Source organism: Camelus bactrianus, chromosome 7 (genome assembly GCF_048773025.1).
Source record: "Camelus bactrianus isolate YW-2024 breed Bactrian camel chromosome 7, ASM4877302v1, whole genome shotgun sequence".
Taxonomy (NCBI): domain Eukaryota; kingdom Metazoa; phylum Chordata; class Mammalia; order Artiodactyla; family Camelidae; genus Camelus; species Camelus bactrianus.
The window spans coordinates 30,868,511-31,156,868 of record NC_133545.1 but is presented as its reverse complement, the minus strand read 5'-3'; the positions used below and the strand labels follow the sequence as shown (position 1 = coordinate 31,156,868).

The 288,358-nt window shown below is 37.6% G+C and overlaps 1 protein-coding gene, 2 long non-coding RNA genes and 1 other non-coding gene across 10 annotated transcripts; 3 read left to right on the top strand and 1 right to left on the bottom strand.

Moving 5' to 3' along the window:
* The first annotated feature begins 23,240 nt into the window (after positions 1-23,240).
* LOC123614715 (U4 spliceosomal RNA) lies at positions 23,241-23,385 on the top strand. Its single transcript, XR_012508408.1, has one exon. It is a non-coding gene; the product is annotated as a U4 spliceosomal RNA (small nuclear RNA).
* Positions 23,386-69,106: 45,721 nt separating this feature from the next.
* MDFIC (MyoD family inhibitor domain containing) lies at positions 69,107-164,334 on the top strand. Of its 7 annotated transcripts, none has more exons than XM_074367184.1 (7): positions 69,107-69,560; positions 69,841-70,029; positions 87,287-87,409; positions 96,079-96,156; positions 126,783-127,055; positions 138,274-138,361; positions 140,961-147,349. In XM_074367184.1, the coding sequence occupies exons 2-6, from the start codon at positions 69,945-69,947 to the stop codon at positions 138,342-138,344; spliced, it is 630 nt and encodes a 209-aa protein (XP_074223285.1). In that variant the 5' UTR covers positions 69,107-69,560; positions 69,841-69,944; the 3' UTR covers positions 138,345-138,361; positions 140,961-147,349. The 7 variants fall into 7 exon arrangements, 6 of the variants coding, with proteins under 6 accessions (XP_074223285.1, XP_074223284.1, XP_074223286.1 ...); XM_074367183.1 differs by lacking the exon at positions 140,961-147,349 and adding an exon at positions 161,572-161,713 and having other exon boundaries at positions 69,108-69,560; XM_074367185.1 differs by lacking the exons at positions 138,274-138,361; positions 140,961-147,349 and adding exons at positions 150,927-150,981; positions 161,572-161,711 and having other exon boundaries at positions 69,115-69,560.
* On the bottom strand, positions 131,096-284,530 carry LOC141578142 (uncharacterized). Its single transcript, XR_012508109.1, has 5 exons — positions 283,883-284,530; positions 212,462-212,574; positions 204,749-204,806; positions 136,538-136,580; positions 131,096-131,490 (listed from the first exon to the last, which is right to left on the bottom strand). It is a non-coding gene; the product is annotated as an uncharacterized LOC141578142 (long non-coding RNA).
* On the top strand, positions 138,368-147,349 carry LOC141578141 (uncharacterized). The gene is made up of 2 exons (XR_012508108.1): positions 138,368-139,050; positions 139,093-147,349. It is a non-coding gene; the product is annotated as an uncharacterized LOC141578141 (long non-coding RNA).
* Positions 284,531-288,358: the final 3,828 nt, after the last annotated feature.

Below are 288,358 nucleotides of genomic sequence, written 5' to 3'. Positions count from 1 at the left end.
TATTTAATAGTCAAATACTATGCCAGTTGGTTTGTGTAGTTAAAATTTCTGTGACCATTCTTTCTCAATTAGTAAAGATTAATTAGATTTGGCTTGCTTTCACGATATTCTCTTTTACGTGGAACAAAAGTGAGGCAGTTTATTTTTGGGACCTTAGATGCCACCTTCTAAACTCTTTCTCAGTTTTACCTCTGTTCCTCTTCTGAGCAAATTTTCTTTTTGGGTTCCTAGTGACCCCATCCCGCCTCCGCTTACTCAGGTCTCTTTCTTCAAAAATCAGCTTACAGGAGAATTTACATAAGTGTAAATTATTAATAATCTTTAATATTATTGTATAACATCTCCACTCCTAGCCATAAGCATTACTTTTTAGTTATAGAAATTCCAATTGTAACTATCAGAGGAGCTTCAGGGACAGGGGAAACATCCCTGGTACCCAGAAAACATACCATGTAATCTGTACCTTCAACTATTTAGTATAATACTGGTGAAATAAAATAGTCTTCTGCCAAGTAGATGCAAACATTCACAAATATATATAGGAAAGAGTCTGGCTTCTAGTGCTGTGGGAACTAAGGGCAGTTTTGGTCCTCCACTTAAGTGCTTTATAGGTCACTGAAAACCTCTCCTTCCAATTTACTGAGTAACCTTTTTGTAATAAGATCTCACCTTGTCTTGGTTTTTCCTTCTGTAAAATGAAAATACTACTCCATGCTCCTATTTATAAGATAATCAAGATTTAAAAAAAAAGCTTCGGGTGAAAGTAAAGTATAACTTTAGTTGTGGTTCCCTCCTAGGGGAAATTAGCATTCCTTATATTAAAGAGAAAAAAAGGACATCCAGCTTTGCTTTTCGTTGTGCTACAGGAGTCCGCAGTGCCTGCAGACGAGGCGGGCTTGGTTCTTTCTGTTCCTTCGCGGGAAGTTGTACTCCTGCGGGGCAGGCTCTCTGGCCATCCCGCCCTGGGAATGCTTGCTCTTGAAAGTGAGGATTCAGCTTTTGATAGCTTCATAGATAACCTGTTCTGTCATGTGTCTTGAGGGCTTAATAGGTATTTGGATGCAATTACTAGCAAAGATCAACAACAAATACAAAATGAGATGATCAGTTCTCAGGTATGCAGCTTAACTGAGGTCACTGCTAGAGGGACAGCACAGTGGAAATGGTTAGACCACAGGCTCTGGAGTCTGACTACTGAGATTCACATCCTAGGTATGCCATTTGTTAGCTGTGTGACCTTGGGCAAGTTACCCAACCACTCTGTGCCCCAGTTTCACCCACTATAAATTGAGAATGAGAGCACTTACCTTTCAGAATTGCCATAAGGATCAAATAAGTTAGTATATATAAAGTACTTAGTATAGAAGAAATACAATATAAACATTGTTAAATAGTACTAATCGAAAAAATAACACCTATGGGAAAAGAGAAGAAAGCTTTTAATATGAACCAAATTCCTAAAGTATAGTTCTAAAATCAGACTTAAAAACGTGAAATATTACTATATGGACAGTTGTTGATGCTTTTAGTGAAACATAGCCTTGCCTTCTTTGTGTTCACAAAAAATAAAATTTGTATTAGAGACATCTACTCTATAGTTCTTTTGACTGTAATAAAAATGAACATAAAATGTTTTAAACTTATTGATAATTCTCATAATACTCTCCTATCTTTTATCTGAATGAGATAATATTCAATTTTACATAGATTAGTGTGCCACATAGACTGCAGGTGCCCAGTAAATCCATAAATGTTCATGGCCTTTCATGTAGAAATGAAATATTTAACCACAAAAGTATCTTATATTTAGGAAGCTGTTTGCTGACATCTCTTCCTCTGATATTTGGAGAGTATGCAAAGTGATTTATGCACAGCTACTTGAAGGAAATGTTCCCATAGTGACTTTCAGAATATTTTGAGAATACTGCTAATACATATTTTAAAAGTGCTTTCTACTGTGAAGTTTTTCAATTTTTTTTAATCGTGTGAACGCATATTGTTTATCTCATCAAAAACAACATGAGGATATGGATGTCCATTTTTTTTATAATAAAGCAGACAAAATGTGATGTGTATTAATTATGGTTATTAATTTAATTTTTGTTAAAGGAAAGATTAATTATATGCTTTTTTTGTAGAACAGTCCTTTATTGCTTTAAAATAACACTAAACATTTGCATAGTAGAAAATTATTTTCATTTAATAAGAACAGCTATTAAAGAAAGTTAAGCATTTGTTTTGTATTTAAAGCTAACTAGAGGTGTCCCCTTTTGTAAGAAAACCTAGTATATCAAAGTTCAGCTTTGCCAAAGAGATGAACCAAAGGGTGACAACTTGTGTTCCAAGTGATTTTTCATTTTCAAAAGAGTTTATTTAAATGGTAGCCCTCCTATTACATGTCAGCATTAGTTGCAGACAAGTCTTCTCAAAGTTTAGTGGGCCAAGAAATCTGAACCCTACATGCTAGATGTCACTGCTAACTAGAATTCAGTCATGTATAAATTTACAGTGTAAGTCAGTGGGAAATTTTGATTTCCAAAAACTTAATTTCTACATTAAATATATGGAATAAAATGGAGAAAATTCATACCATGTGCCTTTAAAATCAAGTTTGAGAGACAGAAACAATGTTAGAATATACTGAAGAACTCAGAGTTTATTGGAGGGAAAGTGATGTCAGTGGCTGCATCTCTAGCCACAATTAGTAACACAATGTTAGCAATAATTTATGTGAACTTCAGTATCCAAATGTATTTTTACATGCTTAGAAGATGTGTTTATTTTTTGCACACTGAAAAAAGTCGATGCCAAAATTTTGGTGAAATGATTAATAGCCAGTTTGACAGACTGCATGATAAAAACATGTCTCAACTGACTGCTAGAGATTGTAGCCAGAAAAAACGTATTGAGGGGAAACAATATACAAAAGCAATTTTTCTGACTGGTGTACATTAGCTAGATTGGTTCAAGTAGACATTCAAATGCATAAAAGTTGGAATTAATTTGATAAAAACTGTGACAACTAAAACCCAACAACATGATCACAATTAACATTATTAATTATAGCTGAACTAAACTACATAGATGACGGTTATAACAGTTTAAGTTTGCTTTATCAAGTGATAATTTACCATATTCTGTATGATTATGAAATTTCTAATTTTTCTTGAGCTTTATTCCAGGACTAGTATAGAATTCTTCCTATGCTCACAAGACCATCTCAGTTCTTGCAGAAATTTTAATTGGCATACCTAAACAAGGAAAGTAGAACTATATGTCTGAAGAGGATATTATAAACCAGCATTATTTTGTGTTTTGTAAAAGTCTAAATAACACTGTATTTTCTTTTGAGACATATATGCATATGGTCACCATAATTTTGCAACCCTAAATCAGAACACATGGCATTAAAATATGATGATCACCTTACTTCCATGCACAACCAAATCTATGAGTCTGTAGTTCAGATGCTAAAAATAAAATATCTAGGTAGAATATTATCCATAATCATTTTGTTGTATTTTCTCAGAGAATGGATATATTATACATGTTAGGACTAAAGGTCATTCATCATTATAAGATCAATTTCATTTGCTAGTAATACTGAATTGTTAGGAAAATAGTACGTAAAAAAATTATGAGATTTGATTCCAATTTTTTCCCAAAATTGATACTTAATAATGTTTCTCTCTCCTCAGGCCTGATTTGCTGCTGTTAGAACAGTCAGTTTACTTGTCTCCAATACTTTGGTAAATCTACCTTGTGCATAATCCAAGCTGCCATTTTTCTTAGAGCTACAGAAAGGGAAATCAGCCATTTTTAAAGGAGGAAACAATTTGCAGAAAGTCCACAAGTTCACTACCACTTATGCAGAGAAATTCATCAGCTGACAGAGAGGGTGGTCTCTATGGCAGGATAGGAAACATTTGTATAGTCAAAAGTTACATTTAAAACCTTCTACTCTCCTCCCCTTGAATAAAAGGTTAATTCAAACCTAAGCCACAAGTATTTTCGTCATACTTAAGGATCAAGGGACAGTATTATTATGTTAAAAATGCAAATTCCTAGTCCAGACCTGATGGTTCTGGGAGTAGACCCTGGGAATCTATATTTTTGACAGTCATCCAGAATGAAACTTACACAAATGTAAGTTTAACGACCACTGTCAAAGGGTGACTTCTTATTTTAAGGTATCTATTTTTCAAATTCATTTTCTGTGATTCAGATTTTACATGAGCTAGGTAAAATTTAATCAAGTATTAAAATGATTAAGGTAAATTAACAAAAAAAATTCAGAGGTTTAAACTGAGATGAATTATAAACTAGTGGGCCATTCAGCTTTCTTACTAGAGTTTTAAAAGCTATGAATTAGACAGGGAGGCCATGAATCATAAAAATAAAGAGATTGTTTATATATTACTGCCTTCTGATGAATACAAGATACTTATTAATTCTCTTGTGGGATATTTTTATAATATATTCAAGTTTCATTTTGAGATGAAAAGGTAAGTGTTAGAAGTACCTAATGGTAGATCTAATTCTCAAATAAGCCTTCGATAATGTAAAACAGAAAATTCAAATGTCTTTTCTCTTTATGGTGAGTAATATTTTTTGCTAAATTCAATTTTCTTATAAATTGCTACGTGCAAAGTACTGGGTAAACCCTGATAAATAAAGCCAGGCTCATGACTGCTCTCAAAGAGTTTACATTCTAATGGAAGGGCAGACAATAATCGATAAAAATCACAAATAAGCATAGTTAGAAATTGACTTTGTCTACAGTGAATTTTCTAAAATTTTTATGAACTCCATCTGACAAAAGTGAAACCAAAATAATCAAGCCCTTCCATGACAACAAAAATTACTACAGGAATTGTCAGCTCCATATTTTGTTTTGACTTAGTTTAATATTTATCTCCTAAATGTGTCATGTTTCTCTCTCTGTCACATAATTTATCTGTTAGAACATCTGTTGTGTGTGTGTGTGAGACGTCTACGAAATGATTAATTTGACAAAAGGCTCGGAAGTAGCTAATAACAGCAATGAGCATGTAGGGCATGATCACCCAGTGATGTGGTTAGAAATGGTCATCCGTATCTCTCAAGGGTCTTGGGGGCTGAGAATGTTACCCTGCTGGAGAGCAGAGCAGTAGTTTTAGTTTTGTTCCAGGTATTTCTAAGACTCAACTAGCTTTTCCAAACGGGGAATTTCACCAGTCGATTTAAGTCAATTCTTCTGAAAACAAAGTGACAGGATCTTCTTATGGGGGGAAGGGGCTGTTGTTTGTGCCTGAACGATTAAGAAAAAAATGTAGAAAAGAAAAAGCTTATAGCCGTCTGCGAACACCAGCCAGGAGTCTGGGGGAGTTCGGCTTTAGCAGAGGTGTTAGCTCATTTAAATTTTGTAGAAGCAATGATTTGTATTTTTCAAAGTTGCATCCACTTGTGTATCAAATGTGAAAATCAGGCTGCTTGGGCTTGCCTGTTTCTTAATATCTTTCACTAATAATAAACATTCCAAGCAGAGGAAGCAGCTGTGCTAGGAGTGATTAAGAATTCATGAGCATGCTCTGATGATGGTCCATCTCTGAACCAATCACATGGTGACCACCCCGACCTCATTTCACACCCACCCACACTGTCGGTCCCAGGAGATGCCCGCCTTCGCTTACCCTACTCAGCACACCCATGCTAAGTGTTAAGTCATGGAGATTCGGGAAAAGCACCGGGAGGGTACGTGGTATTTCTGTGTCAGCTAAGACAAAAGATGTGACATATCCCGTCAGCTGGCATTGACTCAGGTGTTCCAGGCTGCCTTCAATAATGGGATGTGATGGCAACAGTAAAAGCTAGGTGGGGGGAGAAGTCGAGTTTTACAAATCCATAATTAAAAAAGAATTGGAACCTGTCACAACACCTTTCAAACTTTCTCACATCCTGCTTCTTAAGTCAGGATCCCAGAGGAAAATCAGCAGGAGAGGACTGTCCTGCGGTCCGATCTTTGTATTGGGTTGTGGGAAACCAGGGCCTGGCAATTTGTCTCTCTCCCTATTATGTACAGCTCGGCATTTGTATAATTCATTTCTTCATACATATTTCATTATTATTAATCATCATAAATAAGTAAGTTGCATCTTTTAATGACACAGGGATCGGAGAAATAGACTGTGTCAGTGTGTGGCAGTGCTGCACACTCATCATTAAGGGGATTTATTATTTTGGAAAAAAGCAAGTTAAAAGACTCAGCTCAGTGGTCGAAAGTGCAGTTTAGGGTTTATTGTGCAAAAACCTAAAGTGGAAACAGTTCTTCTGAAACTGTTTAACATACATGTAATTCAAACAACCTTCTTTACGAGGCCTTTGGTGCATTCATGCTGGTACAACAGAGTTCTCTGCCCAAGTTATTCTTTTCAAGCTGCCTGGTTTAAGCACAACTGAATACCTTGGCCATAGGAACTCACTGAAGCAGCAAACACTGAGCTTGGTATCTCTCCTTCAAATAGCAGGATTCTGGAAGCCTCCTTTTGCTCCCTTTCAAGGCAATTAATGGTTTTGAATACACCTGGAGATGATTAATTCTGAGAGTGACCTCCAGGCTGCAGGTCACATTTCACTTTGGTCTGGTAGGAGACTAAAAGATTTTGAAAATGTAGGCAATTTTAATTTTACTATTTTTTGCCTGCAAACTGTTCTACCTTCCTTTGGCAAAGAAATGAAAATGTCCAGTCTAGAGAGCTTCACTGTAGCCTATGACTATTACATTTCTACCTTGATTTAACTGTTTCAAACAGGAGAAGAATAAACAGCTTGAAGATGAGCCCATGCCAAGCGGTGTGGTTTGGTTCTCCGGAGCTTACCTGGAGACATGGCCACCCTGGAAGGTGGGCCAGTGCACATCAAGGCTGCTGTATGATCTATCCCTGACTCACCATCCCACCAGCTCAGGATGGGCTCAGGAACTTCTGATTTCTGGCTTGGGTCATCATTGAAGAATGGACAGAACAGATCATCAATTCGGTAAGATGACTTCAAACTCTTAAAAAAATGGCTTTCTTACTTAAAATTTAAATACATATTTCTTACTGCCCTGTATGATAGGGTTTCCTCTCAATCAGTGCTCTCAACTCTGGCCACACATTAGAATCCCTAAGAGAGCTTCTAAAACAGTAGGAATGTCCAGTCCCACCCAGTATCTGATTTTAATTGATCTACTGTGAGGCTCAGCAATTTTTTAAAAAAGCTTTCTGGATGATTCTAATGTGCAGCCAAGAGTGAGAACAACTGCTCTAAATACTTAGAAGAAGTATGGAAATTATTTTATTTGTCTAAGTGTATTTCAGGTTTTAGTTTATGAAACCTAATCAGGAAGGGCATTCAGTAATATGCAGTACAATATATTGCAACACCTTGAATCTTACTTTGGGTTTTGAGAGAATGATCTGTTTGTATTTTTTTCTTATTCTTTCCCTCCTTTTTATTTTGTTTTATTTTCTTTCTCCCTGTCTCTCCTACACACACACCCCTCCCTAACATCCCACCCACACACAAATAGGCATACACAAACACTTCTGATCTTATAACTGTTGTTGTTTGAACTGGGAATATATTATCGTGAAAATGCTTTATACTTCACTTAAATAATGCTTTAGTCTTTCACTTGAAAGAATAAAAATTTACTCTTCCTCTTACTTCTTCCATCCTTCCTGCATCAAGCAAACATTTGTAGATCAACATTTCCACCACATGACAAAAGCAGATGGTAACTGACACTTAAAAAAAATAGTACCATATATAATATTGATATTACCTACCTAGAGTGAAGCAAGGAACTGAGATAAATCTCAAAGCAAAAACAAAAAAATTTATTCACATAAATAATCCTACTGATTATAATGAACATGGATACTTTTTGATCTTTGAATTATTTGGCTAGCTTAATATAATTTTGAACAAATTAAATGAGCAGAAGTAATAGGAATAGTCAATTCAAAGTGAAGGATGAAATAATGTGTGGGTCGTATTGGAGGAGAAAAATGAACCTTCTAGATTCGTAGAGAAGGAAAGTCCCTTGAAAGTCGTCCAGTCCATTCACCTTCATTTTAGAAATGAGGAAATTGAGGCTAAGAGAATTACCAGTTTTTCTCTTGTCATTTCTTTGCTTACGTTAAGCTTATATATAGATTAATATATTATTGCTTGTGTTAGCAAAGGTACTCGCTTCTCTAACAGACAAAAATGAGTTTAAAAGTTAGAGAAGTTTACAATTAGGTGATTTATTTTATTATGAGTCCAAATTAAAGGATATCCAAATGTCTCTGTCACTTAATTTTGTATCTGTGCTGGATTTTAAACTGCATAAAGAATAAGTGAATACAGATATTTGAAGATGCTAATATCAACAAAATTAGAAGTATTTGAAAATCTCTTCCACCCCATGATGTATGAATGTTTTACCGTGTAATTATCTGTACTGTGCACCTTGAAATAGAGAGAAGGTAAGTGCCTGTGATTAGGCCCTATTATACATACTGAACCTGTTACAACACATCTGATCTCAAAATGGGTTTGTAGTAATAAATACTTTATCAAAAAATGTATACTAAAAGTAAACATTTGATTTAAAAACTATAATGGTAAAATACATTTAATCACAAACATGTTAAATAAATAGATTCTATCTTCTAACAAATACTAAAATAAAAACATGGGATGTTTGATATATGATCATATGCTGATTTTTTCCCCTTTCATTAATACTAAATGTTCAAGAGTTTGGTACTTACATTTCACCCTCTAATTGAACATTTTAACATCCAAATGACAGAAACTTCAAATATATTGTTACTATAGTGAACATTATTTAAAATACTTTAAACATCATACATATCCAGGCAGAGACTTTTATTCAACACCATGAATAAAAGATATATTCGTATTTGCCAGTGAGATTTGGGCAAAGAAGATTAAAACTGCTGAAGGACATAGTTTCTTGGTACTCTAGAATATAGCTAGGTCTACATAAAAGACCCTAATGAAATGTCTTCATCTTGGGGGGCTAAGTAAAAAGTCAAAATAAGATTGAAAGTTCCCTTGGTCTCTGAGACATACATACAGAACTACTCTGGGACATTCTGGCACCTACGCTGTCATGAATTATTTACATGGATCCATATAATCTGGGTGTAGGCACAGAACTAAAGACTTTTGAGAGTCCTTAAGATTAAGAGAGAAATGGAGTCAGCATTCTTGGTTCATTTTGATGTGGAATGGAACCTTGGACCCATTCTGGAATACTCTCAGCAGCTCAAGGGAAGGCTGCAATGAGATTGGGAGAAATTATAGCAGAGGCATCGAGGGATGGGCTTTGGGATCCTACAGACCGGAATCCCACTTTGAACCCTAGCTTTTGACATCTTGGCTAAATTACTTAATCTTTCTCAGCCTTTGTTTTCTCATCTGTAAGCAGTAACGTCACTTGTAAAAGGTTATTGTGAGGATAAAATAAGATCATCTACGTAGAGGGCTTCACACAGCACAAGCCACACTGTAAATTCACAGTAATTCTATTCATTCAACAAATACTTCTATGGATTGGTAGAATGGGCTACATAATTTACGTGCTCATTGGAAAATGAAAATGTGGGCTTTTTTGTTCAAAATGCAGAAAAAAATGCCATTAAAATTAGGAAAATGTTAACACTTTTTCTTTCTTCAGTGATCTTTGGTGATGTATCTTGTTTTTTTTGTTTTTGCAATTTGCTGTTCTAATTAAGCAAAAAATTAAAATTTTAATTATCAGCATGAATTTTACTATTCATTTTTATATTGTGCAATGCCATTTAAAATGGAAGTATAGAGCATTTACTCCATATCTGAATTTAGTATTTCATACTAATTCGTATTCCATAGCTCATACATGCATGCATGTATTTTGTTCTTATAGAGCGGTAGAAATACTGCACAAAACTAAGTCAATTGTTTTTATCTCGCTTCTTACCATGTACACATTATACCAGTACTCTCTCTTTTTGCCCTGAGTAAGGAAGGACCAAATAGAAAAGGAACTATGTGTTTCCCTATCTTCCCTTTCCTAGTAAGTCATTTTTTATGTAGGTGATGGACTAAGGAAGTAATAAGATACTGTTTCCTTGATCTTTCATGCTTCTTAGAACACCATTGTTCTTTGTGTTTTTGAAGCAAGTTCTGGCTTGCATAGAAAGCATGACCTCCTGGGGCTGTCATCATCCCACTTAGCTTGTAAGTAGCACCCTTACCTTATAATCACTTTGAGTCTGAATGCCCATGGATGTGGGTCCATCAGAGCTTTGTGCTTATAGGGCATCACCAACATACCATGAGAAGGGGCAACAAAGAAAGGGAGACATGTATATTGAGTGCATTTCCCCTGCTCACAAGCATGCTTTGTTGTCCCATTACCCTTTACTTAAAAAACACAAGTTCAAAGGTTAAATTATCATTTTTTAAATGGTGGCAGCTGAGCCTAAAACTAAGCAGAAGGTCAAGTGCAGCTGCACAAGTTGTTTACCCATAAAGCCAGCTCCATAGATTAGGTATTGTCTTGTAAATGTGCTGAGATGCTGTACTGAACAGTAAAGGACATGCCATTGTTTCATGGATTTACAGGGAAATGAAGAGATTAAGTAAAGAAAATTCAGAGAGTGACAGTGTAATTAAGAAAATAAAATAAGAAAAAGTGTTGATTGAATGTTACAGATCAGTGATTAGATGGGCCATTTAAATTGGGTTGTTAAGAAATACTTTTCTTGGGAGCTGACATTTGAGCAGATACCTATGTGACAAAAGGTGCTAGACATACAAAGATGTTGGGGAAGCAAGTTCCTGGCAGAAGGAATAACGAGCACCATGTATCCAAGGGGACAATGAGCTTGGTGAATTGCACTGCTGCTTGTAGTGGTATAGTGTAGCCTGCTGGTGTCTGGCACCTTGCTGCTCCACATGTGGTCCCAGGACCACATCACCTGCCTCACCTTTGAGCTTTTTACAAATGCAAGAATTTTGCCCCCCTTCTCCAGACTCACTAAATAAAAATCTGCATGAACAGAATTCTGCATTTTTAGCAAGACCCCAGGTGATGCACATTAAAGTTTGAGAGGTACTGAGCTAGAGGATCAGAGTGTCTGAAATCTAGTGAATCAGTGCAGTGAGCTTGGAGAGGAAGTTGGGGCTGGGTCTTAAAGACTTGATCAACTAGAGAAAGGAATTTAAGTTTTCTTTTAAATCTGAAGGAGACTATGGCAGAGTTGTAAAGAGAGTGCATTTGGGGGCCATGAAGATTTTCAGGCTTGAGAAGCCTAGAAAGGGTAGAGAGATGCTAAAAGGAGATGTGGGAACAATTTACCCCTTTCCAAATTGCACTGAGGTTTCTCACTGGTGGAAATGGCACAGAAAAGCCATACACCTCACTTAAGTGTTCCGGTCCCACACACAGACCTCCAGCAAAGCACATAGATTGTTGTTATCACGGTATTGTTTTGCATTTATATTTCTCCCTTTTCTACTAGCCAAAAATTCTTCCATAGCATAAACCACATTTTGACCTCCTTTGTACCCTAAGGTCTTTGGCAGTGCAATAAGCATTTATTGATTAGTATTGATTGATTAAGTGTGAGTTAAAGATACAGGAGATTTGGACATTCTGATAGGATGCTAGCCTATCCTCAGCTCTTCATTTTCTCATGCTTTGAGCACATCAACTTAAATAATGCAGTGGTAGGAGACAAACGCTGAAATGTTTGAATGTATGACTTTTTAGTTGAATAACAATATATTTTTAACTTGTTAAAGCTTTTAAAGGAGACATTATAATTCTTTGATGCCATTTTGCGGTCAAGCATTTGTTCCCTGAAATTTGCTGTAAGAGCGCAGGAGGGCAGCGTTGAAGAGTGGCCAGTACACAAACCATGCAAATGGCAGACACCGTCCTCCCCGTCAACCCCCATGCTTGGACCTGTTAGCAGTAGTCCTTGCCGTCTTCTTGGACTCTTGCTTCCTAAACTTGGAGTCCATCCTTACCTAGAAAGGTTCAAGAAGCTCTGATGCGGCCATTCCCGTCTCTGCCCATGGGAAGCCTGATCTCCCTCTGCCCAGGAGGGATGGGGTCTCATCTGCTATTTGCTGTTGTTTCTGCTAATGATTAAAAGCTGACTTACAATTGACCTTGTAATCCAGTTTATACAACTACAAGAGAATATTTAAAAAGAATTGATTACTACTTTTTCTTAAGGAAGTATGACAATCTTTTTCTCTCTTACTGCTTGATTAACGTGTGAAATCTTCCTGGCATCCCTGTTTACCTTATCTGAAATAGGATTACAACATTTTTTTGAATTAGTGAATCATGGTTTGATTAGATAGTCTGAATCACATTGTACTATAAGGTTTTATTAAATCTAATTTGATTTCCCTGCTGCCAGCATAGAGAACAACAACCACAAGAAAGTGGCTATCAGTGTTATTTATTGTGTCTCAGGGCCAACCATTCTTTTGCTTTCATTATTATAAACTATACTAACTTTAAAGCTGAATTTGTTTAAATCACCCTTTAAGGTAACAGGCTCCCTTTTTCATCAGTGAGTTTGGTTTGTTGGCATGGATTCACTCCTGAGCACATAATCACTAGTAACCTGTGAGTAGGGGTCAAACATTATGTGCTGGAACAGGGTGTCAGCTATGACTAGTTAATGGATGCTTCTTCCTGCTCTAGACATCCATCATCCCCATGGCTGTATCTTCACCAAAGGACTAGAGTTTCTATTCCTTTTGTTCCCAGTCACTAGGTACAATAAACATGTTTCTCTCGGAGATTTTATCAATGTCAGATTATCAACACGAAATTCCTCAGGCAGAAGACAGACTTTGAGGTGGTGAAGAGTTTTATCTGTGTGTTTTGCACGTGTGTAAGTAGAAAGAAGATGGAGATGTCTTGCTGTTCCAGCCACCCGATGTGATACCTTTGCTTTTTGGTGCTAATCAAGCTCCTCAGGAGTTTATATGGCAGGTTTTAAAAATTAGAGAAATAGAAATTGAATCTATAAATAGTAAGTTACTAGAAAAAAATAGGCATCAGAAAATTAGCCAATCTCACCTTGCTGTGTATACTGCATGTGTAAAATCCTGAATGGATGAAAACCTTTGTGTTCCATTTACTTATATGACAGCCATTCTCAGTGCTTTCAAATTTGTCTCTGAATGTTGTATGACTGTTAAGCTACAGGGCTTTACCCCTCTACTGAGAAAGTTTACTGCTGAGGCCATTTAACCTCATGCCAGATTCCGGAGCATGGCTTTTTCTATGGTGGGAAAAGATTAAGTGGTTACAAGATGAGCCCTGAATCAAAGCTTGCTTAGGTCCTCTGACTTGCAGCCTGGAGTCCTACTTTCATGCCTGAATCCCTGCAGTGACTGGAAATGCTTTCCCTGGACCTGTTTTTCTCTGCTGGGGCTTCCCTCTCCCACTGGGTCCAGCCAATCCCAGTCTCCCCACCTGCCCTCTCCCTAGCCAGTGCTGCCACCTCCCTGAGTGCTCATGTGTCCACGCAGACTTAAGATAATCCAATTCTTAGACTTCATTCCATCGCTTTAACTAACAATGCTGCCTGTCTCTTGTGGTTCTAGGCTGATCTTTAGTTTAACGTTCTCATTTCCTCACACTGAAAACACCAGCCCTTGGCGTTTCTCCCCTGATTAGCACCCCAACCTCTATCTAACTATATGGATATAATTGGATTTTTTTTTTGTGTGGTTAGGCTCTGTCTTTGTCCATCGTATTGCTTGTGCTTGAATTGTGACGGGGTAGACAGTTTCTAAGAACTCTGGTTGTTGCTACACCATAATTCATGACAAAAATTAATCATCTTGGAAGACTTCATTTAGAACATGTGATAAAATTGATAAGAAATCTAGATAATAATTTCTATCTTGGATACTTGCTATGTACCAGGTATTTTGCTAAGCATTTTGTAAATATTGGTTAGCGTATATAATGTCCTCAGCCTCAGCATAATCCTTTGAGGTAGGTGTTACTTCTCACAGTGTACAGATAAGACCCAGAGTGATTGAAACACACACCAAGGCCACAGTCAGTAAATGCAGAAAACACTATTTGATCCTTAGTGTCCAAGTACAAAGTACATGTTCTTAACCACTAAGTTAATGTGCCTTAAAGGTAATGTGTATTTTGGTTTATTACTGGCTTATATTGCCTTCTACTCCAATAAGATTGCATTAATAAAGTTTTACTATAGATTATGTGCTGTGAAACAACCCCGAATGTCTGATGGTAAAGTAACAGAGTGGATTAAGGCTATTCTCTCTAAAAATCTCTTTTCTCTGTCATATCTAAGCTACTATGTGGAAAAAGACAGTACTAGGACTGTTTTTCCACTTCAGTCACCAAACACTTCTTCTAAATACCAGACACAAAAATAACTGGAGCGGGTGAACATGTTTTTTTAATTTTAAAAAACATTTATTCCTTGTCTAGATATAAAAATCAAGATAGCTTTGACATTAAAACAATAACAACAGTTGGAAATAAAGACACAATGAGAAATAGAGGTTGATGGCAGAAATCAAGCTCCTTAGCTAGTAGAAGGAAAGAGAAAAGGGAAACCTGTAGTGTTACCTAAGTTTTATTGTCTCAAAAAAGCAGGTTATACACTCCTCAGACATCTAATTAGACCAGATGTTTTCTGATTTTAAGAAGTCATCATGAAGGTTCAAGTGGTTTTCTCTGACACCAATAGAAGGAGAAGGATGCTGTGTTAAATCTTAAAAAGAGAAAAGATGATTAACGTTTGGTGAATATGTATTTGGGCATAGCTTCACGTGAGGCACTTTCACATTGCTTACGCACATCCTCCCCAGAAATTTCTACTCCGTACCCCGATCCTGGCACTTACTGAAATTATACTTTTGTTCCTCTGTGCCCTGCTAGACAACTCATTAAATATAGAGATTTCTTGATCTTTTTTTTTCTTATCATTCAGATCTCTGTCAAATGTCTACCACCTAGATGGGATCTTTTCTATTGTTTCTAAAGCAGCCATATTCCCACAAAGTCACCTGTTCCTTCTCCCTTATTTTCTTCATAGTTCCTGTTACTTAACCTGAATTTATATTGAATTCATTCTTGATTTCCTTGTTTATTTTCTGAATATTTTACTGAAGTAAAAGCTATGAGGACAGGAAATCTGTCATCCTTGTTCAAAGATTTATCTTCAGCACTTAAGACAATGACTAACATACAGTATATGCTCAAAATAAATCTCAGGTCAATAATGAATGAATTTTTTTGTACGTAAATCCAGCACGAAGCGCAGTATCTAATAGATACTCTAAATATGTTTGCTGAACTGAACGGAATTTCTAAAATTACCTAACTGGTGAGGAAACTGGGCTTAAGGAAAGTAAGTAATTTTCTGAAGGGCACATACTTAAGAAGTAGAGAACCTAGAACAGGAGCCCAGGTGTGTGCATGCCTTGTGCAGCACTCACCAGTGCTTCAGGGAGCCGTGAGAATGGAGTCCAGGCATGCGGATCTCTGGTAACTCAGCTTATTAGAGGAAGAAGTTTAAAGAATCTTGACAGGTGAATGGTTAATCTCAAATGAGTTTGACAAGGATAGAATGGAAGTCAATTTATTAGTTATTTCTCTGTATTATTAACTGAAAGGAGATTGGGTTTACCAACTAGATATGGGTGATGCAGAATTAATATTCTCTTATAAAAGTTGAAGAACTCAAAATACACTTTCTTTGAATGGGCCAGCCCACTTGCATGTGGAAGTGGGTCCAGGAAGTACCTTTTGGAAAGACTAAGTTTTTCCTTAGTAGGAGCCTTGAAACTACTCCAGCTCTTAGGAAAAAAAAAATGTACTTGATATAACATGTTTTATTGCTTTATTATATGACATGGAAAAGGAAAATAGTCCTGAAAAATATTAATGGCACATTTTAATAGTAGAAGTGAGTTGACCAGAAATATTTCTATGTGCCCTGTGAAATATTTAATTCTTTGGAAAAGTAGTTTATGCAGATGGCCAGTTGAGATGAGTGGGCTGCAAAATGCAGTCAAAGTGGATGAGTGAATTGACCTGCTGAATGCGTTTTTTTTCATATTGTTTACGTGAGTAATAATGTTTACCCAATATACATGATGGTAATTCTGACTAGGCTGCTGCTTCTGACAATAGTTAATAACTACTGTCAGCTGCTGCTGAAAGTCTGCTCCCAGTTAGACACAATAAAGAACACGCGTCAGCAGAGAAAGAGGCATGATTTCCTGGTACAGTGGAGTCAGCATACGCTGTAAAGTCAGTGCAGCCTACTTTCAGATTTTGATTATGACACTTACTTGAGGACAAATAGGAGGAACTTACCTCTCTCTGCCTCATAAAGTTGTTCTGAAAGGAAATGGAGCAGTATATGTGAAGTATCTGCCTAACCTAGTGCTTGCCCAAAGCAGATGGGTCTCAAGAAGTCTTTTATAACCTAGGTACAAACACCAAAATTGTATGTCTTATATTTGGCCTGAGCCAAACCATTAGTGGAGAATTTGATCTTCATTTGTATCTCTTTAACATGAAGTGCACCCTAATTCAAAGCTCACTGCAGTGTTTCCTAAAGCCCCCCTTGTTTCCTCCACAATTTTTCATGTCCCCCCAGCTTCTCTGGTGCTTATCATTTAGCACCCTTCATCTCTCAAATCACAACTAAAAATATTTTTTTCTATACCCAGTTCATGTAGTTACTGAATTTATTTCATTCATAGTTGGTGCCTGCTAAGTGCTAGGGACAAGTAGCCAGTTGCTTATAGGGAATTACATGATGATACCCTCCTACATAATAAAAGTAAATCAAGGCATTTAGCCTTCAATCCAGGACTGGGCCAGAGCAGGGGTTGTAGGGAATTTGATTTGAAGATTGGAGAATGAGCTTATCCTGGGCTACTAGAAACTGAAAAACTCTTCCAACCTGCCAAATTCTTCTCAGCATCTTGACCCATTCAAACTTGTCTTTGGTGTGTGGCTGATAGCCAAAGAAAAAATCAGAGAGATCCATTTAGGCTACAGAGAAGTCCAAGGTTGCTTAACAAATCTTGGCTATAATTGGTTTCTTCTTCAGCTTTGAAGTAGAAAAAGACCCGTCCTTCAAGTTGTGTTCTTCTGCCTGCTGATGAAAGGCTTGTGGTGAACACAGGGTTGGAGCACTTTCTACCCTCTTACTGTTTTGCAGCTATAAATTCCAGCCTCTATCCACTCTGCTGTGTACTTATTCTAGGTAATGTCTTCCGAAGAAATCAAGTTAAGATCACTTTACATCAGAGAATCCTCTCAATAGGTCCTTACTTACTCTCTGCTATTTCTCAGCATTTAGAACCTAATACTTTGGCAGCATTTGGATTCCATGAGTATTCAGGATTTGAAATCTCTGCCCCTATCTCAGGCACAGTGTTGCCTGAAATTCTTTGTTTTCTGGCAGGAAGTAGCCACTGTGAGTACTTCCAAAGCCTGCTTAATTGCAGACCACAAGATGGCAGCCATGTTCCGGGCCTTTCATTTCTGCAGATGTATGGGGCAGCCTCCCTCAGCCACTGTGAGTAGCTCTGATAGTGATGTCTTCTCTGTATCTAAACTATGTCTGTAGAGATTGAGTTTAAAAATTAATTTTCATCTTGTAGCTTCATAAGTGAATTTTGAAAGTTATACATAATGCTATGAAGATCTGGTTTTCTTCCTAAAAGTTCCAATCATTCTTTCTAAAATATCTAGATATTCTTCCCCCAAAATAGAAATTCTAACATCTGTATTGTACCTACCATGTCTCTCTAATGTTGAGGTTGTATTCTTAGAACCATAACATCTAGTGTTTGGATAAAGGGCACATTTTCCCCCACAAAATTCCAAAGGTAAGGTGGACTATTTCTCTGACTCGGGTTGAGAAAGTAATGCTTTAATATGGGATGTAGTTACACATATCGAGCTAAAAGTCGAGCTCCTTAAGGAATACCCAAAATATAAAAGTTGGGACCCGATAAGAACCCACTATTTTTCTCTTGCTTTATTGACATATACTTGATATATCACATTGTATACATTTGAAGTGTATGATGTTATGCCTTGATACACATATATATTGTAAAATGATTACCCTAGTAAGGTTGGTTAACACATCCATCACCTCACATAACTATTTTTTTGGTGGTGGTAACATTTAAAATCGAGTCTCTTAGCAATTTTGAAGTATGCAATACAGTACTGTTAACTATAATCACCATGCTATACATGACATCCCCAGGATTTGTTCATCTTGTAACTGGAAGTTTGTGACACTAACCAACATCTCCCCATTTCCCCCATGCCCCCAGCCCCCGGCAACCACCATTCTACTCTCTGTTTCTCTAAGTTTGGCTATTTTTAAAATAGATTCCATGTGTAAGTGAGCTCATACAACATTTAAGAGCCTACCTTTAATAGAGTTTTATTCGAGGAAGCATGATAACATTCTCAACAGCCCTTTCCTTTATGTTTGTCTTGCACCCTATCACCTGCTTCCACTAGGAAATGGTAATACTTGACTTTGAAAAAAAAGTGTGTATGTCTATTCTGAGCTTATGTCAATATTTCATATAGTGCCTCAAAGAGCAAGATGACTCCTAACTCTTCTGCCATCAGAACAATTTTGAAGTCAGTTGTCCTAAACTGTTCGATTCCCCAGTTTGTAATCACTTCGTTCCTCCTACACTGGTTCCCTCCTCTTCCTCAATGTCTTTAGCTAAGGGACAGGAGGTGTTTGTTGTCACTCTCTGATAAAGGATAGGGATCTGTTCTTCCTCAGCCCATGGTGGATCCAGAGTGTCCCTCTTTTCCTGCTCCCTCTCCAGCCAGTGCCATCAGTCTCAACACATACACACACACACACACACACACACACACTTAGGCCCAGAGACACACGAATGCAGCGCACATGCACACTCAGCTCCACCGCATTTCCGTGCTGCTGTCCTATCTCCTTTCTCATCTGTCCTTTTTTGTCTCCTTTCTTTTTCTGTGGTTGTTTGGCAGTTTCTCTTTTGAGCTTTGTTTTCGTCACTGATACTTGCAAAATAGAACGCAACTGGATTGGTTTAACATGAAAGGCTAGGTTAGGTTATGGATCAGTGATTTCCAAACCCAGTGCATTATCAGAATCCCAGTGCAAGGTTAAAGAACACATCTTGGCAGGTCCACTCCCATAGATTAGTAGGTCTGGTGTGAAATCCAGGTACCTCTACTTAAAAAAGATTCCACGGGTGATTCTAATGGCCAAACCCTGTGCCTTTTAGCCTCAAATTCCCAGTGCCTAGCTCAGGGCCTGGTTAGCAGATGTTAGTAAACGTGTATTGTATTAATTACACAATTATTAATTAATTGATATAGCAAATAGGAGTGATAGTTGGTGACATTTACCACTGTATTGTAGAGAATAAAGTTAAATATTCCACAAGGAAGTTAAATATTCACACAAAAAGCTTGAAAGAATTCTGGGTCCATCAGCAATAAACACATTTACTTCAGCAGGACTCCCCGGGTCTTTTAATATGCTAGGTAAAAAATGAAGCTTCAAGAGCTGTATACATCATCCAGCTAAGTTGACTCTGCATCTGTCCCTTTAAGTTACTTTTTATTGTATTTTGTTTCAGGGAGCATCTTGGTGGGCCAACGTCACGTAGAATACAGTTTGGGGAAAGCTACTCTAGGATACTGACAGTCAGCTCAGATACTGACAGAGCTGTCTGATGCCATGCATCTCTGTGGGTTGTTTGGATCAAATCTTTTCAACTCTGGCTGCATGTTGGAATTACTTGGGGAACTTGGAAAACTCACAGATGTCTGGGTCTCATCTGAGACCAATTTAATCAAAATCTCTGAGGGTAAGGTGTTAGAATTATTTTTAAAAATTTCTCAGATGATTCTGATGTGCTGATGAGGTTGAAAACAATTGTGTAGAAACTGTAAGCAAAATGTTAAATATATCCTAAGTTATTGGCTGCCAATAATAGCTAACATTTATTGTTAATTTTGTGCTAAACATTTTCCTGATGTATGCGCTAACTAAATCCTCATGGTTATTTTATGAGGCAGATACTGTCATTGTCCACGTTTACAGATAACAAAACTAAGACGTCAGGGAGAAAGAGCAATTTGCCCAAGGGCTTGCAAGTAGTAAATTAGGGGCTTCCTGTCTAGGCGCTGAGATTCCAGAGCTTGGACATTTAACCATCGCTTCTCTAAACTACTTTTGGCAGACTCTTGATGCTTAGAACTAAGCCATTATCTTCATTTACATACTGAAATGCTAACAGGAAATCTAATTAACTTAAGTGCTAAGTTCAGTTCGTCTACCCACAAAATCAAACACTTTAGAATTTTGACCACAGTAATATACTTTTGCATTTTTTAATCTACTCTATCAGAGACTTCTGTTAATAGTTGTACACACAGAACATAACGAAAGTTGTTCCTTGTCCCCCACCTCCCACATTTGACAGTGAAATACAGAATTGATTTAGACCAAATCTTTATGGGGGTAAAGAGATACTAAGTCTGATTCAGGTAGTCAAAATAACTCAGCCCTGCTTTCTCTTGAGTCATAAAATTTTATTTGCTGAATTCACGTCAACTAAGTATAAAAAAATTTTTTAATCTAATTATCATTCCCTTATTATAGCAAAACCTCACTTGAATGGACTTCAAATAATGGAACTTTTAAATAATTGGGGACTTTTTTTTTTTTTAACATTTTATTTCTTCCTCATTGAGAAGCAAAGGAAGATCAGGTAATTTGAAATCAGAGGCCTTCAAAAGGTGTATCACTATTGTTCCCTCTTCTGAAATTCTATTCCACTAATTATCAGCATATTTACATAATATTAGTTGTCTCCTGGAATCCTTTAGAAATCAACACAGAGCTGGTTGGTGTGACCTCAGAATCTGGAAGACAGCTAATCTTGCATTTGGAATTTAGGACATGGAAACTTGTATTGTTATTTATTCTTCTTTCTCTCTTAAGCATCCACACTGTTGCTGCAATTAGATATTAAGTCTCTAGGGTTTGTACATTCTTTCCCTTTTGATTCCCAGCTCCTAGCAATACACACATAAGGACGGTTGGGTGACAATGGGAGGAATACAGAACTCATCTCCCATGCAGCTGGCTTCGACAACTGAAACATACAAGCAAATTGATATTCTTCAGGCATTTTAAGGTCATGAATCAATAAAAATTATTAAATTATTATTGACACATTTACTATGCAATATTTACAATACTATTTTTGATACTCATTTAAACATTTAAGCTATTACATAGTGTCATTCTTTCTCTGTATTTATACTCTATTAATATTATAGGTTATATTGTATCTCCACCCTCCCCAAATTCATACTTGAAGTCCTAACCCCCAGTATCTCAAGATGTGATGGGATTTGGAAATAAGGTCTTTAAAAAGGTAGTTAAGTTGAAATGAGGTCATTGGGGTGGGCCCTAATCCAATATGGTTTATGTCTTTATATGAAGAAGAGATTGGGATACAGACAGACTCAGAGAGATTATGTAAAGACACAGGGGAAAGAAGCCATCTACAAACCCAAATAGAGGCCTTAGAAGAAACCAACCCTGCCGACATCTTGATCTAGGACTTCTGGCCTCCAGAGTTGTGAGGAATTTAATTTCTGTTGTTTAAGTCTGTGGTACTTTGTTATGGCGATCCTCACAGACTACTGCAATTAATTTAGCCCATTATAAGTTTATGGGCAGACTTGTTGTTCCAGGTAAAATAACAATGTCTTACATTTCTTTAGTGCTTTTAGTGATTCAACATTTTACTTCGTGGTCTTTTGGGGTTTTCATAACCCCTGGACAGAATGCAAGGTAGATCTCTATTTCTTCTTGTCTGCTTTCTTGGAACGCAATTTAACCCAAAATGAACAAAGCAAATGGTGTCTTTTCTAATAACTAGGTGTAAAAATGTAATTCATTTATGTAAAAATGAATTTTTATTTAGGAACCTTGAAAAACTAGCTTTCTAGTTTGAAAGGAAGAAAGAAAGGATTCTTTCCAAAATATACACAACAAAATGTGAGCATTTAGGGACTGAGCATGATGATTTTTGCTGTCGCACTAAAGCTCAGATTAGCCATGGGAGGGCCGTGGTGCAGAACCAGGCCTTTTTGGTGATAGACATCAGATCTAGAGGTGTGTGTGGGCTCCCTGGGTTTGGAACATTACAAAGATTAGGATGTTCTTCAAAGTACCTGAAAACTTTTACTGTGTACTAAACATAATTTTTTAAAAAATTGGCCTTTGAATATGTTCTTATAAAAGAATCCCATACCAGTTATCAGTAAATACCTATAATTTAAAAGGGTCTAATTTTGTTGTCTAACGGAAGTTTTCTGTATTTAAATATTTCTTTTTTTCCCTTCTGTCATACAGTGTCTTTTAGTTTTGCCTTCTTCTCCTTTGACAAACTTCACATTTCTAACCCGAGCTCAGTAGCTTTATCCCTTTAAGTTCACCACTTATAAAATGGGTAAAATAATACCACTTGCTTCGTAAGTATTGTGTTAATGTTGCAGAGGGTGAAACACATCAAGCGTTTATTAGCTTGATGTCCACATTCTAGGAGCTCAAAAAATTGTGGGTATGATTATTAATAATAACAATGAAAATATCTTTCATAGGTCTCTATGCATATAACTGTGAATCCACATAAATTATCATGTGGGGTAGTTATAAAACAACTTTGATATCCCTGAAATACATCTTCAAGATATAGTTAAAAGATCCTTCAGATGATATAAAGGGAAGAGTATTTCAGATAGTGTGATGAAAAGCTGTTTATGTGCAGTATTTTGCTTAATCTTGAGAAAAAACTTCTGAATTGGTAGTATTAATTCCTTTTTACAGAAGTGAAATCTGGGTCTCGGTAGGATTATTCATGACCTGCCCCCAGCAAAATCAGGCTGTTAGAAGTTATGGAAGTTCAGTTCTTAGAAACAATAAGCAGTATGTGTGTGTGTGTGTGTGTGTACATATATATATATATATATATGTTTAAAATATATGTATATATTATTTATGTAAAAAAATCTGTCTGAAGGCAAATAAATAGATAATGATGTAATTCATATCTAAAAAAAAAAGTTAGGGAAGCTCAGCTTTGGGCAGCAGCAGGGTCATAGCCAATGAGGTTTATCCGAGGCACGATTATTGTTAATTGAAAACTTTTCCCAATACCCCGCCGTGATGGCTTGAAATACTCAGGCTTTCTGCCATAGTTGAATTTCTGGGATTTTTAACTGGCCATTCCGGCTTGTTAAGCTCTAAAACAAATCACAACATAAAATTTTTGCACAATGTACTGTTTATTTTATTACTTTCTATTTTTCAGTAAATAAACTGTAATGATATACTTGGGGCTCTTAACCTTTCCTGACCGGGAGTCATATTGGTAATTCAACACCTAATTCTCTCCCACTTCTGAGATTTCTCTTACAACACAGGCGTTACATCAGCCGCTTCTGTGAGGGACATCATTAGACACAGTGAGAGAAGCCCTCGCTATGTCTCCTGTAATGATGGGAACTTATTGTTCATTCCTGTATAAAGGGTCCCTTCTCTTCCTCTCAGATTGCAAATCAAAACTTGAAAGACTGTTTCACTAATGCTTCATTTTTCCCTCGTAGATACTGTCAAACTTGTAATTAAATGCAATTTTCTACTTGATGTTTCAAGCTTAGAGCACGCTTTGAGTTTATCTTTTGCCACTGGATTCCACCTCATGCATCTTGTGTCCTGCCCTTATTCCTGGTTCCTTCTTTCTTCCCACCTTCATGTTCTTTTCCTTCCATTCTTCCAACAAGTTGGGAATTATTTTTATTTTGCTACACTGTATGCTGCTTTGTATATACCTAAAATCCATCTGGGACAAATCAGTCAAGCAACCTCAGCTTTTGTATGTGATTAACTATTTGATTTCAGGATAGCTGGCTATTCCAAAGAAAAACCCAAAGATGTCATTTTAAAAAGTACTTTTATCTTATTTTTTCTTAATGGAGGTGTTGGGAATTGCACCCAGGACCTCATGCATGCTAAGCATGCACTCTACCACTGAGCTATTATTATCCTCCCTGCACCCAAGGTGTCATGATTTATGTTTGTTTTGGTTCACCCAGCCAACTTACAGAGTAACAACCTTGGGATCTATAAGAGTTTCCACACTGCTTCTGAGCAGCAGATCTGTTCATAAAGTGATTAAATATCCCTGCAGAAGGTTGTAAGCGAGTTTGTCTATGTGAGAATTATTAGACCACAGAATAGTTTGTTGAGGAAAAAGTAGGAAAAAACCAAAGTCTTTCTTATTAGTCATTCAAAATAAAAAAGACTAGACAAGGCATTAAAAATTATACCCTGGAGAAAATGCTCTGCTAATAACTGGATTGACCAGAAGACCCAAGTCTAAGTGAAACCTCTCATTCATAAATTAAGTGATTGGATGAAGATTCTGCTTAGCCAAAAAAAAAAAAAAAAAAAAAAAAATCATTCATTTTACATAATATGTTAGTCTCTCACAAAACATTTATTTAAAATATTTCAAATAGTGCCATCCAACTGCTTTCCCTTTCCACTGACCTCCTACCCAGCATTTTTAAATTGGGCAGCAGGAGATGTTGTAGTGAACATATTATCTTTATAATTTCACAGGCCCCTCAGCTGGAGTTCAGGATCAATTCTCACACTTTAATCCTATCTGCCAAAGAATTTTTAAGCTACATAACTGACAAATAACCTGAGCTGTAATTGATGGATCTTTCCTCCATGGGAAGTAGATAGTTACAGCTGGTTTTGGAAACAGATTGCCTTACGATGCTGTAAAAGCTGAGTGACCTTACTGAGACCTACTGATTCCACAAATAAACAAAAATAAAACACAAGAGCAACATCAAAACAGCTGCTAGACCGTGTCTCTTTAAATAAAGGACAAATTCTGAGTCGAGTCCCATTACATTTTTCATCTTCAGTCTAAGCTTACTGTTTTGCTTTTTTTTTAAATTTCATTGATACTTTTCCAGTTCTTTCAAAAAGGTATCCTGGTCACATCATTGTTTACTTTCTTGATCAGACTATTATTGCTTTAGTAAAAACATTATATATAATGCATTTAGATGATGGTGTTCTTTGAATTGCATATGTAAACAATTGACCTTTGAACAACATGGGTATGAACTGCATTGGTCCATTTCCACATGGGTTCTTTTCAGTAGTAAATACGACAGTACCGCGTGATGCACAGTTGGTTGAATCTGCAGGTATGGAACCGTGGATATGGAGAGCGACTGTAAGTTATATTTGGATTTTCAACTGCTGGCACCCCTAACCCCTGCATTGTTCAAGGGTCAAGTGTATTTGGAAAAGATGTCAATTTTTAATCTCATTTGTATATCACAACTCCATGATGCCTCTCCACCAGATCTTCCCATGTATCCAACTGCTTATTTGACACCCAGATCCAGGCTTTTCAAAGGATGGACAGCATGTCTACAACTGCATTTATCACCCTACCTCCCTTTACCTAGTCCTCTTTCCATGTTCCTATTTCAGTGAGTGCCAGGGGTATTTTGCTTTCCCTCCCTGTGTACATTCGATCCCATACCTCCTAAATAGCTCCAAAATCTATTTTCTCTCCTTTCCCAGTGCTTTTATAACCTCTCACCTGAATTAATGCTACAGGCTCCTATGATGGTTAATTTTGTATGTCAGCTTGACTGGGCTAAGAGATCCCAGATAGCTGGTAAAACATTATTTCTGGGTGTATCTGTGAGGTATCTCTGGAAGAGATTAGCATTTGATTCAGGAGACTGAGTTAAGAGAGTCACCCCCACCAATGTGGGGAGGCACCATCCAATCTGTTGAGGGCCTAATAGAATAAAAAAAAGGTAAGACTTGGGCAAATTCTCTCTCTTTTCTTGACCTGGGACCTCCATCTTCTCCCTCAGATATCGAAGCTCCAGATTCTTGGGCCTTCAGAGTCTGGGACTTAGACCAGTGACCACTCTATCCCCTCACTCCCATGGGCTCTCAGACCTTTGGACTTGAGCTGAATTATTTTACCACCATCTTTCCTGGTTCTTCAGCTTGTAGGCAGCAGTTTGTGGGACTTCTTGGCCTCCATAACGCCGTGAACTGGTTCCTGTAACTGATTTCCTCTTATGTAAACCTTTATATCCTGCTGTTTCTATTTCTTTGGGGAACCCTAATACAGCTCCCAGTCTTGACTCTCCTCCTAGATTTTGGTGTTTGATCCCTTCCATTCATCCTCCCAATGCAACCAGAAGGATCACCCCAAACTGCTGACAGTCGTGTCAGCGCCCTTTGGTGTGGTTGTTGGTTATTTCTTTTTATTCTTTTAGAAGATTTAAGCTCCTTACCTTGTTACAGGCGCTTCCAGATCTGCTTCCTTCCTCAGCCTCACCCTTCACCTCCCACCTCCCAAAGTCCATTATACTCATTACTCCAGTCTTATCAAGTGACCTCTATTTCTGTGATGGCTTGTGTTCCTTTTGGCTTATTGTTGCTCCTTCTAAGACAAGAATTTTTCTTCTGATGACCCTTCCTCTGCCAAGACTCATTTAGGTGCCCTTGCAAGGTACTAGAATATGATTTTTCCTGTTAGACTAATTGTCCCACGGTGTTTTAATTGCTTATTTCTTATTTGTGTCTCATCCACTAGACTGTAAGCAATCTGTGTCCTGTTCAATGCAAATGTACAGCATCCAACATGTTAACTCAAATCATACATTTTCAGTGCAATTTCATCTCTTACTCTCCAGCTTTCTTTTCACGTTTCTTTGATAACAATTTGTGGTATAGCTTCATTGTTTAAATGATTTTAAAATGATTAATAGATATATTAAAGTTTCTATACTGCATGTGAAATATAAAATATACTAGATGACTTCAATTTTGGCAAAAACTTAAACATACTCTGATTATTGGGATGTCAAAAAGGACCTATAATTTGCTAAAGATATTTATATGTTACTAAAAACAAGATCTTTCAGAATCTTAGAGTATTTCCAGGTTGTGCTATTTCCTTGGTATTTTTTTTTTCCCTTGGCAAGAATTACTGTTTTTTTTTCCTATTGAACATTAATGTAGTCACTATTAACTTGATTATATGCTGCAAAAAATGATACAGCTAAAAAAAGACTCTAACAATTTATTCTTGTGCCCCTGGATAAGGCTATATTTAAAATTTTCCAAAGATAAATCTGTTTAAGAACAACCTAGGATGTCTGTTTTAGGAACAATATAACATGAACATTAATTATAACCAATATTTATGTGAAGATAGAATGCAGTTCATTCAGAAATTTCATTCTGGCAAAGAGTAATACTGCTTAACATTACAAAATACTGCAATGCATTTTATAGTAGACTCCTAAAAAACTTCTTTTAAATAGTGAAATATTTATGTATACATTCAGATAGGAAAGATTAAATATCGGTCACATTTTTCCATTTGGGAAACTTTAGTGTTTCTTTGAGCAACATGATAAAAATCTCAGTTTAACAAATAGTGTAAGTTTGTAGTTCATCCCTGGCTCTGTGACTTTTCCTGTTTAGTTTTTAGCTTACTTGGTTACATAACCATTGCTTTTGCTTAAAGGTCAGCCAAGAGTAAAGTTATATCTTGCTGGAGGTGAGATGTAAACAATGTCTGATCTTGCCCTGCCATTTTTCTTAAATCTTCCACAGAGCTGGGTGAAATTGTGCCAGTATTCATAAAAGAAGATTATGTTTTAGAATCTGTATTGTATTATTCAATAAATATTTCAAGGTGTCTGCAAACAGGGATTAATGGGTATTATATTTCAGGAAACCAGAAAGGTATCAACCTGAAGAATTAAATAAAACACTCATGTTTGATGCTCATATAAACTGTAACTTAAAATAAAATGTGTGTAAACTTCCTTTTCCTTTTGTTTCATTTTCCTGTCATAGGATAATACAGAATTAAAAAGAAATGAGACCAAAATGAAAGGAGATTAAAAAAATCGAAATTTGACCTTCACCCTGAAAAGTAATACCTCTCTCTTCAATCATCACTGTTAATAGTCAGCGACGGTGCCTGCATGCAATTAAAACATCTGGTTGAAAAATACATGTTTCAGAATCTCAGCAGCACACGGCCCAAGAATGCAATTGCAGGCATTGGACGTGAAGGGACAGTACCATAAAGTTTTCCAGCTGGAATTTTAGGTGAGTTATGTATTAAAACATTCAATCCCATTAAAAATGATTGGATTCTATGGAAAAGTTCCTAGTTTTTTAAAAGAAACATTCTATTTGTGTCATCACTGTACATATTAAGTTGGGTCTTCATTCAGTACTTAAGGGAATCATTCGTGATCTTAAATGGGTTTTTTTTTTAATTTGCTATATAACTCCTGCAAAAAGCCTAGCTGATTGCCCTATGCCTGTGTTTCTCTGTTTCTGCTCTATAAAGTTCTGTAAATAGGGCAGCTACCGCTGCCTAGAACATCCTTTAGAAATTTAAGACATCTTTTCTCCTCATGTGAATCAAATTTATTTTTTTAATTAAAAAAAATTTTAAGATTAGCTTTTCTCCTAGAACTTGAGCAGAGAAAAGAAGAAAAGGTATGACCTAGGATCTCTTCTGAATGTTCTTTTCATTGGTTTTTTTCCTTCTAAGAAGAGTCATATTTTTCAAATAACCCAGGTCACATTCTGAGCTAGGGTTAAGAACTCAGGGAAGACTAGATCCTGACTAATTCTCTTTTCTGTATTTTTCTTTTTCTTTTCTAATCTCCAAGTGATTTTTTATTGAGATTTAATTGACATAGATCACCATATTAGTTTCAGGTGTACAGCGTAATAAATGATTCCATATGTGTCTGTATTGTGAGATGATCACCACAACAAATCTAGTGAACATCCATGCAAGTGTTATTTATGCACATTAAAGCTTGAGAAGCATGGCTAAAATAAGTAACTCTATACCCAGGCTTCCAAGGGGGATCACTTGGAGCTTTAAGGAACTGTTGTCACCTGTGCCCTCCCCCACAGAGTCTTTAAGTTCGTCTGGGTGGGAACATCAGTGTTGCTTTAATTCAGTGCTTCAGGTGATTCTAAGGTGAGGCCAGGGTTAAGGATGAGGGCTTCTGAGTATATTAGGGGAATTGAGTCGAGCTTTTGGTCCGAGCGGACGTAATAGAGTCGGCTCTCCGTGGGTACGGTCGGGGTAGGGCAGAGCAGCACACGTTAGCCGTGCTTTAGCAAAATTTGGGGGCATGTGTAGGAGGAGAGGGCCCCTGGAGACAGGGAAGAAGAAACTCAAAATTTGGTCTTCATGTAGGAGCTCACTGTTCCTGAATTTCTTCTGAGATGAAGCACAGGGGAGAGTGTATTCCAAGTCCTTTCTTCCTGTGGTTCTGATGCAACAGGCGAAGAGGCTGCGCTGAAGCCATTAAAGGCATATTCTCAAGATGCTTATGTGATTTCTCCACCTTATCTCACTTGAGGAAGAAACCCGGTCAAGGAAAAGGAAGAAACAGAAGGTTCTCAGGTAAATGTCCTGTCCTGGGTCAGTGCAGTGTCCTCTTTTCCTCCTAAAATGCCTTGGTTTTAGAACATGTGAACATTTACATTCTGTATCTCTGTTGTTCCTCCTTTCTGAAAGAGACTGGTTGGAAGAGACGGGATCTGTAGAATACTGAAGGAAGGTTAACCACTTAAGTGCACTAGTAGAGATTAGGGACTATGGGCGCTATGTGTGGATTGCCATTTGAGTAAAACTGATGTTTTCATGATTAGATTTAGATTATGATTTACTTGTTTTTCTGGCCAGTAGTATCATAGCAGTGATGGCATTCTTCAGCAAACGTGGATACAATTTGTCCTCTTATAGTTAACGTTAACCCCACTCACTTGGGTCAAGTGCTCTCTGCCTGATTCCTCCGCTACGCTTTGTATTTAAAAATATATCTATTTAAAAACGATCTAAAAATGTTGTCCAAGGAAATGATTTATGTTGAATTTTAAGGTGTCATTCGTCCTGTGAGAAATAGAAGTCTTTTTGTGGTAAGAACCATGTATTGCAAGCTTATAGTTAACTGATCACAGTATCAGGGCACCTGTCCCTGTGTGTCTCTGCACCTAGATCTTTCTCACACATTGTGGCTTAATTGCTCAAAATTGGGTTCTGGTGGCAGCCAATTGCTCCTGTTCTTGGCTGCCATTATCTTAGGAGATGAATCATCTTAAATACCCTCAGCTTGGTTTCTGGCTTCTGTTAACCCTATTTGAGACTTACTGAAAGGAGTTCTCTGGGCCAGGATCTCCCAAAGGTGCCTCCAAAGTCAAAGAGATGCCTTTGACAGACTCAATTAAAGTTAACATTACACTTAGCACTGGAAAGAGAGTCTTGGAAAGTACCTCACATATCTAGCACTTTGGCTCGTGGATAAGAAGCAAGAAAACAAATGAGTTTGAGTTTGAGAAGAAATTATTTCTGCCTGAATTCTGACGCTTTCCCTTTCATTTCCTGTTCCTTGAAAGTGAAGTCACTATCTTGGCGCCTAACAGTTTCCATCTAGAGTTAACCCAAGAATATTTGAAAATGCCATCCTGAGCTAGTAGTAGTGTGAAAATCGGTGAGAAAGATGAACTTTCTCCCTCCGTGTCCAGAAACTTGACTGGCAGTCTTATTTGCCAATTTCCTTACCAATTATAGCTGCACCTACTGCTATAGAATTTCAACTCCTGAGGAAGAACCTAGGTATTATTTCTTGATATCCTTTCTTCCTTTTTCCTATCGTGATGCAATTTGTGATTTTTAACTGAGCAGATGCTATCCAAAAAAGGAAAAATTACGTTTTCCGCCTCTGTTATCGAGGAGTGATCTTGTACATTTAGGGTCTGACAAATGGAATGAAAGGGAAAGTGGAATGTCCAGCCTCTAAGATGTTTTCTTACTGACAGAAGGCATACTCTTCCATTTCTGCCTTCTGGAATGTGGGCATGATGGCCAGAACTGGCATTGTCACCCTGGACTTGAGATGATCTGGGCAGTGTAGGTCATGGTAGAGCAGCAAGATAGAAGGAGCCTGGGTCTCTGACATCTTGAAGTGACATTCTGAATCTGGGTCACTGACCCCTGAACTTACTTGTGTCTGAATCTTATATGTGTATCTGCCTCCCTCTAGATCAGTGGTTCTCAACCTGGGCTGCACATTAGAACCACCTAGAGAGCATTTAGAGTTAAAATTTCTCCACTCTAGATAGCATCCTTGAGAGTAGAACTTGTGTACTAGCATTTAAAATTTTATATATAAATTTACATATAATATCATATTCATTTCAGGTACACAACATAATGGTTCAATATTTGAATGTTATGAAATGATCACCACAAGAAATCTAGTTAACGTCTATCACCACGCATAGTTACATTTTTTTCCTTATGAAAAATTTTAAGTATTACTCTTAGCAACTTTCAAATATACAATACAGTATTATTAACTATAGTCCCTATGGTGTACATTATATCTGCATGACATTTTGTAACTGAAGTTTATACCTTTTGACACCCTTGATCTATGTCACTGCCACTCCCCCCCCAACCAACCTCACCTTTGACCAGTCTGTTCTCTGTATTCAGGAGTTCGGTTGTTTGTCTAGATTCCATGTGTGAGATCATATGATACTTGTTTTTCTGTTTGACTTATTTCACTTAGCATAATACCCTCACAGTCCATGTCCATCCAAGCTGTCACAAATGGCATGATCTCCTTTTTTATGCCCAAATAACATTCCATTATATATATTTTTTTACACATACACATGCATATACAAATATACAGCTGACCTTTGAACAATGCAGGGGTTAGGGGTCCTGACCCTCTGTGCAGTCAAAAATTTGTGCATAACTTTTGACACCCCCAAAACCTAACTGTCAGTAGTCTACTGTTAAGCAGAGGCCTTACCAATTATATAAAGCCTATTAATACTTTATATGTTATATGTATTAATGTACTATGTTCTTACAATAAATAAGATCAAGAAAAGAAAGTTTTTATTAAGAAAATCATAGGAGATAATACATTTACAGTACTGTACTGTATTTATTGATACCGTAAGTTTACATCATTTGTTTACAGCATGAATCATCTATAAGTACCTGTGTCAATATTATCTTCTTTGACACAAAACACTGCAGATGTTATATATATTACTAACACTGGACATCAAAAATGAAAAAACAACATGGAAAAGAAATTCATATTTATAGGTATAACAATTCGTGCATTGATAACAAAGAAGCAGCAATATTATTATTTTATGGTACCTAGTGTATTTGATACAGTTGCTTCTCAGAGACCAGCCTATACGCTAATGAATGAATCATTTCAAAATTTTTATGGCATTCAGTATTACAGTCATATGCATAATGCACAATATGCAGATGACATGACACTATATATACAAACCCAAAGACTCCACACACAGACTACCAGAGGTGATAAACAAATTCAGCAGGATAGTAGGTTACAAGATTAACATACAGAAATCTGTTGCATTTTTTTACACTAGCAATGAAATATCAGAAAAGTAAAAAAAAAAAACCAAAAAAAAAAACCCTTTTAAAATTGCATTTAAAAAGATACTTAGGAATAAACCTGACCAAGGAGGTGAAAGACTTATATGCTTAGAACTACGAAGCGTTGGTAAATGAAATTAAAGATGATTTAAAAAATTGAAAGATACCCCACACTCCTGGATTGAAAGAATTAATATTGTTAAAATGGCCATACTACCCAAAGCAATCTGCAGATTTAATGCAATCCTTTTAAAATTACTCAGGATATTTTTCACAGAAATAGAACACATAATCCTAAAATTTATATAGAATCATAAAAGACCCAGAATTGCCAAAGAAATACTGGAAAAAAAAAGAACAAATCTAGAGGCATAACCCTCCCAGACTTCAGACGATACTGCAGAGGTATGGTACCTAAAACAGCATGGAATTGGCACAAAAACAGACATGTAAATCAATGAAGTTAGAATACTCTGTCTCACTATACATAAAAGTAAACTCAAATGGCTTAAAGACTTGACACCATAAATCTAGAAGAGAACATAGGGAAAACATTTTCTGACATAAATCATAATGTTTTCCTAGGTCAGTATACCAAGGCAATAGAAATAAAAACAAAAATAAACAAAGCAGACCTAATTAAATTTATAAGCTTTTGCACAGCAAAGGAAACCATAAACAAAATGAAAAGACAGCCTATGGAATGGGAGAAAATATTTGCAAAAGATACAGTTGACAAGGGCTTAACTTCCAGAATACACAAGCAGTTCATACAACTCAATAACAGAAAAATAAGCAACCCAATCAAAAATTAGGCAGAAGACCTAAACAGATACTTCTCCAATGAAGACATATAGATGGCCAACAGACACATGATTATTCAATGTTCATTAAGTGGAGGTGGACCATCAAAGTTCTTCATCATCTTCACACTGAGTAAACTGAGAAGGAGGAGGAACAGGGATTGGTCTTGCTGTCTCAGGGTGGCAGAGAAGTGGAGGCGGTGGAAGGGGAGGCAGGCATACTCAGTAATAACCTGTATACTTTATGGAAATACATTGTAATTTTTGTCTTTTTTGCTTTTTCATTTCTCTAAAAATGCTTCTCTACAGTACCAATCCTTCTTCCACTGCTAGCTTTAATTTCAGCACCATTATCATAGAAGGGTCCATGTCTCAAAAGAAGTCAAAAGCAGACTTGAATGATAGGAACCCTTCTGCCAGATTGTCTAACGTCAGTTGGTTGTCTGGCACTGCTTTCTCTCTGTTTTCTTCCTCATTGTGTGGCACTGGTTTGGAGGCACTCATCTCCATCGGTTTGTCCTCTGTTAATTCCTCTGGGGTGCTGTTTATTGGCTCTTGCATTTCTCTTAAGATCCGTATCTTAAAACCCTTCACACTCCCCACCCTTTGGGCCATATTGACAATCTCCTTTGTGATTTCCTCGATTGGTTCTTTCCTGAATCCTGTGAAGTCATGACATCTAGATACTGTTCCCTCCAGCAAGAATTTATTGTTTTGGGCTTGATGGCTTTCACTGCTTTTTCTATGACAGCAGGGGCACCTTCACTGGTGTAATCCTTCCAGACCTCCATGATGTTCCCTCTATCAAGGTTCCCTTCCATAGCGTTGACCGTCCTTTCCATAGAGCACCATGTGTAATGAGCCTTAAAGGTCCTTATGACCCCCTGATCTAGAGGCTGAACTAGAGATGTTGTGTTTGGAGGCAAGTTGATGCCTTCAGTATTGCACTCATGGGGCTGTGGGTGACCAGGGTTACTGTCTGATATCAAAAGAACTTTAAAAGGCAGTCCTTTACTGGCAAAGCACTTCCTGACTTCAAGGACGAAGCATCAGTAGAACCAATCCAGAAAAAGTGTTCTTGTCCAGAATTTCTTGTACAACCAAAAGACTAGCAGCTGGTGATTATCTTTTCTCTTCAAGGCTCAGAGGTTAGCAGCTTTATAGATAAAGACAGTCCTGATCATAAACCTGACTGTATTTGCACAAAAGTGTAGACTTAGCCTATCCCTTCTTGCCTTAAATCCTGGTGCTTGCTTTTCTTCCTTACTAATAAATGTCTTCTGTGCCATTTTCCCCCAGAATAGGACACTTTTCTCTGCATTAAAAACCTGTTTAGGCAGATCTTCTTTCTCCTCACCGATTGTCTTAATGGCACCTGGGAACTCCTCTGCCGCCTCTTGGTTGGCAGATCGTGCTTCTCCTGTTATCTTGACATTTTTTAAGCCAAACCTCTTTCCAGAATCATTGAACCACCCTTTGCTGGCATTAAATTCTTCAGTTTGAGATCCTTCTCTTTCTCTTTGCTTTAAGTTGTCATGTAATTACTTTGCTTTTTCTAGAATCCTATTTTGAGTCTGTAGGTATGCCTTTCTTACAGCAGTCCTGCATGCACATAAAAGCTACGTTTTCAATATGAGAGAAAAAGTTATTTCACAGAAAGTGGAAGGATTTTATACCTGTGCCATAGCTGCAGTGATGGCTTCACAAATTTTCTTTTTTTTTTTAAATGGGGGTACTGGGGATTGAACCCAGGACCCCGTGCATGCTAAGCATGTGCTCTGTCCCTGAGCTATTCCCCCTGCCCTTTTCTTTTTTCATGATGGTCCTTAAAGCTGGATTCACTTATCTTAAAATGGTGGGTAACCACAGCTACAAACTTTAGTCCACAGCACATATCAAGTAATTCAACTTTTTATTGTCAATGGCATGACTTTTCTCTGCTCCTTGGGATCACTTCGAGCATTACTAGTGGCACTTCGTATGGGTCCCACGGTGCTATTCAAGGTGTATTGTTTTGCATTAAACACTATGAAAAATAGGTGAGAACTGCAAGAGATCACATTTTACTGTGATAAGCAATTTACTGAAGAGACAAACTGCTCACATGGAGATGATTAGGGTCACGTGGCATTTTAAGGATACTCGGCAACACTTGAGCTTACCATGATAGCAACAGAGGGTGGCTAAAAAATTATTACAGTATTTCACTATGCACTATAGTTATTTTATGCTGTATTTGATACTGCATGTTCTTGTTAGTTTACATTTCTCTCAACTGCGAATGGTGCCATGTACGATCTGTAAGTGTAGTGAGTGTAAGTTCTGATAATTTTTTTTATAATAGATTTGTGTAGTTTATGTTAGTAAATGATAAAATACAGTAGTATCTACATATATTTTGTGCATTCATGACATACCTTTTTATTAATTTTTTTTGATATTTCTAGGGTATGCAATTCATCTGAGTTTTTTTTCAAATTGTCACAATTCTCCAACGTTCCGATGTATTTATTGAAAAAAAAATCCACATATAAGTAGACCAATGCAGTTCAAACTTGTGCTGTTCAAGGGCTAAATGTATAAATATGATACTATATATATGTATATAATATATGTGATATATTACATATGTATATATGATATATGTATCTTATATAGACAACATACTTATATGTGTTATATATATATATATATATAATTTATATATATATAAAATCACATTTTCTTTATTTGTCCATTGATGGACTCTTAGGTTGTGTCCATGTTTTGGCTATTGTAAATAGTGCTGCAGTCAACATGGGGTGCAGATATCTCTTTGTTTCCTTCAAATACTGGGATTGCTGGTTCATATGGTAGTTCTATCTTTTATATTTTGAGAGCTCTCTGTATTGTTTTCCATACTGACTGCTCCAATTTAACTTTCCCACTCATAGTGCACAAGGATTCCCCTTTCTCCACAACCTCACCAATACTTGTTATTTCTTGTCTTTTTGGTAATAGCCATTCTCACAGATGTGAGGTGACCTCTCATGGTTTTGATTTGCGTTTCCTTGATGATTAATGATGTTGAGTACCTTTTCATGTATGTGTTGTCATCTGTATGTCTTCTCTGGAAACATGTCTGTCAGGTCTTCTGCCCATTTAATCAGGTTTTCTTTTTGTTATTGAATTACGTGAGTTCTTTATATATTTTGAATACTAACCCATTATTCGGTAGACAGTTTGCAAAATAGTTTCTCCTATTTGGTAGGTTGCCTTTTCATTTTATTTACAAATTCATTTCTAGATACTGCTCATCCCAGTGCTGGTAGCTAACTATAATACACACATTGAAGCAAACAATGTTGTTTTTTCTAGTTGTTTGGAAGTGAAATTCAATTTAACAAATTATATGTATACAATTGTAATAAAATGGAAAAGTAGTTATTTTATGTAAAATAAAGAATAGATAATTATTATATAATATTAAGAATTTTTTAAAAAGACAACAATTATTTCTCCATGGCCTCTTCAGTATTTAAAATTATTCTCAACATAGACTTCCTTAAACATCCCACTTTAGAATTTCTGTAGAATATAATCAGCCACTTTCTCAGATTCATAAATTATATTATCAAATTCCTTATGGTCATTCTAACACTTCTTTTGCTTAAAATACAGAAAAGCAGTTGGAATTCTATCCATTCCATTTAATTTGTTAAGCTTTTTATACAATCTGGATTTGACAAACATCATAGAATCTACAAATGAGCATAGTTTTCAGAGATTTTTATTAATCTAAAATATCCCAACCTCTATGTCTTAGTTAATATTTTTTTTTTGCAGATTTGTTAACTTTTCTATTTTTGAGTTATAAATGTAATATATAAGTAAATTATTTACATATATTACCATTACCAGAATTTTTAAAATATTAAAAATTTGTGCACTTCAACTTTAAAAAAGAAAAAAATTGAATCAGTGTTTTTGTGACTATGTAACAAAAGATCTGTGTTTGAGGTAGGGGAGACCAGACAGGTAAACCTAAATATTAAGAGAATTAAAGCCCAGCTAAAATAATGTGTACTGAAGAGCTTTAGTCAAAGGCAGTAGTTACCAAGCCTGTTCTTCCACTAGAATTGCTGGAGTTTTTAAAAGACAGAATTGCCTGGACTCCGTCTTACCTGTTGAATTAGAATCCCTTTGGGTAGTGCCCAGTGGTCTGTATTGCTAGAAAGATTCCAAGAGATTTGAAATCTTTGTTTTTGTGTTCGAGACTTGCCAGTCTTATAAAAAGTACAATATCTATTTATTTCTTTGGAATATTCTTATTTGTAGAATTCCCTAATTCGAGACAAAACTTAACACAGCCTTCACTTCCATGAGAATGGTTATAAGAAATGGCAACATATATATCACTTCTGAATATTTTGCAAAATTATCACTAAGGAGAGTGTCAGTGGATTTGCTTTAGGCCTGGTAAGTGGAGTGAGGAGCCGTGTGCTCCAGACGCTTGTCTTGAGCCTAGCTTGACAGGTGAAGGTCAACATGAATGAAGGCCATCAAACTTAGATTTTTGACATTGTTATTTCAAAATATACATGAGATTGATGCATGTGCTAAAAGGGTAATTTGTTTTATATACATATTCTTAAGTTATCAAAATTTTTGTAATCCTTCTTTTCCCCTCCATTTTTTAATATATTAGGTACCAAAACAAAACAAAACAAAGCAAAACAAAAAATAATGTGGCCTGGACCTCTGTCAGTTTTGAATAACCCTAGTAATAAATATCTTTTATTTAATGTCATGAAAAAATGTTCAATTGAAAATCAGAGATAATGAAGAAGTTGACTATCTTGGAAGAACTGTGAGGCTGGGATGGAACAAAAATGCTGATACAAATTCAAAAACTGACAAGAATAACAGCAGATATTTGGCTCTAGGATTCTTCCTCCTTGATTTATACCCCTGTCCCAGCAAACCAGTAGGATAGATATTCTGTGAGATCATGGAACCATGGAAATGAATATCCATCTCCTTGTTGCCTCCCTTGCTCTCATTGAGACACACTTTGTAGAATGAAGGATCGGTTCAATGAGAGGAGCTCAGGGCCAGGTATTTCTGCCTTTTATATACTGGGCTCAATGGAAAGGCTACTGGCACTCAGGGTCCCCCTTGAGTTCTCACCACGCCACAGTCATGTACTTCTGAGCTCTACCTTACTTCGTGGTCGAGCTCAGAGTGGGGCTGATCAAGCCTACCCCAAGACAGTAACTCATTCTGCCATCATATCGCCCTTTTCCTTGGCTGCTTGGATCGTTGGTACTGTTTTTGTTTGATCTCGGTGTGCATGTTCCATGATGGCAGAAACGTAGTCTTGTTCATTGTTGAATCTTTAGTGTCTTCAATCATGCTTGGCCCAGAGTAAGTGCTTAGTAATTATTTATTAAATGAATGAATGAATCAGAAGCTTCTCTTAACCTTAAAAATTAACTTTAAAAATTTATAACAGGTCTTCTTGTTCCTTTTAAAATGCCTCCTTAGATTTTTTGCAACACATACACCTATGTATTTTCCAAAAACCAAGTTATGCCAAGATACACAGCTTAATTTAGGTATTTTTACTTTTAATTTTTGCTCATAATCAACCATCTCCATTATTTTTTAACACCTTTATTGCAGTATGGTTCTTATATAGTAAACTATCAACCATCTTCATTATTTATAGAACACTATACTGGGCACTTTGGGAAATACAAACTACATAGAAGGCAAAGTGTATGAACTTTAAAAAAAAATTTATTCATCTGTGTATTTCTTGGATGAGCTAAATTAAAAAAAATTTTTTTAATTGAAGTATACTCAGTTACAGTGTGTCAATATCTGGTGTACAGCACAATGTCCCAGTCATGCATATACATACATATATATGTTTTCATATTTTTTTATTAAAGTTTATTATAAGATATTGAATATAGTTCCCTGTGCTATACAGAAGAAACTTCTAAGAATCTGTTTTTATATATAGTGGTTAATATTTGCAAATCTCAACCTCCCAAATTTATTCCTCTCCCACCCCCTTTACCACGTAACCATAGGATTGTTTACTACATATGCGAGTCTGTTTCTGTTTTGTAGATGAGTTCATAGTGTCCTTGTTTTTCTTTTTTCTTTTCTTTTTTTTAGATTCCACATATGAGTGATATCATATGGTTTTTTTCTTCCTCTTTCTGGCTTACTTCACTTAGAATGACAATCTCAAGCCCATCCATGTTGCTGCAAATGGCATTAGTTTATTCTTGTTTATGGCTGAGTAGGATTCCATTGTATAAATATACCACAACTTCTTTATCCAGTCATCTGTCGATGGGCATTTAGGTTGCTTTTATGTCTTGGCTATTGTAAATAGTGCTGCTATGAACACTGGGGTGTGTGTATCCTTTCAAATTAGAGTTCCTTCTGGATATATACCCAGAAGTGGGATGGCTGGATCATATGGTAAGTCTATTTTTAGTTTTTTGAGGAATCTCCATACTGTTTTCCATAATGCCTGCACCAAAGTACATTCCCAAAAGTACATTCCCACCAGCAGTATAGGAGGGTTCCCTTTTTCTCCACACCCTCTCCAGCGTTTATTGTTCATGGACTTTTGAATGATGGGCATTCTGACTGGTGTGAGGTGATACCTCATTGTAGTTTTGATTTGCATTTCTCTGGTAATTAGTGATATGGAGCATATTTCCATGTGCCTGTTGGCCATTTGCATGTTCTCATTGGAGAATTGCTTATTTAGATCTGCCCATTTTTGGATTGTTTGTTTTTTTTCTTATTAAGTTGTATGAGCTGTTTATATATTCTGGAAATTAAGCCTTTGCCAGTAGCATCATTTGCAAATATTTTCTCCCATTCTGTAGGTTGTCGTTTTGTTTTGCTTCTACATCTTACTTCATTCACCCAGCAATTTGCCTTGGATACCTTTCAAAGTTGGTACAGAATAGATTTGTCCAATTTTGATGAGGCTAAATTACTTGGCACTAACCAATTGTTTGATTTAGGCTAATTTCACATTTTGTAGATAATCATATATGAACAGTGTTGTATTATTCTCTGAGCTAATTTATTTTCAATTATTTCATCGTATTTCACCTTACTAGCAAGGTGCTAAGATGACCTCATTTTGAGAATACTTAGCTCTTGAGATACAGGTTGATATAAAATTTGCTTTATCTTTATATGTTTATATGTACATATAGATATATGATATATCCTTAATAAAATACCAAGTGACACTTTTTAATTTACTGTCATTTAAAAAGTTCAAAGTGAATAATGGATCCTCTTTTTCTAATCACACAGCAGAGTCTGCCTTTCACACAGAGGCATTTCTTTTTCTTCTTCTGGTATAGCTCTACCACTCTGTGTCATGCCATTTGCAAATTGAATATTTCTAGGCAGAGGTTAAAAGAGAAAGTAGTTTTCCAATGATTGCTGAAGTATTGATTGAAAACAGGAAAGGTTCCCAAGAATAATTGTTAGAAAAGCATTTTTTGGTTGTCTCCAGTTCTTTCCTCTGAATGAGCCATGTCCAATCAAACCAGATGTTGTTTTAATAGAAAATTAAGCATTTAGAATTCATACAGTGTATATCTTTAAATACATACTCTTAGTGCTCAGGAACTCATTCATGAGTTTATTGCTACAATGTGTGTTCCAATCAGGATACTCGATCAAAATTTATACTTTCTTAAAGCATGTAGCAGATCTCTCAAAGAATGAGACTCATGCTCTTCAGCTCTGAAATGGAGTGTTTTTATGCTACAACTACATCATCTGGGTGCTAATTGTCAGAGTAAAAATATACCAAACTGTAATATTCCATGGGGCTGGCTCAAGAAGGTCACCAGTCATAGAAACAAAAAGGAAGGACATGATTAACTCTCATTTACAAAATGCAAGCATAACATGTCCACTAATCTAGATTTAGATCCAGGCTAGAAAGTATTTTATGTGAAGAAATTATTAAATTTGCACATTTGCCTACTTTTGAGTCATAATAAATTTCTTTAGCAAAAATGTCCTGAGAGTGAGAAAGGGATTACTGCTTTGCCCCAGAGAGCAATACTGCGATTAATTCCACCACCTGGAGCAAAACTCAGAGGAAGCAAAAGATCTGCCTTCAACGTGACAGTCCTAACTGAGAAAAATAATTTCCTCAAATGTTCTTCAATATATTTTTGTTTCATAATATATAAGATTTCTAGTCTCCATGTTATTGAAGCTTACTTGCTATAAGAATTATCTTTTATATTTAGGGTATTTTTCAAATCTTAACCTATCAACTGGAGCCATTCAACTCTATATATATTTAATTCACTATTCACTATTGTGGTTTATTAGAAAGGGTAATTTTTAGTGATGTCTTGAGTTCCAAGAATGTAAATTTCCATATTGTAAGCTTTATGTTAAGTACCTTACTTCTGAAAGACGGTGTATGTTAGTTTATAAGTTAGAAATATTTTCCTAGTCACTAAACTGAAGTTAAATTTCTGCATTGCTCAGAGTTTCATTTCTTAACTTTAAATTAGATGGATTGTAATACTGGGGATTTACTATTGGTGAACAAAAGCTATCTAGAGGTTCTGCTGAGTGTGTCTGTGGTGGGGGTAGTGGTGGTGGTAGTAAGAATCAAGAAAAAGTTTCCAAAAAATTACCCTAGTTCTAGGTGGTGTTTAGTAAATTACTTGAAAACTAGCTCTTATCTCAAGTATTGTAATGAAATTATACTTTTAGAGATGACTGGTAAAGATTAAAAGTCAAAAGTAGTTTTTCTGTCTTCAATATCTTGTCTTCATCTTTCTTCAGTCACCTTGACTTTACAATAACATATGCAACACTTCTGGCAACTGTTTGCTATATTAACCGTGAGGTTTATCACAAGTGACATAAATCCCAACTGAAACTTGGTTTAGCAAAAAGAGAAAGTATTAGCTCATGTAACTAGGAAGAACATGGGTCAAACTGAATCTATAAACTAATAGAGTCATCCTTTGAAAGAGAAACCTTTGCAAGATACTCTACATTATGATACTGTTCATACAGTTTCCTCATTCCAGCATCCTACTGAAACTAGTGTTATGAGCCCTTTCAACAGTGTAAATTTGTCACATCGTCAGTCCATTCCTTCTTACAATAGGAGGAGACAGAAAATCCCTTTTAAGAAATCATAAGCAAAGCATAACTTTGAGAAGCCAGCTTGTGTTCTGCTATAGGTACTGCTCACCCCAGTATCTGCTCAGCCATGGACCACCATGGGGGAAGGAAAACTTCATTCATTTGATTCAAGGTGGTCAACTTAACATCACTGTGTATTATCTGTTATAGGGCAGCTAGAGGCACAATGTAGCAAATACCAAAAGAAAGGGAGAGCACTTGTTAGGAGGATAGACAGGAAGGAGATTACTTTCTGAAGGGGCAGAATAGACAGAAAAGCAAATTACAGAAGAATAGAATAAGTTTGATGTTGAACATTTTTAATTGTAAGTTTGAAAAACATTCATCCAAAAATGGAAAACTGGAATCTAGGGTTCAAGACAGAGACTTCTGCTAGAGTTTGAAATATGGGAACCATTTAATTGATTTGTACAAATATTTAGCTGTGTGAATAAACAAATAATGGCATCCTAGTTTCCCTATCTTCATAATGGGAAAATATATAATTATTAGGATTTTTTGTGAGGATTATGAATTTATGTAGAAAAATTTCTTGAAGGGACCACTGTATTCGACTCTCCCGATGATGACTGCATTCACTGGCTATTTGTCACTCTGTCCTGACCCTCTCTCTTCTTCTCCCAAGACTTTTATTCTTTGTGATTAGTTCCTTCACTTTTATATCTTGAATTTCTGTTGGCCAGTACTGTTAAAGTATCATATCACTGATAGTATTGTGCATAGTTTTATTTACCAAGTGCTGACTGAGTAACCCGTGTAACCACTCTATGGAGGAGAAAATGGTGAGCCAGCGTCACACCAAGTAACTGGCCCATGATCAAGTAAGTGACAGACAGAATTTGAACTAAGACAGTCTGAAATAGGGGCCCTCAGCCTTTACCACTTCCTCAAGCTGCTTCTCTTTACAAGAGAAATAGCTGCACTCAATCCTCTTTGTTAAAATTTGCCCCACTATCCGATCCTTATTTCCAGTCTCAGATATTCAGGAAAGCATTTTCGGAACACAGTGCTCATTGATGTTTTTCTCTAAACCTCAGTGTTCACATACATCTTCTCCAGGAATATGATTGAGAACATTGAAAGTTCTATAGGAGATACAGAGCTTGATGAAAACAGTAGGATAGTCACAGTTGGGAGAGGTGGAGAGAAGGAAAAGAGTCCCTTATGCAGAGCTATGAGGCGAACCTGGGTACCAGTCAGGAGTGAGTATGGAATGCCAGAGGAATGGTGAGGACCCTCCTGTGGGAGAGAAAAGTAAGATAAAGGTAAATAAGGAAAGTGAGATCAGAGACTTGAATGACAGGTGGGGGATTTTGAATTTTATCTTTGGTTAAACAGAAAACTTTAGAACAGAGACTAATAATAATTCAAGATTTCAGAAAGATTTAATCCATGTTTGGTGTCTATAATGTATAGAAAAAGAGCAAAATAGAGCCAGGAAAACTGGTAGAGAAACTATTGCAACAATCTGAGTGTGGAGTGTGAGCGCTTGGAATGTGATGGCAGTGCGGAGAATGAAAAGAAAGATGTGTTGACTCATGAAGTATTTGGAGGAAGATCCTAAGCAGCTTGATAAGTCATGGTTTAAAGTCAAGATCATTGGGAAATAAACTGATCACATTCTCATAGGCTGGTCAAATCTATGTGCTTGTTTGAATTAGTTTTCTTTCAGTGGGGAATCAACAACTGAGGAACTTGGTATGATTATGTCCCTCTTGACTTTGCTTTTTGCTCTGAGGCATGAATTTACCCTAGTAAGAAGAATTGTGGCTCAGTTTGCGGAATCTTACGCATGCTTGTCCAGCATACTTTTTGACAGCTGACTTAATATTACAGGATCATAGAATTCCTTTATTCAGAATTCTAGCCCTCACTACTCTTCCCTGGCTGTTAAGTGAAGGGAAAAGAAAACAGGGGAAAGAGAATTAAGGGATTTCATTAATTAAGTGATGCTATTTATTTTAAGGTGTTTAGCCCAATGAGGTCTAAGCAATGTGTTCAAGATGCCTCTGCAACTTGGGAAACCGTTAGTCTGCTTTGGCATGGGCCACCTCGACTCCCTCCAAGGCAGAAATAATTGACTCTCAGTTATTTCTATTACTTCATTATGGCTTCTACCACATTTGTCTTAACTTGGTACACATTTGCAGTCACTTTCTTTAAAATTTTGCATTCTTAGGGATAGAATTTATACCTGGAAGCCAGACTTTCACGGTAGCATCTCAAAAAATTTTTTTTAAAGAAAGAGATGGAGAAAAGGAAAGAGGAGAAGGAGTAAAAGGGCTTGGATGTAGGGAGATACAGGTGTTTATATAAGTATACATATGGACAAAGAGGAAACCTTTGTAATAATTAGTAGAAATTGCATGTAGTCATTTATACACTGTGTGCATGCACACACACATGCAGCGCCTGGCTATTAAAAGCCTGAGAAGTGATGTATTATGAATGTTTTATCTTAAAAATATGTCACTATATCTCTGGTATTGACAAAGAGCAATAAGACAACTTTTTGTTGCCTTTTTGCTAGTTTTAGACATGAGCAGGCTGCTCCTTGAGCAATATGGTATCTTTTTTGTTGAAATGAAGCTAATCATGAAGTGATGAATCACTTCCTGTAGGGTTGATGACTGTGCCAAGGCACAGTGACTATAAGGCTATAGATGAGTGATCAGGTGAATAAAATATGGTTCTTTTTTGAACACCACGGCCACTCAATACTGTTTATTTGTGGGTATTTCTGAGATGCCCTGATGTTTTTTTTACTTACATAGGTGCCATTTTACATCACACAGTTTCTCTCTTATGACCCCTTATGAAATCTTGTGCTTACTGTTAAATAGTTTAAGTAGAATCGTATTTTATTGTTTTTAAATTCCTCATAGTGCTTAGCTCAAGGCCTAGAACACAGCAGGTATTTTTATATATGTAATAAATATATTCAATTTCTGCCCTATCAAAAATCTGTTTTCTCTTTTTTTAAAAATTATTTTTGATCAACATGCACTAACTGAGCACATTTGTCCAATATTGGGCTAAGTTCTGGGAAATTTTTTTAAATGATGACCGAAAGAAATACAAGAAAACATGGCTCTTACTCTCAAGGAGCTAACTCTCATGCCACATAATGTCAATGCTGTCTCAATTTTTATCTGCATAATGAGTTTCTACTTTTATTTTCTTTAATTTTTACTTTATTTTTTTAATTGAAGTATAGTCGGTTACAATGTGTCCATTTCTGGTACAGCACAATGTCCCAGTCATGCATATACATACATATATTCATTTGCATATTCTTTTTCATTAAAGTTTATTGCAAGATACTGAATATAGTTCTCTGCTATACAGAAGAAATTTTTAAAATCTGTTTTTATATATAGTGGGTTCCTACTTTCAAAGACCATTTGTCTACATCTAGCTTTTCAGAATTTTATTCTACTCTACAGAGAGTGGAAACCTAACAATTTTTGTAGGAATTGAAATATTTGCCTCCATCTGTCATTTCTACTTTCATCCATTGGTTCATCTTTTCCTTTCTATTTAAAAGAAAAATGAAATTGAATGATATCTTTAAATACTAAGATGACAAGTGAAATGATGAATATTTGACAGAAGCAATGGAGTATGTGACAGTCCATAGTGTCTAGCTAAGGTGTGCATGTCTGAGAATATTTGTTTTATGGGTTCACTGTTGCCTCTATACCTCAAAATTGTGTAATGCCTTTAAAGAATAATTTAGGGTATCTATTTTGTCACCAATTAAGAAAATTCTGTAACATTTGAAGTTGCACTACTGTATGAATTTTACTGCTGAGAAGAACTTACGAGCTAACCAGTTCTGGTCAGGAGGTTTTACAGATGAGGTAACACTAGCACAAGTCCCAGTGATGAACTTTCAAGGTAAAGGCAGAACTTTGTACAGAACCCCAAATCCATGACTCTCATTTTACCTGGGGTTTTTGTCTTTTACTATGTTTTTGAAAAATACCACTTAATATATTTTATCATTTATGCTACGTGCATTGTACCATCAGGGCAGTTCTAGCATAATTGGGTATATAAGCCTTTGTCTACATGAACTAGATGAGCTTACCAAAAGGAACAACGTTATGAAGTCTCTGTTTCATTCATTCATTCAAAAATATTCAGAGTACCTACTATGGGCCAGGCACCTTCAAGACATAGGAACAGTAAGCTGTAAGATGGATATGGCCACCGATCCTTGCGTGTTTCTTACGCTGTTTTTTCTGAGTTTTCCGTCTTCTTTAAATAATCTAGCTCCATGAAAGTATGTAAATGATTAGATCAAAACCAGAGGTTTCCATGAGAAAATAAAAAATTTTAAAGTAACCTGTTCATTGATACTTATCTATCATGCACATGGTGTTGGGGAGTATTTCACTTGAACAAAGACTTCTAGTCGGGTGGAATAAAGTAGCTTATAGAAAACAGAATGAAGTGTATTTTGAAGAAAAGAAGAATATGTCACTGTGCATCCATAATAATAGACACTGTTATGTTTACTTTAAAATGTATTATAAACACATTTTTGATTTCACTCTATTTGTCATGTGTCCCTATTTTAAAAAAATTTAAATATAATATATAATCTTATAATAGTTTCAGGCATACAACATAATAATTTGATATTTGTATATATTGTGAAATAATCACCTTAATAAGTATAATTAACACCTGTCACTGTACATAGTAACAAATTTTTTTCTTGCCATGAGAACTTTTAAGATCTCTTCTATAAGCTATTTTCAAATGTACCATATAGTATTGTTAAATATAATCATCAAGCTATAAATTACATTCCCAAGATTATTTTAAAATTGGTAGTTTGGGAGAAAAAGGAACCCTCCTACGCTGTTGGTGGGAATGCAAATTGGTGCAGCTACTATGGAGAACAGTACAGAGTTTCCTTAAAAAGCTAAAAATAGAGTTACTATGCAATCCAGAAGACCACTTCTGGGCATATATCTGGAGATAACTCTAATTCAAAAACATAATGCAGCCCAGTGTTCATAGCAGCACTTTTTACAATAGGCAGGACATGGTAGCAACCTAAATGTCCATCAACAGATGAATGGGTTAAGAAAATATTTTACACACACACACACACACACACACACGAATACTACTCAGCCAGGAAAAAGAATGAAATAATGCCATTGGCAGCAATGTAGATGGACCCAGAGATTACCATACTAAGTGAAGCAAGTCAATCAGAGAAAGACAAATATCCTGTTACCACTTACATGTGGAATCTAAAAAAACGACACAAATAAATTTATTTACAAAACAGAAAGAGACTCATAGACATAGAAAACAAACTTACAGTTACCAGGGGGAAAGGGGGAGAGGGAAGGTAACTTGGGAGTTTGGGATTTGAAGATACTAACTACTATACTATATATATATATATATATATATATATATATATATATACACACACATACAGTAAACAATGAGGCTCTACTGTATAACACAGGGAATTATAGTCAATGGCTTGTAGTAACTTGTAATGAAAAAGAATTTTTTATATATATATATATATATAACTGAATCACTATGTTGTACACCAGAAACTGATACAACATTGTAAATCAACTAACTATACTTCAATTAAAAAATGGGAAAAAATAAAATAAAATTGATAGTTTGTACTTTTGACCTCCTTCACACATTTCTTTTACCCCTCCACTGCTTGGTTCTGGCAACTACCAATCTGTTTTATCTGTGAGTTCAGTATTTTGTTTTTTAGATTCCACATACAACTGAGATCATATAATATTTCTCTGTTTGACTTATTTCACTTAGTGTAATGCCCTCAAAGTCCATTCATGTCACAAAGGGCAGGATTCCCTTTTTTGTGTCCAAATAATACTCCGTTGTATGTGTGTGTATGTATCATAGCTTCTTCATTCATTATCCATTGATGGACACTTAAGTTATTTCCATAGTTATTTCTTGGTTGTTGTAAGTAATGCAGCAGTGAACATGGGTATGCATATATATTTTCAAATTAGTGTTTTCATTTTCTACAGATAAATATCCAGAAGTGGAACTACATCATATGGTAGCTCTATTTTTAATTTTTTGAGGAAACTCCAAACTTTTCCACAGCGGCTGTACCAATTGACATTTCCACCAACAGTGCACAAGGGTTCCCTTTCCCCTACATCCTCCTCAACATTTGCTATGTCTTCTCCATTTGATATTAGCTATTCTATTCTGATGGATGTGAGGTGGTATCTCATCGAGGTTTTGATTTGCATTCCCTGATGATTAATGATGTTGAGCACCTTTTCTTGGATCTGGTGGCCTTTTGTATGTCTTTGGAAAAATGTCTATTTAGGTCCTCTGCCCATTTTTAAAGTCACTTTTTTTTTTTTTGGCTTTTGAATTATATGGTTTCTTATATATTTTTGATATTAATCCCTTAACAAATATATGACTTGCAAATATTTTCTTTCATTCCATTGGTTGCCTTTTCATTTTGTTGATGGTTTTCTTTGCTGTGCAGAAGCTTTTTAGTTTGATGTAGTCTCACTCATTTATTTTTGCTTTTGTTGCCTTTTAATATTGGGGTCAAATCCAGTAAACTGTTGCCACGGCTGATGGTAAGGAGCTTACCACCTATGTTTTCTTCTAGGAGTTTTATGGTTTCACATCTTATATTCAAGTCTTTAATTCATTTTGAGTTTATTTTTGTGTATGGTGTAAGATAGTGGTCTAATTTCATTCTTGTGCATATGGCTGTTCAGTTTTCCCAGCAGCATTTATTAGAGATTGTCCTTTGTCCATTGTATATTCTTGACTCCTTTATTATAGTAAATTAATTGACCATATATGCATGGACTTATTTTGGGCTCTCTCTTCTGTTCCACTGATCTATGGTCTAGTTTCATGCCAGTATCATCCTATTTTGATTACTGTAGCTTTGTAATATAGTTTGAAATCAGGAAGCCTCCAGCTTAATTCTTTCTTGAGATTGTAGTGGCTTTGTGGGATCTTCTGTGGTTCCATACAAATTTTAGGATTGATTGTTCTATTACTGTGAAAAATGCTATTGACATTTTGATAGGGATTGCACTGAATCTGTAGATTACTTTGGGCAGTATGGGCATTTATTTTAATTCATAAGCATGGAATATATTTTTATGTCTTTTTCAATGTCTTTCATCAGTGTCTCATAGTTTTCAGTGTCCAGGTCTTTCACTTATTGGTTAAATTTATTCCTAGGTATTTTATATTTTGATGCAATTATAAGTGGGATTTTTTCTTAATTTCTTTTTCTGATCATTATTAATGTATAGATACACAACTGATTTTGTATGATGAAATTTGTATCCTGCAACTTTACCAAAATTGTTGATTAATTCTAACATTTCTTAATGGAATCTATAGGGTTTTCTATACATAATATTATGTCATCTGTAGTTAGTGAAAGTTTTACTTCTTCCTTCCTAATTTGAATTTTTTTTTCTTGCCTAATTCCTCAGGATAGGAATTCTAATTCTGTGTTGAATAAAAGTGGTGAGAGTGGGCATTCTTATTTATTCATATATCTGTTTTCAATACTTATTTCCACAGATTTTTTTTATAACTTTAATAATGTTGATACTAATCTGATCATCATTTTGAAGAAAAAGCTACTTCTCTATAAATGTGAAGTTTTGCATTTAAGAGAATGTCTTTTTTTTTTAATGATACGACAGTTTTATTTTGCAGTTGGTACAGCATTAAAGAATTAGACTTTTGCTATTAGACCTTTTGTATTAATTACATGAGTGCATATTACTGAACCCAGTCACTGCTGGCTGAAGCAACATTATCTAGATTATGAAGTGACTCTAGTACACTGTACATAATGGAATCTCTTGATGAGAATCTTAGATTTAATGCTCTTGTTAACCCTCTTCCTGAATGGAGAGGTCTCTCTTTTTCATTTTGTGCTGTTGTGAAATTTAATTCCATTTTGCTAATGTGATAAAAAATACTCTTTTCTAGAGAGCTCTTGCATTTCTCACCTACATAAAATCATTCAGCTTATGACCCTATAACACTCTCCAAAGTATTTAAAATCACACAAAAAACCTCACAAATCTTACTGCTTTTATTTACTCAGTAACTAAGATTTGTCAGGAAAGTGAATAACATGTTGGGTTTACATGATGAAGCTGATAATTTCTGGACTCTTTTAGTTGATGAAAAACTAGCTAGGTATCATGGTATGATTTGTTAAGTGGATATAAGTTTAATTTTATTTACATCTTGGAGAGTTGGGGGACTTTCAGGTGTTTATCCAAACTTTTTCATCTATTACAAGGCCTTTAAAAATAAGAGCTATGCAGTGAGCACAGTGAAAATATGTCCATTGTAACTGTACTTGCTAATTGTTTTACCTAAATAGACTGTATTCTGTTGAGAATATTAGCAGAAAGCATCTTGTTTTTAAAAAAAAAAAAAAACAACAAAAAAAACTGTGTTTATGTAGTCCTCTGAAAACCTGGGTTTTCTATTAATTCCTACTACAAAATATAAAAAATAACATTTAAAGAATGATAGAATAGCAAGTAATGTGTTTAAGTAAATAGCTTTGAATATGATAACTATTTTAATAAAAATTTGCTATGCATTCAATATGATAAACTCATATTATGCAAATATATTCTACTGTTAATATGCATTTACAGTGTACATGGATAATGGTTCCAAAGGAACTGTTATAAGATATGCTCTGAATATGTATGAAGAAAAATAGACACGTGTATGGGTTCAATATATAGTAAGGGTCTAAAGGGCAGAATACATGGTTTCATTAATACTCATTCATTGAAAATACTGAAGAAACAAAAGACACATTACAGTATAAGTCTGAATACATATTAAATATATGTCCCAAACTTAGCAAGCCTTTAGAGCCCATTGATTCTACACATTAATGTGATGAGTAGTATTTTGTTACAGAACATTAGCTAGTCCATAAACCTAGAGAATGATTTAGTTTGGATAATGTAGCACACGTTTTAATAAAACAAAATGCTTAGAAGACATTTGCACCTGTGATCTATTGATCAAAGTATAGGCTTGGTGGTTCCCTTACAGGAGAATAAACTCCTAAGAGACTGATCCTCCCATATACTACCAATATCAATTTTGGAGAAAATACAGAACAACTACCCAAAGGCTATGGATAAAGACAATGGACAAAAGCTGAGAGATTTTGGAGGGGAGTCAAACTTGAATGAAGGAAGTGGCATGGACTGAGTTTTTGGTTACCAATTACGGTTTCATGGATGGTGGCTGAAAATACAAGACTCCTAAGTCAAAGAAAAGGGGGTTTATTTTTCATAGCAAGCAGCATAAGTGTCAATATACTTGCATTAGTTACCCTTGCTCCCAAGTTCCAAGAGAGAAATAAGATGGGCCCAGATGGGCATGCAGTTCAGGTGAGGAATATTGAGAGTGGGGAATTGACTGCTTTTATAACAAACAGTAAGCAAGTATGCTGTTCATCTGGGAGTTGGGGGGTGGTACCTCATCTCTCAAGGTTACCAGTGTCATTAACAAACCCAAGACATGGCCAGATAAAGAGGGATCAGAGTTTTTCAGTCCTGGCACACCCATAAAAATATATAGAAATGTAAGAGGTCCAAGGAGAACTGTATCTACAAGAGATTTTAATATCACTCTCTCAGCAATTGATAGGAAGACTAGATAAAATACTAGTAAACACACTGAAGACCTGAAAAATATAAAAATAAGTTGACCCAATTGATATTTACAGAACAGTAGGCTCAAATATAGCACTCGTGGTATATTGACCATATGCAGGGCAATTAAACAATTCAACATATATTATTAAATACATATTATTTGTATCTATAATTTTCTATTTTCTATGTACTAGTAATGAACAATGGAGAATTGAAAATTAAAAATTCCATTTAAAATAGCATCAAAACATGTAAGGTTGAGAGAAAATTCTCTGTTCATCTCTTTTGTTTCTGCATGTCTCACCAGTGCAGGCACTGTCTGTTCTAAACCATCATTTTAGGTGTGGTTGTGTCACAGAAAACATTGGAAGACAGAGATAGTGCCTCTCTATAGAATAAAGGGTAGGCTTGCTCATTGCTCATTATAAAATGTTTAGGTCTGTAAGTTTATACAGTCATCACATGATAACGTTTTTGCATCACACAGGCATTGAAATTTGGAGAAGTGGTGCAAATGATGAAACTCTGGCTAGCGTTGTTGCTGTGAGTAACAAACTATCTTTTGTCTCTGTCCCAGAAGTCAACTGTCTTCTGCCAGCATCCATTAAGCCTGTGGTAGGCTAACTTGTTAGCTTGCAAGTAAGGTAAAATATCAGAAACTTTATAGTTCTTGACAAAATACTTAGTAATATATCTAACAAAATATGTAAGGTCTTTACATTCAAATTAGAAACATCACTGATATTAAGGAAAACACATGGGAGAGAGATAACATATATTATTGAGAGACAATACTGTTGTGATGTTCATTCTTCCCATATTAATGTATAGATTCAGTGAAATCTTTTTCAAAATTCCAACAGGCAATTTTCAAGGGATAGAAGAGATTACTCTAAAATTTGTATGGTAATTTAAGTATATAAAATCGAATCAATTTTAAAAGGAACACTGTTGGAGGACTTGAACCATATGCTTGCTAGACTTAAGATAAACTAGAGCCATGGTGTGGTATCCACGTAATGCCAGGAAAACAAGTTAATGGAACAGAATAGAGTCCAGAAATAGACCAACAGATTTATGGTCATTTGATTTTTTTTTTAAATGTTTTTAAACTTTTAATTGATTTATAGTCAGTTTACAAAGTTATGTTAATTTCTTGTGTACAGCATAGTGATTCAGTTATATATCTATATACACATACATATACCTTTTCCTATTCTTTTTATTATAGGCTATTACAAGGTATTGAATATAGTTCCTGGTGCTATACAGTAAGACCTTACTGTTTATCTATTTTATATAGTAATTAGTGTCTGTAAATCCTGAACTCCTGGTTTGTACCTCTACCCTCCCTTCCTCCTCTGGTAACCATAAATTTGTTTTCTATGTCTATGAGTCTATTTCTGTTCTATAAATAAGTTAATTTGTGTCAATTTTTAGATTCCACATATAAGTGATATCATACGGTGTTTTTCATTCTTTTTTTGGCTTACTTCACTTAGTAGGACAATCTCCGTGTCCATCCATGTTGCTGGAAATGGCATTATTTTATCCTTTTTATGGCTGAATAATATTCCATTGTGTGTGTGTGGGTATATATATATATATACAACATATTTTCTTTATCCATTCATCTGTCGATGGACATTTAGGTTACTTTAGGTTGCTTCTATGTCTTGGCTATTGTAAACAGTGCTGCTATGAATATTGGGGTGCATATATTTTTTTGAATTAGAGTTTCCTCTGGATATGTGCCCAGGAGTGGGATTCCTGGATCATATGGTAAGTCTATTTTTAGTTTTATAAGGGATCTCCATACTGTTTTCCATAATGGCTGCACCAAAGTACATTCCCACCAGCAGTGTAGGAGGGTTCCCGCTTCTCCACAGCCTTTCCAGCATTTATCATTTGTGGGCTTTTTAATGATGGCCATTCTGACTGGTGTGAGGTGATACCTCATTGTAGTTTTGATTTGCATTTCTCTGATAATTAGTGATATTGAGCACTTTATCATGTGCCTATTGGCCATATGTATGTTTTCACTGGAGAAATATTTGTTTAGATCTTCTGCCTATTTTTGGGTTGGGTTGTTTGTTTTTTGTTCTTGAGTTGTATGAACTGTTTGTATATTCTGGAAGTTAAGCCCTTGTCAGTTGCATTGTTTGCAGATATTTTCTCCCATTCCTTAGGTTTCTTTTTGTTTTATTTATAGTTTTCTTTGCTGTGCAAAATCTTATAAGTTTAATTAGGTCCCATCTGTTAATTTTTGCTTTTACTTCTATTTCCTGGGTAGATCGCCCTAGGAGAACATTGCTAAGATTGATGTCAGAGAGTGTTTTGCCTATATTTTCTTCTAGGAGGTTTACAGTGTCTTATGTTTAAGTCTTTAAGCCATTTTGAGTTTATTTTTGTGTGTAACGTGAGGGAGTGTTCTAACTTCATTGATTTACATGCGGCTGTCCAGTTATCCCAACATATGGTCATTTGATTTTTTATGAAACTGGCATGTTAGTTGAATGTGGAAAGAGTTTTCAACAAATTGTGCTGGGACAACTGGGTATCAATATTTTAAAAAATAATCAAGACCCTCTCTTACTCCATGGACAGAAAGAACAATTTGAGGTAGATCATAGACTTAAATTTAAAACTCAGAACCATAAATCTTCTCAAAGAAAACATAGAAACCTACCTTTATAATCTCAAAGTAGGCAAAGATTTCTTGCACAGGCCACAATAAACACAAACCACAACACTTAAAAAAATTAATTGCACATTATCAAAACTGGTACATTATCAAAATTTAATGTTTTGTCTCCATCAAAAGACTCCTTTAAGAATAAGACTAGACAAGCCACTGTCTGGGGAAAAACAATTTTACAACACATATATGTAACAAGGGACTTGTACACAGACACATACATACAAATAAGAATAAACATTCAAGCAACTCACAAAAATGGGCAAGATATATAAATAGTTAATAAATGTTTGAAAAGTGAACAACCTCATTAGTTATCAGAGAAATTCAAATTAATATCACAATGAGGTATTACATTCACCCACTACAGTGGTTAAAATTGAAAAAAAATTGTCAGGATGAAAGGTTACCAAGGATGTTGAGCGACTAGAATTCTTTTGTATTGCTTTTGGGATTGTACAGTATTATAAGTTCTTTGAAGAACTGTTGGGCAGTTTTTCATGAAGTTAGCCATGTGCTTAACCAGAAATCCCACCCCCAGGTGTTTACCTAAGACAAAAAAAAAAAAAAAAAAAAAAAAGATGACATCCGGACTTGTATTCAAATGTTCATAGTAGATTTTATTCATTGTAGGCAAAACTTCAGGTACCCTAAATGTTTATCAGCAGGTGAATGGGTAAATAAATTGTGGAAGAGCCACATAAATGAAGTAATGCTCAGCAACAAAAAAGAAGAAACTGCCGACACGTGTCGTGACATGGCTGGCTATGAAAGTGTCGTGTTAGGCTGAGGTAGCCCAGACACAATAGAATGCACAGTGTTTAAATCTGTTATCAAATATAGATGAAGGTAAAACCAATCCATGTCAGTAGACATTAGATAGTTGTTGTGGGGAGGGGTGGCAATCAGTGAGGAGGAATAGTAACAGAAAAAAGGCAGGAAGAATCCTTCTGGGGTGGTGGAAATAATCTATAGCTTATTTTGGGTGATAGTTACATAGATATATACAGTTGTTAAAACTGATCAAACTAAGCATTTATAATTCATGCATTTTAGGCGTATTAGTCACATCTCAATTTTTTAAAAAATTGAAATGTCTGATACTTTAGGGGGGTAGAAGAATTTACTTACTTACCCATTGGTATGCTAGAAAAAAATCAGACCCTAACAGAATAGGCACACATTTACCCTTTAGCTGAAGGGCAACTGTTGTGGGTTTTTTTGGTTGAGAAGCGAAGGAACAATGATCCCATGCTCCTGAAACACCAGCCTGAGTGCTGGGCACTGAGGCATTGCCAAGGCTTAAGCTCTCTCCTTACAGTTCTGGAGGGTGTTCTGTTGTAGTCTGTGGATTTAGAAAGAACCAACAACAAAACCCACGCTAAATGACTGTATTAATTCTCTATTGCTGCATTACTAATTACCCTAAAATGTATTGGCTTAAAACAGTACCCATTTATTATTTCTTGCTTCGTGTGAGTAATGAATCTAGGTAAGGCTTAGCCAGGTGCTCTGCTTCGGGGTCTCCTACAGGCTGAAACCAAGGTGTCAGCTAGGGCTGTGGTCTCTTACTAAGGCCCAGCTTGGGGAGGGTCTGCTTTCAAGATCACTCACATAGTGTTTTGCAGAGTTCAGTTTTTCAAGGGCTGCTGCCTGAGGGCCACCCTCAGTTCCTCATCATAGGAGGGAGGAAGGGAGAGAGGGAGAGAAAGAGAGAGGGAAATGGGGGGGGGGAGTGAGAGAGAGAAGGTACTAACAAGAGGGAATATTCAGGTTTTGTAATCTAATCATGGAAGGTGTAGCACATCACTTTTACCTTACTCTGTTTATTGCAAGCAAGACACTAGGTCCAGCCCACACTCAAGGAAAGGGACTGCACAGGAGGTGAGGATCACTGATGGTCATCTTAAAATGCTGCCTGCCAAGATACTAACATGTATAGCATAAGGGATACTGAGGGTAAGGTGCTATTTTATGGAAAGTTACATTTTCTGGCCTTAAGTATGCATGTTATTTATTTAATAATACTGAGAAATTCACATGATGCTAAACATAAAATTTAACAATCTTTATACCTTCACAGTGTATAGTTACAAGTGCATAATATAAATGTTAATTGACAGGAGAATAAATCCTTCAAAGTTATAAATTACTAAATTTGCATGACAGTTTATAAAGTATTAAAGCGAATATGGTTTAAATAATTATTTTAATTCATTTAGTCAGCTGATCATTTTCAGAAATACAAATTTGTGCTGCTATGATACTTTTTGTAATACGGTAGCTAAAACTTGATTGATTACTTGATTCTTCAATGACAGAACTCATCCTAAACCATCGAAAATAATTATTCAGCTTTAAAGGTGGCTTTCTAAACTGCTGATTTTTAAAGATTTATTAAGTACCACTGTTATTAGGCACTTAAAATAGCTAGGGAAACAACATGATTTGAAAATGCTTCTAATATTAGAAAAAAAACTATCTTTTTTGTTCAATATTTTGAAGTTACCATTGGGTTTCTACTGAATACACTTAACTACATGCACATAGCCAGGTAAAAAAATTTTATTAATATGTTTGAATCAAGCTTCTATATCACCCATAATCCTAGAAGCAAGATTTTTGCAAGTAGACATTATCACTTTTTGGAGAAATTTTAACAAACCAAAAGAATAGTATTAAACTTGTCAAAGATCAAAAAAATGTATTTCTTTCATCTCACTTAAAATGTGCAGTTTTTAATGTATCTGTTGCCCTGGGTCACAGTCCACTAGGAAAATATTTCAAACTGCTGATCGTTTTACTACAGTTTTTGTTTGTTTGTTTGTTTTTGTTTTTAAAACTTTTCTCTTGAATTAAGATTTCAGATTCTCTAGTAGAAAGTCTTCTCTTTCCCCCTTACCCCATCATCTACCCTGATTAGGGTGAGGAGCTGGGAGAGCAGATGTGGCTCCTTGACTTAAAGAACCTTTGAGTCTGGTAAAGCATGACTTTAGCAGAGCCAAAGAAAGAGAAGTGATTTATTTTCTGCTATGCTAACCTAAAAATCAGAATGATAATTTGAGTTATTTAAGAATCTTCCATACCCTTGTTTTTAAGGTGGTTTTACTGACTTTGAAATTTAGACTCAGTTTTTTAAACGGCTTTTAAAAAGTAATGCTAAAGAAATCCCAGATCCTCTCCAAGGATTGATTTATCAGGAGGGGAGGAAAAAAAAATACTAATTGATTCTGAGAAGTTGCTTCCTTCTGGTTGTGACGGTATCCACATCCTTGTGTGAAGGAGCTTTAGTGTCTGTTGTGCTGAATGATCACAGTGTCCATCAGCCAGCATTTAAGGAAAGAGCACTCTGGGTCTCAGTGCAAACTAAAGGAAGTCTTCCCAAGTTCTTCCAGCAATTTTAAATGTCAAGATTTTCATTTTGGAATGGTTTGTTTCAACCTTATCTTTCATATCATCTTTGGTCTTAATGATTATGTCTTATATGATTTAGAGATTTCCTTTTATTTTGAAATAATTTTATAAGGCCCATCCCCTCTTTTTTTTTTGTTTAAAAATTAACTTTTACCTATTAGTGGGATTTCCAGGTACCACCTTCTTGATTATAGCAAGACCCAGGAAACTGCTCTTCAGAGCCTAAAAGTAAAGACTCTAGGATGAAGAGAGATGACACCTAAGGACTCTAGCCAGTGTCATATTCCAGCGTTTATGGGGCAAGATTATTCTAATATTGGTAGTGTTGGTGGTGCAAGTTTATGGTGTAAATACAAGTGAGCCTCTTAAGCATAATTTTCTCTCTCTCTCTCTCTCTTTTTTTTTTTTTTGCCTGCTGTCAGGTCAGTCTTTGCCGGCACCACATAACCAGTAGCATCTTCAAGCATACTTCAAAATGGATTTTTGTTTGATACCCGGGGGAAATTTAATAAACAGTCTCATTGTTAGAGAATAGAAAACTTAGTCTAGAATAGAAAATTTAGTCTTTAGTAGAATTCTGAGATGAATGAAAAGCTTCTGGAATGTATAACTGGGGTCCTCTTTGATCTAGGCAGACGTGTTATAAGAAATACAATAAACAGATACGTTTGGAGTTCTCTGAATGCCCTCTCCACCTTCTCCTGTATCTTTGCACTTGGAGTTCCCTTTCTCCTTCCTCCTCTTCTCATCCAGGGTCTTTTCCAAACTCATTTCATTCTTCAAATTCCTCTCTCTTCAGACTGGGTTTGGTGCCCCTCTTGTGTCCTGTCACTGGACCCAATTCCTACTTCATAATATGAATCCCATTATGATTGTATTTTAATCTCTTTACTCAGTCCTTTCCCTACTCTATTGTGAAGTCTTTCTAGAGCCCAGACTTCATCTCTAATTCTGTGCCCCTCTTACAGGCTCTCATGGGAGTCTACCATTTTTCCTCACTAACCACTGTTTGTACTTACATCTTTTCATGTGTGATAACTTAATTACCATCTACCTGTCCCAAGACTCAAAAACTCGGTGAAGCTCAGGACCCATCTGTTTTACTTTTTACTTTATTCCAATGTTTAGCAGAGTACCTGACACCTTGTAGTTGAACAACAACAACAACAAAAATACTGCCAGGACCTAAGTGGAGGCCTGGGGTAGAGTCTGTATTCAATAAATATCTGATAAGTAATTAGATGTGGATTTCAGTTAAGAGTCTGAGCTCTTCAACTTCCTATTTATGTGTTCTTTATTTAATTCTCTCAAATATTGTTTCCTTATTTTTATAGAATGAGAATTATAATACTTTCAATGTGTATCACATACAATTATCCCTAGGGTAAAATTGAGAGTGGATGGTAAGGAATGTGTAAATTTTAAAGGACTTGGTATGTGATAGTCATTAAAATTATTGCTAAGAGGTGGGCTATAGCTGTGGAGGTATTGGGGTGGACATATGTCAACCTGGAAAAGGCATTTGATAAAATGATTAAGTCCTTTTTGGGATTCAGAGTAGATCATTTTTCCCTTTGATAGTGAGAGAACAGCAAAAATCAAATAATTAATAATAGCAAACTGGGCCTGAAGCGCTAGCTTCATTTTCACTTTTTATAAATACAATCGTATTAGTTTTCTGTGGTTGCTGTAACAAATATCCCAGAGTTATCCCTTAAAGCAACAAAAATTTCTTCTCAGAGTTTGAGGCCAGAAGTCTGAAATCAAGGTGTTAACAGGGCTGTACATCTTCTGGAGGCTCAGGGAGAGGCTCTGGGTCATACCTCTGTTGTATCTGATAATTGCCAGCTTCCTTGGCTTGTGGCCACTTGTGTCCAGTACCTGGGTCCATCTTCATAGTCTCTGCTCTTCTCTGTGTGCTTATTACAAGGACACTTGCTATATTGGACATAACTCTCCAGAAATACAGAACCAATAGGAGATATATACATCTATATATATATATCTATATGTATATTATAAAGTACTGGATGGAGGCTTAGAAGTCCCAAGGTTTACCATCTGCAAGCTAGAGACCCAGCAAAGCATATGTAGTTTGAAGGCTTGAGAGTCAGATCCAATGGCACAGATGCCAGTTTGAGTCTGAAATCTTGAGAATTAGGAGTGCTGAACACAAGAAAAGATTGATGTTCTAGCTCAGAGTTACGTAGAGAGCGAGTTCAACCTTCCTCTGCTTTTTGTTCTCTGCAGGCCCAAGGGATGGGATGATGCCCATCCACGTTGGGGAGGGTCATCTTCTTTACTCAGTCCGCTCATTCAGATGCTAATCTCTTTCAGAAACCCTCTCACAGGTATACCCAGAAGTAATGTTTAACTAGCTATCTGGGCATCCCCTGGCCTAGTCAAGCTGACACCTAAAATTAACCGTCACACTTGCCATTGAAATGGGGGCCTACATGGATAATCCAGGATGATCTCTTCATTTCAAAATACTTATATCTGCAAAGATCCTTCAACCAACCAATGTACCATTCATTGGTTCTAGGGATTAGGATGTGGGTATACCGTTTTAGGGGCCGCTATTCAGCAGACTGAAACAGTCCGCGTGGGAGTGAGTAAAGAAAACATGGCTTTGTATGGATTGGCTGTTGTAACCAAAGTGTTCTGGTGTTGCTATTAATAATAATAATAATACTATTGGCAGTAATAGTTGCCATTGTTTTGGACCTCCAGAGCAAAGAATTGAGGTAATCAGGACCTTGGTACATAGCACATCATCGTGGTCTGTACAAGTCCCCTTTCTAGTGTGTATGCTTGTCTGCCTATGTTTATATGTTCTCTCTGATTTCCTTAATTCACTCTTTTCCTTCCCCCAAGAAATTATGATTCTTAAGATATTTATGTAAGTCCTTTTGCTTGTGTGTCTTCTTATGAACTGTGTTCTATTGTTTCGTGTATACATATTTTTAATAATCGCTGTGGCACTAAAATTACATTGTTTCTTGCTCTTTTCACAACATACAATGTTTTAAAGTTCCATTTTGTTGCCAACATGTGTGGGTAATCTGTACCTTCAGATAGTTACATGATAGCCCATGCTTTGCATCCATCCCATTAACTTCCTGCTCTCCCAGGAATGGCTACAGGGTTCACTCCAACTCCCTGCCCTAAATAACGTGGCAACAAATAACCTGTCTGTGTCCCCTTATGGGCCTGGATACATTTTAGGGGGACTATGAACATAGGAACAGGATTGTTGCTCCTAGAATTAGGAAGACATTGAATTATTTATATCTTTGTGTTTAGTATATTGAATCAAATTTGTTCATTATGAACTTTGGCATATATTTGTATCAAATCAAAGGTTGGAAACCGAGGGAAGCAAAAGAATAGCCTGGGGGTCCCAGTGCCTGGGGAGCAAGGGCTGTCCAGAGTAGGAGGGAGGAGAATAATCAGGGATGGGAGAATATTTAAGAAAATGTCACCTTTTTCTCAGAGTTGATTAAAGGTCCCAGGAGTGAATGAACAATATCATTGATCTACAATCCTGCACTTTTTATTTAGTGTCTATTTCTTAGTACACCCTTGGGAGAAATACAGATGTTGGCTTAAATCCAGAGTTGAAAGTTTAACTCTTCACCTGAGAATAGAAATGTATTTAGGGGCCATGGTGACAAAAGAATCTTCATCTTCTACATTATTTTCAGTGTCTTTGTCATGATCATTGTGCTAAAATTATTTCCCGTTGTGATTTCAGCAGGTCAGTCATCCTTTTCAAGGGCCTCTGGTATTTACCACTTTTCCACAATAGCTGGTGTATCCAGGGTCACTTTCTAGGTACCTTATCTACTGCGTGTGATACGCTCATCTTCACTTCTGCCTTCCCTCCTGTTCTTTTATGACATGTGCCGCTTCACGTCTTAACCTCTCCCTCCCTTCCTTTAAAACACAAGCAGGAAATTACCATTGACAGCAAGGAAATACCCTGAAGGCCAATGCTCCAGGCCATAGGAGTCAGCCAACTGAGAGCAACACTGAGAGCTTGGAGGGGAAGGATGAGTCAAGCTAATTCAGCAACAGGAGAGCCTGTGCCCCATTCTTTGGACACACGTTGACAACGGAAAATCTTTGGAACTCCTAAGTATAAGATCAGATTTGCCCTAGCTTCTCCATCCCTTAGAAGGGATGGATTCATTTACGTGGCTTATCCAGATACTCAGTCAGACCAAGAAGCCTGGATGTCAAGAAACTTAGCTCTGTAGCAGTAAACTCACAAAACACCTTTGCCAGGTCATTTAACTTCTCTGGGGCTTTCACACTTCAGTGCCTGTAGGCGGTATCTCTTCGGTCTGGAATTCCCTGAGCTCTTTGACAGGCAGACTTTTACTCATCAGCAGTACTCAGCTCGGCATCATCTTCTTTCTGAAACAGCCCCTGGCTCTCCCTGCCCACACCCGAGCAGTTTAGGTGCTGCTCCTGCCATGTTCCTGTAGTGCAGTCACAACTTAGTGTGTTTCTGTCTCCCACCCTGTCCCCTTCCCCTACCCCTTCCCTCCACTCCCTGAGCTCCCAATCTTTCCTCTATTTCTGAAATTCTCATGTCCAACATATGGTTTGACACAGTAAACTCTCAATATATGTTTGTTGAACCTAATCCATGAACTTTATGTCTTTCTGTTTCTTGATCCATTAAGCGAAGGAGTTGGGCACTTGGGTAGTTTTCAAATATTTAGAAAGTGGAAGAACCAGTTTTCTCAGTTAAACATTTGAGGGCAGGATCCAGGCATTATGGAGAAAAAGAAGAAAGCAGTCTATTTGAAGTAAGACTGGGTTCTAGAAACCTGTCCACTTGACCTCTCCTCTTCAAACTGAGCACTAGGAGGTGGAGAAATACAGTTAAAACAAATTGACCCAGAATTGCGATCGCTCATTTCCCTGGCAGCTATAAAAATGTAGCTCTGTGGAAGTTAGTCTTTGAAGTAGCAACTTTTTTTGATGTGAACTTTTTTTTTTTTTTGGTGGGATTTTTTCCTAAAACGTAAAAATAGTGACCTGCCTCCCTAAGAAACAGAATGCAGCACTAACGTAACTGAATCTTTCCTTAATGACTCAGGCCCTCATTCGGAACAGCCACTGTTTCACTGAGCTGAATTCACCCAGGCATTGTTATGACGTGTTTATTTCCCTGTATCATCCCTCTCTGTCAGCTGTCATTTCTTCTGCTGTCACTTTTTCAGACCTAATGTCTCCCTGAGCTAATCTCTTTCCCTCAAAGCCCCTGTGCCCTAAATATTCTGTGAGGTACAACAATGGAAAATAAAGTTTTACAAGAGTATATGTCCACACAGATACACACACACACACACACAAAAGAGTAGGTTTTGAGAAAGTCGATAGCTATGGTGTTGGCAGTATGTGAAGGTCATGAAAGTTACTTTCCGTGTTTAGAGGCTCAGGATTATTTTCTGACTTCTATGTCCTTGGGTTTGGGGATTGCTAAAATCATGCTTCTACCTAAATAAGGTAGGTATATATGTTTTCTAGAAAAACTAACTTTGGTCCAATCTGGGAATAACTGAATGAATATACCTTCAGTGCTTTAAAGCACTTATGCCACTTTTTTGGTACAAAGTGAATGATAAAATATTCTTGAGCATGAACCCCTAACATATGTTTTAAACAATTATACACACTTTTGAACTAATATGTTATACACATTTTAAAACATGCTTGAGGGCGGAGGGTATAGCTCAGAGTGCATGCTTAGCGTGCACAAGGTCCTGGGTTCAATCCCCAGTACCTCCATTAAAATAATTAACTAACTAAATAAACCTAATTACCTTCCTCCAAACAAAACAAAACAAGAGATAAAATAAAACTATATTTTAAAAAAATGCTTGAAAATAGAAATTACAAATGGTGACATAAAAACAAGTATAAATGCTCGTTCTACTGTTCCCTTCTCACATTCCAGACACTTGTCTTGTGCTCCCCTGGGAAGCACGTATAATTAATTGCATACCCCGCTTGTAGTCCCCTGGTTTGGATAACTAGGTAAGGATATTGACTTTGACTTTTGCTAGTCAGAGAAGCCTTTACCCAAGTGAAAAGTAATTTAGCTGCTTTTTAAGACATTAAGTCAAGTTAAAAAAAAAAAAAAAACACCACCACCACCACCCAGAACCTAGCATGTGGCCTAGAATGTAATAGGTGCACAATAAATTTTTGACTGTGAAATGAGTGATGAAGAGTAAGGAGTCCGTAAGGATGCTGTATAAACTCTTTTAATTGGTTCATTTTATTTGCTTTGCTCCTGTCAGACCTCTTTCACAATGTGTTTACATATTATTACATCATCATCAGTGTGTGCATCACTAGGCAGGAATGGTTGGAAGGCCCACTGGGATTTCAGTGGCAGAGGGCTCTGAGCCAGTGTTAGGGTATTTAATTCCAGTAGAAGACTGGTCCCCAGGGGAGGTTCCCATTCATCCAGATTACTGTAGTGTAAGACATGATAAAACCTGGTTTAATAAAGACCATCATGTGCTATACCCTGGGGCATCTAGGATGGAGGGTGGGGCACGGGCAGTAGTAGCAGTCAGTAGTGGTGATTCTCAAAGCCAGTCAGTAATAGTATTAGGGCATTGGGAAGGGTGTGCAGAAAGGGAGGGGCCAGTAAGGACACGTTTGGATTGAGTTTCAGGGCCTAGCAGCTGTGTTAGGCCTTCTGTTCTTATACCACATACTCTCCTTGGGTACTCATAGCCTCATTGCTGGTGAAGTACCATCTATGTGTTGGTATTCCAGACACCTACTAGCAGCCTACTGGATAGTTCTAATTAGCTGTTTCACAGGTTTTTCAGACACTACATCATCTACATGACTAACTGAGAAGCTTTCCCCCAAACCTGCTTCTCCTGAACGTTCCCATCTCTGTAGGTAATATTACCACCATCCACCAAGATGTGGAAACCTGGAGGTCACCCTTGATTCCTGTAGCTCCCTCATCCTTTACTTCAATCCATTTGGCTCCATTCTCACTGCTGGCATCAGCCTTTGACTCCTCATTGGACCTCCTAGCTCCAGTCTCAGTGCCTCTGAATCGTCTCATATATTATACTAGAGTGGCTTTTATAAATGTAAATTTGGAAAGTATATCCTCCTTGTTCAAAGTTGATAAGACCCCTGCTCTTCTTTTCAGTTCCATCCCCCATTCTTCTCCCCTGTGCATTGGGTTATCCTCTTAGACTGAACTGCTTTCTGTTCTTCAGTGATGCTGGGCTGCCCTGGACATCTGCATCTCTACCTGAACTGCCTGGAGCCATCTTTTCTCCTTTCATCACTTCTTCTGGTCTCAGCCGAGATAAAACTTCTCCGTGATTCCTAGACCAGACTGCATCTCCCTTCGAAGTACTGGCATTCCAGAACTTCCCTTCCCATCCCACTCAGCAACTGTAGTAAGTGGTTGTGTGTCTGTATTTCCTTCTAGACTGTGAGCTCCATATATCATCTTCACTGCTGCATCCCTGGCACCCATGGCAGTGCCCCTGCCTCCATGTGGCTTTGATGAATAAAAGAATGAGAGGATGAGGGCACCAGGTGATCATCAGGAACCATGCTGTGATTAGACAGAAAGACTGAACAAATACAGCACAGGATGGTTACGGACAGCTTGGGGAACACTTAAGAGCCCACCCTTAGTTCCTGGTGTATCAGATACCAGGCTTATGGACTTCTAAGTCCTCCTAGAAGGAAGACCTGAGTTTACCTAAAGACACAAGATAGCCTTTCACTCAGACAGGCTTGAGCTATAAATCCTGGCAGGATAATCTTGTCAGAATGTAAGAAGTCACTGAGAAAATTTAAAATATAAGTAAAGTATGGATTACACATGTACACCAGGCGTGGTAACCTGGTATTTTGATGGGGCCCTTGTGATAGAATCATTATGCCGTATTCAGTATTACTCGTCAAGATGCTTCTGTTTAATAATAATAATAATAACAACAACAACAATAGTTAATATTTTGAGTATGTTTCCTTATATCTGATATCCCTCTGAAAATTATCTTATTGTGATCTCTTGGGACCCTATGAAGAGTTTCTCTTATTCTCATTGAGGAAGCCAAGGCATGGAGAGGTTAACTTGCTCAGAGTCACGCAGCTGAGCAAGATACAGCAGTTACCTGTCTTGGTGATTCTACCATGCAGACTCATTTGTTGTGATATTTTTATTTGAATCTTATCTCTTCCCCATTAGAGACTAAAATGTTTAAATTTAATTCAAGGAGTATTTATTGAGTCACGTACCGTGTGTGCAACATTAAGGGCTGTGAAATTAAATTAACAAATATTCATCACTGACTGACTTTCTAGAAGAGAGCTGTAATTTTTTTTTTTTTAATTGAAGTCTAGTCAGTTTGCAGTGTTGTGTCAATTTCTGGTATAGAGCATAATGTTTCGGTCATACTTATACACGTATAAATTCCTTTTCAGATTCTTTTTCATTATAGGTTACTACAAGGTGTTGAATATAGCTCCCTATGCTATACAGAAAGAACTTGTACATCTGTTTTATACAAAGTAGTATCTGCAAATCTTGAACTCCGAATTTATCCCTTCCCACCCCTTTCCCCAATGGTAACCATAAGTTTGTTTTCTATGTCTGAGTCTGTTCCTGTTTTGTGGATAAGTTCATTGTGTTTTTTTTTTTTTTTTAGATTCCACATATGAGTGATATCATGTGTTATTTTTCTTTCTTTATCTGGCTTACTTCACTTAGTATGGTGATCTCCAAATGGCATTTTATTCTTTTCTATGGCTGAGTAGTATTCCATTGTATAAACATACTACAACTTCTTTATCCAGTCATCTGTCAATGGACATTTAGGTTGTTTCCATGTCTTGGCTATTGTATAACAGTGCTGCTGTGAACATTGGGGTGCATGTATCTTTTGGAATTAGAGTTCCCTCCAGATATATGCTCAGGAATGGAATTGGTGGATCATATGGTAAGTCTGTTTTTAGTCTTTTGAGGAATCTCCATACTGTTTTCCATAATGGCTGCACCAAACTACATTCCCACCAACAGTGTAGGAGGGTTCCCTTTTCTTCACAGACTCTCCAGCATTTATCGTTCATGGACTTTGTAATGATGGCCATTCTGACTGGTGTGAGGTGATACCTCATTGTAGTTTTGATTTGCATTTGAGAGCTATACTTTCTTAATATTCATGGAGTTTAACATCTTAGTGAGGGTGTATTTTTCTAAAAACAAAAAAGAGGCAAGGAAATATATAAGATGGGGTAAGACAGAATCTTCCAGAGCATCTGCTTTCTGTTCTACTCCTTTGCTTGTAGATGATGCTGCAGGAGACAGTGATACTTCCTAAACATTTATTCTCTGATGGTTATGCAGTTGCCCTTAGAATTGATCTGCTTCCATCAAGTAGATGCCAAATAGTCCAGGCCCCTAGACAAGTTTTCACAGAGTTAAGGCACTTTTATACACACCATTGCTAAAATCTCTAAATAAAACAATGCAAAAAAATTGTTAGTCATAGGTCATTCGGCAAACTATCATTTGTCTTTTGGGATAGAATATAGTCTTAGTAACTGATCAGAAACTTCAAAGGCTGTGTTTTCAGGTTTAATTGAAAGCAAGTTTGGTTGCACTGACTCTTCAAAGGTGAGAAATGGTCTTCTCAATCAATTGGAATCAATTCCAGTTAGTTTTTCAAATACATAAAATTCCTGGCATATTACTAATACACCTAGAAGGAAGATGTATCCGATGTCCATTTTCTCCAATTTAGATAACGTTACTGTAATTACTCTCTTATCCTAGAGATTCAGAGAATGAGTTTGGTCTAGCTTTGGACACAGAGTTTGCATTTCAAATCATGATGAAATATAGAGCAAAAGTTATCTGAATGTATTATGAAAGTACTTTATATCTGCAAATGACTTTATACTTGTTATTCGTGGCTCATCAGATTAAATTGAAATCAGAACATCTCCTTTGTAAGTGTAGAGTTGATCAGCTTTTTACTTCCAACCACAAGTTTATCTCACCACAGAAGTCCTGGGTGGAGGAGGCACTCTGCCTGCAGTAGGCTGGGCCCGAAGTGCTGGGCCAGTGGATCCTCAAGGGTGTCAGCCTTGCAACAGGTTTTACTGGATCCAGTTTGACTGTTTGACCAATACAAACAAAGAACTGAAAAACAGAATAAAGCCTATCTGTAGAGTCAGAGATTAAGAGATTAAACACTCAGCCAGGGGTCAAGGTTTCAAAACTACCATTTCTCTACTGCGCCGGAAAAGTCTGATACTTTTTCGTTTTGCATTGCCCCCCTGAAGGGTTCTACTTTCTGAGCATTCTCAGAATGCCCGTGAGTCTGGGGCAGGACTGGGGAGAGGAGCTGGTTGAGAGGGGATGGGGTGAGTCTCTGAGTGTGGGCACTGTTGGGCAACCAGGGAATAGCCAACTCCCTCTTTTTCCCAGCCCTGGGAAGAACCCCTGCGCTCTGTGCCAGCCCTGGAGGGCTTTGGCCTCCTGACCCAGACAGCCCGGGGCGCGAGGGAGCCTGGGGCCGAGCACAGGTCGCGCCGCCCCCAGCCTCGGGCCGAGAGCCAAGAGTTCTAGGCCTCCTCATCCGGATATGATGAAAAGGAGCAACAGAGGGAGAAGTGTTTCTGGAGTGTAGGAGTGGTGGAAGGGGGAAAGAGGCAGAGGGGGAAGAGTCCCCCTTGGAGGGGAACCGGCCGGATTGAGCTGGCTGGAAAGAGGGGGCGGAGAGCGCGAAGTCAGAGGAGCAGCCGCTGCCGCAGTTGCCGCCACTGCGGTGTGTGGCTGAGCCGGAGAGAGGAGGGGAGGGACACTCAGGGGCGGCCGCCTCCGTCAGGCCACCGCGACATGCGGCCCCTGCCGGAGCCTTGCTAACTTCCAGGCGGAAGAGGAGGAGGAAGGGGCTTGGAGCGAGTTGGGGGGATGCCGAGGTAGGTGGTGGTCCAGGGGGCGGGGAGAGGAGGGGTCTGATCCCGTCCCCCGAGATTCTCCCTGATCTGATCTCCTTTCCCAGCCCCCTCCCCCTTGGGTGCCCCACGCTGACCCCCCAGGACGCGCTGCTGTGAACTTGCCGGGTAACAGTTTTCCTCCCGGGTTTCAAATCAAAACTTCCCTGGGGTGGGGTTTGGGGGAGGGAAGCAGAGAGGGAGGGAATGTCCCGCAGGGGTGGTGTGCGCTTCTCTCAAAACATTTTTTTTTAATCCTCGCCAGAAGCAGTCAGTTCCCTGCACCCAACACCTAACAGCCCTCGGTGCGTCCGCCCAGCAGGGCAGCGAGCTAGGCGGAGGCGCGGCGAGGGCTCGGTGGAGCGGCCCATGTCCGGCGCGGGCGAAGCCCTCGCTCCCGGGCCCCAGCGCGGGGCCGAGGCGGGCGGCGGCGGGCTGGGCGCCCCAGCCCAGGGTGAGTGCCGCTTGCAAGTTGCAGGCTCCTTTGTCATTGCTGCATTTTAAAGTGTGTTCACACGTTTACCGATGGGGGTCTGCGGGTGGATTATTGGTGCGAGGACCGATTCTCCCTTGGAGTTGTGAACTTTTGCATAGTTAGCATTACCCAAGCAAGTTCTCCAGGATCGCTGCCCTAGATCAACAACCGGATAAGAGGGCGGGATCCGCTGGTGCCTCCACTCCCCCTTCCTTTGGCTGCAGAGAAACAGGATGGCAGAATTACTTCTTTCTTAAACCTATGCATTTCAGGGCCTAACCCAGCTGTGTGGGATCTGAAGCTCTTCCCCCTACTTCTCTTCAGTTCTGGCTCTTCCTCAGATCCAAGACTTAGGCTGCTTTCTGAGCCAGCTTGCACTCCCCTCATCTTTCTGTTTCTTGTGGGCTCCTCTGCAACTCTGATAATCCGGGCTTCTGTGACCAATTGCTTTGGAATGGTTCGTGCATACGTTTTCAATAACCATAGTTTTGAATAAACTTAACTTTAAAAGAAATGCTTTCCGAGAACGAATTAGCCCTTTATATTCTTCCAAAGTATAAACATACACAGCCTGTAAAGGAAATACTTTTATTTGGGGAAAACTTCCTTGACAAGCTTATTAACAACTCAGACAGTATGGCTATCTTTTTTCTCTTGAAGGTAACATACTTCAGGTTTTCAATGGTGACAGAGAGCAAGGATCTTACTCCTTTGATGCATTGTCTTCTTAGGGTGGTTCTGATTTGAAGAGTTATGACACAGATACAAACTAATTTTCTAGGGCTCAAAAACCTACTTGATACTCATGATTTTAAGCATGTCTGATAAGTTCCCCCCAACCTCCCCACCTTGTCCTTGACAATTATGTAGTGGGTTTCTTGGGATTCTTGTCCTTAAGGCAGTAAAAAGTGGAAAGGAAGAAGTTAATGTTGAACTCACAATAGGTAAAAGCAGAAAACATCCATGGCTAAATTAAAATGTTCTGGCATTCAGGGCTGTTCAACTGAATTATGTTTATCATTATTTTTTGCTTCTAAACAGTGAGTCACTTTTTTTCTAAACAGAGAACAGAGAGAAAATCAGAAAATTGGAGAACCCAGAAGGATAAACAAGTTTTCCCAGAAGTAGCCCATGTTCTGCATACTGTGTGGCCAACACAATCATTTTCTTGTCATGAGGCATGCCCTTAGCAGTCGTATCGACTCATGGATGGGCTGTTTGTGTTCACACTTGAGCTGTTAATCACTGTTGTTAACAAATGCTTGTCAGAAATCAACCTCAAACACACTAGAAAAACGATTTGAAACTAGTGATATCTGCAATGTCCAACTTTAATGACGTGCGTTTTTAAAGTCAGCTAGAACGTCTTGCAGTGACCCTTAGTGCACCTGTGCAGATGTAATGCTGTAAGGTGTCCGTGATCTGATTTTAAGAACCAGGCTTCTAGAATGTTCTGAAGGAGAATGTCGAGTGTTGACTGCATACAACACACACATGATCAATGTGGAAACTCTTGGGTTATGTTTTATCTGAAAATTGGCTTAGCCTCAGCAACACATTTTTATTTTCTGTTTTTTTTTTAGTTTTGCTTTTTTAAATTAGTTCAAATTTGACTCACCACATCCTTTCAAAAGACATCAATTTAATTATAATATAAAGCTGATCTTTTTAAACAGAAAATCCTCAGAATCTTGTTAAAACATTGTTTCTCAAACAGGTAGGTTTCACAAGTTGTATTGAAAAAAAAGTGGATGCAAGTAGGTAGGCAGAAAGCTTCAGGATGTAGCTGCCAGTGGTTAGACTGGTTTTATTGGTAAAGACATTAGTGGAGAAGCTTTGCTCACAGACCTCTCTCGTCGGTGCTTCCTTGAGTTCTTTCATCCTCCTCCTTCTGTCCTTGGATTCTTTATCATCTTTTCTGAAGAATAGTTTAATAATTATCTCGTAAGATATGGCTGCTTAGTTAATAGGAATCTAATTTTAAAATTGTATATATTTCAATCAGAAAAATGGAATGCTTTATGAAAGTTACCAGAACATATCTTTTCGTGAAGGGCAACGATAAGATCAAGTCTTCCCCTGCAAACACAATTAAAAATATGTATGTATTTATGTGCATGTATGTGCGTGTATTCACACATACACAAAGACGTATGATATAACCCATACATATATCACTGTGTTGTGTTCAGCTCACTGTACTGCTGACCAAAGGCATATAAAGTTAAAGTTGAAAGTAGTTTTAGGGGGCCTCTAGTCTGAACTCCCCATCAAATCTGGAATTTCTAGCCTTTCAGGTGGTTAGTTAGAAACCTACAGTGTGGCACATTCTACTTCTCAGATTCATAGTGAGGAGTTTTTCTTATTGAGAGCATAGCTCTGTCTCTTTACAACCTCTATCCTTTTGCTGTGTCCTGCAAACACAATTCTTTTGCTTTGAAAGCATTAAAAATCTTATTTATGCATTTGGAAAATTGTTACCAAGCAATGACATAAGGGCATACGCTCCGGGCTATCAGAGGGAACCAGATGGGTGTCTGGGTGTGGGACGGTAGGGAGCAGTGGAGACTGCGGCCACTGGCAAGCTCGTGGGCCGGGAGGCAGTGCTTCTCAGTGCCAGATCATCATTGCCATTTGGGTTAATATCTTCCAAAATTTCAAGAGATACTGGAAATAGGGATTTTTAAATGTATCATCCCTCCCTTTTTAAAAGTTGGCAACTAATTAAATACACTTTTTGTTCAGGCCAAAGAAAACAACCACACCTGCAGGCTGGAAATGGCCTCTAAGCAGCTGATTTGTGATCTCTATTACACAAAATAGAAAGTAAATGTGTGATTGAAAACTGTTTCCCTATTTCTGACTAACTTCTGAAAGATGGATATGATTTGCTGTCTCATGAAAGTACCTGTGTATAAGTGTCTTGATAAGTGAAGGACAATTTGGGCCAAACTGATTTTTGTTTTAAGAGAGAATGGATCTTGTGTATGTGGTTCGTCTCATTGTCATTTTTTTCTCTTTTGGATTAAGCATCTTAAATTCATTGTGTTACCAACACTGAAAATGTAGGTATTGTCATTTTTTGTGCAAAAGTTACTAGACTCCAAAAGAATAAAAAGAGCCTTTTCTTTGTGCTTCATTATAAATTTGCAACTTGTAACTAGAAGGATCTTTAGAAATAGTATAGTCCAACTGGCTCACTTTTTAGAAGGGATGTCCAAAGACTTTAAGTGACTTGCCCAAGGTCTCATATACAGTCAGTAGAAATCAGGGTGGAAGCACAGGTTGTAAACATATAGTATATGTCATTGTGATAAATGGGTTTGGAGTAGAGAATACAACTTTTCCTACGGATGGGTGAACTGGAGATAATCAGCTTTGGATACTGTGAATCACTTGAGCCTGTTCGAGTCCCTACATCCCCCCTCCCCCTGCATTGCATTTGCCAAGATTTAGACTGTTGGGCTGTGTGCTGGAATATTCTTTAATGTGATAATGTGTGATTTAATGCACTCTTCTCTCTTGGGAGAGTCCTCTGAGACTATTAGGCGGACTTTTCATAGCGGGATGCAAAATGCCAGTAAAGTTAATTAAAAATAATTTAAAATAGAAGCTAGGGAGAAAATCTTCAAGTTGAAATTACATAAGAAGAGCTTTGACTTAGAAGCTTAGCTGAGTTGTCAGGAATTTATAGTGGCTAATCAGATTTCCTTTATGGGAAGCCTGTTTATTTCAGTTTATACCATGTATGCTCATAATATCCATATTCTTCGACTTTTATCATATCATGTTATCCTTTTGATTAAGGATGGCATTTCTCAAAGTGTGTCATCTTTGGGCAGCTTCTGTCTCTAGTTCTCAATTGGGGACGATTGTGCCCTCCAGGAGACATTTTGGAATGTGTGGAGACATGCTTGGTGGCCTTAACAGTGGGGTGGGGTGGGTGCTCCTGGCATGCAGTGGGGAGAGGCCAGGGAAAATGCTTAACATCTTACAATGCCCCTCCCAACAAAGAATTACCTGCCCAGAATGTCACTAGTTTTGAGATACTACCCTAATGGCTCAAGGAGACTGACATCTTTGGCTCCTCTCCAGACTTACAGAATCAGAATCTCCAGAGTAAGACTCAAGAATTTGCATTTTAATCCAGCTCCAGGTGCTCTTTAGCTCTGGTTGAGAGTCATTGTTTTTAGAGGCTTTTATCTGTAGAAAGACATGCTCTATTGGTAGATTTTTTTTAAAGGGTTTTTGTTTTTGTTTTTGTTTTTGGTAGAAAGCCCTTTAAAAAGTACCCTTTTCAAGTTCCAAACTTTAAATAATATCACTCCGTGTGAACTCTCTCTTAGGGCTCTCCAGCATTTTTTTTTGTTGGGGTGAAGATAGTAATAGAGAAGGCATGTATGTTTGTAATTCAGGGCACTTGTAGAGATGGTTAATTTTAACATTGATTTTCATTTCTACCATAGCCTTTTTGTTTGTCTTCCCATTGTTTATTTCTGCCTTACTCAGGTGCTTTGTAAATGTTCCATCATACATATATATACACACACATATATATACACACACATACGAGAGAGAGAGAGAGAGAGATGTCATATATACAGCCCTGCTATATGACAGATACAGAGAGAAACAGACTGATGAATTAAATCTGGGGCATGCAGGATGATGGGGAAACACATATGTTCACACATGTCTATAATATAAGGTGGATGGAAAGGCATTATAACAGAGGCACAAAGAAAGTGATGGCAGAATGGGGGAGAAAGACAGCATCTCTGCCTAGCTGGGGCATTTAGAAAAACCTCTAGGAAAACTTAACTTGAGTTGGACCAAGAAGCATGGTCCTAGGACTCAGTTTTGTGGAGTTGGTGCGTGGAAAGCCAGGCTAGCAGGGGACTGTTACAGGGTATGGGGCACCTCGCTGAGACCACTGTATGAGTTGTACTAAGGAGCTGAAAGTGAGGTCAAGTTGCGAAGATAAGCTAAAGTCATTTTGAGGATTCTCCTGCTGAGAAATCTGTATAACCTTTCCGTAGGCAGTGGCCAGCCATGGAAAGTTCTTGATAAGGGGAAGGATAGGACCAAATTGGTGTTTTCAGGAATATAAATCTGGTGGCAGTTCAAAGGATGATTTGGGGGGGGGGGCAAGAGTGAAGGCAGTCACTATCCAGGAAGCTATTACACTAGGCTGACAAAAGATGAGAGGACCTGGGGCAGTACTGGGGGGAGTGGAATAGAGACTATGGATTGAAGAACAATAGCACAAGCAGGATGGAGCTTGCCTTTGCTGTGAGAGTCCCTTGAGGGCATTGATTTTTACTTACTTATTTTTGATTCTCCTAAAACCAGGCAGTGTCCACATTTTGTCGAATGGAATCGATATGGTTGAGCAAAGTATGTAATATGGGAGATCGTGGAAAGGCGGAAATTTAATGTAATACAGAGGTTATATTGGTTCATGGAACTTATCCCTAAGCCGCTGAAAAAGATAACGTGTAACTAGGAGGGTGGTGAGGTTCAGGCTCACTGTTGAAGAGTTCACAGTCAAGGAGCTGATGGATGGGCACAAGAGTGAGAGAGAGGACTGAGGACCAGATTTGAGGGGGTGGCCACCCTTGAGGGAGGAGAAGGAGAATACAGAAAATGAGTTCATCAGGATTGGTCACAGAAGTGTTAGATGTTTAGTGGTCATGGAAGATAAGAAGAGTGATAGTTTGTTAAAGGGGAAAGTGTATAGAGGGCTACTATGGGATGGGTTGCCTTTGAGCATGCTCACCATGTACTACTGAAAAGAAAGCCAGGGGACAGAGAGAGAAAGACATGGGGTGGAGTGGTTGTGCAGTGAGTGCTTGTAATTGAAAGAGTAAAATTCTGGGAAGGAAGGGACGATGAGACCAGTCTTGGAAACGTTGGAAGCGTTCCCCCTTTGAGATGGGAATGGGAGAAAAGGATGAGTGATCATCTAGAGAAAGTTTCCTATGAGAAGGAGATTACTGAAGGCCAAGATCCCCTCAGCAAAGTAGACGTAACATTTGCTGAAAGCAAGGGGGGTTAGGATGAGTCAAGAAATTTGAGATGTGTGGAAAAGATTTGGAAGAATGAAGAATTCAAGAAGTGATCCATCTGGGGCAAACAAAAGGGCTGCTCAGTAACACAGAGGGCTTAACTAAGAATGAATGGCATGAATTTTTAGTGGACACGGTCAGCATGGTTGACTGCCTTTCTCAGCAGGAAGCCTGTGGGAGCTTGGGGATAGAAGCAGATAGAATTGGTGTTTGGAATTAGCCTAGGACTGGAAGTTGGCAGGTTGGAAGCACTGTGGGGCAGAGAATGATGGGGGGAGAATCAAGCATGTGTGGGAAGAGTGTGTTTACAGTAACCAGTCTTGTGCTAACTGATCTTGTGTTCCAGGCTGTATGGGCAGCTGGAGAGACCAGCCTTGCAATTAGCAGGCTCTGATTTCTGGCCAGCAAGAATCATGCCTGTTGGCCTTGTTTGGCTGATTCACATACAAGAATTTAATATATATATAACTGAGTGACCTTTACAGGACTCCTGGGGAAGCTGTGGAATTTCTGGGTGTGTAAGGGCCTTTCCTGTTTCTTTGAACCTCATTTCCTGGATCTTGTTGGGGTGATTTCATGGAAAGGTCTAATAACAGTCTGCAATTATTTTACTCACATTATATTTTTACAATAATAAAAGATTGGGGGAAAAGGAAACAAATTGTCACAAGCTGAAGTTAGGCCATTGGCAAATGGAAAATCAGTTAGAAAAACAACAAACAAAAGAGGGTAACAATTCAACCCAATTGTTTTTCTGAGTTAGTGTCATTATTCTACTGTATGAAGGCATGGGGTGTGATTTTGATGTTTCTGAAGCCTTTATTCAGTTTTTATTAACAGGAGATTGATTCTATACTGATTAGATTCTAGGTGTTTGAATAGTTGAACTTCGGTGGTTCATTGAAGCAGATTAAAGATGCTGCAGCCCTTCCTGCTGTGTTAACGTCACGTGTTTGTGCACCAGTGTTTTGGATGCTTCTCTCTCTCTCTCTCCCCCTTTTTCTCTCTTTTCTCTATTTCTTCCCCCTCCTCTCTCTTGCCATTAACACTTCACTGAAGTTATTTAAGCTTTTCGTATCTTCTTTTGACATTAGCATGCACATCCTGAAGGAGGTGAGCTTTTAACCTTAAGTTTTTGAAATTGAGTTCTATTTTATAGCTTCTAATTCTAATCACTTATGGTTCACAAAGTAGGAACTATGAAAAGAGTTACTTTAACATTAATTTCGTTAGTGGTTTCTGCTCGCAGTCCACTTCTGTTTTCAGGTCGACACCCACATAATCGGAAGTAAGATGATTCATATGCATGTGCTTTTATGCCTGATTTTGAAGTAGTTTCAGGAATGAAGTCTGAAATTTTCATGCTAGCACATAGATTTTATTATCAACATCTTTGGAGGGAAACTCTGTCAACAGATATTTTATGTGTGTGCCTACTATGTACAAAATCCTGTGAAGATTGAAAGAGTATAGTTTTGTCCACAAGGAATTTATAAACTCGGTGAGAGAGAAGATGAAATGTACATGTGTGCCAAATTAAATTGAATCCCTTGTCTAAATAGCAATTCAAGATGATACCCTGAACCCCTGACAGATTGGTTCGTGGCTAATTGCCAGCTGATTGGGATAGTCTTGGAGCTTCCAAATATAAAGGTTGAGAGAGAATCTTGGGATGGCAAGAAGTCAGTTTTGTCTGGGTTGGGCTGCAGGTGATCCCAGCTGAAGAACATACAGTTTGTCGGTCTTTTTGGTTTGCACCCTGCAGAGCTGAGCACTAAAAATAAGGCAGCTTGTGGTTGAGCAGGTGACAGGCCCTCTGAAGGCAGGTGGCAGAGGACAACTTCCTCTCCTCACATTCTCTACTCCAAGAAATAGTCCTCCTACTGTTTTTCATGGTAGATTTTCCTTTACTCTTTTGTGTCTCTGAACATAGACCTATTCTGTTCTCATTTCTTCCATCACATCACCCAAGCAACATGCAGGATCCTTAGTAAGATTTTCTGAGAGGTTTTACCCTTTATTTCTCACTGAGATAACAGCTGAGATGATGGAGTGTGGGTGATGTGTAGGGAGTTACAACATTAAAATATGTACAATGTTAAAATAACTTTATCCGGTTTTCATGAATATGCAAAATGAATTTAATTCTTACTTGAGCCAAGGAGTAACATTCAATCTTTGTGTTAGAAAAGTGTTTCTGATTGGAGGATAAAAAGATGGGAGGCAATAGTAGTGGGCATGGACAAAAAAATACAGATTTCAGAGAAGTTGGGAAGTTGTAAGTAGCAGAATCTGATCATTGATTGTTGGAGTAAAGGAAATAAGGGGAAAATAGAGTGTTGAAAAACGATTCTGTGAATATCATGGACCAAGATACAGACCACTGCTGGAGAAACAGGCAGGGACAGAAGAGAAGTGGTGATGAATTTTAGGGAACATTATGTTCCAGTGACTATGGGTATATTCATGTAGAGTTTAAACTTCAAATCTGTAGGACAGGACAGGAATGTGGGTGAAAGTAATGAATCTACAAGTTATCCTCCTGGAGGTGACTGAAACTGTGGAAGTTACTGAGATTGCAAGATTTTAAAGCCAGAATGGGTTGGTAGTCTAAAAGAAGAATCCAGAGAAGGCAGTGCCCTAGAGAGATGGTTCAGAAGGCAAGAGGCGGAGTTGGTGAATTAAATGAGAGGCTCCAGGTTTTGGCCTTTAGGAGAATTACCAGACAGGAAGCACCTCCTGACTTCTCATCCATCTCCATTATTCTGAATTCAAGAAATCAATTTCAGTATACTTCACATTCTCTTATGATGATCTTATTTGTGGCTTCATTACAAATATTTGAAATACTCTTCTCCATTCTCTCTCATTTATTTCAAGATCAGGCTCAGATCATAGCTCTGAGTCTGAAATGCCCTTACAGATTAAACAACCTCCTTTGGTTCACTTTTGATACCTTCATTCTTGTAATAGTGCCAAATAAGCATTCATCCCTTAACTAGACGGCTTGGGCTACAGAGTGTTCTTGATAAAATCACTCGGTATAACTGAGAGGTGACAGAAAAGTTTTAAAAATTGTGGCACTTAGAATAGCGATCATGCCAAAAGACTAAAGATGGGTGTGTGTCCTTATTTTTAAAAAGGGGAAGAAGGCAGATTCCTCAGTTCCTTTTTATAAGAGGGTTAATTGACTGCTCAGTAAGGGAACTGCTATAGATACGGTGTCTCTGGATTTCAGCAGTTAGGAAAGCAAACTCTTTCTTGCTAGCTTTCTAGATAAGAGTAAGAAGACCATCCTGCCTATAAAAGTGGATAGAATTGAAGGTGCGGTCATGTGAAGGGAAGATTAGATTTTGATTGCCAAGAGCAAAATAAGATGAATCAGTGAAAATTATAAGGAATTAGATTTTAGACAATTGTGGGGATGTCTTTGAATAATTAAGGAGTCCTAAACTGAAGTAAGCTGTTTCCTGAGCCTGTTTCTTATCCCTGGACGTATTCATGCCTCCTCTCCTTGCCTTATTCCTAGGTATGCTGGATGCTAAATGTTTTGAACTGAATTCATGTTACCAGGTTGGGCTCTTTATGAGCCCGTGTAACTCCCAAATTCCATAAGCCTTTGAGAATTTGTCTTTAACACGAGTATACTTGTTGGTGGAAAGAACACAATTGAACCTATATTTGAGGAGGCAGGAGTGACTATGCCTCAGAGTCAGTCTTCCTGAAAATATGTTTTTCAGATAAGGAACTTTAGATTGTTATAAAAGTGCAGGCATTAGGATGACTGAAATAATGTATCCTGGTCCCTGTATTGGCTTGAAAGCCTTCATCTAACCACCCCATTACTTTTCTTGAAGGAGAAAATGCTTAATTCTTTCTCCCCCCCATTTATTTAGAGCCCCGATTATTGGGAGATTGTGAACTATTGCTGCGTTTTGTACCTATTTGCATATTTGTATGCAGTTGCTTATTCATGAAATTTTTTGTAACTATTTTCCACTTTGCTGTGTGTAAAACCTGTAGTTCTCGACCAGTCCCCAACCTGCAAACTAGCTGAGTCTATGTCATTTTTCTCATTCTTTTGAACCTAAACACACCATAAGCTTCTAAATGCATCAGCAGCCCTTTGAAGGAATGCATTTAGATTTTGCTCAAAAGTCTATTTTTCAAAATCATGATAATAATGATTAGTTGGTTAAATTGACTTAAGCATTTAATTCATTCAACAAATATAGTATATCTGTGATTATATAGTAACTTATATTTATAAAATTATGAAATTTTGTGCATATGCTCATTCATCTGTTAAAAATGCTTTGGCTGTCTTAAAGTTTTTTTTTTTTTTCACAATGAGATTTTAATTGGTTTTAGAACATTGGGCAAACAAAGCAGGTAGGTTTTGCAATGTTTCTTAAAGGTCATAAGCTTGAGGGATTTTTTTTTTCTTTTTTTCTTTTTTTTGGATCAGTGAAGAAGTAAAATTCCAGAGCCTCAGGTCTTCCTGAAAGCTGCATTATCTTTGGTTTTCAAAGGTTACATTTGGGAAGCATTTGTAGATTTCCACATTGTTCTAAGCCTCTGGGAAATACAGACGCAGTTTTTTGTTTTTTGTTTTTTTTTACTTTTCCCAGACATTTTAGTCTCAGATTACTTGAAATTTCATGCACTGAATACACATAGATCATCTGAAATTATACTGGAATTTGAATGGAAGAATAAAAATGAAATTGTCTAGAGCAATTCTGTATATGGATACAGGAGGTATGAATGTATTATGTAGACTACATATTATGTAGATTATAAATGATATGTTATAGGTTGTCCTCAAATGTTTAATTGAAGTAGATCTAACATGGAAAAAAATCCCAAATTTTAAGCATAAAGAAAGCTATTAATACTTCTTTCTAAAAGATATAGGTGAATGTTATACTGATTAAGTTTTATGAGGTTTTGTAAGTATATCTGCCAAGCACCATAATTTATATTAGTCTTTCACAAAGTAAGCAAATAAAGGATGGATAAAAATCAGGAAATGTATTTGATGATCAGTTTGTGCATTTGCACATGCATCTGCCTAGTTCAGGAGACCATTTAAAGTAGCTTATAAGAATATATTAAAAAAAAAGTTTAAAACAGAATAATAAAAAATACGGGTAGCTCAGGAGATCCAAACCTGAGGGAAAATTGAAGTGTACAGGTGTAACTGTAGGGTCAAACCCAGTTATTCAATTTTGTCTGTAAATTTCAAGTCAAAAAGAGAATATTTTCCCTAATATTGCCCATAAGAAAAAAATAACATACAGTGTCTCAGAGGAAGCAATAGTTTTCCTCTTATTGAGTCTGGAAATAGATTTCAAGCGTGGTTTTTCACTCAGGGATTACTGAATAGGTAGATACTATCCTCAACAGCTTCCTTAAGGTTTTAAAAAGGTGCTTATTGCAGTGGCACTTAATGTAATACTAACAGCAAGTGTGAACAAGCCCTGACTGTGTACCAGACGCTGCTTTCCAGGAGTGATTCTACTTGTTTCCACATCCACCTTCTGGGGTAGGTACTGGTGTTACTCCCATTTTGAAGAGTAAGAATCTGACAGAGATTAATTAACTTGCCCAGGATCCAGTGGTGGCTAGTAGTGATTACTGGTGGACCCAGGCAGCCTAATTTCAGAACCCGTGCTGTTAATCATTTCTTTAGTGCCAGGTGCAGTTTAGGGACAGTATTTCTCTCCTAGAGAACCTAACAAGACTCTTTTTATTTATCAGGAAGAATTCAAATTTCTGGACTTTTTAGGTGGCAACATTGTCCCTATTTCTTGGAAAACCATGGCACAAACACTATTTTATATGTTTTAGAAGTTCATTAGTTACTTTGACAAGCCTATTTCATCCTCAGACAACATTACTAGATTCTTCTGTTACTGTTATTTGTTAAAAGAATTTAGGTGTTGAGATGATACATTTGCTTGACTACAAACTGATAGAAAAAATATCTCTTCAATAGTTTGAATGATTATCTTATAAAGAAGTTTAGGTTTATTATTTCTGCCTACAGTGGGCAGAACTAGAACTAGTTATAGATCACCTGGCAGCATATTTATGCTCAAAATCAAGAACAACTTACTACTGAATGAAACTGATGAAAACAAGATGTGTTCCCTTGGGTGGTACCACTCCTTGGAACTGTGGCGAGAGGCTGAGGATTGGGGTGGGGCTTTCTGCCTAGGGTGGGACAGGAAATTAACTGAGCTGCAAGATCCTTTCCAACTCTGCACTCTATCATCCTATTTCCAATTGCATATCTATCCCTGATACTCACTCTGTAGTTTCATCAGTAAAATTGAGCTAACGTTTTCTTCTTTATTGTGTGGTTGATGGGTTCTAAAGATCAAATAAATACTATATATGAAAGTCCTTTGAAAATTGCTAATACTGGAATTACAAAAATTCTTAATTCTTTCCCACTCTTTTCTTCTTTTTTTTTTTTTCTTATTTATTTACCAGCTGAGTGGCTGTTGTATGGCATATATAATAGTTTACATATATTATTATCCAATTTACTTATTTTTCATGCTCTAAGATTTTTCTCTCTTGTTAAAGCACCATTCTATTATTTTATTTCTAAACTGTCTGAGATAAGTAAAACTCTCAAAGTTTTAAATTTGGATAAAACTAACTAAATAAAATACTAGAAAATATTAAATTAAGTGGAAATTCTCTGTACCTGAATCTATCTCATTCTCCTTTCACAGGAATAATTGTGATTAGAGACAGATTACTTCTCACCATTCATGCCCTTTAGAAAAATAGTGAAAAAAAATAAAGAGTATTGATTCTGTATGATAGATATTCATTTCTGAGTAGGGCGTATTATATTCAAATTGATCCTTTAGAACTCGGTTTTTTTCCCTTTCACTCTTTAGCTTAATTCATGCTTGTCAATTTCTTTGAAAAGTAACTCACTTCCAGTGCTTCTATGATTTTCTCTTCTCCATCCTACAGTGTATTTATGAAGTTTTGGCTCTATTGTTCAGCCCTGTGCAGAGTCAGAGCTATAGAATCTTAGACAAAAATGGTCTCTGCAGCCATCCAGCTCAACACCCTTATTTCTGGATAAAGAGAATGGGACCCAGCCCCCATCACACAACTGGTTAGTCTTTGAGTCAGAATCATGACCCAGGACAGTTTCCATTATTTTGTAGTTGCTTGATTGTTTCATGTGTATGTTTGGTTAGAGAATTTGTTGTCAGGGACCAAGCTTTTTCCCCCTCATCCCAGGATTCTTCCGCATTTTCCCTGTTGAGTGTAGATACAGGAGAATGTTTGGGAGCTGCCCTTTTGGATGCAGATGCCAATGGTATACAAGTATCCTTTGGTCTAGTGCTATTTTTAAAGTATCTTCAATTTTTATTGTAATATCTAAAACATATTTGTTACATGTTCATCTATTAGTAGAGCTGTTTAGTTTTATATATAATTCAGATTTTGTATTCTCATAGTTGTCCTGACACAGAGAACTAAATACCTCTACATTAGTTAGTGATCAGATAGAATTGTATTTTCTGAGAACTTAGAATACTCTGACAAGGTTGTATGAAGCAAGGTCTGTATCTCAGTATTTGATGGGCCCTTCTAAGTTTTCTCTAAATTGTATAGTACAGAAGAGCTTACCTGGAACAGTGCCCCTAAAACCTGGCCAAATATGATGATTACCTCCCCCTCCCCCATACCACCTGAATTGGGACCCCTGAAGTTGGGACTTGTCCATCTTTATGTTTAAAGTGCTCTATAGTAGAGAACCATTAGCTTAGAAGAACAGTGTCATTGAGATGGTGAAGGCCTCTCTTTAAAAGAAGTGGCTAAGTTGGGGAAGAGTGCTGGTATATATATAGTTGGGGAGGAGTAGATGTATATATAAACATCTTATGGAAAGGTACAGATGGATTTTCTGCACCATTGTAATTACTTGATTGCCTCTGGGATATGTCTTTCAAGCCCATGTAGCAGTTGAATTGCAGCTACAAACCTTCGTAGATCCAGAAAGGAGTAGGACTGTGGCTTCTGCTGCTGCGATTCAGAAGTAACAGAAACCTGTTATTAGAAACTGCTATTTTATCATCTTGAGAAGTGGCTGACCCAAACCTGTCGAAAGTTGTAGTAAGGTTGGTTCTGTGGCGAGACATCTGTTGTCCATTTTACTGTTATCTGTCAATTAAATCTCTCTCAGTGCATTTATTCAACATCAGATATAACTGCACACCGTTTTTGAGGCTGCCATGTTGGTATTCCATTAAATAGTAAAGAGATGTTAATAAAACAAAAATCCATACGTTAGAAAGTCACCGAACGGTCAAGTGGTCACAGAAGTTTAGTTTATAAAAGTGGAGAATTAGCAAGTCAGTTTCAACTTGGAAACTTTTCTGAGCCTTGCTTTGGGCTGGGGACTGTGGATCACAGCAAAAGCCTGAGATCAACTTTTGAGCCAAGACATTGTTTTCAAAGGAGGCAAAGTTGTAGAGGCTGATACTTGTGATTGAATAATAGTTACATATTATTTCTTGAATATAGTGAGACAGAGAATGATCATTTTTCTCCTCTTCAACTTGAGAAGGACTCTAGGGATCATCTAATTCTAAAATTTCACAGATAAACAAACAAAAAAACCATGACGACTGTATCTTAATAGATATTTAGAGACAGAAGAATTTTGCTTCTTAGTAGTGGGTCACCACTAAATTCGTGTGTATATGGACCATATGACATTTTCATTTATTCAACGGAGAGCTGAGAGGGTCTGTGTTTAGCACTTGAATATTGGACATGATTCAAATGTGAGTCAAGTGTGTCTGGAGGCTTTATTCATACCTATTTTCTTTTAGTCAGCAATGCTTCATAATGCCCTGGCTTCATGAATTAATTTTAATGGAATTAAACTTGAACAGCTCAAAATTATATAATTAATTTCATTCAGCTGCAATTAAAGTTACTAATTGAATCAAGCCTGCTAGCATGACACCTGGCGGCAGTCGGCTACATAACAGTAGCAGCAAGTATGTAGGACCCTGCTGGTGAGAGAGTTCCTGTGTTCTAGTGAGTCTGCATAAAAATCTTTTCTGTTGATCATCTCAAGAAGGCTCTGTAGCAGTGGAAAGATTGCTGGAGTTGTTGAAAAAAGTAAAGATTTTCCTTGAAACTAACACATCTCACGAGGATTACATTTTTCTCTCTGATAATGCTGAGTAAATGTTACGTAAATCTAGTACATACTGGTTTAGCATGCTTCTAATTTATATTTTACTGCTATCTGAATATGGTTTTGCTTTCTAAAAATACTTAGCGTCAAAGACCCTACTTTTTTCAGAATTATTAGCCCCTGGACTTATTCCTAAGTGACTGTCCGTCTATGTTCATGTGTTGAAACGTTTCAGGGCAGGACTTTTCAATTGTGAAATCCCCAATGGTACATGAGAAATTTCTGCATGTGCAGAAATTTTTCCCTTCCACTGGAAATGTTAATACAATTGACTAACAACTTCTGTTTGAATCTCTTTCCTTTCCTTGCTTCCACGGCTTGACGTCATCTGGTTTTTTCTTCCTTCTCTGACTCGTTTCTAATTGTACAGACCCCTCCTGATGCTCTTCCTTTAAAATACTCTTTTGGTGAGCCTCGTTATTTGAATGGCTTTAGCAATCATGTTTAGGAAGATGGCTGTTTCTAGCTGTCACTTTACTTGTGACTAGCAAATTCACATGTTGGTTCAACGCTAAACTCATCCACTAGACTGTAAACTCCATGAAGGCCTGGGCCGTGTCTTATGATTGGTTGTATCCCCACTGCATAGGATGATGCCTAAACAGCTACTATGTACAAAGCGGTATTTTAAAAATTATTTTCCTGATCTCCAGGTTTTCCCAGTCAAATCCAGACTGAGAGAACTCAGTCATCTCCAGTCCTTTTTTCTCTGATAATCTGTGAAACCTCTAGTTATTTTCTCACATTTACCTTCTTTCCCATCTTGTTATCCAGTTGATGACACTCTTCATCAATTTCTGCCTGGACTGTGCTGAGTCTTCTTTTGGTTTCCCTTCCTCTGTTCTCCCTCCTCCATGCGCCCGCACTCCAGTGATTAGGACGTACATGCAGGTGAATCACCTAAGCACCCCTCCCTCAAATTAAAATAGAATCTTACGTGATGGGGCCCAGGGATCTGTTTTTTAAAATAGACTGTGAGTTAAAGTATAGTCAGGATTGAGAGCCACTCGTGTGTACAAGTTTATTGGTCTTCCTAATGCATGGCTTCCATTAGGCAATTCATAAAGCTGCAGTGACTACTGTCACTTATTTATCTTGCTTTTAAATTAGGTCCAGATTTCTCACCTTGCCACTCAAATATCCATAACATGTCCCCAATCAGACCTTTACCGTGTTATTTCCTAATGTGCCTTGTAAAGTACTTCACAGTCCAGGTTGGAACTTTTGCCCGAGTGTCTGTTTCTGGAGTTTTCCCATGCTGTTCTGCCTCCTGGAATGGCCTTTCTCCCATCTCTACCTTGAGAATTCCTGCTGATCTTTTAAAGACCATCCAGCTCAGACCATTTTCTAGAGTGCCTTTCTTGAGCTCTGAACCCTGATGAGTTTCTTCTCCCTTTGAACCTCTCTAGTACTCCTTGACCTCTGATAACATTCATTTTACCCTGTGTTTGAGTCTGCTTTTTTGCTTGGCTTATGCTGCCAAGAAGACATTACTTTCCCTTACTTATTGATTTGCTCCCTGAGAACCCATAAACGCACATATAAATCTGTCATCTTCTTTGATTCTTTCCCTGCCACCCTACCCTCGACATGTATAGACTCACTTCTATCCTTGATGTAACCTTTCCATATTTTTCTTATCATGGTAAATTATTTGCTGTATTATGATGACTTGCTTACAAGAACTTTAACAGATAATTTTTACAGTACAAACTGTTTCTTCAATGCTAGTGATATAGTAGGTGCTCAGTAAATCTCTGTTACTGAGTCAATAACATGCAACAGTCAGTGGAGATACTGCTGCCATTTTTTAAAATTATGGTAGATTTAGAAGCATTTAGAAAAAAATCTATAAAATGCAAAAATGGAGAAAAATATGTAGCATTTAATGATAATAAATGTTTTTTTTTTAATTTAGAAAAATGTGATAAAGAAAATACTGAGCGAGAGATATCTCAAGCTACCAATAGCTGCTTCATTCATGGAGAGATCCAAGACCAGTCCATTTGGGGAAACTGTTCGGATGACGAACTCATCAGAAGTAAGTACTTTTGGAGAAAAATGGAGTGATTTGGGGACATGACTGTAATATACTCTCAGTTAACTGTCTCATATAATTCTGTTAGAAATCTGTAAATCAGAGTTTAGCTGAAAGTGTTTTTATGAGTCTTTTAAAGTAGAGCTAAAACTAGGATGTAAATAATACCGTCTGCCAGCTTTTCTTTAGGAAGGAAGAATTGACCTGTAAGTTTTGGACTCCATTTACAGGTTTAGACAAAACTTAATACCTTCTTGAGCAGCGACAAAGTAGAAGTCAGACAGTTCTAAGTATAAACAGACTGAAACTAAAAAGGTACAGAAAGACGAAGGTGACGGACCACGAGCAGTACTTCAGTAATGCCATGAGGCCCCTATTCTTTGGGATCCCAAAGGATCCCAAACTGTTTTTCACAATTAACGTTTTTTATCACGAGTTAGTTTCTTTTTATTCTCTTTCTCTTCTTAAAATTGCTCTGTAGAATATACACAGAAGCTTTGGTTTAGTGTTCTCTTACTCTGGGAATACCCAGAAATGCCAGTATCTTTCGGGTGCTATTGGGAATGCTGATTACGTGGCAGGTTCTGCTGGTTCTGGTTGCTAAGTTCCCCACGTGAGTTCAAGATGAATTTGCCATGTAACAAACGATTCTCTGTAGTGCATGTGTTAAGTGTGAAGGTCACTGCTGTGCCACACCTGGAAGAGCATAGGAGTGCGACATCTTTAGAAATTCTCATTCCTGGTTACCAAGTTACCACGTCACTGCTCAGTTTTCCAGAGAGGACAGAGGAGAAGTTTCATTCTGGGAATTAAGTAGTGTTTTTACTTTTTAGATTCAAGTCTTCAGTTCAGACATTTTTATAACACGGACTCTTTTTTTGTGTGTTACATATTACATTACTTTGAATCTTGGAATATTGCCTTTTCTCTCTAGAATGCCCAGTATCTGTCCCTAACTGAAATCAAACAGAAAAAAGCAGATAAAAAAGAAGGAAAAAGCCAACTTCGTAGGAAACAATAAAAATACAAACACTATTGAAGGACATTTCAAGTTTTTAAACAAAAGCTCTAAAAGTGAGTGTGTTTTAGTTTAATTTTGGCTTCTTACACTTTTCTATTGGGCAAGGGAGTAGGAAGGAAATGAGACTCAGAAATTAGTGAGGAGCCAGATTTATATAGCTTTTTCCAAAGAATTAAATAGACATTATCTCAAGTAAACATTTATCCCCCAAACATATATTGGTTGTCTTCTGTCTAAATATTGACTCTGCTGTTGTGAAACGTCAGCTTTTGTGAGATGCTGGCCTATTTCATCTGTGATTTCCCAACAAGCAGAGAGTCAGTGAGAGCGAGAAGAGGTCTTACAGACAATTTTACCTCCACCTTTTTGGGGGCATGATTATTTGCTCATTTTTCTTTTCCATAGTCACAGAATTTTAAATGTGTGTGCTTCATTTAATTGATTTATTTCCCTAATCTCCCTTCCCAAGGCCCACAGTAGGAAAACGTGAATAAGAAGTCTTCAGACAAAAACAGAAACATAAACACTGTTATGTAAAGATATGGAGAATCTCATGTTGATGTGTTAAAAATGTTTTGTGCTGTTTGGTGAAGCTCATTTTAGTCACAGAATTCATTCCATCAAAGGGAATGGATTTAAAATGAGCCACTGTCTCTTGTTTAGAATCGTTACATGGATAGTGATGTTTAAATGTAGATTTCATGTAAGTTTCTTTATTGCGTTAATGACGCAGCCTATACCATGGGGCACTGGAGCATTGGGGAACAACTGTCTAGTTGCCCACTAATATGCACTGAAGGAATGTGGAGAGAGAGATTTATGGCCCCCTCTGAGAGGGCTGCTGGGAAAACCTGCAGGCGAACAGATATGCAAAAGGTAATGGCCAGAGACAGTAACGCTGCTCCTGCCTGAAACCTAAGTTGCCAAGAATTTCCAGATACTTGTGGGTGACTTTAGACTGTGAATTCTGCTTACAAATTTCAGAAACTACATTTTTGTTATTTTCCTGGTCTCACTTTCCTAGACAAAGACTACTTTGTTGGGTCCACAGAAAAATCTGATATCTGGATTTGCCGGAATGGAACATTTTATATCATCTTTAAAACCATTTCAAGTCTGGATAGCATTTGCAAGTTTGATATTCTGATAGCTCCTGCTATTCCAACTCCCAGATATGAAAATCTCCAAAGCTGCCTGACTTTCCATCTTTGGCTTTCCCCGTTGAGTCGTTGGCCATCCTTGCGTCATTTAACGTCTGTCTCTGAACCCTGCATTTAGGGAGGGGTGTGTTTTCCTCTGGATTCAGCACCTAGCCCTTTTGTGGGGCCCACTGCATCTTGTGTAATAACAATAGGCCCTGGAAAGAAGGCTCTGGCTCGAGCTGCATGGGGGAGGAGGGGAACATCTGTGGTGAGTCAGGGCCGGGCTGGCTCCCGTGCCAGGAGTCCTGTGTGGCTCCCTGAGCACCGTGGAAGAGGCGGACAGCTGGCTCTCATGGAATTGATTTTCGTGTTCCCACTGTACTGTGAGGTTGGCTGGATGGAGGGATCATCAGAGAAATGAGGCCGGCTGGGGTGTGGGAACATTTTCAAACGCACAGCCCACTCTTTTTCCAAGCTTCCATGGGACAGTTCAGCTGCATAAGCAAGAAGTGAAGGAGAGTGACTCTATTTACTGTGACTTCTTTCTCTGTTCTTGAGAGTGGTTAGTGAGGGCTGGAAGCTGACGTCTCTGTCGTCCCGGATGCCTGCTGCCTTCTTTGTTGGACATTTAAGCCATAATTTATAGGGGACTGTTAGTTGTCAGCGTGATGAGGCTGTTTTTACTTTTCTGAGAATAACTGAGCTCTGGAAAGTCAAGGGAGTGGCTGCTTTGGAAATTATATCCTAATTAAAGGGTGTATTCTCAGGCCTCATAGACTAGATCCAAGCTGAGAATAATTTCCAAATTATTCTGTGAACTTTAACCCTGACCTCAGTGGACCACCCACTTGTGGCTGACACTTGGTACATGATCTGCACGGAAGTCTGAGCTTTGTGTGCCTCCCCTGGTCCTTCTAGAACACATCGCAGGTGGCAGACCTGAGGTGCTGTGCTGTCAGGGCCTGGATTTCAAATTGGTTGCCCCTGAGTTGCTAACTTATTAGAGAGAGTCCTTTCTGGCAGTTATAAATAAAAGAGAAGAAATCCATATGGAGTTGAACATTTCGAATAAATAGGCCACATGCAATCTGGTCAGGGAATGTGCATTGTGATTCTCTTTCTTATGAAATTTAAATTAAAAAGATGATTCCAACCACTGGAGTTTGTTAAAAAAAAAAACTAAATCAAACTAGTAAAGAATTAAAAACATAATGGCAGTTTTGTGAGGAAATGTTATAATTGCAAAGTTTTTTTTTTTTTAATTTTCTAAAATTTTAGCCTTTTTACAATTTAAAAGGCATTCATAAGCTGTGAAAGTAGTTTGGTATATAATGTAATTTCTAGAATGGGGCTCACATTTTAGAATTTATGAGAGCACTGATTACGACTTTGGCTTTTCCCCTCAAATTAGCATATATGGGACAGTATGATTCGGAGCTATGCCTTGTTTTAATAATCACTATTCCTCTGACTTAGTAAAATGAATGTTGCAGTGAAGTGACACCCTCAATTAATATTAATTTTTCTATTTAACCCATAATATGCATAAACTGATAACAGGCAATAGGCAACATTTCATGCTTTAATTAGACTAGAAAAGGAACAGGAGTAACATTTGATCTCAGTCTTTGGGGGGATTTCTAAGGTGGGAAGGAGCGTGTGTGTGCGCCTGTGTGTGTTCCTGTGCTTATACTCATAGGCATGAGTAAATTTTCCTTTAATTTAGGTCAAATTCCTCTAGTCTACTTACTTCCTACAGAGAGCAAGAGCTTACATTTTTCTTTGTTCCTCTTTCTAAAGTGCCTCAGGTCTCTATCTCAGATTTTTCTAGGTCTTTCTGAAAATTCTTATTACTTAACTTTATCCTTGGACGTTGCTTTTTACATAAACGTCTCCTAATTCTAAATGTCATTACTTAACTCCAGAAATTTTCCTTAGCTTCTCTTCTGAAATAAATTTCCCATTAAATCAAACTATTTTGTTCAGCTAATTCTCTCCTTTGTGATTTTGTAGAATTCCCATGATCTCAAGCAAAGTTAGACTGCTCTACTTAAATAGTAATCCCCATTCTATTTAACCCATTTATTCATTTTGAAGAGCTTTTAGCGCTAGTAACAGTAAGCACTTGGTAGGAGAACGCATGTCCTCTCTCTCATTCGTACCTGCCTCCTCTTCCTGGGGCTGATGCATCCTCCTTCTTCGCTCATCCTACTACTGGAAGCCTTCCTCAGGGCATCCTGAGTTTCCTCCCCACACCAGCGGGCTCTGCTGTTGGGAACTCTATTATCACTTTGCCTAGCCTTTGCCAGCTTACCACCGATCACCCTTTAATGGGTACGATTGTATTACTTTAGGGAATGTCTCCTCCGTGCAAAGAAAGGCAGATACTACTCAAGTATTCATATACTTGGAGCATTTCTTACTTTGAATATGAGGAAAGAGCACTGAGAAGTGTGGATTTAAAGTTTTTTCAGCTGCTCTCATGTTTGAATGCACATTGTATTAAGTATTATTCGGTTTTCTTTAGAACTTACTTTCTATAAAAAAAGGACATAAACAACCTCCCTCCTCCATAAGTACCACCCAATATGATTGGGAGATGTAGCTTTCGTGTTATGTTTCTTAGGTAATCTGGGATTCTTTCCCTGACACTTATGCTCATTCATTTTGGGAGCCCATATTGGGAGTAAGTCATTCCGACTTACCTCTTGCTCAGTGTCTAGTCCTCTGTCTCTCAAAAAACATTGTTTTTCCACATGCTAACCAAATGGTTATGTAGCTGCAGTTCAGATGCTTTGATTATTGTTGTAGAGAGGAGTCTTTAACCATCAGTTATCCCCAAATCCAACTCACGGTTTGGTTTCAGGGTCAGGTAGATAATCATCAGCCATTTTTGAAGGCTACCCATGTTAAACTTATTGGTCAATGACAGCCGTTGGGCTGTGTTTTGGAAGGGAGCTCAAGTTTCCGGACACACTTCTTCCTCAGGGTGCATTATTCCATGCTCACCTGGGTTCTGCCCCAAATGGGAGGGAGAACCATTGTCCATCTTCTGTTTTGAGCATCTTAAATTCAGAGTCCTGGAGACCAATGGAAGCTGACTGCCAGAGTTCACACCCTGGATGCATCATTACTGCTGGTGTTGGGCAAGTTACCTAAACTCTCTGAGATTGGATTTCCCATTTTTAAAATGGAGGTACTAATTCTGTATACCTCATTGTGTTATTTGAAAGATTATATAAGAAAATGTATATTATTTAGCACAGAGCTGAGTAAACCCTCAGTGCACTCAGTGAATTCATCATTTTTTGTTGTGATTATTCTTGGGCCCAAGTATTAGTTATAAGGCTTTTTTCTCTCCCTGCCTGGTTCCAGTGGGTTACATGTCCAGACATGCTGGGTACAGCGGTCAGGTCTTCCTGAGACCACTGCTATCTGTGTCTACCACAGTAGCCAGCACGTTGGATCCTCTGTGGTTTATGCTTCATAAGTGCTTGATGCCTTTAGTGTATTGAATTAATGAGAGGAAGGAAGAGATTCTTTAGCTGTCTTGCTTCTGTTGTTTCAGGCTTCAGGGTCCTAAGATGAACATTCTAAATCACTGCATTTTTCCTTTTAGTCCTTCTAGCCCCCATTCTTACTCCCAAGCCATGCATGGTTCATTCATGTCAAGTTGCAGGTGTTTATAGATGAGTCTAACGATGTAAAGCTACCAAGTCCTAAGTGTGACTGCTGTTCACGGGTAAGGCTATTCGGAAGTGTTCAATGAGCTGTGTCAGTGCTCTGGATAATGTTCACTGTCTGTGGAGGTGGGTGGGGATGACCCTTGATGTGGAGCCTTTTTTGGTGCCCTATTCCTTCTCCTTCTTCCTACCCATAAGAAAAAAGTTCAGGACTACCTTCCTTCCCTTCTTTATCCCCTCTTCCCTTACTTTCTCTTTACCACCCTTCTCTCCTTCCTTCTCTGCCTCCTTTCTTCTCACATCTTACTCTGCCTTCGTAAATTGACTTTTAAATGTTTTGTATTCTAGAAAATACAACGTATGTTTTTATTATTGTTGTTATTCCCAGTAATGTTACTATTCTTTACCCTTCACTTTTATCAAATACCATGAGTCATTCAATTTCCAATCTATAGCCTAGTAAACTTTTGTTAAAGATTTTCGGATAGGCCTAAAATCTTCCGGTCTTTACGGGGGGAGATGGTACTGAGTACAGGTGGTGGGTGAGGGCCCAGTGAAGGAGCCAGTTTTATTCCTTTCCCATTTGGGAATCCTTCGAGACTCAGGGAGGAGCTGAGGCCTGGGAACTAGCTTAGAGATCACCCTGAAAATGCTAACCACGGAAGAAATAAACAGCCTTTAATGACCAAGACCATAAATACTGCGGTCTAGATAAGTTTAGTTCTCAAACCTCAGACTTCCTGGATCTGAACACTCTGTGAATTTACATATAGATTATTATTGGTAGAACATGTTGCTATAATGGACTTTCAGGATTAGGAACCAAAATATAACTTTGAACTGAGTAAAAACTCCAGTGCATAACAATGAAGTTCTTATAGTGTGCCGACATTGTGTTGTGTGTTGGGTGGGGATACAGTGATGAACAACGGTACAGGTGTAGTCTCCACATTCAGAATTGACAGTCTGGTGGAAGAGACATAGAGATCATCTTAAAATGATAATGTGTGTTTGCAAGTGGCTGTGTGTTCACATTTGAGAAAGATAAATACTCGGGTAGGGGAGGGGTCAGAGATGGCTTCCAGAAGAAGTGAGATCTGCAATGATACCTGAAGGAGTTGGCCAGCTCAAGCAGAGCAGGGGAGGGGGTGTGTTCCAAGCCAAAAAAACAGCTCACCTATAGGTCTAGAGATCAGAGAGAACATGGCTAGCTCGAGGACAGTTGGGAGAAGTTTGTGTAAGCTGGGTGTGAAATATTACATGAGGAGTGCAGAGATGGAGGGAAAGGCTTTGTTAACAAAGGGTTAAGGGAAGATGGAAGGTATTGAAAGGAGTAGTCACTTAAATTATATTTTAGTTTGGCTATATTTTGGAATGATTGCTCTTGAAATCGTTAGAAAATAAATTAAGACTGAGAAGGCATTGAAATATCACCTGGGACTGCTGTAGTGATCCAGCTGAGAAGAGAACAAAGCTTGGACTGGGGGAGTGGCAGGTGGAGTTGCAAGAAGTAGAGGGATTCAGCTTTGTATCGGGTACAACCCATGAGTAAGACTTGGCGGGTAAGGGAATGGCGGGTGCAGGGAAGGAAGCCAAGGTTTTCAGTTTGGACAAATGACAGTTGTGAGGAAAGGACAATGGGGAAAGGATTTAGACGTTGTACAATGAGGGTTTGAAGTGATGGGCTGTGAATGTCAGATGGGTAGGGGAAAAAATAAAGACAGGAAAGGATCTTATAAATAAGGAGGAAAATCCAGTGAGACTAACAATCCCTAAATATTTCTGTTTTGTACAAAACAAAACAGGTATAGATGCAGTGAGTGATGAGATAAGTGGGAAAAGGAGACAGAGTATTAGAATGGGGACTATGCATTTACAGTTTCTGAGGTGGAATGATCCCAGGTGAGGACAGGGACACCAGAGTTTTCCTAGACCAGGACTGCTGTATTGGGAAGAAGTTTTGGAAGCTTTGGAAAAACTGCTGTATTTAGCAGGTGGGGAAACAGAAATCCAGATGTTTCCTCCAGTCAACATGGCAAAGCTGGGGCTTTATCTGTGTTTTTCTTGACACTCAGTCTCTTGAATTCCTCACTGAACCTTAATGGGTTAGGAGAAGGTGGCCATTTGGTTATCTCTGGGTCTTTGCAGCTTTGCTCTAAGGTTAGTCACCTACTGTAGATGAATGGAATGGTAGGTTGATATTCTGTAAGCTGAGGGTCCTGAAATGAATGAAAAATAATTCACATTATCGAAGCTGCTGGCTTTCTTTATTTGAGATTCCAAAGGGTCTTCTCCATCTAGTCCAGTAGACATACAAAGTTGGGACTTCTCAAAAAAGGTTAATATCAGCGTGTGTGTATGGAATTAGACGTGTGTATATTTTTTTTTCTTAATGGATGATGTCTCCTCAAAATAGTTACCTCTAAGTAGTAATGAGAAATGAGTGGGGACTTATCGGTGAAGAGTACTCAATATTCTGCATACTTTCTTCCATATTGTTTTTTCTCAATGAGGTGAATTATTTTACTGTATTAAAACGAGTAATATTTTAAAAAGAAAATTCTCCCATATAACAAAAATGATCATGGTAAGGGCCCGGCTTCCCAAAGCTACATTAGAGCCCAGGTACCTGTAGGAAATGCGCAGAGGACAGGCAGGCCAGGAGATTCAGTTTCCTTCAGGTTCTGCAGAAGATGGAACCAGCTACATAATTTTGGAGGTGGAGCACAGTGCATGATGAGAATGCAGAGCCCTGTGTTAAACAGTTACTATGAATTTCAAGATGGCCACGCAGAACATTAAACCCAGTGTGCTGGTCCTTTTCAGCACGGGGCTCCGTGCTCTTGCAGCGGTCACGTGCCCAAGAAGCTGCGCCTGGCTGGAGCATCGAGGGAGCAGGATTCAGTAAGTAAAAACGAATATCTGGTACCCATTTTATAATGTTTTTATTTCCAGTAAGTTACTGCAGTTCAAGAATGAAGGAGTTTTTCTGGGCTTGTCAAATCAGTTGACACATTAGCCACACCCAGGAGTAGCTTGCGTAGCTTTGTGAAGCAGCTGCCGTGGGCAGACTCTCGAAGGCAGTGGTTCCCAGCTTTCTTCCAGCCACAGAAGGGGTGAGACCTGCTTCCAGCTTTACCAAGGCTGCCTACCAAGAGTGAGGGTTGAATCCGAATGAGGAGCATTGAGGGAGTCCCCTCTCCACTGCTTTCAGGAGCCCCATTGCCCATTCATCTTAGCACAGCTGAGAGTTAGTACTGTGACTTGTCCCATGTTTCTTTCAAGGAGTCCTTCAGGACTTGGTGGTAAATCCGAGCTCCACAATTCTCCACTGGAAACGGTGTTCTTCCCAAGTCCCTGCGTTTCCGTAGCAAGAGACACCGAAGTCAGGGAACTCTTAAAACCCTCAGTTGCTGGTATTAGAGGGTGAAATTACATTAAGTGAACCAGAGAAGAGAGTGGGTGGAGAAATTTGTTCTGCTTTGGCACATTATTTAATTAAATACACTTTCTGTGGTTCTTGAGAACTTGGATTAGGAAATTTAAGGGGAAAAAAAAAGATTCCCATCATCTCAAATTGTCACAAATAATTGATTCATGCTGGTGTGATTATGACAAGACCATACGTCTCATCTTTGGATGCTGCCATCACTACTTGTCTTTATGAAAAAGATGTGCACATATCATCTGTGAAGAGGCCTGTCTTTGCAGGTTATCTTCTCCATATTCCTTCAGCGTTACAAAGGTGCTGTCATAGTCACAAAGGTGTGATGGTGTGGGCCGGAGCGGTGACACCACCACACCCAGCGAACAGCGTGGTCGTGTGCAATTAGCATTGTCCTGCTCTTCCTTTGAGTTGTACTTTTCTCATTGTGCTTCTCTCATAGCCAGTAAATTTTTTAAAGTCTCATCACATCTGAATGTGAAAATTAACTACTGAGAATGTAAAATTAAACCCATATTCTTACATATTTAGGTCTTCAATATTTTTCACTTTAGCTGGTAATTTAAGGGGACTGATTCTTAGTCTGGCTTTTCATTTTGAAAGAAACAGAACAAAAGCCACTCAGTTTTTTTTTTTTTTATTTAATTAGGCATAAATTAAGGATTTAATCCTTTAACAAAAAGATTCCCTTTTAATTTATTAAATTTCAAAGATTATACCCCAATGAAATATATATGTATATGTAATATATGTAATAGGTAATATATATCATGAGTCTTTTTTAGAGAGGATCAAATAATATTTAATTTTACCATGAAGTCCAAATCTGTTTGGACTATTTCAAGGCAGGCTGAACAATTAATTTCAGGCTACAAGATCTTCTCGTTATTTGAACATTAAATTTGAGCCTAGTTGCCAATCTGGTACCTGGAAAGTAGACGTAAAGGGGTGTTGTAGTATGTTAATTCCCTGGTGACACTGCAAATCAAGTGGCAGAATCTTACTCAGTCATTGTCGGAACTGGTGTCGAGTGTGATATTGCTGTGTCTATTCACGTCTTCAGCTTTGCTTTCTAGCATGACCTATTTTATCCTTAACTAGCATCTTATTTTACTCTAACTCAAGGTTTCCCAGTGTTTCACTGATAAAGAGCTGCTTCTGATTTCTTTGAAATCATACCACTTCTTGCCTCTTCAGCTATCAAGACTTTATATCTATTTTACTTTAACCACCTTACAAATGTGGACATACCTTGGACCTTGCTATCAACAAGATCTGCTCTAAGATTTTGAAGTCAGAAGTTAACTTTTCTCATTCCTTCCTGCTCTTTACCTTAATAATAATTATGCCTAATCTGCTAACTGTGTTCTTTTTCCCCATAGCGTCTTATCTCCTTCACGTGACTACCATTTTTTCATGGTCATCTGGGACCTGCAAATGATCTTTCATTATCCCCCTAAATTCTGTGACCTTACGCTGTACCTGCCAAGCTTATGCTGAAACTAAGGGAGCGAGCAGACCTCACCATCGGTCTTCTCACTTCAGAGCTATGGATCATAGACAGAAAAATATTATAGCAGAACGAGTAGCTCTCATATAAATATTTGATCTCTGATCTCGACAGACATCTCTCCTACTACCGGATGTGCAATTTCTGGTTGAGTTCCACCTTTGGTCCATTCTTGCCTTTTGATTTTATGACACTGTTTTATAAGGACTCAGATTATATTCTAGTTTCTTCATCACTAAGACATCTGAAGTTATATTTAAGCACCAACTGCTGGTATTCAAAACCAATACTGGTCTATATGGCTGAAACCTTCATCTATCTTGATTTATGTCATGGAAGGTTTAAATACAACACAAATGGTCTTTTTATTTGTCACTTTTTTCAGCCAATGGCATCTTCTCAGTCTTCATTTTTTCTGTAGTATTTGACAGGACATGTTTCCTGTTTGAAATTTTCCCCTCCTTCTGCACCTTTCCCCCTCCTTCTGCTGCGATAGCCATGTCTGGCTTCCTGAGTTCCTTCCTGTCTCTGGACTTTTGCATTCCAGCTCTCCCTCCCAGCTTAACCGTCACTTCCAAAGAGAGGCTTTCCCAGACCTCTCAGTCTAAGTTGGGTTTCCCTCTTTCTCGTAGCACCTTTTCCTTTCTAGCCCTCGTCACAGTTTGTCATTATTTTTGCAATTACATGTCTAATGTCTGCTGGCTTTAAGTTGTATCCCCAGCAATTAGCACCATTCTAGGACCACAGCATACTTAGAATAAACTATTTGGGATGATTGACTGTGGGAATAATATTTGACTTTTTCTTCCACTACTTCCTTTCATGAACTTTTGCCATAGCCAAAATACATTCCTTATTCTCTCTACCTGTCCAGTATTTTCCTTCTCCCAAGCTTCACTCGTATTACCTGCCTTCCACATCTCCAGCCAGACATCTGTGATTTCTCCTCTGCTTGGACTTGCGGAGTGTTTATCTTCATGTCTCCTAAAGGACTCATTAATTTCAAAGTTGTAGTGTGCCAGTGGATGGCCCTCGTCCCTGTCACTGAGCTGAAGGCTCCTTCAAGGCAGACTTGGCATGTCTTTTAGTTTTGTAGCCCTCACAGCATCTAGCCCAGGGCCATGCACGAGAGCTTGTTCCCAATACGTACATGTTAATTGTTGAATAAATGAAAATCTGTACCTTTTGACTACAGTTAGCTTCTCTGTAGGAGGCTGACAGCTTTGAATTGGTTAAGCTGTAGTAATTTGTCTTAAAATGCGGATTGACTATCTTTGCTTCTCTTAAGGAGCTAATTTTCTCAGTCTACAGTTCATGCATATTCAAGGATTTTTTTTATCAGTTATAGTAACAATGTTATTACTTAGAACTTTTTACAGTTAATGAAAATTTTCACATTGATGATCTAACTTGGCTTATCGGCAACTTTATCAGGCAGGTGGGATAAATATTATTTATAGATGAGACTGAGCTCTGAAAAGTCAAGTGGTGTGCCTCAGGCTGAACAGCTAATATCCTGATTATTTAGCAGTGATTCGCACCTGGGTGGTGTGGAACAGAGCAAAGGGTAAGGACTTTGTGTTGTTTATGGTCCCACAGAGATTATATTAAAATCACAGAAGGAAATGGCAGTTTCCCCAAATTACAGGCTTACTCCAAGCTGAAAATTCTAATCTATTTCCCTAGTTGGGAGCTGTTGCCATTCTACCACAGTTAATCAAAGACTACCTTCTGCCTTTGTGCTAGGTCAGAAGAAAGTGGAGAAAATTGCAATATACTATACTCCTTTGGAATGTCATCTTTGTTGTGATAAATTCAAGACAGTTCCTGGGCTTCATATATACTTAACGTCTTAGGAAAAAGGGCTTCTTTAGTTTTTAGAACTGTTTACTCATTGCCTCCATGAGAACTTGTTCTCATTCCAGCAGATAAGCAGAGAATCGATTGCATCTGCCATTCTTTTTGTGGTATGAAGGTATGCATTTTCCTTCTGCAGAAAAAGAGATCTTAATAATGGAAGCCAAAAAAGACCTGGGGGAGTGGGGAGAGGTGAGGTCACGAATATGATTCTATGGTTGTATCCCTTTGTGCAATGATTCTCAGCCCTCCCTATTAGCCTAAAAATAGGCCCTGCCCAGACCAGTGACCTCAGAGTAGGGACTAGACAACTTGAATTTTTAAAAGCTCCTTAGTTCATTCTGGGATGCAGCTTAGACTTAGAACCAGTAAGGGTTTTAATCAAATATGTTGCCCTACAACAAATAAGCTTGTAAGATAACACCATGACAGCTGATTTTTCTTTGAATATTTGAAAACTCTTTTTTGAAAGTGTTTTCTTACGGTTGTGACTGTGAGACCAGCGGGGCCTGGCAGACTTGGCCGTGTGTTTGGGAGAGCCTGGGGGCTGGCCTCTGGTCAGAGCCTTCAGCGCTTTGGGGAAGTAGTTTTCTCGAGAGGTGTTTACATTGTTCAGAACGTATTTCTTTTAATTGTGCTGGGTAGCAGTTTAATCTCAGTTTTAGAACATTGGTTAAAAGACTGTTGTAATTTGTGTAGCCTTGTTAAATGGCACAATGAAAAGACTTCAAAATCTAAGGCTCGATGTAGCTGTAAGGAATTATGGATTATTTTAGGAATCTTGAAATTTATTAAATCAAAATCAAGGTTTATATTATGTGAATCAAATTTTCAAGTATGAAAACCCTTTTGCCTGTTTTTCTGAACAATTACAAATGCTTGCTTCCTTGATCTTTAGACGCTCTGTCCCGAATTAGAGTAAGCTGTGTTCGGTTAACAATGGCATAAGCAGCCTTCCGATCACGTGTTTGTAGATAGGTTAGAAAGAATATCTCCCTAATGATTATAGTTAGAGTTTGTTCTCAGAGTAAAGCAAAGTCTCTTATAATAGAGATACAGTTTACCTAAGAGTCGTATTAATAAGTAAAAAAAAAAAAAAAAGATCAGCTTTTTGAATAATATATGAATTCATATGGTATCAGTGGTATCTAGGCATTTGGGACAATACATAATTAGTTTCAATTCCCTTTGAGAGGAAGATGTGGATGTTAAAATAAATTGCTGATGGAGCAAATACTTTGGAGAACAGTGTATTTCAAAACTTTGTGCAGTATCAGCTATTTCTTTCAATGGTATGGAAGTATAGCATAAGACTGAGAAGATTTATTAGGGGCGATTTTAAACCATTCTTACCGTATAAATGTTCGTAGTTTGCTCCTTAGAACCGGATACTAAAAAGAAGAATAATATCAAATATTTATAGGCCTTCTTAGAAAACATTATTTCTATACAACTCCTGGCACCATTGTTTGTAGCCAATAAACCAAATTATAATCACTTGCTTGTATAAGAATAATTAGTATCACATTTCTTAAGCATTTGAAAGGGCTTGGTTATGTCGTTGTTATGAGTTACTCTTACAGAACACTGAATAATGGGCCTACTCCAGAAAAATCAGTGCTCACAGAGTAAGAAGACTTAGATTTGTGCAATAAATACATTCTGAGGGAGGAAAGGAGGAATGGAGTTCAGAATAAATTGATTTTATTAAGTAAAAATGAAGAAACTACCTCTGTGGAAGGAACTATTTTGCTACCAGGAATAAATATTCCAAACGGAACGGTCCCTGCAGTAGAGTATCTAATTCTCACCTTGAGGTTTCGGTGTCATCGTGGAAATTAATCAGGCTGCAGTATGCACAGTACAGGTTGTGGGGGACCCTGTGCAGGCACAGCTTACCGCCAGCTCTTGGTTTTTTGAAACCTCCTCATCTTTTGCACGGCCTTTTGATGTTTGTACTCTGAAACTGGTGCAGGGGAGCATCGTTATTGTAAATGTGTCCAAGGGTTTTCTTCCTGGGAAACGGACCCCATGACATAGCCAAGGAGTCAACACTCTCTGCTCCTCCTCATCTTTCTCAGGTTTGCTTATTTTGATAAACACTGGGCATGATCAGTTCCTCGTCCCCATTAAGCCTATGGAAAATGAGGGGTTTGTTACAACACTCACTGGGAAGAAGTCTTCAATTTAGTTTGTTTTTCTGATGACATCTACAGTGTTAAAGTAAAAATATTTAAATGGACCCGTTCACTGAGTGCATACTTAATGTGCTAAAAGCACAAATGTGTGGGAGGGTTCATTTTCTGCATTAGTTTTGTTTTTTTTTTTTTTTACTCAAAACAAACAAAAGCCCAACCACTACTTCTTGGACCAAAAAAACAAAATAGGGTAACTAAGCTCACAGAGTCAAAATCTACAGTTCTTTCAGGCTGAGGAGGTGCGATTATAGCTTGGTCAGTAATAATGACAGATTTTAGTGTCCATTTTAGTGTATGAAACACTAAATTACAATGAATTGAAAATGGGTAGTTTATCGTCCTAGAATAGGATTTTGTGGGGGGTAAGGATGACGTTAAATCATTTCAGGATGGTTTTATTCCTTTCCCTTTTAATTGCAGGTACAGTGTTGTTTTCACTACTTTGTGTATTAATACAAATGTGAAAATATTTGTGGATGGTCTATTTGGAAATGAGACTTAGTACTATGTATCTCCCCACCCAGTGTGTCCCTTAAAACTTAGTCCTTTGGAAGATGTCATAAAAAAGCTTCATTATTCAGATAACTTAATTTTTATTTTTTTATTTATTTTTTTAACATTTTTTATTGATTTATAATCATTTTACAATGTTGTGTCAAATTCCAGTGTTCAGCACAATTTTTCAGTCATTCATGGACATATACACACTCATTGTCACATTTTTTTCTCTGTGAGTTATCATAACATTTTGTGGATATTTCCTTGTGCTATACAGTGTAGTCTTGTTTATCTATTCTACAATTTTGAAATCCCAGTCTATCCCTTCCCACCCTCCACCCCCCTTGGAAACCACAAGTCTGTATTCTCTGTCTATGAGTCTATTTCTGTCCTGTATTTACGCTTTGTTTTTGTTTGTTTGTTTGTTTGTTTTTGTTTTTTAGATTCCACATATGAGCGATCTCATATGGTATTTTTCTTTCTCTTTCTGCCTTACTTCACTTAGAATGACATTCTCCAGGAGCATCCATGTTGCTGCAAATGGCATTATGTTGTCAGTTTTTATGGCTGAGTAGTATTCCATTGTATAAATATACCACATCTTCTTTATCCAGTCACCTGTTGATGGACATTTAGGAACTTAATTTTTGTAAATCTTTGAAAGGACTTCTTCAACTCAGAGAATTTCCAGTCATGCAGTCCGTTCAGTATGCCTTGCAAACTAACCACTGAAGTCTCACACACTGTTAATGATTGTGTATGAAGACTTTGGAAGAGCTGGAAGGGTTGCTGACGATGGATACAAACATAGCATGTTGCTTTTTTAAAGTAAGGGAAGGTATACATATGGCAAGCCAATTAGCTTAACTCTGTCTAAATAGACAAAGCATTTGGAGGAAGAGTGAAAATGAAATAATGGCCAAATGCTTGCCTGGCTTGTCAGCCAGATCCATTTTGACAGGACTGAGGCTTCTGGTCAGACAGGGTAAAAAACAGTGCTTAGAGAAAGGCTCTGTGCATGTGGAGGAGGTAAGGGGTGAAGTCCTGTGATTTGGATTCTAATCCTGCCTAAAACTCATTAGCTGTGGAGCATTGGGTAAGTTACTTTTGTCATCCAGCTTCAACTTCTGCATCTTTAGAACATAGATGGGAGGAGTTCCTTCCCTATCTCCTAAGGTGGGTGAAGGGTCAAACATGGAAATCTAAATGTAAATATTTTATGTCTAGGTCTATAAATGGATATTAGTTATATATTATGATGAGAAAAATTAGTACCTGTGTTAAAGGTAGAAGTGCAGGACCACTTGGAGTTATACCTTGGAAAGAATGGAACCTCTTCCACAGTTGCATTTTTAGGCTGAACCAGAGATACTAAGCAGAGAACCAGGAGAGAAAATGGGGCATGATTTTCTGGGTTCTCACTGTTTATCTAGGAGTTGGGGAAGAGTCAAGTACGTACATCTTGACCTCTTTCATATGATCCTAAAAGTAAATAACCACTCAGAACATCGAAAATGTGCACTGAACGGATCCCTCTTTATTTTAAAGTTAATTTTAAGTTTTAAATATAATGAAATATCTTAATCAGATAAAACATATACCAAAGAATATTCTTCTACAAAAAATGTTCTTTTTGTTTTTGATGCCTGGTAATACCCTTTTATATTAGTGTTTTCAGTGTAAAGTGATGCTTCTCCCTAAGTTACCAGTCAGTGGCAGTTCACTTCTGTAGACTTATGTGCTTAATAAATGGAATTCTGACTTTTCTTAACATTAAATTAACCACTTTTAAAGTGAAAAAAAATATTCATTTACCAGCCATACTCAAATTTACTGAGTATTAACATTTTGCCAAATTTTCTTGAGTTTTTTTTCAGTTTGTTTTTAAAAATATATCTTGTCCAACATGCCAGATTGAACATATATATATATATATTCCAATCTTTTTGGAAACCTTTCCTAAATGATAGTCAATTAATAATAATTTTAAAAAGACAAATTTAAGGAGAGAGAGAACAGATGAGAAGGCAACAGTGGATCAGAGATGTTAAGAATTTTCTGGAAGATGGAAAGTAGATAGAAAAATAATAACTGACTTTGCAGCACTAAGAGCCAGAAGCAAAGTGTCAGTATAGCACAGTTTGGTACTCACTACCCCAAAAAGGCTCAGGGTTTGGAGATGCCGGGGCTCTTGAGATCTGGGATGAAATATGAACTAGGGAAGAAAAATACAGGTGGAAAGTTTGCATACACAAGACTTAGACCATCAGCTGTCTTCTGCCCTCTGAATCTGAGCAGCTGCGTTACTCCCACTCCCATGCCAACCCTAACAAGACACAAGAGAGTGATGCTCTGGAGAAATTAAACTAGAGGGGCTCTAGACCCTGGCATAGCAGAGCATGGGAGTGACTGACATACTGACCACAGGGGGCACAGTGACAGTCAGCTGCCCTAAAGACAAGACCTCCTTTCCCCTTAAGCATTAATGGTCATGAGCCAAATATCACAAAGCAGATAGAAGAGGTATTTATTTTCATATTTTCTTTTGTTCATTAGTTTTGGGGAAGAATTTTGGGGAAGAAAAAACGGAAGAGGTTTCATCTTACCTCTGCTGGTTACCATAGTGTCTAGGAGCAGCCCTGAGCTCCAGTCAGAGGGCCAAGAGCAGAGGGGCCATGAACCTTGTTAAATGAGTCACTGTTGGCTGTCCGTGGACAGAAAAGTGCTCAGTCCCTGCTCCCACCCCTTCAGGTTACTCCTGCTCCCAATGAATGTTTCTGTTTAAGGTGTCATATCTCCCACCCTCTCATACTTCTTTCTCTAGGAAAAGAAAATTTTAATAATTACATGAATAGATATTATCTATTGGCTTAGATTCTAAATTACAAGGTCCTAATGAGGTGAGTACTTACATTCTTTCCAGATTGTTTTCTGAATATCATGTCATATGTACATTGTTCTTCTACATGTTGACAATGAATCGTGGATCTGTACTCTTTCAATATTAAAGTTAAGGAAGGTGCCTTAAAGACCAGTGTATTCAATCTCTGTGTTTTTTCAGTCAGCAGAAAAAGGTAAACAGTTTGTCCAAAGATAGTCAGCTAGTTAGTGACAGAAGCAGGGCTATAGTATTTGAAAATAGTCTTTGATTATCAATGAGAATATCTAGTTACCCCTTGCAATTTGTCAACCACAATGTGGGATTTCAAAGGCTATATTAATAGAAAATAATTACTGAAAATTAATAGGAATCTTAAAGGCCCCAGGTAGATAAACTTATTCAATTCACTGTCCAATACCTTCATGATAAAAATTGCTTTTGGTCAGCATTCTGCCCACCTGTGGTTCTGGTATTAGAATTATGATTCTCCAGTGGAGTATATGAGGCAAGAGACAGGAGAATCCCTGGAGAAGGACTGTGTTTTTTGAAACCATACCAAGATGTTACTGAGAGGTGTGGGTTGCTCAAATAAACCCTGTGGTGTTGGAAGAAGGTTGACAGCTACTGCTAGAGAATTGTTTTAATTGAGTAACAGAATCTGATTTAGGAAATTGGAATCAAATATGAAGATAAATACAAGTCAAAGCAATAGCATCATTTCTAAAATCTGAGCAGAGTCACAAGAACAGCAGCAAGATTCCCTCACAACCATTCATTTTACTGTTAAAGAACATCAAATAATTCATTGCTATTCTCTTGAGCCTCAGAACAATTTTCACCCAATTTCAGTATAAATAGATATGTGCATTTCAGAGAAATGGATGTATGTGTTTCTTTCTTGGAAAGTAATTAAAGGATAAGATTTCTATAAATGTTTCCTAATATTCCAAATTGTGGTTGTAGTTCACATTTATATACAATTGATGGCTCCTTTATGTAACTTCCTGAGAATCCTTTTATTGAGAGTGTGTTGACTCACAGTAAGTATTTCAGCCAGCTTCTGGTCAGTTAGACAGAGAGTGGTCTCGTAAGTGAATAATTTATTGTAGTAATGGCTTATATAACAAAGAAGCACAATATGTAGAAAAATATTGCCAGGAATTGTTTATGGAAGCACATTCTACAATTTGTCTAATATATTTGTTAACTCTCATAAGTTGAATTGGGCAATAAATACATGGTCCAAAGGACTGTGGGAGTGTCCTCTACCCATAGCGGCTTCCCATCAGTTCAGCAAACGTACTGAGCCCTCCTCGGCGTCAGGACATGTCACGAGTTGTTAGCCTGGCCTGGAACCCTGTTACCCCTCTTTGCGAGGCCTTTCCCCTTCAGATCTCTGATGAAATGCCAGATGGCCCCCGCTATCCAAACCAAAACAGTTTCCTGCGTTATTCTCTCTGATAGTAGTACTTTGCCTTTACAGCATTTACCATCATTTCAAATGTGGTATTCTATTTATAATTTGTTATTTAATGTTTAAAGTCTTTTTTCACCTCTATTTAGTCTCAGCACTGTGTCTCACTCATAGTAGACGTTCAATAAATCTTTGGAGAAAGAACGCATGACACAAAGAAAACATAATTTTATAGATAAGGAGCACTTCCACTGACTCTTAGCTTCACGTGCTAAGATAACAGTCTTAGTTTCAGTTTTGTTTTTTTTTTACCAGCTCCAGTTATTAGTTATGTGTTTTTGTCTACTGTTGGAAACTAGAGCATTGTTCTTTTGATTAAATTAATATGAGGCCAGTGGTGATGAGTCAAGTTGACATTCTTATTTTTCCAGTTCATCTAAATTATAGATGATAATTAGCTGTAGAGATTATACAACATATGTGGAATAATTGTGGGGTTTGGAGGATGGAGATAGTAGCTGCAGGTTCTGAAAATCCTCTGGGTTAAGTAGAAGAAGTCATTACATCAGGGAGATACGGGGGAAGACAATTGTGCTTACGTTTTCCTTGCTTGCTTTTCTAGGTATGGAGGATGTATTTACTAAAGTTTTATTGAAATGATTGAAATTGGGAGCTGTAAAATGAACATTGTATTTTTTCCTTCTGCCATCCCTTCATTTTTCTAAATGACTGCTGTTCAAAGTACGAGAGCAGATATTTGGAAGTGCTGGGCACTTAAGCACTTAAGTGCTCATTGAGTGATTATACCAAGTGAATGAATGACATATTTCTTGCTACAGAGGAGCAATGTCTGGTGGAGAGTGCAGACCTTTAAACAAAATTTGCTCTGGGTGCAGAGAGAAAGGAAATTTGGGGTCAGCATATGACCAGGTGCTGATCAATGAAACTTGAAGGATGTCTCGTGGAGGGTTCCTGGGAATGGCAGTTTTATATTCTTAAAAGACAGTGGGAAAGAGCACCCTCTTTTTTCAAGGGCTGTCATCTCTGGAAGTGGTGTCTGAAGCCACGTCAGAGAGTCTTGTAACTCTGAGCGGAACAGTCAGATGGAAAAGTTGACGTGCCAATGATGGCAGTGAAAGTATAGAAACTGCGAAATTAATGCTACTAGAGCTGCCCTATCTTTGGATTTCTTGTTTTGCAAGATAATACATATCCATAAGCTCTGGGATGGCAAGATTTCTGTAAATTTCATTCACTGTAATGTCCCTTATTCCCGGGACAATGGCTGGCACAAGAGTATATACTCAACAAATATTTTATAGTAACTTACTTAAGTTAGCTGCCAAAGGTACTTTGATGGATTTGGTGTGTTCTGATGGCAAAATTAGAGGAAGAAATGTTTGTATAAATGATCTCAATCATATTCATCTTTAAATGTCGTTAATGAGTTTGTTCCTCCGTGTTTAGTCATTTCCTGGGAATGATGTTTCGGTAACATTTTATTCCCATGGAGGTTAAAATTGTCTTGATACATTGGTGAAGACAAGAATCTAAAATTTGCATTCCTTAGATCAGGCTCCAAAAATTTAAAGCAGCCCTGTAACAGGGCAGAGAGAGAGAGATTTCATCTTGGGAGAAGACAAGATAATGAGAAAATAGTGAAAAATTATTTTTACTTATTCGTTTGCCTGTTGAAGCCTTTCCATTAGGTTTAAGTTTATAATCTGTTGTTCACATATAAGAAAGAATTTAAAATTCATATATGTGAATCTACCCTACAGGTTCGGAAGACTTTATTGCACCATCTTTCTGAATATTGTTAAATATGTGGGATAAGCAGCTTATTTATTACTTCCTTATGGGGGGATCTCACCAGAATCTCCTGTAGGGGTTGGAGGTGATAACTAGGACCATTCCAGCCTTAGAGTTAATTCTGAGAACTTTGTTTGGAGACCTGTTTTCAAATTATGTCAGAGGCAGCATCGTCTCTAATGAGAACTGTTATTAGAAGTAAAGTACAAAGGTTTCCTTGTCTCAGGCCATAAGAGAAATTATTGAAAAGTAAAAAGTCATCCTAATAACAAATATTCACCAATGAACTTTGACAGTTACGTGCTGAGTAAAGCTCTGGGGAATACATTTTCCAAACTGTGTATGTTGCCTTGGATTGTTTACAGCGTACGTGCATTGCAGCGTAAGGTAATTTGCGTATTCTACATTGCTGCTGCTTTGCATAAAATAAACTGGTAAAGATTGGGGAAAAGAAAAAAAAAAGCTCCTGGGAATTCATAACAGAATTTACTTTTCTTCTCATTGACCTTGTATAAGCTACTGGAAATAAATTTACTTTTTAAATGTTCAGTTAGCAATTCACAGTTCCCTCTATCCAATTCTGTATCTCCTAACTGGAACTGCATTTGCATTTCCACTGCTCTAACCTCAAGGAGATACCAGTTTTACTTGTACATTAAGTTGGATTTACTTTTATTATGGGGGTGGGGGGAGCTTTTTAGCTATATAATGTGGTACTGACTTTTCCAATGCTGTTTTCAAAAAGGTCACTTAGCTAGTATTTTTGATGCATTTCCCTCCACATAGTTTGATATCTGTAACTGAATCTCTAATTCCCTTGTTATAACAGAGAGTTTCTTGAATCCTTGCTGTAGCCCTACCATCCTCATATTATGCTTTTACAGCAATTCCCTAGATTCGAGGAGGTGAAGGATGAAGTTTATAATGGTACTGAATACCAAACTGTTGCTTGATTTATTCAGGAAAGTTGTTATGTACTGGGATCAAGTGACAGCTTAAAAGCTAGTATAATTTATCATCATCAGTTAATTTTCACTGGGTGTTCACTGGGTGCTGAACATCGTACAAGGCTTTTTGTCAGCAGGTATCTGCCTGTTAAGGCTGATGGAACTCTAAGAAGATGGAATCTCGTCCTTAAGGCACTTGGTATATAATCAAAGGCAAGTCAGCAAAATGCCTAGAGTTGTCAAGCTCTGTGTACAAACATGTAATGGAAAATACTGTTTTTGATGAAGGATGCTTGTCAGCAAATTGAGGTCTTGCTCTCATTAATATCTTTACTGCCACCAGAAGAAAAGGGGTGGTGTTGGGTGGACCAAGAGTAGGTATCTACTATGGTCCAGTCCTTGGCTGCCTAGCACACATTTATGTGTGTGTATACACAGATAACATTTTGTTCCCTACATATTTCAAAATATTCTGACCTAATGAGATCCAATTATCTTTTGAACAAACATTGTGTACTCTGCCCCTCGCTAATGAGAGACAAATCAAAGTCACATCCAGATGATGCATCCAAAGCTGGTGTCATTTGGTCATTATTCCACAGACCTCTGGGTCATTTTTATTCCTCCTCTGAAATGATCCAGAAATCTGATCTCAGTCAAATTTGGATGTAGCACCTCATGATCTTGGGACTTTTGTCTTAAAACCTATCTGATTTTTTTAATGGTGAAGGAAGTATAGGGTAGCCACAGTGTAAACTCTCAAGTATGGTGCTGGTCTAGGGAATAGCCATAGTCCTCTGGTTAAGGATGGTACAGAAGATGACGAGGCCATGGACTATCCTGAGCATCTCTGTTGAGTTTCTTGCCCAACATTGACCTGGGTTCTGCGGCTAGTGGATGTGCCTACCTGAGGATTATCTGCCGAGGAAGCTTCCCTTGTTGGGTGTCCTGCGTTGGCCATCTCTGAGAAGTGCTTCAGGGGGGATTCCCTTGCAGGAGCCTTAGCAGTTCTTTTCTTGTTGGTAACAAGGACTTAGATTCAGGGATTGCCTTAGGGTGGAGCAGTTGCAAGTCTTTATGTGCTAGGCTAGGGTTGTTTTTTTTTTTTTCCAGCAATATAATTTCCTTAACGTCTCTGCCAGTTGCTTATCAATATACCTTTTTTGGAGGTATTGGTAGCATAGTTCATTTTCTGGTAACCGACACCAAAAGTTTTGTCAAATAATGATATTTGACTGTGGCCCTTTCCCTGGCCACTTCCGTTTCAGAGCTCGGGGTTCCCTCCCTGTCTCTGATCGTCTTGATTGAATGGCTTCCTGTCTCCTGTGGGTGGTGAAGCTTGACCTAGGCTGCATCCCTTGTGAATGAGTTGCATGAACTCTGGAGTGAGGAGGGGAGGCACTGCAGAGAACCTAGAGTTTCAGGTTCCACAGTTCTTACATCTCCCTAATATCCACTCTTCCATTTTCCAGCACTTCACACTCACCTAATCAACACACTACGTTTAGACTGTGATGAATAATTGGGCTGCTGAAATCCAGATAACATCTGCACTTGAGGGGCCCCACATCACTGGCTACCGGTGACTGTGACTTATGGTTTTGTATCTGTGAGTTGCACCAAGGCAAGTTGGGGCTGAAATCCAGCCCTTGCTCTACTCACCAAGTCTTGCATTCAGGCAAGGAAGCCTTTTAGAAATTTGTCTCTATGCAGGGGTGCACCTTTTTGGATTTACACAATAGCGGATTTATTTGTGTGTTGCTGGCTCCGGTTGTATTGCTTGGAGGTTAAAAAAAAAAAAGCTTTCTTTAATGAAACTCTCTGCTTTTTCTAGTCGGCTTCTGTGTCAACCGGTTAGAATGGAGTTTGTTGTTTTATTGTAACAGCTATTGAAATCCATGAGAAATGTAATATACCAATCAATATATGGGTAGTTTTCTGCAGAGTACCCTAAAGCTCCAGCCGGTGTGTGCACACGAGCTGTGTCCTGAGAACTGATGGCTGCTTATTTTAACTGACTACTTTGCTTCTGTTTCATACTGACTGCTGATTTTCCAGCATAGGGTGGAGTGATCCTCATTTTCCCCAATCTTGCTTTTACTTAGGTGGTTTCATATTTTAATAGCCTATTCCCGATGCAGGTTTTTATATTATTAGATCGGTGTCCTTCGTTTCAGGTGTTTTGATTTGTATCTTGCATTACCAGAGAGCCTCATCGCATAGAGGAGGGCTGCAGGCACCCAAAGGCAGGGCTGGGTCTAGAACCTACGTCAGAAAGCAGTTCTGCACCTGTCCAAGGGTGTCAGTGTGTATCTTAGTTGAAATCTATTAGTGCTGCGTGCTTCCTAATGGGATGTCTTTTTACATGCTATGTGGTCCTTGAAAGCAATAATCAGTGTGTAAAAGACTGGGTAAACTTTGAAGTTTCAGATATTTGGGGTTTTCACTGTGTGCTTTTTTACTTATTATCTACCCCGATTTTACTGTAGTATACATTGCTTAATGTTTGTAAATGCTGAACTTGGTTAAGTATTTCTGATGTGTTTATGTAAAAAGATAATACTTGAATATGTTCTATCCCATTGTGATAGACAATCAGGTGCTTTCCAAGTAATTACTTATGAAAACAAATATTAATTATTAAAAAACTCTTTTCCTGTAAACCTCATGGAGAAACACTAGCAAGGTCAAGGAAATATTTAACTAATGGTCTGAAGACTGAAGTGAATAGTAGCTGCCTGATACTTCTTGATTTGCTATTTTGAGAATTTGGAGTAAAGCTTCTATTTGTTGAAACATAACACAGTAACAGTAAAACTTATTGAACTTTAGCTTGCTCACTATTTAATCTTTAAAAGGCAAAGGAAATGCCATATATATATATCTCCTGAATATGCCCATTATTACCTATTAGAAAACTCAGGAGTCATTCTTCAAAAGAACATAAAGGAATTATATTCCTTGTAAAGTTATCATATTAAAAAAATTCCAGTGTGTAAAATCCTTTTTTGGAAGATTGTGCCTTTTGGCTATGTTTTTATTAATATGTTTTCTGTCCTATAAAAACACTGTTTAGGCTGTTTATTTTCTGTGAAGTAAAAGTACATATACATTTATTTAGGCATATTTTTATACAATTATAAATAATTATAAGCAGAGGTCACTCTATCAGTTGAATCAAATGATGGAAATACCTGTTGAGTCAGAGAACGAAGGAGACCACAGCAAAGAGAGAGCCCATCTTCACTGTGGGCTTATATGGAAGGAATATATGATCTTTTAATATATAAATAAAGCTTGTAGACAGCAATCCATAATGAAACCTGCTAACTTCTGCTGAAAATAGTCTATCTCAAATATATGAGTGTATCTGTTATCCAGATAAGTTAACTAGAACCTGTGATGTACAATAGCTGGGCATTAAGGTCAAATTTATCATCCATTTGTGGATAAAAAACAGAAAATCTTCACTTGGTGGGGATGTAACAAAGATTTTTGTTACTCACTGGTATACTATCTTGGACTTTTCAGTAATACATGCAAATCTTAAAATGCAGAATGCTTTCCTTAATAATCTTTATTTTTTCATTTATTTTACTGTTTGTATATTTACTTAAAACCTGTTTATTTACAAGAAGGTTTGGGGTGAGTTATAGGGAAAAAAAACACCTGGTAACACAGAATAAAAAGTAAAATCCATCTAACAAATCAGAAAGAAGTGTAGGGGGTGGTGGTGGAATTAAGTACGGGAGAGTGAATAGGGAGAAATTAGTGGGGTGGAATTGGGAAGGTAAGCCTCCCCACACCCATGAAGATCTGTCATTTCTCTCATCTTGCCAGGGAAGGTCCTACTAGCCAGGGAGATGAAGTAACTTTAAGCTCACAGAACCCAGAAATGCTGACTCCAGAATTCAAACTCTAGTGGGTCTTGTGCAAAGCCTACGCACTTCCCACCATCTGTTGTTGTCACTATCTTGTTGAAGAAAACATTTGTGTACAAATTGCTTCTGATACAAAGGTGACCAACCGGTCCCAGTTTGCCTGGGACTGTCCCGGTTTTAAAACTACACGTTCTGCACCCCAGCCCCTCCCTTACTCCTGAGCAAACTGGGATGGTTGGTCACCCTGCTGGATTTCCTGCCAGCCACGGTTAAGACAGACATCTGCCAGACCTGCATCACTGTCTTATTCCAATGGCAGAGTAAGGCCGGAATACTTTTCCCATGGGACTGCATGATGCATTGTTATCCCTCAGTAGTAACTCCTGCCTTGCAAAACTGAGCTGCTGCTTTCTGAGATCCATCAGAGGTTGTGGACTGGGTAGTCATCTTTCCACTGTTACCGATATATTTTTGCTTCTTTTTTTTTTCTAGTGGTAATCTTTTAGGTCATTTGGGCAAGTGGCAGTTTATATGTATTATATGTGTATGCACTGGACACAGTTGTTCATAGGCCTTGATAGAAGCTCTAAATGTTTTGTGATGAGTCCCAGCATTAATCCCGTGGCTAAGTGAAAGTTTCTTTCTTATGTAGCATTACGAGGTGAGCATCCCAGGTGGGAGGCTCTCCTCCCTGCTGCCTTGCAGATTCCTTCTACTTGGTTTCTCAGTGTTCCTAAAGATCTTTCCCTCCGCTGTGGTCAAAGCTAGGTTGCTGCCAAGTGCAAGAAAAAAAGTGTAGGGAGGACATGCCTGAGTGTGAAGGCCCGGGCCCAGACGTGGCAGGAATAATCCTTCTCTCACTCCTGCAGAGCAAATGTGGCCATGCGGCTGAGCTCAGGAAGGCCGGGTAAGGGTGAGCCCAGGGCGATGGGGAGGAAGGGTCTGGGGAAAAGCTGGCAGTTTCCCTCTTCCAGGCTCTACTTAAAGGTGTTTGCATAATTTATTAGATGTTCTTTATGAAATGGAGATAAGTGCTCGATTCTGCAAAACTTCTAAAGTTTTATTTTCTTGTTTTGGGAAGAAGTATCTCCAATCCCTGATACCTGGTGATTTATTTTGCAGTCATTAAAAAGGAATTACTGTGAAAACGCTAATAGATGTGATACCATCATAGGACAAACCCCTCGATGCTGTGAGTTTCCGTAGTGACAGAATTTGAGCTTTTCAAATGATCACACTTTCAAAAAAAAAAATTACAATTCCAAAATATATCTCCATATTTTAGTATACACATTAGATAAAATGAAGATGGAAAATATGTGATGAAAAAGTTCAGAAGCACGAGAGAAATTTTAGAAGGCTCTTGGAGGGGAACTAAGGAAACAGAAAATGCCAGGAGCTTCTAGACAGCGTGTGAGGGTACAGCCTCACCCAGGGTCTGTTCACTGAGAAAGGTTCGCATCAAGGTGATAGCTTTCTGTTAGCACATTTAGTTGATTTTAGTGCTTATTTACATTATAACAATAAATATGTAAGTATATAAATATAAGTATATAAAAGTATATATAAGTAATACAGTTTTAGCATGTTAGGGCATATTGAAGTCACTTTTTTGTATATATATTTATTGACATGTAGTCAGTTTGCAATGTTGTGTCTATTTCTGGTGTGCAGCACAATGCTTCAGTCATACATGAACATACATATATTCGTTTTCAGATACTTTTTCACCGTAAGTTACTACAAGATATTGAATTTAGTTCCCTGCATTATACAGAATGAACTTAATTGTTTATCTATTCTGTATATATCAGTAAGTATCTGCAAATCTCTAACTCCCAATTTATCCCCTCCCGCCCCTAACCACAAGTTTGTTCTCTGAGAGTCTGTTTCTGTTTTGCAAATAAGTTTGAAGTAGTCACTTTTAAAGCTGTTATTGTATATAGATGCATATTATATATATATATATATATATATACATATATATAATAAAACACTATTTTGTTATATATATATATACACACACATAAAATCTCTACCATTTGTGTGTGTATCTGTCTGTCTCATGGTGACCACAGAGTAGAGTACTGGGCACCCAATAAAAGCTTCGTAACTTGCCCTGGGAACAGTAATTTTGGTTTACACCAAGTCATTTTCCCCACTCCATATTCTACTCTCCATGTTCTATTCTGATCTTTCTGTTACTGGCAATTTTACATCCTAAGCATTTAATTTAGATTTTTTTGTATGTGTACAACCTTTTAAACTGACTATATGGCATGTGAATTCTTTTGTAATTTTATTAAATCTGACTTGTGTAAAGAGACCAGTGACTGAAGGTGATTTGCACATGCTAATAGATTATATGCTATAGCAGAATGTTGCTTTATATTGCTACTCCAGCAGCTGCAGTTTCAAGTATAGTTATTACTCTCTACAATATCTCCCAGTTTAAAAAAAATTATCAAAGGAAGTTCATGCTATTGACTCATTACTCCCGTATTTATTATTCTTATTGAAAATCACTAGATCTAATTCTATTGGTTTCCTTCCTGATTGAAAACATTTGAACCTAGAAAGCACAGTATTTCTTAAGACATTTGTAACTATTCATCATGGATATTAAAATTACAATCATGCTGCATTGTGTGAGCAATGATTTAAAAAAAAATTCTTTACACATATGGTAAGCGGGTGACCAGTGCTATCCAGGTTTGGAGATGCTGAATGTTCATATAACTGGTATTTGAAATTTTGATATCAAGAATACATTTTTTTGCTCACAGAGAGTGAGTTTAAAATGGGGCCTTTTGTAGAAGAACCCATCCTGTTTAGTATGATATAACAGACGCTGAATGTTCACGTATCAAACAAAATGCCAGCTTTCAGTAGAAAAGAGGTGTCAGAAAGTTTCTTTGTACCTTTAACGCATGTGATTATGTAGTACAAAATGCAGAGTTTGTAAAATTTCTTGAATATACAGGCAAAAAAATGAATAATTCAAAACAACTCATAAGTTCTACAGTCTATTGTCCCTTTATAACGCAGGCAGCAGATAGCAGCGCACTCCCAATAGAGCTGAATTTGCACAAGGCACACCTCTGGAAATGCCAGATGGTCTATGGTCTACTTTTGAGAGCTGTCACATATGTAAAGATTTGAAAAAAGAAAGACAGCTGAATGAGAACAGTGGATCATTAAAGGGAGAGCGAGGGTCCCTAGGCATCACTTGTGTTTTAAGAAGCATTGTATCGTTCCCATATTAGTGTGCTTTTTTTTTTTAAAGCCATACACAACTTGTACACAGTAAGGAAAAGAAATCTGTTTAAAGCCAAGTAATTATGGTTTAATCAGTCAGATGTTTTTGTTCTTTATTCGAGAATAGAATCATGTTTCTGACTGCATTTTAGTCATGCTTTTACCGTAAGATTTAAGTCATGCCTATGAAAAATTATCCACGAAGTTAAAATAAATGTCTGTTAAGATAACTCACATATCTAGGGTTCATCTAGTTGTGATTTGACTTATATACTGCCTGCATCTGACAAAATCATAATGTTTAGGAACAGGAGTGAAGAGATAATACTTAGCTACCTGACCATAATACAAACTACACTAAAAATAATTAGGTGACAGTGAAACAAAAATGAATGTACTATCATTTATCTGCCAACAGAAATAGATATCATTTTGAAGATTGAAAAGTAGATAAATCATTAAGGATATGTTTGAATATGACTCCAGCAGCCATTCCCAGTAATTTGCAAATAGCCAATTCTGATAGTAGGAAAAGGTCAGATCTGTCAGTTTTAGAATTTGGTGGCAAGACCTGATTGTCTTTTACCACCTTTATTTTTATGGAGAATGTTTGTTACATAGTGATTTTAAATTTATCTTGGATTATGGAATATGACAGGGCATTTTTGATTGATAAGCAGTCTCCCCAGCATTGGTCAATAACATTTCAACTTCAGCAAGCTCTCAGATTGCTTGAATTATTCTTTTCAGAGAAGTGGCCCAAAACATTTCATTTATTTGGTGAGATTACGGGAAAGAGCTCTGAAAAGAACACCAAATTAGGTTTAACTGTCTTCTTTGGCATCCCATTAAATACATATGCATAACTGGCTTTATGTTCAATAGCAGTCATTAGGATGTCATTCTAGTTGTACAAGAAGTTACAGGAGCAGCAAATTAATCTCTAGATCAAATGATTGCACACCCATAGGAAATGGATCTCCTTTTGCAGAAGCCTTGGTTGTCGATTTTAGTTTTAAGAAGGGCATATATAGCTGCTACACAGAGCAGTAACCTTTGTTTTTTTCTTTTCACCGGAAGTCAGGAGAGAAACAATATTTTGTTACATTTTACAACTGTTACTTTGTTATCCCCAAGTATTGAATTTTCAGATAATTATTCTCCTTTATCACTAAAGAACTAAAAAACTCTAAGAGGAGTTCATATATTAGTTTTATAAATTGGGTATTAATGTTAATAGACTTGGTATTAAAGGATGCTTTTGTTAAGTTAAAAAAATTTGTTTTCTTAAAATACGTACATTCGTGAGTAAAATATTCTGGTATGTTGAGATCAAGAGACACAGGCTATGTGAACAGGAACAGAAGTGAACAATGTGTGCTAAAGACTTACTCACATGCAAGCTGTCGTCTGTGTCAAAAAATATACACCAGGTCTTATGTAGTCCCCAGATTACAGACAATTAGTCCAGTTTAGACATTATCAGTGCCATGTGTAACTGTTACAGCTTTGCATGCAACACTTTTTCTAAGTTGAAGAGTTCTTAGTATTCAGAGTATTCAGATTTAATTTACAGATTTAATTTACATTTCTTAACTGTTCATCATCATAAACAAAAAAAAAAAACCCACTAAAACAGCAGTTTTAGATTTTGAAATTCTAGGAAATTATAAAATAGTAAAATCCAATAATGAATGGGTTTTGTTGTTGCTGTTGTTTTTGCTGAAATGCTGTGATAGATAACTCTGCTTAGGAGCTACACAAGCAAGATAAATGTTGATTTTAAGAACCTCATTACTTAACCAATTTAAAGAGATAACATTTTGCAGGGAGATCAGGGCTCCTGGCTGCAAAAACCAGAATCTACTGTGGCTAATTTAAATAGAAAATAGATTTATAAGGAGCACATAGATTCTTCCAAGAGTTAAGTAACACAGATGAGGATCCTGCCCTTCCATTCACTAGGGCTTCCCTAATGAAAACCTCACTACTACTGCACCCTTGGCCCACTGATCCACTAGGGAATGGACACTGCACACTCCACCCCATTCTATTGCTAAAGCAACAAACACCTTCTTCACCTTCAGTGCTAAGAGGCTCCATCTCCCAGGTGTGGCTGCCGTCTTGCACTGATCACTTCTGCATGTAAGTCATACTCCTGCTTGGTAGAACTTGGGTCACATATATGCCCTCTACCTGAAGAGGAACCTAGGAATGAGATAGAGGAAATTCTCAATATCTTTGAGGGTAGTATAGTCTGAAGTCAGGGAGCCTGATTCCTCCAGCTCTGTTCTTTCTCAAGATTATTTTGGCTATTCAGGACCTTTTGTGTTTCTATACGAATTTAAAAATTTTTGTTCCAGTTCTGTGAAGAATGTCATTGGTCATTTGATAGGGATTGCATTGAATCTGTATATTGCCTTGGGTAGTATGGCCATTTTAACAATATTGATTCTTCCAGTCCAAGAACACAGTATATCTTTCCATCTGCTGTGTCATCTTCAGTTTCTTTCATCAGTGTCTTGTAGTTTTCAGACTGAAGTACAGGTCCTTTGCCTCCTTGGGTAGGTTTATTCCAAAGTATTTCATTCTTTTTGATGCGATGGTAAATGGGACTGTTTCCTTAATTTCGATTTCTCATATTTTGTTGTTAGAGTATAGAAATGCAACAGATTTCTGTATATTAATTTTGCATCCTGCAATTTTACTGAACTCATTGATGAGCTCTAATAGTTTTCTGGTAGCATCTTTAGGATTTTCTATGTGTAGTATCATGTCATCTGCAAACAGTGACAGTTTTACTTCTTTCCAATTTGAATTCCTTTTATTTCTTACCTGATTACAGTGGCTAGGACTTCCAAAACTATGTTGAATAAAAATGGTGAGAGTGGTCATCCTTGGCTTGTTCCAGGTTTTAGAGGAAATGCTTTCAGCTTTTCACCACTGAGTATGATGTTAGCTGTTAGTTTGTCATATGTGGCCTTTATTGGTTGAAGTATATTCCTGCTATGCCCACCTTCTGGAGAGTTTTTATCATAAATGGATGTTGAATTTTATCAAAAAAATTTTCTGCATCTATTGAGATGATCATATGGTTTTTATTCTTCAGTTTGTTAATGTGGCATATCACATTGGTTGATTTGCAGATACTGAAAAATCCTTGCATCACTGGGATAAATCCCACTTGATCATGGTGCATGGTCCTTTTAATGTATTGCTGGAGTTGATTTGCTAGTATTTTGTTGACAATTTTTATATCTGTATTCATAAGTGATATTGGCCAGTAATTTTCTCAATTTGTTTTTTTATTGAAGTATAGTCAATTGCAATGTGTCAATTTCTGGTGTACAGCACGATGTCCCAGTCATTCATATACATACACATATTTCAATTTTTTGTGTGTGTGATATCTTTGTCTGGTTTTGGTACCAGTGTGATGGTGGCCTCATAGAATGAGTGTGGAAGTGTTCCTTACTCTGTAATTTTTTGGAATAGTTTCAGAAGGATAGGTGTTAACTCCCCTTTGGTAGAATTTGCTTGTGAAGCCATCTGGTCCTGGACTTTTGTTTGTTTGGAGTTTTAAAATTACTGATTCAATTTCAGTACTGGTGATTGGTTTATTCATATTTTCTATTTCTTCCTGGTTCAGTCTTGGCAAACTGTACCTTTCTAAGAAATTGTCCATTTCTTCTAGGTTGTCCATTTTGTTGGTGTATATTTGCTCATAGTAGCCTCTTAAGATCCTTTGTGTTTCTGTGGTGTTGGTTGTAACTTGTCCTTTTTCATTTCTGATTTTATTAATTTGGACCCTCCCTCCTTTTTTCTGGATGAACCTGGCTAAAGGTTTATCAATTTTGTTTCTTTTCAAAGAACCAGCTTTTAGTTTCATTGATTGTTTTTTTGTCCCTATTTCATTTATTTCTGCTCTGATATTTATGATTCTTCCCTTTCACTAATTTTGGGTGCTATTTGTTCTTCTTTCTCTGATTCCTTTAGGTGTAAGGTTAGGTTGTTTATTTGAGATTGTTCTTGTGTCCTGAGGTAAGCTTGTATCTTCATAAACTTCCCCCTTAGCACTGCTTTTGCTGTGTCTCATAGTTTTTAGATCATCATGTTTTCATTTTCATTTGTCTCAAGGTATTTTTTAAATTTCCTCTTTGATTTCTTCACTGATCCATTGGTTCTTTAGGAGCACATTGTTTAGCCTCCACATATATGTGTTTTTTGCAGTTGTTTTCTTGTAGTTGATTTCCAGTCTCATAGCATTGTGGTCAAGAAAGATGTTTGATGTGATTTCAGTTTTCTTAAATTTACCAAGGTTTGCTTTGTGGTCCAGCATGTGATCTATCCTGGAGAATGTTCCGTGTGCACTTGAAAAGAGCATGTATTCTGCTTCTTTCAGATGGAAAGCTCTATAGATATCAGTTAGGTCCATTTGGTCTAATGTGTCATTTAAGGCCTCTGTTTCCTTATTAATTTTCTTTCTGTCTAGATGATCTGCCCACTGATGTAAGTGGGGTGTTAAAGTCCCTCTCTATTACTGTGTTATTGTCAATTTCTCCTTTTATGTCTGTTAACATTTGCCTTACATATATATATTGAGGTGCTTCTGTGTTGGATGCATATATATTTATAATTGTTACATCTTCTTGGATTGATCCCTTGATTGTTACGTATTGTTCTTTATTGTCTCTTGTAACAGTCTTTATTTTAAAGTCTATTTTGTCTAACATAAATATTGCTACTCTAGCTTTCTTTAGATTTCTATTTGCATGGAAAACTTTTTTTCCATTCCCCCACTTTGAGTCTGTATGTGTCTCTAGATCTGAAGTGGATCTCTTGTAGACAGCACATACATGGGTATTGTTTTTTTTTTTTTTTAAATCCATTTAGCCAGTCTATGTCTTTTGGTTGAAACATTTAATATGTTTACATTGGTTGCTATTGATATGTATATCCTTATTGCCATTTTGTTAGTTATTTTGGGTTTGTTTTTGTTGGTCTCTCCTTTCTTGTTTTGTTCTCTTGTGATTTGATGATTATGTTTAGTGTTACATTTGTATTCTTTTTTCTCTTGTGTGTGTATATCAAAGATTTTTGGTTTGTGATTACCATGAGGTTTTGGTATAGCAGTCTCTTTCTCTCTCTCCCTCCCTCTCTCTCTTTCTCTCTCCACTATATATATAGTGGTTTTCAGTTGCTGATCTCATAATTTCAAATGCATTTTAAAATATCCTGCATTTATACTGTCTTCCCCTCATGATTACTGGTTTTGATACCATATTTTACACATAATTGTTTTGTGTATCCCTTAACTGCATTTTGTGGATACAGGTGATTTTACTGTTTTTGTCTTTTAACCTCCCTACTAGTTTCTGTGTGGATGATTTCCTACCTTAACTCTATGCTTGCCTTTACCGGTGAGCTTTTTCCATTTTGTAATTTTCTTACTTCTACTTGTGGCCTTTTCTTCTGCCTAGAGAAGTTCCTTTAGCATATATTGTAAAGCTAGTTTCGTGGTGCTGAAATCTTTTAGCTTTTGCTTGCTTGTAAAGCTTTTTATTTCTCCATCAAATCTGAATGAGAGTCCTGCTCGGTAGTGTATTCTTGGTTGTAGGTTTTCCCCTTTCATCACTTTGAATATATTGTGCCACTCCCTTCTGGCTGCAGTTTCTGCTGAAAAATCAGCTGATAGCCTTCTGGAAGTTCCCTTGTACATTATTTGTTGCCTTTAACATTTTGTCTTTGTCTTTAATTTTTGTCAGTTTGATTATTATGTGTCTTGGTGTGCTCCTCTTTGGGTTAATCTTGTATGGGACACTCTGCACTTCCTGGACTTGGGTGACTGTTCCCTTTCCCAGGTTAGGGAAGTTTTCGGCTATTATCTTTTCAAATAAATTCTCAGGCCCTTTTTCTCTTCTTCTGGGACCCCTATAATGTGACTGTTAGTGCACTTGATGTTGTCCCAGAGGTCTCTTAAACTGTCCTTGTTTCTTTTCATTCTTTTTACTTTTCTGCAGCAGTGATTTACACTACTCTGTCTTCCAGCTCACTGATCTGTTCTTCTGACTCATTTATTCTACTATTGGTTCCTTCTAGTGTATTTTTTATTTAGTTATATATTCTTCAACTTTGTTTGGTTGTTCTTTATATTTTCTAACTCTCTTAAAAACTTCTAACTTCTTGCTCTGTGCATCCATTCTTCTCTCGAGTTCTTAAATCATCTTATGATCATTACTCTGAACTCTTTCTCAGGTAGATTGCCTATCTCCATATCACTTAGTTCTTCTTTTGGGATTCTGTCTGGAACATATTCCTCTGCTGCTTCCTTTTGTCTAAATTTCTATTTGTATTTTTATGTATGTGGTAGGTTAGTTATGTTTCTCCATCTTGGAGAAGTGGCTCTCTCTAGGGATGTCCTGTGTGTCCCAGCAGTACGCTCCTCTCTCATCTCCCAAGGTGCCAGGGTAGAGTATGGCCTGTGTTTGCAGATGTGGTTCCAAAGGCTGCAGGATTATAGTTTTATTGCTTCTGGTGTCTGCCCATTTGTGAGGCTTGTCTAGAGGCTTGTGTAGGCTTCCTGGTGGAAGGGGCTAGTGCCTGCCCACTGGTGGATAGAGCTGAGTCCTGCCCCTCTGGTGAGCAGGGCCTTATCTAGGGATATGTCATAATCAAAACAGTATGGGACTGGCACAACAACAGACATATAGATCAAAGGAACAGTATAGAAAGCCCAGAAATAAAGCCACACACTTATGGTCAATTAATCTTCAATAAAGGCAACAAGAATATACAATGGAGAAAAGATAGTCTCTTCAGTAAGTAGTGCTGGGAAGAACTGGACAGCTACATGGGAAAGAATGAAATTAGAACATTCTCTAACACCATATACAAAAATAAACTCAAAGTATATTAAAGACCTAAATGTAAGACTGGATACTCTAAAAGCCCTAGAGGAGAACAGGCAGAACACTCTTTGACATAAATCACCCCAATATATTTTCAGATCCATTTCCTAGAGTAATGGAAATAAAAATAAATAAATAAATGAGACCTCATTAAACTTAAAAGCTTTTGCACAGCAAAGGAAACCATAAACAAATGAAAAGATAACCTATGGAATGGGAGAAAATATCTGCGAACAGTGCAACCAATAAGGGATTAATTTCTGAAATATACAAATAGCTAATACAGCTTAATGTAAAAAACAAAAACCAATTAAAATGAGTGAAATATCTAAAAAGATATTTTTCCAAAGAAGACATACAAAGAAGATGACCAAAAGGTATATCAAAAGATGCTAAACATTGCTACTTATTAGAAAAATGCAAATCAAAACTACAATGAGGTATCACCTCACACCAGTCAGAATGATCATCATCAAAAAATCTACAGATGAGTGCTGGAGAAGGTGTGGAGAAAAAGGAACCCTCCTACACTGTTGGTGGGATTGTAAATTGGTGCAGACACTGTGGAGAACAATATGGAGGTTCCTTAAAAAAAGAAAAACAGAGTTACTGTTTGATCCAGTAATCCCACTCCTAGGCATAATATACAGAGAAATCTCTAATTGGAAAAGATAAATGCACCCCAATGTTCATAGCCAAGACATGGAAGCAGCCTAAATGTCCAACAGATGATTGGGTAAAGAAGCATTTATATATATATAAGCATTTATATATAATACACACACACACACATATACATATATATATATACATACACACACATATATAAAAGCATTTATATATATATATAAATTTATTCAGGCATAAAAAATAAAATAATGCCTTTTGCAGTAACATAGATGGACCTAGAGAATATCACACTAAGTGAAGTAAGTCAGACAGATAATGGTAAGTATTGTATAAATAAATAAAACTTATCTGTGGGATCTAAAAAATAATACAAATGAATATATATACAAAACAGAAATAGACTCATAGACACAGAAACTTATGGCTACCAAATGGGAAAGGGAGATAGGTGGAGGGATAATTTAGGAAGATGGGAATAACAGATACACACTACTACATATAAAATAGATAAACAACAAGGACCTACTGTATAGCACAGGGAACTACATTCAGTATCTTGTAATAGCCTATAATGGAAAGGAATATGAAAAAATATACATAAGATGACTGAATCACTTTGCTGTACACCTGAAGCTAACACAACATTGTAAATCAGCTATACTTCAATTAAAAAAAAACCTATGAGTGTATTCAGAAATGCTGGGCAGCACAGATGATCACTTGTCAGTCTGCTTGTTTTGTGATTCATTGTTCAGAGAAACAAATTAGTTTGTCCTTTTTACTGTCATCCTATGAAAATATTCTTTTATATTTTTCTTTTAAGCTTTTCACAGGTGTTTAATACACCTGAAATTTACTTGTACGAGAGGTACATGCACTGACGTGCACACACGTGCATTTTTGGAACTCTGTGCTCTTCCACTCGTTCATGTGTCTGTGCCTGGACCAACACCATACTCTCTTGGTGACTGTAGTTTTAAAATAAGACTTTATATCTGTTAAGTAAAATCCCACAACTGTCTTTTTCTTTCTTAAAATGGGCTTAGTGATTCATGATTACTCTTCTTTATACATTTTTGGATCTATACATTTTTGGATCAGCTTGTCAAGTTCCATAAATAAGCCTTTTGGAGATTTTATGGAAATTATATAAAATAAATAAATTGGGGAGATTTAACATATTACTGGAATTAACATATTTATACTCTCTCCATTTACTAGAGGGTATTTCTAGGGTTTCCTTTTATGTCTTTCAGTAATGTTTTGTAATTTTTCCCATGAAATCTTGGCCCATTTTTGCCTAGCTTAATTCCTAGATACTTAGAGAGTTTTTTGTTTGTTGGCTTTTTTGGTTGTTGTTATTGTGGAGAGTGAATTATATTGTTGGCTTATAGAACTTTGTTGATTTTGATATGGTTCATCCTGTATAAATCTTAGGAAATTCTTAGTTATTCAGAATGTATATAGTCCCTTAGATTTCTGCTGGAACATTCAAATTCTGCACCCATCTCAAAAATTTTGTTTCTTCTTTTGCAGGATTCAGACTGGTTTTTCCTTTTTGGTGTTTACTACTTTTGTCAGTATAATACTGCATGAGAGGGTGAAGGGGGCATCCTTTTCTTGGTCCTGACCAAACAAGAGTACTTCTCCAGTGTTGACATTTAATTTTGGTAGATGTGTTTTATCAGATTAAGGAAGTTCTCTTCTATTCCTGACTTTTCATAAATGGTTTATTTTAAAATTAAAGAATAAATACAGAACAGGTTTTCTTCTCCAGAATTTAAAGCAGAATTAAAACAAACAAAACAAAACAAAAAAAACTCTGTCTCTCTCTCTCTGTTGTCCAGCTTTGATACCTGGAATTCATTGTTTCTTTCCTTTTATCTCCAGAGGTAACAGAGTAGTTAACTCTGTTATGAGGGATACTGAGATAACACTGCTGTGTCTGTAGCACCCAAAAGAGGACCTGGGACTTAGGAAACAACAGTTGCTATTGAATGAGTTTTGAATTACTTTTTTCTGATTTCCAACTTAAATTCTTAAACCCCACTCTTTTCCTCTTTTTTGTATCCCATTCCTTGTGTATCACCGTGATGGCCCCTTCACATTTTCCCTTTTCATAATGAAGCTTTCTCTAAGTTCATGTTTATTAGTGTTTTCCTTTTTTTTCCCTCTTCATTTTTAGTATCATGGGTAAAATCTAAGAAAGTCTGTTTCTAAGTGTATGATGATTTTTTAATTTTCATTTTTTAAACTTTTCCACTTTTTTTTTTTCCCTCTCTTTAACATAGCACAACCTCAGCGCTTGCCTCAGCTTCAAACCACAGCACAGGAAAGCGAGGAGGAAACAGGCAAGATAAAGAACGGCCACCCGAGTCTGAGCAATGGAAATGGAATCCACCACGGGGCCAAACTGGTATCTGCAGAGAACCGAAGACTTTCAGCGCCTGTGTCCCAAAAAATGCATAGAAAAATCCAGTCCAGCTTGTCTGTAAACAGTGACGTCAGTAAGAAGACTAAAGTAAATGCTGTCTTCTCCCAAAAGACAGGCTCTTCACCTGAAGGTAAGTCTGAGATATATGCGTATTTTACTTGACCAGATGTAAAATCATATTCACTAATAATTATTTGATCAAGCAAACATAAATGAAGAATCTTGCTTAGCCTTCAAACAGGAATTTTGGTAAAACGCAGCTTCCCCCAAGGAAGGCACAGGCTAGGCACGGAAGCATTGGCAACTGACATCCTGCTTTCAGATTGTCTTCTAGAGTGAATAGTCATGACTTTCAGTATAACTGCTATCTTTCTTTAATACCACATTTAAAAATGTGAATACAACATTTTGGTGGCATGTGTGAATGTAAGTATTTTTTTCTGTTGCTGATTCAGTATGTTCTTCTGTGGTTCAGAGTACCCACTTGTATTTTTGTCTTGCAAATTAGTTCTTAAATATGCAGAACTAAAGCAAAGACTTGGTAATCTTCATGTCTTTCCAGGGAGTGGGCTAGGTGATTTCTGTTGCTTGACTGACCAGCATCTTCCAGCTCCCAGTGATGCCATGGATCGCCCCCTCCCCTAGCCCCTCCTCGTTCCAAGCTCATGGTGGTCTGGCCTTTAGCGCCTCTCCTAGAGGCACTTGACCTCTGTTCTCTGACCTCTCAGGAACTAGTGGTTACCTCCTTAGTTAAGTACTATAAACTTGGAAAAGGTTTTCTTTATTGTAACACAACCCCTTCTAATGACATTGGGTTTATAACCTACAGACTACTTTTATAAAAATGGCTTGCTGTGTTCCATTAAAAAAAAAAAAAGAATAGCTTTCCCTCATGTTAAGGTCCCAAATTTCTCTCAGTGTATGCAGGGTCCTCTATTCCTCCTTTTCTCCTCCTTTTAGCAGGACTTGGGCATCAACTACTCAAAACTGTTTTATATATTTTCTGGTTCAGATATTGTGTGTGTGTGTGTGTGTGTACATATATACACACAAATATAAAATACTTTTCTTACTCCCTTACCTTTCTATTTTAATTACCATGAAATCTTAAATAAGGGGAATTCTGGGGATGCTTCTGTGAAGTTGGCCGTGCTTATTCCTAGAGATAAATTGAGTTGTAAATAGGAAATTGTATTGAGAGTTACCAGTAATGAGTGGGAGAAAGGATATTACATTTTGGCTACAGGTGTCTCAAACTCAACTGAGGTAGATGGTTAGGTTGATCAAATGATATGATAATAAATGGTCTGCATAGTTCCAGGTCAGTGACACTACTTTCCAAACTAATTAGATGGAAAGGGACATGATTGACACTTGAAAATGAGTTTGACATGTAAGCTGCATGGTCATCTCTGAAGTATAGGTAGGCTGTTAACTAAACTGGCTCTCCAAGGAGTTGGGAAGGCAATGCAATTTTCTTTAGAGGATCTTTGCTTCTAGGTGATTGGGTGAAATAATTGAATGCAATTGAAATCTACTTGTTTTATACATTTGACTTTTCTTATTATGTCACTAACTTCTAATTTTCTGTTTGATATTTACAAATTTTAAAGAATCATAACATCTGCATATCAATCCAACTTGAAATAGCTTATGGAATTTTTTATAAAATTTTTAATTCAACATATTTTAAATACCATGTCTGAATTTATTTCTAATGGTAGGTTCCTTTTATTGTGGTTGCTTGAATCTGGATGAAAATTCCATTGTCCTAGGTCATATTTTCTCAAAGTTAGACGTCTTGATGCTTTTTGCTACTGTTTAAGGTTGTGCCCTCAAACGTTGTTTCTTCTGACTATTGGTTTTGAAGTTAAGTTTATTCTCTGGCAATGTGCTGTCATTAAACAAACAAACAAAAAAGCACAGAGCTGGTAGTTGGTAGATGCAAAGGAAAAGGATCTCAGCTCTGCTACCAGCCAGCTGGGAGACTAGGGTTTCTCTGGGGCTGCTCTTTTCTAGGAAATGCTCTGGATTAGAAATCTTTAAGATTCGGTTTGGTTCCAAGATTCTGTGGGGTCTCTTGCTCTACAGACTCTGTGAGTCTTGGGTGAGGAAAGACGGAACACCTGCTGAGTAGAACAGGGACAATGGCAGAAATGGTTTTGACAGACAGGTATCATCTGGATTCCAGGAGGCCTGCGTGTCCAAACAGGCTTGATTTGTGATGCTATTAAAAATGGATAGAAATTATTTTTTATAAAACAGTAACAATGGGGAGATTTAATTAGCAGACTTTTTGCAGTTTTATGGAGTTTTTTGTTACACATTTTTCTGAAATCTTCATTGTTTAGGCCTGTTTTTATATAGCAGCAGTGGCAAATGAGGAGCAAAATAACATTCGCTAAAAACCTCGACAACAGCCATCCATGCCCAGTTTGGTAACGTGTGTTTGTTTTCTAGATAAATGGTGCTTGTGGTTATGATTTTTGTATTATTGCACATAATACTGACAACTAGAAGGGCATTTTTCTGCTTCAGATGATAGAATTAAACATGTGACTATTTAATAGTATTCCATTAAAGGCACTACAGGCTGTTTTGCTGACCAGTTTTGGAAAACACAGCTGAGATGTGTGTCCGGTGCTTATACAGAGGTAGGAGTGGACCCAGTCATAGAATTGAGTCAGCAGGTTAGTGACATTTTTTCATGTCTTTAACTGTGGGTTATTTAGAGCCTGAGTACCAATGGCCATGTGTTCGATCAGATTCTCTTAAGCTCTGTTGATTCGGAGAGTTAGTTATGTAGATTCAGTCTGTGGACCCGGTACCGTTCTACCTGCTTCACTCACATGAACTCATTTAACCCTCCCAACAGCACTGCGATTGTATAACCTATATGTAATTAGATAATTATAAACGAGAACACTGAGGCCCAGAGAGGGTAAGGGAACCCACCAAAGTCAGTTGGTCCATGAGGGATCTCCTTAGTTAGTGTACGTTTGCCTTCTTTAAGCTCTTCCCACCGAAAATTTAAAAAATTTCTCATACCTGTATTCTGTGTTCATTTCCCTTCCCTACTGGGCCATAGATTCCTGAAGAGGCTACACTGGGGCTGAATCTTTTTTTTTTAATTTACAGTAGTGCCCAGCACAATAGCTTCACAGAGTTTCCCATGAGTTAATAAGTGATTACAATGTTTTATTTCAAACTACTTCCTTGAAACTAGCACTGGCAAATAAAATGTTTGTTCATATTCATTAAAAAAAGTTCTTTAAAAAATTCCTTTTATGCAACAGAGGATAAGATAACCATGTTGGAAAATATTGTACATTTTATTTAAAGATTAATCAATTAATAAATTTCTACTTATTTTGTATAATTAGATATTTTTATATATACTTCAATTTTCTGATTGTATCACCCAGGTGGAGAGTTTTAGGATTCTTGACCTTTGAAATTATTATGATACTAAACTATACTATAATTTTCAAATTGCCAAGGGTTTTCAGTAGACTCTAAGACACACTTCTTATCCTAGGAATAGTAAATCCTAACAGATCTTAGGTGTTCCAGTTGTAGTTATGCTTTTGTAAAAATTGTTTCAAAAAAGACATTTTTGGAAGAGATTTTATACATTTTAGGAATATCTGATAGTTGACATTCCATATGGATATATGTATTTAGTACTTACAGGGACGTAAATATCCAGTCCCAGCAGCTCATTGAACATAACTGCTGAAAAAGAGTCAGGAGCGCTGCACACAGGGCAGTATCTAGGAACAGTCTCGTTTTTAATCACAGATGCAGTAAAGCCTAGATTACAGAGTTTAGAACCAGTCGGCTTGGGGCACCGATACAGCCAGTATTTGAATCCATGATGTGTCCTTGGGTAGGTTACTTTACCTCTTTGTACCTCAATGTCTTAATCTGTAAATTTGGGTAGAATTAGTTACCTGTATCACAGGATTATTGTGAGAAGGAGATGAGTTGATGTTGCATTCAGTTGGGTTAGAACAGAGCCTGGCTAAGGTGAAGTATTTGGTAAGGATTAGCGACTGTTACTACCATCATTGTGAAGGACACACGGGGCAGGGAGGGTCAGGAATATTAGCCTTCTGGATGGAGACCTGAAGGAATTGAAGGAGGCATTCAAGGCTGAAGGAGGCTTATGAAATAGTGTGTTTTGTTCAGAGAACCATAAAGAGTTTGCTGTTGCTGCAAAGTCAGGTTAGGAGAGGTGAGCCTGGAAAGGGCCAATCCAGAGGCAGTCTAACTGTGGGGCCCTGTGCTTCTGAAGATACACAGCCAGATACTTTGGACTTCTCTGAATATAAAATGATACTTCTGTTTTGCCTGTTACTGTCTTCCTGTGCTAAGATGTGGTCTCAGAGAAGGCAAAGATCCTGTTTTAGTCATCTTTTAACTTGAAGCACACAGTCTAGTGCCTGGCTTGTCATGGTGTTTAGTCTATGTTGAAGCAGGTAAGACATGGATTGGAGAACATCGACACTTACTCTGTAACATTCCATAGAGCCTGTGGTTGAAACCTCAGGAATCGTTGAAATCTGTAAGGGAGATAATGTGGGAAGATAAAAGAAACTCAGCAGAGGCAGGCTTGGAACTTCAAACTCCTGCCTTCCAACCACATCAAGTTTTGTCATTATTCCATACGGTTTTTCAGTCAACTACACATTCTCAAATCTTAAAATGAGAAAAAAAATTAGAAAGATAAAACTGGAATTGAATGGTTCATTCGTAGTTTTAGGAGTACTGTAAAATCTTATTCATTCCCCTCTCCCCCCATAAAATCTCCTCTTATAGAAGTACTAGTATTTTCGTGGAAAGGGGTAATAATAGGACTTCATGATGTGACTGTGGTATTATAATCTGAGCTTCCAGAAGCAAATTTGCTGTGACTTTGGCAAGACAGATTGTTGCATTCCTCAACATTCTTAATTTGCTTGGATGACGAGTTTTGTTTTGTTTTCTCAGGCACCATGCCTTCTGTTCCATGTCAGAATAATTGTGTGGGAGAAAGGTTTAGAATTCTGCTTTCTGATGCAATATTTGCCAGTCCATTGGAAAACAGGATTTTAATAAATTTCATTGCTCAGCCAACAAGCTAAATGGAACAACAATAATACAAAGAGAGGGGTGTGTGGAGCACCGGCGGGGCAACAAAGTTGACCACGTCAAAGTATAAATCATTGCTTTTTATTTACTTGAAAGAGTGAATCAGCTGTCCTTGAAAAATTATAAATACTTTAGGTAGATAATTGTTATAAGTGGTTAAGTATTACTTTCGGGCCAAAAGTAAATATTTAAATGCACTTCCTTTCAACTTTAGGAAAATAGGTTCGCTTTCTAATTTATGATCTTTAGTGCATTATTCTCATACTCATCCATTTGATGAAAAGCAAAGATTTTACAAGTTTCTGAAATAGATATAATTTGATGTTTCAAACAGACATCTCAAAACATGCCTCAACTCTCAGAGCACTTCTTTTATAATTGCTGAAGCTGTGGAGGTCCTGTTGAAGAAGAAAGAGACACAGCCACCCGCTGGGTATGGATTCCACCTTTGGTGTTTTGCTTCTGCAGACCAGCTTAGACCACTGCTCTAAAGAATGTAAATGAGCTTAGCATTCACTCAGGAGATGGGTGGGGAGGAAATAAAACAATGGAGACACAGATAGGTTGGCCAGGAAGCTTTCGGGTGCGGGGTGGGGGTGGCAAGTGTAGAGACTATTTAGAAACCCAGCTTTAGGATAATAGGCTAACTGGAAAGAAGGATTGAATAAATCTAATGACCCTATTAATATATCCAGGGTTTCATTAGGTACAGCAGCCAGGCTTCTCTCTAGGATTAAAGTGTGTTCTCAACCCCAAGAGTTGTGCCACCCTTGGATCGCAAAGGGCCTGAAGGTTTTCTTTAGGGTTTCAGGATTGAGTGTGGGGTCCTGGCTCCTGACTAAAGCTGAATAGAAGTGGGGCAGCAGCCGGATATGCAACCTGAGCAGGACTGCCGTTGTCTAGTTCACTTAGCTGGGAAAATGAAGAATAGCTGGAGTTTGAGGCTGAGCATGAGTTGAGGTTTAGACCTGTTCAGTTTCAAATGATTATACACAATCCAAGAACATTTGGAAACATACAAATGGCGCTTGAGGGAAGGAGTTAGAAACAAGCATACTACTACTTATATTTGTTCTCTTGGAGTGGATCTTTGAAACTGTATCTGGGTGAGTTTTCTTAAGTAGAGATTTAAGAGCAAAGGTCAGATGGCTGAGAACTGAGTGACTCAGGAATCACTGGAGGCCAGCCAGTTTGGTGGGATGGGAGTGTGGTTTCAGCTTGAGCACTTGGGAGACAATCCCTTGGAAAGTTCAGACTTTTCTCCAGAGGTGATGTCAGATAGAATAAGTCAGAGTGAGGCCATGGCACTGATAAGATAAGAGAGGGAAGAGGTCAGAAAGCAAATAGAAGAGGAAGATGATATGGCTAAGAGGAACCAGTAAGAAAAGTGAGAGAAGAAACAAACAGGAGAGGGTGGTGTCATGGAGACAAGGGAATAAATAGCTTCTAAGTCAAAGAAGTGGACTGCACCTGCTATGGATGAGTACTTAAATAATTTTGTTGAATTTAACAATGTGGATGTCATTGGGGACCTAAAAGTTAGAGCCATTTTTGTCAAGAAGCCAGAATGATGTGGGTTGTGGATGTGATGAAACAGACTGATGACAATAGTTCTAGAAAGGCCAAAGTCCAGGGTTGAAGTGTGGGTCCAAGGAGGTTGTTTTGCTTTTGGTTATTTTAAGTTGTGTATGTTCATATTTGGATAGAGAGGGTCCAGGAAAGAAACTTGGAAGATTTAAGAAGGTAATGATGATACTTTTCTTGACAAGCCAGGCTATAGAGGCTAGATCTAGAGTTCAATACACTGAATAATGCAAATGCACATCTATTACCAAAGTAGGAGAATTGAACAACCAGAGAAGCATTTACTGAATTGTTAACCTAGGTGACTCCACTCTGTATGGGTTGTGTAGTTGATTAATCTTGGAAGTTTTTTGAGTAACTTCTACAGAATGACTTGGTGTGAGGAAATGTAACCTTTAAAATGATTAAAAAGCCTATCTCAAGTCCTCACTGCCACCTCATTCCAGGGGCATTCATTGCCTTTGAATGGAAGATAATGACAGGGCAGACATTTATGATTCTGAGTTCCAAATTCCTGACTTGCATTTTGGATCACAAGTTGATGAAAGCCGACAGCTTCTTACATTTTAGATTGATAAGACCCTTAATTGAATTTAGACTATACTATGCATAAAAGCTATGACTAAGAAATAGACTAATAAAGGAAATAGAATATAAACCAGCAGAGTTAGAAGAAAAGTGTAGGAAATATGAGTAAGGAAACTACTACTGAACCTAGCAGCTTAATTTTAAAACATATTTAAAGTAAATTTGTGTTTTCATGTGGCCTGCTCTTCACTGAATTACTTTCACAAGCAAAGGCTTAAAAAGGTTAAGACAATCAAAACTCTTTAATTTATTATAGGTAAACTATGACAGTCTCTTACACAATGATTCTGATCATTTTTGGTTCATGGGCTTCTTTGAGAATCCAACAACAGTTATGATTCTTTCTCTCAGGTTTTTAAGGTGCTAACAAAATCCTTTTAGCTCTTATATTGTTCCTGAAGGTAACCAAAAACATTGGATACCTTCAGATGTCTTATTCTAAAACCAAGTATCTCTAAGACTAAACAATGAAGGGAGGGCTGATGAGCCACTGTAAGGATTTTGATTTTGATCTGAGTGAGGTGGGAAGCCAGTGACTGGGATTTGAGCAGATGAGTGACATAATCTAACTTACCATTTTTAAGCATCACTTGCCTTTTGTTCTGAGAGTAGACTACATGTACACAGTGACCAAAGAAGTGGGGCCTGCTGTGTGACTCTTCAGTTGGAAAATGATAGGGTTGGATCAGGGTGGCAGTGGTGAGATGTTGAATATGGATGTATTTTGAGGGCAGACTAAGATTTATTGAAGGATGATGTATCAGTGTGAGAGAAAGATAGGACTTAACGATGACTCCAGGTTATTTGACTTGAGCAGTTGAAAGTATGGAGGTGCCATTCATGGAGATGGAAGAACAGGGCTTGGTTTCGAACATGCTGGATTTCAGGTGCCCATTATCTTCCCAAGTGGTGATGTGAAGTAAGTGGTTGGATAGAGGAGTTTGAAGGTCAGCAGAAAGGCCTGAAACCTGAGATGTTTTGTGAGCCATGAGGGTGCTAAACGTTCAGTGGATGGCATCACCTAGGATGGGGGTACTCAATCCTGGACCCTGGGCAAAGAGAGTAGAATGTGAAATAGCACTCTGGGCTTAGCTCCCAGGGGGTCAAATTCATTTGGAATGGAGTGGGGCCAAGGCATCAGCATCCTTTAGAAGATCCCCATGTGATTCTAATATGCATGCAGGGTTCAGAACTACTGCTCGGAAAGTAAACTAGATGTATTCCAAGAACTGAGCTCTGGACCTGTCTAATACTATGAGGAAAATGGAATGAAGAGTCAGGGATGGAGAAGGAACCAAAGAAGATAATTTGGAGACCAAATGAAGAATGTGTTTCACGATCAAGGGAGTGATCACTGACACTGTCCTGTGAAGGTCACTGGTAACCATCATACTTTTGGTGTTGTGATAGGGACAACAGTCTGATTAAGATTGCAAGTCTAAGCTACTATGTTCAAGGAGTGTTCTTAAAGTAAAAGGTCTGTGAGCTAAGGAGGAATGTTTTTAGAAATGGGATCTATTGGTTGAGTGTTCCTGGTAGAGGGGAAGAGATTGATGATGCAGGACAAAGATGTCTTTGAGTAGGTGAAGTGGAGGAGGTCCATTACAAGGTGCCGTATGTTGTTGTTATTGATATCTGTATCTTATCATCCCTCTCAGATTTTTAGATCATTAGAAGAATGAGTATCTTTTATAGTGCCTTCTCTAGAAGACTTACACATAGGAGACACTTTCTATTTTTTTAACTGGAAAGCTTTCAAATAACCACTAGGATTTGACATTGTAGATTGAGTGTTGAAACCCTTTCATCTAAGAAAATATTTTATCATTTGGAATGATGTAAAATACACTAAAAGTTTCCATTCCTTTTAGAAGGATTTCAAAGATTATTTCATAGTTATAATAATAGCACTAGACACTGCATAATACTACAATTCTCAAAGGAGGAAGTTTTTGGGAAGAGATACAGAATGTGCAGGATGTTTTGAATCTTCTGACAAAAATGGGCTCATGACTCATCAGTCTCCTGTAGTTTATGAAGTGTATACACAAGAAAAATAGCATTGTTCATTGAATATAATTTGTCTTTAAATATTTGAGGGGGACTACCTACAGTAAAACTTTATCTTAGATGCTTGTGATAACTCAAAACATTTTCTTTATATTTTGTGTTTCACTTTAGCCTCAGTTTTACCTCTTTAAAGTGTTTTTCACCTGTTAAAAGATTAGTTCCATTTTTGAGGCTAGAAGAATGAAAAGATTTAAATAAGCTGATGAACTGAAGAAAATACTAATGTATAATCCGTACCTTAATTCATGTCCCAATGCCACATGGTCTGCCTGTTGACAATCTGGAGGAAAGAGAAAATTCAAAATTTTGAGCCCAACTGGATTATACTCACATTCCTTTGTCCTTAACTAAAAATGTTTTGATGATAGTCTATTCTTTTTATTGTTGTCTCTGGTGCTGTCATAAATTTCTTTCGTTTTCCCCAGTGTTTTATTACTGGATTCTTTCAATTCCTTCGTGTGCCCCCAACTGCTATCTCTCTACACATAAAAGCTCTATTGTTTTACTGGCTAAATAGACACTAAGATGTTTATGAATAGAGAATTATAATGTCAGAGGGAAATTAACTTTGAACATGGAATTTTTCAAAAAGAAGGTTCTGAAAGAACAAGTCTAAGACTATGTCTGCTTTGTGTACTCTCACCCTGAAGTTTATCTAATCTCATTCCAATGATGGAGAACCCAGGACGACCCGGTTACAGGTTTCTTTTCATATCAAAACATTGTTTTGTAGCTGATCTATGGGAAGGTATATTTTGAAAATGTGTGTCAGAGAAGCTTCTATCTCTGATGAACTGGCCTACAAGCCCAGAGTTTGGGGTGCCTCATTTTGGTCATTACTTCAAAGCACACCTTCTCTATCTCTGTCCATCTGTCTGTAAGTCTTTTAACACCCTCCCCTCATTTCTTTTTCATATTTTCTCTCCCTTCTCACTCATTTCACTTAGATATTTTACATGATTTCATTGAACAATTTACGGCAATTTACGGCAATTTAGAGGAACTCAAATGGCAGAGATTCATGACATTTTCAGTAATAATGTTTTAATACTCTTTTTAGATAGTTTAATTCGTAGCTTGTATGTTTGTAAGCATGGGTATATAGCTTCAAAGACATAAAAATTTGGAGCTATATTTGACAATGACTTTTTCCTAGACTGAATTAGATTCTCATGGGGTTCTTAGTTTTGGGAGGAGTCCATGACTTGAGAGAAAAAAAATTCAACTTAATTTGACTAGCTTTTAAGTAAAATTTAGTATTTCTCTCAATTATAAATGAAGGCAATAAACCTAAGTGGCATTAGGAGTACCTGTGACTTTGCCACTGATTTTTTACATTATATTATAGTTGTTGTTGAACTCCTGAAATATTATTTATGCTAATCACCCCTCCAAAATTATAGTAGTTATCAGATCATCACTAGATCTTTTTAATGTATTTAAAAAAGAAGCACATTTATTAAATACCTTACCTTTAAATGTTATGATACCTGTTTCAATATAACTGATTTCCACTGAAATCTTTTATATTTCATTTTACATATTTAAAAATACTGTGTCCATGGCACATGCAAATAAATAAGAACTCTAGCCTCCTTCGTAGTGTAAATTTCTTGGCAACATACTTGTTTTGTAAACATCTTTTTAAAAATTATAAGAATTTAAAAATTATATTAAGTAGTAAATTCCTAAGTAACTGTTGTTTTCGTATTTACATTTTAACGATATTCTTTTACCAAGGCATGGAGAAAATTCACTTCATGGTTTTACCTGCCACCATTTGGGTAATGTTAATGTACTTCTCCATAAATAAGTATGGGAGAAAACAGAGGAAAAAAATCAAAGTCAACAACCTAGTGAAAAATGTGTTTCAGACTAATCTTTCGAAGGGTTTCTAATTGATACTCAGCACAGCGTGGGCTCTGGCCCTTGCTAATCGGGTGTCTCCCTACTTCTTGCACACTTGACCGAAGGAAAACTGGAAGGCGGTAGATGTCCTGGCAAGTGGATAGACGAGACAATTAGAAGAAAAAGAAATGAATAATCATAAAATAGTTCAGGGTAAGTAATCCTGTTTCCTAATTTGAAGGGAAAAAGAGTCACACAAATAAATAGTAGTTGTCTCCTAAAGATTGAGAAATCAGGAGTTTGGGGGAAATGTGAAGATAATTGAAAGAAAAGAGCAAAATGGATTAATATGCTAGTTTTCCACAGATATATTAAACCTGCCTAAATTTCTGCTCTGACTTCTCTTGGGAAATCAAACTGGAGGAACTGGACCTCTTGGGGAATAACATCCCTGTAACATAACGTAATTTAAAGTTGACACTAGAAGTTGAAGTTTATTTCTTCCCTAATAATTATGCTCAGTGAGGGATGCAGAAATTGCATTTTGGACTGACAGAAGAGTAGTTATGTTAAAAAGAACTTTTCAACATCTGTGGTAGCTCTCCAACAAAAGGTGTTCTGTGGAGTGACAGAAGTAAAACCTAAAGTAATCTTGGCCTCAGGCCATACAAATCCATTCCATCAAGTCAACAGGTATTTTTTAAGGGCCTGCCGTGGGCCCAGGCTGGTGCGCTAAATTCTACAGAGCAATCCCATTTTATTTTTTAACCTAGTGCCTTTAAAAAATATACACCTTTAGTCAGAAATGAGTATGAACATACTAGTTCTTGAGCCCCAGGTGACCATTATGTATTTATAATGGTGTATATATATGTATGTTTATTTTGGTTTGGTGGTGGGAGGTAATTAGGTAATTATTTAGTATTTGTTTATTCTTAGGGGAGGTACTAGGGATTGAACCTATGACCTCATACATGCTAAGCATGCGCTCTATCACTTGATCTATATCCTCCCTCCTATATATTTTATATTTATATACTGGTATATAAAAATACCAGTATATAGATATTATTTGGATTTGGACCTCTTGATGAGTCTCCTAACTTGCTTGGGACCTTGTCATTCTGACATACTTGCCTTTCAGAACCTCCAGTCTAGATTGTCTTTTCACCTCCTCTCTGTGCCACAGAGCTGAGCACTGCTGAAGAAACCTGTCACCACCCGTGTATGGTTTTGAGTCCCAACTTGGTTCTCACAATCCCTCATACCTTCCCTGTGTCCCTCATTCATTCTTTGCAGCGGACCCGCTTTCGGTCCCAGGACACTGCCACCAGCACGGGTGCACTCTGTAGCTCCTGTCTCAGCAGGGCTCCCAGCATTTCCTCTGGGTCTCCCTACCCGAGCCTCTCCCACAAACTCACCTAAATCTGGACCTCCTTTTACCTCCTATTTCAGAGGAAGAGACGTCTCCCTTCCCTTGTAGCAGCATCCTGTCCCTGCAGGTCCTGTCACCCACTCACTGGAAGTGCAGCCCTCTGCACATTTGTTGTAACTCTCTTCCATCTCACACTCTGTATGAGTGAGTGTGTGTGTGTTATTCCTTCCTCAATTCTGCATCCCCTTGTGTTCTTCCTCACAGTTTCTCGTTCCTTTCACTGATGTCTTGAAAGGCTATCTGCATTTGTGGTCCTTCACTTTTCAGTCACTTCTCATCTCACTGCTATTCATTTCCATCTCTATTACATCACTGACATTTCTCTGGCTAAATAGAGTATTTGACACAACCTCCTTGAAAAAGTTTTCTCTCTTACTCCAGGAAACGGAGGTGCCTTGGAAGCTTCTCCTCCCTGGTTCAGTCCTCAGTCCTTTCCTTAAGTGTTGTTCCCTTAAGTCTCCTCTCTTTTCCTTTGGGACATTCTCCCTTGGCAACTTAATTTTATTCACTCCAAGAGTTTCAGCTGCCTCTCACTCCCTAGCCCAGATCTAACCATCTCCCAAGCTCCATACCTGTGTCTTCAGCCACCTCTTAGACATCACCATTTGAATATTCTCAGACTTAAGTTTTAAAATATTTTGCAGGAAAAACAAGCAATTTTTCTTCCTTGGTAAATGGCTCCAGAACCAGAAAGTCACACTGGACTCTTCCCCTCACTGCCTCATCCAGGGTCTTATCAACTCCTGCACATCCTAGTTAATATTCCTCAGAGTCATCCTGCCTCCTCATTTCTGCAATGGAAAACTGAACGCTTTCTCCCTGGTTTTCCTGCTTCAACAATACTGAGCCAGTTTTTGCTCTAAAATGATCATATTTTCGCCTCTGTGCCTTTGTACTTCATACAACCTCCCCACTGCCTGGCTCCTTCTCTTCACCTAACACGAGCCATCTGACCCTCTGCTCCTGGGACTTAGCCAGCTTGGAGTCAACCTGTATTCAACGTTAATTAACTTTCCCTTGTGCTTTGAATATTATGTTAAGCCCAGGAATGCCTCTGCTCAAGGCTAAGAAGACCCTGAGTTAGATTTGAAATTCTATTTATAGATGATAGATTATCATAGAAACTTAGCACTCAAGAACTTGAAGATCACTTTCCTCCTTACTATATGCATCTGGATACAGAGTAGAATGACTTGTTCAAGGTCACTTAGCCCACTAGCGACAGAGTCAAGACTAGAAAATAGGCTTTAATTTTCCAGATCCTAATCAACAGGAGAATAGCTGGCTGTCTGTACCACTCTTGAAGATGGCAGGATGATCATAAATTGGAACGTCTTTGTTTTTGTGCCCCTAAGAGTGTTATTTTCCTATTGCCAGAAGCCTTGTTGAAACCAAATACAAAAACAAAAACCACCAGCAACCTTTCCTTGGGTAGTTCCGGCACTGGCCTGCCTGAATGGGCAGAGAAGGTAATGACTCCACAAAACCTCAGTTGGGCGGGGAGGTGGCCCTGATGGAGTGCAGAGGATTGGGAGACAGCTAAGAGGCGTTTTATTTTTGGCTTTTCTACAATTTAAAGTACTACAGCAAGGCTACAAAAAAATTTTTTTTAGGGGAAAACCAGGTTTATCTGTATTTCTTATTTTAAAGTACTTGCAAATAACAAGTTCATAGGTTTTTCTTGGCTCTGGAGTTGTTTATACACTGACTGAAGGTGCGGGTATTTATACCTTATAATTTCAATGTCATGCTGTCCTGTCATTGAGACCTGTGATGGTGCCTTAAAAAAAAACAGATGGTATTAATAGATAACATGGGTGGCGGGAGAGCGATGGCGAAAGAGTAACAACGCCATCGATTCACAAGTTAATTCCATAAATAGGAGGATTTACCTCCTGTGCACAGCTTTGAAATGTGCTTTGGTGTCTCATTTCACCCTAACGTTTCCCTTGGCTTGTTCCCCTTCATCTTGCCTGCGGTGCCTGGCGGACTGCTGTGCCTCTTTGGTGGGAGCCTGGCTCTTCTATCAGTGGGGGCTGGGGGCACACATCTCAAGCGAGGCTCCTCCTGCCGGCAAGAGGCCTGTGCGTCCTGCTGGGCCCGTCAGCTGCCTGATCCCAGGGCTGTGAATACTGCCAGCTTCCTTTGTGTTTGTTTACTCCCGTGCTCCCATGCAGACCTCCTGTCTCAGGTGACCTGTCCAAGCCTGGGAGTTCTGTAATAGTCACTGATGCTAGCCTGAAAACATTCTACATGGGGACTTTTGTTCCAGTTGGTGACATTGGGAGGAGGTGAGACACACAAAATCTGTAGCTACATATGGGACAAGTTCCTCTAATATAAAAAAAACAAAACAACAACAACAAAAACCCCTAAATACTAGCTGAGCAACTCACATCAGGCGAATGAGAAAAAAAAATCCTACCTCAAAGCAGATGAGAGGCTGACACATAATGTCACCATTAATCCCACCCCTGGTACAGTGAGCCACAATCAGAAGGAAGCACAAAACCTGGAGCTTCTCTCTGAGGGGGTGAGGAGTTTAAACCCCACATTCGGGTCCCCAACTTCTAAGACCTGCACTGGAGAGACAAGCCCCAAAACATCTAGATTTAAAAACCACTGGGACTCATTTCAGTAAGACCCACAAGGCTAGGGACCGAGAAACAGCTCTTAAAGGGCTCCCGTGCTGGGCCTCACCTGTCACCGGGGACTGGTACAGAGACAGCCAATTGCAAAGTGCCAAACATTATGTGAAAGGGCCTTATTTGCTTAAAGTCAGCCTGAGGGGTTGATTTAACACACACCTAGGGGCCTACTAAAGCTCTCCTCACCCCTCTGCCACCCTCCAGCGCACTGGAATCTCCCAGTGCGAGGGATTTGTGCCCTCCTCTAGCGTCCTGATTCTTGCAGCTGCTGCCCTGGGGACACCTCTAGATCACCTGGCTCTGGTCGCCACTAGGGCTTACACTCAAGGGTCCCACAGGACTATCACCAATGGAGAAAGACTCCTTAAATGGCTACCACCCCCAGGACACAACCCGAGGCAACAGTCTAAGGAAGTCTATGAAAGAGAACTATTAGCTTATCTTCATAAGCTGCACCCTGAGAGGCAGGCTTCTAATGAAACACACATCTGAGGGCCTGCTGTAAACCTCTCCAGCGACCTCAGAGGGCAGGCACTATCTTCACGCTCTCCCTCCACTAAGCTCCCGTGCACCCGTATCTCCTGAAGAGGAGCTTTTACACACATCTGGTGACCAGTTTTTATGGCTGCCATACAGGGAATGCTCCACGATCGCCTAGCTCTGCTGGCCAGAACTTGCATTCCCAGGTCCCATGGGATGTAACAAATCGAGAGACAGTCCTTGGTGGACTAGCACTCCCAGGGCACTGCACAGACAGAAGACTAAAATGCACCCCCAGTGTGTTTGTGAACGATGCCTATTTCCTTCAACTGAGCTTTGACCTGAGGGGCAGGCTTCCGATTTGGCACAATGTAGAAGCCTACAGAGCTGCACTTGGGGACGGGTGTCCATGGGTGCCATCGTTATACCTTCTGCTTTGCTACAGATCATGGTATCTCCTGGAAGGCACTTGTACCCTTGTCTGACATCCTGATTTTGTGACTGCTACCCCGAGACTAGATTGCCTGGCCCTGGTGGCTGGTGGAACTTACGCTTAGGGTCCTATAGGAGTATAAAGTATTTGTATATTTAAAGGCTGTTGCCTGAGGGTCTGGCTTCCAATGATCCTGGCTTTAGGTGCTGACTTGAGATCCTCCTCTTAGGAACACTGATAGGTCTTGGCATAACCTCAAATACTGAGAGCCACAAGAAACAAAATAAGCTGCTTGAATAATCACAAATGTTTGTGAGACAACCAAGAACTCAGGCAGGATTGAATGGTAAGGTTCATCTCCTACCCAAGGCTACTCTTTCAAGACTGGCAGAGGTGGTGGTTCTTTCTAATGCATAGAAGAAAAGACAGAGAGTCAAGGAAATTGAAGAAACAGTAATATGTTCCAAATGAACACACACACACACACACACAAGTCCTTAACGAAGCAGAGATAAATTATTTACCTGGTAAATAGTTCAAAATAAGGGAAGAATGGATGAACACAGTGAGAACTTCAGCAAAGATAGGAATATGCAGTAGTATCAAATATGAAGTCACAAAGCTGAAGAATACAAAACTGCACTGAAAAATACACCTGAGGGATTCAACAGCAGACTATATCAAGTAGAAGGAAGGATCTGTGAACTGGAAGATAGGGCAGTGGAACTCTTCAATCAGAGTAGTGGGATAAAAAGAAAGTGAAGATAAATTAAGGAACATATGACATAACATCAAGTGGACAAACATTTATGTTATGAGGGCCCCAGAAGGAGAAGAGCGAGGGAAAGGGGTAGAAAACTTTCCTTACATGGGAAGGAAACAGACATCTAGATTGTGGAAGCTCCCAAATTTCCAAATAAGGTAACCCAAAGAGATCTACATCAAGGGACATTATCATTAAAATCTCAAAATTTAAAGCCAAGGAGAGAATCTTAAAAGTAGCAAGAGAAAAACACTTTGTTACATATAAGGGAACATCCATAAGACTATAAGCAGATTTTTCAGCAGAAACTTTACAAAACAGAAGGGAGTAGCACAATGTGTTCAAAATGCAGAAAGAAAACTTCCAACCCAGAATACGCTACCTAAGCAAAGTTGTTCTTCAGAATTGAGGGGGAGATAAAGAGTGTTTTCAGACAAGCAAAAACAAAACAGTTTATCACCATTAGACTGACCTTTTTTAAGATGAAGAGAACGGGCACCAATTAGTAAAAGGAAAACATATGAACATAAATCTTACAGGTAAAGATCAATATATAGTAAAATTCAGAATAGTCTAGTGTTGTAAATGTGGTAGAGTAATCATTTATAGAGCTACTAGAAGGTTAAAAGATAAAAGTAATAATAACTAAAGTAGTCCAACAAGAGGATGTAACATTTGTACATATTTATGTGCCAATATTGGACTGTCTAAATATATAAAGCAAATCTTAACAAACCTAAAGGGAGAAATAGACAGCAGTACAATAACAGTAGGAGACTTTAATAGTCTACTTCCATTAATGGACAGATCAACTAGACAAAAAAATCAGTATTAAAATATTGGCCTTAAATAACAGATATACACAAAACATTCCATCCAAAAGCAACTGAATACACATTCTTCTCAAGTGCACATGGAACATTCTCTAGGGCAGAGCATATATTAGGCCACAAAACAAATCTTAAGTATAAGAAGGCTAAAATCATTAACCACAATGGTATGAAATGAGAAATCAATTAAAAGAAAAAAACTGGAAAGTTTACAAATATGTAAGAGATTAGACAACATGCTACCACACAACCAATGGGTCAAAAAATAAAAAAGAGAAATTAAAAAATACCTTGAGACAAATGTAATGTAAACATATCAAAACTTATGGGACAGAGCAAAAGCAGTTCTATGTGGGACATTTACAGTAATAAATGCCTGTTTCAAGAAACAAGAAAAATCTCAGAAAACCTAACTTTACACCTCAAGGAACTAGAAACACGAGAACTAACAAAGCCCATGATTAGTTGAAGGAAGGAAATAAAGATCAGAGTAGAAAAAATGAAATAGATAAACATTTAGCTAGACTCACCAAGAAAGAGACTGACTCAATATCAGAAGTGAAAGAGGAGACATAACTAATTACAAGGGATAAGAGGTAACAATTTGGACAACTTAGAAGAAAGGGATGAATTTATAGAAACACACAACCTACCAAAATTGACTAATGAAAAAACAAGAAATCTGAACAGACCTATTTGTAAGAAGGACATTGAATCAGTAATAAAAAAAACATTGCAATAAACAAAAGTCAGGGCCAGATGGCTTTACTGGTAAATTCTGCCAAATCCTTAAAGAAGAATTAACAACCACTCTTCTCAAACTCTTCCAAAAAATACAAGAGGAGGGAACACTTCCAAACTTTTATGAGGCCAGCATTACTCTGATACCAAAACTAGACAAAGACACCACAAGAAAAGAAACCGCAGGATGATATATCCTTGATGAACAGAGGTGCAAAAATCCTTAACAAAATATTAGCTAAATGAATTCAACAATACATTAAAAAAATCTTACACCATGATCAACTGGGATTTATTCTAGGGAAGCAAGGATACTTCAATGTCCATAAATCAGTGTGATACACATTAACAAAATGAATGTGATACACTACATTAACAGAGTGAAGAATAAAAGTCATATGGTAATCTCAGTGTAGAAAAAGCATTTGACAAAATTCAACATCCATTCATGATAAAAACTCTCAACAAAGTGTGTATAGAGGGATCATACTTCAACATAATAAAGGCCCTATATGACAAGCCCACAGCTAATACACTCAACTGTGAAAAGCTGAAAGCTTTTCCTCTAAGATTGGGAACAAAACAAGGATGCTCACTCCCACTGGTTCTATTCAACATGGTATTGGAAGCCCTAGAAAGAGCAATTAGGCAAGAAAAAAACAGACGTCCAATTTAAAAGGAAGAAGTAAAACTGTCACTATTTGTAGATGCCATAATCTTAGGTATCAAAAACTCTATAAAGACACTTCAAAAAACTGATAGATCCAGACAATCAAGTCAGTAAAGTTGCAGTATTGAATAGTAATATAAAAAATCTGTTCCACTTCTATACACTAATAATAAACTATCAAAAATCAAGAAAAGAATCCCATTTACAACTGCATCAAAATACCTAGGAATAAATTTAACAAAACAGGTGAAAGACCTGTGTACTGAACACTGTAAGACACTGATGAAAGAGACCAAAGAAAATATGAATAGATGTGAAGATATTTGTGCTCATGGATTGGAAGAATTATTATTAAAATGTCCATGCTACTCAAAGCAATATATAAATTCAGTGCAAGCTCTATCAAAATTTCAATGTCATTTTTCACAGAAATAGAACAAACAATCCTAAAATTTGTATGGAACTACAATGGATCCAGAATGGCCAAAGCAATCTTGAGAAAGAAGAACAAAGCTTGAGGCATTGCACTCTTTGATTTTGACTGTATTATAAAACTACAGTAATCAAAGCAGTATGGTATCATCACAAAAACAAACATATTCGCCATTGGAACAGAATAGAGAACCCAGACATAAACCCATACATATATGATCAATTAATTTATGACCAAGGGGCCAAGAATATATGATAGGGAAAGGACAGACTCTTTAATAAATGATGCTGGGAAAACTGGATGGCCACATTGAAAAGAATGAAACTGGACCACTATTTTATACCATATACAAAAGTTAACTCAATAATTTAGACTGAAGACCTGAAACCATAAACCTCCTGGATGAAAACATTGGCAGTAAATTCCTTGATAAAGGTCTTTGTAATGATTTTTTGCATTTGACCGCACTATCAAAGGCAACAAAAGCAAAAAGAAACATGTGCGACTACTTCAGACCAAAAATCATCTTTAAGGCAAAGGAAACCAACAATAAAATGAAAAGGCAGCCTACCAAATGGGAGAAAATATATGAAAATTGGGATTCATAGCCAAAATATATAAAGAATTCATTTAACTCAATAGCAAAGAAACAATCTGATTAAAAATGGGCAGTGGTTCTGAATAGACATTTTTTCAAAGAAAACATACAGATGGCAAATATATACCTGAAAAGGTGCTCAAAATCTTTAACCATCAGGGAAATGCAAATCAAAACCACAATGAGAGACCACCTCACAACTGTTAGAATGGCTATTATCAAAAATACGAGAAATAGCAAGTCATTTGGTGAGATGGTAGAGAATAAGGGAAACCTTGTGCACTACTGATGAGAATATAAATTGGTAGTCACTATGGACAACAGTATGGCTGCTTCTGAATAATTAAAATAGAACTACCGTATTTGATCCAGCAGTTCCACTTCTGGGTATTTATCTGAAGGAACCAAAAACACTAACTTGAAAAGATATATACACCCCAATGTTCACTGCAGGATTATTTACAATAGCCAAGATGTGGAAACAATGCAAGTGTCCATCAATGAACGAATGGTTAAAGAAGATGTGGTGTAGATATACAGGGAATATTATTCAGCCATTAAAAAGAAGGAAATCCTGCCACTTGAGACAACACAGATGGACCTTCAGAACATTATGCTAATTGAAGTAAGTCTGACAGAGAAACACATACCATTATGATCTTACTTATATGTGGCATCTTAAAAACAACAACAACTAGGAGCTGTAGCTACAAGGACCAGATTGCTGATGGCCAGAGGCTGGTGGTGGGCAAAATGGTTGTAGGGGGTCAACAGCTACAAATTTCTAGAAATAACTCACGGGGATTGACTGTAGTTAGGAACACTGTGTTACAGATTGAAAAGTTCTCATCACAGGAAAAATAATTTTGTTAACTATGTATGGCAGTGGATGTTAACGAGACAAATTTTGCTGATTTTTTGCAGTGTATACAAATATAGATTCATTATGATGTACACCCGAAACTACTGTGTTATATGCCAATTCTACCTCAGTACAAATAAATAGCATCTGATATGGCAAGGGTGTTATTTTACTGTCATCACCATTGTTACCTTTTGCAGGATCACCCAAGGGGGTACTACATGGTTTTTTTTTTAAAAAAAAAAAAAAAGGCTTTTTTTTTTCATAATATACTTTTCAATGTTTAAACAAGCACAGATAAGAGGTGAAGCTGAAAGATGAATTTTGAAATAAACACAGTTTCAAAAATAAAAATAGGAAAAAATATTAAGCTTTTGGAATAGATTTCTTAGATCATTTTTATACAAATATGTATTTCATTAAAACAGAATTTACTTTTTCATATTTTATCTTAGCTATAGATGGTATCGTGACAAATTTTAGCAGACTGTTAGACAGTGATTCTTTCTAGGAAAATGCTTTTAAGATCTAAAGGAGATTTTGTTATCCAAAAGTTATATTCAACCTTGCTATTAATTAAACTTTTTGTATTAGAGATAGTTCAACTGGCCAACTTAATAAAGTCAGCATTGGATAGGTTCAAGTATGGTTTTACTCTGTTTTCGCTTTCTAGTTTCCCGAGAAAATAAATGGATAATAGTTTAAATATGGAAAAAGATGATTATTTTTAAACCTTCTGCTGTAGCCAAACACAAGGTTGACTAACTCTTTCCGGGCAGATTTCTGCTCCACTTTTCTGCCGATTCTGTCTCTTAGAATTGCCTTCTTGATTCTCTCTTTTCAAGTGTTTGAACTATGAACAGAGCCTTTTATAAATCTCCTTAGGTTAAAATAGAATGGCCCTATTTTGGCGTGGTAATCAGAGTGAATGAAATAATGATAGGTAGAGAGTTGTAGCCTCTCTAGAATAAATATTTTGCCATCATCTTCATTGTTATCACAGTAACAGTATTTGGTTAAGTCCTTACAAGATAAATTCTTTACTGAGCACTTTATATATAGTCTCTTTTAGTCATCACCATAACCCACTGAGGACTGTACTGTTATTACCAGCTATCAAATGTGTGATCTTAACATGTTGTAGAGATTTAGCAAACTACTACAAATAATATTTGTACCATTGATATGTTTTAGCCTTTCTTTCCCCTCTGCCCACATACTAACTTTACATTTTAAATATTTTAAGTAAACACATCTACTCACTGAGCTTACATGTTTCTTCAGGTTTCTATATAAAGCTCCTGGGAAACTAAAAGTGACCCCAATAAGTATGTTATCTTCCTAGACTTTATAAAATGCAACTCTTTAGAAAAGACTACCTGAATCAGTGCTACAGTTAAGTCATGACCAGCAATTACTGGGTCACATCTTTCCTGAGAGTACGGAATATTGATTGAATCAACCACAGATCAGGCGACAGGATAAACAAAGAAGAGAAGCAAAAACATCCCTGCTATCCACTTAGTGTAATTTAAAATATGAAGGCATCTCCCATAGGAGGAGGATGGACTCCAGGAATTGGACACATGTTAGGAAAATTATTGAGGAGGTGTGGGAGAACTGTGCTGGTTGTTTTCTAAGGTTTTAGAGTTGCTTGGGATGCAAAATAATAGTAAAGGTTATTGTTCAATTTCTCTAAGTGTGGTCTTCTTGGTGCCGCAGTGGAAAACGTAGCTGTTCTCTTTTACCTCCTGACCCATCTCACTTTCTTCCCTACTAGGAAAATGTTGAGTGTGTTTTGGCTAAGAGGCATGGCCTCGCGGGGACTGTACTGTGCCAAAGGGCTCTGTGTAGGAGGCGGACCTCGGGCCAATTTATGCAAGCAGCGGGTCATTCTAGGGCCTTAGGCCAGGGTGCTGTGCGTCCTCTGGCTTGGAGACACGCAGCTACTTGGAGCTGAGCTACCGTGCTGCATTAGTAAATATTTCCTGCCCCCATGAAAACTTGAGGAGCAGAACTCCCTGGAGATGTCTGTGTCTCGTCCCTCACAGCTGGCCCTTCACAGAGGCCAGATACTGACTTAGCCATCCTGGCTGTGATGCAGGATTACCGAAACCCACTTCTAGCCTGCTTTTTGGGGTTTGTATTGAGAAACAACGGTTGCAATCAGGCAGTATCTGGGAAGAGGAATGCCTCTTCTTCCACAGGGTGAGTCCCCCTGTCCCCCGACAGGGAGGATATGAGCCTTAGCAGCTCAGGACATGGGAACACCTGTGGGTTCTCTGCGGCTTTGACTGTCAAGCTAGAGAGTCAGGTTTGATCTCAGTTCAATTTCCTAAATGACTAATTACACATAACTGCCTGCTCATGCTCTCATCTGCCAGTGCTTTCTGGCATTTTGTTGGCCTGTTAACAACGACAATGAACCTCTATTTCTTAGTGGATAGTTTACATGATGGGGACCTGATTAAGAAAGTATTTTCAAGTATCTTAAGTGATAGGAAACGTTATTAGAGATTAGTTAAGATAAGACACATACAAATCTGCCCTTGCTCAAAAATGGGTTGTGGGTTATTCTCAGAATTCAGCGTTCTTTGCCTTCCCTGTACTCTGCTGTTTGGTGCCTTTGTTCCAAGAAATTCAAAGCAACTGTCATACCACATCTTACAAGAAGGAAACTAAAAAAAATAGACTTATTTAGAATAAGCTGAGCTTACTGTGCAAAGAGTTTTCTGATGGCTCTTAGGGTTCCTTTCACTATAACTGCTTTCTTCTTATTTTCCTAGTACTTTGGGCCACGTATGATTAGGTAAACAATTTGGGATCATCTTATTATTCATCTTATGTAGACTCATAAAGCCTACCTTCAGTCTCATTTTAAACAGAACAAAGGCCCTCGGATCAGTCACAGATACCTTCCCCAGTCATCTAAGATGCTGTGTAAGTAGGGTCCGGTTGTTACCTTCATGGTTTTGGGAAGCTAGACACTTTCCAGATATGCCAGCTGCATGGGTTTAACATTGATGACCTTTCATAGGACTCAGATATTTTGTTTGGGTTTGTGTCTGCAAGTAATTCGTAACAGTTTTTTGTTGTTGTTCTTTAATCAAATGTTGTGCTACAGATGTCCTTTGATGCTTTCTTTTTAGCTACTTGGCTGCTGGAATGTTCCTTTGTTTTCCTCAATTTAAAGTAGCTGTCAGTCCTGTGCTGAGCTCGCCTCTCAGTAATACACTGAATTGTGCAATTCTTGCTGGGCCTAGTTTGGAACAGGCATTCTTCCCAGAACCTAGTTGGCTTCTCAAAGGTTAAACGCTTTTGGCCAAAACTGTAAATATGACTGAATAAAACCATAAAAACTAAAAACCGCAAGGACAGGGGGAAAAACAATTATTTCTGACAGTGAACTACATGGATGCAGAGGACTCATCTTTTTTAAAGTTTGTTTTTCCATTTAAGCCTTCTTTGATAATTCTTACAATCCTCTCTTTGCTTCAAATAAAACCAACAACTTAATGCCCTTTTATGGTTCTCCATTCTCCGAGGGGTGGGGTGTTGGTAGTAGTAGAAACCGTAACAGCTACTTCTTCTTAGTTTAACCTTCTCTTTACCCCAGGTCACCATCAAACTACTCCTTCCAGAACACTACTGAAAACAAAAATGCTTTTGGCAAGGAATACAAGTCAGATTACTAAACTGATTTGATAGAATTTAGGGATTCAGTTTTTGGTTTGTTTCTTTTTTGTTGTCATATCTAGGTATTTCTCTACTTAAAAAGTACAGAAAATGAATGTGTTTCTGGTAGATGTCTCTGTAAATGTACCTTGTTTAATGCGACTTTAATCTCTAAAATGAATTTTGGTTTGTGGCTTCTTCAGGTGTGTATGCATTCATAGGTTTGATTTTCCAGAATAGCCCCAAGTGCTTTTCTAAGAAATTATGTACAACCTATGTTTTAAGATGATGACTATTTTTTGTAAGTTTTAAGTAAGTCTTATTCTTTGAGACTTCTGTCATTACCCTATATTTTACCAGTAAAGTTCCTATTTAATCTCTACATTGCTCCTGTTCATATAACTATGGACCTTAAGTTTTAAATTTAGATTTCTTTTGATTGAGACATCATCTCTCTCTTGGCTGTCTACCCTCTTACATCTATTTCAACAATGGGACTGGCAGTTTATGAGTTCTCCAACTCATAGACTTTGCTCTTAACTCAAAGGCTAACATTTACAATCAATCCTTCATTAAAACTAAATTTCAGAAATCATCTTTAGAAGAGAAGGGGAACATGAATCAAGGCTGAAAACAGACAAGTCAGCAGAAATCATTTGGATTTATAACTGATCTTCCCCCCAGGAAGATGAAACAGGTGTTTGAAGACGCGGCCCATCCTGCAGTGGCTGTGGAGCATGCTGAGTTAGACCATGGACTACGAAGGCAAACTGTGTGGGTTCTGACACTGGCTCTCCTACTTCCTGCCTCTATGACTTTGAGCAAATTTCCTAAGTTTTCCCTAAGTCTTGTAAAATGGGAATAATACCATTACTGCTTCTTAGAAATATTATTTGAATGAAATGAATTAATATTTGTAAAGAGCTTAAAATGGAATTTAATACAAAGTAAGTTTCTTAGTTTTTTTTTTAAAAAAAAAGTGATAAAAACATCTCTTTTCCTAAGATACCACATTTCTTAATTAATAAATGCTCTTTCTTCATTAATGGCAGGCTTCTGATCCTATATAAAATCATCACTCATATCTATCAAAGCAAACAGATATAGTAATGGGTTAATATACTTGAAAAACAGGGTAACCACAAGTCAGAAGCATACAACAGAGTCACAAAAACCAAAAAGAAACCAAGATAATACAAAAGAAAATTATCAAACCACAAAAAAGAAAAAGAAAGGAACAAAGAGGAAATAAATCAACTGGAAAACTAAGTTCAAAATGGCAATAAACACATATCTATCAATAATTATTGTAAATGTCAATGGACTGAATGCTCCAGTCTAAAGACACAGAGTGGCAGGCTGGATAATAAAACAAGAACCTACAATCTGCTGCATACAAGAGGCCAACTTTAGGGAGAAGGACACATATAGATTGAAAGTGAGAGGATGGAAAAAGATACTTCATGCAAATGGAAACAACAAGAAAGTAGGAGTAGCAATACTGATTTCAGACAAAATAAGACTTAGAAACAAAGGCCATAAATAAGACACTATATAATGATTAAAGGAGCAATACAAGATGAGGGCATTATACTGGTTAACATATATGCACCCAATATAAGAGCACCTAAATACATAAAGCAAATACTAATAGATATAAAGGGGAAATTGATAGGAACACAATCATAGTAGGACAGATCTTCCAGACAGTAAATCAGTAAGGCCAACAGAGAAACTAAATGACACAATAGAACAGTTGGACTTGGTTGATATTTTTAGGACATCATGTCCCTCTCAAATAGAATATATATTCTCTTCAAAAGCACATGGAACATTCTCTAGGATAGATCATGTACTCAGGCACAAAAGAAGCCTCAACAAATTTAAGAGGACAGAAGTTATTTCAAGCATCTTTTCTGACCACGATGCCATGAAACTAGAAATCAACCACAGAAAAACAAAGGAGAAAAAAAAAATGACAGCATGGAGATTAACAACATGCTCTTTAAAAAACCATTGGGTCAATGATGAAATCAAAGAAGAAATTAAAAAATACTTTGAGACCAACAACGATGAAAACACAACCACACAAAATCTATGGGATGCAGCAAAAGCAGTCCTAAACGTGAAGTTCATAGTGATACAGGCCTTCCTCAAAAAAGAAGAAAAATCTCAAATAACCTAACCTATAACCTAAAAAAAAAAAAAAAGAAAAAGAACAGCAAACAAAACCAAAAGTCAGCAGAAGGAAGGAAAGGAAGGAAATAATAATGATCATGAAGGAAATAAGTAAAATAGAAAAAACAATACAAAAAAGTCAATCAAGCCAAAAGCTGGTTTTTTGAAAGAGTAAACAAAATCGACAAACTTTGGCCAGACTCATCAAGAAGAAGAGAGAACACAAATAAACAAAATAAGAAAGGAAAATGGAGAAATTACAACCAATACCACAGAAATTACAAAATATTACAAGAGAATATTATGAACAACTATATGGAAACAAATTGGATAACCTAGAAGAAATGGACAAGTTTTTGGAAACATACAGTCCCACCAAGACTGAATCAAGAAGAAATAGACCACTTGAACAGACCAATCACTAGAAATGAAATAGAATTAGCAATTAAAAAACCTCCCTGAAAACAAAAGTCCAGGACCAGATGGCTATACTCGAGAATTCTACTAAACATACAAAGAAGAACTCATATCAGTCTTTCTCAAACTCTTCCAAAAGATTGAAAAGGAGGGAGTACTCCCCAACTCATTCTATGAAGCCACCTTTACCCTGATACGAAAACCAAAGACACTACGAAAAAAAGAAAACTACAGGCCAATATCACTATCACTGATGAACATAGATGCAAAAATCCTCAACAAAATATTAGCAAACAGAATCCAACAGCACATGAAAAAGATCATACACCATGATCAAGTTGGATTCATCCCAGGGACAAAAGATGGTTCAACATACACAATCAATGTAATACACATATCAACAAAAGAAAGTACAAAAACCACATGATCATCTCAATAGATGCAGAAAAAGGACTTGATAAAGTTCAACACCCATTTATGATAAAAAAAGAAAAAACTTACCGAAGTGTGTATAGAGGGAACATATCTCAACATAATAAAAGCTATTTACGACAAACCTATAGCCAGCATAGTACTTAACGGTGAAAAACTGAAAGCCTTCCCACTAAAATCTGGAACAAGATAAGGATGCCTACTTACACCACTTCTATTCAACATAGTATTGGAAGTCCTAGCCACAGCAATTAGGCAAGAAAAAGAAATAAAAGGGATCCAAATTGGAAAAGAAGAGGTAAAATTGTCACTATATGTAGATGACATGATAATATATATAGTAAACCGTAAAAGCTCCACACAGAGACTACTAGAGGTGATAAAAGAATTCAGAAAAGTAGCAGGATACAAGATGAACATACAAAAATCAGTTGCATTTCTTTACACTAACAATGAATTAGTAGCAAAAGAAAGTAAAGAAACAATCCCCTTTAAAATCACATCCAAAACAATAAAATACTTAGGAATACACCTGACCAGTGAGGTGAAAGAATTATACAGGGAGAACTACAAAACACTGATTAAGGAAATTAAAGATGAATTAAAGAAATGGTCTTGGATTGGAAGAACAAATGTCATTAAAATGGCCATACTGCCCAAGACAATCTACAGATTTAATGCAATCCCTATCAAATTACCAGGACTTTTTTTTTTTTTTTTAACAGAACCAGAACAAATGATCCTAAAATTTATATGGCATCACAAAAGACCCAGAATTGTCAAAGCAATATTGAAGAAAAGGAACAAAAGCAGGAGGAATAACCCTCCCAGACTTCAGACAATACTACAGAGCCACAGTAATCAAAACAGCATGGTATTGGTACAAAATCAGACATACGGATCAATGGAACAGAATAGAGAGTCCAGATATAAACCCACAGACCTATGGTCAATTAGACTTCAACAAAGGAGGCAAGAATATACAATGAAGAAAAGACAATCTCTTCAGTTAAGTGGCATTGGGAAAACTGGATGGCAGCATGTATATCAATGAAGTTAGAACACTCCCTTACTCTTTACACAAAAATACTCAAAATGGCCTCAAGATGTAAACATAATACATACAAATATAATACAAGATATGATAAATCTCGTGGAAGAAAACATAGGCAAAACATTCTCTGACGTAAGTCTTAGCAATGTTCTACGGTAGTCTACTCAGGCAATAGAAATAAGATAAAAAAATAAACAAATGGTACCTAATTAAACTTACAAGCTTTTGCGCACAGCAAAGGAAACCATAAGCAAAACAAAACAACCTAAAGAATGGGAGAAAATATTTGCAAATGATGCGACTGACAAAGGCTTAATTTCCAGAATACGTAAACAGCTCATACAACTTAACAAAAAAAAAACCAATCCAAAAATAGGCAGGGGATCTAAACAAGCATTTCTCCAATGAAGACATACAAATGGCCAATAGGCACATGAAAAAATGCTCAATATCATTGATTATCAGAGAAATGCAAATCAAAATTACAATATGGTTATCACCTCACACCAGTCAGAATGGCCATTGTCCAAAAGTCCGTGAATGATAAATGCTGGAGAGTCTGTGGAGAAAAGGGAACTCTCCTACACTACTGATGGGTATGTAGTTTGGTGCAGCCATTGTGGAAAACAGTATGGAGATTCCTTAAAAGACTAAAAATAGACTTACCATATGATCCAGCAATCCCACTTCTGTCATATACCCAGAGGGAACTCTAATGTGAAAAAATGCATGCACCCTAATGTTCATAGCAGCACTATATACAACAGCCAAGACATGGAAGCAACCTAAATGTTCATTGACAGTTGACTGGATAAAGCAGCTGTGGTGTATTTATACAATGGAATACTACTCAGCCATAAAAAATAAAATAATGCCATTTGCAGCAACATGGATGGACCTAGAGATTGTCATTCTAAGTGAAGTAAGCCAGGAAGAGAAAGAAAAATACCATATGGTATCACTCTAAAAAAAAGAAAATAAATCAAAAAAGAAAAAAAAGAAAAAAGAAAAAAGACACTATGAACTCATCTACAAAACAGAAACAGACTGGTAGACAGTAAAAACAATCTTACGGTTACTGAGGAAAGCGGGTGGGAAAGGATAAATTTGGGAGTTTGAGATTTACAAATGTTAGCCACTATATAAAAAATAAGATTTTAAAAAGTTTCTGCTCTACAGCACAGGGAACTATATTCAATATCTTGTAATAACATTTAAGGAAAAAGAATATGAAAACATATGTATGTATATGCATGACTGGGACATTGTGCTGTACACCAGAAATTGACACATTGTAACTAACTGAACTTCAATTAAAAAAAAAAAAAGAAAGAAATTACACTCTGTTATAGAAGATAGTCTAGAAAAGAAGTGTTTCATCTATTTAGTGCTAAGAACTTATTTTTAGTAAATAAAGAAAATGAAAAAAATACTAACTGACTTGACTTCATAGGTAGATTTTGGCTAAAAGGAGTCTGGAGAGATTCTATTCTTGGCTGAAGTCTTCTGATTCTTGTATGACAATTCTCATTGTTTAAGATCTGGAAGAGATTTTGATTCTCAAATGAGTATTTTCTATGAGCGGCAATGAGTTGGTTAGTTGGAAATGTCACTCTCATTCTGAGGGCCTCGATTTTACACCATTTCACATTGTCTCTCCTTCCTGATTGCTTCTTGGTTTCTCCTCCCTTTCTGTATGTCGGAGTGGCTGGAGTCCACTTGTTTTGAATCAGACACTAGAACTCTTTATTTCCTTCTGCTGCTGCATCTTGTTAATGCTGCCTCCTTTTCTTTTCACTGACTCATTTGCCAGACTTGTCTATCTTCCACTTTACTTCCTCACCCATATAATCCCGTATCTCCAGCTAAAAACACGATTTGATTTAGGTTTCTCTTCATCCCTTCAAACTCTAAGGTCTAAACATCAACTCATCTGTCTCTTGTTATTTTAAGTACAAAAAGCCACATAGAGAAGACAATCACATTTGACAAAGGACAGAGGTCTTGACTACAGGAAGAACTTTTACAAATCAGTAAGAAAAAAACAAAACAAAACAGGCAATTCAATAGAAAAGTGAGTGAAAAACATGAATACCTGTTTCAAAGAAGAGGAAGCACAAATGGCCAACATGAAAAGATGCTCAAGCTTCATAGTAAACAAGTAAATGCAAAGTAAAACTACCATGAGATGTAATTTCACACTCAACTAATTGGCATATATGAAAATATGACAGTTTCAAAGATTGGTGAGGATGTGGAACAACAGGCATTTGCATACTTGGTTGGTGGGAGTAAATTCTGGAACAATCACTTTGGAAACAAATTTACTGTTACCTAACTAGATTAAACATATGCATATCCTGTCGTCCGATGAGTCTATTGCTAATTATTTAACACGTGTGCTCTAGGAGACCTGTACAAACTGTTTCAGATATTACTGTTTCGAATAGCAAAACAATGGAAATGACCAAAGTATTCACAAGTAGGATGGATAAATAAATTATAGTGTGTATTAAATCAACAGAGTACTATACATCTGGAAAATAAGTGAACTGTAACTACGTGAATCAACAAGGGTAAATCTGGAACACATAATATTAAGGAAAAAATGCTACTCATGGGAATTCATATGATACCATTTCCTTTCTGATCAATTATGTAGGGATATTTACATATTCACTGTTATAAAAAGTACAGTGAAAAGGAAGGGAACGATTCACTCAACATTCAAGACAGTGATTATATCTCAGAAGAGGAAGATGTACTTAGGAAGGGACCAAAGGAAGCTTCAAAGATATTGTAACCCTCTATTTCTAAGGCTAGGTAGGGAGGCCATTCTTTCCCCTTTAAAATTAATAGATCCGTTACATATACTTCTATGTTTAATGTATTTTGTGGTTAATACATAAAGAATCTAATGCTCAGTAACTATACTTAGGGTTTTAAAAATATTCAGTTAAAGGTTCCTCGATGCCAAGTGAGTTTTGTAGGTTCTCCCTCTCAGTCTTGAAATAAAAGCATTCCACAGTGGAATACAAAGTTAAGGTTAGACATGTTATTAGAATTAATTAATATGGGTATTTGTTTGAAGGCATGTTGAACACAATTTTCTTAATAGTAATAAAAATAATAAAGCTAGCTTTTTATAACATTTCAGATATTTTATACATCATGATTAAAATACAATCCTGGAAAAGTTCTATTAAACAGAGACATATAAGTTATTAGGATAAATACCTAATTATAGGAAGAATGTAGAAAGAGGGAAACTACAGATACTCTGTAGAAACCCAGAACTTTCCAAGGCTATGAACTTGGATCCATGTAGTTGATTTCACCGTTATCCTGATATGGTTGGATAGAGTAATACCCCTCCCATCCATGGTTTTTCTTTCTGTAGTTTCATTCACCCACAGTCAACTGCAGTCTCAAAATATTAAATGGAAAATTCCAGAAATATATTATTCCTAAGTTTTAAATTGCAGGCCTCTCTGAGTAGCATGACGAAATCTTGTGACGTCCTGCTCCATCCCACCCAGACCGTAAATCATCTCTTTGTTCAGTGTATCCCACCTGTTCGTCACTTAGTAGCCCACCTTGGTTACCAGACCAGTTGTTGTGACATTGCAGTACTTGTGTTCAAGTGACCTTTATTTTACATAACACTAGCTCCAAAGGGCAGGAATAGTGATGCTTGCAATTAAAAATACGCCAAAGAGAAGCTGTAAAGTACTTCTTTTAAGTGAAAAGGTGAACATTCTCAACTTAATAAGGAAAAAGAAAATGTATGCTGAGATTGCTGAAATCTACGCTAAGAATGAATAGTCTGTGAAGCTGGGAAGAAGGAAAAAGAAATTAGTGATGGTTTTGCTGTCACACCTCAAAATGCAAAAATTACAGCCACAGTGCATGATAAATAGTTAAGATGGAAAAGGCATTAAATTTGTAGAAGTATTTTGAGAGAGAGAATTTTGAGAGAGTAATATTAAGAGAAATTCACATAACTTTTACTAGAGAATATTGTTGTAATTGTTCTATTTTATTATTAGTTATTGTTACTCTCTTTGCCCAATTTGTAAATTAAACTTTATCACAGGTGTGTATACATGTAAAAAAAAAAAAATAGAGCACGTTCTGTACTATCTGAGGTTTCATGCATCCACTAGGGGTCTTAGAACCTATACCCTATAATAAGGGAGGACCACTGTGCTACTAAAAACATTAGGGGAAGAGGGAGAGAAACCCACAGACTTCCAACTCTGTGATCTTCTTCCAGCTGCTGCATAGACCATTGTATGTGAGAAAGGGCTGGGCACTGAGAAGAATGGAAGGAAAGACTGATGTGTTCTTTTAGACTTTCATTCTCCAAACAAGTCTGAAGTTTTCTTTTTGAGTTCTTTTCTAACCTCACCCCCACTTCTTGCCATCTGGCATATAGAGTATGTATTTCCACATTTTCCCTTTACAAAGTTATGGATTCTCTACAAAGTTAGAGACTACAGAGAAACTAGGGGATGTTCAAGGAATTGGGGAGTTTATGATGCAATACACAATTTGATGAACGTCCATCAAAGGCACTCAGTTTTAAAGCCAAATACAGAAAACACACAAATCATGTGACAGTGGGATGGGGATAGAGATTGTTCTGTACAGTTGCTGTTGTTGGAGGCAGAATCCCCTCCTTAAAGCTTGCATTGTGCAAGTTTTTTTAAAAAAGAAAAAGAATAAACACAAACCCTGAAATAATCCTAGTAAAAACTGACAAACATTTCTCAAGTTAGTCAAATGTCTTATAACATTGGTCTTAAAGTATTTTATTGCATGTGTTTTAAGTCCTCCAGAAATAGAAGTTTTCTTCAACTTCTCCTCTTTCCCAAAATTCTGAAGGAAAGAAGTTTAAAATATGGTATACTAAATTTATTAGATTGTAATCTTTTTGATTTCTCACTTTTTATATCAATTTATGAAGTTTGTTGTTTAGAGAGGCATCCTTAGAGATGTGTCAGGAAATATCAGAAATGTAAAGTAGTTTGCCACACAGGAGGTGGGAAGGTAATGTTACTTTGTCATTATTCACATTTGCTAAGTTACAAATCCTTTTGTTAGAAATAGGCAGAAGAACTGTTTCAGAAAAAATGACTGGAACCAAAGAGTCTCACTGTTTTTCTTTAATTCTGGTGAAACCGAAAAAATTTGAGATCATGAAATTGAGTCAGTTTTAATGGAAAATAAAAATGTTGATCCACATTTAATGGATTCCAATTTAACTGTTGACTGAATTATTCAGTAATACATTGAATATATCATATTTAAATTTTTCCTTGCAATTTTGGAGCAGCTGGGTGGAACTGAAGGAAATTTCTGTTTTCTGAAGGACTCTGATGTTGTGGAATCATTTTACAAAGAGCAGCAGGATCTAGGGAGGATGGATGAGAGGCACAGAGAAGTGGAACTTAGGACTTAAGACCCCACTGCTACTTCTGCCTAGTGCATGTAATACTCTCACCCCAAGCGTACGTGCGCGCGCACACGCAACTACCATCTTTTTTGTTTGTTTTTCGAATGCAGTGTCTACTTCGTAAGACTGCTCATCTAGAATTTAACTTGTTTCTTTTTGAGCTTCCTGTCCACAAAAGATTTCTGAGACTGCATGCTATTAGGTTCTGGATTACTGAACTATTTTCCAATGCTTATTATTCAGTACATTAATGATTTATCTATTTTGTGTCCTTTCTTTTTGTGACAATGTGGTCTCCTCCCAACTGAAAATGAAGATTGCTGTGTCCACTGTATCCTGGCCTGCTTGTTCTGTGAATTCCTGACCCTCTGCAATATTGTCCTGGGACAAGCTTCGTGTGGCATCTGCACCTCCGAGGCCTGCTGCTGCTGCTGCGGAGATGAAATGGGAGATGACTGTAACTGCCCCTGTGACATGGACTGCGGCATCATGGATGCCTGCTGCGAATCGTCGGACTGTTTGGAAATCTGTATGGAATGCTGTGGAATTTGTTTTCCTTCATAAATATTTATCTTCCATTTGTGTTAAAACTGGAGAGTGTTTTAAAACTTTTCTTTTAAGGGGGAAGAAAAGCACATGGTAAGTCTCATCTAACAACCCAGGATTTGCACTGTTAACTCATTATTTTTAGTAATCTCTGAATGCCTTTTTTTTTCCTCTAACCAAATCTACATGGTTTAATATGTGAAATTTTAACTACTTTTAAACTTAATAAATTACAATGACTGAGGGACATTTTCACTAAAAAAAAAAGGGGGGGGGGAAGAAAAAGAAAAAAAAAGAAAAAACTGGTTCTTTCCTTTTATACTCATTTCTATGTCTTTTAACCATGCTTAGGAGCCTCTTGCTCCAAATATCTTACATCTCAGTGGGTATTTAACTCAATTTATGTTTGATGATTAACAATGGTTAAAAGTAAGCATTCTTGAAAGTAAACTTTGGGAAACATGCCCACACAGTCGTTGGGACCCAGTGTTGACCTCCCTGCTCTGTCCTCCCCCCGGTCATCAGACACTGAGCGCCTACTGTCTGTAATCTCCTGCTGCACCGCAGAGAGGCCTGTCATCCAGCTCCCATCCAGAGGAGCACGCACAGGTTAGCAGACGAGAGGCCTGTAAAGAGTGAGCCAGTCCACAAGGCATACTGAAGTGAGGCTGATGAGACAGAGGACCTCAAAAGGCTACAGGAATACACCGAAAAGAACAGCTCCTGTCTACTGGAATATTCAGAAAGCTTCAAGGAGAATGTGGCATTTGAGGAGGCCTCTGAGGAGGAGTGATTCATCTGCTGCTGGGATGAATTAGCTTTAGGACCAGGTTTTAGGTGGCCAGTCTGAGCTGCGTGTGCCCTTAAGCAGTTACAAGAAAAATGCCTTCCATATGTAGTTTCTTTAGTTGAAGCTGTACACCTTTTTTGAAACTATAAAATTTAAATTAACTAAAAATACGCATTTTTCACATATAATTTAGATGTTATGCTGAAGTTTTGATAAAAATAGAATGCTATATTAAAATAGCTATATTTTATAAAGAATGTGGAATACTTTTAACAAACTGCATTTAAATTCGGAGATGTTTTTATATTAAAATCCCAGCATTGATTTTGATTTGTTCAAAAGCTTTCCTTTTTTTTTTCCTTTATGGAGAGCTTTAAGTCTTTTTTCATGGGTTGTTTGGTTAAGAAACAAATCAGAAAGAAAACAAACATTCTATTTTATAAACACAGTCTTCAGTGGAAACCACTCCTTCCAATGCAGTGGGAGTGAGAATCTTCACATCCACGACTATGACCAAGTTTCAGTATTGTAGTTTTATATTAAATTAAACCAATATGGCAGGTCATAAAGATTCTTAAGTGTAAAGAAATAAATCAGTTGCAAGACTTACTAGAGTTACTAAGACACACAGACATTGTGTGGTGCCGGGGAGAGTAGATTTTCATACTCCATGCTCTCCTACTAAGTTTGAGCTCCCGAGATTGTAGTTTAGCCTGATTTAATGTAATTTCTTCTAGAAATTTTGAGAGTATACTTCTGGATTAATAGTAATTTTCAGTTCTTCCAGTTGAGCACCAAGTTGATAGTAAAAACAAATGCATGTTTTTAGGAAGCCTTTCAACAAACAAACAAAGGCTTTTAAGAACGATTTTAAACCTCAAGCATGGGTATGTCACTGATCATTTCTCCTTTGAGATGAAACCTAGTTTCTGCTTATATCATTACTTAAAGGGCTTAAAAAAGAAAAAAGCTAGCAGACTCTTGAATCCCCTTTTCAGTACTCTACACACACACACACACACACACACACACACACACACACACACACGGTTAAATTGTTGGGTTTAAATAGAATTCTAGTAAACAGCTGTCTTTCTCTTCCTTGTCTAAAGAGTGTCTTTGATATAACAAATGAAACTGAAGAACACCTTTCTACTATTTCAGAGTAGCCAGAATCTGAATATTTACATATACCTAAAGTTAACTTACGCATATATGTTAGGATGTAAGAGTATTAACTTTGTATTGACATATAAAGCCTTCTAATGACCTGGAATCATTAAAACATCCTTTTTGTCCTGCCAACGTATTCAGCCAAATTGTTTCTCTAATATTTAAGTGTATTCTGCTACTAGTTGCCATGAAGATATTAGTACTTTTAAAACAATGTTTCTCTGTAACAGAGAGCATTCACTGATAGCAGAATTTTATTTTCGTATTTATATTCAGTGTACTTTCCCACTATTGTCTACTCTGCAGTCATTCCATAAAGCACCTTGTATGATTTTTAAAAAATAAGTGAAGAAAACAAAAGTAGGCAAATGTGAAAGTAGTTTCAATATATATTTTAGAATTTCTCTGTGTAAAATGTTTTGTTGACTCCTGGCTGTCATGACTAAGTGCTGTAGTTTACAGTTATAGATTTGGTCTCCTTTTAAATGTGGAAACTTAATCTTAAATATTTTTAAACTGGACCTGTATTATCCTGAATATTATTTTGAAATAAAAAAGGACTTCTCTGTTGTCCTTTAGCATATTTTCTGTCTAACTGATACAAGGATATTTAAACAAATTCAACTCTAATTTAAAACCTGAGGTTTCTTTTTTGTTGTTACATCCCCTTCTGAAGATCTCCTAGTGTCCTTGTGTAAAATCACATGACTCATGCCCATAAATGAACTGTGAAAGATTCATATCACTTTATACTGCAAATCACAGTTAACTTATGATTTTTCAAAACAGTTTTCTTTTAAAAATTCACAATAGGTAAAAATCCACGTTTTATACTTTTTTTTTTTTTAGTATTTCCTTTTATCTGTTTGTTTTGGAGTTATCTCCCACAGTCCAAAAACTAAGGCAATATTTATATATGTATGCTGAGGTTAAACACAAAAGATCTATGGAATTGTGTATTAATTAGATTTAATGAATTTCACCCAAAAGTAAATCGTCAGAAGTAATATCAACTAGGATTTTTAGCAGCACAATGTTTAAGTTTATAGTAAATGTTTTAGTATTTAACCCCCATGATGCTGAGAGAGAAACACTGTACTAGGATCAGAACACCAGATGAATTAAATTCTCCACATTTTTTTAAACAAAATGAATTTGTCTAATATAATAAAGTTCACTACTTCTCTGTATGTAGGTTGCTAAAAAGTGATTTTCTTAACTCAGATTTTAAGCCAGATAACCATTTGTTTATTTTAAGCTAAATCACTTTATTTTGGAGAAGGCTTCTTATTTAGGAATATAATAATTTTTTGTGTGTTCTTACAGTATGCTGAGTCTGTCCAGTTTTCTCACCTGAAATAGTGTTTCTCTGGACCAAGTTCAAGGAGTAACCAAGGCAACCTTATGTAATAACATTTGATTCTTTATCCATATAAACTCTATCAGTGCCCTAGATTCTAACGTTATAAACGTCAAAGTCACTGCCTCACAGAAATAAGACTCGAGTCCAGAGTCTCAGTGGCTTGCCTTCTTGAATTCCAGTTTTAATTCTTAGATTTACCCAACCACCTAATGCATAAGTTTATTAATAAGATTATTTTTCAAATTATTCAAGACCTTTATGCCCTTTCCAATTACTTGTGATTTATAAGCCTGTAGGTTTATTTCATCTAATCAGACAGGCAAGGTAAAATTTCATCAAGTACTACAAAATATCCATTTTTCTCTTCTCTTAATACTAATGTAGGAAAGCAAACCATTTTTGCTTTCGACAGCAGTTAATATCTGGATAGGGTTTATTCCACACTTACTAGCTGTAGTTTAAAATCGAGGATTGGGTACTACTGCCCTTCATCTCCATGCCCCACTATAACCAATAAATTTATACTGACTTATCTCTAAGCCTCTCCAGGGAGTCACAGAATCCTCAGGAAGTTTCCACCTGGGGGGAGTTTGGTGCTTCCCATGAGAAAACTGCTAGTTCCAATAGTGAGCCTACTAGTATCTGCTTGCTCACTTAAGATTACTTTTAGAGATTTTGGTTAAAATGGAAGGGGTTGTGGAAAGGAGGGAACATTAGCCCTAACGTGGAGGATGGTTTATGCAAAAACTCTCTATGGTGACTAAATCCACTATGCATTGTCACAGTGCAAAATTCCCAGTGAGCAATGGCTGCACCCTCAGCTTTAAAGGACTAAATCAAAACAGCATCCAAATGATCAAATCTGAATGAAGTCAACAGGCGATCTGGAGTTGAAAAGGATTATAAGCAAAGCCACAGCCAAGCGCCGCTCCCCCACCCCCACCCCCACAAAGCGAGTAGAAATCTGCCCCACCTTATTCTTCATCACACTGGGACAACACTGGGGCAGGGACCGTTGCTGCTAAGTCACCAAATGTCAACATGAGTAATTTCCTGCCTTCCAACTGAACCGGGGCTACTAGTTCTAGCTCTACTGTTTGCTTGTCCATTATTCATGCCCTCTCACCCCAATACTCACTAAAAGAGAATCTTGAATTTATTTGTGAGGTGACCATGAAGAAATCACTTCAGATAACCATCCCTCGACACATGAGCAACATGGGGTCTAGATACCCGTGTTAAAGACAAAATACAGCTCTGCAATTAAGTGCTCGCTTCCAGGCAGGTCTTTGAGCTTCAGTGGAGAATGTAATTATTAGGAAAATAGTGAAAAGCAAATTCAAACCAATTCTAAGTTTAGCTTGAAACACTGAAAAGGTTCTTAAGTTCTGTCTGATGCATAAAGGGGCAGAAGCAAAGGAATGACGTTCCAAAGCCAAGAAAGAGGGTGTACAAAGGCAGCTTGATCCACTTGACATAGTTCATAGCCTTTTGCAAAGGAATCAAAGCCAGTTGAGCAGGGAACCAAAAGATCTCATTATAGGATGAAGCTAAGCCATATTAAAGCTTGTGCACTAGTAACTATGTCTAAAAACAGCCTGCTGTTTTATATTGAACCAATACATTTCTTAACTTGGTAGGTTGCAGTGTAAAGATGTACAGAGCCTGTCGGCTGGATGCTATGCCAATTACAGATGTGGCGGAGTGGGGTCAGACACCTACAAATAGTTAGGATCTCAAGCCATCTTCGAGTGAAACAAAAGAAGTTTTAAAATGTCATCTCAAAACCTAGAAAGCACAGTTCATCATGTGTGTCTGATTCTCAGAGTCTTGAGATCACCTTTATTATTTAATTTAATGTGGACGTCATACGATCCCTCAGTCCGAATGCACAGTTCTTTCAAGGACATGAATAGTACCTGAGAGATAAGGAGAGTATCTTTTAAAAGTAACACCTTCAGATGACAAGGCATCTGTGATCAGCTCTGCAGGAACTGCGTTTTATTGATGCTGTGGGGAAAGAGGAGGGAAATGTCCACGAATACATATTATATTAGATTTTGTTAGATCATCAGAAAGAATAATCGGTCATATTTACACAATTACACTTTTGTAAACTCTTATGCCAGCATAACTATAATACATATTCTGGTAGAAGTCCATTAAACTGCAATCCTGAAGCAATTTGGCTGCTGAGGACATTATTTTTGATCTAATTATTCACAAATTAATGAATAAAATTAAATTCCAATCACCAAAGAAAATGAAGTAATGGTGAGAATCAGAACTACAGATTAGTTAAAGCAAAGATATGCAAGGCACAACAGAATTAAAGCATTTCTTTTATTCAAACTCAGTGCTCAAAAAAGAACAAATCCATCATCTTGAAATTTGACTTGTAGCTTGACATTAAAAATAATATGAGTCGAATTTTCAGTGGGGTAAGCACAAAACTAGTTCAAGTTGTGTCACTCTCAATTACTGTACTCAGGTGGTGTGCCCATTAAAATTCCCACTTGTGGGTTCCGCTCACTATGCAAATGGGGTCATTACCTGGAGAATTTAATTGGTTATGACACTGGGAGTAGGACTTTTCCTTTCAAAATAAACCTACTTACACACATTTTCACTAGACATGTGATTGTTATATATATATATACTTTGGATTGTTTGGCTCTATAAATATTTACTAAAATGAGACTATCTTGGCGTACTTATTTCTTACAAATAATTCAAAGTGGAGCCAAATTACTTGTGCATATGGTTTTATTTGTTTGTATAGAAGGCTAGTTAGAATTATTTTTCTATTATTATCTTGCTTAACAAAATATTATTTTAAAACAATCTTTGTATCTTTCACACCACCCATCTCATGTGGGTACATTTCCCGTGAAGGTTTTCATCACTTAATAGTGGACATTTTCTCTTTCATCAGAGTTCTAAATATTTCCTTTGAGGGGCTTCCTCCACTTTTCTCCTTTTTTGTCACTTAAAAAAAATATATACAGTTGAAGAGTTAACCTGCTGTCTTGGGTGTATAATATTCATAGCATTGCTGAGGAACCACGCCCACAACACCCACAAGGCCCTTACATTCACTAATAGGACGGGGTGAGGATGTCAAGCGGTTTGTCCGAATTAGTTCTAGAGACATTTCCACCAACAGCCATAAGACAACTGAATTTAAAAAGAACAAACTACAAATCGGTATGAAAAGTACAGTTCTCCATACACCTGCTGTTTTCCCTGATGGTGAGGATTTCACCTACAGAGGACCTGAGTTTATAGCGAGCTAACAAGGATATTGATAATGGCCTGAATTTACAATGAACACTGAAATTGCAGCATGGTTTAGTGGGTATAATATTAAATTGGGCATCCAGGAATTTAGTTCCTAGACACTGCCTCAAGTAGCAGTTCCCAGAGAGAACCTGAAGTAGGAACAAAATTGCTCTCAGTATTAATGATACCATCTCAGGGAAGCAACCACAGTTCGTTGCAGGAGAGGGACTGCGCCATCTAAGTTTGTATGACTATATACCAAGTTGCACAACGAGCCCAGGTTTTATCACTAGCTTATCTGGAGCTAAAGAGAATATTTTTTTCCTTTAATGTGAAAAAGAACATTCTAAAATCAGAGAAGAAAATAATTCCAGGGATGATAGAACAAATACTACAAATTGGTAACTGGACCATTGGGCAGGCTTTTTAACATCTGTAACGATGGGAAATTTCCCATAGAATATCAAACATGGATCCAAGTCTCTGACATTCATTTTCCTATGATATTTCTAATTGTGCCCGGAGGATAAGAAGGAGTTGGCGCATCCAATAAATACAATCATTTACATGCATGGAGCTCCCTTTGATGTTAATAGGACCTATGGAAAGGGGAGTTATGCACCACGAAAACGGAGTTCAATGTGAATCGAGTTCTTTCTTTTTAACATGCAGTGGTATTGCCAACACATTTGGATTTTCTTACTGCTTATCTTTGCTTTGTCTGTGATGTTTAAGTTGCAGTTGAGTGAAGTGCTCCATGTGTGGAGGAAAGATAGCCGGAAAGAGAGGATGTGATGATTGGCGAGCACATACTCAGGGACCAGCTTTATAAGAGAGCATCCCAAAGTGATAGGGCCTGACATTTGTAGAGCTGGCTTAACTTTTCAAAAGGAAAACACGTACATTTTCTCATTTGATCTTCACAACCCTATGATTCATCTAGGATATACATTTTATTTCCATGTGACAGATGACAAAACTGGGACAGGTTGCTTCAATTCACTTCCTAAAGCAACACGCTTCCTGATAGAATGTGGGAGACCTGATTCCTAGTCCCAGATCTTTCCATGAAAACGGTGCACTTCTTAGGGAATCTTATCTATGACTTAATAGATTCCATCAGAACTGCTCTGATTGAAGCTGGAGTGAGGGCACTGGGATTTGAACTCTTCCCTGCTTTGTTCCTGTCTCTCTTCTTTACCTTGAGTGGGAGTCCTGGCATGGGCTCCAAGGGAGACTGAAATGCACAGCTACTAATCTGTAGCTACTTATATGTGCTACTTATCTCATTACATATATTGACCCCAAAAGTCAATGAACTGACAATATTTCACCGTCCTGTACCTACTTATCAATGATTTTTTTCTCTAGATGGGCAAGGGGTCAAGAGCTAGAAATTCTTTATAAGGCTGTTTGCTGGTCTTTCTCCAGATCTGTCCTCTGTCTCTGCCAGGCTCCCTTGCCTTTTGGTTTCTAGTTGGCTTTGGTTGATGGCAAGCACTAATGGAGAATCAGAAGATGGGAGGAGAGAGAGGTCAAGGTATTAATTCCCACCCAGTTCCCTGGCCCTCTTCAGGCCAGGCAGTGATTTTTCACAAGTCCATTTGTCCATATAAGGGGATCCTGAGCAGTGACCCCTCCGCACTGCTGCAGTTCCCTGATCATGCCTTTCCCACCATTGCTAGGCCCTGGCACTTCAAAATCCCTTGTTGGTTACCTCTGAACTGACTGTTCCTCTGTAAACAGTCCCTTTTATTAAATGCTCTTCAATTAAGCCCTCTGAGTGAGCCAACTGTTTCCTGCCAGTACCCCAACTAATGAGGCAGTGAGAAAGAGTGAGTCTGGGTGTGTGCAAATGCACGTGTTGTCTGAATCCAATATTGCTATCATGTGTTTCTAAGATTTATCAAAGTAATATAAATTCTAGTGGTCTCTTAGACGTTTACCTCTTCAACATGGACAGTTAGTCAAATCTCATATTGCAAGAACTACTGTAGACACTCCAGAAACTTAACAACTTCAGGTTCAAGGCTCACACATCTCCATGCTCACATGCGACACTGTAACATGCTGGGGGTGGGGAAGGGAAAGAAAGAGGGTATCATCACCGTGAGTGACCCAAAGTTTATAGAGTTTATGAAGCTTTAGGATCCCTAGAGGTTTTCCTTCTTTCCCACAACCTACAAGGACTCAACATCATTATTAACACAAGCAGATACCAACAGAAAGCTGAGCTGGGCAACGAATCCCTCTGGAAATGCGTTATTTGGGGACTCTGTGAATGTAACCAATAGTAATAAAACAACTGAATATGACATCAACACGCCTTCAGAGTCAAATAGTTCTAAGCTAAAGCAGGTCCAGTATCAACCTCAGTCCTCCAGTTTAACATGCAAGTTGGTAAACTGACAATGTTTTCATTCATGTCTCGGTAGTCACCCAGTTAGTCTAGGAACATTTACTGATCACCCGTTTGTGCCAGACCCAGTGCTGGGAGTAGTGATAGCACGATGTTCATTCATGAGTTTCAGTTGAGAAAGAGAGGGAGACAGAGAGTGCACATTAATTTGATAGAATTAAAGAGCTACATAATAGGGGCAGGGCCAATTGCTAAAAGACAGGAGAGGAGGGGGTGGGGTGGCTGAGGCCCCCTAGGAGAGCCAGGAAGGTCTCCTGGAAGAAGTAATATTTGAACTGGGACTTGGAGAGAGCCAATGGTTATGTGTGCCTTCTCAAGCGCAGTGAGGTTGGAGAGGACAGAGCTGGTGATGATGAGAAGCAGCAGTCTGACAGGCAGCACCTTAACTGCTTTGCTGAAGGCTCTGAACTCTGAACTCTGACCTGCAGACACAGTGAAGCCCTCTGAAGAATTTCATCAAGGAAATGGCAAGATCAAAAATGTATTTTGATATAATTTTACTGGGGCAGCAGATAAGTGATGGACTAGAGGGGACTGAGGATGAACGTGGGTAGGGAGTTAAAAGACTGTGGGTCCATTTACACAAAAGATGGTGAGAGCCTGAACTAAGGCCCTGACTGTAGGAACAGAGAGAGGAGGGTGGTGGGGAGGGACTGCATTAGACACATTTCTGAAAGAGAATTCCAAGACTACTCCAGGTGAATAAACATATTAAATGTGTCCAGTGTCTGCATAGAAAACCAACCATATGAATGCTAAATAAAAGTCAAGTCAAGTTCATAGAAGTTTTAAAGTATATACATGTTTCAGGCCACAAATGTCACGTCTTCCTTAAGTGAGACAGATAATGGAGCTGAAGGTGCTTGTAAACAGTTTCACCAATATTAGGAAACCTCATCAGAATTCCATTTAGGGTTTACATGATGGGAATGGTAGTAGACATGGTGTCCAGGTGGGGGAATCAGTGAGAAAAATGCCAGAGTAAAATTCTCCACTTCCCAAGTCTGCTACGGATGTATGTTAGTGGATGTAAGCCAGGGCTTGCAGGGAAGCAGTGACGTGAAAACAGGGACAAGGAGACATGGACAAAGGATCTCTAAAGTGCCTGGGTGTTTGTTGAATTAATATGTGAATGAATATATATGCATATGTGTATCATGAATAACACGTGCAGGATGGAATTTGTATTACTATAACTCATGGATGACAATATGAGCATAAGAACTGAAAGAGAGGAGAAATTTTCACTAGATACACACAATGGTTTGATCATTTTTAACTAAATCGACAGACCACTAACTACTTACTGATTACTGACTGGTTAAATGAATCATTCATTAATTGGCTTAGTGAGTAAGCCCAGTTCCCATCATAAGTCTTAGGTAATGTATGACCCAAATCTCTTTGGTTGGCCTCCAGCAGCTCTAAAATTAGTGAGTAAATCTTCCAGTTATATCCTTGCCAGACTTTGTCTTTTTGCACAACCTGATTCAAATTTTCAACTGGGCCTGTTCCAAATTTTGTGTTAGTCTGGGAGAGTGTTTACTGGCCCCATGAGGTTGCCTAATTTGTCTTAAGTTCTGTGCATCACACATTATGTTTCCTTAGTTCTAATAAAATGACCCAAACCTGCTTTAACTATTTTATTTTTCACAAAAAAGCCTGTGAAAGGATCACGGAATTAAATTCTGTTTTCTTAAAAAATAATTACGTTAAAATGTAAATATTTAAATTCACATTACAAATGCTAATGAAATTTCAAGGAGCTCTTTAAACTGTAGGTGCTTACTAAGGATAATAAGGAAGGAGGGGAGTCACTAGGGAAAAGGAAGTCACTTGGGCTCTTTTTCTGTCCCTAGTGGTAGAGGCTGGCACTTGAATGGAACCACAATGCAGCTGCCCAGTGGAAGTTCACTATGCCTCTGGCAACTAGACCATAAAATACGAGCTGAGGGCTTTTATCTGTTCATGAAAATATTAATTGTTGCAAGTACGGAGGACAAGGCAATGGAAACCCAAACCAAAGATTAAATTGGCTAGATTCTAAAGTGTTGTGTATTTTGGTTCCTTGAGTGTTTTTGTTTTCAGAGATCATGTCAGAATAAAAGGAGTCATGTGCTGAGGTTTTTCATATATTATGAAGTCAAAAGGTTGCCATTCAATGGGATTACATTTTCCTTTAAGCAAAACTTTTTTTTTTTTTTTTTTAGGTCCTTTGACCTGAACTATGATCAACTGTACTGAAGTATATAGGTGATGCAGGTAATTAGTCAGAGGCTATCTCAAAATGTATCTTTTAAAAAAAACATTTCAGTGTATACTGCTGGCATCTTTATTTCCTCTATCCACCTGGGACAAATGACTATTTCCATGGGGAACAAAGTTAATATTTAATAAGAGAGGACATTTTACTTTTATGTTTCCTTAAATTTCAACAAGTGTTCGACTTTGAAAAGTATCAAATGACTGCATGTATTTGTGACACAAAAGTGACACTCCTTCTCTATTCACTGAAACACTGCCCTTATTTGGAAGTTGGCAGATTGTCATCAAAAAAGTTTTTCTAAATGAAAAAAACATGGCGGGATAATACACTGCACAATTCCATTCCGAGTTCGCATTAATAAAGAATGATACTTGTAAGTTTTAGAACCAGAAGTAACACTGTGGCTGTCATATATTACAGTACACAAAATTTGATTCTAACAGAGGAGACATCTGCCAGAAACATTTCAGTTTAGCATGACGAATTTACCTTAGCCCTGTCAAGAATCACATTACGATGCCAAAGTATTGCTTTGAATATATGTTGAGAAACAGAAATAAATTTGTTGAGGTAGGGTTTCAAATCCCCTCAGCATCATGTCATTCCTGGTCCTGGGGGTAGGCACACATGAGCCCAGGTGACTCTGCGGGGGATCTGCCAAGAGGGAACGTCACTCACTTAATCAGGACACTGCTGCGTGGGGGTGAGAGGAGGGGTTGATCAGCATCACAGCACAGATTCCAGCATACTCAGCTCCCACCAAGGTGAAGGGACGTTTCAAACAGAATCCCTCTCTGAGCCACTTGAACACATTCCCACGGGAAGCTGTTTGCTGGGAGCCCTTTTTTCAGCTTGATGGTAAACTTCTCTGAAAGATTCCACTAAACTCTAACTAATAGAGGCCATGTTTTTGCCTCAAAATACCTAATTTGAGCCATTGTTTGTGTAAATCATGGCATTTACACTTTCCTTGTATGTGAGCTACAAGATACAAGGTAGACAGCAGGAGATGCAAACAATTGGCAGCTTATTCCAAGACCACTCGAGAGCTGTGGGTAAGTACAGCCCGGGGGCTCCAGGAGCCCAGGGAGCCCACAGCCCCCTCTACTGCCCGCTACACAAGTGCCAGGCCGAATTTCACTCTGATTTCTTGAAAGGCCTATGAATTCTATCAAGAATTGGCTGCACACTTTGGAAACATTTTACAGGGTAGACACGACCCCACGATAGGCTTCTTACATCCATAGCAACTTTTAAAGTCCAAGATACAGAATAAAGAGGACGGCCTTAATAATACCAAAAGGGCCACATCCACACAGGCAAGATTGTGTGCAGGGTTCAAAGCTTAACTACCAGAAAATTTAGCTGCCACTTTCATGTGAGAAATGTGGCAGATAAAAGCAGTTTCAATATTGCACCATTGCGTTAATGTAGATGTAGCACAGATATATTAAATTTTTCCCTCTCAGCACCATGCTCTAAGAAAGTAGTAAAAGTATTATGTTTGCATGATACTGATTTGACATGTAGTCTGAGAAATATATGAAAAGTTGTATTTTCAAAGGACTTGGCTTATGAAAAGTCATATTTGAGGGAGTGTGGAATCAATTCGCAGGGATAGTTTATGGTCTAGGAACTCTTACCAGGTAACAGGAGAAACTGGTATATATATATATTAAAAAATCTTACAGAAGAAATATTAATAACCTATCTTGAACTTCATCAAGGCAAAATAAAGATCATACAATCTCTAAGTTTCTGTTTGCAACACAGCAAGAATATTCACTTAGTCTAGAAACCATCTATATATCATTTTTCAGTTTGCTTTTTGTATCTTCTGATTGCTTCCAACTCAGCAACAAATACAAATTTCTACCATTCTTGCATAAGCTTAGTATAAAAAGATGAGATTTAAGTATAAAAATATCTCAGAAATAAGCTTTTAATGTAGTATTGATAAAAACATACGTGTGTGTATCTTTGTTTGATATAATCACCTATGTCCTGGAAAAATATCCAGAATAACTGATCTAAAGGTTTGCTAATTCTTCTATAGCAAAATCTGACCTTCATATAGGCATGAGAATCCTACATGCTTCCTCCTCCAAGGGAAAACTCACAGCAGAAGAGCCCAGACAAACAGAAGGCAGGAATAGGAAGAGAACAGATAAATACAACTAGACTGTACTAAGAAAACATTAACAGAGACCATTGGCAGTGTATCCAAAAAAAAAAAAAAAAAGGATTCAGGGAACATCGTATTTCCACACAACAGACCAGCACACCACTGCAGGACAGAAAAAGAACCCTGAACTCATAGGGAAAAGTTCTTTTTATTAGAACTATGAGAAATCTTTTTTCATACAAATTCAGAAAGTTCGGACATCCTAACAGGTCTGGTATCTCTCCAACATATCTTCTATATTAAGAATCAAAAAGTTTCAAATCTATTCTACTTGCCTGCTACAGTCTAGCAAGGGGAATTAACACTATAAATCAAATCTGTTTCCTCTGAACTTACTTGTATGACAAAGCATGTCAAGTCTTGTCTTTGTGAAAATCTCAGAGATGTTTTTGGGAGCCCCATACTGCTGCTCACGGGGGGCTCCATCTCTGGCTTTTAGATCAGGTGAAATCCGAGACTAGAACTGATGCCCGACATTCTTTCTGAGATAGAATCCTGGAGCATCAAGATTCTCAATAGGGAAATTCCAGTTTGTAAAATATTTTCAAAATAGAAGACTATCATTCAAATCACATAACATCATTTTGTACACGTTGCCTTGATGTACAAAGGTTTTAAAGAATAAATTTAAATCTTAGATTGAATGAACCCTGAGAGTGCAACTGTTCATACAAACAATAATAGGACTTAGGAAATTTAGCGCTAATAACTGGTAGGATATTTTTTTAAACCACAGCAATATCCCTGAACATCTGTCTGTATCGTCTACTCCTTTCTGCAGACATTTTCCTTCCTATGACTTCTGGCTTTCCTTTTATAGTCAAGCTCCGTTTTCATTCATCATTCTTCACTTCTTCCTCCAAATTGCCTGTTTATAAATATCCTCTCCCAAGTCCATCATCCTCTTTCCCCGTGCTTCTTTTCAATGTCTAATTCTCTCTCGCCATTCTCAGCACCGTTCAGTTAAGTTTGGCACACGTTTTGAAGTGGCCACTTTCTGCTAAGCACTGGGAAGACAAGCTAAATCAGAGCTGGCTCCTGCATTTCCAGAGCACACAGTAGACCGAGGGAAATAATGATGTGAACAAATTGTGAAAATGCATTGTAAGACGACTTAGGGAACTGTAGAAATTGTAGGGGACTGCAGAAGATCGAGGTTTGGGAGGAATGAGAATGAGAGTGGAAATAACATTTGAGCCAGTTCTTGAAAGATGATTTCAAGTATCTCAGGCAGACAAGAAGAGGGGGGAGGACAGTTCACGCAGAAGGAACAGCATCTACAAATAAATGAAGCTGTGAAGGGCATGCGTGTCCTAAGACCAGAGGGTGTTCAACATGGCCAAAAAGTGACTTATGTGGGAGGAACAGGGTGGAGGATGAGACTGAGAATATAAGCTGTGGCTAAACTGTGCTTTTATGCCATGCTAAGTAATTCAAATCTTATTCTATGTGCCATAATTTAGAGCAGGAAAAATTTTTCAAATTTGTGCTTTAGAGAAGCTGATTAGGCAAACAGAACGGAAGGTCCTGGAAATAAAGAGAGGGAGAAGGGAGAAACGGAGGCCCGATATGCTTGTCTGTTGTTATAGAGAGGTTACCAATTGTCCAGTACTTAAGGTACCCACATCTATGGCAGTGGGGTTAAAGAACGGGGGCTGAGACATTTGGGAGAAAAACTGATGATTGAATATATGGGACTTGGCAATAGGATATAAAAGTGAGGAAAAGGGAAGAGTCAAGGATGAAACAAAAGGTTTTATCTTGAACTCTCTTGTGATCATGTCACTAACCAATATAAAGAACATTTGCTGAATGCACTATTCCCAGGACTGACGGATTGGAGGAGAGAGACAGGCAAAGAGGAAAAGCCAATTTAAAGGTGTTATTGAGCTTGTCACCGTGGGCAGCGGGTCTCAGTTCTGCCAGTACCAGCTGAGGACAGCACAGAATGTTTCCCAGAAATGTGTACCTGAAGGCAAGAGGCTGGGGCCTTAATCTATAAGATCCTACTTCACCGGCTGACGTTGCCCCTGAGAGTATCGCCATCACACGCTTTTAAACTGTGCTTGCTGTGGTCAGCCTAACTCCCATAGGTCTGGACTAGAAACCCGGGTACAGAGAGCTACAACAGGGTTACCTGAGGCCAGATGTGGTCGGCATGAAATAGGTAGACCCCTGCATGGAACTACCAGCCCCATTCATAGCTGGAAAGAGAAGTGTCACTTAGCAAATGTGAGTCAGGGTACCAGACATAGTTGCGATAAAAGATGACCAGAAATAGGTGCTAGTGGAAGCTATTCAACTTAATGAGATCACTAGAGCAAACTCATAGATCGGCACCACCTCTTTTGACATGGTCAGATTTCAGAGTAAACCTGTAGAAAGTATGAGATATGTATTTATTTCTAGATACCCTTTTCTGAAAAAAAGTCCAAACCTTTCAAACTCTCAGAGTGTTTCTTGACCCAGAAAAGTTTAAGAAACACAAATTTAGAGCAGAAATGGAATTACAAGAAAATAAATTTTGGAAAAATAACATTTAAGGGTCAAAGAGGAGAAGATGGGAAACAAGTGTTAGTGCCCAGGCTTGGAATCATAAAGGCTTGGGTTTGATCTAGGCTCTATTTGAATTTGAGCATATTATTACATTCTTTGATTCTCATGAGCTCCATTGTAACTTAGATAAAATAGAGATAACAACACTTAGATCACAGGGGTGAATATGAGTACTACAAATAGGAAATGTGTGGAAAGTACCTAGGATAAAATAAATGCTCATTAAACCATGAGTTATCAGAAAAACAGACAAATGTCAGGAAGCAACTATGTAACAGAATTCAGGAAACAATTACAGAAAAAACAAGAAACAAACGATAGGCAAATATTTAAGAGGACTTTGAAAAGAGTTCATTGCATTTCTGATGATTTTGTTAAGAACAATTAAAATACACTGGGTAGAGATCAGCAGAGTAGTGGGTTGAGGAGTAAGTACTGGATGGTTAAAGCAGGCTCAGACACATCTGATATCTCACCCAGTACCAAATTCTACAAGTAATTTTAAGGATACCCTCTATCAAGAAGCACAGATGAAACAGAGAGGTCTGTGGTTTCCATATGGCTTTCCAGGTCACTCCTCCTGCAATAGACATGCTGTCTCTGGCCCCAAATAACATGAGACCTCCAAAATGGTTTTGCAGGGTTATTTGATACAGTCAGAAACATTTAAGTTATGAAACATCTCCATTTTTTACCCCCAAAAATTCTGTAACCCATGGGACATTCTCCAAGAGCCATGCCTTATAAATCCATACACAGATTCTGGATTTATTTACTATACTAATCCTTTAGTCAGGAACACCTTGCTGAGAGAATTCTGTGAATAAAGTCTCTTTCTTCTAGCAGATATTATTAGTCTATTTACATGTAAGTTCAGTTGACAAGGAGATAGGTCAATTCCCCTTTCCTCATTTTCTTTTACCTAGGGGTGCTCCCCACCACCAAGGAGACTGAAGAGTTAAGCCAACTGCTTGAACTCTTTTCTCCTCAGCAACCCATCCATTGCCCCACCCACCTCTAAGTCAAATGCCCAATCATATTTCTCTTCCTATAGATAATCTTTTTTATTATTATTCTCTGGTGTATATCCCTCTAGAATTTTCTTTAAATATTTACCTACTTATTAGTACATGTTGGGCTTAAGTATGGGTTTCTACTGTCTGTGGTATGTGTGTGTATTCATATATACATTCTTGTTTGGTTTGTCCTTAACAGTGTGTCTCAGAAATCTTTCCACATCATACTATAGAGACAGTTCAACTTTTTAACAATGTCAGCAACTTTGGATCTGAGAGGGTCACCTTTGGGTCTAAAAGGGTCTGAGATTTTAGTCTACTTGCAAGTTAACTCTAGCCTGCTACAATTTCATGGATGCTGGTAGAAGACACAAGACACCTGGGTTAGAGACAAAGAGCTTTCTGAAAGTTAACAGCAATAGCAATATCCAGCAATATCAGCCTTTATACAGATTTTCTGAACTCAAATTCCCACAGGGCAACACAAAGAAGAGTAGGTAAGGTCTGCATATGCAGAAGGTTGAGTGACCTAAGCTTAGAGAACCTAAATCTTTATTGATCAGCAGCAAGCAAAGCAGCTATACTTTTACCCTGGAGGAAGATATGATGTTTATTACACTGGAGTGAAAACAAATACAGCCTGTGCTCCACAGGGAGGTTCTATCTCTATCTTCCAAGGTTGTTCATTATGCAAACATTCTTGCAAGACATGCAAAAATGTGAGAGGTGCCCTGGAGGACAGTCTCCCAACAAACAAACTTAAACCCTTTCTAAGTATGGGCAATATTTAACCATTTTCCTATTAATAGTCATTAACAGTTAAGGTAGAACAAATTTTTATTTCTCAAAAAATTATTTCCCCAGGGTTATTTACTGAATGAACCAAACTTTCGAAGTTATTGTCAAGTTGTTCAATTACGTTTATTTTATTTGATGTGATTTCATTTTCTGAATTTTGATTTTGTTGCCTTTTTTAGTGGTCATTTTTTCTCCCCAAGTGTTTTGAATGCTTACACTGAATCTTCCTCTTGAATGCCTTTAAAAATCTTCTCTCTTAATTCCAGGTCTCCATCTCTACTGTCTAAGAATTTTTGAGTTATTCCATTTGGTCTCCTAGGGCCAGCTGGTCAGAATCAAGCCTTAGGTTGATGACTAGCAGCTCCTGACTGGGGATATTTCAGATTGATTAACTGAGTGAGCCAATATCTGGTCTGGGTTTAGGCTTGGCTTCAAACCTGAGTTCCTTCCCTCCTGTCTCTCAAAGTCTGTATCGTCTTTTAAATCACAGTCCTTAGTGATGCAAAGTAGCTGTTTTCATTGTCTTCTCAAAGCACAGTGGGAGCAGGGGGCAAAGGATGGGAAACAATATCCCAAACCTTTGCTTTAAGAACTGAGGCTGATGTAATACTCCTTATATCACAGTAAATGAACTGCCTGCTCTCTTGACCTGATCTGGTGTGGAGCCCAGCCAGCCCATGGCCTCAGCTTTACTTACCCTCTGTGTACCTGTTCCTGTGGTCTATTCCACAGAGCTATTCAGCTTGTTATGAGCTCAGATACACAAAGGAGGCTATGTATGTGGTGTATAAATGTCTGTGTACATACAGTTTCTTTTTCTACAAATTGTATTTTGTTTTCTACATTGCTATGTATTTTGAGCAAAGGGGGCACCTCAAGGGATGAACTTAAAATGCTACCTTGGCTGCTTGCCTAGAATCAAATGTAACATAATAAAAGCTAATTTATACAGCTGAATAGCGAAAACAACAACAACAACAACAACAAAAAAAAAAACAACAAAAAACCTAACCAAAAAATACCAAAAAACCAAACCAAAACCCCAAAATAAATTCAACAAAACACCAGTAATTTAATTAAATAATAGGCAAAGGATCTGAATAGACATTTTTCTGAAGAAGACATACAGATGGCAAACAGATACATGAAAAGATGCTCAATATCACTTATCATCAGGGAAATAAAAACCTCAGTAAGGTATCACCTCACATCTGTTAGAATAGCTATAACCAAAAAGAAATAACAAGCATTGAAGAGGATGCGGATAAAAGGGAACCCTTGTGCACTGTTGGTGTGAATGTAAATTGGTTTGGTCCCTATGGAAAACATTATGGAGGAGATTCCTCAAAAATTAATAACACAACTGATGATCCAGCAACCTCATTTCTGAGTATTTATCTGAAGAAGACAAAAATACTAACTTGAAAAGGTATCTGTACCTTCATGTTCATTGCAGCATTGTTTACAATAGGAAAGATATGGAAAAAAACCTAAGTGTTCACTGATGAATAAATGCATAAAGAAAATGTGATATATATATCACATATACATGACATACACAGAATATTATTTAGCCATAAAAAAGGCAATCCTGCCATTTACAACCACATGGATGAAATTTGAGGACATTATGCAAGGTGAAATAAGCCAGGAAGAGGAAGACAAACACCATATGATCTCACTTATATGTGGAATCTGACAAAACAAGCCCCCCCACCCCCCAAAATAAGCAAACTTGAACTCACAGATATAGTGAACAGACTGGTGATGGCCTCAGGCAGGGGGTGGAGCATGGGTAAAATGGGTAAAGGTATCAAAAGGTACAAACTTCCAGTTTTAAAATAAAGGTAATTTACACAGAATTGTGGGAATGCATATGGTGTAAGCTTTTTACAAAGTTATAAATTGACACCTAAAGTTTAGGATTAGTTTTGAGCTGGGTTTAAGTCAATGAAATCCTTCTATTAGAAGAGCAACTATAGATTGTATTTCCAACCTCAGAACTTTGTTTCATGCCCTAATAATTTGATTACCTGAAAACACTTACATACTTGCCATATATAAAATATTAGTATCAGGTCTACCAAGTCACAATTACCCAGAATCTAGACTCAGCTTTTTGGGAGGTGGGGACAGTGGAGGCAGGTGAGATGAGGAATCAGTGTGCTTAATTTTCAAGTGTTATCAGTTCTATAAATATTAAAAATTGAACATTTTTTTCCAGGCCAATCATAGCTGTCTGTGGATCCCAAATAAAATAAATTAAAAATATAAAAAGTAACATTTGAGTAAAGCTTAGAACCCAGTGAAAGCTTTTAATCATTTAGAAATCTGAAAAATATATATAAATAATTTGTCTTTTAAGAAATATGGTAACTGAAAATACAATAACATAGTCTTTAATTTTCTATTGTTATTTATAAATGGTGTGAAGCATAATTTTTTTAAAAAAAGCTTTCAAAGTTCCAATAAATTGTTAGGCACAATTAGTGAAGGACGATGCAATCAGATTTTGAAGGGCTTTTTTTTCTTAATATTATGTACTTTTTACTTAGATTGTCACTTATCTAGTACATGTGAATTAAAAACAATGAATATATATATATTTAAAAAACAGCAGATCTGCCTATTTATATGGGGAAAACTTAGATAAACATAAAAAATACAGCCTTTAACTAACTCTTTATCTTAGGAAAAAACCTAGAATCTATTCCAAGCCTATTTCCTTATTCTACAAACAGATAAAAATAATGCCCCTTGAGAACGTAAGATTTACTGAGAGGTTTTTTACACCTGATTCCTGAGAAAAGCCACCAGAATTAAAAGACATAAAACTCATGTTGTTATTTCACACCAGTGATATTTAAATTAAGTGATGGGTGTTGATTGAAATGTAGTCCCATACAAATATTTGGTATATTTTTTTCTGAACCTCTCTAGAGCCTTGGAGTATAGAGAAGTTTACAAACTTTTCACTTCTTAGACCAGTAAAATTTCCACAGTTGTGAGAACAAACACAAGATTTCCACCAATTTTGTTTTGCTAAGAAAAAACGTTAAAAAAAAAAAAACCACAAACCCTGCTAGTTAGTACCATCAAAAGATATTAACAAGCAAAATTAAAGACATAATGTCAAAATAAGTTATAAGTTTTCTCAAGTAGTGGTTGGCAGCTTTATGGCAAAATATAAATATCTACTACTTATGTTTCTTATTTTGAAATGAACTCATGAACATTTCATTGTTGACTTATTATTCAAAAAATATTTGAGAGCTGTGTACTAGGTTCAATTCTAAATGCTGAGGAATAGCGGTGGGACTTTTAACAAGAGAAAGTCCCTACTTTCAAAAATATTTAATTCCAGGGAGAAGAAATAATAAACAAATATAATACAACTATAAATATCACCTGGTGATGTTGTATCAGATGCAAAAAAAAAAAAAAAAAAAAAAAAGCAGAGTAAATGGAGTAAGGCCAGAGTGGGACAGATGGTTATTAGTTGACATAAAATGGTCAAAGACCTCGCAAATAGAGTGAAATTTGTTCAGAGGTCTGAAGAAGTCAGGGAATCAATCGTGCCACTATCTAGGAGAAGGAGAAGACAGGTGTGAAGGCCCTGGGGGCACACACATGTTTAATATGTTAGAAACAATAGCAGAAAGCCCTGCATGGCTGAGGCAAAGTGAGCTAGGGAAACATTACTTAGGAAAAGATACTAGGAAGTTCATGGAGATGATGTAGAGACTGGTAAATACTTTGGCTCTGAGTGAGATAAGCAGCAAATGGAGAATTTTGAGCAGAGGAGTAAATTCAGTAGCTTAAAAATGTTGGGAATGCAGAGTTTTCACGTCTCCTAGAGAGAACAGTAACTAACCAAACACTACCACATTCAGCTGTTCTCTTCCCCCAAATGATTCATGTTTTAAAATATATGCTTTCAGAGGGCTTGGAATAAGTGACTTGGCACTCTTCTCTGACATCTTTAAGTACTCTAGCACTCTTTGAGAAATTAAATGCCGAGTTTTACTAATAGTATCCTCAGTTTTAAATTTCTCTTACCAGCTCCCAAGTCTTTGCTTCCCACAATGGTGCCTATGAAATCACCTTGTGAGCACTGTCCTTCAAAAGTTTTGATACACTCAACACCCAACAGAATGCTCTTAGATGATTACATTTACAATTACAATTGCTTTCCTTGTGTTACCCAGTGCGCCTCCATATTTCCACTTTTCATAGGCAGTAAGACATCCATTTCTATTGTAGTTTTCTATAGTTATGAGCTAGAAGAAATTCCTACCATTTGAATTTCTTCTCCTGATGCTGAAATACAGCCTCAGTTTCTCCCTTTGTTTCCCATTGTTTTTCCACTTCTTACTTGCTTTTGGTTTCTTTCACTTGTTTACATCAGCATTCAGCTCTTCCTTGGAGGAGGCTGCCTCAAAACAGACCATCATTAGGTCGAAAGTCACAGCCTCCTTTAACTTCAGTTTGCTTACCAGCTTTCTTAGCCAAGCCCATTGAGCAGATAGTCATATTTGTTGTTGAGCAAGTCACATAACAAAGTGGAAAAGAATTAGTTAGGAGTAGTTCAACTCTTGATGGTTATTCTCCTAAAAGTCAAAGTCTTGAAGCAGTTGAAGGGAAGTTGTTTTTTCTCCTTTTATCTTATGGTTTGGTTTGATCAATTCATCTACTTTTGTAGAGGTATTGAAGAGGTCTCATTTTCCTGTTTATTTTTCCCAAATGGAATAAAACTTCTGGTATGCCTTTATTCAACTTTGTTCCTACATACATTTTTATTTTAATCAAAAGCTTTCTTGGAGCAAGTGAAGGCCACCCACAGAGCTAGTTTATGTCTTTAAAAGCTTTGTTTATCACCGAGAGTGATCATCTATCATAGAAGATTCATTTGGTTCAAGGACGTATTATTGTCTTGATTGGGCTTATATATCAAAGAGAAGAATTAAAGGGCTCTGATGAAAACTTTCCACCTGACACACAGGTGGCTGAAAGTATGTGCTATCTTTTCTTGGGTCCTTTTGTTACCTTTCTTAGCTTTCTTGTTTTGAAACATGATAATAGTAGTATTTGAGTTTTCTGCGGATTTTTGTTCTATATTGCATGCTGTGAAAGGATTTTTCTAGGTTCTGCTTCTGGGCTCCCTCTGATCTTGTGATGTTAAACACACTGCTGTCTTCCCTCGGCATTACTCTCATCATTTTCTTCTCCACTTGTTCCACTTCTGTCCTGTGTATGTGGGAGGGGGCTGTACAGAAGATGTGAGAGGAAACTGAGTAGAATGGCAGAGTAGGGGGATGTCAGGGAATCACACTGCTGAAAAAAAAGGCCTCCACAACTTCTAAAAGAAAAAAAGGATAGTCTGTACTGGTCTTTGCATTTTTTCCCCCAACGTACCCACAGAAGTTAAACTTTTTCCAATGAAGCGTTTAAAAAAGAAATACTGTCACTTATCTTTGAATTTTGATACTGTCGAGTTCTTAGAGTTGTGTCCCCAATTCACGAAAATTCACGGTTTGTTTTCCAAACAGTAGAAAGTGATTTATGCAACTCAAATCCCATATTTTCTAGTAAGACCAGTGTCATTTTGACCTTGAAGAACTGTGCAAATTGTAAGGAAAATAAATACTTCAATAAAGCATGACATCATATCTTGATTCATTTCACATTGTGTGTGTTTAAGGAAATATTAGAACTTCCTTCTGATAGTTTTCATACCTTGGGAAATCTGTTGAATTTTGCTTTCTGTCTTGACCCAGGTCATGCTTAGAAATTCCACTCCGTATTAAAACCAGATTTACTAAGTCAACAACAACAAAGGAAAAGAATGTTGGGTTTCTGTGGACTAGGTATCACTTTTTAAATATTTTCCTTATGCCACTCATTTCGGTGAGAAACATAGGTGAACACAAAGGGAAGCAAAATGTTGACAAACATCTTAAGTAATTTGATACGGGGCAAATTTCTGGCACATAGGATCCTTCTAGTCACCTTCTGCTATTCAGGGATTCAGTTTAACCTTTCTTTGATATTATTTTCTGGAATGACTGGCTGAGGTTATATAATTAAAACAATCTGCTTGTGCGAGCATAGATTTGATTGTTCTAGATGTTAGGACTAAATTTAATACTAACCATGATAAACTTGGATGGTTAAAAAATAAAATAAAATCAGTTTGGGGGAGTACTTCATACTTCAGTCATCAGAAGTATTTCTCATTCATTAAAGAACTCAGCATAGTGTCTGGCGCATTGTGGCAGACAGAAATAGAATTTTGTTGAATGAATTCAGGAAGATATACATCAAGCAAATTAAACAGCTAACAACCTTTCAAAAATTTTTATGCCAAGAGAAACGACACTTAAAAATAAACAGGTGGTGGACAACTAAGACAACTGGAAAATAAACAGTATGTAAATCATAAACAGACAAAATTAACTGTTTTCTCAGTTCCCGAGCAAAACATTGGCGCATTTGTGAGTAATAACAGGAATGTTGCTAAAATCTCAACTTTTGGCTCCTAGCGCTTTCCTTCCGTAATGCATACACTCTGATGGGTTTCTATTTTTAAACTTTCAAGGGCAATTACAATTTCTCTTATTAACATATTCTGATGCTAGTGCTCTACCCATAAAAAGACCCATTTGCTGTAGCTGACACATTGTTTTATCCTCTCTCTCTCTGTGTCAATCTCTCTCTCCTCTTCTTTCTACCTCTATATCTCCAGCTCCTGGCTTATTAGAATTGGCTCAAACAAGAGCCTTCTTTAAATGTATTTATTACTCATTCATTCATTGATCATTCATTTTCATTCAGTCAGTCAGTTTCTTTTATCCACATCCCCGACTCCCCTCTGCCTCATTCAATCATTTTAATATCTATGTATAAATAGAAATATGTATACATATAGGTAGTATGCATAGATTCTATTAAATGTGTCTTCTGAGTAGTTTTTGCACAGTTTTTAATTTTAATAAATGATTGATATTTACTATTCAGCCATTGCACATTGGATTATTTGTATTTTCCACTCAGATCCAGTTTTTAGGATGCAGCCATGCTGCCTTATGCATATCTGACCCAATGCTCCTGCAGACAGTTCCTGCTGTCATATTACCATCACAGAATAATGGGGAAATTACTTAAACTAAGCCTCAATTTCTTCATCTATAAAATGGTGGATGATGTGTCTACCTCATAACTTAATTAAAATAAAAAATAAATAAAGATTCATTTCCTCTGCTGCCCTAGCCATACTTGACCTGCCCATTAATCACATGTGTCTAGTTGCTAGTACAGTGGACAGTCCAAATACAGGACTTCTCCATCACTGTAGAGAGCATCACTGAGAACAATATTTTGGAAAGCTCTATTATAGTGGCAAGCATTAGAAGAGAACAAGACTAGAGTCTAGAAGACTCTAGAACATCTTGGGAGTCTTGATAAAGACTTTGACTTTTTCTTTTGCTCTAACAATGTTTGTACGTTTGATGATTTTTCTTTAGATGGTGGTGTATACATTGTAGACCTCTGCAGTATTCTGCATGTCGATGAAAATAGTATTTAGGAGAGTGTTAGGAAGGATCAACTATGATGGATGGGGTAACTCTTAGGAAACTATTGCAATAATCCAAAGATGAGATGTACTATGTTTTAGGTTGTGAATGCAGAAAAGAGAAGCAACAATTTATCCAAGAGATATTCTGAAGGAATCATTAACAGCTTTCAAAGATTGCCTAGATATATATGAGATAAAGAGCTATGAATCAGAGAGGCTTCTCATTCTAACCTAGAATGACTGACTTGCAGACTCATGATTAAGATGATTACAATGGGTGGTAACAAGTTTTGGAAACAAACACATGACCAAGTGGAAACTAGCAGAGTGGGAGGCCAGGAATTGGAGCTCAGTTTAGAAGAAAAAACCAGCAAAATGGCACTGGAGTCAGAGGAGAAAGAAAGTATTTGAATTAAGAAAATGGATGAACTTTCTGAAGGAGATGTATAGAGAGGAGTCAAATCTCCAGATTCGGGCAATTCCCTTCCTTCTTTCCAAAGCCCAGTGTTTTATGTGCACTTGGAAATGGGGAAGCAAGTAGAGATAATGTACCACACAACTGTTCCCTTTCTAGGCAATCAGCTCAGAGCAAGTCTTCACGGAAGTGATGCTCTTCTTCGTTTTATACTGCCGTAGTCTCCGAGGAGGTTACCTTGCCCCACTCCCAGTCTATCCTCAACACAGACGTTCTAACTCCTCTGAGCCAATAATGGCACTCCTCTGCCTAAGACCCTGAGTGAAAGCCAAGGTTCTTTCCAAGATGTCCCCCAGGCTCAACTTGATTACCTGGTCTCCTTGCATCCCTTGCTCTCTGACCTCATTGGTTGCCTACAACCCCCCACCCATTCCTCCTTTTCCAGCCAGTAGACTCCTTGCTGTCCCTCAACAGGCCACGCATGCCCACATCTCGGGACTGTGGCTCTAGCTGTTCCTTCTGCCTGAAATGCATCCTTCTCCGTATCACTTGACTAGTGCTCTCGATTTTAAGTCTTTGCTTACATTTCAATGAACCATATCCTGACTATTCTGTCTATATCCTCTTTGAGTAAAACCCAAACTTCAGAACCATACTTTATTTCTTCTTTTTATTACCGAATATCCCCTTCTAACATATCGTCTAATTCACTATGTTTATTGTCTGTTTTTCTTTCTCCAGAATTTAAGCCCCACCAAGGAATCTGAAGGGCTTCAACACAGTCTGGCACACAGTAGGGGCTCAATAAATATTTGTGGAATTCTTTCTTTCCTCTAAACTGAAAAACTTCTATTTTTCTTGTTAAGTAACTTTGCCATCTTGACCAGAATTCAGTACCATGCTCCTACGAATATGTTTTTTTCCCTCAAAGTAACCTTATTGAGGCAGTCGTCTCGATGCTAGATTTTATCATTTGCATTTGAATTTTATATAATCCTCTGGACTGCATGTCTAAATGACATGTGTCAGGAAAGTGGTGCTTACCAGCCACTCACACCTGTCTTGTTAATGTTTGATGGCTTGGCTTATTTTGTCTGGTTCACTTCATAATTTCTTGAGAAATTTGGCAGAGCCGTTCCCAATGGTGTGAAAGCATTTTCTGTGGGTTGCCGATGGTGTGACTATTTCCCTCTGGTGTTACAGTTTTCGGGTGGCTTAAAATAAAAGCCTGAATTATTCCTCTACCTGGCAGTCTTTATTGCTGCACTTCATCAACTCAGTCCTACTAAATCATTAATTTATTTTACTTCCATGCCTACACAGGTCTGGTGAAAAGGAATCTGCAAAAATGCCACAAAATAAAGTGCCTTCTTTATTGTATCCCTGGAATTTGTATAGAGCAGAAGACCTCTCTTGCAAATTCTCTTCGATTGTCCTAAAAAACAAAAAGCCTGTCTCCCAAAATTTGAAAATGGCAACAAAAATCACATCAATCAAAATACATTTAAAAAAAATATTTTAGAAAGGCCTTGCATTGCCATCAGCTGCCAGGGGCACTTTCACATATTCCGTGGATGAAGAAAGGCTCAAGGACAACTCTGAGTCCTCTTTTTCTTCTCAGATCCAGGCCACTGTTTTCTCATCTTTCTAGAAATTCACTATGCTACTTTTCCTTGGCATCTTGCTACATCATTCTCCTGAAAACATCCATCTCATAGTGAATTTTGAACTTTAGAACACAGAAGAAAATTAAAGATTACTTGTCTAATTCTCATATCATTTGAAATAAAGAGACTGGATTACAAAACATTGAATTCCTCAGCCAGTGCTGTTTCCACACTCTATCACTTCTTTTTTTTTTTTTTTTTTACCTCTAGTGATTTTTTTTTTTTTTGAAGTATAGTCAGTTACAATGTGTCAATTTCTGGTGTACAGCATAATGTCCCAGTCATGTGCATGCACATATGTATATATTCTTTTCATATTCTTCATTAAAGGTTATTATAAAATATTGAATATAGTTCCCTGGCTATATAGAAGAAATTTTTTTTTATCTATTTTTATATGCAGTGGTTATCATTTGCAGATCTCAAACTCCCAAATTTATCCCTTCCCAACCCCCTTTCCCCTGGTAACCATAAGACTGTTTACTGTATCTACAAGTCTGTTTCTGTAGATGAGTTTATTAGTGACCTCTTTTTTCCTTTCCAGTAATATATTTTTTGCCTTGAAGACCTAACATTAAGTGGGGAGAATTCTGGTTTAAACTATTGCTGTCAGGTGGACAAAATATTATTTTCTTCAGTTTACAGATAAGGCCACTGAAATCTAGAGAATTTGAAACTCTCCCAATGTTACAGTTAAATTGTTGCTGGAATTCATGCTGCTCCATTCTTCAAGCCCTCCAATTTATAATGACATAAACAAAACTACTTAACATTAAGCACAATTGCAATCATCTCAATTAATCCTCTACTCAAATGAATTTTATTTATAAATATTTACAGAATTTTTGGCACTAGATAGCCTGAGGTTTGTATTTCATATTTTGGAAGAATACCTATTCTTCAAAGTATAGGCACTGTAATTTTTGGTTGCTCATGAAATATTTATTAATGCTAATGATAATAAAAAATAATGCCATGGTGATTATGCTCTTCAGTCATTAATGCCCTGAAAGAAGTAATTTGCAAATTGGTACACTGTCACTCAAAGTATTAATTTACCACATGTGGGTAATAAATTATTTCTGGAATCAGGTTAGGCACAACTGTCAGGGCTCTTGGAAATTTCTCTCCCCTGTAGCTTTCATATTCAATCAGTTGCCAAATCTCAGATTTCCACATTGTGTCCCACATACATCCCTATTTCCTCCATTGTGCTGTGATTGTTACCTCCTGAGTCCGGGTCATTCTTACTATGTTAGTAATAGGTTGCTCTGTCATTTGATCTCTACCCCAAACTATCCTATACAGCTTCCAGATCAGTCTTCTTAAAAGAGGTACAAACTATTAGGTATAAAATAAACTACCAGGATATAGTGTACAACACGGGGAATATAGCAGATAATTTATAGTAACTATGAAGGGAGTATAATACCTTTAAAAATTGTGAATCACTGTATTGTACACCTGTAATTTATATAATATGATACCTAAACTATGCTTGAATTAAAAAAAACAAACAAAAACCACGGACTTGCTTCTTCATTGGTTCCTGAATGAAATTTAAACTCTGGGTCTGCCTTTTCTTACCTGCACATGCACACACACACATACAGAATGGTCATGAACATGAACACAGACACACACACACACACACACACACACACACACACACACAGGTTCTCAACCTTAATGTACTTTTGGAACTTTCCATAGAACTTCAAATATATTGGTTCTGATTAATTGAGGAGTGTGGTCCAAGCATTGGAATTTTATAAAGCCCTCCCTGGTGATTCTAATGTGCACTTAGGACTAGAACCACATTAAAAAACAAACAACCTATTAAAAGAAGTAACTTGTCGTGGAAGGGAAAATACCTCCTGAGAGTCAGTAGACTGGTGCTTAATTCTAGACTTTCACTGAACAGAAGATCTGTAACACATCAAATAATCCCACTAAACCTCATTTCCTCCTCTATAATGCAACATGAAGGAATTGGACCAGGTTAATTTAACTAATGTCAACATAGCACTTATTACGTACTGAGCTCTGTATCTGAAGCTGAAAATTTAGCATTGAACAAGAAAAGCTAAGTCTCTGCTCTAATCAACCTTACAAAGCTTAAAACACAAAGAGCACATGAAGAAACAAAGCAGCTACAAATAACTAAATAACTATAAACACTACGAAGGAAATAAATTATGACAAGAAAAAACTTGGAGTGGAGATGGGCATAATAGCAAAAATAGTCAGAAGTCATGAGTCTTATTACCCTTTTAGATCATCTTGGTCTCAATTTTGTAAAAATCAACAAGATAGACCAAATCAACAGAGAGAAACAATAGATTCCTGAAGGGCTTCATATTTAATATGTAGCATCTTATATGACTCAAAATTCTTGCTTGGCAGCATTAAATGAAAGATTCTGCTTTATTGTTTCCCCATTTTATATACCCATGTTTTGATAAAATAGGCATAATCTACTCTTTTGGACTCTTTAAAAGTAACAAGAAAAATGGTTTAGGGTGACTGAACTCACACTGTACAATAAGGCTGTAATACAAATGTCTAATTCTTTACTCATGATTGAGGAAAACAGCCCATTGTTCCTGGAGCACAGTCTCTGAGTAAAAATGCATTTCTCAACCTTATAAATTGTCCAGATTCTGGTAATCTTTGGCTGTTTGTCCACACTGACAGTGCTGGGATGCCACATTCTTTCCCAGGGGCCATCTTGGTCGGATCTCTTATGGTGGGAATACTAAGGACCCACTGAGGGCTGGGAGAGGCAATACTAAGGATAATTTCTAGTGTTAGGATGTCTTGTACTTTATAAACTTTTCATGAAGTAGACAATCTGGATCCTTGTTAGCAAGTCCAAATGGAATAAGACAAAAAGTGTGAGCCAAGATTCCAAGCCAAGCGAGTCTGGAACCATGAGTTGGCTGCCATCTGGAAGAATCCCACAAGTCAAGGAGCAAGCAGATTATTGAGGCTGAAGGTACAGATGCATCTGCGAATCTGAGTTAAGGCTGAGACAGTGAATATTTTTACTTTTTATCCAAAGTGATACAATCTTGCTGCAGTAGTCTCATTCACTTTAAGTACCAAATTTTTGATGCTATTCTTAAGGAGATTTTATTTCTCCAATGCCCTTGAAAAATTCTCTCTGGTTATTATTTTATAATGTAATTGTAAGTGGCCACTATCTCTTCGGTCATCATCGTGGTCATCATCATCCAACTAGCATTTATAGAAGACTTGTCACCTGTCTGGCACCGTGCTAAGATCTTAACCCTTTGGCCTCTGCTCTGCTTTTAATCTGAAAGCTAATCCTGAACTATGATTTTAAAAAGGCTCTTTACAGTCAATTGCTTTTGGCAGAGAAATGATATCCAGAGAGAGCAGGTGCCTTCTCTGATGCATTCTCTCTGTATGTTTTTGGAGGACTAACAGCCTCCCTGCTCTCAGGGTCTTGCCTGAAGAATTTCACATCTGGGATTATGCTGCATGCCTTATGAGGGTGACACAGCCTAAACGCTGTCAAACATTACGGGCAAGGAAACAGCAAGCGTAGGCTGATTGGTTCTGCTACCCTGAAGCCAGGTGGCGGGGTTAGGGACTGGCGCTGAGAGGGTCAAGCAGCAGAGTTCTGGGATCTGAGGTCTGAGAAATCAGGAGAGGATAATACTTCACAGTAATTGTTCTGAGAGTCCCGCAGAGCAACTGCAGCCTCCTGACTTGGAGCAGGAAGTGCCTCAGGAGTTATCACGTTCTCATTGCTCTTGCCTATCGGTTTTTGTGGATCACTTTCTCTGGGTAGAGAAGGCGGAGAAGATCTGAACCAGTGGGGGACTCAGGCACCAAACCCCTGATGCTCTGCTCTCTGCCCCATCCCTCCGCAGTCTGAGCAGCCCGAGTCATAGAAGCCTGAGCACCTGCCTGCTTCCTGATTCAGCGTGTGGATGTCCTTTCAAGTTCACAGGCTCCATTGCTTTAAATACCCAGGCATTATATATAGATTAACTGCACAGAGGCCCAAAACATTAGACATAGGTAGAGGCCAAGTGTGGGCAGCCTCACTTCAAAAAGAAATGTACAATAGTTGCCCTTTCTCTAGGGCGGACACTGTCACAAAAGCTTCAGATACATTAACTCATGCATCTTCTTAACAGGCTTATGAAGTAAGGTTTATTATTATTCCAATTTTACTAATGTGGAAACTGAGGCAGAGAGATGAGGTGACCGCCCAAGCTCACAGAACCCCTGAGGGCAGAAGCAGGACTTGAAGGTAGGAGAGAAATCTGGCTCGACCATTATACTCTATAGAAAGTGGTATCGGAGTATAAGTTATAAATGGCACCCCTGTTTGTTTTCTGTAGAGTCTTTCCTAAGGTGGCTGAGGTGAGGTCTTCCCCGGACTGCCACTTGGACACAAGTTTAATGTGTTGAAGCCACATCAGGGTCAACTATCAGGCTGTTCTGCAAATTAACCTTGGCTGTGCCCTGGTCAGACTGCACTGGGAAGTGAAAGGTTTTCCATCTGGGGTCTTCATTTACTCACAGGCAATGCCCGCTGCACCCCAGGTGGCTTACTTCTTGACTATAATATCTAAACAGCATTGCTGTAAAATTACATTAGTTTTATTCAGAAGATTGAAATGTGGTTACATAGGCTTATGGAGTACAAAAATGCAACAGGATCTGGTGATGTTTGGCAGTATCATTTAGAGAAAATGCTCAAAACTATTCAATGAGAAACACGTCAGGGTTATTTACAAAGCATAAGCCTTAAGACCTTTTGTGCTGTTATTTCCATGGAAAAAAAAATAGTTTGTCTTGGACACAAAGGACATCATTGTTAAATTAAATGCCTCAGTCAAAGAATTATGAACTGCTTCACTCCACTGTGCCTCCCTCTAGCCAAGGGTGGCTACTCTTAATATTAAACAATTCATTATTTTCTAAGGACTAGCAAGGGAATGGTTAGCACGTATGAGTTAAGGAAATGCCGTCACAAACACAGGGGCAGATGTGGTATAAACTGGAAACTAAATAGCGTAATGTATGTCTACATAAATAATCTACATTAGACTCACTGTGGTCTGTCCTCATTTCAGTGAAGAAACTTTATATATGTTTATTACACTCATTAGTCTCACTTTGTAACCCATCTCATGCTGTGCCAAAAGACCCTCAATTCGTAATTATAAATAATACTACCTTTACAGTGGTCCCAAAATGACTCCCTTAGGAGGTTACTTTCCTATGCATCTTTCACAGGAAAACTGATACTCATCTGCTTGAATATAATGAACATTTCCCCCTCCAACTGGCAGTGTTGTGCACATAACAACTGAAAATTGTTCAGCAAAGAGAAGCTGAGTTGGAGTAAATAAGATGCTCAGATTTATGTAGGACTACGTTCATTCTATAAAGCTCCTCAATCAATTTTCATGCTTCTGCTCAATTGGTTTTATCTTAACTTGAAATTCATACATAAGTAAATAAGAAACTTAACAGCATTCAAGCCAAGAAGTCAGATGCTAACAAATTAAAACTAAAGAAAGCAGGTGAGAAAGATTATTTAAAAGTAGAAATTCATGTTTTAGAAAATAGTAAGTTTCTCAAGTAAATCCAAGCGCCTCTTCTTTGGAAGAACCAATAATATGGACAAACCATCAATCCAGATTATCAAGAAGTACTAACTCACGATGCTGTACACCAGAATCTAACACAATATTGTGTATCAATAATACTTCAATAAAAAAAGTAAAGAAAACACAGAGACAATATTATACTATTTGTAATTTACCTCCTCAACATCTCCTCCTGGCATTAGCCCTGATTTTCACTCAATGAGATACTTTCTCCCACACCCATTCAACAGTGACTACCCAACCCCAGAGGAGGAGCCAGTGACTTAGACCCAAGCCAGTCGGCATTGCCTGTAGTAGTAACTTGGATGTTGTGCAGCCGCATGACCAATGCTATTCCAAAGAGAATCATACAGGATATTTGCTGGAGCAAAAGCTCGTGCTGCTGTCTGCTTTATTTGAAGCTGGAAATACCTGTTCTTGGGAGATATTGGCTGCCATAAAGTAACATGAGAAAGAGCCTATTTGAGTCCACACAAAACAGAGGCAGTGGATATGAAAGGACAAAAACTTTTTTTTGGTAACATATTTTGAGCTCCAAAGTGAGATCTGTCTGAATTTTTAGAATTGAAACTGAACTGCCAATTTTGCTTAAGCAAATTGAGTTAGATGTTTCTTTCTCTTGAAACAAAATGCATTCTACACTAAATATATAGTAAATAGGCACAGACACTAAATCAGAAATGAGATGGGAAATAAAACCACAGACTTAGAAAGTATTTTTTAAAATTATGAACATTATGCATTAAAGCTTGAAAATCTCAGTAGAATTATTGTTTTCCTAGAAAACATATATTTTGCCAAGATAAACTTGAGTAAAAAAATTTAATTAGACCAATAGTCAAAATAATATAAAAAAAAATAGAAAATAGAGCATAAAGAGAAGTTTTAGAAACACAAGTAATTAGTAAGTGAAATCAGTAATAACTAAAATATAAATGTAAACAATAAAAGTTTTTATTTTTGTCATTTTATACAAAAAAGTTCTGTTTTGTGCCAAAGAAAAAGAATGTCCTTCTTGAGTGTTGGTTTGAATATGCAGATATAAGCCCTCTCATTCAGCATGGAGTATAAACTGGAGTATAAACTCTAAAGGACAACCGAGAAAACTGGATTAATTCACAAAGAAGCATACAGTCCTTTGAAACTACCCCGCCACAATATTCAGAGGTGCACATAACGATTACAGAGGAAAAGATGCTTATCACAGGGTTAGTTACCTTTATGATGAATTTAGAGCAGCCTAATGCTCTAAAGCAGAGGACTGGTTAAGTAAAATCATTTTACATTTAAAGAAATGCAACTTTATGAATCTTAAGTTGTTGATAAAGAAGACTATGTCAAGGAAAACTGTCTTACAACTTATGTCATTCAAGTCTGGAAAAACATAAACCAAAATGCAAATAGGCTTTATGAGAGAATAGAATTAATAAACATTTCATTTTCCAAGTTTTGTTCTCCTTTCTATACTTCTATTGAGTATGCATTATTAAAAAAAAAAAAAGAAAACACATGGTAAAACTTAAGGTTTGAACTTTTGGCCTGCTTTTTAACTACAGAGTTTGAAAATAGCAGATAGATATAAGTGGAACATCTCTTTCTAAAACGAACTGACACATCTATCAACTGAAAAAAAAAATATATGTATGTATTTCACCTATCAATGAAGTACTCCAAATTGTGTGCCCCTAGTCTGTCAGAATCCAAGGAGAAAAATCTCTGAAACAAGCATTTTTGTTGAGTATTCTGACCACCCTCAGGTAACTCCCACAGGTTCCATGTTGATAAATTGGGAAGAGTTGGAAAAAAAAAAAAAGACCACTCCCAAAGTATTAATTTATATCTGAAGGTGTTTCAGTAGATGTCATGTGGATGGATAGCTCTAAAAACAAACACTAGTTCTATTTAAGCGTTTACTGCTCCAGGTGAACATCTGCTTATCCCCTTTTTGTTTTTGCCTCATTCCTTTCTCCCCCTCCCATTTCTTTACACACAAAACAAAACAAAAAATAAGCTCTATGTTACATTGTTTCTCTTTCTGACTGAGCAATGCTACTGACTTTCATAGTGATCTTAACTGAGAAGAACTCAACATGTATTTCCTAGGGAGCCTTAGAGGACTCTCATTCTTTGACTCACCTCTCCTCCTGCCTTTAACTGTTAAGCTTTCTTCTCATGTGTATTTCTGTTGCTGCTGTTGTTATTGAGGGATATTGAGGGAATTCAGGTAAGTGAGGTGCAGCCATGGACTCATTGCTCTTTTCTCCTTCTCCACCCTATCTACTCTCATGCCTCAGGCACCAGCTCTATTGGTTATGACAGTTTCATATCCCATCTGCTGGCAAATATTTTGCTTCGAACTTTAATCTTTAGTTAGGAAATTATTAGCTGATATGGTTTCCTACCCTGAGCCTCAAGCAAACTGATCACTTTATCCTCATTGCAGGAGGGACAACAAAACAGATTAAGCATTAGAACCCTTCAGAAATGGTATTTTTAATTTCATTAGTTCAATTTAGTAATTATTAATACCTATCATGTTTTGGGCACTAACATACAAGTTCCCTGAGGGCAAAGGCTTTGCTGCTATCACCGCTGTGATATTCATCAAAATAGCACAGATATGACACAACTCAGAGTGAGAACTCAATAAATCTTGGTGCATACATGCCCGACTGAATGAACGACACTGTCACTGCCCTTACGGGGCTTCCATACCACCCTTTATCAACCTTTCCTCTGCCTACACATAGTTCACACATCCAACATCCCCAGCCCCTTCTTCGGTTTCAGTGGGAGAAATACACAAATATTTTCAATATACTGTTGTATTACATTTTAGAAATAAATAGGTGCTTTGGAGGGCCAGAAAAAGGGCACTCAGATGAGTCTGATAGTTCTAATAAGGCTTCCTGGAGGAAAATATTTGAGCTGAATCCTAAAAGTGGTAGAGGAGTTTGCTAGTAGAGAAAGAAATGGCTGGTACCGGTGGGCAGACCTCACACCCACAGAGCAGGTCACAGAATTGAGCAAGGGCTAGTGGGCTACCTAAACTGCAAAGCCCAGAGCAACTGCATAGGCCACAGGCACGTGAAGCCAGCTCTAACAGGAAAGGATGCATGCAGGTTCCCTCCATCACAAAGTCTGAGGGGTTGGTTGAGGTAACCTGCAGAGCCCAGCTGCATCTGAAAGGACAGCAGAGTCCAGCCTCTGTGGGAAAGCAGGCCCGGTGCCTCCAGAACTTCTGCTTCTCCAAGAGAAGCTAGAAACTAAGTGGTTAAAGTTAAACTCATACAGTTTAGAAACACTTAGCTGAGGTAAGACAAACTCGAGTACGCTGTGCAAGACGAAACAGCAATGCTGCAGGCCTCATGTGCCACATCACTGGTTTGCTCTTCTGGTCCCAGAGCTTTCTTTCAGGCAAAACTTACTGACAAATCCTACTGAATGGAGAACACTGTCCGAGAGAATCCTTCTCAGGTTTATTTTGAGGAATTGTTACAGAGTTCATAAATAATAAAGGTTTAGTACAGTATTTAGAATGTACTGCATGTTCTGAATGTTCAGCAATGTTCACAATATTTTAAAAGATGCTTCCTTTCTTATACATTAGTCCAAGGAGCTTCAAGAGTGATGATGCCACCCACAGTGACCTCTTTAGCTTGAAAAATATAGATATCAGAGACCTACCTCAAGCCTATTGAATCAGAATACACAGGAATGTGGACCTGAAATTCGTGTTTAGGAAAGATCCTTGAACATAGCTGAGAACTATTTACTATATTAGTCTTTGGGATGTTTCAGCTGTGTTCTGCCACTAAAATCAGTGATCAGTGTAAATTTAATTTCTATCACGTTTCTATGTAGTGATATTGACTATTTGGTAGTTAGTATTTGGTAGAAGTTTCACATATATTAAAGAAATAATACAAAAATAAGGATTATGACTAGAGTATTACTTTTAGAAGTAGTATGGAATAACTTACTGACAAATATTAAAGCACACTATATATAGTGTATTACATAAACATTACATTTTATACATTAAAATTATATATTTGTGATTTCAAGTAGTCAGAAAAAGAGTAAGAATCAACTAAAATAGTGTTCTCTCCCCCCTCCACTAAAATCCCACTGAATAAATAGGTTTAAGTACAGCTGATAAATAACTTATATGGACTCCTGCCTAGCTTTAAGTGAGGCATACTTTTTATCAATGTAAGTTTCTAGATATGCATAACTTACTGGGAAATAAATTTAAATATACTAGATACAGCGCAGTGCTAGAAATAATTTCTTAATAAAGTAATAAATAGCTGGCCTGTTAATTTTTTTTAAAAAGCTTTGAGGAAATAATTCTTCTAGAAATCATTTGGAACATTCTGGGGACAATTATAGTCACGCAACAATGAGTGCATTTTAAACAAATGACATTGTTCATGCTTGATTATCAAGAAACTTTGGAAGAAACACCCTTCTCTTAAATGTTTTGCAACTTCAGTTGCCATAACAACACAACATTGGTTCTTTACTCCTAAAGAGAAAAATTGCTGTATTTTTTTCTTATCCTTGAAGAAGCTTAGAAAATGACTGGTGAAATGTCATATTTAATAATACCAAATTCAGTGCAAGGTAGAGAGACACTTGTTGAAAAATTATCTATAGAATTTCATTAATCATGTTAACTTCCTGTTTCTTCTTTGGGTACTTCAACGTGTTTTGTCAATATTGCATCATATTTTAAAGTTGCAAAATTATTTTGCTTACTAATGAGGCAGGAGGGAAGGAGGCAGGGCACAGCCATTAAAAGAATAATACAGACGTTGAGCAAACAGCATAAACTGGTTGGAACCATCTAGGTCCAAGATGACAGAAGATTCGATTCCCAGTAGACCTTGAGCCTCATTATACACTCACTGTAATACATTAGCATGCTAAATGGCACACCCATAGGTGCCATGAATGTTCCGAGGCCGACCATAAAAGGCCAAAAAGTGAGTGGTAGCTCAATTCCTGGGAAGTCCCCCCTCTTCCCTAAAACAGTTGCAAAAATTCTCCCCTGTGTTAGCATATGAAGTTATCTAGCCCATAAAAACTAACTACCCCTGCACCTTGGGGCGGCTCGCACTTTCTGAGAAGACCCCATTCCCTGGGACCACTTTCCCTTCTGAGAAGGACCACGTCCTGTCTGTGGAATGCGTATCTCTCCAAATAAACTTGTTTTCACTTTACTATGGCTCACTCTTGAATTCTTCCCTATGTGACGCCAAGGACCCTCACTTGGCAGGGTGCACCTCAGGGTCTCACCCAAGATCTGGGACATGACCATCCTCTTGCACCCCATTTTCCTGCAACACCAGTATTATATTTTTAACAATATGATCTTAAATCTGAATAATTGTCATGCTAAATTATACTTAGGAAATCTTATAAATACAGTTGACCTTTGAATAACATGGGTTTGAACTGTGCCTGGCCACTTACACATGGATTTTTTTCCAATAAATACATACTACAGTACTACACCATCCACAGTTGTTTGAATCTTCAGATGCAAAACTACAGAGACGGAGGGCCAGCTGTAAAGTTATATGTGTTCTTTCAACTGTCCAGACGGTCAGTGCCCCTAACCCTTGCATTGTTCAAGGATAAATCTGTATTTATTTGCTTTAAATAAGGTAAACATTCAAAAAGGTGAAACCCAAATGTCTCTCACATTCAGAGCCCAATCTTTCTCCACAGCTGAGTCACTTTAGATTATCTATGAAGAGAAGGTTGTAAGTTAAATAGCTAAGAACTTAACTATCAAAAGATGTGGAATGTTGTGGAAATTTAACTAAAAAAGCTAAAAATAATTAAGTAAGAACAAAAGAAATATTGAAATAAATAGAAACCTTGACCAAGACCCACATCCCTTCTTTGGAAGTCCTCTCTCTCAGTCCCTGTAGAAAAGTGAATCCTGGTGACCAGGTAGGCACTATGTGACCCTGATCTGAAAGACAAGGTTTGAATATTCCCACTACCTATATTCAAATTCTCTGTAATGAATCAATTTCCTTGATGCCAATAGTACACAGAAAGTGTTCCATGTGTATTTTTATGGGATAATTACTACTGTGGAGTGGTGACCTAGAGTAAGGTACAGTGGCCACTCTGGTCAGTAGTTCCCTCCCAGACCTACAGACCCCTGACATCTCCCTGGAAGGGAACTAAGCTTCCAAACCACCATCAAAGAAAAAACCCCAAACCAACCAAAAAAATACCCGAAAGTTATTTTGATCCTTTCCCTTTTTCTCCCTCTGACATGTAATCCATCCACCAGTCTTGCCAAATATTTGTCAAATTGTTCCATTTCTGCCACCATTATCCTTTTCTAAGCTACACCATGACTGTTAGACAATGGCAGTAACTTCCTGACCTTTCTGCATTCGTTTTTGTTCCTCTTTGAACCATTATCTACACAGTTACCAGAACAGTCTTCTTAAATCAGTTCATGTTATTCCCTGGCTTTGAACTCTTCAATTATCTCTCATTACTTTTCAAGTTAAAAAGAAAAGCTTCAAGATCAGCAACATCAAGAAAGAAGGTAAAGACACACTTGATTCTATCACCAAGAGAAAGAAATGCCAGGCCAAGAAGTATGCTGAATCTGTAACGTGGGTCTGTATTACAGTGGAGAAGCCTTGCCCCTTCATCTCTCTCACTTTTAATAAGCCAGGCATTAGAGCAACCTTATTAATGAAGGACATCAGACTGTTCTTCTTTAGAAACAAGAGAGTCTGGATTTGAGGGGCCAATGTTATAAAAATGGGAATTGTCTATGAACTCCAGGTCACAGCACATGGAGACCCTGGGGCCCAGGTGGAGAAGATGGCTTTCTCGTGAAGTTGAGCTCAGGGACAGACTCACCCTTGGAAGAAGGGCCGGGGGTGGGTGTGGGGCTGGTCACAGCTATCTCGTCCACATTCAACAATTCGGAATCAACACCCAGGCCATCTTCGGACAGTCCTACTCATTGCATAACATCCAGATACTCTCTTATAATTTTGTTTCTTCTAAGCATTTTTCAGTATGAATCTTAATCTTTCTTATTTAAAAAAGAATTTTAAAGTATTTATTTATGCCTACTACATGTCATTAGTCTAGATACATGCTTGTTCAATTGTTAATTATCTATGTTCTCCACAAAAAGATAAGCTCCTTGGGCAGAGAGCTTTTCTATCTTGTCCAAAGCTCTAGCTTCAAAATAGGCACTACATAACATTTTTTAAATCAACTAATGAATTATTTACTAATTACCAACAGGATTTTAAGCCAAAAAGAAACATTTTATTTCAACTTATCAGGTAACATCACTTTAAAAAATAGGTTAAAGTTCTAACTTTAACCATGTCCTTTCAAGTAACAAGTTCTGTCCCCTAATTATTAGAGTATTCATAATATCCACCATCCAAATTGACTTACTTCTGAGACTGAAAGGGAAGCTATTTAAATTATACAAGGACACAAAGGAACTGAATAGATATTTTTCCAAAGAAGATATCCAAGAGCCAACAGGTACATGAAAAGATGTTCAACATCACTAACCATCAAGGGATGCAAATCAAAACCACAATGAGGTATCGCCTCACACCTGTTAGAATGGCTATCATCTGGAAGACAAGAGATAAATGTTTTTGAGGATGAGGGGAAAAGGAAACTTATACACTCTTGATGGGAATGTAAATTGTTGTAGCTACTATAGGAAAACAATGTAGATGGTCCTCAAAAAATTAAAAACAGAACTACCTTATGCTCCAACAGCTCCTCTTCTTGGTATACATACCCAAAGGAAAAGAAAACAGTATCAGAAAGATATCTGCCCTTTCCTCTTTATTGCAGCTTATTCTCTATATAGTCACTTGGCTATTATTCACAATAGCTAAGATACTGAAACACTTATGTTTCCATCAACAGATAAATGAATTAAAAAGATGCAGCATATATATATATAAAGGAATATTATTCAGCCACAAGAAAGAAGGAAATCCTGCCATTTGTGACAACATGAATGGATCTTGAGGGCATTATGCTGAGGTAAGCCAGAGAAAGACAAATACTGTGTGGTATCACCTATATGTGGAATCTACAAGTGTCAAATTCATCAAAACATGGAGTAGAATAGTGGTTATCAGGGGCTGCGGGGTGAGGGAACTGAGGAGAAGTTGTTTAAGGGGATAAACTTACAACTAGTAGATAAATTCAGGACACACACAGCATAGTGATTAGAGTCAACAATACTGTATTATAAACTTCAAAGTTGCTAAGAGACTAGATCTTAGTTGTTCTCACAAAAAGAAAGGATAGTTCTGTGATGTGATAGAGGTGTTTGCTAATACCATGGTGGTAATCATATTGTGATATACGATGCAACCAATCAACATGTTATATATACTTTGAACTTACACAATGCTACATGCCAATTATACCTTAATTTAAAAAAAAGTATGCCAAGATAACAAACATAAATTGAGACTGCCCTGGGCAATCCAAACTGCGTGGTTAGCCAACTAAATTACATTCTATAGTTACAAAGTCTGTGTTTCGAGTCTCTAAAATAATTTTCTAATTAATACATGACATTTCTAATAATCATGTGTTTCATGTATGTTCTTCAATTTTGCAGGAGTAAGTTGTATTTTGATAGTTGTTACCATGAAAAAGATAAAAATTAACACATCATACTTACTATGTACCAGGTGATACCTGTTTCTTAATTCATTTAATCCTCACAACAACCTTATAAAGCAGGTATTATCCTCATTATAGAGATGAGAAACTGATGCAGAGAAGTTAAGTACACTTAGCTGAGTGTGACCTTGAGTAATGGAGATAGGATTCAGACTCAACCAGTTTGCTCCACAGTGAACGATCTTCTCTACCATGATTTATGTGTCATACACAGATGGCAGCTTACACTCTGTGTCTAACAGCTCTTCTCCACATAGTCATGGGTATAGGGTAGACTGAAACGGTCTGAGGAATGCTTAAGAACTTGACATAGGCAGAGCAATGACAGGGAATTTCAGGCATTCTGCAAAGCACAGTTTACTTGCCAAGAACATTCTCATTCTGGGTTGGTCTCAATTAAAAAGAAAAAAAAAGAGAAAAAAGAAAACCCTGTGTTTATGTTAGAAACACATCATCTGTTTTTTTTTCAAACACTAGGCTAAAAATAAAGAAATGTCAGGTCATAAGAAGTGATGTGAGATTAGAAGAGTAGTCTTGAATGAATTTATAAATAGAATGAGAATTTGGTGTCAGGCAGATGAAATTACTGTCTGAAAGAATTTTAAATATAGTATCACTGACTCAAATTATAAAACATTATTCTTCATTAAGATATTAAAGCCTTAGATATAAGATACAACAGGTAGGAAACCAAAAAAAGCCTCAATGTAGATGTTTTATGAAGAAATAATATGATTTTAACCATTTTTAAGGAAAATTATTCTATAGATTAAAAAATAGTATCTCCTTACACAATGGTGTCAGTTATAATGTTACTCACTTATTGCATTTTAAACTTCAATAGTTTTTAAATTCCTTGTTTCAAAATTACTTAAAAAATAACATACTGATTCCCATTTTTTCATGCAAGGCACTTGGAAGTCACCAACAAGTGAAAAGCTCAACTGACTGAAGAGACAACAGCTCTTCTCGGGTTCTTAAGAGAGGAGAGGACACATGGCAAATGGCTGCTCCCAAGATCGGAGTGACAGGCTAACACATGGAGTAAAGGACTCACCGGAGCAGAGACTCAAGAGCGCACATCAACACAGGAACCAGGACGAGGGCAGGAAAACCTGAAATGAAATTGACAAATCGCTGAAAGCTCAGTGTGGACAACTCTGGGAGCTAAAACTCCAAGGGGACTCAGTTATGGGGGGTCGGGGGAAGGCACAATTTTATGAGATTTACCTCCAGGAGCTTGACCAGGTTTCACAGTAAATACTGGAGAGAAACGGTCTCCTGCTTCCAGCAAGGAGAGAGGAAAGGGAACCATTTTGAAATGTGCTGGAGCGCTCCGTTCCCCTTAATAAAGCCTGCCCTCAGGGGAAACCAATTAACTGGAGCGTAATCCGCTGGGGTTATCAGAGCCTACCAGACCTGGGGGGAGGGAAATACCTAATTCAAGCCAGCGTTAGCCTTCCACGTGGGAGAAGGGACTTAATCAACTTCAGCCAATACAAGCCATGTGATCCCACTCAAGGAGGGAGAGGAAAACCGAGAAACACTTGTGAGGTTCGCAGTCCACACGCACAGTTCACTAAAAGACCCAACCACAGGACTAGGGAACACTTCTCCCTCCCTCTATACCACATTAGTAAAGGCCTATCTATAGCTGTTCCTTCTACTGAGTACCTAATGTCTGGCTATCAAGAAAAAAACTGCAAGGCATAACAAAAAAGCCAACAAAAACAAAACAAAACAAAACAAAAACAGTGTGAAGAGAAAGCAAGCATCAGAACTAGACATGGCAGGAATACAGGGACTGTCAGACAGGGAATCTAAAACATCTATAACTAATATGCCAAGGACTCTGACAGATAAAATAGACAGCATGCAGGAACTGATAGGCAATACCAGCAGAGAGATGGAACTTTCAAGGAAGATTCAAAAAGAAATTCTGAGATCAAAAGTACTGTAACAGAAATAAGGAATGCCTTTGATGGCCTCATTAGTTAGACTGAACAATGCTGAGGAAAGAATCTCTGAGCTTGAGGATCCATCAACAGAATCCTGAAAAAAACAAAAAGCAAAGAGCACAAAGATTGGAAAAAAAAAAAAAAAAAGAACAGAATGCCCGAGAACTGTGGGACAACTACAAAAGGTGTCAGTTACACATAAAAGGAATAACAGGAGGAGAAGAGAGAGAAAGAAATGGAAGAAATATTTGAAACAATAATGATGGAGAATTTTCCCAAATAATGTCAGACATTGAATCACAGTTCCAGGAAATGCAGAAAACACCGAGGAGGATAAATGCAAAAAAACCAAAACACCGAACAAAACAAAACACAATTATGCATATAATTTTTAAACTACAGAAAAATGAAAGATTAAAAAAAAAATTCTGAAAGAAGCCAAAGGGAACAAACACCTTACCTACAGAGAAACAAAAATAAGCGTTATATCCTACTTCTCAGAAACCATGCAAGCAAGAAGAGAGTGGAGTGAAATATTTCAAGAGAAAATGAGCAACAACCTAGAATTCAGTACCCTACAAACTTAATTCTTCAAAAGTGAAAGAGAAATAAAGACTTTCTCAGACAAAAATTGAAAAAATCTGTTGCCAGCAGACCTACACTGCAAGAGTGTTAAAAGTGCTTTAGAGAAAAGGAAAATAATATAGGTCAGAAACTCGGATCTATATAAAGGAAGGAAGAGCACCCGAAAAAAGGAGTAAGTTAGGGTAAAATTAAATGTTTTTTTATTCATAATTGATCTAACAGATAATAGTTTGCTCAAAAGAATACCAACCATCTATTTGATGATGTACGCTTGTATATGTACTATCTATACATATCTCACATGCACATATGTAGATTTATATATGCATGTAAATAAGTAAAATGTATGACAGCAATGATGCAAGGGGTGGAAAGGAGAAATTAGGATTGTTTTTCACTATCTGTAATGAGGTTATAATGTTATCTGAATGTGGACTTGGATTAATTGATGTATATTTCAAACTCTAGAGAAACCAAAACTTGGAAGCAATAAAGATGTCCTTCAGCAGGTGAATGGGTAAATATACTGGAGTACATCCAGACAATGGAATAGTATTTTGCACTAAAAAGTAATGAGATAACAAGCCATGAACAGACATACGAGAATCTTAAATGCATTTTACTAAGTGAAAGAAGCCAATCTGAAAAGGCCACATACTGAATGATTCCAATTATATGACATTCTGAACAAGGCATTAACTAAGGAGACAGTAAAACGATCCATGGTTGCCCATGGTTGGCCGGGAGGAGGGGAGGGCGGGCAGACAAACAGGCAGAGCACAGAGGATTTTTAAGGCAGTGAAAATACTCTGTATGAATCATAAAGATGGACACATGCCATTATACATTTGTCCAAACCTGTGGAATGTACGACACCAAGAGTGAATTGTAATGTAAACTAGGGACTTCGGGTGATTATGATATGCCAATCTTAAGTCCATCACTTGTGAAAAATGTATCATTCTGGTAAGGGATTTTGATAAAGGAGGAGGCTATGGAAGTGTGGAGGCAAAGGGTATATGGGAAATCTTTGTATCTTAAAGTCTTAATAAAAAAATGACACAGAACACACTCCATAAGAGAAAACAAATCATGAGATGTACCCTACATAATAGTAATTTTATGAAATAGACAAAAGTAACTTTGGAACCCTTTGGTGTCTTGAATGTTGCAGGTTGAGAGCAATAAAACTCTGAGACCAGAAGTGCCAATACAAGCAGACATCTCACTTAACTTCGTTCTCATCTGAACTTCTCAAATTATTTAATTTTATGTCATTTCACAATTACCTTGATTAATGTTCAGATTTTAAGTGTCATCATTGGGATGTATTTTTATTTTACTGCTTTGCCTCTGCTTCACTGCTTTTCTCAGAGCTAGCCCACTGAGATCTCTTGATACAAGGCATTTACTTCTCAGCCATATTTTATTGAAATGTTAACTAATAGTAGTTTTCCTTTCCCTGGATTTTTGAAAATCAGGGTGATATTGGCATTAACATGATATTTTAATAATGTTGCCAGTCCCCTGATAAGTTGCTCACATCAGCTGTTTAGCCCCAATACTTAAAGCTTGGGAATAGCAATGATTCTCTTCACGTTCTGCTTCTGCATTCCAAGAGTTATAAATACTAAGTTATACTTGCCCCAAAGCAAAAGTATATCCACCAAGATAGTTGCTGAGATCAGGAGTCTCTGGGCCTCATTTTAAAACAACAGCATTAACAAGAAAGCAACACAAACTGTATGCCATTTGAAAAGTAAGAGAAACAAGAATTCAGAATTTTTTTTAGATAAAGTTAAAAAAACACGCATTGGTTGAAAGTTACCCTGAGTAATGCAACAGAGCATCTTACAGGAGACTGATGGAATTCTATCTTTTAAGAAACAATTCACAAGTGTGAAAGGATTCTTGGATTTTTGACATTGTAATTACTACCCTTGGATGGCATTTGTATGGACTTCCACAAATTTTAACTTTTTAGACAGTAACAATTTCAGAGACTGATTCTGTGTAAGTTACATTTATATTTTATTTCAATCATGTAATATTATTTTCAAAGAAAACCTCAACCTAAACATATAAATTTACTCCTATTGGAAGTCCTAGCTACTATAATCACAGCAACATACTAAAATAATGTAAAAAAATTAAATATAAAGAAGAATTGATTTTAATTCCAATTAGATTTTTTTTTGTTTTGGATCAGATCCTTGTTTCCTCAGAGACCATAACAAGATAGATCATCCAGGAAGCTAAAGGACTACGGCACTGTGATAGGGGAAGCTTTGAATTTTGCTTACCTTCTTGGAGCCATTGTGCATTTTTACCTTATTCAACTTATAAAAGAAAAACTGAGACTATATTTTGTAATTTTTGGTCCAGCTTTTGAAAGAACAGATTGTTGATTGGGAAGGTTCCCCAGACACAAAAGGCAGAGACTAAAAGATCTCTAAATTTCAATTCCAAAGCATATACACTGAGCTGGACAGTGTACCAGCAGCCACAGTATACCATCATCAGACCTTCCGGGGCCAGTCCGGATCACTACCCTCAGGAACTCTTAACTCTGTAAACCCCCCTAATACCAGACCTAGACTCTTAACAAGGTCTGTCCAACAGGAGTGTCTCACTTGGCCATTTTTTTTGTTATTGTTTTTGTTTTTGTTTTCTCACATGCAGCAGGGAGAAATCTCTAGAGGCACTGTACTGCTCTCAAACCACTCTCAAGCCTCAAATCAAATCCAAAAGAAGTTCAAGTAATCTATAAATTAGCAAAAAACAAAAACAGAATGCAAAATAATTGTTAAAAAGGGAAAATCCAAATTCAGCCAACTAAACTGACAATTTGGCTCCAACTCAACTACAGCAACAACAAAGAGAAAGCTCATACCTTAGGGAAAAGACATGAGCAATGGGAACTTTACAGTGAGGCAATTAAAACATGCTCAGTCCAATAATTGCATTCCACAGTTTTAAAAGTTTAATAGTTATGCATTGCCTATGAATTGAATCCAATCCCTGGTTGGACTGATGTTTAAGGACTTCCAAAAGTTGGCAACAACCTCCTTTTCCAGCCTCATTACACCAAAATGCTTTTTAAAATGTTCCATCCAAGTACCTCTATTGCCAGTGAAAGTCATGATCTATCCCAGGGGTCTGAGATACTTAATATTCTTTTCTCTTTAAATGTGTGCATTTTGTTTTAATACAAAAAATGCTTTTACTTACTCGTCATTTGAATTAAATCCATATTCCCAGAAATGTTCCATTTTAACTCTGTAGCTCAACCTAATTTCTAGTGAACTGCCCTAAGTAGCGGAGGATATTAGCATTCTGGTACAAGAAGCCAGGAGGTGGGAAAAGCTAAATAAAGCCTCAGGTTCTAGTCCTGGGCTGCTGTTAACTAGTTTTGTGATGCCGACTGGGCCTCTGCTATTGTTCTCGGCCCCAGTATCCCATCTGAAAAATGAAGCCAGATTTGGCTAGCAGATTTCTTTTTTCTTTATCTCTTTCTTCTGTGACACAAGTATGCATAACAGAAAATGCTGAGCTCCATGGGAAGCAGAAGCCAAGATGGTCCTCCAGGCAGCTCTGGGCTCGGGGTTTAAAAACCACAGGACTGGATAGTGTGAAATCCCTGGTCCTTCTCTTCTGATTATACTTTAACTGTATTATTTATCACTGCTTTTTCTAATTCTCCTAGCAATATTTGCACTCGCCCTAAAAAGCACTATAATTTCTTCATACTCCCATATTTTTCTACCACCTTGCCTTTGGACTGAATTTCTTCTGCACAAATTGCTTTCCCATTAGCTGTCAAAATTCTGTCTACCTCTCAATGGCCTGTTTTGTTACAGTCTCCTAGAAGACTTCAGTTCCCTTTGTCACAAGAAATCCCTCACCCTAAACTTACCAAAGACTTTGTGCTTCTTCTATTTTATTGTCTTGATTAGTTATTTATGTTCAGATGGTCCCCAATTTACGATGGTTTAACTTTTGATTTTTTCTTTTTTGACTTTATGGTGGTGTTAAAATGATACACATTCAGTAGAAAACACACTCTGAAACTGGATCTTTCCCTGGGCTAGTGATACATGGCGCAATACTCTCTCGATGCTGGGCAGCAGGGAGCTGCAGCCCCCAGTCAGCTGGAGGATCACAGGGGTAAACCATTCTTCACGCTGCACCTTCAGTGCAGTAGTCAATAAATTATATAAGATATTCAACACTTTGTTATAAAATTGGCTTTGTGTGAGATGACTTTGCCCAACTGTAGGCTAATGGAAGTCTTCTGATCATAAAGTAGGCTAGGCTGAGCCATGATGTTTGGTAGGTTAGGTGTGTTAAACGCATTTTTGACTTAATGATATTTTCAATCTTCACTGAGTTTATAGTGACATATAGTGACATAACTCCATCGTAAGTTGAGGAAGATCTGTATATGCTTTCTGATCTGCTAGATTGTGTTTAGCAGACACTATATTTTAATCTGTAGCAGGAAATAGCAAATTGCTCCTCCTTACTCCCCAAATTGTCAGATCTAACAGAAACTGAAGTTGTACATCCCAGAACACTAAATGAAAGCAATTTACAGTCAATGTAATTGTTTTATTGTAAATTAGGATCTGGAATGAGTCATACCCTCTACAGTAAACTGAGGCTCACCTTGGTGAGATTTGCTTTAAGGCCACCTCTGGGCTAGATGGAACCTTTGAGCAAATAAGGAAGAGGCACTGCCCCTGGCGGACAGGTCCCAGTTACAAGGCACCTGGAGGAGGCAGGTGCAGACTGCAGTTTAGCCTCCACCTGCTCTTTCGGCCTGTACGCCTTGCACAACTTTTGAGTGTTGACCCTGCTTGCTTCCTAAGTGAGTAGAAAGAAGTTTAACTGGTAAAGCGAACTTGAATCAGTACCTGCTCTCCTAATGTGTAATAATGACTTCTCAATTCCAAGAGAACCTCTTAGAGCTTCCAGAAAAAGCTTGAGTTCCTTAATTTGCAAATTATAATTAGGGCAGAATTGGAGTAGTGGAAGAGAAAGGGGTAGGACACTGGATTGTGGGATGCGGTAGGTTGAAAGGGGACACAATGTAAGGCCATTGAGGCAAGCAGCCATAAGCCAGGGAGCAGTGAAGGAGTATGCCAGCCTTTTCTAGAAGGCTCTAGTCTTTAGCCTGCAACACCAAAAATGATTCCCACGCTTGACTGCTCTGGTAAAATTTACTTAGCTCTGCTATAAACAAACTTTGAATTCTACTAGACCAGCATTTGGTCCTGGAAACTTCATAAAGCAGGACTCACTTGGGTAAAGTAATATCCTGTTAGAAAGCGGGTGAACTGGACTTGTCCTCACTCCTATGACTACTTGGCTCAATAGCCATTGGTTATTTACATGGACCTGGAGACCCAAGAACTAAGAGTAGCAACGACGAATCCATTGGACAAGAAGGCCAGATGTTACAGTGAACATCTTTTGTTGAAGGTAAGAATAGGCACCCCTCATACTGCCTGTTTCAATAAACTTCTCTTCAATGAAATTAATGAGCCAAGGTAAATTAGCAGTCTTACTCATTCTTAGTGTTTATAAATTACAGCATAATTGAACTCTGATTTCTTCTAGAGTTGAGTAGAAAACTCTAAACTTAAACTGAACATTTTACCTTAGAATTAAATTTTTCTCAGGATATATTTCTGGTCTAGGGTAATAACCCCAACTGCTCAGTCACACCCTAGCCAGAAACCTTGTCACTGGTATCTATCCTCTTTTCTCTCCAACTTTAATTCTTACTTTAAACTTGCTTCAAATTCCTCAAAGCCTTCTCATCACCCAGAAGAGAGTATCTCAACCTGGGATTTACAACTACCTATCATTTGGTCAACAATAAGCCAATTAAATCCCTATGACGCTGCAATTTCCAATGTTTGCAGCCTTGGTTTCCTTAAAATTTACCAATTTAGAATATTTACTAATCTCCTTGTCATATTCTTGATACACTCCTATTTATCTTTTAAACTCAACAAAAATATTATTAAGAAATGCTTATAAGCCAATTTCCATTTCTTCCTGGAAAGCAAGGGACTTCCTCTCCACTGGCCAGGCAGAGGCAGTATTAGAAAGAACACACTTAATCCCTCATCATCCCATAAGAAAGATGGAGTGATATACAGTCTTGAACAAGTCTGTCTCAGCCCTTTTGGAGCTGTATTGTTTTGTTTAAGACCTACCTGTCTAAAGTATGTGTGGCTTCCTCTTCTGGATTCCAGTTCTGAGCTCCATGAGAACGAGGACCCTCTATGTTTCAGGCTGGGTTGGTGTCCACTTGGTAGGTCCTGTTTCCCTATTGGGTGGAAGCCAATGTCAAATATTGGGGAAACTGAGGAGGAAGATTGACTCTAGCCTTTACAAGCTACCTTTAGCAGATAGTCATCAACTTGATCTCTGACTTCCCACTCATGGATGTCTTAACTAGCAGGCACTTAATGTACATTTTTTGGATGAATTAGTGAATGAATGATGTTGGCTAGTTCAATGCTTCAGAGCAGCATATAGAAAACACTCTTAGAGGCAGCTTTTCTGATTTTCTAACCTAATTTTTCTGAAAGTCATAATTATACCAACTTAATAGAATTAAATAAAGGAAACATCTCCTAACGCCTTCTGTTCCCTTTCCTCTTAGCACAAACCCAGAAAGCAGTCTCTTCTATACTCAAAGGACCATAGCTACTTGATAAACTGTTTCTAGCCTTCTTCTTTTAATGGAGCTCTCTAGCTGTTGGATTTGTTAATTTCTTTAAACCATGATTATATGTTAGTAATTTTCCTATACTCCAAATAAATATATATATATAACACATTTATTCTTGATGACAGGTGATTTTAAGCAAAACTACTATGCACCTTTGCTATATTCCCCTTTCTAAATGATAAGACATTCAACAACATTTAATGGCCATTACTTTATTATGACAATGCTTGTGGATTTCTGGTAAGCCTTAGATTCTCAAATTCTAGATCTGAAGCTGAGATGTAAACCATGACACCACTTCAACATTTCCTCTGACCGAATCCAGACAACATTCTAATATCATGAAGCACTTTGGCAATGTTTTGACTGTTGCCTTTTCTCAACTGCATTCCCAGCCTAAAGTGCTTTTGTTTGACCAATCCCGTCTTTTCAACTTTCCCTTGCTAACAATAGCTGATTGCACTTGTCAAAAAATCACATCACAATAACTATGCACTCAATTGTTAACCTGGCTGATAGTTGCATATGAAGAGCTGCTGGAACAGAAACAATATTGCTGTGGAATAGAAGTATTTTAAAAATTAGCTTAAAATATTAGCTTGAAAATTAGGTGCAAATGTCTCCTTGTTAGCTCTTGTTTCTTTCCTAGAAAGTAATGTTTCCTGTTTCATTTCTAGCTGAGGCATCATCTTGTAAATGGATAAGCTGCAAGGGAATGTACATTTCCACCAACACTTAACTACTGATGGACAATTTTAGGGTTCACAAATAAGGTTCCTTATAAGAGAAGGGAGCAAAATAAGTTTTTATGCACTTTGAAAGAAGCAGGGAAGGTAATTTCAATTCTTAGCAATACTATTAACTACTGCCACTGAAACTGCATTTTAGTACCTGCTTCTCTGGGTACCATCCTGGGTTGCATTATCTAATCTAATTCTCAGGGCAAAACTGTGAAATAGAAATTACTCTTCTCAGTTTCCAAATAAGAAAATTTTGTAGAGAAAAGAATAATTTTCCCATTTCCACAAGTCAATAAATGAAAAGATTACAGATTTTTCTTGAACAGTTTCCATAGTTTTTTGTTTTCATTCTTTTCTAAACAGTTCTGGCACTAGGACTTAAATCGTTTTCCCCTGTTCTGAGATGCAGTGAAAATTCCCACATTAAGAACAATGACCTATTTTATGACCAAAAGAGTACGTTAGGAAAAACTGTTGTAGTTAACTTTGGATTTAGTGAGCTTGGTATCAAATATCCTCTCCTACTGCTACATACTCTCAATGTGGATCCCAATTGTTAGTTTGGAAAATACAGCTTCCATAATAATAGCCCTAGAATACTCAGCGAATTTGTCAAATTGAACAGAAGTAAACCCATCTCTAGCAGAGATACTTTAGTGGATATTTTGGGATGTGTTTCATGGGGGGCTATTTGTAGATCCATAAATTATACTTTGTAGGTGGCTATCAACTCTGCTCCCTGGTAATCTTGGCCCCAAAGCTGTACTTTTTTCTGAAAAAATTAAAGAGCTTCTGGAGAGCAGAAAGAGCATTATTCTGGTTCCTGAGAAGAGAAATCAAGCAAGAACCCTGCTCACAAGATGAGTGCATGGGTCAGGTGAAAGTATTTTAAAGCTATTTTAGATTCCAGATATAAATGAGATCATAGTGGTAATCATATCACAATATATAAATATATCAAATGAATGCATTGTATACCTTAATCTTACATAATGCCATAGGTTAATTATATCTCAATAAAAATAAATTAATTAATTTTAAAAATGTTTCAATTTACACATGTAGGGACAAGACAGAAATCCATTTCCTGCATCCAGTGACCAAAGTCACTTTGGAATAGCATGGGGCTGAGCTTCTGAATTAGAAGTTCAGGCTTCTTAAACACTTCTTGATTGATGATAAGATTGGTTTCAGGGTCTTTGGATGAACAGATAAGGGTTAAGCAATTTTTCTTTAAAACCAAGAGTGGGCAGGGTCAAGCTGGCAAGCCGACTGCTGAGCAGGAAAAGCAGTGAGTGGGCAGTTGAGTGTGTACAGCTTCTGACTTTCACTATTGTGAGAACAGGTCATTTGCGGCTTTAGAATCAGTAGCTTCTCCTTCCACTTTCTTTTCCCCTCCCCCAAACTTCTTAACTTTATGCTTAATTCTGTTGTTACTACTCAAGGAGCAGGTCAAATTTAGCGCTTCTGATAAGTCTTTGTTGTCATACATTTTTCTCTTTGGACTATAAGGAAAAGAGCAAAGGAAAGTGTTTAAGGTTGTATTTCTCTGTGTGTGTGCACTGGTGTGTTAAGCAGAAATGGAATGGATTTGTTGTATTACATAAAATTGGCTATTCATTAAAAAAACCCACCAATGCATTTTCATAAATTAAAATTATTAAGTAGATGCCCTGAAATTTCTCATCTTCCTCACAGTCATCCTCATATCATCATATCATCATATCATCAAATATAACAGCAGTTCTCAATCTTAGCTGTGCATTAGAACTACTTGGAGAGATTTTAAAAATCCCAGTGCTCAGGCCACACCCCAGACCAATTAACAGAGAACTGCTGTGAAAACCAGGCAACAGTATTTTTTAAAACCCCCAGGTGGTTCTGAAGTCAAGCCAAGGCTGAGAACAATAATCATTATTATCATAATTTTTATCATCATTATCACATAATTTTTACTTGATGTCTAAGTGTGTAAGATATTAAGGTACAGTACGCACAAGGAAAATTTCTTAAAATGGATGCCTGCTTCATAGCGCCTCATAATCCAAAAGTTAGTGTTCATTTCTTCCTTTATTCAATAATAAATAAAGGCAGTAAATATTGACTAAAGGCTGGATGCTGAACTTACAGTGGTAAACAGAGTAGAAATAGCTTTTGACATCTCAGAACTTTAGCAGAACAGGACATACAGAGGGTCACAGGGTTTGTTAATTAACTTTCAAGACTTGTGAACCAAGATGCGTGTTTTAAAATTTTCTGGCTATATTCCTGATGGTGGCTGAAACCACCACCACCACCACCACCGCCACCACCAATCCTTCTGCCTATCACATTAAATAAAATTCTACCTCCTGATGAAAATCTTGGGAAGTCATGATGTACCTTTATTCAGCAGAGTAGCAATCATAGGAAAAAGGCTAATAAAACCCTGAATTTTTGTTAGCTAACTATATACAGTTCTATATCCTTTGAAATAGTATAAGTGGTCATTTAGAAATGTTAAAATAATTATTTCAGATGAAAATACGTTAAATTGATCTATTAAACAGATGCACAGAACATAATTAAATTAGCAAAATTGTTAGAAGAACTTATAGTGAACATAAAGCTTTTCTTTTTTTATCATAATGAAATTGTTCTAATTGATTTTTTGAGAAGTTTTGATTGTGTTTCCTGGTCAAATATCATCAGCATATAATAAAGGTGTCATGTGGCATACATCTGTGTCAAAATTACTGTGGGCTTTGGGGTTCCCGCGCTGGGACTAATACATAGTTGAGCTAATTAGTCTTCTATTGTTCTTTTAACAGCAAGGCCAATGAGATATTCTTATTTAAAATGGCAACAGAAGAATTCTTTTTTTCTCCAGTGGTCATATTTCATAGGAGGTATTTTTCTGAGCATGGTATTTTAAAATCAGGTATCTTTTAATATAGCTAATTTGTAGGTAATTGGAGGACTATAGATGTTCGTGGTAAATGATGAACGCTAGAACACTAATGAACAAATTATAACAAGTTTCTCTTCCCTTTATTAAGCATGAAACGCTAAAAAAAAAAAATCCATAACCATTGTGATGGTTATGGCTGCTGGTGCCCTTTTGACTGTTGCAATTTTGAAGATAACTTTAGTCAGCTGGAAAGCATATGTTAAAAGGGAACAGCTCAAGTGAAACAAATTCTTCTTGCTTTTGTCTCCAGGTGAACTGCACTGTGAAAGGACACAAAATACGTATGCATCACCCGAGAGAATTGCAATATGAGATAAGGTGTATCTGCCGAGTAACTGAAAACCTCTTTCTACTACCAGAAATATTAAAAATTGGAAAAACCTATTAGTTCTTTTTTTTCAAACAACCGAAACAAGTCATTTGTTTTTGTTTTTGTTTTTCTTTATAGCTGCTTTGTAGCAGCTCACATTTTTCATGTGAGTTGTCCTGGTAGATTTCCTAAAAGCTGATGTTAGAAGGCAAATATTGCTACGTGAAGGAACATATGACTACTCAGGGATGTGAAATGAAGTGCAGCTAAAGCACATTTTTCAAGGAAAACCCCACATTTAAGCAATGGAGTGATTCGTTATTTTTCTCTTATCTATTAAAAGTCTTCATTACGGAATAAAAATGGTTTCTTGCTTCACTCCTCGCATTACTTTTCAATGCAGCTACTCTCATATGATTTGGTGACACTTCTTCCACCTCATCCCCTTAGTTTGGGAGATTTTACTCTGTATTTTATATATACTCACACATATTTGTGTGTATATATTAGAGACAGGTCACTGCTTTCAATTTGTTAAGAAATATTTTCATGCAGTTGAGATATCAGAGTATCTGTACATAATGCCAGCTTTCAGTAAAGGTCACATCTTACAGTTAGATTCTGAGAGGAAATGTACAGAATACCTTCTCCATATATTCTGTTTTCACACAGTAGAACATGGTATTACATTGCATAGGTAGAAAACATCTTTGGTAAAAAATGTCTTTGTGTATAAAGAAAAATGCAATAGTCCAGGAATGTGGGATATATATGCTACTTCACTGGATGAGCATTAAAGTGTGAATCACTGGCTATTTGGGGGAAATGCATTTTGAATATTTTGAATTTTTAAAATTCATAACAATGCAATAAAGGGCTTCTCTGAGGTAGGTAATGATGCTCTGGTTTAGGTGCTTTAAATTTATATATTTATTGAAGTATAGACAGTTTACAATGTGTCAATTTCTGGTGTACAGCACAATGCTTCAGTAATACATGAACATACATATATTCGTTTTCATATTCTTTTTTACCATAAGTTACTATAAGATATTGAATATAGTTCCCTGTGCTATATAGTATGAACTTGTTGTTTATCTATGTTATATGTATTAATTAGTATCTGCAAATGTTGAACTCCCAATTTATCCTTTCCCACCTCCTTCCCCCACTGGTAACCATTAGTTTGTTTTCTTTGTGAGTCTGTTTCTGTTTTGTAAATAATTTCATTTGTCTTTTTTTCTTTCTTTCTTTTTCTTTTTTTTTAAGATTCCACATATAAATGATATCGTATGGTATTTTTCTTTCTCTTTCTAGCTTACTTCGCTTAGAATTACAATCTCTGCTCAGCCATAAAAGTTTTTTTTAAAATAATAAAATAATGCCGTTTGCAGCAACATGGATGGACCCAGTGCTTTAAATTTTAAATACTGATTTCCAGCACCTGACAGATGAATTTAGTGTTCCTTTCTTAATTATCTTGCCTTTCCCTGTTTATTTTCCCCTTCCCCTTGGCCATGATTTATCTCTACTCTTCTTCCTTCCTTTATAGTCTTTCCTCTTTCTCCCCTAACTACATAAACAAAAGCAAGGTTAAAGTTGTTTCAGGAAAAAGTTATGTTTATTTCATATTTTTCTACAGGAGACAAACTCTTCTAAGCAGCTAACGGGCTTCTCCTTTCTTAAGTCCAGAGAAGAACTGGGTGCATTTATATGCTGAAAGCAGAGTGCATGTATCTAGGTTTATTCTGCTACACTGGAATGTTGAACAAAGAAATCTGTAACTTTTGTTAGACTATAAACACATGCTTCAAATGATTACCAATATGATCATAGGATAAAACTCAATTTGCAAAATTCACTTTCTACCAGTACTCAAAAAAAAAAGTCAGAACCACTGTCCTCTCTTGACGGATCAGTACTACTGCCTCTCTTGGTGGACAATGATACACGATCATTAAAGAGAGAAAATTGCATAATTATTTTTCTTCACTGGTATTCTTCCAAATGGTAGTAACTTAATACCATTATATATTAAATACTTTTACATAGGACATATTTCAGTTTATCTAGTTCTTTGAATTCTAAATCATGATTGGTACAATCACAGGTGGTATGTTAACATGAAAATTTCTCATTCATTTTTTAAAGAAAGGAGCCAGAGTCACAAAGTAATTTTATAATTTATCTTGATACCTCTTATTAGCTTTCTGTATTTTGTCAAAATCAGCTAACTCCTTCAAACAAAAACATAAGCAGAAAATGTGAAATGTTAAATACTAGACATTCAAGCAGAGAATGAATCCTTTTTAACTTTGAACAAGGAATTAAACAATGTCAACTAATAAATTAGAGTTCACCTGTTACTAAAAATAAATCAGCTAGAGTAATTTTACAAACTGACTTACTGATAAAATTATAAGGTACGTGTCAAAGTAGATAGAGAGATAAAGTTTACTTTTCCCTGAAGTATTCATGCATATCTCAAAAGTTATTCTCACATCTAGCCATCAGCTACTGATAGCAATTTTCTACTGGACTCCCACTAAGAACTCTCACTTAAAAAACCTGTGCTCATTTGCCAAAAAGCAGTAACATTGAAAATAAAGTCTGATGGGTGCCCTAATACTAGAATCTACAAGAGTTTATTATTAATTATAAGGTGCAAAGCATCACATAAATCATATTCATCACCCCAGATGGCCTTGACCCTCCCTCTTCCTGGACCAGGTTGATTCCATCTGGGGCAGCCAACAAGTCACTGGCCACTTCTGTGTAACTAGGTTGACTAGTCTTACATGCCAGATCCTGCCATTCCTGGATCTGAATGAAATACACACTTCAAGCCTAAAGGTCCGGCATTCTGAACAGCTGCCAAAGGATCCAGATGATGCAATCTGGAAATGTCAAACAGTTAATTTCTCCCATAAACTTGGTCCAGTGGAAAGCGAGATACAGGAAATAGTATGCAAATAAACCCCACCTTCTCCCTCCATTTCATGGATTTCTCTGAGGATGTTTGTCCATCTAACTCTTCTCAGACTTTCAACATGCCCAGCAGAGGCACCTGTTGATGGATCATTATTGTGAAGCAGTGGTCACTGTGAGGATGTGTAACTTTGCACTACTTTGCTTCCTTCATTACCTCACTTTCCTTATATCTCACTCTTGCTGCCCTGGGTTCATGCAGCCCAAAGAATTCTTACCTTGGGCTCTGATTTATAGGGAATCTGGGATGAAACACATATGTGGCCGGACTGAGAAAAACACAGACACTCCTAATTTGAAACTCCTGGCTTCATAATACATAGCAATTTTTTCCCCCCTGAAGAAAAGGTATGTCTGTATCAAGATTCAAGTATTCAGGAACTACGTTAACTGGGTAGTTGAGCAAGTGATCTGCTTAATGTGGGTCAACCAGAATTAGTATCTACTCTTAGTATACATTCTATTGAAGGAGAGAGAGAGAGAGAGCAAACCCATGAAAACACCTGGACTGATGTGGAAGGGGCTGAGAGGGTGAGAAGGACTGATAGTAGCAGTACCGTGGAGTAACTGTCATGAGTAAAACTGAAAAAATAGAAGAGGATACATGAATAACATTGATAGAAGAACATTCTGGCTGGAAAGTCTAAGTTTTCTTGTTCCCTTTATGTTCAGAATGACAGATACCAGGAAGTAGGAACACAAATATTTCATCTTAGAAGACAACTAGTAGAAACCTTTTTTCAAAACTGAGAAACAGACTGGGAGGTGAGAAAATAAATTTGCCCCTGAGATGTAGCATAGAGAAGGATATTTGTCACAGAAGAAAACAAGACGATTCAAAGCAACCCATTGGTTACATCTAATAGGAGATATGGAATTTGAATATAGTACACTATCTGGGAAGAGGTCTTAAAAGAAAAGAAAGAAATCCCACCACCAGGAGATTGAACTGGGAACAAGATAATGAGAATGGTATTTATAAGACTTAGAAACAGAAAAATATCTCTGAAAATTCTCCAAGAAATGGCAAGAAGAAAATTTCAGGAAAAAGACATGGTATCTGCAACAGAATGCCAGGAGGCAAGGCATTTATGAAACAGGAGTTGTGAGTCATAGAAAGAAAACTGAATACTATTAAAAGGCAACAGGGTAAGAGGGGAAGACAACAAATTGTGACAAGGAGGGGTTGCCAGGAAATTAAAATAGCAGCCCTGAGCAGAAGTGACACTGTAGAAAATTGAATCAATGATATAAAGGACATATTTTAACAACTCTCCTAGACATCAGAAAAAGGAAAAAGTACAGTAGATAATAAGAAATAAAATGATGGATATCTAAGAGAAAGACTGGAAAGACAACATACAGTAATTGCTATGTCTGAAGAAGAAACTAGACTAAACAAAAATGATGCAGTAATTGATAAAATAAGAGAACAAATATCCAAGCCAGAGAAACGGTGATACAGATTGAAAGAGGGTCACTGCATTCCAAAGCAAAAGAATGCAGAGACTCCCCTCCAGGCATATCCTAGTTAATGTTTTGAATATTAAGAATGAAAACAAATCAATTACTATTCAAGAGGGAAATGGATTACATACAAAGAAACAAAACAATTTAGCATTCAACCTCTCCTCTACAACAACATTAAATTCCTAAATGTTGTGGAGTCACAACTAAGGAACTTTCAGTAGAAAACAATCATAACCCAAGATTTTTATAAATGCTAAAGTTGTAATTTGTTAGCAAAGGCAAGAGAATAATATTCTTGGAATTCAAATGCACAAAAATATGCAAAACATACAATGTTGAAATGACATGAAGATTCCTTCCAATCGACCAAGAGATGAATCAAAATAAAGAGCTTAAGAATTATGAGGACACTGTGTGCCAATCATTAACCTTGTCTCTTAGCTCTAAGCCCAGCTTTGTATAACTGGCTTTATAATTCTAATGCTGGGACTCTGCAAACTACATTTCTTCTTTACCAGGTGGCAATACAATATACATTGCCAGACCAGATGCAGAGGGACCCTCCTCAGAGGTCTGAATCCCATCCTTCTGAAATCCCATCTCTGAGCAAATGGAGCATGGGCAGCTGTTGGGAGTGCCATCTTCTCAGAGGTCAGGGTCCTAGCTCAGTAGGTTCAGATGTTTTCAACATTTTTCTTTTCTTCTTCTGGCTTACAGTTGGTTGCTGTTTCCTGCCATTACTAATACTTGTTACCTCAGTGTTGTTTGCCTTTTTAGTCCTCCAATGCCTGCTTAACTACTTTTCCTATATTACATTCTTTCATTTAAAATAACTAGTGTGATTTCTACGTTCCTGACTGGAGTCTGACTAATATAGTATTTGCTATCACATTAGAATGGGATTGATTTGTTGTATCTTTGATCTTGAATTCAGCACTGAGCTCCTTCCAATTGGACATGGGTATACCATGGCATCATAATTATCAAATTATCACCTGTCACTGGTGGTAATAGATTGCTTGCTGACAACATATTCTGGGAAACCAAGTGGCTGCTGAACTTGACTATTATGGAAATACTATGGCTATAGGATAAAGGAGTTGAAGAGCTCCTTCTGTCTATTTTGGAGAACCTACAGAAAGAATGACAATCTCGGAGCTTTAAACTCCTAGTTTCAGCTATGCAAAGGGAACTGCAGAGATTCTGTGATGGCCCTAAAAGAAGCTTTACAATTATAGCTACAGGATCCTCATTGAAAATTATACCTAAGGTTTATTTGGGCATGTTGCATAATTACACTATAGGATGAATTCAGACTTGCTAAGCTTTTCACTCAAAAGTTTGGGCAATGATTGGCAATATATAAAACCCTGATATTTGGAATATCAAGGAAAGCTGAGGACTCAGTGGTGGACTCAGAGGAAAGTGAGATTCTTGAACAACCTAAGGCTCTCTGGGTCTCCCTTACCAGTAGAACTATCTGTGCTCCATATTGTACCCAGGGATCCTAGCCTTTTGTTGCTTGAAGACCCAGTAATAAGTTCATTTGGGGCAGTTACTTTGCAAGGGGAATCCTGATTTTTCTCAAGACCCATTCCAACTTTCTTTGTTGTTGCTTCTAGAGTCATACTGTGGTATACTCCAGGGGGAAAAATGCAAAGGTTAGCCTGGGAGAAAAAGATTGAAATATTTTGTGTGTATATTATGTGTGTGTGTATCAGCGGTAACACCTTGGGAATATGTTTGGGAATGGATTCTAAGGGTCTTTGACCAAGTGGAGGAAGGAGTATAATGATGGAATGGACCAAATTTATTGCATTTACTGGGATTCTGAATTTAATGGGTTAGCTTATGCAGCTGAAGATGACTTCAACAGTTTACTTGTTTAGATAACCAAGACTTGGATTCAGTACTGACCTATACTTAATGAGATTGAGATAAACTTCCTTGGCACAATGTGAAAGAAGAAATTCAAATGCTTAGGGACATAGAAATATTAGAATAAATTTATCCTGTATGACTTGTCTACTTCTCTTCACCACATGCCCTAAAGAGGCAAAGAGGATACTCCCTTTACTAAAGAATTAAGAAAGATACTGGTGGGCATTATATTAGTATCCTTGAAAGTTTCTGTGATTTTAAGGGGGGTGATGGGACCTCAGTGGAGTAGAGTCCAGGTGGCAGCACCTAACTACTAGATGGTAATGGGGAGTATTTACTATAATTGGCAGCAGGTAATAAGTAGTAAACAAAATGTTTTGGCCTTCAAAGATCGTGGATGGCAGCTAACTGATCACAGTATCTCTAAAATAGATGGATACTTTACTAGAATACTATTTGATTTCTATCTACAGAAGAAAAAACTTCCGACCTGGTAGTCAAAAATCTGATTTAAGTCACCACAAAAGGAGTCACAGCATTCACTCAGTTTCCAGAGCTAACTATGTTCATAGCACCAGAATCCCTAAATGGAAGAGTAGACAGGGTCTCTCAGCACCAGTGCCACAGGTATATGTTATGAATCTTCCTTTAAGCTTGCCCCAAATTGCACTAGGGTCAGATGACATGTGGCACAGGTAGGGTGAATAGTCTCACTGCTGAGGAATGCTGAACGAAAGGTTCTGCCACTTTGTGGACCCAGGTAGCTGGGAAGGAGGGAAGGGGAATGGCTAAGAGTGGAGAAGTACTGAGTCAGAGTGGAAAAAAAAGTGTCTCAGCCAAGATATACCACCCCCCACCCCCCCATGCCAATAAGGAGACCCCCTAATTGTGGTCCCTGGGCTAGGAATGCAGATAGATATATGAGCGTGTCTGGAGGCCAGCAAATCCCTCCAGAAAGCCATAATGCACTGGCTGTGCACCACATCTAATGTGGGGAAGTCACATTTCCCCAGACGTTCTGTCAGACAGAGCCTGTTTAATTGCTTATGGTTGGGCCTAAAAGATCACATGTAAGATTTTGGCCTGGAGTTGAGCTTCTAAGAAACCAGTACCGATCCTGCCAGTGGAGATGAGCCAGACACCTGGTTGCAGGTTGATTGTACTCCTTCTGTCTTGGCTGGGACAGAGATCTGTCCTCATTAGAATGCACACTTATTTTGGTTATGGATTTTTTTTTCCTTGCCCACAAGGCTTTTAATAAGCCCCATTATCCATGGGCTTATGAATGCCTTATTTGTTGCCATGGCATAAGCAACAAATAAATGTGGCAATGACTAGTGTATATGGAATGCACCAGCATTATCATAAGCCCCATAATCCAAAGGCATCTGGTTAGATAGTATAATGGAATGGTCTCCCAACGATCAAGTTATGGCACTAGAAGAGTGATAGCAACCTGACATTTTGGGAGACTGATCTTACATGATGTAGTATATACTCAGAAGTAAAGACCAATATAAAGACTTCGTTTCTCTAGGAAGCCATAATATGTGAACCTAGGAATCCAGAGATGGAAGTGAAAGTAGAGCCTCCCATTGTTAAACCTAACAGCACACTGGCAGAATTTTCGCTTCCTTTCCTCCAGTTCTGAGCTCTGTTGATTAGAGATCTTAGCTTCAAATGGAGAAATGTTTTTCACCAAAGGACACAGCAAAGGTATTGTCTGGAATTTGGAGAGAGTAATGAGTGTTAGTAGCAATTAAAGGTTGAAATGATTAGATTATATGAATCTGAGTTTGAAACAAATGTAACAGAGTAATTATTCTTAAATGAAAATTTATATTATTAAAAATATATAATACCTATAATCAGTACCATTAATACCAGTAATGAGACAGGAAGCAGGCCAGGCACAGCCATTCAATGAATGACACAGCAATTAACATCAAAATGGTGGAAGATTCAACCCCTAGTAGGCCTTGAGGCTCATGATGGTGGGAGATTTAACTTCTAGCAGAACTTGAGCTTCATTATATGCCCATTGTAATATATTATCATGGTAAATAACATGCCCATAGGCACCATGGCAGTCCCAAGGCTAGCTACAAAAGGTCAAAGAGTGGGAAACGGCCAACTTCCTGGGAATCCCAGCCCCTTCCCCAGGCTAGTTAGACTGGTTCTTCCACTTATTAGCATATGAAGCCACTGAATCCATAAAAATTAGCAACAAGGTGCCTTGTGGCCACTGCCTCTCTCTCTACCCTCTCTTTGGAGATGACCCATGCTCTGTCTGTGGAGTGTGTACCTTTTACTCTAATCTGAGCACCCACCCCCTACACCTCGTGGCCTTTCTCTTGCCTTTCAGTGTATCTCTCTAAATAAATCTACCTTTACTCAACTGTGGCTCACTCTTGAATTCTTTCCTGCACGAAGCCAAGGACCCACGCTTGGTGGGGCACATCCCAGGGGCTCAACCAAAGCCTGGGACATGAAGCCCTCCTCATGCTCCACATCCATTTTTCCTGCATCAGTAACATTGTCAGAAGTTGAGTAGTGTGTATGTGTGGAGAATTACAAGGAAGGGAGTAAAATTTTCCTAATTAAAGAAGACTCAAACATATTTTCGATAACAACAATTAAATAAACACGCTTTAAAATGCTCTTGAGAACTTCAATGTCTTTTAGAAGGACTAAAAACCAAACACAATTTCTAAAGCATTGGAGAAAATTTAAAAAAAAAGAAAGAGAAAAAGAATATTATATATGTATACAAAATATTCCTCTCACATAAGAGAGATAATGAGAAACAAGTAGATTTACAAATTAAGAATATAAAAGATTAACCTATGTCAAGGTAATATCCCTTTAAATTACAAATAAAATTGGTCTTGACTCATCAGATCTATTCTAAGATTTGATTTTAAAAACTAAATTCCACTAGATTGTTCTTGAAATATTCTAAAATAGACACAAAAAATTTCAAATAAACACATAGTCAAATTCTGTCAGGCAATTGTAACAAAAACAGAACACGTGTTGATATCATACTGAATGTATAATATGCTAAATGAGAAAAAAAGTTACGTATCTTATTAAGAATATACTTCAAAATTAAGACATGACTATCATGGACCACTGCATGTCAAAGAACATCACTATGTATAATACCAATATGTATTATTTTAATGATATATATCATATATTCATTTATGTAATGTGAATATTATAATACCATTAGCATAACATATTCTATTATAATATATACTGTATTTATTCCAGTCACGTTAGCTGTTTCAAACTCATATTTTTGCCACCTCATCTCAAGAAGACCAGAATGCCCTGCTTGAACTCCAGCTCCCTATGCTGGGAAATTAGGAAATTATCCCCAGGCAGAGAGCTGTGATTCAACTTGTGAATTTCCATTCTTTCAGAGATCGTGTTCTTGTGCTGCCTACTGTCTAATGCTTAAAGGAGTTGCTTCATGTGTTTTGTCCAGTTTTCTAGTTGTTTTTGTGTGTGTGTGTGTGTGTGAAAAACTTCAGTACCAGCTTCTCTGTTCTAGCTGAAGCAGATAATTACTGCAAGTGATTTTCATTTTCTTCCTTTTCTTTCTTACTGACATTTTTATTGACTATATATAATATTTATAATTATATGTCTTAAATTATGTCAAAAGAATGTTATTCAAATCAGAAGGAAATGGAACATTCTATTAAATTTCACAGAAATTTTAAAAAATATTTTCTGAAATGACATCATAGCTTCATTAGGGTCTGTTTTCATTTTTCAGCTTTGAATTTTGCTAAACAAGAATAGAACTTGAAAGGTGATTAAAAAGAGAAAAAAAAAAAAAAAAAACTTGGAAAGGAATAAGGAATATTTCAACTCCCAAGAAGAAATACACCAATGTTTAACCAGCAACTAATCTATACAACTTATTTTTCTAACTCTTTTAATTGAGGGCTAGAAATTTTAAGAATTTGTACATAATGTTAAATATATTCTGAAATACTAATAGGCCCAATGATTTCTGAGTTGATGTACATCATTCACTGAGTACTCACCATATGTCAGGCACTGTGCTGTACATACTAGAGGTGCCTTACTTTATTTAATTCTCATCACAGCTACTAAATATAGGCAAATTTATGCTCATTTTATTCTCATGAAGAAACCAAGTTTAAAGCAGTTAAGGAAGCTACTAAAAGTCCTTTCCTTTGGTGAAGTAATTATGTCCTTCTGGAGAAATATTAGAATTTATAATCCTAATGTACACCTTCACATCAGGAGGCTAGTGGGAAGTTTCCTTCAACAAGACCTCCAACTCCCTCTCAAGATGGTTCTGTTATTCAATGGATTTCAATATTCCAAATACTACTAATGGAAGCTTCCTTATATTTATACTTAGCAAAAGTGCAAAAGGGCTATAGGTGATTCTAAGACTCAGGTACTAAAGCAGTGACTGCACCCATCCTTCTGTCCCTTTATCCTCAATATGCTTCACCGGTGGCCTTGATTAGTTTCTTTGTTACAATTTTTGCTGTGCAGCATGTGATGATGCCTCAGCATGAAGAGTATGCTTTGGATTCTACAATCACATTAGAAACAGAACAGAAGCACCAGGCTTCTAAAAAGCAAATTTGTTGTCCACACTGTATGGATAAATATCATCACATGTGCAAAAGTCAACATCTGGACCTGAGCAAGTTGAAAAGGAGCTCCAGAGGTGACTATAGAGAAACTTGAGCCAGTAAAACCATCCAAGTCAGTGGGAAACCCTTAAATATCCAATTCCCAGATAAGGATTTATTAAAATTCTTTCTGACTTTGGCTGGTAGCATAAAAAAATGGATTAGAGAAAATAATTGTAGGCACTCTCGGAGCCTACATTAATTGGACATATTCTCATCACTCTGTGACATACTATTATGGCCAGCCGTGTTTCACTGGTGATGAATCTGAGAAGCAAAGGGTCTATGATGTATCCAGGGTTAATGTTAATTTAGGAAACAGCTAAAAGCTGGGACCAGGTAGTGGAATTTTCAAGCTTATAGTACCCTTAACCACTACACTGTACTGCCTTGAAACACATTAAATACAGGAATTGATATACTCAAAAATTTGTTATGTAGTTATTAGTTTATATATCAACTGAGATAAATTCTAACAATGCTGGGCAGCCACTCTGGTTATAAGGTTTCAATTTTTGGTAAATGTTTTCTTAGGCAAGTATTTGCTAATCCTTTTTCCCCACCAGTACCCTGCCCTTATTTCTAGCCTCATTTCTTACCACACTGTCCTGCTTTGACTTTGAGCCCTCTGAGAGCGTCCTGCAACCTATTCTCCAAAAAGCATAGAGATGGATCCTACTTAGCCTTCATTTATTCCTGTTTTAAAGGTGTGTTAGGTTTGAAAACTTTCAATTATGTCATGAAAGGGGAAAGCTCTCTTAGGACTAGAAGAGAAAAAAAATACAGCAATTTTAATTTTTTTTACCCCTTAAAACCAGAAAGAAAGAATAAAATTATTTTTCAATTAAGGGCTCTACCTTGGCCTAAGGAGTTAAGACATTCCATCTCTGAAGAATTTGGCTTCCCAGGAGTGGGAATGTCAAATTCAAACTATAGAACTCACTTGAATTAAAGCAAATTAGAAAATGTGTAATTTTACTGGGTTTATATCATTTTGTTTTGGCAGAAAGTTAGCTGTATGCAATTGCATGCTTTCTTTGCACTGCAGTCATGCAATCATTCTCATTAAAGTAACTAGATAGTCAACTTTTTTTTTTTTGTATCACGATAGCAGTTGTTTTGATTAAATTAATCCAATCCAAATCACTGATTCATTTGGGAAACATTAGAGTCACTTGCCAAAGAGAAAACAAAAAAGTGGAGAATTATATAATTAACTAGGGCATTAGTATTGGGGGTGTGTGTGTGTGTGTGTGTGTGTGTGTGTTTGTGTGTGTGTGTGTGTGTTTTAAAGACAAAAGAGAACTATATGTGGATAACAGAAAGCATTTGTTTTTCTGCTCCAGGTAAGTGGTCCTTGATCACTTTTTTTCCTCACTCAGCCATAACCTATGCACCTTTGCTGGTTGTCCCTCAGCTTTTCACATCTCCCTTCCTGTTTCTAAGCCAATCCTGGCTGAAGCAGTTTTAAAAATTAAGGCTCCTTAATAATTGGCTTTCCCTTTCTCCAAGTCATGGGACTACATACTATATCATTCCAACTTGGACATTTTGTCTAGGACAATTCGAAATGGAATGGGACTCTTGGCTGATAAGCAAAACCATGGCAAACCAGGACTGTCCTGGGCAAACCTGAGATAGAACTGTAGCTACAATTTTGTATCATACAATTTTGTATCACATTGCATTGGACCTATCATGTGCTGTTAAAAAGTCCTTCACTGATCTTGTTCCTTCAGTCCTGTGACTAGATATTTATGTTGTTTCCAAGTCTCCACCCTTTCAACTCCATTGTGCCCACTTAATCCACTATTACTGAGTTTTTGCCTTGACCTTTACTCTCAAATTTGGTCCATTACCCTTTATGTTCAGTGCCAAAATCTTGCTGGGAACCTCAGCCTGAGAGCTTGACATCTTGCCTTCAACTCAATAGTCTTCTACTTTTGTACTAGGACTTTATATTTAAGCACCAACCAAGGCTGAGGCCTGTCCCCTCTGACAAGTCACTTGCCTGAGGCTTGGAGCACTGAGTTTACTAGCTTCTGCTGTTACTGGTACGCTAATTCTTCACCCACACCATTCATGGCCTGTGCAGCCTTGACAGGACCATCACTCTGCTCAAAGAGTGACAAATTTTACTAACAGCTTTCTTTGTTCACAAGACTATGGTAGACACAGTTTGGAATATAGAGATAAATATAGATTCACTCATGGTAGGATGAAACTTCCCTGACAACACAGGGTCAGTTTTTTTTCCCCCCTAATGGTTTCTAAATGTTTTAACTGGTTAAACAGCTTGGTTTAACTGCATGACTAGAAGGTTTTAACTGCATAAAATCCCTACTGGGAACTTCTGCTTTGAGATCTCCTAAAGATAAGATTTCTCAGATCTTTTTCAACTCAGATACAAAGCTCAGTGCTTGTGTGTATAAGGACCCTTGGGAGCTAGCCTGTGAACGTCTTTTGCACCCCAATGCTTTCCTGTACTCTTGTCTTACAGCACTGTGTCTTTTGTCTTTAAATTAAAGTTTTACATAAGTATACTCTGTCTGCAGAGTTTGTGAGTTCTTTAAAACCTACAGATGGAAAATCTTTGCACCCTTAATCCTTACTAAACTTTCCATATGCAGATCTTAAGAGTACTTCCCCGGAAACCCTGACCTATGAAAATAACAAAGCTTGGAAAGTATAGTAATTAGATCAGCTCTGAAGTTTTTGACAGCAGAGAAGTAGAGATTATTTATCTAGGATTCTCTAATTTCCTTTTATTTTCTTCATCTTTCTTATCCTATTGAATTGTGTCCCCTACAAAGTTCATAGTTGTTGAAGCTCTAACCGCCAGAACCTCAAAATGGGACCTTATTTGGAAACAGGCTCGTTGCAGGTACAATCAGTTAAGATGAAGTCATACTGGAGTAGGGTGGACCCCTAATCCAATGTAACTGTTCTTACATAAATGGAAAATTTGGGTGCACACATACACACCTCTTCACACAGAATGTTATGTGAAGATAAAAGCCAAAATCAGCGTGATGCAGTAGAAGCCAAAGAATACCAAAGATTGATAGCAAACCACGAGAAGCTAAGAAAGAGACATGGAACAAATTTCTCCCTCACAGCCCTCAGAAGGAGCTAACCCTGCCATTACATTGATCTTGGACTTACAGCCTTCAGAACTCTGAGACAATAAATTTCTGTTGTTTAAGCCACCCAGTTCATGGTACTTTGTTACAGCAGCCCTAGCAAACAAACAGTCTTTGCTTAAGATTTGAATCCCAGGGAAAGTAATTCTGATTTGTTCACTGGTCAAACAAAAAGTAGCTACATCAGGAGCCGAGATAGCAAAGTGTCAGAGAGATGACTTTGAGATTTCAAGCCTTTTGATTTGGATTCTGATGAATCCTTTAATTGGAAAATAGAACCCTGGAGTTGAAACAAGTTTTCTAGATAACACAATGTTTTGTATATTTGAGTTTGCAGTAATAATGAGACACCCGTGCCATTCAGAGTATTAAAAATCTAGGTTTAGAGAACAGCTGAAGTTAGAGAGGTACATATGAGAATAATTTTTGTGGAGGTAACTTTTGAAGAAACTGGATTGTTAATCATTAACTGTGTGGGCTGAACCAGGAGTGAGCCCAACTGTAACTCAGAGGTTGAATCATAGCAGCGTTGTAATGGTGTCTGTGGGTAATGCTAGAGGAGCTGGGGAGGAGAAACCACTGCCAGCCAGTAGCTATGGTTTTCAAGACATCAGGGAAAATAACAATTTACCCAAAAAAGTTGAAGTCCAAATCTCATAGTAAGAAATAAAGTAGGTTCCAAGAACTTGGAGCTAAGGCCAAAAGCACAATATAGAAAAAAATTCAATAGAAAACTCAAATTAAAATTAGTCTATGCCAAGACAATTGACTGGGGAAAGAACAGTCTTTTCAACAAATGGTGCTGGAACCACTGGATGTCTACAGGGAAAAGAATACAGTTGGACCCATACATTACACCATATATAAGCATTAGCTCAAAACAGATCAAAGACCTAAATATAAAAGCTAAAACTTTCAACTCTTAGAAGAAAACATGGGTATAAATTTTGTGACCTTAGATTAGACAATTGTCTCTTAGATATGATCATAAAAGAATAAGTAACAACAACAAAAATAGATAAGTAAACAAAAGTTGAAAAACTTTGTAGTTCAAAGGACACTATCAAAAAAGTGCAAAGACAACCTACAGAATGGGAAAAAACTTTGTATATCAAATAAGGAACTTGCATCTAGAATACATAGGGAGTAATTACAATTTGGTAATAAAAGACATAATTCAATTAGCATATGGGGAAAGGAGCTAAATAGACATTTCTACAATAAAGAGATACTAATGGCTAATAGGCACATGAAAAGTTGCTCACATAATTAGCCGTTAGGGAGATGGAAATCAAAACCACAAGATACCACTCACATGAACTAGAATGAATATAATGAAAAAAAGTGATAGTAAGTGTAGGTAAGAATTGGAAAAATTGGAACTTACACACTGATAGAAAAAATGTAAGATGGTGTAGTCACTTTGGAAAACAGTCTGGTATTTCCTCAAAAGGTTAAACATAGAGTTACCATATGACTCAAAATTTCTACTACTAGGTATATAGCTGAGAGAAACAAAAACATATTTTAACACAAAAATTTATACACAAATATTTATAGCAGCATTATTCATAATAACCAAAAGTGGAAACATTCCAAATGTCCATTAATTGATGAATAGTTAAACAAAATCCTTACAATCAATGCATTTGACAATAAAAAGGAATTAAGTACTCACTCATTCTTGCTACAACCTGAATGGTCCTTTAAACATTGAGATAAATGAAAAAGTCATTCAGAGGGGCCCATATATTGCATGATTCCATTTATGTAAAATGTCCAAAACAGGGAAATGCATGGAGATAGAAAGTAGATTAGTGGTAGATTAGTGGTTGCTTAGGGTTGGTTGGGTGGGGGAGTGATGGGGATGAGAAATTATGAATAAGAAGTGTGGCATTTCTTGGGCGGTGATGAAAATATTATAAAATAGTTTGTGCTGATATAAAATCGTGCACAACTCTGTTTTACCAAGAACCATTGACTACTACTTTTTTAGGTGACTTTTTGGGTATGTGAATTATATCTCATTAAAAATGTTAAAAAATTCTAGTCAAGGATGGCTTTGTACTGAATGTGGCCATGGAGAGCAGGCTTCAGGAATGGGGTTAAGTTTTATGTATGTGAAACATCATGATCAAATAGGCACCAAAGGCAGAGTATCATGTTGCTAATTGACAAGGAAGATGTAAGAAGGAGGAGGGTATAGTTCAGTGGTAGAATGCATGCTTAGCATGCACGAGGTCCTGGGTTCAATTTCCGGTATCTCCATCAAAATAAACAAATAAACCTAATAATCCTCCTCCCCCTTCAAAAAGATGTAAGAAAACAACTTTTCACTAGCAAAGATATAGTTTCTTTTAGTTCATTCAATAAATACCATAGATTGGGTGGCTAATAAACAAGAATTTATGGGCAGATTTGGGGGCTTGTGAGGGCCCACTTCCTGGTTGAGAGAGAACTATCTTCTCCCTGTGTCCTCACATGATGGAAGAGGGGAATGAGAACTCTTAGGAACTTTTAGAAAGACACTAATTCCTTTCAGGAGGGCTCCATCTTTATGACCTAGTCACTTCCCAAAGGTCCCATCTCCTAATATCAGCACCTTGGGGATTAGGATTTCAACTTATTAATTTAGGGAGACACTTTCAGTCCGTAGCACTGCTTCAGTGAGGAACCTTGAAAAACATGAAAAAATTACATCTTCTTAAATAATTATCTGTTCTATATTGAATCCCTTCCTTTTTATCTTTCCTAAACAGCATTTTAACCAGATTCCATAACTTTTCTGCAATTTTTGGCTACTACAACAGTTTATTTCCTGTGTTCAAGAATTAGTCCTTTTAAGTTTAAAACTTAAATCTCACATCCGACACCAAGCTGTTCTCCTCTCTTTTCCCCAGAACAGGCTGGGGCTGGACAGGAGGGAGCTGTTGTCTGGTTCTCAGACATTTTCCCTTCCTCTTCCTCTCTCACCCATTATCCACCTCCTCCCTCTTCTCCTCCACCCCTTCCCTCCATCTTTTAGTCACAGCTGTCTTTTGGGTGGTGATGAAGGAAATGAAGGTGGTGCAACTTTTCCATGCTTTTGAGCAGATTCCCAGGTGCATGAACAAAGAGCCTCATAAGCCTGCCCTTAGCACCTTGATGAAGACTTGATCTGCAGAAAGGTTGTGCCATTCCCTGGCCTTTATTTACCTTTCTTTTCTGGTCTCTTCTCAAATACTAGTATTGGCTTCTTTGCCCAGAGCATCACAATCCTCCTCTCTTGCTGCTGTTGACCCTTGATCATTATTCCTTATGTTATTTTACTCAATTCCTTGGGGAAAAAAACATGTTTAATTTAAGCAATCTCCACTCTACTCTCAATCCTATGAATTACACGTAAGCTGTTGGTTGTTACAGGTTGTTAACTCTAGCAATTTATTGTAAGCGTTGTTACACAAAAAGTAGTCTTTGCAGGGTTGACTTTTTTCCTTTTCCTGTTTTTTTCTTAACTTGAGGGGTACAGAAACGAAATTGTCAAAGACATCAGCAGGATATTGCCACCTCACCCCCAGCCTCCTCTTTGTTCCTCCTTCTTCTTAATCTGCTGTTTTCTCCTGTGTTCCATTGCTCTCTTCAAAATATCAGATTCCAACCGAAAATCTATTTAAATCTAATGAAATCATTGGCCACTGGAAACTTTGTATGTGTGTGTTTTCTCGTTAATCACTTCATTCAATGGAGTTAAGTCACTTCATCCTGGTTGTGGCTTGTGAAATACAAAGGCACACTGAGTACTAAATAATTTACTACTAGTGCTTGCAAACACCACCACGTTCTCTGGTGACTTGGGCAGTAGTGGTGATTATATCTGCAGACTTGGCTTATTTGTCAAAACCGGCAGTGGCTTTTTTTGACACCACTAAAAATGACAGTGACAGTACAGAGTCCTTGGGGTAGCCCGTGTGTGTGTGTGTGTGTGTGTGTGTGTGTGTGTGTGTGTGTGTTTGTAAGAAAATAAATGTCACAGAACTGTAGAAACAATCACATTACTGGCACTTCAAATCATACCTCACCGTGCCAAGGTAAAAATAACTTGGAACAGCAGAGCTGACTTTGATTAAGAATACTGTGGGAAACAGTGAGATGGAAACCATACATTTTAAAGCTCTTGCACTAATTCTCTCATGCTAACTCCTCAGTGTATAGCTACTCAATCAATGAGCTGGTCAGGCATGCAAAACCCTTGCTTCTTTTTATGCCCTCTTTTAGTAGACAATTTTGGATGCACAATTGGTAACTTCTCCAGATGCCAGCCAACACAGATTTTTGGACAACTTTCAGAGCTACAGAGGAAAAGTGGGAACCCACAAGTGGGAAGGGACAATTCAATACCATTTGACTTGAGATTCTAAAGTATGCCTCTCACTTAACTACCAGCCAAAGAAGGCCATATGCTGGAGGAGGCACACCAATGAGAAATGAAAAGACTTTTACTTATGTGCATTCTATATCCCTGTGGGCAAAAACACTTTATTTAACCATTCTCAAGTTTACCTGACCATGATACACATAACTGGAAAGAGAAAGTGAATTTTGTTTTTATAATGTAGTACTAGTTTTACAAAAGTGAAATAAGTAGAATGCCAATCCAGATGAAGAAATTACAACATGGCATGAAACATACTAAGTCCTTGCAACTGGCTGCACCCTAAACTATTGACCGTGTATTCCAACTATCTGCCATTCTAACTGCATGAGAAGAACATGCCTGCATGCACTCTGGGAAAGTAAGGCTGAGAGTGTGGGTATGATTACAATAAGTCTTTTTTTTTTTTCCCCTTTAAGGGAAAAGTGAGAATGCAGTTGCCCACTGCCACAAATTATGTAGTAGGGTCCTACATTTGGAGAAATCACACGGTTCGGTATATCTGGAATACAATGGATAAACTTCACCCTGGGAAAATCACCTTCAGGATCAGGTAAGTATCAATAAATCCTTTTAATTTTCCAGACTTGAAGTCATATCTTTTTATATTCTTTGAGACAGAAGAAAATTTACCCTCACTTTATCTCATACCCTGGCTCATCATGGCTAAATTTTCTAATATATTTCCAACTCATCTATCTTCTTCCATTGTCTTCTCTCTCAAGCTTTCTTTTTCATCCTATATGTCAGATAGACTAGCTTTCCTGAACTACACTTGTCTTAACACTCCTATGGTTAAGAATCAAATACAGCTCTTTGTTGTTCATCAAATCAAGTCCAATCACGTTAGCTTGTTGACACTTTCTCCTTCAGTGGTCACTCTGACCATCAGCACCCCTCTCCACTCTCGTATCTTCCCCTATTCTACAGATTCCATGGTCTTTCCCTCTTCCTCCCTGTCCTACCTCATCTGCATCCCAAGTGCATCTCCATCTACTCTGCTCCCTCCCCTCATGTTCTCAACCACAGTAAACCCACATTTCTGTTGCCCCCAGCGATTCTGCAATGCCCCTCATTCCCTTAACCCATTAAGAATCATAGTTTTTGTTTTTCCTTGATTTGCATTATGCAAGCCAAAATCATTGAGTTTGACGTTTTTAAATATAAAATTGTTGCAATATTGAAGATGCATTTTTTCCACAAGTAACACCCTTTCTCTCCACTTCAAAGAAACTGATATCCTCCCTTCTTTGCAAATCACAGAGTTAAGTCCTATACTCCTTGCCTGTCAGCATCATCTCAATCTTCTCCAAATGCCACCTTTATTTTCCCTTCTTTGAATGCCTAAGGCACTTATAAATGACATATACTTATTTCTTACGTGTTATTTTAAATACTTCAATGAAATAAACTTCTTAAGAACAGTAGCCATGTGATATTTCTCAATATTTCTTTCTAGCCTAATGCCAGGCGTATAATAAATGTTAAAGTTCTTATCAATTCATTCTGCTCAATAATTGGAAATTTCTACCATAAAAGTGTGTCTGCCTGAATTACGGCTGCTCACTAGTGTTTGCAAAAACCAAACACGCTGATAATCCATGTATTTATAGAAGGAAAATTACAGTCTCCAGGCTCTGGGAAAATTTTGTACACATATGAAAATACTCAGAAAAATAACATTAGGGATAATGAACTGTATGTTTCTGAGCTGAATGAGGTTTTCAAGGTAATCACTACCATATATTTAGTGACAAGTCCGCTCAATGCCTAACAGTTTCTGGGAATCTGTGGATGGTTTACTCATTAAACTGGTGCTTACAATCTATTCCCAACTTGTTTTTCCTACACTAATTTACCCCTTCACAAATTATCCCTTGTTCAGAAAAAAATGCGTATGAGAAATACTTTCCATTCATTTTGCCAAACCTGTTAAGAAACATTCCATTTGTTCTTCCAAAGCTAATGTTTACCTTTTCTAATAGACACGACTTTCATCTGAAGTCTGATATTTTAGAAGTTTTCATTTACCACTTTAGAAGTAATATTTTGCCCATGTTACATAGGTATTCACCACCATTACTTTCATTGAATTCTGTATCAAATATGATTATGAAACAAATCACTGGAATATAGTGATAAGAAATAAATTATTTTCAAACTATTTTAGCAGGCACCTAGAGTACACTGCATTTTTATAGATATGTGAAAAATTCTACACTGATGGAACAACGTGCTTTTTTTGAGAAAACAAGCTTTGTTTTCTAAATAAAGTTTAATAATATATTCAGAAATGATATTCTCCTGTCCTTGGTTTTTAAGCACTCAAGCAAGAACAAATGCCTTCTGGAATTTTATTTACTCAAATGGGTTTTGAAATATATTACTCAATAGTGGGGTTTTTTTCTTTTTTAGGGGGAAAAAAAGTAAACATGTCATTTCATTTCTTGATAATTCAAGCACACTTACAACATATTCACTTGTTCTTTCATAGAGCACCAGGCTTGACCTCATGTATGTGTAATAAATGATCTTCCAAGATAATGAATATTTTTAAGCATTTTTTTTTTTTTTGATTTATGTTGTTGGCTCACCAACTATTCCCAGGGAAAATGAGGTGGAATACTTCCAAATATGCCCTTCTCACCTTCCTCCTCACACCTCTCTTTCCTGCCAAAATCTTGTTTTCACAGTTGTGTTTTGTTACTGATGCTCATGCTGTGTGGTCCCTTTCTAATGAGGAAATAGAGAAACACCCTGATTGATTTTCTCTCTTACCGTAATTCGAGACTCTTGGGAATTTGGAGGGCCAGTGATCTGCTCTGTGTACCCCCTTCCTTTCTTTCTTCCCTAGGTCTGAGCTTATTGGATGGATGTAGAACCTTGGGTGCTGGTGACTGGGGGATGGAGCAGATGCTTTTCTCTAGATGCATCTCCACCTGCATCCAACCATTATGGCTGAACTATCAGTTTAGTCAGTGAAACAATTTGTTCTTTCTAATAAATTAATTGGCTGGTTAGTTAAAATGGCAAACCACAGTCCTGAACTGATACTGTAAAATGATGATTTGTATAAGGGTAACCTAAATTATTTACCAAAAAAAATGCAGAGCATTGTCATGCTCTGTACGCATCCTGGAAAATACAAATGTAATGTCATGTGGCTCTGTCATTACACAGAGAGCATGTTAAATGGACGATGTGTTGCTTTTAATTTATGACTCAGATATAATCTATGAGCGAAGCTTTAAATGGAATATATCTAAAATACTACTGTGTTGGATGGGATTCAAATTTGGAAAAAAAAATCAATTCTTTTAAAAGAACAGGTACATCAGAAATTAAGAAAAAAAGACCCAAGAAATTATGAGTTTAGCTTAAAACTCTTGTCATTAACACATCCCTTTGGAATATAACAGAGAACAATACATTCTCATATCCCTACAGTGCCCTTTGTTTTGCAATCCTAGAGCACTTAACAACAAATACAGTTAAAATTAGCAACAGAGCAACAGATTCCCTAAAGGAATTATTGTAGACAAATGAAAGCAAAACAAATCAGCTTCAAGTTTAGATTGAAGAAATTAACCATGGGGGCTTTCTTATTTAATTTCACAATGTCTTCCAAGTCAGAGGCCATGTGACCACAGATTAATTACTGCGTTAGAATTTGGCTACTAAGAACCACCACCACAGCATAACTGATCTTCACACAGTGCAATACATACAGGCACCAAGAGCTTAGTGTACATTAACTTCTTCGGTCCTCACAATGATCCTGTGAGGTAGTGCGTTAGTTTCTTTGTGCTGCTGTAACAAGTCACCACAAACTTGGAGGCTTAAGAAAACTGGAATCTATTTTCTCACAATTTTGGAGGCTAGAACCCTCAAATCCAGCAAAGATGCAATAATACTTCTGAGGCTCTTGCGGGAGAATCCAGTCACTGGCTCTTCCAGCGTATGGTGGCTGCTGGCATCCCTTGTCTAACGGCTGCATCCCCCAGTCTGTCTGACTGGTCACACTGCCTCTTCCTTTCCTGTCTGTATCCTCTGTGTCTCTTATAAGAATACTTGTCATTGGACTTAGGGCTCACCTGGATATTCCAGGATGATCTCCTCATCTCAAGATCTTTAGCTTAATTACATCTGCAAAGACCCCTTTCCAAATTAAAGTAACACTCACAGGTTCCAGCGGTCAGGACATGGGCACATCTTTTGGAGACTACCAGTCAACCCACTCCAGGTAGGTAGTGTTACTCTACAGATTTTACAAACGAAGAACATAAAGCACACTAGCTGACATGTATTGGACTACGTGCCAGGCACTGTACTGTCTTTTATACACTGTACTGTCTATTTAATGTTCATAAACATCCCATGAGGTGGGTAAAATTATTATTATTGTCATTTTATAGATAAGGAAACTGGGGCTGAGAGAATTTGCTTAATATCTCATAGCTTATAAATGGTGAAGCCCAGATTCAAAGGCAGGACTGTGTGATTCTAGAGCTTCCACACTCAAGCAACGAGCGACCTCTCCCTCCAGCTTCCGCCAGGTACATTGGGAGGATCAAAGTGGGTGGGGATCTCACAAGGTGTTGAGATAGGGTACTAGACTTCAAAGTGCTACTCTGCTACTTGACGTGCAAGCACAATGACCTTTTGGAATTAATTTCCATTGGCATAAAAGAGAAATATTAACTATAATAATTTATTTATCTCACAAGTATTTGTCTCCCAGCCCCATGGGTGCTGAATATTTTTTTTTTAATCAATGTTGCTGAGGAATAACTAAAGTACAATGGACTGCAACCATTTAATCTGAACACATTGCTCAATTCAATATGCTTTGAAAATTGTTTATGTACTTGTGAAATCATGATCACAATGAAGACACAAAAGATTTCTATCACTACAAAAAGATGATTCCTCACCCTTTGAATCTATCCCATTTTCCATCCATGGCTCCAGGCAACCACTGATCTGCTTTTGTAATTCATTAAAATTCAATCATAACGATAGGTATTCTGTCTGGCTTATTTCATTCAGCATAATGTTTTCAAGGCACATCCATATTGTTGCATGCATCAAAAATCCAGGCCCTTTAACTGCGAGCAGTATTCCACTGTATGGATGCAATACATTTTGTTTACCTATTCACCTGTTGATGGACATTTGGGGATGTTGCCAGTTATTAGCTATGGTGAATATAGCAGCTAGCTATATTGTTTACAAGAGGAATTATTCTGGTTAAATATCTCTTGCATAAATATCTAAAAATGGAATGTCTGGGTCAAATGATAGGTATTGGTTTCAATGTTTCGTAATTGCCAGTTATTCAAGTCAATTGCACAAACTTAAATTCTCAACTAATTTGTTAAACTTGGTGCTTCTGGTAATCAAGAATATGTCAAAAGATATTAAAATAGTTCTGGTAGAAGATGGTAAAGGACGAAACGAATTTGGTGGTTTTTAAGGATGGAGGACTTGTCTTTAAGAACTACCTTCCACGGAGGAAAATATGAACAAAACCTGGTGATTTATCGTTTATTGAATGTATGCAGTGAGGAATGGGTCGAGAATGAGTCCTAGTGTTCTAGTAAAGCCAGTGGCCACAATTTGAGTTTATACTGCATCCATACTTTAAGACAAGCCCATGATTGTTTTGTAGACAAATAACTCACCAGAAGTCTGTCTGTGGGAGAGACACAGGGACCTCTTATGAGTTAGAGAATCATTAGGGAAGCAGATAGCAGGCAGACCCACAGACTTGATTCACTAACAAAGACTCATTTGCTAGAGGGAGGAATACAGCTTATTTTCTGTCTCTGAGATTTATCTTTGGCTCTCTTTTCTTGAACTATTCTAAAAGTTCTAGGGGAAAAGATCATTTAAGTGAAAACTCTGCAAAATCTGTAAAGTATCAAGAGCCACTGGCATTTGGCCTTCTTTGTCTCTTCTGATTTTTGTTTCTCTGTTGCCCCTTTCTACCTTCTTTTGAGTCGACAGTCTTTGGGGATTCAATTTTAATTCCTCTTCTGTCTTTTAGCTATATCTCCATGCATTTTTAAATGGTTGCTCTAGGGATTACATTATGCATCGTTAACTTATAAGGGTCTGTTTAGGATTAATATTCTACTACTTCTCATAAATTATAGGAAACTTGAAATAGCAAAGTCCCATTTACCTTCTGTGCTTTGGGCTAGTGTCCTATATACCTGTAGATGTAAAAACCTCACAACATAAGTTAAATTTCTTTTAAATAGTCATATGATGTTTAAACCGAGAAAAGAAAAATAGATGTGATATTTTATAATTTTCCACATATGTGCCATTTCTGGAGGTCTTCACTACTACCTGAAGATCAGAACTTACAACTGGTATCTACCCTTCTGCCTTAAGAACTTTAATATTTCTCATAGTGCAGATCTGCTGGTTTCAGATTCTCTCCATTATCTTAAATATGATCTCAAAATACCTTCATGTACTTTTCATTTTTGAGGGGTATTTTCACTGGAAATAAAAATCTAGGTTAACAGATTTTTATGTTCCTTTCATTACTTTAAAGATGTCATTCAATTGCTTTCTGGTCTCCTTTTTTTTTCTGTTTCTGATTAGAAAGTAGATATCTGTATTATGGGCTTCTTGTGTGTCTAGATTTCAGAAGTTTGACTGTTTGTAACTGTGTGATTTTCTTGGTATATATCCTGCATGGCTCTGCTGAAATTCTTCAATCTGTAAATTAATGGTTTTCATCAAATTCAAGAAATTTTTGGTCATTGTATCTTCAAACAGTTTTTTCTACTTCGATCTATCTCTCCTCCCTTCTGGGACTCCAATAACAGATATAATAGACTGGCTGATTTTATCCCACAATTCACTAATACTCTTAGTCACTTTGCTTTAACTTTTTTTCTCTGTGTTCTTCAGCTTGCATAATTTCTACTAATCTGTCTTTCAGTTTACTGACTCTTTCAGCTTCCATCACTAACCTGCTAAGTCAATTTAGTATATACTTATTTCAGTTATCATACTTTTTCAGTTCTAAAATTTCAATTTCAACCTGGGTTCTTCTTTATACAAAGGTTCTCTTTTCTCTGCTGAGATTCCCCATCGGGTCATTATTATAGCTATAATTTTGTTTAAGTCCTGAACACATTTATAGTAGTTGTTTGCCTGCTAATTCCAAATTTGGGTCATCTTGGGTTCAATTTCTATTTACCGCTTTTATTCTTGAGTATAAATCACCCCTTTCCCTATTTTTTATAGGTCTATCAGTCTTTTGACTGTGCATTCATCAATGGGCACAATCAATTTATATGTTATCATACTATATAAGTTACATAACATATAACCATATTATATAACATTTATATAACATGTTATAGAAAAGAAATTTTTGACTCTTGTATTTCTCTGAAGTTTATTTTGTTCCAGCTGGCAATTAATCTGGAGTGAAACTTCATACTCCGTCACTGCTTCAGCAGGTAGCAGCTGAAGCAGTGCTCAGGTCTTTCAGTTCCAGGTATTACTTTCCATTATGTAACCTGGAGTCTCTTCAACAAATGTATAGTCTAGAAATCAGGCAAAGATCTCCTCTCTCTCTCTCTCTCTCTTATCCATAGGATTTCCCCCTTTTCAACTTTCCAGCTTCTCTATCAATCCCAAACTCTGCATTCTACAACCCAACCTCAAGCAAGTAAAACTGAGGATTACTGAAGCTTTCTGCTGTCCCCAAGAAGAGTGTGTTGGTGAGTGCTCTCAGGAAAAAGCCATGAACTTGTAAATTTTAGCTGGTGCAGTTAAATTAAATCTTACCTGGTCTTTCAAGGGTTGATTATCCTCTAGCTTTTATCTAACTTTGGATGTTCTCCAATGTCTTCAAATGGGTTTTTTTCTTTTTAATATTTTTTTGCAGTTTTATATTGTTATCTGTGACAGGATTAGTCCAACAGACCTACTATATCATTACCAAAAGCTGGATGATATATCTAGTACCATTTTAACAGTTTATAATATAAAAGAGAAGACAGGTATTTGCTCCCCATTTGCCCTAGCACCTCATGAAATTTTCATGCATCTGCAGTCCTATTTATGCCACTGCATTAGGAGCACCAGCTGTGCTATCTCTACATCAGACCTGGTAGAGCTCACAGAACATACTTTGGGAAAAACATGTTAGTTTTTCGCTTGAATATTATGCTGGCATTTTTGGTTTTTGGGGTCATTTGTCTACTCCATTAGATCGTAAGCCTTTCTCTTTCACCTTTTTCCTCTTTAGCAAGCATCTAATACCTAATAAGGCCTTCATAAAAGCCCTCTGAGGAAAGAATTAATCTGCTATAATAGAGATATGACTGAAGTACCAGCAGCCCCGATGATGTAACTCCCACGGAGAAGCTAGGGATTTTCTGAGATGACACTGGGTCTGAAAGGAAGAATGGAAGTCTGACAGACAATGTGGTAGGGCTACCCCTTCGGGAATGGTGAATCAACAGAGTCTAAAATCTGGATGTGTAAAACTAAAACTAGACTTTCCATATGATCAAACAATCCCACTTCTGGGCATATATCTTGAGAAAATTACAACTCAAAAAGACACATGCACCCCAATGTTCATAGCAGCACTATTTACAACAGCCAAGGTTATGGACCTAAATGTCCATCAACAGATGACTAGATAAAGAAGGGGTAGTGTATGTGTGTACACACATACACACACACACACACACATACACACACACACACACACACACAGGAATATTACTCAGCCACAAAAAAGAATGAAATAATGCCATTTGCAGCAACATGGATCGACCTAGAGATTATCATATGAAGTGAAGTAAGTCATACAGAGAAAGACAAATATCATATGGTATCACTTATATGTGGGATCTTAAAAAAAATGATTCAAATTCTATTTACAAGCCAAAAACAGACTCATGGACATGGAAAACAAGCTATGGTTAACAAAGGGGAAAGGGTGAGGGAAGGATAAATTAAGAGTTTGGGATTAATGGATATACATTAACATATAAAATACATAAGCAACAAAGACCCACTAAATAGCACAGGAAACTGTATTCAATTTCTTGTAATAGCATATAATGGAAAATAATCTGAAAAAAAAAGTTTGTATATGTATAACTGCATTGCTTTACTGTACACCTGAAACTAATGTAAATCAACACGTCAATAAAAAATAAAATTAAAAAAATGTTGGCACTTTTAGATATATTTTGTCAACGAAAGTATTAAATAAACTTACCACATTCACTAAGAAAAAATAAAATCTAAATAGTGACAACTTTAGCTTTAATTTTAGGAAGTTAGATCTGGCAACTGTGTATAGGATTGACCAAGGATAGAGGGAGGCACATGAAAAGTAGGAGAGTATTCCAATAGTTGAAGGAAGGCATAATGATTAAGGCAGTGATCAAACAAAGAAAAAGTAGTGATTAAACAAAGACAAAGTAATGGTGATATCTGAGAATCGTTTCTCAATTACTTTCAGTTAGGACCTGGTGACCAGTCATTTCAGATTGTGAAGGAGAAGAGTCAAAATTGAATCAAGGATTTCAGCTTGGAAGATTAAGAGAATGGGGATTCACTCATTCATTCAACAAACATTGACTACTGGATTCCAGACACACTGTCCTAGGTCCTGGGGCTGGAGCAGTGAATAAAACAAACAAACAAACAAATACTCCATCCCTGAAGGGAAGTTGTTTGACAAAAATAAATGATAGGGAAAAATGTGTAGTATGTCAGATAGTATTAGGGATATTGAAAAATATAAAGGAGGGGAGGGGACTAGGCAATGCTGCTAGTAGATTGCATTTTTAACTAGACGGTCAGGGAGGATCTTACTTAAAAGAGATTAAAAAAATAAAAAAGGTGAGAGACTGAGCTTTGTAGACGACATCTGGGAGGAGAGCATTACAGGCAGGAAAAACAGCAAGTGTAAAGGCTGAGATGTGTTCAGTAACTGCAATAAAGGAAAGAGTCTTTTTAGGAGACATCTGCATGAGTATGTGTGTCCAGCAGTGAGAAATGTTGGCTTCTCTTAGAGACAAGCTAGGTGTGAGGTACCTAAAGGAAAGCTCAAATGTAAATAGACTAACATATGAGGCGCTACCTAGATCAGGAGCAAGATCTGTGCAGGAGAAAGAAAAATTTGGAAGTCATTATCAAATACAGTAAGCACTCCAAATCCAGTGCTCATTCCTCCACACCAGGAGGAAGCAATTTAGATAAACAGCACTTGTGTGTAAAAAGTGACAATTTCTGCCATGTTGACAACTGCATTTAAAAAAGAAAGGTTTGGATTTTAGAGTTAGTCCTGATGTTCGCACACTCCACGGACTACATTAAATGAACACACATGGTCACAGAACCATCCAGCAAGCTCCTACAGGCCGAACCCTTACATGCTAAAATTATGGGTTCTGATGTGGGTCGTGCGCATCATTAGAATGGCGTTTAGCCTATGTCACTAGTGTGGCTGATGTGAGGGGCTACTTTTGCTTCACCTGTGGCAGAGAAGCCAGGCCTAATACCCAGGGACATCTGGCTTAGCAGTCACTGGAACTCCAGAAGGTACACTCTAGATCTGCACAGCCTAATACTCCCCTAGACCTGGGAGTGAGGATTTTTTTTTTCACTGCCATTTTGTGTCTAAGGAAATAGGCATTTCCTAAGAACAGAAACAAGAAAAGCTGTCTCAGTTTATCAGCTCACTCTTGACACTTATAACTATCAGAATACGCTTCATAAACATTCGCGGCAAACAAACCCAAGTGACTGATGAAACACTATGCAGGGTGTGCATTCTTACCCTTCTATCCTGCCATTCATTGAATGGGGACTTTTCTACAGTGAAATTCTTGCTGGATTTCTGTACACATGCATGCTTCAATTGTATTTGGGGCAGCCCAATATTCACTTGAGAATCTCATTCAATTTTAATATATATTTATTTGAATCTCTTTGCTGCAGGAGGAGGGTGAGGATGGGGTAGTGGAGTGGGTGGACTACTTTAGAGTCTCCCATGAAGGGGTAAGAGAATCACGTTTAGGGCTGAGGCAAAAGCAAAGAGTCTACCTGAGCAGAGGATTTGCCAAACCAGCCTTGGATAATGAGCAAAGCTAAAATCTAAGGAGGGAAATCAAGACCCATACACTGACCAGAAGGGAGTTAGAAAGACTAGAGGCAAGATAAGGGCAAGTGCAAGCTGGGGCAGAGTCAAGAGTCTGGATCCTGGGACAGGAGAGTGAGCATCAACAAGTCAGGACCAATGAGGAGCTGTTGGGACTGGACCCCAATGATTACGGAGATATCAGCTGTCACTTGTGATTTGCTATTAGGGGGCATGGTACTTATATGGGCTGTTAAGGATTTGTTAGTAACTATGATCTATTAATTTGTAAGAAACATTGGTATAGTTATGATATTTTGTATAGAATATTCTTAATTTTTGTTGTTTTCAACTTAGAACCTTTTACTCTAGGTTTTCCATTTATCTAGAATGTTCTTAGTACCTGGTATCCCATAAATGACCAGCATTCTTACCTGCCATTCACATTTTACCTAAAATTTCACTTCAACCAAAGAAGCTAGACTATACAATCTACAGAAGCCATCTGGGACCCTCTCTGTAACATCCTTATAGGACTGACCACCACTAGCTGCCATTTCCTTCTTCCCTCCAATCCTCCTTCACTTCCTTCGTTTTGTCCACTTCCCCACACCAAACTGCAACTTCCATGAGAGTGTGGAGCTTGGCTGACCCATTTACTACAGTAGTTTCAGCACATAGAAGAGTATGTGATTCTTAATATTCCTCAATAAATATTTTAATTCAAGCATAAAGGAATGGATTTTTGCCAGACTAACTAGTGTTTCTTAAATTTACTTAAGTTTTTTTTTTTTTCATACTATAAAAAGGAGCCACACGGGATTCTGCTGCCCTATCCTAGGAGAATGGACCAATATTAATATCCAGACAAAGTGTCAGTGGTTTGTATCTATATTTTATACCATAGGAAGATAGCTGTATTTTATAGAAGATTATATTAGAAGACCACTCCTAATTCTTATTTATTCTAACCACCCCCACCCCCAGCAGTAGACGCCTCTAAGATTCTTCTAAGAAAGGGCAAAGTAGACAACAAATAGATGGTCTTAGAAAAGCATCTCCTTCATCCTGAACCTGGTATTTAAGTGGTTCATATGAAGAATACTGGAGAGAGAAATGTTAGGATTCTCATACAGAGAAGAGATTTAATTTAATTTCTAAGTAAAATAGATTAAAATCTTTTTTTTTTTTAAAGTATTATGTGTCCCTGACCATTCAAAGAATCTAAACCTAAAGTCAAAATTAGGAATAAAGTCTTTTGTAGTCTCTGCTTTTCCTACCTCACAAATTCTCCACCCCAATCCTAAGATCTCCACCAGAATCACGTTGGGGCACTTTTATATATTAGAGATGCCAGGCTAGGCTCAGAGACTGGGTAGGGCCAAGACATTCCCACAGAGCCTTAAATTCTTAACACAGCCAACTTTTAGAAATAATAATTAGAGTATTGTTTACAATAGGGCAAGACTGAAAATATTTAAATATCCTTAAAATGTTGTCACAGCAGATTTAATGACATGAAAACATACTGACAACGTATTACAGTGTGAAAAGCTTAGGCTGCCATTACAAAACGATAAGAAAATGGTCCTGCTTAAAATAGATGTATTATTTTTAAAGTTTCCATAGTATGTTGTTTATTTTTTCACTCACAAAGGAAGTTAGAAGAATTTGACTTCTCTGTGACCCCTAATTGGTTTGCCTTGATGGAGTGTGTGTGAATCATAATACAGAAGAGAGAGAGCGCGAAGTTTTCAGCACCAGAACCACTGTCCAGGATTCCTCTTAGGATGAACCTGGATGCTGAATTTGGAGGTGACTCACATTGGTCAGCCTCTTAAAGGTGCGGGGCTCTGGGAATGATGACTCACTGACTAGAGGAGTGGACAATGGGCATTATGTCACCATCATCTTAAACTCTGGGGTACAAAAGTCTTTGAGTTCTAAAACTCAAAATGCTACTAAAAATGGAACAGATAAGTCAGCACCTTGAGCAGCCTGATCAGAGGAAGAACAAAGTGTAGTTATATTTGCCAAAGAAAACTGACAACATTCTTTCTTTCCATATTTAAGAGAGTCCAGGGAGAGAGAAGCCCTCGGGTTTTTGTCCTCCTTTCTTGGGCCTGGTCTTGATTCTACAGGACGAGTTCCGCTCTTGCCCATTAAGGCCTGTCATCACTTTTGCTTTTAGACTGAACTCAGAGGAGAACAAAACATCACACCTGGAAATTTAGCGATGATTCGCTCTGACTCACTGCATGTTAAAGGTAAAGAAGTTCAGGCACAGGGAGAATCTGTGACCAAAGAGAGTCTGACACAGTTCTAGCTGAGCCCACGGCCCCCACCATGTACTGCACCCCGACCTCAGACAGGTCTCAGACTGACTGTCTCCTAACCAAGCCACGTCAAGTAGGGCCAGGTCAAAACACTAAGCCATGGAACCTGTGAACACAGGAGAAACACTGTCATCTGAGTTCTAGAGACCTGCAGTGAGAAGCTCCTGGGTGCCAGGCTTTGCTACCCAAGGAGGAGTACACACAGACCCTTGGCCTGGCTCAGCCTCGTTCACTAATGTCCTGAAACTAACCTAATCCGAACTAAGCGAAAACGCACAGAGCTGATGAGGCTGAATTTCAACCATCTCATTAGCATTTGGTCAGGACTCAGAATTTTAGTGTCATAGTTCTAATTGATGGAAAGCAAGTACATACAAAGACTGAGGCGGGAAGACAGAAGTTTCAATCTTTCATCAAAAAACAAAGACACTTAATAAATAAGTCCTCAATACTGGGCACTGGGGTGGTGTTTGCTGGGAGAGTTTAAACCTAAGAAGGAACAGAAATGCATATGAAATAACCAACACAAGACTTCTCACATCTGCATTTTCCTTGGAGGATTTCTGTTCAGTAATAAACCAGGTATTTCTTTTCTTTTCTTTTCTTTTCTTTTCTTTTCTTTTCTTTTCTTTTCTTTTCTTTTCTATTCTATTCTATTCTATTCTATTCTATTCTATTCTATTCTATTCTATTCTATTCAACTTGGTCAAAATTTACAAAGGCCGAAGCTGCAGTTGCAAATTCATTTTTCCAAGAAGTAATGTCAGTGGTAGAACAACTGTCCTATAAGGAAAGGAATCAGGAAGTGACACATTAAGTTTAACCTCCTAGATTACAGTTTAAAGAAAGAAAAAGTGATGAAATGTTAATGCTAATATGCAAAGAAGAGCAAACAAAAAATTATTTCCAGTTTTGAATGGATTATTAAAAAAACTAAGAGGAAGGGAAAATAACATTATATGGTAGGAGGCAGTTTCTTTTGAAGTAATCATATAGGAAGGTGTAAAACTGTACTCGGTTTGGAGAAGTCTGCTAATTCTCAGATACTCAACTGGTTACAGGCAAACACCTTAGCATAAACCAACTGAACAAAAAGATGTCATCATTTTTCCTTATCAAATTAAAGTGGGTTGTAGAGGTAAACTTTTTTTAAAGTATCTGTGGCAAGTGTGTCTCCCTTGCTGTGATAGAACTTGCTGGTAAACATTATGCTACATTATGTGTATAAAGGGATATCACTTTTTTTTTTTTCATTTGGCTGGAAGATGGTAATCAACAGACAAGTGCTCTCCTGATACTTAAAGGTGGGAGCAAAATAGGAGATCAAACGTTCTCACCCTCTACAAATGACTGTCTGCAAATGCATGGGTCTGTCAAGGCTCCAGAAAACAGGGAACATTTCACAGCTGGTGAAGCACTGCTTCTTTGACTCTGATGTCTGCATCTTATCATGGTGTGCAAATTATTTAGCAACTGCCACATTACTTATAGGTATGAATTGCACAAATTAATCTCATAAATAATTCATATGGGGGGCTGTGAACTAACAGCGCACCACAGTAAAATAAAAATCTAGTTTTGCAAAGCAGATATCGATTGCTATTGTGAGTTAGTTTCAACTTCCACCCCCCAAACAATACTCTTAGAACATTGCTTGTAGCCTTTTAAGGTTTAGAACAAAGATTCTGCAGAGTGAGAAGAATATAAGAATCCAGAATTTCCACTGGAATGCTCTAAAATATACAGAGATTTGAGGCAAAAAAAAAGGGGAATTTCTGGGAAGGTTGTTCAGATAACTGCCTGACTTTCCCAATTCACTTTGGGTGTACAGACAGACACATCTATAATAAGTAGAACTTTTTTAATATGGGCAAGTAAAAATGTCTTTTTCCTCAGTGAGTGCTCTGAAATATACAGACTCATAAGTAGAAATACTTTGATAGGGAAGATAGAGGTCTGGTCCCAACAGAGTGCCAGGCTGTCAAATGATTTCACCAATCAAAAAATAAGAATCTGACTCAGATACCTCATAATTCATTTTTAAGACTTGAGACAGAAGGAAGAATCTCACTTCCCCCACAGTAAGACATAAGAATGTCATTGTGGACCTAAGAGAAAGACAGTGGCAAGTTTGTTTGCTAGTAGACTCCTAGGGAGCTGAACACAAAAATCCAATAAATAATTAGCTCTCCTGTGACAGGCTTCTGAATTACTGTGATACATTAATTGGACAAAATTAGCATGAATTAAGGCAAATAAGTATAACATGTAATTTATTACTTACTAAGCACGGTGCTACAGTGGAAGCTTCGGATTTCCCTTAAGATTGCTTTAACAGCTATAATGCATTCTTTAATTTACTCTGTGGAAAATCAATTTTTTCAGAGTTCATTAAGCACCAATATGTTACAATGCAACTCTCTGGAGCATAGAGCCTCAATACATTATGCAAATCCATGCCAGTGTGGTACCAATATGTAAATAGCAGTAATATCATCAGCCTTCTATTGATAAGTCTGACCAGAATAAGAAAAATTAGAACTTCTTGAGTCTGTTGACTTTGTGCGAGTCAGGGCTGTTGCACTCTGTCCTTTGCTGACTATAGTGCCAATTTTCTTTGCAAGAAGTATCGGCACTTTTGTCAATGGTTGGCAAGAACAGTGTCATTTAATTCCATGTCTTTTTGCCTATGCCAAACAACAAATCAACAAGTGTTTAGTAAGTATCTAATACGGGCTCAGTCTGGCCATTTTTAAATTTAATGGATTATACATGCCTCACGTACCTCATTGGAGCCAGAGAAATAATTTAGGCTATCAAAGCCACAATTTCCTGAAAATATATCTCAATTCCCCATTTCACTTAGCATTGATCCATATAGGTTATATTATTAATATTAAAAAAATTTACACATGATTTGGCAGAAAATAATTTTGTAAAAAGCAGTGTGTTCAAGACAAATGTAATCTAATGCAATTTGGTTGGCTATAAAATTTGATAGGATATTATTATAAAAAAATTCATATCCGCAATATCTGTTTTTTCAAGGGTCGGTGATTTTGGTGCCCCCCCCAATCCCCCCCAATGGATAGCAGTTCTATAATCATTTATGATTTTTTTTTCAAAATATTTTCCACTTTAATTTCTAATTAATTTCCAATGTTTTTCTCTGGGTTATTCATAGCATTAAAAAAATCAGCTAACTCTCAATGCTCAGTAATAGGATGTTACAGACTGAATTATGTCCTTTTAAAATTCATACATTGAGGTACTAACCCCTAAAGTGAGGACATTGGAGATGGGGCCTTGGGGAGGTGATTAGGTTTAGATGAGGTCGTAAGAGGGGGGCTTTCACGATGCAATTAGTGCCCTTACAGGAAGAGACGCCAGAGCACATGCCTGTATGCGCTCTCTCTCCGTCATGTGAGAACACAGGGAGAAGGTAGCCATCTGTGAGCCAGGAAGAGAGCGCTCACCAAAATCCAACCATGCTGGCACCCTGATCTTGGACTCCAGCCTCTAGAGCTGAGATCAATCAACTGCTGTTGTTGAAGCCACCAAGGCTACAGTATCCTGTTACAGCAGCCTGAGCTGGCCATGACGTAGGGCAACAATTGGGACAATCTAAATGGATCCAGCTTGGTGGACTGCATAAATAAATTAGGGTTATTTAAAAAATATTATATAGGGTATTATTCCTTTGGTTGTTCGTTCTTTTATTTAAATTGAAGTGTAGTTGACTTATATTTCATTAGTTTCAGTTGTACAGCACAGTGATTCAGTTTTTTGTTTTTTTTCTTTGCAGACTAAATTCCATTATAGGTTATTACAAGATATTAGATATGATTCCCCGGGCTATAGAGTAAATCCCTGTTGTTTACCTATTTTATGTATAGTAGTTTGTGTATGTTAATCCCATACCCCTAATTTGTACCCCCCAACCCTGCTTTGGTAACCATAAGTTTGTTTTCTATGTCTGTGATTGTTTCTCTTTTCTATATGAATTCATTCATATTGTTTTTAGATTCCACATATAAGTGACACTGGATAGCACTTGTCTTTGACATTTTTCACTACGAATAACATTCTCCAGGTCCATCTATAATGCTGCAAATGGCAATATTTCATTCTTTTTGTGGCTGAGTAATATTCCATTTTGTATATTCTTCTATTCTTCCTTCCTTCCTTCCTTCCTTCCTTCCTTCCTTCCTTCCTTCCTTCCTTCCTTCCTTCCTTCCTTTCTTTCTTTCTTTCTTTCTTTCTTTCTTTCTTTCTTTCTTTCTTTCTTTCTTTCTTTTCTTTCTTTCTTTCTATGTATCTAGCTAGCTAGCTAGCTAGCTAGCTACATCTCACATCTTAAACCAATCACCTGTTGATGGGCACCTGGGTTGTTTCCATGTCTTAGCAATTTTAAATACTGCTGCTATGAACACTGGGGTGCATGCACCTTTCTGAATTAGAGTTTTTGTTTTTTTCTGGACATATACCCTGGAGTGGGGTTGCTAGATCTTATGGTAGCTCTATTTTTAGTTTTTTACGGAACATTCATACTGTTTTCCTTAGTGGCTGTACCAATTTACATTCTCATCAACAGTGTAGGAGGGTTCCCTTTTCTCCACACCCTCTCCAGCATTTATTATTTGTAAGCTTTTTGATGATGGCCATTCTGACTGGTGTGAGGTGGTAACTCACTGTGGTTTTGATTTGCATTTCTCTGATGATTAGCAATGTTGAGCAGCTTTTCATATGCATGTTGGCCATCTGTATGTCTTCTTTGGGAAAATGTCTATGTTTTTGGTTGAAAAATACCACACATATGCGTAGAAAATCTTCATGGAGGACATAAAGTCACAGTTTTCTGTAATGAACTTACATTATATTATAAGAACTAAATGTTATTTAAACAGAAAGAGATGCTATCAGAACATATAGAATCTTTTCCTACAGAATGTACTTCTGCTTCCGGCCCTGCTCACCTGTTTCCAGCCACGTGGTCCCTGCTCTTTTACAGCACATACCACTCAAGCTCACACACTGAGGCCTTTGCACTTGCTGCTCTCTCTGCCTAGAGTTCTCCGTTCCAGACGTGACTTCCATGTCACCTCAGTTAAGTGACACCTCAAGGGGCCTACCCTTCTCCTACATACAAAATTGCAAACACCTCCCACTGACTGCAACCTCATCTCCTTAATCTGTCCCAATTTTTTTGCCTTAACAAACCATACTTTTCTCCTTACTGTTATGTTACCCTGCTACATAATTTTTATTACCTTTGCTTATTGCCTATTTATAAGAATGTAAATCCATGGGGACAAGGATATTTGTTTTATTTACTGATGTGTCCCAAATGTCTGGAATAGTACATGGCATATATTAGATATTAAATTAATATTTTTTTCTGAATGAATAGATACACTTTTAGTGAAACATGCTGACTCTGGTTGTTTAGTTATGTGTGTGTGTGTACACATTTAGAAAAAAAAAGATATTTAATTACTACCAAATCTGTAAAATGGGACAAATAATACTTGCCTTACTGGGGTTGTTATGAAAATCAACTTACATAAGGTATGCAAATTGGAACCTAATAAGCATTCAATAAATATCATTTCAGCTTATTAATCATCTGGTTGCCTACTGTTGAAAGTATTCTCTATAGTATTATGCAAATTACCTATATATCATTTATGCTATATTTAATTTTTTTCTAATTAATACCCCTTGCTGGACATTTGAATTGTCCCACATTTTTACTAATATAAATATTTGCTTCATTCATCCTTGTTATTTCTTCAGATGCTATTTCCTTCATAGCAGTTAAGAGTTTGTAATTACATTTTTATTAAAATGTGAATATGCTTATTGTCAGTTTTCAGAGTGCACCATAATTTTAGTGAAGGTAAGTACCCATGTAATTTGGTCACCTTCCATACTTAGAACCTAGTAGTGTGCTTGGCACATAGTAGGTAATATATTTAAAATGACAGAAATACTAAAACTGTAGAAATGAATTAGTAAATATAGGCAGTAAACTCCTTAACATCAGTCTTGGCAGTAGTTTTTTTTGGATTTGACACCAAAAGCAAAGGCATCAAAAGCAAAAATAAATGAGACTGCATAAACAAAAAATCTCACAGCAAAGAAAACCATGAACAAAATGAAGAGGCAACTTACGGAACAGGAGAAAATATATGTAAATCATATATCTGATAAGGAGTTAATATCTAAAGTATGTAAAGAGCTCTTACAACTTGATAGAAAAGAATCAAACAATCCAATTTAAGAATGGGTAGAGGATCTGAATATAAATTTTTCCAAACAAGACATACAGATGATCAATAGGTACAAGAAATGTGCTCAATGTCCCTAATCATTAGGGAAATGCAAATAAAGATTACAATGAGATGCCACTTCACTCCTGTTAGAATGGCCATTATCAAAAAGACAAGAAATAAGAAGTGATGGTAAGGTTGTAGAGAAAAGAGAATATAAATTGTGCACTATTGGAGGGAATGTAAATTAGTAGCACTATGGAAAACAGCATTGAGGTTTCTAAAAAAATTAAAAGTAGAACTACCATATGATCCAGCAACTCCACTTCTGGGTTTTTATTAAAAGAAAACAACAACAAAAAAAACCCCTACTAACTCAAAAAATACATGCACCCCATGCTTTTTTGCAGCATTGTTGACAATAACTAAGATCTGGAAACAACCAAAGCATTCATTGATGGATGAATGGAAAAAGAAAATATGATATCTATCTATATTTCTACATTTATATCTATATAATGGAATATTATTCAGCCATAAAAAATAAAATACTGTTGTTTGCAACAACATGGACAAATCTTGAGAGGTATTATGCTAAGTGAAATAAATCACATAAAGACAGATAAATAATGTATGATTTCACTTACATGTGCATCTATGTTTATCAGTGATACAGGCCTGTAATCTTTCTTTCTTTCTTTCTTTCTTTCTTTCTTTCTTTCTTTCTTTCTTTCTTTCTTTCTTTCTTTTTCTTTCTTTCTCTTTCTTTTCTTCTTCTTTCTTTCTTTCTTTCTTTTCTTCCTTTCTTTTTGTTTGTTTGTTTATTCTGCTATAAGGGTGATGTTGGGTTCATAAAATGAGTTCAGAAGAGTTCTTTTCTCTGCAATCTTTTGGAATAGTTTAAAAAGAGTAGGTGTTAACTCTCCCCTAAATGTTTGATAGAATTAACCTGTGGAACTATCTGGTCCTGGGCTTTTGTTTGTTGGAATTCTAAAATTTTTATTATTGATTAAATTTCATCACTAGTGACTGGCCAAGATGGCAAGTAGAGAGACTCACAGCTCACCCTCTCCCACTAATCCACTAAACTCTGGCAGAGTGCCTCTGGCTTAAGAAAACAGGAGGATTCTCACAAAATTCGGTAGGAGAAAAAAAGAAAGAAGAAAAAACTGGTGCAGGACCGGTCCTGCAGGGAGGGAGCAGTATAGGAAGAAAGGCACCCTCATGCTGGGATGCTCCCTTTCCAGCTGGGAGGTCAGCGGGGACAGAAGTGGAGCTTCCAAGGCTCAGAGGAGAAAGTGGCAGCTGCTTGGTAGACAGAACTAAGGGAAACTGACACGGAGGGTCCCTGCGATCCCCAGGCCTATATGCGAGCCAGCAGGGACAAGCCGGGACTGGCTGCTGGAGATCAGGGGACTGGAGGGTGGTATGAACTCTGACTGGGAGTGTGTGCAGAACAGAACAGCCTGGGACCCCCGTAAAAAAGCACCACTGCTGGTGTTTGTGGTGGGGATGGGCTCAGTGCATCCACGCCATAACTGCTTTCTCCACTTGGCTCCATTGTTTGTGTGTTCTCCCAAGAAGAGAGGTGGGGCTCAGTTATAGTCATTGCTGCCGCGTGGAGGCGGGGCTGAAAGCTGAATTCATACCCAGAAGCCCTGCAACTTCATGGGCGGGGCTGAGATTTATTTACATACCCAGGCATAGAGGGTGGATTTGCTCTCTCTGGACCCTTCCTTCGTGGACCCACGCCTCTGGGATGAACAGGCAGTGAGCAGTGTTCTGGCATATGGCAGAGGTGAGTACGTGTATTTATAGCAGGCCAGTGTACCATACTGCACACAGGGGTGGGGCTGGGACCTGCGCTGACCCTGTGGCACACCATAGATTCATGCGTGTGACTGCACGCTCGCTCCGACGGGTCCTAGTGCCCGACAATGGCAGATCTGCACTGGTGGTTCCTGGGGCCCAGAAACTAGGGGACACCAGAGCGGGTAGCCAATACTCCCACAGCTAAGGTGGGGACAAAGGCAGCGTCAACAAAGAATATTTTGTAAGCCCACATAACAAGTGACAGACAACACCTCAGAGGGCACCTCCCAGTGGACATCTCCTGGGGAGGTACACTCAGCAACTCTTTTTCCCAGCTGAAGCACTCCAACTCTGCCCACCACACACCACAGCTCAGAAACAGGACCCTATTCCAGCAAAAAGGGAGCAGACCAGCCCCTGTCAAGGTTGTGAAAACCACAGAACAAAAAAGGAGGCCCCGCTCAACAACAATCAGGGCAGGCTCTGATCACCACAGCACCGGTCACACCTGCAATCAACGGTGAAAAGCTCAAAGCCTTCCCGCTAAAATCTGGAGCAAGACAAGGATGCCCACTCTCACCTCTTCTGTTCAACATAGTATTGGAAGTCCTAACCACAGAAATCAGGCATGAAAAAGAAATAAGAGGGTTCCAAATTGGAAGAGAAGAGGTAAAATAACTATATGCAGATTATATAATACTATATATAGAATATCCTTACAGGATCCACACAAAAACTACTAGAGCTGATAAAAGAATTCAGTAAGGTAGAAGGATATAAGATTTACATACAGAAATCAGTGGCATTTCTTTATACTAACAATGAAATATCAGAAAAGGAAAGTAAAGAAACAATCTCAAAATTGTGTCCAAAAAATAAAATACTTAGGAATAAATCTGACCAAGAACATGAAAGACTTATACATGTAGAACTACAAAACACCAAATAAGGAAATTAAAGATGACCAAAAAATGGAAAGATATCCCATGTTCTTGGACTGGAAGAATCAATATTGTTATGGCCATATTACCCAAAGCAATCTAAAGATTTAATGCCATTCTTAACAAATTACCTAGGTTATTTTTCACAGAACTAGAACAAATAATTCTAAAGTTTATAGGGAACCACAAAAGACCCAGAAATGCCAAAGCCATAATGAAGAAAAAGAACAGAGCTGGAGGAATAACCCTCCCAGACTTCAGACAATACTACAGAGCTACAGCAATCAAAACAGCATGGTGCTGGTACAAAGATAGACATATGGATCAGTGGAACAGAATAGAGAGCCCAGAAATAGAGCCACAAACTTTTGGTCAAAGGGAAAATGGTGGAAAGTATGTAGAGAATAAGATTGATGAGAACTAGGAGGAAAAAGTTAACTTATAGCTCAAAAAATTTTGAAAAAGGAAAAATAACTACTAGACTTAGTAAAAGTAAAGAAGAAAAAAAACCTGCTAAATAAAAAAAACCCTCTATTGAAATGAGAACTTAAAAACTACTGAAATAAAAGTAAAAAACAAACAAACAAAAACTGCTGCTAAATTCCATATAGTGTAATTGCCTTGAAGAAATCATTAGCAATTTATCTCGATGACTAGTAGATATCATGTTTTCATCACAGAATTTTTAGTACCTAAAGCGGAATAAAAGATGGATAGGTCAGGAAGCTGGCTGAAGAATTAATCTTTAAAGAGTGTCAAAACGTTACTAGGGCACTAAAATATCTATGGAAACATATCAAGGTGGTTAAAATGGTATCTCCACATTTCCTCTCAAGGAGATTATTCTATGAGGCAGAAATAAATACTGGCTATGCACTGGAGGGTGAAATAAAATATGGCGGATTCTCTTAGGCAGTGAGTGTAGCTTTCTTGGGTCTTTGGCTTTGCTGAATGGGACATCCATCTCTGGAACCAAGCTGACTCACCAGGGCTAAGAGGAGGTACCGAGCTCCATCTTAGTCTAACCATCTAGCTTGATGATCCTTCCCCTTTTCCCTCATGAAATTCTCAGCCTCTCCTCTACATACACAGTGAATAAATATTTTAAAGTATCACTTTTCAAAGATACCTGAGTGATAATGGCTTGTTCTAGCATCCCACTGTTCCTTTGTCCCCACTAACGGGGACATTCTTAAACCAGTGGCTTCTGGTATAGTCACCATCACATTGGAATGAGAGAGGCATTTTTAAAATCATCTGGAAAGAAACCAGGTGTTAAAGAGGCTGAGGGAAATTACATTTGCTTGTGAAAGATTTGATTCTATGACTTCATGACTTTATATGGACATAGATTATGTGGGAATATCCTGACACCTCTAGCATGTTTTAACCACAGCTAGTTAAATTTTGGCAATAAGAGCCCATATTTATTTTACGATGTAGGCTTTGTGAATGCGTTTAATAAACAAATATGATGGCAAGGGTAACACAGCATGACTCAAAAAGTATTTACAGGACAGACTGTTAGGATATATTGTATCAGATGTCTGATTTACAAGGAGTAGCTAGAAATGAATTTACATGATAAAATACAGCATTTACTGCCTGCAGAGTATATAAAATACTAGGCCAATCTGTACTGGAGAAGTTTATGTGACTTTTATTAAAGGTACTTGGTTGTTTCTATGTGCCTGACAGTTATTTTTTAAGGTCCTCATAATATTCATTCTAAAAATTAATACTTTCAGATCAGATTAAAACCTAAATATCAGGTAAATAACATATACTGTGAAAGATTACATTGTGAATGAGAACATTTTTATAAGAATGTAATGGCTATGAAATCTTTTTACGATTTGTCATCTAAGTTGTGCTATTAGAATGAAAGCTTTTTAAAGATGCCTAATTTCTCACTTTCAGACAAAATTTTTTCTTTTTCTGTAACTCTGTGTTCTGAAAGTGCTTTGACTAATAGAATCTTTTGGTATGAGATTAATAACCACATCTGTTATTTGTTTATTTAGGTGTTTAATAATAATAATAATAATGTTACATTTGTAGTACTTTTAATGTATTTTTACATCTATTATGACATACTGTGGTTACAAGAATCATACAAATAAATCACTTCTTAGTTAAGATCATTTTATACAGGACTTTTAAAATACAAATATTGAGTCAAACGTCTGGATTCAAATTCAGTCTGCTTTCTACCTACACAGAAAACATATTAGAATACCTAACATTTACTGAGCACTTAATGACTGCTAGCCATTGTGCTTCACATAGTTTATTCAATTTAATTTCACTGTGACCCTTGCATGGGTATCTTTACCATGTTTTTCTTTTTAAATTAGGAAATTGAGGTTTAAAGAGATTAAGTAACTTGTCCAAGGATATGCAGTTTGTAAATGACAAAGCTAGTAACGGAACCCTGGCCTGCCCGAAATCAAGCCCTGATTTTAATCACAACACTAGACTGTCACTCTTTAAACCACAGTGACTTGGGACATGGTTCCCAGAGAATCACACTTTGTTGTCAATGATCCTGCTTACCTGAGATCTAAATTGTGGACTTTGTGGGAGCCACACGGGGAGCTTAATATTTAGTTTCTGTCTTGTAACCATCACTTCCCTTTGGAAGAAGATTTGCCACAGGGTTTTGTCACTATCTCCATTTTAACACGACCCAATCAAGTAGAAAATAAAAGTCCTACATAGAAAATTTCCAATTTCTTAGCCTTAGTGTTACTGATTTTTCACCCCCAGTGATTATACTTGGTTCTAAATGAGAGACGTCAGATTCAGAAACACTCACCTAAAGTGTGGTAAAGAGGAGTCCTAGGGTAAACAGAGTAGGGCAGGCCAGGAAGCACAGTGTGAGAAAGACACTCAAAGGTGGTGGGAGGAAGGCCCTGAAGACAGAGCTGACTGTCCAGTCTGAATGGGGAATAAGGGAAGTATCGAGACTGGAGGGCTTGGATGAACAGTTTAGATATAAGGATGCAGTGGTACACTTGGTAAGGACTGAAGGCGAACAGAGAGTAATTAACATGACCCTACAACGTGCTGGGAACTTCATACGTGTGTCTTCTGTGATTCACTGAATAACCCTGTTAGGTAGGAATAAGCACCCCTAAGATGGGATGGGCTCGGAGGGGCAAGGTAATTATGGCTGGTAAGTGGTATTATATTTAGGCCAGTGACTGGCAAGCCCTACCATCCATCCCTGTCCCACTGCCCTGAACTTAAGACAGTACTTATGGAGTGCCTGTGATTGACAGGTAAGTCTATGGCTGCTTAAAGGGAACACACAGTGCTGAACATTAATATCAATGGTTCAAAATGTTCATGCCTTTAAAACTTCAGGTAACTCTTCTGAGTAATTCTTCTATCAATAATCATTTTCATGAGAGGCTTAACTTTCATTTTTTCACTGCCTCGCATTATAAATTCAACTTGTTTGTACATCTAGACAACTAAAGGCTCCACAGTTACACTAGAGTCTTTCTTTCCTTCATCGCTCACATTCAGCTGGAAGTCGAGTTCCATGAGCTCACTTCTACAACGGCTCTTGAAATGGTTTGCTCCTTTTCACTCTCATATCTAATACTCTGGGAAATGTCATTGTCATCTCTTGTCTAGACTGTCAGATGCCTGCTAACAGGTTTCTGAGCACCAATCTTCCTCTACCCAATCTCTCCTCCCAACTGCCACTCTACTTAGTAATAATTACCCATGACCCCCTCTTACTTACAGAATAATTCCAAACACCATAGCATGATAAATGAGGCTTTTCACAATCCAGCCCTATGTTACCAGCCTTGTGCTTTACTGCTTTGCTCCTAAACAGCAATGCTTCAGTCCACCTGGATTTATGTACTGCTGAGCTTTGAAATTCTGCAAGCTATTTGTAAGCTAATAAGTTTACCTATAATAGTTTCACAAGTTTTGACAAAAGGCAAGAGATTCTTGGGTCAGATACAAAAAACTTTGCTCCTCACCGCAAGAGCAGTAGCCAGAATAGTGTGTGTGTACAGTGTGTGTGTTTTGCATTGGTTCCCCAAACCCCAGTTACCACACAGTGATTCACAGGACCAGGTAACAACTGCACATGCAGTGGGTTGTATCTGCAGGGGAGCAAAACTTGCCACTCCAAAATGTCTCTTTGGCATGTGGGTTACTCTGAACCAAAAACAAGGCCCAAAAGACTCACGAAGAAGCTTTGACTTTCCCCCTAACTGCGTGAAGAATTTAGGTAGTGGGCCTATTACAGGAATAGAGCTATCACCAGAGGTGTTTGCAGTGAATGTGAGCCAGATGTGGTGGGGTTAACTCTTAGAGACCAGCATCCACTCTGTGTCCTATTATCTCCACAGGGCTCAGCCAACATCTGTTTAGCAGACATTTGCTTTTCCATCTCCATGTGAATTGCCTTCCTCCTCTTTGAAGTCCTGACATCCTCTTTTGTCTTTAGCTGAGTATGGTGTTGAAGGTGAGGGTTTCGGCTGTTTTGGTGAGTTACTCAGTGTTCCTGGGTATCTCCCATACGTACACACATACATGTGATTAAACTTTTCTCTTATTTTCTCCTGTTAATATCTCTCAGGTCAATTTAATTCTTAGACTAACCAGAAAGACCTAGAAGAGGGGAGGAAAATTTCTTCCTCCATCATACTTAACAGGAGAAAAACTCTGAGCTTAGAATAATTAGTATTTTATAATGGACAGTAAGCCAGACAGCTTTCGCTATGGAAGGAGACATTAAAATTAATTTTGCTAAACAATAAGTATGCCTGCCTTTGGATCTGGAGAAAGATACCATCTCTCTCTCTCATATTTCCTATAACGTTAAGGGGAATGGTGATCAAATCATGGTAGGAGCAGTCCGGGGAGGAATGGTAGACCTAGCGGTCAGTTAAATATAAGGTTCTTGCAACAGTTTGGGAGATTTGCAGCAGCATGGTTTTGTTCATGAAGACAACTTCAGAGTGGCTAACAAACCACAGACCTTAATGTCCCTGCCCCTTCACTAAGATTCCCATTCATTCTTGGATTCATTAAAGGATTCGTTCTTCATCCTTAACCCCAACTAAAGGCCAGGGTTGTCATGCTCTCTTCACTGCCGCAGATCAGTATGTCCCATACCTGTAGCTACAGTGCCATGTTTTTTCCAGTTACCTATCCAGCCCGCTGTGCCTGTCTTAGGTTGTCCTCCTCTGAGGATCTTACCCGTCACTGGATATCCAGACATCCACACTGGATACATTAAGTAGGCCATCTCTTATCCAGCCGGCTACGTGACATTTCTCACAGCTTGTTTATCATTTCAGCCCATGGCTTATTCTCTTGAGCCCTCAGGTGGGGGCCTACAGCTACCGCCTACTTGCATTCAAATCGTGCAACTGGAAACATCAAATAGCAGAGGGACAAGTGCATTTTTATAAAACTTACACGGGCATCTTATGCCACCCACTTTGGCCCACGTGGATCATTATAGGGGACTTGACCAGCAATATTCTTAAAGTATTCATTATGCTTCTAATCTCATAATCTAATTATGCTCACATAAGTCCAGTCAGAGAATCCAGGTGACTGAACCATAATCAATTTTGAAGCCCTTTTAACCAGGCTGATGCCCAGAGGTTATAGCAACCAGTGTGTCTGGGTTTACTGCACAGGAACAGAAAGAGGTATCATGTCCATGCAAGGTCAGGGCAGAATGCTTTCAAAATAAATCCATATACACCCCCAGCTTTTTTGACCTGCTCATTACTCATGAAGCAGATGAGAGGAAAAGATCCCTTTCTTGGACAACCAGCTTCAGAGACCAAAGTGCCTTGCTAACACTGTGGACAAGGAGGAGATAAGGGAGCCAGGAATTCTTTTGACTTGACATTTGAGGAAGTCTTTCCAATGCTCAGTAACATCAGATTCCATGGTCACATGGAACATAAGTCCACTGCTGGATAGCTTTTCCGATAAAAGGTAAGGTGTTGTCAGAATATAAACTGTTTGAAAAGACAAAAATATGACACAGATAATTTCAAGGCCCACAGTGGGAGAGCCAGAGTCCAGCGATCTGCCAAGCACATCAGCACACCTGCAAAGTGGCAGCAGTGGTGAGGCACCACCAACAGCCCCGAGAGGGAAATCAGAGCTCTGATGGAGTCCATCTGCTCGGAGTGAGAGGGAGCCATGCCCCTTGTGATGTGTCCTCTCTCACCGTGAGACAATCAGGTTAACTTTCGGCAGGAGCCACAGCCTGGTATGCTGTGGGAACCCCTGCATCTGAACACAGCATCTTCTAACTTTGTGCTTTCTCTGTGACTGTGGATGTTTCCATTCCCATTAAGATGATGGATCCACTGCAGTCACGATAACCTCGGTGGTTCAGGCTCTCTCAGCAGCTTGATTCTAGTTGGTCTCATCAGAGAACGAGCTCTTATAGTAAGTAGGCTTCTACATGAGTGACCCTGATGGTTTGATCAGAAGCCATGATTTGTTTCCACAGTTCACAACCTCAGGGAGGAGCATCTTTTATCTGCTAGTCTGCAGTTTTCCCAGGAGCAGACCAAATATTGGCAATGGCCCAAGAATCAGTAAAAATATAGCCACCTTCACCAAGGGGAGCAGTGATGAGAACAGCTCTGTGTTGTGCCCACTGAGCAGAACAGCCAAATCTATTTTGGTTTTGCAGTCGCCGGTGCTGAGCTGAACAGTGACAGCAGCTCAGTGGACAAACCAAGAGTCAGGCTGGTCAAACTATCAGTGAAGCAGGCTTAGATATTTAGGGGAAATCTCTGTTAACTGAGAGCCCTGCTGAGTCAGTACCTTTGATTTAGGCGGCAGAGTGGGGAAGAACTTTCCCCCAAATGGAGGGAGAGATGGCACTGTCTCATATAAAGCTGATATGCTGTGACCAGATTGCTCTGCTCTTGGTCTTGGCTAAACCATTTCTATTTGACAAAGAAGGCTTGTTAGGTCCCTCCCATGCTCTTAGCCACTGAGCCTAAGCTGACCCACCCCAGAAAGCTAATGTCAGATCAGAGAGTTACAAGGCCTCCTCGGGTCAATAGCAACCCATTGGAAAGCAATATCTGCTTTTCAACAGGATGTACCTTCTAGTCGTGTCAGGGAGGTTTTCGTGATTTGACGGAGGCTCTTGTTGGCTAAACCATCAGTCACAGAGACTTAAATCTCAAAGAGGTCATGAGATCTGTGGGGCTCCAAAGATACCAGCATTTGTCTACCTGCAGCTCTTCCTAATCAGAAGAATCCCCGCGGGCACTTTTGGGATGGAGAAGCACACGCATATAACACATCGATTCCTACTGTATAGTCAGACTTAGAAACAACAAAAACACTGAATACTGGCTCAAATGGTCTCACTTGCAATGTCATACTTCCCTTCACATCTGTGAAAACGGCCCAAATCTCACTAGCTTGCAAGACATGCCGAAAAAGGAGCTCCATGGAAAATTTTTGCCTACCATCTACTCTTTTCCACAATTACCATCCACCTTTATGCTCTGTGCTATTGTTCACACAATTCCCTCTGCCTGACACGTTCTTCTCATCTCTCACCATCTGGCAAGCTTTGTCTCTTGGAGCCCAGCCAGGTGCAGCCTTCTCTGTGAAGGCTTTGCTAACCACATCCGCTGGGCTGTGCATACTGGTTTCCCTTTTGTGTTCCCATGGCCTGTTTCTGTTATGGTCAGAATCCCAGTGTGCTATAATTATTTGTTTACATGTCTCCCTATCCAGCTAGCCTGTGAGTGCTCAGGACAGGAGCCACCTCTAGCTCATTTTTTGATCCTCAGGGTCTGGTACAGGGTTTTTTTCACTGAGCAGTCTTCTGAGTGGTGGGATGAGTACTGAAAAGTCGGGCAGCTCCTGCTGGAGTAGTCCCTGATTTACTACTGTCCACTACTTTCTGACATTAAACAAAAATAGGTCTTGATTCTGTCCTGTTATCAAAATGAAATCTATTTCCTTATCAAAGCTGAGTACAATAAAATTATAATACTAGGAAAACAACATTAAGGTTTGAGTATAATAAAATACTAGGAAAACAACATAAAGGTTTATAGATCAGATTGTTGATATGATACTGAACAGAACAGGATGGAAGTCAGTTCACCTCAGACCAAACCTGTTGCACACCTCATTTGGCTAGAATTATGTCTGATAGGCAAATTAATAATAACAATGCTATACAGGCATTCATTGAGTATTTACAATGTTATATGCAGAATGTATTTGTGATTATCTAAGATGATTCAGGGCCAGACTGAGTTTATTTCCTGATTTATTAACTATTAGCTATGATCAAGTCACCTAACTTTTCTCTCTCTCTCTGTTTTTCTCTCTCTATCCAGTGAAGAGTAATGACACCCATCTCAGAAGATTGTCATAAAGAAATTAAATGGATTAATACATGTAAGTTACTTAGAATAGTGCCTGGTAACAATATATGCCCTAAAATCCACACAGCAAGTGACTGAGTCAGGATGGGGACCCAGAAAAAATTCATTATATAACATCTGTATCAGTGGGTACTGATAACCTTTGTATAGCATTTTATGTTTCTAATGTATATTATCTTATTGATTCCAAAACACCCCTGTGAGATAGGGGGCACACATAGCATTGTTTTATCTTATTTAATGGTGAAAAAACAAGGTCCCAGAAATTGTGACTTACACATTTTCACACACCTTGTCATTAACTGAGTCAAGATTTTCAGCTACATTTTTTCATGTCATCGTCTATACCCATTGCCTGTGACCACACTATCTCCATCTATTCTGTCTCAACCAGGAGAAGACCCAATGAACCTGCTCACCGCAGGGATGTCACCTTCGGACAATTCCTGAGGCTTTAAACAGAAAGGAATAACCCACAACTACCTTCTAACTCTAATGTGTAAAATATTTTAACCAGATTTTACAGCTCAATTTCAAAAATAAAACAAATTACAACTAGTTGCGGTAAGGTTTATATGTGGTGAATTTGAGTGGCACCAATTCCTTTTGGAAATAGGAAGTTTGTATCTAGAAAAGGTTAAAGTGATTGTTTTATCAGTATTTCCTTCCCTGAGGGTTTATGTTTCACTCTTTTGGGTCAGTGTGCGTCTCAGCCTACCTCTAGCCTCCTCCTGCCTGTGTTTTGCTGTCTGCTAAAGTCCTGCAGGCTGTCTAGGCTGACGTCTGACTTCTGTGCCGCTTCTCTGGAGAAGAGGAGGGCCTGGACTACTTTGCTTATTTCAGAGGCTCACGGGCTTCCTTCAGCTTAACTCAATGTTGGCTCGCTGTTCCTATTATTACCTGGGTTTCCTGTTCTCCTGGAAAAGCCTGTGTGCTCACACTCACGGTTCACCATTTTCTAATGGCCTTTTTTTTTTTTTTTCCACCTTAATTTTCTTTTCTGCTCTTGTCAAACAGTATCTCACGGTAGACATATCTTCATGAGCTTAACTACTTTGGCTTTCTCGTGGCCAAACACCCACTGAATCTTTGCACAAGCTCACTGGCTGACAGAACTTTTTTTTTTTTTTTTTTTTTTTTACTTATTTTACAGAATGGGAGGGGACTCTTCACTCACCCTTCCCTCTGGAAGTTCTCTGATTGTGAACTGGAAAAAACCATTGTTGAGCAGAACCACCGGAAAGTCAGCATCCCTTGGGAAACAGCAAAATTATGTCTGCTGGAAGCTTCCCTTTCCTTTATTTTGTCAGTACACTTTGGCCACAACAAAATGGCTCAACATCTGTGGTAATACACCTAATTTCTACATTTAACCCTTTGCCACATATTATTGTGGTTTAAAAACACAAGCGATAAATGCTGGAGAGGGTGTGGAGAAAAGGGAACCCTCCTACACTGCTGGTCGGAATGCAGTTTGGTGTACCCATTATGGAAAACAGTATGCAGATTCCTCAAGAAACTAAAAATAGTGTTACCATATGATCCAGCCATCCCACTCCTGGGCATACATCTGGAGAAAACTAGTTAGAAAAGATACATGCACCCCAATGTTCACAGCAGCACTATTTACAATAGCCAAGGCATGGAAACAACCTAAATGTCCATTGACAGATGACTGGATAAAGAAGAGGTGGTATATTTATACAATGGAATACTATTTAGCCATAAAAAATAATAAAATAATGCCATTTGAAGCAACATGTATGGACCTGGAGATTGTCATTCTAAGAGAAGTAAGCCAGAAAGAGAAAGAAAAATACCATATGATATCATTCATATGTGGAATCTAAAGAATACAGAAGACACTAATGAACTTATCTGAAAAACATAAACAGTCTCACAGACATAGAAAGCAAACTTACAGTTGCCAGGGGGAATGTAGGAGAAGGGATAAATTGGGAATTCAAGATTTGCAAATATTAACTAGTATATATAAAATAGATAAACAACAAGTTTCTTCTATATAGCAAAGGAAACTATATTCAATATCTTGTAGTAACCTATAATGAAAAATATTAAAACAAATATTTGTATGTATATGTATGACTGAAACATTACGTTGTAGACAGAAATAATTGACGCATTGAAAACTGACTACACTTCAATAAACAACATATATACAAATTCAAATAAATGTATTTAAAATTTTTGTGTCATATATAAAACAGCTCTGTTATTGTCATAAGCATGCAGTATGATTTTATTCAACAGTAGGTATATATTTGTGAAACTAGTGATGGTCACTCAAGTCTTAAAGGGAGGGAAAGAAGGTAACATGGATGACTTGTCTAAGGTTCTTATCAACCACTCTCCACTTCACTTAGGGATGGGGAAGGGGAAAATGTCTAACTAGAGAAAGGAGCCTTGGATGTTTGCATCTTCTCAGAGATGACAGTAATTAGGATCAACAAAGTGGGTTTATTTTATTTGGCCTACATGCATTCCTTTTTTTTTTTTTTTTCCATTTAGGCTTATCTTCAAAGCCTTATTTTAATAGTTGTGAAAGTTCAAACTCTCACACCTTACACAAATATAACATTGAAATGACCGATTGGTCCACAATGGTTTTATGGAAAACTAACCTAACCAAAAATTGGCACTGAACACAGAAATTTCCATCATCTTGAGCAATGCCCACAGAGAGCAGAGGGTCTGGGAGGGCTAGGGCAGGAAAGGGTGGAATATATAATATAATAATATAACAAAGCCCTGAATACACTATAGAGTCAGCTTTTTTTTTTCTTATTCTTTTTCTTTTTTCCCCCATAAATCACATCCTTGTCATTTTAAAGGTCAAGCTTATTTCCCATTAGAAGACAGGGACTGTTGAGACAATGATGTCACAATTGACAATATCCTTTTGTACAGTAACTGTTTGAATGATATTTCCAAATGATACAAAATTTATAAAAAATAAACTCAAGTTAAAAAGCCACCTTTTTGTGGGTAGGATGGGGTGCCATCTAGTGTCACCTGTCATCTCATCTTGCCCAGTAGTAGCCCATAAGCCTAGATACAAAGGTTTTCCACTCATCATGACACTGACAGAGCCACTGACAAAGAGATTGGGCAATATTCTCCAGGAAATTCATTGGTTGTATAACTGATCAGTGGTTGTATTACTGATTGCCTATGTCTCCCCTTTATGCCCGCCACAGGGCATAATGGTTTGCACCCCAAGACTGATTCTTGGTGCTGAAAACACTGAGTTCTAGAGCAACTAGAACTCTCTTGCCCCTGAGATCTCACAGAGCTTTAAACATTTTGAATGGTTGCTTATATTTAAAAATAGTGACTTTCCAACTGCAAATTCTAAATTTGCATCCTTTCTGAAAGTCTGGACCACAGGATCTCTGAGTTCCAGCTGCCATAAAGGATAGAGCTGAGTAACTGTCCCTTTAGATGGGACATTCACTTATTCATGCAAAGGAGGCCAGCCTATCCTGCATATTTGTATACATGTCTTGACCACTGGAGTTTGACACAGCTGAAGGACAACATCCCAAGCTATTAACCATGCTTTTAAAAAAATTCAACTGAAAAATAATACACATGAAATGTGCATGTATTTGTGTACACCTCACTGAATTTTTACAAACTAAATAATCGCATGTAATCAGCATCAAGATTGAAAAACAGAATGTTACAAGCACCCAGAAATTCTTGTATGTCCCTTCCAGTGATTCTTCCCAACACCACCAACCTGATGTCTAACCAGCTCTGGTTTTGACCCTATTTCTGTAATGTTTACTAAGTTTGAATATGTTGTTTCATTTGATCTTTGCCACAACACGGGGGGTGGGGGGGTGGGAAGGAGGTGGGCTGAGTCATCAAGGAGATAAAGAATTCTACTTTGTTTATTCTGCGCCATCTTCAATTGCCTTCCTCATGACTCCATATTTGGGGCAGGATACTTGGTGAATAACCTGCGCAAAATCTGCCTGTACATCCTCCTATCTTAATGGAGTAACTAAATTTGAGATGTTCTATCACAGGTAATAAAACTTGACCCACTGAAATTATTTAGAGCAGTTGGGGACTCTGCTGCCACCAAACTTCTCTTTCCCCTCAAGCTTTTATTCACGTTGCTTGTTTTGAGGGCTCCTGGCTGCTGCTCAGATTAGAAGTGAAGAATACACTTGTTAGAACGTATGCTGCAGCTGTAGGTTTGGCTCTCAAAGTTCATCTATTACTAGGGTATTGCCATGTCTCTGAAAATGCATAAAGCATTATTGTTATGCTTTGCATGAGCCTTGTAATACTTCCATTTGGGGAATTTATTTTGATGGAAATAGCTCATTAGACCAGAAAATGCCTATTTTGTTTTCATTTCATTAAAAAAAAAAATCTGTGCATGGCTGCATAGCAGGTAGAGTTAAAAATCCAGTATAGCCAGACTTAAGCTGTTTTTTCTTCTCTTTCAAAAACAATAGCAGAAAGGGGAATTTATATATAATATGCCATAATTTAGTTGAATATAATGAATGCATACAATTTTGCATCCTCAAGTATTAATTATAGAGAGGAATTTATAGTAATTTATAATACATTAGAAGATTATTTTTTTAAGAGACCCTGGCCAAAGCTAACAGTAACTCGAGCTCTCATTTATAATAATGGAATAACTGCACTGAAACTTGACTTTTTATTCTAATCGTATAATTGAAAAATAACATTTAACATACCCCAAACATGATGAACTCATTAAAAAGCTTTTTATTTGTTATTTTACAATATTTAAAATAATTACCTTGTTTTAAACAAAATTTTAGCCATTCTTTTCCTTAGTTCTTTATAGACTAACAAATAGCAGTGGAGTTGCTTCTCCAATTATGTGACTATATACGTCCAAATAAACTAGAAATATACTGAATTATAGTGCCCTAATGTTTCTGTTTTAAAACTCTCTGTAATTGTGAGTTTACATGGTGTTCTGTCTCTAGAAGTCACAGGCAATTTTTTCTTTTATGTAAAAGAAGACCAAGGTCTTCCATGTGTGGTACAAGGAAGCTGCTTCCATGGTTAAGTAGGAGCAGGTAGATTTTACGGACTTCTTTTGGGGATTTTATCATATTTATTCCTCTTGTAGTTATAACTCTAACCCTGATCCTAATTTTGTTTTGAGCAGTGGGTACAGTACTTTTCTGGCTATTCTGTTCTGATCATAGTCCTTACCTTTCTAACCTGTGGTGCAGCTGAAGTCAGACATTCAGACAGGACTTTATTAAAGGATAATGAAATGGAAATAAATTTAGAGAAGTAGACAGACTCTTCAGCTAATGGGGCAGAACTTAATTTCAGCTTGTATTCTACCACCAGGATACCACAGCCCTTGTCTGGGTCCCCACCTGCCTGCCTGTCCTTATATAACAGAGGCCCTACCTGACCGCTGTGCCTTGGAAACACCTTCAAAAGTACCTGGAAGTCTCAAAGTCAATAGGAAGATTTAGAGGCAGAAATAGAGTCGTCTCTTTTTCTTTCTTTCACATCTCTTGTCTAAAGACAGGAAACCACTCTTTTGTGAGTGATCGATCGACAGGCCTCAGGAGTGACCTCATCTTCCCAAAGAAGCCGGCCCTTCGCTTGCAGCCTCCACAGGAGAACCATCGAATAATACCACCCTCCCCTCCGCAGTCACACCAGAGGTGCACATATGCAGAAAAGGGTGTTTATTTTATATTTTTAACTCATGTAGGAAAGCCTTTTGTCTTTATCCCACAGTGAAGTATCTGTGTTCCTTGCTATCCTCTGGCAGAGAAGGGACAGATTTAGCCTTAGTGAGGAAAAAAACAAAAACAAAAACAAAAACCCCTTATTGTCCTCCACGAAGGGCTGATCAGTTTAAAAATCTTGATAAAATATGTATATAGCTATAGCTAAGCTACCTAGCCAACCCTGGGCCTTCCACACCACGGAAGCTGATTGTTTGCACCAAATTTGTTTCTTCTCTGAAGCCCTACCCTCTGGTGAGGGTGCCTGCTTCACTCTCTGCTCCATGCCAGATGGGGTCTTGCTGTGACCAGGTTTCTACCAGCTTTGTAGGGGGGTGGGTAGGCTCCAGTTCCTTAGATAAAGGCAGTATGTATTTACCAGGGCTCTTTTGACTGCAATTTACAGACACCCAGTTCAACCAGATAAAGAGAAAACCCACTGGTTTATGCAACTGGGAAGAATATGGGATAGGTCATTCTTTCAAATAAGAGTATTCATTAAGGACTGGAATCCAAGACCCAAATGCTACCTGGTCTAACATTGTTTCTAATAGTCCCTCATTTCTGCAGCTCTCTGCTTGGTTGCATATATTTAGTCTCTGTCAGTCTTGCTGCTGAAAAAGAGTTTCTTTGCCTCAGTACCCATTTACTTAACCCAAGACAGGACAGCTGGTTTTGATTACGTCATGGGCTCATGTCTCGTAACAATCTCTACTGGAGTTCAGCCCCAAAGACAGGAAGGAAGGGCTCAGATCAGAAGAAGAGGGGCAAAATGAGAAATGTTTCTGGCTGACAAAAAAACTTCTAACACTTCACTCTATAGAGTACATGCATCCTGCCCCGTCTGCCTCTGTCAATGATGGCTGAAGCCTGCTTCTTCCTGAGTTTACTGAAGTGCAAATACAGTTACCATCAACATATTCTCACATGAAGGATGTGTATTCCTCCTAATAACACGGCAACACTGCTTTGGCACCATTACTTTGGAAATGGTATCTCTGGTTTCATTACAGAAAGTGCATTTGTCTTACTGTTGGACTTAGTCATTTTTAAAGACCTCCACATTAGCTAAAATTACTTCTGTCTCTGCCAAGTTGTACAGATGTTTCTTCAATCATAAGCTTATCTCCTGATGGTGGCGGTATATGTATATTTTGGTTTCAACCAGTAACGGCACTTTATTGAGAAAACAGAAGAAACTTGGTACCAAGATGTGTGTTTTCCAGGAGTTCACAGAATATCTGCACAGAGAATGACACAGATTGCTTTTCAGAAAGCAAAACAAAACTTCACTAGAATGGAAACTGAATATTTCTTAAGCTGGTGACTAATCCCCTCTCCTCATCTTTCTCTAATACTTTAACCTCAGAAATTAATTGCTTAAAACAGCTAGCTTGGCAACACAATGGCAAAGCATGGATGAAACTAGACAATAGATTGGCTATTTAGATTGGGGAGAAATGGAGAGAATAACTTGTTTTTGATCATCTTAATAATTGCTATTGATGGTAATATGTTTCATTTGATGGTAGAAGTTGGTACTGAGTTAAGAAGGTGGCTGAAGTAGAGGGAGTAACCATGCTATGACCCAGTTCACCTATTTGGCACAAATTTATGCCACGTTGCCAGTTAATCTGGTGGAAAAGGGTCTCCAGGTAGTATACTTTCTTACTGAGGTCAAGCCTTGGGGCACAGGGGAGAGAACTTTCTTCTGAAAACTTGTTACTGATAACCAAAGGAAACATACCTACTTCTTGCTTCAAAGTGATGGAAAGCTACCACTATCGACGTATATTATTTTTTATTAAATCTCAACCTTCATGAGGCCACTGGTTATTCCTCTTGTGAGAAGAAATGTCCACTAGTTTTAAACATTACTTTAGAAAGGAAATAAACAATTTATATAAAATAATTCACAGAAAGCCAATGCTGAAAGCCAATTTGCCGAATGACCAATTTGCCTAAAGTTAATGTGGCCAAAATCAATTTACTGAATGATCTGTTCTCCAAATTACTGAGGAGTATTAAAACCAATGTTTGCTTCCACCACTGCTCCCACTTCTGCTGCTACACTTTGACCTTTGCCCTGGTCAGGTCTTTGCCTCTGGTGGCAAAACAGCTACAAATTGTGCAACGGCCTATTTCAAGGTATTTGTCTGACAGCCCCTCTGGTCTATGCCCTCCATTTTAGAGAATAGGAAACTGAGGTCTACAGAAATTAATTTACTTGTTATTTAAGTGAATTAAGTTTTCATCCGTATTATGGACCCAGGTTTCTTTGGGTTCAAAGCATCCACTGCTGTTAACTATTGTGTTATGCTGTTACTTTTTCTCCTGTAGAGTGTTTTATCCTGTGACCACACCTGAGAAGAATTAGTTAGAACCAAGTAAGTTCTTAGTGGACAGAATCTTTCAAGAGAAAAAAAAAGTACCAATTTATTGTTTAACACTCTCTGAGGGAATGGCATATCTGGATTGATTAAACATTCTGTTTAAAATAATTACACGTATGCCACACTGGCAGAGATATATAAGTATACTAACATAAAATTATGCAATGTTACATCTATATGGGAAAGAATGGAATGCTATTATTTACTGGAAATTGATCCAAAAGATACTGCTGAGCTTGGACTCATTGTTCTAATCAAAAGGAGTTTGGATTAAGAGTTGACTTAGAAACAAGGTCCAATGAATATTTAGAATACCAAGGGGCCAAAGTTCTATATTCATCTGACAATTTGAATCACCTGACAAACAAAATTTTTCACTAATAAAACCTTCCGGAAAAACTCCTGGTAGCTGGAATAGGTAGGGTAATCTTTAGCACAGCAGCTCTTTAACAAAGTGCCATCTTCCAACAGGCAAAGGAGGTAGCCATCCCTGCGCAGAGTAAGACTCTAAGATACGTATAGTTCAACGAACCGAGGTTAACAGCAAAACTGAGGTGAAGGTGGTGCAGATGTGATGAGCTAAGGTATTGGTGAGCCCAGGCAAACTCATGACATTTCCCCCCCAGGAACTATAGAAAGAAAGAAGCAAGTCTCTTTGTTCACTTTCTCAGATTTAACGCCTTCTCTTCTGCAAGGGCAAATATTTTTGGGGTAGGTGTTTATTGGCTCTTCATGAAAAAAAGGGGATTTGAAAAACTTTCTTCTGGAATGTAGGTGGGAAACAGGACTGCTACACTATATATTGCACTATACATATTGCATTCTGTATACCTTTGAATGAATTAGAAAACAGATCTCCATCAGGGAAAGGGAATGTGCACACTTTGCCCAGCAGAAGCTGGGCTGGATCCAGCTCCCCTGTTACCTTGGCTGACTGTCTTTGTGCAGTGCACAAAGTGCTCAACCATACATTTCCCTCCCCTATACAAAAATTGTGACCAAGAACTACATTAATCACAATCTAGTTTTCCAAAGCCCACTTCTCAAGTCAATTCCATCTACTCATCAAATATTTTATATCAATAAGTTCTGACTACTATCTAAATCTAATTGCTGTTTGTCTATTATTTTGTTTCTTCTTAAAGTAAAAAATGTATTTTAAAGTATATTTTGTATATGAAATGACCCCCATGCTCAAAATAACACTACGTAAATATAAAATAACAGTACAGAGAAGGACAAAGAAGAAAGTCTCTTCCTACCCTCATCCCACCTTCTAGAAAAAACCACTTCAGGACTGGACACTTGGGTTAAATAACTTGCCTGAGCTCTAAGCACAGCAAGGGTTTAACTCAGGTAACTTTGACTCAGAAAGTTGCTGTAAAACTCGACACTCCATTGCCTCTTAAGTACTTTCAATCTCCTTTTTTTTTTCCTTGGATTTTCTCAGTTATTGCCTCAGGAAAAAACTCATCTCTGTTACTTTCATTCTCTCTTCCTTTTGCTGGTTGAGAATCCCATATGATCCCAGTCAAGTCAAGCAAGTACAGGAATAGAGCTAATGAAATATCTTCATTAAATAAAACGAAAGTTTTACCTTTTGTAGTGAAATGAGACAATATTAGGAAGCAACGGTATCAACCTTAAAATATCTTGAATCCTCTTTAGAATCTATAATGACATCTTCTACTTTCTCTTATAATTAAAATTTTAATTTAATTTACTTACCCACCAATGTTCAAGGGAAATTTCTTATTAAATTTTATTGTACCTCTTATTTTCCAAATGTATAACAACTTTTACCTCACTTTGTATGAATGAACTAACGCTTCAGACTTCCTTCTTAACCTCAAGTAATCTTTTTAGACTATGTAAAGTACATCATGTATGGGATAGAATCATAAAAGCAGCTTTATTTCTATATAGTTTGTGGATTTATAGGAGTTTCATTGCATTGTAGTCAACATCACATGTACTTCAAGACTGTATTGTACTTACTTAAACGTTCTCTCTGTGTGCTCGTATGACTTCATGTATCTAATTTTCCTATTGCATTTTGAAATTCTCAAGAGCAGAACCTCTTTCTCTGGTTTACACATATAGATTATGTTGGTTTATTTTTAACAAGTTTAGTACGTTTAAATAAATTTTGTTATATCATTAGCCATCAGATGTGAAAATCTCTTCTACAGCAAAGATATTTTTAATAGTCTTGTGACTCTTATATTACAGGTTTATTTAGGATGAGTAGTCAGTTTTACTAATTTTATTCAAAAAAATCAGAGTGATAAATCTGGGGAGGAAGTGGCAGTAAAGGTTCAGTCCAACTCTTAGCATCCTGCCCCTGATTCAGATCACATCTAGCTTTTGCCTTCCCACAGCGTAACTGAGAAGAGTGGGACCCAGGAAATCCTGATCTGCGGAGTGAAGTCTCCTTCCTTGAGGCAGAATGTGCTTTGTGAACTGATACAGTTTACTTTCCCGCATATAGCTGTGAAATAGGGATGTAATTCATTATAATCACTATGTTGCTTTCAGATTACATGTGGACTTAACCTTAATATAATTGATGTTATTTCAGTTCTGAAGTTTTTAAGGCACTTGTTTGTGCCCATAGATTTCACTTTTTCTCTTTATACACTGTATTTTGTATACTTGTTTTTAACTTGCATACATAGCATATTAACTTAGATCTTGTACTGCTTCTATTTTTTCTTGTTTTAACACTACTTTTTAAAATCTATCCAAGCCTGCTCTTTGCATTTCTAGTTCATTGTTTCTAAACAAGGCAGCACTTCCTCCACTATGCAGTCACCCTATTTTACTTCTCCATTCCGTTAGTGATGAACATGTTATTTGATTCCAACTCTGCCACCACCACTAATGTGACATGTTCTTCTAAATGTCCCCTTAAGCAATTGGGTGAGAGCTCCTCCAGCGATAATACCCCAGAGAGGGATGGCTGGGTCACTGGTTACACCACTCAGATTTTCACCAAGTGCTGCTCTTCAGAATAGACTAGTTTCACTTCCACATTTTGGCAAACTCTCGGTATCACTCAACTCTCTAATTTTTACAAATCTAATAAATCTGAAGTGGCATTTTCATTTGCATTTTTTTCTAGTAATTAGTCAGGTTGAGCCTTTACAAGTACTCGTTAGTGATTAATGTTCCCATCTGTGAATTCCTCGTCCTGTCTTGCTTAATTTTTTTTTCTATCAAGTTTCCTGTCTCTTTTTTGCAATTTTGTAGGAGTTTCCTTTAGAGTGAAGATATTCATCTCTAACTGATTTTTGTTTTTAAAAGGTCTTCAACCTTCCTGGTCTATAAACCGTAAGTAACTGATGAAAAGAAATCCCAAATTTTAGTTTACTTTTCACCTTGCTGAGCATTTTGGATTTTGATTTTAACAATCCTTTCTGATTCCAAAATCACAAAGATTTCACCTATGATTTCTTTTATTATCTTTACATTTGCTCCACTATTTTTTCAGGTGAAAAATGGAACCTGAGCAGTTGCTACCACTTTTCCTCCTAGTAAGCGGCCTGAACACCAAGCTCCGCACTTGGACAAAAAGCACACCTTGGAGTGAACCAGCTTTTCATATTCAACGCGAATTTAGATTTTAAAAAACTGCAATGTGAGGGAGACATTAAAAAAGATCTGCTTTCTCTTTATATAGGAAGGAAAACATTATGAAAAGAGTTCATAATTCTTGAACTAATTTTTGTGCCAGGTGCCAGGAGAGAGAAGATGGTGTTTAGTGCAATCAAACAGGTAGCCTTAGAGAGAAGTTCTTAAGGTGCATGTTTGTGTTTGCTTGGATAGGAATCCCATTACCCAGCCGCAGTGTAAGGGGACTCCCTGCTGCGTGAACAGCATTATTGATTTCAAACATTTTCCGTTCCTTCCAGCCCCTCTTCATTTTGTGTCTTTCAGTAGCACAACCACAATTTCAGAGTTGTTGCCGTATTAAAGTTGTGGCTTCATAGACACTAGGAGCATGTAGTTTGGCTCTACATTTTGAGTTTTTGTTCATTTGTTGTCTCCCTGGGTTCTTAAATTAACCTAATTTATAAATGGAGCCCTATTTGTCTCCACTTATTTTTTTATTGCCTGAAATTTGTGTCAAAAAACTCAGAGGATATGGCCCCAGAGGAAACAACCTATTTCCCAATTTTAGATGTTAATCCACTACTAAATTTCTTGGATTCTTCTTTCTTTCTTCTTTTTTTAAATCCTACATCTCACCTTGGGAGTGAGGTTGGGAAAGAGCATTTCCTGGGAGTATTCGCCTATGCCCTGAAGCGAACATATACATGCATGGGGCACTTTCACAGCTCATCTGACCTTTGTCTTCTGGGGACTTTGATTCTTTCACGCACCTGCCGTTGCTGATATAGCCGGAGTCCAGGGAGCAGAGCTCAGGGAGAGGAAGAGGGGTACTGATACAGCGACCTCCCCAGCCAGCTGTGCCGTCACCCCTTATCTTCCAGCTGTGAGAAGGAAGCTCTGCGGCAGCCGCTTAGCACTGAGTGCTATGTCCGGACTAGCTCCGGCAGGTGGCCTCTTTACTTGTCTGCTCTTTGATTTTTTTTTCCTTTTGTAAGCACAGATGTGTGCTCAGATGTGAGACAGCTGCTCAAAGGACATCTCGGGATGCAAAGCAACTTTTATTCGGTCATTAGGATCAATTCTTCATATTTCATTTGTCTAGTAAATATTTATGGCATCACTCAAAAAATAAAAACCCCTCTGTTACTAATCTGGGTATTTCCTCAAAAAGGTTACTGTTAACAAGACTTAAAAAAATAATATCTTATAACTATTCTTATGTTTAAATATACATTTTTAATAATCTCCCTCCTGCCAGGCTGGTCCTATAACTAATTTGTATTATTTAAGGGGTGTAGAAAGGCCATTCTGTTCATAAATATTTCACCAGCTTGTTATGAAACCTGAAATTCCTTCCAGAGGCGCTCCTTTAGCTACGGCATTCTTAACGAAACTCACATGCATGGATTTTCTTACAGCTTGGTCATCTTATCACAACTCTGTAATGGGAGAGCATCCATCATGCTGAGAACTAAGGATGCAAGAGGCTTAGGTCAAGTAAGGTTCCTCCCTTTGAGAGGCTTACAGTCTGGAAAGGCAGGGCACTTATATTGAAGATAAAATAACAAGAAAAGGGAGCATCTCTGTGGATTATTGCATATATTTGTGCAAATCACTGCAGGTGTGTAAATCATCACATTTATAGGAGTTCCGAAAAATCTCCCAGTGCTGGTCTCCAAAGGGCTTTTGAATGACTAGTCACCGAGCCTGACCCTGATGGAAGGTAGGGCTTGGATAAAGAAGGAGAAGATAAAGAATATTCTAGAAAAGGAACAAAGAAAAAGGTACAAAAGTTAACAATGTGCTCTGGAAACAGAGGGCAGACCAGGGGGACTAGAAGGGATGAGTTTGTTGGAGGTTCCTGACAGTCAGAGGATGTTGTTGAAGACAAAAGCTTGTGTAACAAGGTCACGTAAGTGGATATTTCTCATCATCGATTTCAGATCTAACCTAGGAAAGCCTAGAGTTTTTAAACATACGTCAATCAAAGAGAGGCGTTCTGTTTAGTATTTGAGCCACAGAAAGAATGAACAAAGCTGTGTATGCATGACAACCAGGGCTGCTCCCAAGCAAAACTGAGAACACATTCAAATCTGTCCGTGATTCCCTGCTACCCTCTTTTTCTAGGAACCCATTTCTCTATTTGCTGTACCTTCCACTGGAGACGGTCTATCTAAATGCCTTTGGGATTAGCCCACTGTTTGCCTACCCTGAGGTGTTTTATCAGAAGACTTTGGGGAAAATTAAACCCACTCTTCCTATTGTCACTGGATTCTCTCAGATTGCAACCCTTTGTTCTGTCTCTGGTACCTTCATCCCAGATTGCTCTGTGCATAACCTTCCCTGACCCTTCTTCTACTGCGTGTGTCTCCCTGAACATCCCCTGTGCCACCTGCATCCTCAAACCCCTCACATCACGGCTCCTTTCCTCCCTGATCTTACTAGAGACCTAGAAATCTCTACAGCTGCGGTTTCCAGAGGCTGCTCATCCCTCATCCCCCACAGGGTGGGGTAGGCACCCTCCTCCCTCCCCATTGCCCTTTCTGGGTCATTTTTTTTCCAGTAAAATAACCCTCAGTCCTTTGAAGCTCTTTATTTCCTTTGACCAACTTACAGACCACCAGTCAGTCAGGCATTCAGACCTGCTTTACTACTTTCCCTTGTAATACAACTGCTTCCACCATCCACAGTGATTCTGTTGTTCACACTGCTATTTTAACCCAGCATTTTAGCTCATTCTCTCTGTCTTTCTTCCAGTGGCCTTTACCCCCAGTTTATTTCAGGTACCCAAGCCTATGACCACACTCAGGACATTTGAATCACTCATAAGGTTCCTTCTCTGGAGGAAAATCCTGAAACCTTCCCCTTATAAATCCAACTTTCTGTCTTTGTAATTCTTCATCCAATTACTAGCACGCTCTCCCCAACATTCACTGCCTGAGATGCGTCTTTTCTCTGTTGTTTTCTGTACATCAGCCTACACATCCCTTTCCTTTCTTCCCTATCCTGACTGGATGCCACAGTCCATTATTTTTAACCACACTGTTGTCTATACTCTCAGAATCCTGAACCCATTGTCCTCCCATCTCATTCACCTGGTGAAATTCCCACCCTGGATCAATCCAGGTGTGTGCTTTCTTCACCACAGCACAACAATCGATGACCTGCTGGGAAGTTCCTCTCTAACGACAGCTCCATCACTCTTCTTTTCCTCACTGGCAGAATTCTCCAAAGAGTTGCCTGGACACCCTCTATGCCCCATCCACTGCCTTTATCCTCACTCTTTCACTCTTACCACAGTGTGAATCTGCTCTTTGACAAAGACAAGGTTGTTCGTTCCAAAAGGCATTTGTGAGCCCTCACCTTCCCTGTCTTCTCTGCACATGGACATCTCTACCTTCTCGTCCTTTTCTGACACAGTGCTCTTCTCTACTGCAATCCCCTTCTTGGCAGATTCACCACTGGATGCTGGGATTCTTCGACTCACCAATGAAATCCTGCCCCCTCCCCCATATATCCACACTCCAGCTTCTTTCCTCCCTCCTGTTGTAAAAGAAGAGGGGTTTCCTTCCTGCCTGAGGCTAATCCTGCCACCTACAGGTCAGAGTCCACTCAGCCAGAAACCAGGCGTCTTCCTTAACTCATCCTCTTACCCTTGACATCCTGGGGCACCATGTCCTACTGATGCTGCCCCTTTCCATCTCTTGACTCCGTCCAGGGTCCTCAGGCCCACTGGGAGTACTCTGGGTCAGTTTACCACAATCTCGTCCATATTGCTATTTCAGAGGTCAATTTATTGCTGGGCTAATCGCAGCTTCAGCTTTAGGGTCCTGTCCTTTCACAGCCCTTTGCAAACGCTCTGGTCTTAGAACATTGTACTCTTCACATTGCAGAGAAGTTGCAAACTGCTTCAGCTTCAGTGCCTACTACACTCGGATCTGCCCCCAGGCCCCACATGCGCTGTCATCTCCCGTCCAGCGCTGGGCTAACCCACTGTCCGCACTGCCAACAGTGTGATTTTTGCAAAAGAAAATTATACCATGCCTCTAACTCTTGCTAAAAAAATGCTACAATAGTTTCCTATTGCTTTTAGGTTTCAGGAAAAAAATTCCTAGAAGCAGCTTTCAGGTCCATTCTGATCTGACTTATACTTTTCCCTCTGGTGCCACCTTTCATGACACACACTCTGCGTCTTGGGCATTTTAACATCTAGTGAGGTAAGCAGGGCAGGCTCTGTCTTTCTTTAATGGTGAGGAAAACAAAGCTCAGAGAGGATAATCTCCCCAAGTCTATGGAACAAATGACTTATGTGGCTAAGATTTGGGCTGAGTTCGTTAGATTCCATCTGCAATTTATTTTCCATCGTCACATGTACACATGTGTTTGTTCTGAGACTCCGCTGAAAACAGGGAAATCTTTGTAATTTGGGGGTCACATGTTAGTTGATAAAGATTTTCACAATTTAATTTATATGTAAACATTCATTGTTTAATGTGTAAAAACGAATCTGCTAATTGTATTTTAGTTACTATAGTAATCTAAATTTTCATATTAACTCTTCGCAGGCCAGCATATTTTAGGGCACGGGTTTCCCAAAGGGACGCACTTATAAAGGGGATGGTTCGAGCAGGGAGGCTTTCCATTCCATGTAAAGACACCCTAATTTCAGAACACCGTAATCGCTAAGACAGTCTAAAGCTTGCCTGAACTTCTTGTTTCTTCCTGATGATGGCTCTTGACCTCTCTTAGAGCATTCACTTAAAAAATTTGCACCTATAAATTCTTTCCTCTACCCCTTTGAGATGTAAATCTTCTGCCCCAAATCTAATAATGTCATGACCTTGAATGAAGTCTTTCTCTCCATTTCTAACAAGTGTCCCATATAATTTTCCTTTTCTAGTGTTCACGCTTAAGAGCATTTATAAAAATATGGAGAAATATATCTGTGATACTGATCTTGGTCCTTTTCATTTCACTTCACCTGCCAAAAAAGATTTTTATCCTGGGTATTTGCTACTTGCACACAGGAAAAAAAAATTATGAATAATTCTCAAAGATCATATACAGTATTCCAGAGTCCACTGGTTTGTGGAGATCCCCCTTTAAACAGATTCTGACATAGTGCATCACTTGGTCCATGCACCTCATTACCGCCTGTTTAGCACAGACTGTTGTCTTCGTGCCTCTTTGCTTAGTATGAGAGCAGCCAGCATTGTTTTCCTTGCTGATAATTCCTTGAGTTATTTTATGACATGGTTTCATTTGTCTCCATAAAAGCAGAATATTGAGAAGGCTGGAATATAAGTAGAGGCCGTTCAGCCCACCAGGCTCTTTTCCTTTTAATGCACCCTGGAGAACATTTAATTGCTTCTTGAATGACCCCCAAGGTCTTCCTAGAATGAGCTTGTTGTCTTCTTTGTGGAGGAGACCATCCCCATTTCATTCGAACTCACTGTGACTTAATTATAGGATACATATAATAAATTGGAGGCAATCAGTAATCCTTAATCAAACAGGGTAAATTTGTTTCACATGCAAGACACAATGGGCCCTTGTGAAATAGATGGCACACTTTCATTTACTGAACGATACCCAGATTAATTAACTTACCTGATAGCTGTGGTTCCAATTTCCCAACTGCAACTCGAGTCTATCTTACGCCTGCCCTTCTTTCTTCTCTTTCTTGTTATCATTCCATGAAACTGCTCTTAATAGACTTTCAGGTTCAGAGATGATCAGTTCTCTCCACAGATATCTTCCTGTTATATAAAATAAAGCACATGTTCATCTATTTGTATATGTATGTGTGTGTATATATGAATACGCACACACAGTCACATGCATGGAAATACACATTTGCTGGGCAAGATGCTAGAATTTATTTTGAGGTGGCATTTCTTTAGTTACAGCTCTGTTACGAATCTGAGTTCAATGGGTCTACGTCCAGAATTTTACAGCAATTTCCGCAAGCTTCCAGCAGTGCCTAATCACTCTCTTGAGCAGAGATTTTAGCTGTTTGGTTTGTGCTGGCTGCTTTCCCTGGAAATTACTGTAAGAGATTTAATTGATTTATATTTCATTTATCTTGCAAAAAGTTGAGGTTTTTTATTAAATGTAAGTGTCTGTTTAGTGCCTCTCATTGTGTATCCTGATTACTTTTGGTGACTCAGTGTAACATTTAATAACTATTAGTTTTCTTCTGGAGAGTTCTTAAGCAGGAAACAAGAGTTCTTACAGCTACATAGATAATTAACTTGAAGCTTGCCTGTCTCCTGAGAAACATCAAATATGTAAATGAGAAACTTAAGCCTTAACAAGACATGGGAAGGAAATCACTAAAAGTTTTATCACATGAAAGCTAAAATCCGCAGTTAAAAAATGTATCAATATGCTTTGAAGAACGCTCCTTGCTTAGGATTTGTGGAATTTATGGGCTTTAAATTCTTTCTCAAAGCTGCAGGAGCTCGTCAGATCTATTAACAAAAAACCAAAGTGGTTAATAAGGAAACAAGGACAGGAACCAATCTAAATGTTTCACAATGCCTGCTGTATTATTGGAGCTCAGCATTTAATAGACTTGTACCCAATTTTTCTCTTCTATTTTACAAAATCTTTATTTGCAACATCTAACACTGCTTCAATCTTTTAATGATAATGCTTTTCGGAGCAAACCAATGTAAGATATCTTTGGTCTGTTCTTATTACTAAAGACTTAACAGAGAAGGAAGAGCCATTTGTGTTTGATGTTTTAAACTGATTAACCAATTCTCTTCATTTTTCTATACATGCTGAATTATATAGTGTTACAAGGAAAATATGGAGGAAAAGACCTTGAAAATTTGTTTTTATTATGAAGAGAAAACATTATAGCATTACAAAAACTTTTAGTTACCTGGATAATGTATTTTTTGTTATAATTTATGGATTGTTTTTTGAGGCACGAGGCACAGTGGAACTAGCCAATGGAATGGGTGAAATTGAGAAATTGGTAAATTTCTTATTTGTAAATTCACAAGAGAATGATATTCTTAAAAACGGAATATGGTTTTTGTTTATTGAAAAGGCAAATCATTTGAAGCTTTGTAAGACCATTTACTTGACCCTCAGTGGGTCACATGCTTTCAATGCACTGTGCTTCTGATTCTTTCCTCAAGTCTTCGGTTGGGTGTGCGGATTGTCTATGTGACAGTCTAGAGCTGCAGCAGCTGAGAATGACCTCTAAGCCAGGAAAGACCTTCCAGGAACTTGCTCTTGGTCCGATGCTCCTGCGCCTGCTGCAGTGGTACCTGTCCGCTGGGGCAGGCGTCACTGACGTTCACGGAGGACCGCTGCTGTGGTGGCTTCTCCCTCTGCAAGTCTGGGCTGCAACAACAGGCCTCACCTGAGCTGGAATCAGGATTAGGGTGGAACGTGCATGATTTCCTTAAGGAAATTGTCTGACTCTTAAGTAAACACTTAAATAGCACCTGGTCAGGAATAAAGGGTCTTTGTGTACTCGATCCATTCTCTTCAGGCAGAATTGAGTGAGTGCCTTCCCTGTCAACTGTGCTGAATCTGATCAAAGGTGACATGTCCCAGGGAGAAAAGACAGCATCAAGAAAAGGCCACCACCGTGTCTTCTTTAAGATGTGCGTGCAGGATTACCTTCTTTTCTGCCCATCACGCTAGTTTGCTGCAGTGTAGGCATGTGCTTCCCTGCATCACTGTATGTTTCAGTTTTCCAAGGACAGGATGTTACCTGGATTCTAGTCAGAACATCAATACAATGTTTAACGGGAGTTAGATTTTTTTCTTTAAGCTTGTTTCAAGTGTCTCATAAGCATGATGCTCTTAGCTCCAAGTGGCCCCAGGTCTTGGATTGGTGATCACCACCATGTATGCTCTAAAGCCCTGTAGGGGTGTGAGATGATTCTTAGCTCCCAGGAACTTAAAGCCTCATCGGGAGATAAAGTTCAAATGACGCATTCCCACTAGCTTGTGTGGCATGGTCTGGATTCCCTCTTGACTTCCAACCTCTCCTCAACACCTTTTAGATCTCAAGTTTTAACCAAAACAACATCCTATACTGGTATTGTACTTGCCCGTTCATAAAGCTTTGTCATATTCACAATCTCTCTTGATCTTTCGTAGCATTATCTAACTGGCCTTTACTCTTTTTCCTCATTAGCGGAAGTCAATTTCTAAACCCATTAAATGCATCTCCTAGAAGATGTACCAAGTTCATTCTAAAAACAACAAAAACATAATGCTTTTGTAGGAAGAAAGAGAGAGAAAGAGAACTGGTTCTGTCCTGGAATAGTAGTTGTGTGATTGTTGTATTTTGACTCCATGAGTTTTTCTAAGAAAGCTTTGATAATCCATTTATAAGCTGATTTGTAAAGAACTGGACCATTTATTCTTTAATTTTTACTTATTTGGATTTTCCTTTTCAGGACTATTCTAGAAAATGCATGATGGAGTGGCTTACACTCTCTGAAGAAGAAAAAACATCTAATGAATAAAGACTTGCCTGGCTTCTTGTTTAATTCATTCCTTAGAATGTTCCTTTTAATTCATGATTTTAAATTTTGTTACAAATATTTCTAATTAAGACTAAACAAGGGATCCTTTTAGGGATAGAAAAAGAAGTTTATGGTTCAACATTTGGCCTTTTAAAAGGTAATTTAATTTTGTTTCCTTTTAAAGTACAGAAAAGATTTCAAAGCTTTAAATTATTAGAATATTTGGCATTTGGGAATATAGTAAGAGGATTATTTTTGGTTAAATTACTAGGACCATCCTTAATAATTCATAACAGCTACATCATTCATGATTTAAGATTGCCTTAATTAGAGAGGATTTTATCTCATCTTATTTTTCACTATTAGCGCATACTACTGGGTCACAGTTTGGACACTACTGACATCATAACCAGCTGTCAAGTGTCAGATACGTAATTAACTCTTATTTATGTTTAGATTTATGATGTTTATTAAAGAACAATGTAAAAATATAGAATATAAAAGAAAAAGATTTTTTTTCTGAAATCCACAGAAATGCATCAATTCTAGAATGTTTGGGGTCTTGGTAATTTTAGTTTAATTTGGCTATCTAAAGAAGAATGTGTTTTGCAACTATTTTCTTTGGTTAAAAGGACCCAGTAGAGAGAACCATGGGTTTGGGAAGAAATAAAGTTTAGAATATTTCCAGGAAAGTTTTAATTTGTTGCTCTTTAGTGAATTGTTTATAATCGTTAGACATAAGGATAATTAGGCAATAAGTACTAACTCCACCCTTAAGAAAAATTATTGCTGTTATTGGCTATCCTGTCTCTTATATTTCTTACTCAGGATAATTTTGATAAGTGGACAACTGAAATATATTTTTTAACTCCTTTTAACATGCCCAAGTCCAACTGTGAAAAAGATGAGTGTGACTATTCACGTGGTTGTAAATGATTTTCTGATGGAGAAAAGTAAAATGCTACAGATTTCAAATTTAAAACAGATTGCAAAAATTTAAAATGCAACCAATCATATTTTGGAAAATATTTACTTATTGTTGTAGCAACCAAATTAACTATCAGGGCACACTCTTGTTTCGGGATTCTAAAAATGGAATAGGGCAAACAAAAACTTAGTAATCAAGTACTGAACACATATTCTTTGTGCTGCAGAGAGCCAAGACAGCACAGCAATGGATGCATTCCTGTTTCTTGGGGTTGGGTTCTCATGAATGTTTTCTAGATACACTCAACATTGTGCATTAGTCAAACGTATTTTTTTTTTTAACGTACTATGATTTTAATAGGGGATTTGTTCAATAATTTTGGTTTTAGAGTTTGTTTTGGGTGCAAACATACTATCTTTGATTTAATTTTTTTCTGACACCATGCCCACTGCACATAGTAAAAAAAAAAAAAAAAAAAAAAAAAGTGTAATTGTAGATCCATCCTTTATAGCACAGGACAAATAAATGTCAAAATCAAATGGTGGTGTCCCCCCAAGGGAAAACACACTTCAGTGATGAAATATTCTTCCTCACTTCCCATTGCTATTCCTCTGAACACCCAGGTGAAGCCGCCTGAGGACCTAATCAAATGCTGCT

Coding starts and splice junctions, on each gene's coding strand:
- MDFIC (XM_074367180.1), top strand. CDS start 69,945: ATGTCCGGCGCGGGCGAAGCCCTCGCTCCCGGGCCCCAGCGCGGGGCC. Junction 70,030..87,286: donor GCTGGGCGCCCCAGCCCAGG/GTGAGTGCCGCT, acceptor TTTTTAATTTAG/AAAAATGTGATAAAGAAAAT. Junction 87,410..96,078: donor GGATGACGAACTCATCAGAA/GTAAGTACTTTT, acceptor GGTCCTTTTCAG/CACGGGGCTCCGTGCTCTTG.